Source organism: Staurois parvus, unplaced genomic scaffold (genome assembly GCF_062004578.1).
Source record: "Staurois parvus isolate SC_StPar_1 unplaced genomic scaffold, SC_StPar_1.0 ptg000056l, whole genome shotgun sequence".
NCBI lineage: Eukaryota > Metazoa > Chordata > Amphibia > Anura > Ranidae > Staurois > Staurois parvus.
Genome location: NW_028317852.1, coordinates 736,679 through 1,025,036, shown reverse-complemented (window position 1 = coordinate 1,025,036; position 288,358 = coordinate 736,679). Strand labels below are relative to the sequence as shown.

The 288,358-nt window shown below is 41.0% G+C and overlaps 2 protein-coding genes, 1 long non-coding RNA gene and 1 pseudogene across 5 annotated transcripts in view; 2 read left to right on the top strand and 2 right to left on the bottom strand.

Moving 5' to 3' along the window:
- Positions 1–3,394, bottom strand: part of LOC149469953 (uncharacterized) — a 5,440-nt gene extending 2,046 nt beyond the window's left edge. Inside the window, exon 1 of the long non-coding RNA XR_016311456.1 lies at positions 3,255–3,394. This is a non-coding gene — a long non-coding RNA (uncharacterized LOC149469953). The remainder of the gene's footprint in view (positions 1–3,254) is intronic.
- A 49,439-nt stretch (positions 3,395–52,833) lies between these two features.
- LOC149469951 (EF-hand calcium-binding domain-containing protein 4B-like) lies at positions 52,834–186,597 on the top strand. 3 transcript variants are annotated; one of them, XM_089668176.1, is made up of 16 exons: positions 52,834–52,967; positions 57,037–57,250; positions 65,030–65,141; positions 83,644–83,815; positions 84,886–85,032; positions 90,644–90,734; positions 94,481–94,576; positions 102,858–103,039; positions 111,080–111,125; positions 117,960–118,030; positions 137,903–138,543; positions 146,175–146,256; positions 159,929–160,043; positions 164,167–164,268; positions 168,017–168,093; positions 186,287–186,597. In XM_089668176.1, exons 2-16 carry the CDS (start codon positions 57,053–57,055, stop codon positions 186,375–186,377), a joined length of 2,223 nt encoding a protein of 740 aa, XP_089524302.1. In that variant the 5' UTR covers positions 52,834–52,967; positions 57,037–57,052; the 3' UTR covers positions 186,378–186,597. The 3 variants fall into 3 exon arrangements, with proteins under 3 accessions (XP_089524302.1, XP_089524300.1, XP_089524291.1); XM_089668174.1 differs by having other exon boundaries at positions 117,948–118,030; XM_089668165.1 differs by having other exon boundaries at positions 117,939–118,030.
- Positions 150,670–150,784, bottom strand: LOC149469952 (U2 spliceosomal RNA; annotated as a pseudogene).
- Positions 186,598–191,092: 4,495 nt separating the features above from the next.
- LOC149469950 (leukocyte surface antigen CD53-like) lies at positions 191,093–243,082 on the top strand. The gene is made up of 8 exons (XM_089668154.1): positions 191,093–191,177; positions 217,840–217,916; positions 219,151–219,339; positions 220,573–220,647; positions 229,217–229,312; positions 234,724–234,831; positions 239,156–239,239; positions 241,484–243,082. The coding sequence occupies exons 2-8, from the start codon at positions 217,857–217,859 to the stop codon at positions 241,556–241,558; spliced, it is 687 nt and encodes a 228-aa protein (XP_089524280.1). The 5' UTR covers positions 191,093–191,177; positions 217,840–217,856; the 3' UTR covers positions 241,559–243,082.
- Positions 243,083–288,358: the final 45,276 nt, after the last annotated feature.

Here is a 288,358-nt window from a genome sequence, read left to right as displayed (position 1 = left end):
TTTTGTGGGTTACAGCAAAGTGTGATTGACCACTCTTAACCTCCTTGGTGGTATTCCCGAGTGTAGCTCGGGGTAAAGTTTCAGTACCAAAAGCGGTAACCCCGAGCTACATTTGGGCTTACCATGCGGCGTTGCTCAGGGATTCCCTGCAGCGCTTACCTTGTCCTTCGCTCCCGCGATGCATCCCCTGCAGCATCCCTGGCCATCTCCTCTGGCCGATGCCGGCATCTGGCTTCCTTGTTCCGGCCCCTGTGACGTCGGGCCTGCATTTTGACTGTTCTTTCTGCCTGGAAACTTAGAAAAGTCCATGGCGTCCAAAAAACGTCCCCTAAGGTCAAAATCGGTTTTAGACCGGCTAGAGAACAGCGATAGTAAATCAGAACCACTTGCAGAATTGAGTGATAATGATTCATGGGGGAAATTCGTCATCAGACACTGAAAACGATTTTGCGACTTTGCTCAGTGATGTGCGAACTTGGCAAATTTCAGTGTTTTTGGTTTGATTATATTATTGAATTAAATTTATTATTATTATATTATTATTTTTTATGAGTATTTATTAAGTAAGTAATTACTTAGAATTGCAGGCCTACAATTCATAACACCAAATTTCCATGCAAAAAAATGGTACCGCTTTTGGTACAAAATTCCTGACATAATCATACCGCCAGGGAGGTTAACAGGGGGTCATGTCTCTCTGGTAAGCCTTTTATGTGACTGGTTGGTGATACATCAGCTATCCTTGGATATTCCTGTTCATCACGGCTTTTGGGGACTTTCCTTTATTTTTGACAACTCTAGATGGACATTTCCTTTAATTAATATTTATTATAAATTTATCTCACCAATTGTTTTCTGTGAAGCGCTGCACTTTATATGTATACTGTTATATTGCCTGGTACCGGGGTGTAGTGTTCAGCTGCTATATATTTGCACTCTCATTTGTATCTTACTTTTAGTGCAGATTTATATATTTTGATGATTGTATGACTGTTCCTATCTTCTTCTTTCGCTCTCTATAGGCAAAACTAAAAAGGGATGTTAACGTGGCAGCTGGACAGGACAGGAAATGGCTGTGTGATGAGGAATGTCATCAGCTGGAATTATACTTGAGCCCAAAGTAAAGAAGGTTTTACACAAGCTGATCTATCAATCGACTTGTGTACAACCAGCCTGTTGGGTTTTTCCCGAGCAATCAGTGTGGCCGGCTGCAGCCAGCAACACTGATCATTGTAATCTACTGGTGGGGAAGGCTCCCCTCAGCAGAATATAAGAGCTAAACAGGAAGGGTTCCCCCAACCATATTGAATGTGTGGATGAAGTAATCAGCTCTTTGTTTTTGTTCAACCCACTGGTTGAACGAAAGCAAATTCATCATTTATGGCCTACTTAAGAATAAAGGTTTCTGAGTATCACTACATGCATGAATAGAAGCAGTCATGGATAGAAAGCAGTAATCCACGGTCCAGATGCTCTATGCTGCAGTAAAAATTAAAAAAAATACAAGGAATGAAAAATGATTTCAGGGCAGCAATAATTTGTGCCTTTTTATCTTCCTGGAGATCAGAAATGTGTCAGCATTGGCAATGTTGTATCAGGCTAGCACAATCCCTGGGTTCCTCTTTACATAATTCCAGTCAACTGAGAATGCTGAATGTGATGATCATTTTATTTGGCTCTATCGCCAGCGTGATTTAGATCAATTTGGTAACATTAAGTTCTGTGCTTTATTCCTCCTCAAAGTACAACTAAAGGTAAAAGTTGTTTGTTTTTTTTAGTTTTGGATAGTGTGGAGAGGGATTAGAACCCCTACCAGTTTTTATTGCTGCCTGTGCTTCTGTTAAGGAGATTCACCCTCTCTATTTGTTCTGTTTACCATTATCATTGAAAGTGAAAGCAAAAGAAAATCACACATTTTGGGTTGTCCCCAGAAAAGAAAGAGGGGAAATCTTCCAACGGGGACACTAATTCTGGTGACCTGGGGGTCCCCACGGGATTCCCTTAATTTGAAGGGTTTTCCTATCACTTCCTGTTTGGCTATGAAGGGAAATCTCAGAAATGGGACACAGATATCTAAAAAGAATCTGTCAGGGGTTATAGCCCTTGCCTACCCTATCCAAAATGAAAAAAAAAAAGTTTTGCCTGCAGTTCTACATTAATGTATTATATAATTTATATTATATTCTGATACTTATTTTTGTAGATTTCTTACTTTCTAAATCTAAATATCAAGATTGCTTAAAAAAAAACCTCTGGGAGGGGGTACAAATTGTACAATAGCAATGTTTACATTGGTAAGCAAAAACAATAAGGTAATTTTCAATATTGTATGTATTTATTCCAGGTACTTATACAGTGCCATCAATTTACACAGCACTTTACATATATATTATACATTCACATCAGTCCCTAACCCTCAAGGGGCGTACAATCTAAGGTCCCTAACTTACAACCATACATACATGTACTAGGGCCAATTTAGACAGGATCCAATTAACCTACCAGCATGTATTTTGAGTGTGGAAGGAAACCCACGCAGGCACAGGGAGAACATGCAAACTCCAGGCAGGTAGTGCCGTGGTTGGAATTCAAACCAACAACCCTGATACTGCCAGGAGGAAGTGCTAACCATTTAGCCACTGTGCTGCCCATAGAAATATAAACTTTGTAGAAAACTCATTGTTTAAAAAAGCGGTGATGTCATTTTTTCCTCAACTTCCTCTCAAATCCCCAGGCTAACGGAGGAGGGATCTCAGAAGTAGCAACGTCACTTTCTTAGTTTTCGTGGCCGCTCACTGAGACTACAATTTCCATCATGCCCTGAGATTTAGAGTCTCAAGTGGGTGAGACTATGGGTGTATGTTCAGCGGATCAGTAGTGTTCTACAAATAGGACACTGCCCACCCACATCATTGCACACTCTTTGGGTCCACCCACTGGAGCGAGCAGCAACGCTTGCTTTCAAAGGACCACAAGGGCGACTGTACAAGACCAGTGACTGGGAGGAAAAAGGACTTATCAGCCACCGGTTTCGTGAACAGGATATAAGGGGGTTAGACAGCCTTTCATGCAGTAAAGAATGCTGGATTTATCACTGACAACAGGACTACATTTAATACCACTGACAATTTATTGACTGACATGGAAGCACCTGTATTTATATATAATAATATTTTTTCACAGAGTTCTGCTTTAACTATACTTTCCCTACTGTTCCCTATGCAAACATAATATAAATACTACAGAAATATTACCTGCTAACTAGTTCAGGCTACATTCATGGTACTGGTACTGCTTTTCCCAGGAACAAGCATTGAGGGGCAGAATCTATGTGCAGGCAGAGGCAGCCGTTCTCTGCCAACTTCTGAATTTCATCCACACTGACCACAGCTCTCTCCTAAGAAATGGTAAAGATGGTACCCTGCTTTAACATAATACATTTTTAAAATAATGTTTCAAACATATAGCTTGCATCTCCTTTTGAATTCTGAAATAAAAGCAAAATGATACAACTTACTGGCCATCAGACACACAGACGAATACTACTCATAGCTAATAAATCGAGCAGAGATAAAGACAGCATTTCCATCTGAAAAGACTTGGCAAGTTGCCTGGATTCATTTTTAATGAAAATGTGGCTGCAGAATTACAACATGCCACCATCCGTGTACAAGCAGACAACAGATAACGAATCTGTTCTGGGGAAAACAAGTACACCACAAATAATTTTATGTACAAAGGGCTTAATTCACAAAGAGTTAATACAAAGAAAAGGATCTCTATTGTAGCCACGTGACTTTATTTTGAAATTATAATTATTATTATTATACAGTATTTATATAGCGCCAAAAGGTTTGCTCAGCGCTGTACATTATAGTGGGGGACAGTAGAGTGGGACACTTTGAGCCTAGAATATTGCACCTTTTCACAATATTCTAATTTTCTGAGATTGTGGATTTGGGTTTTTCATGAGCTGTAAGCCATAATCATTACAATTATGACAAATCACAGCTTGAACTATCTTGCTTTGCATGTAATGAGTCTATCTCATATATTAGTTTCACCTTTTAAGTTACATTACTGAAATAAATGAACTTTTGCACGATATTCTAATTTTTCGAGTTTCACCTGTATATTTGTGAGCTACTATTTTCAAGGATGAAGCACATGAAGTGCAAACTTAGAACCAAAATATCTGATGAGCACCTTGAGAATTCATTGAGAATTGCTACCACATCCATCAAACCAGATATTGATGAGGTAATGAAAAACAGTGTCAAATATCACACTAGTTTTATAATGCCCTATTTACTTTTATAATAAAAAATATTACAAAAAAAATGAAGTTTTATTACTCAGATGGGTACAATATCTTTATCACCATTGTAACCCCATAACTTCCCACCTAAATGATCATTTAATAAGGAGAAGCTGCAATTTTAAAGTCATTTTCCACAGGCTTTTGATAGTTTCAGATTAGCTATACATTCCTATACACGTCCCTGCGAATGCAAAGCCATTAGAAGCGGGTCAGAAGTACATCAACTGCAGATCAAATGCAGGTCAAAGTAAATTCTGAATGATATCAGATGGGTGTCAAACTGATGCCATCTACACAAGTCTAAAGCCCATTACTCTTCCTTGGCCATCAAATCAACTTCTATTCTTAAATGCTAGGAAGCAGCTCATGGAGTTGTATTCATGTGCAATCCTACATATGCAGATGCTTCAAAAAAACCTAACCAGCAGAAACATCAGTGTTAGGAATTTTGTCAACATGCTTTTGACCATTTCGAACAGGTTATGCATTCCCATACAGGTCTATGTAAACCCACTTTAAGCAAATCAAATACAGGACAGAAATACACCAACTGCAGGTTAAATTAATCTGTGAATGAACTCTGAATGATCTCTGAAGACCCCATCAATACAAGTCCAAAGCCTATAGACAAAGGCCCTTACTCTTGGCAATACAATTCCATTTCCATCCTCACAAACCAGGAAGCAGCCCATGGCCAACTGCAGTCATGTATAGTCCTGATTTTGTCAAGGAACTCTGAATGATCTCAGAAGCTTCTTAAAGAGATTCCATCAACATAAACCTAAAACTTGTAGACACAGACCCTTACTCGTTCTTGTGGCCAACTGCAGTCATGCACAGTCTTGCACATGCAGACTGTCCATTGACCTCCACCTCCACATGACCTACTTCATTATCTACAAAACTCTCTGCTCCTGATGATTTCTCTGTTTTACTAAAGGAAATAATAACAGGTTTTTAACCCGGATTAAAGATGCAGGAAATGTAAGTCAAGGAAAGTCATAATTCCTTATTATTATACATGATCTATGTCAGTGTAAAGCTTCAGCTAGTCATATAGGCAACTAGCATTTTCAGTTGGATAGACAGCAATGTATCTCTCTCGTGAAAGGGTTCTCTTCAGTAAACTGGAAACCTATTTTTTTTTACATGTTTTAATGCAGGAGAGTATCTAAACAAACCTGTTTTGCGGTCATTGACCCTCACATACAGAAATGTGAATGGAACAAAGTGATAGTACTTAAAGAGGAACTTTACTCCCCTTTCTAATTTAGGTTTTTAACCCCACTTGCAGGGTATCCTCAAATAACATACTCACATATTCAGTGAATCCAGTGTTGTGTTGCTGCAATCCACAGTTCTGCCACCACATGCTATGTCCCACACCACCATCTTACTTCCTTACATCATCAGGAGCTAGCTGTCTTTTACAGGTTTTTTGCAGCTGGACATCTTATTACGCACCACTGGGTCCTTCCCCTCCAGCCACTAGGTGAAAGTCAATATCTCATGGGATATTTGATGTAAATATCCCAGGAGGCTGTAGGAGTAGAGCACAATATAGTACGAGTAATTACATATTGGTAGAATAACCACCTTCTTGCATATAGATAATGATGCATGACCCACAATAGCTTTTATAGATATTATAAATCCACAAGAAGGTGAATTAGCAAATAAATGCTATTAAATAGGCCTAGTAATTCCATAAATAGTCAATGTATATACAAGCTTTAGATTGTATAACAGCAATATGGCAATATGTACAACACATTTTTATAAATAATTTGCAAAGCTTTTAACAAGCTTTATGTGAAGCCTTTAAATCACATTTTAGTTTCATTTTGTCAATGATACACACATAGGATTGATGACTTCCACTTTACACAAACTGCTAGCAGGCATCAGAAGGCTTTCAGAAGTCCCGCTTTCAAAATCTGGGAGGAGGCAAGCTCTTTTTTGCAGAAGAGACATGCAGGGGTTTATTTACTAAAGCTGGAGAGTGCAAAAGCAGACTCACTTCTGCATAGAAACCAATCAGCTTCCAGGTTTCATTGCCAAAGCTTCATTGAACAAGCTGAGGTTAGAAGCTAATTGGTTTCTATGCAGAAGGGAGTCTGATTTTGGACTCTCCAGCTTTAGTAAATAAACCCCGCAGTGTCTTTTCTGCAATAAAAGAAACCTACCTGCACAGGAGAAACATCAACCCACACCGGCCAATGAAGATGGCCACAGCCCGGCACCCAGAAGAAGCCACGTAGAAGATGTCGGTGCTGGCGCAAGACATTGGACTGTTGAACGATAGGTAAGTATCCCAAAGTGACAGCAATTCTATTAAAAGCTGAGTTTGATATCCTCAAAGTACAGCTAAAGGGCACTTTAAAGTGCATCACAAAAACTGCTTGAGGCTGCCTGAAAGCTTTGCAAATACCTTATAAAAGCCTGCTGTACTAACTGCATTTATACAGTACAAGCTAAAACCACAGTGTTCATAGCCTAGTTGTCTTTTGCATTTGTTTGGCAGGCATTGAGCCAACCTGCAGATATTGCCCGCTTATCAACAGGTCAGCACAACCACAAAAAGACCCAACACCTTCAACTGAATGAAGAACTTTCAGTTCCATGAATAAATCATAATGTTGGGTTATTTTTAACAGCTGGGTTCTGTTGCTAGGGACTTGGCTTGGATACCATTGTTGGGCTCCTCTGCTCTATAACTGCATATTCTATCAATTCTTGCTTTAAACTTATTGTTGTAACTGAAGAGTCTCATTTTGATAAAATGAAAAATGAGCAGTAAGTGAGCACAGAACAAATATGGTATATGAAAGCAAGCCAGCACAAGAATAAAACAAAAGGCTATTATATTGGACTAAAATTACATTTTTTGAATGCAGAATTCTACAATTAGGACAAATGGTTGTGTTTAATGCAGTATTGGTTTAAGATCTCCAAGACTGGTATAGGCATTTGGTACATTTGAAGTTTACAACTGATTGTCTATCTTTGCAGTATACATTGTATAGTAGAGTATAGGATATTCTAAACAGTTACATTTTAGATGTTTTTTAATGAGATAAAATGGAGGATGGCTGCAATCTGCATAGTGCACATAATAATTCTAACAGAGGAAGACAAAATATTATTCTAAACCAGCCTTTCTTAATGAGGGTTCCATAGAACCCTAGGGTTCTTTTAAGGGTTCCTCGACCAATTAGCAATTTCTGCCTTTCAGATAGGTAACCAATGATCTTTTCTAGCACTTACCTGGGCCTGACCTACGATGCTTTTGGGAAACACAGGTGATATTTGCCCACCTCACTGGTGGAAGAGCTGGGATCTCAAAATCCCATAAAATGCTCTCCAGCCCATTGCAAAAGCACATCCTCGGGTGGGGGCGGGGGTTAAAAAACAGTAAGTGTTAAAAACTGGGGTAAGGTAAGCTTTTTTTTTTTAGTTTTTTTTTCCAATGGTTTTTAAAAACTATTTGTATTAGGGGGATAGGGGGAGTGAGTAAAGCAGACCTTCCATTTTCATGTAAAGTCTGCCTAATTAAATTATTAATTAAATTAATATTAGATTTCTGGAGACCAAAGACAAGCTCAGTATTCAGAAGTTAAATTAATATGCCTCTAAATATAGGAAGCAAAAGTGTCTGCACATACCAGAGGCGCAAATAAAACCCTGATGGCCCTGGTGCAAGAAACCATAAAGAGCCCCTCTGACTCCTTGCCAAGGCCCCCCCCACGGTTGTACAACACCAAGGCCCGATGCAACTGCGACCTTTGCAAACCTGGTAGTTCTGCCACTGGTGTCAGTAGTTTTCTATTTTTGTTACCGTATATACTCGAGTATAAGCTGAGTTTTTCAGCACATTTTTTGTGCTGAAAAACAGCCCCCTCGGCTTATACTCGAGTCAACGTCTGCAGATGTCTAGCAGGGGGTGCTGCTTCTAAAGCCAGTGCTTCTCAAATAGTGGGGCGCGCCCCCCGGGGGGGTGCGAGGCTCCATCAAGGGGGGCGCGTACAGGGGTGGGCAGAGGGCTGCTGTCTCTTATTTGGCTCCCACGATGATCCATCCAGGAAACGCTGCTCCTTCCATCACTCCGGCCACTCCCTCACTCCTGCCGCTCGGCTCCGCCTCCTCACCAGTGATTGGCCGCCAGAACTGTAGCTCAGGAAAGGTACACAGGCGGCCAATCACGGGCGAGGAGGCGGAGCCGAGCGGACCCGCGAAAATCGAGTGAGGGAAAAGCCGGTAAGTGTGCAGTGCAGAGGTGCTGCTGCAACCACATATGCTGGCTGCAGCAGCACCATACTGCAACAGGGGTCAGCAAGTGTCATTGGTGTCAGTGGGAGGAATAGTGCCGCATCATTGGTGTCACTGATACTAATGATGGAGCATTATTCCTCCCACTGACACCAACGATGGGGCACTATTCCTCCCAGTGATACCAATGATGGGGCACTATTCCTCCCACTGATACTAATGATGGGGCATTATTCCTCCCACTGACACCAATGATGGGGCACTATTCCTCCCAATGATACCACTGATGGGGCACTATTTCCACTTACAGAGCTATTTTACTGTTTTTCGTTTAAATAAATATTCATGTGATTTTATTGGTCTCTATCTTTATTTTTTACATTGACTAGTAGGTGCCTCATTTCCCACCCTCGGCTTATACTCGAGTCAATAGTTTTTCCCAGTTTTTTGTGGTAAAATTAGGTACCTCGGCTTATATTCGGGTCAGCTTATACTCGAGTATATACGGTATTTAAAAAAAAAATGTTTATTATTTTTCCCATTTTATTGTATGTATGTAATTTATTTATTTATTACAATTTTTTAGGAGCCCCGTTGCGGGGCTTTAGTGAAATATCAAGGGTCTAAACAAACCTCTCATGTTTCACCTTTGTGACAGTGAAAGGAGATTAAGGACACAGCCCTCAATCTCCTTCTCTGCAGCCTCATCTGCACAGAATGAATAAAAAGGAATAACTTTGTACAAAGCTTCCCGTTCATTTATAAACTTAAGCATAGTAAACACAGTTTATTATGCCTCAGTTTTGAATAAACAGACTTGGTGATCGGTACGGATCACTGACTGTTCATTAAGACAAGGAAGGAGATGGTAAATAATACATTTACTGGCCCCTTCCCTGCTCTCCTTCCTGACAGATGAGGGGGGGCCAGGGAAGTACACAGGAGCCTGATCACAGAAGGTGGATAGGAGTGTCAGTGGGGTGACATGTAGAGGAACCAATCCCCTCCATTTTGCTCCTGCAACCACTGAAAGGCTGCAAGAGGAAAATGGAGGGGATTGGTTTCTCTACATGCTGCCCCATTGGTCCGTGATTCATTGGTCCTCGATTTGTCTGTCCTGTCCAGGTGTACGGGGGGTGCATGGGCCCCCTAGAGCATGGGGCCGGGTTGCAATTGTGACCCCTGTACGTACATCTCTGGCATATACTATACCTTGATTTCTTGACAAATCCTCTCTAGTGCACAACTTACTTCATTTTTGACTCTGGGTCACCCTCACTGGCCACAATTAAATGTGGATCACAGCAAACTAAATAGAGGCATGCAGTATATGATATAGGGGCTGTGCCAGAACTCAGCCAGAGGAAAAAATTTGCAAATGACACTCAAGTGTCAAGTATCCCTTTTACATGTGAATTTGCTGCTTATTTTACATATTTGAACTTACACATTTTTGCCATTGTATTTGTCATGATTATTACTTAGTATTCTCTATAGTCAATGACTCATGCCTCTCTCTAATATGAATTAACTGCTCACACCTTTTTCTGATTATGAAATTTATAAAATCAAACAGTCCCAATGAAGACATTTGTTTGTACCGTGCTTTGTAAATTGCATTGCAACTTTCTTGAGGTTGCAATCACTAAACATAGGTTGACCCAGCATGCTTGAGCACACACAGCCAACACCTTAACCACCACACCTACCAACATGCTGCACAGGCAAAGATATGTTTTTCAACAACAATTTGGGAATGATGACATCACTGGGTGTTACAGAAGTCTGATGGATAATGACATGACTCATGTGAGGTGGACCTAACTGTAATAGTAAGGACATTTTTATTGGAAGTCCATGTGTTAAAGATCATCCAACTTTCCCCTTTCTCTCATTACTTGTAAAACCATAATTAAATCAGTTGTTTATCTACACAACAGTACAAGAATACAGCTGAGTATACCAAAGCAATGGATGACTGGATACAAAAAGGGACCAGTTAAGTATTTGAAACTTCTACAAGGGGCAGACATACTGCTTGTTCAGACTCTGAAGGTGCTCAAAGGAATTCTGAGACTAAAGCCAGCCATAGATGATTCAAATCTTGGCTGGTTCAGTAGGGACTGGTTGTGATTCGATCCATGTAGGGTCAGGCTGATTGTACCCAAGTCTATCCATCGATCAACTTGGGAACAACCAACATGCTGGATTTTCAGCATGCGATTATAATTGCTAGCAATACTTATTGTGCTCTCCCAGCAGGGATATGACTCATGTGAGCTGGTATGAACTGTGCAAATGTCTGGTCTGGATGGACAGAAATACAAATCCTTTGCCACGCAAAACAGCTCCTATGTATGTATTTTATCTTTGTATTTAACTGTTTGTTTGGAGTTCAGCTAAGTGGTATTAAGCACAAAATCAAAAATTTAATATATTGCAGCTTACCAATGATTTGATATGGTGGCTGCATCAGTTTTCTTTTTTTAGGCTTTTTTCCCCTTTGTTTTCACCTGGTGATCTGGCCAGTAACACTCCCTCCTGTGTTAGAGTGCCCCACTCTAGATAAAGGAGCGCAGGGGCACAGCAGACAGCAGGATTGTTAATCTGGGAGGAGGGGATTGTTAGATGTACTAGCAGATTTAGATACACTAATAAATTAAAGCCAATACTGCAGTTACACACGCAGTTACAGTAACAGTTTTTTTTCTATTTGAATAAAGTTTTAACATGAATAAATAAAAGCTGATTATTGTAAGCACCCCTGTAAGTGGTAAATGATTTGCCTCAACACTTAGCAGCAGAGCTCTTTTGAAAAATAACAGACTTACCAGCCAGATCACCAGGTGAAAATAAAAGAAAGAAAGCCTAAAAAAGAAAACAAATGCTGCCATCACAAGAATTCAGCTGCAATATAATAAATGTTTGCTTTTGAGTTTAATACTGCTTTTGGGACAGTAAAACAAATGATGTGATTTCTAGTTTACCAACTAAGACTCTCCACACACAGGCAGAGGTTGCCCAGCAAGGGCTCATGTACACGGGCCATTTGGAAAACTCTTCTGAACGATGGAAACTGACTGCTGGAAACCGTAGGTTAAAAAATGTCAGTTTAGATGCATTTGCATACCGCGATTATGCACGTTTATGTATGTTTGTGTTTAGAAGCATTTTTAAAAGATAATCTGAGGAGACCTTCCCAAATGCCCAGAATGCACTGAAAAATAGTACAAAAATTAACTATTTCAGACATTTTGAGAGGAATAGAGAGAGCAGAAGCAGAGAGAGCAGTATGTGTTGAGATTACCTATCTTTTCTGGTTGTATTTGCTATGGATCCCATCATGAGCATAATGCAGCACATTCCTACCATTTTTTCCTTCATGCGAAACCTGGAACTGACTGCGCTGGAGTACTAGGTCCATTTGAATACATGGAAAATGCTTTGCATGCATTTCTGATGATGAAAAAAGGCTCTGGACAGCATCTGGACATGGAACAGTTAAAAAACGCTTATAAACGCAGTTAAACCTGTTTGCAAGCGTTTACAAGCACTTGGCATTTGAAACACCAGAAAAATCTACTGAAGGCAAGTTTGGTGCGTATAAAAAAACGACTGTAAACTCAACTGCCTGTAAACTCAACTGTCTTTAACCACTTGCCCTCCTGAGGATTTACCCCCCCTTAATGACCAGGCCTCTTTTTGCTACTCGGCATTGCACTAATTCAACTGATAATTGCACGGTCATGCAATGCTGCACCCAAACGAAATTTACATCCTTTTTTTTCACACAAATAGAACTTTCTTTCAGTGGTATTTGATCGCCTGTGCGTTTTTTATTTTTTGTGCTATAAAAAAAAAGGCTGACAATTTTGAGAAAAAAAACAATATTTTGGACTTTTTGCTATAAAACATGTACAGTAAAAAAAATTTAAACAAATTTCGTCATAAATTTTGGCCAAAATGCATTCTGCGACATGTCTTTGCAAAAAAAAACCCCAATACGTGTAAATTAATTGGTTTACATGAAAGCTATAGCGTTTACAAATGGCGGTAAAGATACTGGGATTTTCAATTTTTTTATACTAATAATGGCGGCGATCAGCGACTTATGGCGGTGATCAGTGACTTATGGTGGCGATCACCGAATTATGGCGGGACTGCGGCGGACATTCTGACACTGGGGGGGAACTGACTTGGGGTCACTGACATCCCCAGTGACACCAATACAGTGATCAGTGCAAAAAAAAAAACACTGACACTGTACTAATGGCACTGGGGAGGAAGGGGTTAACTTTTTTATTTACTGAAAGGGTTAACTGTGTGAGGGGAGTGTTTTACTAGGGCAGGGGTGGCGAACAAGTTAGACACAAAGAGCCAAAATTTTAAACTGTGAAAGTCAGAGAGCCACACCATGCAGTGACCTGCCAAAACAGACAAACACTCACACAAAAACACATAATTAAAACCATATTATTCACCATAACACTTTCTTCCCCTTACAAAACAACAATGTGTTCATTTCAAGGTAAGTGTCCACCCTCAACACACACATAAAATGCAACTTAGCCAGAGTTAACACATCAACTACCCTGGAGGTTGCTGTGGCACCTGTCTCTCTCTCTCTCCCTTCTCTCTATCACTCTAACACACAAGTATACAAAAAAAAATTCTGAACTAATGGACTGCAGACACAGTACAGGAGATGACCAGAGACTGCGGACAGCACAGGGATGACCAGAGACTGCAGACAGCACAGGGATGACCAGAGACTGCGGACAGCACAGGGATGACCAGAGACTGCGGACAGTACAGATGACTGCTGACCTTTGGGGAGGTGGGGAGGTGGGGAGGTGGGGAGCGGGTACCTGAATTTGACAGGTACCCGCTCTTACTTCCGCAGAGTTTTTGTTTGATCTTATCTGTTCCTCAATCCAGCCGCGCGCTGTCTTCCCGGCTTCTGTAATGGCGCTCGGCATGACAGCCGGGTGCCCAGTGCGCATGAGCGAGAAGCACTTGCGCTTTGTGATTGGTCCGGCGGCTTCTGGGATCTGTCATGTGTCCCAGGTACTGCCTTACCATTCACAAAAAGCACCGCTTCTTGCGCATGCGCACTTGGCACCCGGCTGTCATGCCCAGTGCCCACACTACAGAAGCCGGAAGACAGCGCGCCGCTGGATAGAGGAACAGGTAAAAATAAGAGAAACATGAAACTTGGCAAAGAGCCACAGTATACAAAATATGATAAGAGGCAAAGAGCCGCATTCATTTTGGCCGGGAGCCGCACGCGGCTTGAGAGCCGCGTGTTCGCCACCCCTGTACTAGGGGGTGGGAGGGTGTAATGCACGGGGACAGCTGATCGGGAGAGATAAACTCTTCTCTCCTGCTCAGCATGTCACGACCGGCTGTGACCCGGCGGTAACGACCGGCTGTGACCCGGCGACTGACATCCGTGGCCATGATCGGCGGGACAGGTAGGGCGGTGGCGCGCCCACTACCTGTTTTGCAAACACACGTTTTAAAATGTGGTTTTGCCCAGCCGTGCCGCCCTGCCAACATATTTCTACAGTGGCTGGGCGGCATGTGGTTAAATGACTGTAAATGACTATGTGTACATGCACACATAGGAAAACATTAGGGAGAGTTCAGGGGTGCTGAAAATAAAACGCTGAACAGCTCCTGAACGTCAGGTTAGGAGCTGCAGTGTATATGAGCCCTAACAGTCATAAGCCTGTCCTCGAATGAGTCCTGACCAACAGCCTTATTTTTACTTCAGGTTTCATAAATTAGCTCCACTGATATTACTGTAGGAAAAGTTTAATGATCCTAGTCTTTGGATAAAGCAGATATTGCGACACAGAGAGATCTTAACAACAGTTCAGCATCTCAGTAAAGGTAGAAAAGCCTTTTAATTCAGTACATATTACACTTTTCTGCTTACTACTTCGGATAAGCTCTTGCAGCACTTCCTTTATATTTTTTTGTCTTGCAGGCTTTCGTTTCCTCTGTCTCAAAGTATGTGATATATGTGTAATAGCATCATTTCATATATATACTGTCAGTATACAGTATATATATTTACAGTATATATGTATGTATTTGTATATCAATATGATAACTATAAACTAAATCTTGCTCTGGGAACTTTTCCGGGCAATGACATTCAGGTGTCCCAGTATAAACTCGACAGAAGCATATAATACATAAACATAACAATGTACAAATTCAGGTTCAACTACTGAACACACATGGGTGTGAATAACAATAGCTGAAGTCATATCAGTTCAGGTTCTTCTGCTTGCAAGGGCGGGTTTAAAGTGAAGCACATTTAGAGTCAGGTTACAGAAACATGTCGTGTTAAATCCTCAAATGTAAACATTTTCCAGCACATGAACATGAGTTGATTAGACATCATCTGATTTTCACCATATCGGTTTGTTTTCTAGGTGTGGTTGTTTTCTTTAAAAAGAAAGCCTCAGCTGCAGGCGCTGGTTCAGGGTTGTGTATTAAATGTTTTCATGCTGGGTACCTAATGATAAATCATGTGGATCCTTGTTGCTACTATTCCTTCACATTCTCTATTATGCTATTATGTTTGATCTTATTAGTTAAACTTAGGCTAGGTTCACACCAGATGTGGTGGGACTGAGCTGGGTGGTTATTCCAGCACAGTCCCACCGCATGACAATGCCTCCTATCTGCGGGGCTCATACCACTGTGTTGCAGGAGTGTGTGGGTGGCGTGTGCTGAAAAAAAAGCTTTGCATGCAAGGACACCGGCATTGCACAATTGTGTCATCTCTAAGCCAGTATCTCAGTCCAGGAAGTAGAAGCTGACCATGGATACTGCCAGAACAAAGATGGCACTATCTTTCTGGAGAGAAAAGAAATTGAAGGCATTTTTCTTTGTACAGGCAACCTAATGTGGGATTTTGCTGAGTATATGGCATTGTAATTATAATAGGCTGCAAGGGCTTTTGGACTTAGGTCAGCTGATTTACAAGAGCCAATAATGAGGGCTCTGTTATGTGCCAGCCCCCTCACTATTCCAGTCAGGTACACCTGTCATTTTTTCAAGTGGACCTGATCAGAAACCGAATGCTACCGGCCTACTAATAACTAATAAACAGAGTTTACTTATCATCTCCCTGCCTGCTAACAAAAAACATCATGAAGGTTATCACTTTCCTCTGAGGGATTTGGAATTGACCCATCGTAAAACTAGAAAAAAAAAAACTGTCAGTTCCGTCACACATGGTCTTCATGGCAATTAAACCTATTAGGAGTATATGACTTCAGTCTATCCTGAACTCAGCGGCCAGACTCACCCACCTTACCAACCGCTCTGTATCTGCCACCCCCCTCTGTCATTCCCTACACTGGCTTCCGATTGCCCGACGTATAAAATTCAAACTTCTAACATTGAAGTACAAAGCTATTCATAATACTGCCCCAAACTACCTCACCGACCTGATATCCAAATACCACTCTACACGTACTCTTCGCTCCTCACAAGACCTCGTACTCTCTAGCTCCCTGGTCTCCTCCTCCCATGCCTGACTCCAGGACTTCTCCAGGTCTTCCCCCGTCCTCTGGAACTCACTACCCCAATCCATCAGACTGTCATCTACCCTCCTCACCTTTAGGCGCACCCTGAAAACCCATCTCTTCAGGGAAGCCTACCCCACCCTCACCTAACAGCCGATCTCCTCCACTCCTCCTACCACTCCATCCCCACAGCCATTTCCTCCAGTACCACTATCCCTCCCTCCTAGATTGTAAGCTCCAAGGAGCAGGGCCCTCGAACCCCTTGTGTATTTTATTGTTACTGTATTGTCTCATGTACTGTCTCCCACTATAATGTACAGCGCTGAGCAAACTTTTTGGCGCTATATAAATACTGTATAATAACAATAATATTACATGCAATAAAATGTCTTACCCAGGACTAATTGTAAAATCATTTAGGGCCTGATCTCTGCTCATAAGTATCCTATTTGATGGGCAAAAGACCCCTTCTCCAATTCACAGATTCATAATCTACACATAATTCATAAAATCAGACATGACCAAGCTACCTTACTATTGATTATATATTTGAATGTGGAAGATAATACTGAATGGATCAAAATCTCACACATGACTAGGCTATCATAAGCAGACCTATCTGAATGATATCCTGCTTAGTATCTCTGGAATGGAAATTCTATGTTGGACAATAATATGCAAGTAACCAGAGTGCAACCTGTACATATTTGAAGAAATCAATATCTGTATAAAACTGTACTTTAGGGAGTGGCCGTTACATAGTCATAAACCAAGTGGCATCCCATTGGCCATTCCTCAAACCCTCTTAATGGTCTGATTAATTCTGTCCAAGTCCTCCTCAAGGACCAGAGAAGAGGGGTCACATCAGCAGACCGAAGCTCTCTTTTTACCATCAAAGAAGAAACATCAGAAAAGACTAATGAGAGCAACTGATCCATCTTGCTCATTGATTGGACTTTGGCAAATCTGCAGAACTGGACTTTGTTAAGTATTTTCATTCTTAAACCCTTTTTTATATTTCTGTTGTATTATTTTCTCTTCTCTGCCTGATCCACCATTCATAGAAGCCATACTTTGTATCCTGACAGTGCCATCACAATACACTTGTCAGCAGCTTCAGCTGATTTGCTGTAGCCATTGATCAAGGAAACATTTTCAAATATGTCCCTTCAACACATGTTGATCAAACAATCGACTACTGTCAAGCAGAGACAATTTCACAGTGATCAAAATTCTTTGTGTATGGCAGGTTTTAGGCTACTGACCAAGCTACACATGGTATTATGGACATAATTCACCAACTGCATAATTGGCCAAAATTTACCAGACAGGAAAGAAATGGGGAATACTGTCCAAGATGTATATACAAACAATGTGTATGTAAACCAAATAGAGATTAAAATGTAAGTTCATACATGTAAGGTAAAACTTGCGGACATGTATAATCCGGCAATGTCCTAATCAGTAGGAGTCCAGGAATAAGAAATGTCTCCTTGGTGGATATAGGTCTTGGGAAAGAAGGCAGCCAGCTGTCAGAGCAAGAAACAACTCTAGTACACAGAAGGAGAGAGGAAAAACACAGGGGTGCCACTCTTAGTGTAGATGTTGAATAAAATCAAACAGTTTAATAATCGAATCGGCCATCTTGTGTGAGGTTTATATGGGAAGCAGGGACTATACAGTGCAGAAAGCCCACACATACTTTGATGATAAACCAGTGGGAATGTTTATATACACTCAGGAGGCCTAATAAAGACATAGTGGCTATTGACATGCTGATAATACATTTGTAAATACATACAATATTTACATAGGATGTTTTCGTACAGAAAGGTGTTTTCATAAAAAAAAAAAAAGGGGGGGTGAGGCTGCTTGCATAAAAAGACCATAAGGGTCCTGTTGGGATTAAAATAAGAATGAAATAAGGATCAGACAGTAATAATACAAAAACACAAAAAAACAAAGGGAAGCGGTAATTACGTATTAGATATTACCAGATAGACCTGATGATGCAAAATAGAATGCATAAAGAATCAATAAGTTTTTAATACTAGATAGTACAAACTGGTGCATTATATGTTAGAGTGTCTAAGGGGAAGGTTCGCCAAAATAAGTATTTAGGGAGAACCTAGAATATTATAGCATTAAAAAAGGAGGGGAAAGAAAAAGGGAGATTATATGTAATGCCAGGGTAGAAACAAGATGTACAGTAAGAGATATTATAGAATAGTTTATAATTCCAGTTCTTCGTGGAGGCCCCCAGGGTCCAGGGTATCGAGAGTGTAGATTCAAAAGGTTTCTCTTTTACAGAGGCACTTATAATGCTCTGCTTGAGGGAAACCTTTGGGGATGGATTCCTCTCTCCAAAATTTACCAGAGGCTAACTGAATTCCCAATATTTACAATAAATGAATGTTCAAGGTGAGTTTAAGTCTCATTCCTATAAGGCATGGCAAGTCAGTTATGGGGGCAAGATCATCTGCAGGAAGCCTACAATCAATACTGGTGGCTATTCCCTTGCCCTCTGCTTGCATGGGTACAGCTCCTCATACGTGCTATGGTATGGAAAATATAAGTACTAGGAGGTTACTTAGTGTTGGTGATACATTGTTTTTTCATTATCATTAGAGGAGCTGCGGATTTTTAAATTTTTCTTGTCGTCAGCAGTCCTAATCTGAAAACAACCCAATAACTAACAAGTCACAATGTATAGCAACAGTTGCATTATTTTTTTAATTACCTTTTTGTCACTAAAAATGGTCTTTGTGCTCTAAACGGTTGACTTTGCCTAGACTGAGAGGTGTAGTCTGGGAGAATGATATAATTAGTCTTCTGCAGGTAGAAAGAAGCTTTTTTTCAGTTATTCCACCTCCAGTTATCCTTCTGATTGTAACACGGTAACCTTGTAGCAGGTTTAGAGGCCATAGTAGGGACTGATCTGCGTAAGCCCTATTCAGAAAGCCTAGAAACTACTGCACAGGAACCAGGATTTTCACAATTATGACATCTAGGGATATCATTTTAGTCCATTAAGTAGATAGTGACCTTGGATATTGCCTGGACAAAAATGGTATCATCCTTCTTGAGAGAAAGAGAAAAACATTATCAGGAGAATTGTAATGTGTACAGTAATAAATACCTGCAAATGTCACACATTATTGGCATTCATACACCTATAAAGAAAAAATTATATTTCATGCTAGGTTCACTTTAAAGAATATTTTCCCCATTTCTTATTCTTGATATGTGCTTGTTGTAGCATGTACTTGTACGAAAAGGTATCCTGATCACTTTGTATTGCTTCCTTTGTGTGAAATCCCTGGTATACCTGCCAGTTCCTCTGTTTTCCTATTTCAAACTGACCACGCTAAGCATAAGAGCACATATATCTCAGTGTGGTCATTTTTCCGGCTCTGATGGGTGCACAGCCTGCCTGGCCTCCAATGATCAGACTTGTGCTGACACGCCCCCTCTCCCTGCACAGCCATTCACTGGGAAGATCAGTGTTCTGCTTTTTTTCCACCACCACCTCTCTAAACCCCTTATGCAGCTGAGAACAGAGAGAATCTGATCACTTATAAGGGGAAAAGGTATTTATAATGTTTTTATCTTCATACCTTATCTATGATTTACCTTGCATTTCTATTTTAAACTGAATGGGGTATTTTAGAAGGTAAGAATTCACATATACTGTACTTTAAGGAAGATTATTCCACTAACAGGTATACTTTAAGCAGTTTTCTTTTGATTCGAACATGTCTACAGGTCATTATTCAAAGTATATTATTTACTGTTCTGTTGACAGAACAGAATTTTATCTCAGAGGTATTATGTATTGAGTGATTCAGAGGCATTTTAGAAATATTTTAATTCTAAATAACACTTTAAGCACTTCACATACATTCATTTACTTGACATGAGACAAATATAGATATAAAGTCTGCACAAAAATATTTTGTTTGTCATAACATAACTATGTTTTGTCCTTATAATACCCAAGACTAGAGGGAGTGTGCAGACAACCAGTCTCCATAGGGCTCATGTGCAGCCCGTATATAATATAAAACATGCTAGAGATACAGTATCTGAAACACAGAGTACATGGGGAAGGCTACCTGTAGGCTATTTTTTATCAGAAGTTGGTGGTTTTATGCTACTTTTTATTTATGCTGATACTCTAGTTAATACGATTAATCATTTGGTCTGCCTAGTATTGTCAACTTTCCCTTTGAAAAGTTGTCAACTTTTGACCATCTTTCTGACAACTATTTTGGTCAGATGTCAGTTAAGCCACAGTTCACATATATGCAAATTTTGATGCGATTTGAACACAGAGATTTGCATGGCATGTGAACTACAATGCTTTTCTGTGCAGACCGTTCACGTACATGCGGGCCAGACACAGTGTGATTTTAAAAGGGTCCTGTGCGATTTTCAGTTGAGTGCGATTTCCAGCCCAATACACTTTAACAATTCACATTGGAATCGCACCTGTACCGTATGAACAAAGTTGCACCAAACATCTTTAAAATCGCACCGCTTCCCTTACTGCATATGTGAACTCAGGTTAAAGATTACGTGAACCCTTACCTTTTAAAAAAAATCATTCAGTTTAAAATAGAAATTAATGGCAAAACATTTGTATATACATTAAAAAATTATAAATACCTTTTTTCCCTGTTTTTTATGTGATCACATACCTTTCAGGCTCTTTATGCAGGTGAGAACAGAGAGCTGAGGGAAGTGAAACAACAGTGCACTGGTCTTTCCAGTAAATGGCTCTGCGGAAGAGGGGCTTTGAGCACAAGTCAGATTATTGCAGGAGATCAGTTCTCAGCACAGCTAGAAAACTGACTACACTGTACTCTCATGCCTAGCATGATCAGTTTTTAATAGGAAGGCAGAGGGGCTGGCAGGAACATCAGGTAATTCTCACAAAGGAAGCAATACAAAGAGAACAGGATACGTTTTCATACAAGCACATGGTACAGCAAGCACATATCAGGAATATGAAATGTTGGGTCCTTCTTTAACCACTTGCCTACCAGGCACTTATACCCCCTTCCTTACCAGGCCAATTTTCAGCTTTCAGCGCTGCCGCACTTTGATTGACAATTGCGCAGTCATGCAACATTGTACCCATATGAAATTTTGATCATTTTTTTCTCACAAATAGAGCTTTCTTTTGGTGGTATTTAATCGCCACTGGGCACTTTACTTTTTGCGCTATAAATCAAAAAATGTGCAAAAAATTTGAAAAAAAAAAAAGTTTGTTTCTTTTATAAAATTTTTCAAACAGGTATTTTTTCTCCTTCACTGATGTGCGTTGATGAGGCGGCACTGATGGGCACTGATAGGCGGCACTGATGGGCACTGATAGGCAGCACTAAAGGGCACTGATAGGCAGTACTAATGAGCTGGCACGGATAGGCGGCACTGATAGACAGCACTAATTAGGGGTCACGGATAGGCGGCACTGATATGCAGCACTGATAGGCGGCACTGATAGGTGACACTGATGATGGGTACTGATAGACGGCACTGACTGGCATCACTTCTGGGCACTGACTGGCGGCACTGGCTGGCACAACCCCTGGGCACTGACTGGTGGCACTGACTGGCAGCACTGCTGGGCTGCACTAGTGGGTGGCACTGGTGGGCAGCACTGGTGGGTGGGCACAGGTGGGTGGCACTGGTGGGCACAGGTGGGTGGCACTGGTGGGCACAGGTGGGTGGGCACAGGTGGGTGGCACTGCTGGGCACATGTAGGTGGCACTTCTGGGCACAGGTAGGTGGCACTGCAGAGTGGCACAGGTGGGTGCACTGCTGCGCACAGGTGGGGGCACTGCTGGGCAAAGGTGGGGGCACTGCTGGGAATGGGTGGGCGGGGCTAGTGGGCGCACTGCTGGGCGGAACTTGCGGGTGTCACTGCTGGGCACCGATCATCAGGGCACTGATCATCAGTGCCCTGATGATCGGTGCCGATCCCCGCTCTGACAACTGCCGGTTCTCGGCAGTACTTTCCTCACGATCTGACAGCGTGAGGAAAGTGCAGCCGAGAACCGGCACTTGCATTTCCCTGTGATCAGCGTGTCATTGGACACCGCTGATCACGTGGTAAAAGGCCGGTGGGATCGGCCTTTCACCACATCACGTGATCAGCTGTGTCCGTAGGACACAGCGATCACGGAGATCGCCGGGTGCGTGCCCCCTGGGGCGCGCAGGAGAGCGCGTTCTGGGAGGACGTCATATGACGTCCACTCAGAACTGGCCGGCCGCGGTGAAGCCGTCATTCAGCTATGCGCGGTCGGCAAGAGGTTAAAGGATAAGTTCACCTTCATTCAGGGTGTAACATTTAACATGTTAATAATGCAGCAGCCCCTGGACCCCCCCCCCCTCCGAGTCCCCGTTGTGACAGCTGGCTAGGGAGCTTCTCCCTGCACCCACTGTCACAATTTTGAAAAAAAAACGCAGCCGTGTGGGTTGATCATGGGTCCAATGCTATACAGGTTCCTAATGATAAATTAGAAATGGAAATTTTTTTTACCCACATAAAGATGTGCATTTATTATTTTTTAGAAGGTGAACTTATTCTTTAACCTACCAGTATGTTTTCATGCTGTTAACATGAAAACAGTTTGCCTTACAGGACTGAAACCTGGATAGAGTACCCAGAAGTCTCTGATTTCCAGGGACAGTTCCCAAGTTGAGGAGACAGTCTCCAGTTGAAAAGTGTAACTGGATGTGGCCCCAATTTTTAAAAACGAGTCCTCGGCCTGGCTGCCCCATGACTGTTATTCAGTAACGGGTGGATCTGCCACCTAGCAATTCAGCATCACTGCCTGCTGGGATGCAGGTTACTATGCGTCTCACCTGCACAATGGAAACGGATGACAATATATGGCCAAGCCGCACGGCCATATTGATTGCTAAGGTGCTGTCAGCCAAGCTGTTCATATGTTCACTCAAACTGGTTTCACATGTACCTAATCTCATGCCTGGTGCCCTTTGTGCCAAAGCTGGCCACCAAGATTTTCACTGTGTTGCCCAGTAAGTAAACAAGGGAAGCAAGTCAGTGTGTTATACATACCACACTGTGGAAATGATAGTATTAAATATTCATACTTGATATTTCATATTTACCTAAATTTAAGCACAAATAAATTCTGTATTTTGCTGCCTGAAAAAAAATCACACAGTCATTCATAAACTTCACCCTATGAATATTAAAAGCTCTATTTAGCTGTAATAATTATGTTTACTGTGTTTATTTTGTATTATTGTTTTTCTGCACTCCCCTAAAGGCTGCACCATTTTTTAAAAATGATTTCCTTTTCTTCCCAAAACTGTGCTTCGACCCTTCACCCACATCATCCATCAATCTTGCACATACACAAATTTAAGTAAAGAGCTGTCAGGATGCTCACCTATGCCAGGGACAGAGCATTACTTCACCATAGCAAGGTGGTCTGTAGATCACAGCATGGATGGTGTGCCGTGAATGTAGCATAAAGTGCACATGTGCCTGTGACGTCACCAACCAAAACAAACATTGATATCTGAATAATGGCACAGCCGGAGGATATGCACAATGTGCATATGCAACCTGTAAGATGAGAGAAAGTAAAAAATGGGAGTTTCATTCCACTATAACGAAAGTAAAATAATCTTTTAAAATATTCTTATGTAGTCCTGACCACAATACATTAAAAAAGTTAAAAAAAAACCATGATAAATGCTTTAGAAGCATATACTGCTCACAAAAATGAAAGGAACACTTTGAAAACACATCAGATCTCAATGAAGAAAAATATCATGCTGAATATCTATACTGATATGGACTGGGTAATGTGTTAGGAACGTAAGGATGCCCCATCGTTTGATGGAAATTAAAATGATCAACCTACAGAGGACTAAATTCAAAGACACCCTGAAAATCAAAGTGAAAAAATGATGCAGCAAACTAATCCGTTTTGCTGAAATTTCATTGCAGCAACTCAAAATGGTACTCAGTAGTTTGTATGGCCCCCACGTGCTTGTATGCATACCTGTCAGAGCATGATCCTAATGAGATGATGGATGGTATCCTGGGGTATTTCCTCCCAGATCTAGACCAGGTTCCTGACAGTCTGAGGTGCAACCTGGTGTCCTCGGATGGACCGAAACATGATATCCCAGAGGTGTTCTATTGGATTTAGATCAGGAGAGCATAAGGGCCATTCCTTCATCCTCCAGGAACTGCCTGCATACTCTCACCACATGAGGCCGGGCATTGTCATGCACCAGGAGGAATCCAGGATCCACTGCACCAGTGTAGGGTCTGACAATGGGTCCAAGGATTTCATCCCGATACCTAATGGCAGTGGGTCCAATGATTTTATTGCAATACCTAATGGCAGTCAGGGTGCCATTGTCTAGTCTGTTGAGGTCTGTGCGTTCCTCCATGGATATGCCTCCCCAGACCATCACTGACCCACCACCAAAACGGTCATGCCGAACAATGTCACAGGCAGTATAATGTTCTCAATGGCTTCTCCAGACCCTTTCACGTCTGTCACATGTGCTCAGGGTGAACCTGCTCTCATCTGTGAAAAGCACAGGGCGCCAGTGGGGGACCTGCCAATTCTGGTGTTCAATGGCAAATGCCAATCGAGCTCTATAGTGCTGGGCTGTGAGCATTTTGTAGGGTTCTGGAAGTGCTCATCCTGTTCCTCCTTGGCCGAAGAAGCAGATACTGGCCCTGTTGATGGGTTAAGGAGCTTCTACGACCCTGTCCAGCTCTCCTAGAGTTACTGCCTGTCTCCTGGAATCTCCTCCATGCACTTAAGACTGTGATGGGCGACAGCAAACCTTCTGGCAATGGCACATATTGATGTGCCAACCTGGAGGAGTTGGACTACCTGTGCAACCTCTTTAAGGTCCAGGTATCACCTCATGCTACCAGTAGTGACACTGACCATAGCAAAATGCAACACTAGTGAAAAACAGTCAGAAAAGATGAATAGGGAAAAAAAAGTCAGTGGCCTCCACCTGTAAAACCATTCCTGTTGTGGGGGTTGTCTCATTGTTGCCCATCTAGTGCACATGTTGTTAATTTGATTAATACCTAAGCAGCTGAAACTGATTAACAACCCCCCTCTGCTACTTAACTGACCTGATCAATATCCCATAAATTTAATTGACTTGATGCTATACTCTGATTAAAAAGTGTTCCTTTAATTTGTTTGAGCAGTGTACAATCAATTGCATTTGATTGAATAGGAAAATTACACATGCAATATAGGTTTATAAGGTCTCTAATAATGTAAAATACAGAGCAAAAAGAGTTTACTCTATGCATTACAAAACTAACAGACACATCCTTGGATTGACCAAAGATTTTTCTCAATGGGTGCATAATTTCATGAGCATCTTTGTGTTGCTAATGTAGCTATGATATCTTATTTTTTTACCAACATACTGGGGGAGATTTACTAAAACAGGAGCACTCAGAATCTGGTGCAGCTCTGCACAGAAACCAATCAGCTTCTAACTTCATCTTGTTTAATTAAGCTTTGGCAATAAAACTTGGAAGTTGATTGGTTTCTATGCACAGCTGCAACAGATTTTGCACTCTCCAATTTCAGTAAACAACCCCCATTGTCATGATTGGCAGTGTGTTGTCTATGTATTGTCACTATTTCTTCTTGATTTCATAAAACTGGAGCATTCAGCATCTGGTGCAGCTGTGCATGGCAGCCAATCAGCTGCTAACTTCATCTTGTTAAATTAAGCTTTGTCAATAAAACCTGGGATATGATTGATTTCTATGCAGAGCTGCACCAGATTTTGCACACTCCAGTTTTAGTAAATCAACTCCATTGCATCCATGTCTGTGTGAACTGCAGGAACTCTTGAAGTTAGTCTTACTGTGGAGTACAGGCCAAATATCAAACCGAAATCATATCTATGAAAGAGGTTCAAGGATGACTTCTGCCAAGGACTTTGAAACCATAACCCTTAAGGTCCTTTCACATGGGCGTTCCATTTTTTTTCTTCAGTTCAGTCACGTTTTTTCAAAGAAAAAAGGATGAGTTTACATCCATTTTTTCATGTTTTTTCATTCACTTTTCATCCGTTTATATAAAATTTTCATCCATTTTTCATTCGTTTACATCCGTTTTGGTCCATTTACATCCGTTTTGGTCTGTTTACATCCGTTGAGATCCGTTTTTCATCCGTTCCGGTATTTTTTGCGGAAGAAAAATAGGGTTTTCTTCCGTTCAAAAAAACGGATGTTAACGGATGCGGACATTAACTGATGTAAAAAAAGTTCATCCGTTTACATCCGCAAGTCCATAGAAATACATGGGGGTCCGTTTTTCATCCGTAAACGGACAGATGAAAAACAGACATACGGAATGCCCGTGTGAAAGGGGCCTAACTACTGACTGATCCTGTAGTTTTCATTAGGGTTACACTAAAGTCATATAAGGCCAAGCTGATCAATTAACTGTAAACACATTTTAATGCATACAGGCATACGTAGAGTTATGGTGTTTTGTTGCAGGCATGCAGTTTCATATATGAAAATTGGTAATAATGTGGAGGTTTTGTAAAATAAAATAAATGTAGATGAATATAATTTTATACATTTAATAACCTATTGCTCTTGCGCAAATTTTTGATTACGAATAAACAAGAAACTGAGAATTCATTTATCAGTATCTACTCTTTTATGTTTTGACTAGCCTGCTATTATAGAGCTGCAGGTATGCTGGTATTTTGAGTTTCGAACATAAATGAGACATACCGGCCATTTCTTGTGACATTGAGTCTCAGCTATTCTTATCCTCAGCATGTTGGTGTGCATTTAAAGTCCATGTCATCCATATTCAAAAAAAAAACTGCATCATCTCAGGAGCCAGTGTACTGGATGTTTATCTTGCTATACTGAACAGGTTCCACAAGGGACTACAAGGATCATATTTGCTGGTGGCAGGGCCGGACTGACCATTTGGAAACTCGGGCACTGCCTGAGGGCCTGGGGTCAGTAGGGGGCCCCATGAGATTCCCCGGTACCTTTTTTCATAGGCTTTTTTGAGTTTGGGCAAGGACATGGGCCCATGATCCCCTATTGCCCGGGGGCCCCATGAGTTGTCAGTCCGCCCCTGGCTGGTGGTACCTTGGGACAGGGTGTACAAGTGAAGGACAACAGTGATACATTTGGTGGGAGAGCTTAACACATTTATCTATACTGGACCTTTGTTACAGGCAATATTGTGGTATATGGTAGCAGGCCTGGACCAAGGCAGAGACAGGATATGCACCTGCCTGAGGGGGGCACAGCTGGGGTGGGGGCCCCCCAGTTTACACGGGGAGATCACTGTTGTACTCCACTCTGCTGTCAGTATGACAGCTTCCTGCTCAGTAAGCTCTGATAAACACAACACTAGTTGTACACAGGGAGAGCCACTTTCTATCTGTGTAATCTGTAGGATTCAGCTATCAATTTGACAGGTCAGATCCTGCGCTGCATAATTTATACATTTATAATGTACTATTGTAGCTTTCATTCATGAATTACTGCTATGTCTAAACAATCAATTCAGGTTTATTTATAAAAGAGTCACAGTGCAAATGTCTCAGCATTCAAAAAGCTGTCTCCAATAATCCACTTAATGTGTCTAATATGTCTATTTCCTATGATCTTAAGCTCCATATAGTGGCCATAATGCAGTGTTTTCCTGTAACACCGCAGGGAAATACTTCATTATAGCCACTAGATGGAGCTAACAATCACAGGAAATAAGCATATTAGACAGGGATTCTTAGTTTGGCTGTGCAAATGCTGTGATATTCACGCATTTGTTTTTTTATAAATAGCCCCCTTATTGTTTTAAAGGAGAAGTACATCTAAAGGTCTTTTGGCTGTGCTTCCCCTGTGGATCACAGTAGTGCAGTTCGTTCTGCACTCCTGTGACCCGTCTTCAGCTGATAGTGTACTGAAGCCCTCTGTTGGCTAACGTCACTCAACTGGTCCAGTCTGGGGAAAGATCACGACTTTAAAGTCAGAATCCATGCCAGAGTCTGGAGCGGCAGCTGGCTCAACCTCTTAGCGATTCACTGAGAGTCTGAGCCAGCCAGTCCCTCACTCTCCACAACCCAGCACTCCAGTGACTGCTGGGGGCAGATAGCAGTGACTGACAGTCCCGCTCTCTGCTCAGAGTGGCTGTGAGAACGCAGTGATCAGGGGTCATGTAATTGCTGAGTTCTCACACTTAGAGCCAGCAGGGGACAGATGAAGCATCGGATCGATGCTGTATCCACCTAGGTAAGTATAATTTGGGGGAAAAAACAAATTCAATACTTCTCTTTTAATGCTTAGTGGACCCTAATTGGGAACCACTTCATTCACTTCTTCCCATAGTAGTTTCTTTTCCAATCCTTTGTACGTAAACTTTTTTGAAGTTGTATTTGCTTGTATTGTATTTTTTTGTAGTTCCAAATTAAAGAGCTGAAGGATGGGGGTGCACACTTTCACAACCTCACCTTGGGTACCAGAAAGCCTTGTCCCGGCACTGTATGATAGACATAGATGTATTAAAACCTATGTTCACCTTTTACAAAAATATAACAAATGCACATGTTTTTGCAGATAAACAAAAATGTGCATTTATTATTTTTTTTCTCAGGAGCCTGCAGAGCATTAAACCCATGATTAGTGGATCACAGGTGCAATGTCAGGCTCCTGCAGATGCTTGCAACAACTTTCTGCCCTGACTTCTGTACGGGCTTTCTGTTTTACAGCTGTAGGAAGTGTCTATGAACTACAAGAGCATTTGCCAGCACCCTCACAGTTCATTGAGAATAGGGGCGGACTGACCATTTGGAAACTCAGGCACTGCCCGAGGGCCTGGGGTCAGTAGGGGGCTTCATGAGATGCCCCTGGTACCTTTTTCATAGGCTTTTTTGAGTTTGGGCAAGGACACAGGGTCCCATGATCCTCTATTGCCCGAGGGCCCCATGAGTTGTCAGTCCTCCCCTGATTGAGAACTGCAAACAGTCTACTGCGGTGGCAGAGGGTACTTGTAGTTCATCCATTCACAGATTCCTGTGAATGAATGACATGGCTATGTGGGGCTCTGTATTTTTTAAAACTGACGGCGAGTGAGGCCGCTGTCATGGGAAAGGGGGAGGGGGGATCAGAGGTGTGGAGGGAGTAATATATGGGTGTAACATGTACCATGTTCAGAAAAGTAAACTTATTCTTTAATGTGTACCAAAAATGCCTTCACTGTTGACACGCCTGTTACCACCATGCTAAGATCAATAGCGATCTCTTAGGCCTCAGAATGAAGGCCCTTTGATCCCATAGAGAAAGGCAGCCTTGAGTGCAGGGAGTATGGTTTAGCGACAGGGGTGTGTACTAAATGGATGAATCCTAAAACGGGTTAAGATGATTGGCTGGTACCATCTATAAAAGTTCCTTTTCGAGGTAAATTTTTCACTCACTATTTGAAGAAGCAGGAAAAAGAGTTGCCTGCCCGCCATGTTCTTCTTTTTTTTCAGGTCAGTTATCGCAGCTCCTAGCAAAAAGCAGGGCGCTGAGGTTAATACCAAGCAAAAAAACACCTTACATATCAGAATTCACCAATCCACCAGTGGATAATGACACAGCACGTTGAAACACCAGATCTGTTCTGCTGAGGGTACACAGAGGCAATAAATGGTTCACCAAACATGCAGCAGCAGGGGCTCCAATGGGCCAGCAGATGGCGTGGATAAAAAAGAGCTGGTTGCATCCAGGGGCAGACTGACAACTCATGGGGCCCCCATGCAATAGGGGATCATAGGGCCCCTGTGTCCTTGTCCAAACTCAAAAAAGCCTATGAAAAAAGTACCGGGGCATCTCATGGGGCCCCCTACTAACCCCGGGCCCTCGGGCAGTGCCCGAGTTTCCAAATGGTCAGTCCACCCCTGGTCGCGTCTCCAGCTGTGCTGTGAGGATGTCAGAATCCTTCGGTGATGTCACTGGTGGCAAACATAACGTGTTTAAAGGGAATTGACCCTCGTTTTCAAATGCATACTGAAAGCCTGTAACTATTAGTTCAAATAGCCTGTGGGGCTGGCAAAGGCGGGGGCACAGACACCAAGCTGCTGCTTTCTTGGCAATGTCACAATAAATTAATACACAGGCACATTATGGCGATTTTTACCTTGCCAGCATAAAAGTCTTTTAGACTGGGTCAAGTTACGATTTCATGAGTGCTCACAGTCTAACAGTGACTGGCATGAGTTTGACACCTTCCCACCCTGCCTATAGCAGATTGACAACCAGGCGGGACACTCGCCATTGTGATTGGGCGCGATCTGTTGTGACTGGGCGCGACATATCACTACACCGGCCTGTTGCCAGTGCCACGTGACTGCTGTGACCAATCATAGCAGATCACATGTCAATTGTATACAATGGATGGCTTCCTGTCATGCCATCCATTGTATACAATTATGTTGTTAGCTGATACAGACTGGGCCAATCACAACCTATCTGTATCATGTGATCAGCTTTGCCCAGTCAGCTAATCACAACAAAAGACTGAATGAATCAGTTTCATTCAGTAAGGGCTCATATACACTGCAGCTGATAAACTCAAGTTTAGGAGCTTTTCTGCTTTTTTTTCAGCAGCCCCTGAACTCACCCTAATGTTTTCCTATGTGTCCATGTACACTATGTCGTTTACAGTCATTTACAGGCAGTTGAGTTTACAGTAGTTTTTTTGAACGCAGAAAACTTGCGTTCAGCAGTAGGTTTTATCAGCGTTTCAAATGCAAAACGCTAGTAAACGGTTAACCACGTTTATAGGCGTTTGCGTATGAACATTTTTTTAAATTCTTCCATTTCCAGATGCTGTCCAAAGCCTTTTTTCATAATGAAAAATGCATGCAAAGTGCTTTCCTGGTACTCAAATGGACCCGGTACACCATACTTTGAGGTATTGCATGAAAAAAATATGTTAGGCACTATTGCAATAAATTCTGCACAGATATGAGCTGGAACACATCCAAACACCACAAAAACAAAAAAAAGACAGCAAATACTGCTCTCTGTCTGCTTCTGCTCTTTCTATTTCTCTCAAAATGTCTGAAATAGTACATTTTTTACTGTTTTTCAGTGCTTTCTGGGCATTTTGGAAAGTCTCCTGAGGTTATCATAGCCTCCGTAGCGGTCTGATTATGTCCATATTTCTGTGGTCAAAGCGGTACATTTTTTTGCATGGAAATATGTTGTTTTTTTTATTGTAGTCCTGTAATTTTTAGGAATAACTCACTGAAAACTGTCCGAACAAGAGTCTAGTAAACATCCCGGGTATGATAAAATTTGAAACACAAAATCATAAATTATAATTTAATAAATAATCATTAAAAGTAATAATATAATAATAATACATTTAATTCAATAATAATAATCAAACCAAAAACACTGAAATTTGAAATATAGCGCCAAGTTCACACTTCACTGAGCTTAGTTGCAAAATCGTTTTCAGTGTCTGATGACGAATTTCCCCACAAATCGTTATCACTCAATTCTGCAAGTGGTTCTAATTTACTATCGCTGTTCTCTAGCTGGTCTAAAACCGCTTTTGACCTAAAGGGACGCTTTTTGGACGCCATGGACATTTTTCAGTTTCCAGGCAGAAAGAACAGTAAAAATGTAGGCAGGGCACAGGACAAAGCACTCGGGACAAAATGTATGTGAAATAGTTTGATACAGTAATGTTTTACTGTGTGGTTTTAGTGTATTGAGTGAATGTCACTTTTTAAAATTTTAAAATTTCGCACCAGTTTCGTCCCCGTACATCCCGACATCGCAGGGAGCGGAACCCAGAAGACGGATGCCGGCATCCGCCGGAGGACATTACGGGGGACAGTGCAGGAGGGACATCGCGGGAGCGAAGGACAAGGTAAGTGCAGAAAAGATCCCGGATCAGCGCTGCAGGGTATTCCCAAGTGTAGCTTGGGGTTACCGCTTGTGGTGCTGAAACTTTACCCCGAGCTACACTCGGGAATACCTCCAGGGAGATTAAAAAAACGCTTCTAAACACAACGCTCATAAACACGCATAAACTCGGTATATCTACATTGTCCAGCAGTCAGTTTCCATTGTTCAGAAGTGCCCCTAATAATGATTGCAAATATCAATGAAATACATTGGTATTAGCAATCATAATGTGTTAAAAAAGAAAAAAAATCCTGATCATTTGCCCTGAGTTTAATGTTACTATGGTCTTGGTCACAGTGTGCTGAAAAATAAAATAGTAAAAAAAATTAAAAATGTAGTAAAAATAAATATAGAAACATTTGAAAAAATACCAATTCATTTATTATTATTATTATTATTATTATTATTATTATTATTATTATTTTCACCAAAGAAATGTAGCAGAATACATTTTGATCTAAATTTATGAAGAAATGTTATTTATTTGCAAACTTTTATAGCAGAAACAAAGAAAAGTGTGTTTTTTTCAAAAGTTTCTGGTGATTTTGTTTTATTTAGAAAAAAAATAAAAAGCTCAGTGGTGATTAAATACCACCAAAAGAAGCTCTATTTGTGTGAAAAAAAGTGCAACAGTGCTGAAAGAAAAAATTGGCCTGGGCAGGAAGGGGGTATAATGCAGGCCATAGATGGGTTGAAAACAGGCCCTTTTTAAAAAAAAAATAAAAAAATCGGTTGTTCAATAGGCCGACGTTACCACCAGCGGTAAAAAAAATCGCCCGATTTTCGTCCTGTCTACGGCCGGCATTTAATTATTTCTGTCCCTTGCAGAGAGCTCTGCTATTATATTTTACACGAAAAGTCTTGCAGTTGAAATAATGTATCCATTTGTATCCATTTTGGATACAGATGTTTTTATTCGGATACAAATAGATACATTGTTGCAACCGCAAGACTTCTCATGTAAAATATAATAGCTGACTGGAATTCTTCTTCTGCTTCTTCTTCTCTTATTTTCTTCTTCTTTTTCTTCTTCTTCTTGCAGGTCACGGCCCATGCGCAGATTTTTTATCGGTAAAACAATCGGCCGATTTGCCCATCATTGCCGGTAAAATCAGTCGATTGGCAAAATCGGCCGACCAATTAACCCACTAACAGTGCGAAAATCGGCCGATTTTTTTTTCGGCCAAAAATCTGGCCAATTTTCGACTTGTCTATGGCCTGCATAAGACCCCGGTATTGAAGTGGTTGATGTATATGTTGGAAAATTGCTTATGTTAAAATTCAAATAAGGCTGTGGCCTTGCCTTTTCCAACTTAACCCCTTTACGCCGGCCACACGCAAATGTGCGGCCTCCTGGCATCTGGGCCTTGACGCCGAGTGGTTGCAATTAAGAAAAACATGTGCTGAGAGTGCACGCTCTGCGCGCTCCCAGCACACATGTCCGGTACTCATGGAAAGGTCCCGATTGCCTCTTTTGATCGGGACCTTTCCCGATCATGTGACGGTGAATCATGGCTGTCACATGACCTTAAAAACCCCGCCCCACCTCCCAACTTCTGAAACCCTTAAAGGGCCAGTGGTCTGAGTGTCCTTTATTGGGGCAAGATTATTGGTAAACGTGGTTATTATGGCTTTAGGCCTAGGCTCCTCAGCAGTCAAGAAAGTTGTGGCTGCCATTCCATTGTGAGGGAAATAATGGTGTAGATTACAATTCCACATTCCTTATACTGGATGTAGGAATTAGGACATTTTTATACAGATTAACATTTCACTGCTGTTTATTCTGTGGAACAATGGCCACACCGCCTGCCCGTCTTAGTGATAAAATAATCCAAATCCATTTGTTTGTCTGATATCTTGAGTCAGCCTAATACTCAAGCAGTCAATACACGCTCTCTGTTTCCTAACACGTAAATCAGAAACGGCAGGGAAAAAAGCCCAGAGGGACTATTTTTGTAACAGAAAAACTATATTTGCCTTAGTAATTAATTGAGACCTGGCATGGCTGTGTGTTTACGCTATGTGCTCACGTGTCACCCTGTACAACATGTGAATTGAAAATGGAATTGAATTGGAAAAGCAATCACTCGGTGCTACCTGTGCTGCCTGTTTTATTGGGATATTAAAGTCTAAAATGTAATACTTTGAGGCACAAATTCCCTCAAGGCCTAGAGCCAGACTAGACAGCTGTGGCAGTGATCCAGAACTATGCTAACCTATTTCTTTGCCTCATGCAGGAGAACAGCTGTTTGCTAGTAGCTGGCAGTTCAGCCACTCATTTATTGTCTCATAGTAATTTAGAGGTCATTGTGTGCTCTGGTGACCCACAACGTGTTTTCAATATACAAACAACCTGAACAAACTAAAAACCAATATTTGACATTTCACTTACCTTACTTGTAGCAGGTCCTGTTAGTAGCAAATACATAAATACAGGGGCAAAATGTATCTTGTTCCCAAGGTTAATCCTGGTTACTTACATTTTTATAAATGTAATATTATCTGGGTATGACACTAATTTGTTTACAATTCTCTTAAAGTAGAACTCCAGTCTGATTCAATGTATATTTTTTATAGCTCTCCTGCCTAATATGCAGCTTTCTTCCATCATTTAAAGTGTATCTATGGTCAATATTGTTATTTTCCATTCTTTCTAACCACTTGATGATCGGGCTATAGCCGAATGGCGGCAACAGCGCGGTCATCTAGTTCTGGGAGAGAGTCATATGAAGTCCTCCAGAACCGTGCCTCCTGCTTGCCCCCTGCGGCACGCATTCAGTGAGCTTTGTGGTTGCTGTGTCTGTTGGACACAGCTGATCACATGACGTGGTAAAGGGCCAATCACAACATTCTTTTACCACGTGATCAGCTGTGTCCAATGACGCAGTTGATCACAATGTAAATACAGTTGCCGGTTATCGGCTGCACTTTCCTCATGCTGTCACAGCGTGAGGAAAGAGGAGAGCCAGTAATTGGCAACTGTATTTAAAAAATCAGCGGCATCTGCCCCTGCGTGGGCGTATCTAGAGCTTGTTGTATTCTTAAAACAAAACTTTCTGAACAAAAATATTGAAACAGAAAAAATCAGAGGCAGTCCAGTGCAGCCCCTAGCCCCAACAGTGTCCATCAGTGCTGCCAGTCAGTGTCCATCAGTGCTGCCAATCAGTGTCCATAAGTGCTGCCATTCAGTGTCCATCAGTGCTGTCAGTGTCCATTAGTGCCACCAGTCAGTGTCCATCAATGCCTCCAGTCAGTGATCATCAGTGCTGCCAGTCAGTGTCCATCAGTGCCTTCAGTCATTGTCTATCAGTGCCGCTAGTCAGTGCTCATCAATGGCGCCAGTCATTGCCGCCTATCAGTGATCTTCAGTGCAGCCTATAAGTGCCACCTATCGGTGCCCATAAGTGCTGCATATCAGTGCAACCTCGTCAGTGCCTCCTCAGCAGTGCTCATCAGTGCAGCCTATCAGTGCCCTTCAGTGATGCCTATCACTGCAGCCTCATCAGCACACATCAATGAAGGAGAAAAATTACTTGCTTGCAAAATTTTAGAACAGAAACTAAGAAAAACTTTTTTTTTTGTTTGTTTAGCAAACAATGAAAAACCCAGTGGCGATTAAATACCACCAAAAGAAAGCTCTATCTGTCTCAAAAAATGATTAAAATGTCATAAGGGTACAGTATTGCATGACCGCACAATAGGCATTCAAAATGCGACAGCGCTGAAAGCTGAAAATTGGCCTGGGCAGGAAGGGGGTGAAAGTGGTAGGCAAGAGGTTAAGTATGTGTATTTGTGAATGATAAAATCCAGGGCTCAGTTCACTAAATATCTCATGAGCTAAATGAATCATGTGACACATTTCCTCCAATTATCTCATGAAATGCTGAAAATGTCAATTCACTATCACCTTATGAAGTATTTACCTCACAAACCAAAAACATTCGGTAAATAACTTATAAAACGTCATTAAAGGCAATTTACTAAAGGAAATCAATAAATGAGTGAATTAAATAAGTAGTGGTCCAGGCATGCGGTATTTGAGGAATGTATGCCAGGTGGAAGTGCTAACCATTCTTCCAATGGGCACACTAGTTCTGGTGACCTGGACCTCAAATGATTAATTTAATTTGCAAGGATTTCCTCTTTTTTTGGCTTTGGGACAGGAAGCGAAGTGCAATCTCCCCAATGAAATCTCCCAAATGACAAAGTTGTCTTTTTTATTGGTGGAAGAAGGGTATTTTTATATATGTGTGATAATTGATACTATTTTCATTCAATGTTCATTCAATATTTGACATTTATAAAGATGTTTTGTATTTACTTCATTTAACCTCCCTAGCGGTCTGATCATGTCAGTATTTTTGTGTTTAAAGCAATACATAGTTTTCAATGGAAATATGTTGTTTTTTTATTGTAGGCCTGTAATTCTTAGGAATAACTAATTGAAATCTGTCCGAACAAGAGTCTAGTAGACATCCCGGGTATGATAATCATAAATTCTAATATAATAAATAATCATAAAAAATTATAATATAATAATAAATTTAATTCAATAATGTAACCAAACCAAAAACACTGAAATTTGAAATAGAGCGTCAAGTTCGCACAACACTGACCTTAGTCGCAAAATCGTTTTCAGTGTCTGATGACGAATTTCCCCATGAATCATTATCATTCAATTCTGCAAGTGGTTCTGATTTACTATCGCTGTTTTCTAGCTGGTCTAAAACCGCTTTTGACCTAAAGGGCAGCTTTTTGGACGCCATGGACGTTTCTCAGTTTCCAGGCAGAAAGAACAGTAAAAATGCAGGCAGGGCACAGGACAAAGCACTAGGGACAAAATGTATGTGAAATGCTTTGATACGGTAATGTAATACTATCAGGTTTTAGTGTATTGAGTCTATCCCCCCGTACATCCAACACATCCAGACGCTAGCAGGGAACGGAACCCGGAAGACGAATGCCGGCATCTGCTGGAGGACAAAGTCGGGGATGCTGCAGGGAGGACATTGCGGAAGTGCTGGAGGGATCCCGGAGCAACGCTGCAGTGTATTCCTGAGTGTAGCTCGGGGTTACCACTTCAGGTAATGAAAGTTAACCCCGAGCTACACTCGGGAATACTGCCAGGGGGGTTAACTTAGTCATTTTTGATACACCACGTGTATCCTGTGCAAGCAGCTTCCCTTTGACTGGTATTCTAGTCACCTTTTTTCTTTTGTATTAATACATATGATGACTTAGTGAGTTGGCATATTTCTATGTTTTTAACCATTTTACCTCTTTATTAGCACTAAAAACTGACAAGGGTTCTAATCCTTCTCTACTGTATCACGTTATGAGATAAAATACAGAATGGTTTCATGAGAAAAATGCCTCACATTTTGATGAAACAACTCATGCTTTATTTCAGTAGCATTTTTTTTTCGTGAATTTCAAAAAAAGTTTGAAAAAAGTTATTTTATCTCAGATTTTAAGAGAAAAATTATTATATTATTATATTAAATATTAATATTATTGAATTTTTGTCATTGGGCGAGTGGAAGCCAGAGGGATTGGTAAAGAGGGGTACTAGACTTTGAACTGTTGGTAAGGTGGATGAGTCTGGCAGCAGCGTTCATGATGGATTAAAGGGGGATAGCTTATGTAAAGGTAATTCAATGAGGAGGGAGTTGCAGTAGTCAAGCCGAGAAATAACCAGGGATTGAATTAGAAGCTTGGTGGTGTCATTGGTTAAAAAGGGGCGTATTCTGGAGATGTTGAGGAGGTTGAGGCGGCATGATTTGGACAGGGATTGAATGTGGACAGTTCAGAATACAGAGTTATCTCTAGTATCCTGTTAAAGGTAGAAAAGAAAATAACTCTTTGTGAATTGAGCCCCCGGTTCCTTAACACTAAAGTATCTCACCTTAGGTTGTCTAGCTGCCAGTGAGATTATCCCTGAAGCTGCACTCAGGGTGTACTCACAAGTGCTGCATAAGTCTGGTGAAGACCGAGTACTTACAAAATCTGCTGTTTGATGAGAGGCTGTTTCTATTCTGCTGGAGCTTCTGGGCATCCTTCACATTAAAGCTAGTTTGCATTGATCCTAACCCTTATTCGGGATCCCTTCTTTTACCTACTTACTAGCCAATTGTGGAATATGTATGCAAAGGGAGGTAGAATAATAGGTCATAGTGCTTAGATTCTTTTTATTTTACTCCCATGTTAGTAATTGGAAGCAACCCTCTGATGAGTAGTTGTGGGTGCCTGAAGGTGATATTAAAGAACAAAACGAACACTGCTACAAAGAAAGACATGAAAATGAGATAAACACAATAATAGAGGCTAACCAGGGAAAATATTTTCTGTCCTTGCATGACATGCTAAGACATTTATGTAAGAGAAGAATGTAAAACACGACTTTGCAGATCAAACCTGTGATAAGATAAAACAGTATAATTATTTAGAAGATTCAGTGCATAGGGGACCAAGTGCACTTTAAATACCACAAAAATATTAAGAAGCTCTTATAATTACTTTAGTGCTTCTAATCTGTTTGCACATCTGTTAAATTCCTCTCTATGCACTAAAACCCTGCCAAATGCAAGATTCATACCTTTTGCGTTGCACACACAATTATACATTTCATGTATTGTGGTGCCGTTTCGTTTTTGAATATTGCTATATTGTTCTGAGGACTATATGGCCCCACCCATCGGTATTATGGAGGTGAAGACAGGGAGAGCTTCCATTAACCCATTCATTAAATCATCTGAAAATGGTCAGTTTGTCAGGAACCGGACGACTTTTAGACTATGTGTACAGCATCTTGTCCGACAGAAGCCGATCACACAACCAGCTTCTGTTTAACGGGCATGCTGGAAAACCCAAACCGATATCCTATCATCTTTGGCAGCCAATGACTGCCAGTGCTGATCAGTGTGTCCTGACGGGGGGGAGCCATCGCCCTATCAAAACACTATAGCTCAGAAAGATGCTCGCCGCACTAACATAGGATGTGTTAGTACGGCAATCTGTAAGTTTTTCTTTGTTCAGCCCGCTGGACTGAATGATAAAAACTTCCTGTGTGTACCCAGCATATGTGAGCGTTGTCATAATAGGACAAGCAGTGTGTTACTGGCAAAATCACCAGGTGAAAATAAAACAAAAGGATGAAAAAAGCAAACTAATGGCGCAACCACATCTAAGGTCTGGAAAGTTGCAAAACATCAAAGTTTTGGGTTTTTGATGCCTTTTAACTTTCTGGGCCTAAAGACTGAAAAAAATTGTGCAATACTTGGATTCCAAGTTCTGGTCATTTTATTTTATCACATTCAGAATCCAATAATCATGTATATTATGCAATGTAGAAAATAACACAAGTGTGCCAATTCTCTCTAGCAGTGATTCTGGCTAGGAAGATAAATGGTAATAATAAAAAAAAGTAGGAAGCCCATTTTCATGGATTATTTACAGTATATTTACACCTGCCATATTTTCACAAAAACTGTAGTTCCATATATATTATTCCCAAAACCTAAAGTATTTAAAGCCTATAAACAAAAAGGTGCCTCTCATGCTAAGGTGCCTAAAAATCCCAGTGCTGTCTCAGTAAGGAAGCATGATTGAAAATCCACTATCATGAAAGAATTAGTCATATGTTACATGTGCAGAATACTCCTAAATGCAGACACAAATCTATTTTTTGTATATTTGTTAATTTATTTACCTTCAGCCAATTTACTTTTGCACAAATTGAAATGGTAATGGTGTCGGGGACATAAATATATGTTACACTTTGAGGTGCTTTGAACACAAACATGTAGTGAAATCAATCATTTTGGCTCTATTTTCAAACTGACCTAAGGTTTGAGAGCACTGGTCCACTAGCTTCAAATTAAAGTGACCCTATTATCAATCTTTAAATAAAGAATGTAGCGTATACTACAGAGTCATTAGTACATACAGTCATGGCCGAAATTGTTGGCACCCTTGATATTTTTCCTGAAAATCAAGTATTTCACACAAAAAAGGTATTGCATTAACACATGTTTTGCTATACACATGTTTATTCCCTTTGTATGTATTGGAACAAATATAAAACAGAGGCAGAAAAGCAAATATGACATAATGTCACACAAAACCCCAAAAATGGGCTGGACAAAAGTATTGGCACCCTTAACTTAATATTTGGTTGCACACCCTTTGGAAAACATAACTGAAATCAGTCGCTTCCTATAACCATCAATAAGCTTCTGACACCTCTCACCCGGAATTTTGGACCACTCTTCCTTTGCAAACAGCTCCAGGTCTCTCTTATTGGAAGGACACCTTTTCCCAACAGCAATTTTAAGATCTCTCCACAGGTGTTCAATGGGATTTAGATCTGGGCTCATTGCTGGCCACTTCAGAACTCTCCAGCGCTTCTTTGCCATCCATTTCTGAGTGCTTTTTGACGTATGTTTGGGGTCATTGTCCTGCTGGAAGACCCAGGATCTTGGACGCAAACCCAGCTTTCTGACACTGGGCCCTACAGTGCGACCCAAAATCCTTTGGTAATCCTCAGATTTCATGATGCCTTGCACACAGTCAAGGCACCCAGTGCCAGAGGCAGCAAAACAACCCCAAAACATCATTGAACCTCCACCATATTTTACCGTAGGTACTGTGTTTTGTTCTTTGTAGGCCTCATTCCGTTTTCGGTAAACAGTAGAATGATGTGCTTTACCGAAAAGCTCTATCTTGGTCTCATCTGTCCACAAGACGTTTTCCCAGAAGGCTTTTGGCTTACTCAAGTACATTTTGGCAAACTGTAGTCTTGCTTTTTTATGTCTCTGTGTCAGCAGTGGGGTCCTCCTGGGTCTCCTGCCATAGCGTTTCATTTCATTTAAATGTCGACGGATAGTTCGCGCTGACACTGATGCTCCCTGAGCCTGCAGGACAGCTTGAATGTCTTTGGAACATGTTTGGGGCTGCTTATCCACCATCCGGACTATTCTGCGTTGCAATCTTTCATCAATTTTCCTCATCCGTCCACGACCAGGGAGATTAGCTACAGTGCCATGGGTTGCAAACTTCTTGATAATGTTGCGCACTGTGGACAAAGGCAAATCTAGTTCTCTGGAGATGGACTTGTAACCTTGAGATTGTTGATATTTTGCCACAATTTTGGTTCTCAGGTCCTCAGACAGTTCTCGTCTCCTCTTTCTGTTGTCCATGCTTAGTGTGGCACAGACAGACACACAATGCAAAGGTTAAGTGAACGTCTCTCCTTTTTATCTGCTTTCAGGTGTGATTTCTATATTGCCCACACCTGTTACTTGCCCCAGGTGAGTTTACAGGAGCATCACATGCTTGTAACATTCTTATTTATCCGCAGTTGTGAAAGGGTGCCAATACTTTTGTCCAGCCCATTTTTGGAGGTTTGTGTGACATTATGTCGAATTTGCTTTCTTTCCTCCCTTTTTTTGTTTTGTCCCAATACACACAAAGGGAATAAACATGTGTATAGCAAAACATGTGTTAATGCAATACGTTTCGTGAGAAATACATGATTTCCTGGAGAAATATCAAGGGTGCCAACAATTTCGGCCATGACTGTATATGCCAGGAACTGGTATGGATGGATATGGGTACAGGGAAACTGTCTCTTACCTTGTCTAAATGACTGATCCCATTTAGGGTCCAAGCTTTACTTGTCATTCTGGGCATATCCCCATTGGGTTCTGGGTATTATAGGAATAGATCATGACCCTGGACCTGTATAGCATCCTTTGGCTAACTCACTTATTGCACCACATACCAAGGTAAGTGCCGAACACATGGTCCAGGGCCCGAAGCAAACATTACAGGCTGGCCCTGCTCCAAGTACAGTTCCCATGTTGTACTCAAGGGTCACCAATCTGAAAACTGCTAGTAATCTTGAGAAAAAAAGTTAGTTGATGGAGGTAAATAAATCCGATGAAAAACAGGAAATTCTAGAGATTTCTCAAAACATGGACTCCATGGATTCAACACGCCCATCCTGCTATGCCAATAGGCAGCTTTGCTTCGCTATAACCTCAGAAGACCCAGAGCCCAGGTTTAAGCTCTTTTGACACTCTCCTTTCAATTCTTTCTTGTCTTTCCTTCCTTCATCTCTCACCCAATTGGCTTTCCCGCAGGGTGATTTACAGTGTGTTTTATGTATTTCTTGGTCCGACTATATACTTTGTGCATTCCAAATGCCACTATTTTTTTCACTACTGCTGTAGATTAGGCAATAGGTGTATAGTCCATTATTCGTTCCTTACGCTGATTTATCGACACGATAAGGTTGAGGTTATTTTTTTTTTGACATGTAAGTTACATTGTCACCAATTACAGGTATGTTTTTTCTGTGCACAACTGCTTTTGAACTGTTACCCCTTATTGTTATATTTTATTTGTACACATGACAGCAGTTGCATTTGTACTTTCTAAACTCAAAACTTTTTCAATGAAAACTTAAAAATAGGAAATTCTTCTCCAAATAGGGAAGGCATCATCACTCCAAAAAATCTGAGTGTTGTGGAGTGAGCAGGGTTATATGAGAACACAAGAGGGTAGACTCAGGAAAAGCTTTTGCTAGTGCCCATCACCTGAAAGTAGTGACATATAACCCATGCCCTGTATTGTACAATAAATCTATATAAATACTTATCCCCCAAATTCTGCTGGATAAGCAACACTTCTCGGAGTGTTAATCTCCCATGTCCCCTGCAGTGCTCACTGGTTGTCCTCCTTGTTGACCCCCATGTTACTACTGTGTCTTGTAATGATGGGGAGGTCAGCAAGAAGAACCACTGAACACAGTGGGGAACACAGGATACTGACACTCCCAATAGTGCTGGTTCCACAGTAGATTTTGGGAGATTGTTCCTCTTGAATGGAGTGGCATTTGGCAGTGTTGACAGCTGGAGAGTTAAGCATTTGCATTCTTCTTCAAAGAGCAGCTTTTAAATTTGGAGATCAGTACCATTGACATCCTTGGCTTTGTGCAACCTCATTTGTATGTAGAATGTGCAGGTTTGTCAGGACCTGGATCACCTGCTGTGGCACTGTGGTTCCCAGAGTAGAAGGTTGTAGTTGTAGTAGTGTCCACCAATGGGTGTCTCCTAGCAGCCAGTAGATCCCAGTAATCAGCCTCCTTCTGATGTTGGCTGCTGGAAGGGTATTTAGTCCCTCCTCTACTATTACCTCTGGCTTCAGTGTTTTGCCTAATTTGTTTTGGCTGATTTTGCTTGATGACTTCTCCTGAGACTAGATCCAGATCTTAGTCCTGCAATGCATCCTTTACCCTGTTGACTCTTATCTGCTCACCTTGTTCCTTATCCCAGTCCTGGTTCCCCCTTCCCATCTGTTGCATCCTCAGTTTATCCTGTTTATCCATATTCCTCATTTTGTACATATTGTATGTAGTTAGTTTGCTTTTTGTTACTCAGGTTGCTTGTTAGGTATTTTGTAATTTGGTTATTGTTTATCTGTATCTTTATGTTTGCTGTGTTTTCTGTTTGCTTGTGCTTGGATGTCTTTTGATTTACGATTAATTAATACATTTACTTTACTATATATATATATATATATATATATATATATATTTATTTATTTATATAGTCTGGTCTCAGTTTTCTAGTGTAACTACACAGATTTAGGTATTCCTGCTGCTGATTTATGAGCAAGTTAGTCCTAGGACTTATGGTGCATTTATTTTCACAGATGACATCATAGCTTTTAACAGTTTTATAACATGACTGTTGCTTTGTGAGATTTGATGTATGCAAAATATTGATTAAATTGAATTAAATTGAATAATCAATTGCTGCATTTTGGTTTCATATTTCTTCTTTTGGTGTCCATTGTAAAATACACTTTTAAGCATTTGTAAAGAGAAGTGTACTTTTGACTGGTGGGAAGCAAAAAAAAAAACTCCCGGAAATTTTTTTTTTTAATTTGGCATATCAGTTAGCAGACCTATTTATTGATTGAATAAAGTATGAATGTCTGCTAACAACTGTTTTTAATTTATATACAGTATATATATATATATATATATATAAAATATATATATATATATCAAGGGCGGACTGACAACTCATGGGGCCCCCCGGCAATAGTGGATCGTGGGGCCCCTGTATCCTTGCCCAAATTCAAAAAAGCCTATGAAAAAGGTACCAGGGGCATCTCATGGGGCCCCCTACTGACCCCGGGCCCTCGGGCAGTGCCCGAGTTTCCAAATGGTCAGTCTGCCCCTGATATATATATATAAAATTATAATCATATTGGTGGAGGCAGATGCAACCATGACCAGGCCCCAAGGTTGTATAAAAACCTGTGTTGTGATCACCATTCCAAAAATCCACTGAGCATGTTCCGCTACACTTCTGTTCATGATATACAGTATACTGAATAGAGGGCAACCATGTCATATTTTATTTATTAATATGTATTATTTATATATACAGCACCAACATTATGCACCATCTTATACACAGATTATGTGCTTCACATAAACCAAAAACATCACATTCTGTCCCAATTTACAAGCACAATCATGGCACACATACATAGACACTTTAGAGCCAGCTAATTTTACAATGTGTTTTGAGTTGGGGAGAAAGTGAAAGAAACCAGAGGAAACCCACATAATTCCTTGCAGAACATAAATAGGAGATGCCAGCACTGGAAGACAGAAGTGCTAACCACTAAGTAGCTGTATCATCAAGTTTGCCACCTGCACTCCGGCACTAATACAATTTTGCATTTCAGCCTGGAGTACTATTTTAAAAATAGTTGGGGAGATAATTAAGCAAAGAGATGCTGTAAAATAACAATTTGTCCTTTTGTTCTGTGCCTCACCTGCTGTTTGCCCAGACATGTATTGAAATTATGGTCAAACATTTACTTGCTGTCTGCTACGAAAGTTGTATTTCACAAGCAGGTTCCATATATGGTTCTTTCCCATAACACAGTGTATAGTAAAATAGTTGTAAAGAAAATTTCCTTTAAAGTGTATTTCCACCTTTGCAGCCAAATTGCGATTACACCTACTTTATATTTGTAGCACTACCCTTTTGAGGGCCGCTGTGTTTCCAGGCCCCCCTAAGTGGCACACAGCCAGGCAACAGGCATTTTCCACACTTGCATCCACAATCAGTGAACAGTTCATGAGCTTGGTTTTTGTTATTTTAATAGGGGAAACAACTTGGATAGGGTAATAGGGATTATGGTATGCCCAACTTGTCTGAATCAATGCACAGGGACAACTTTCTTCCTATTCACAGAAACAGATCCTGGACTGTTCTTTTCCTTGAAAGCGGTCAGTCATTACAGATCAATAGCAGCAGCCTCTTACTGGCTAGGGACTCTCAGCCCTTCTGAAAGTTAGCTTAGCTTGTTGCAAACTAAATGCAGAGATATCTCCTCTCCCCTGTAGAACTGCTCCCAACTCCACAGCCTGCAGACACCACCAGCCCTCCTGGCTGCTCTGAAAATCTCCCAGGACAAGGATAAAGGATTAAGCACAGCGCTGTCATTTGAAAGCTTGCTACACATGGCAGTCTCTCCCCTTGTGAATCCCAGGGTGTGCTGATGTACTCTCTCTGTCCTCCTTGCTCCCACTGCTCCTAGGCCTTGATCCTGTTCATTCTGTGATGCTGAATGGACCGTTCTGAGCCAGCCTGAGCCCAGCATGGAGGCCATCCCCCATAGACCTAGGGGACCCCTCCCAGGCCACCAACAGCCTCATCCACACTCCATCTTCCACCCTATAACCCTGCCAACCTAACTCTCCCATATTTATGGGTTGGCCTAACCACTCTACTAGGGCCTTCAAACCTGGGATTGGGCAGACTCACATAGACATACAGATTAGGTCTCCACCCCTTCCACCTACTCACTTCTGGAAGCTTCCATGGTCCTCCAGGGCCAGGTGGAGGCGATAGAGTCCCAACCTGTTAAGCCATCAAGCCTCACCTACAGTAACCGGATCTAATCACAGACTCACGTGGTTACCATGAGTCATACACAATACATTTACCTACACTACACTAATAGCACACTAGAGGGCATTGCATATTTGTTACATGTTCCTGTTCACATAGCATAAAAATTGAAGCTTACCTTTTTAGATGTTCTGTCCTGGACCCTCCAACAAGTATAAATCCTGTGTAGTTCTCTTTGATCATGAAGGGGCTAGGCAACTGAATTTGCCATAATTAATCCTGTTTTTACTGTGCAAGCAGATGTTCATCATCGATTGTAACTAGATTTGAACACTAGATTTGTCTGTACTAACAAAGTGTTAAAGGTTTAGAAGCTGGGCTTCTTGCACTGTATGTTAACAAGGACAGACTTCGTACAGACTCATTCTAAAGCTGGCCATACATGAATCAAAATTTGGCCAGTTCAGCAGGGACAGGCCAAATTTCAATCCATGTATGGGCAGGCCAGGTATACACAAGATGATCTATCGGTTGACTTGTGTACAACTAGCCAACTGGAAAATTTTCTCTCGATCAGCAATGCAGGCTACAGCTGGCGGTGTGATGAGTGTATTCTGACAGTAGGGAAGTCTCTCTGCTGTCACAATACAATAGCTCAGTGGGAAGAATTTCCTCATCCACATTAAGTGTGTGGATAGTGCTGGTTAAATTAAAAAATATGACTGATGTGTGACCATTGTTTAAAAAACGTTACAGTCAGCTATGATACCTTCTCATGAGAAACATCTAAAAGGTAAGGGCTGCAAAAAAAAAATAATTTTGAGGCATGCTGTGTGAATGGGAACACAAAACAAACATATAGTGGGGTTTTCTCAAATTTGACTGCAAAAGTGAAAATATGCTTTAACCACTTGCTTGCCGGGCACTTTCACTGCCTTCCTTACCAGGCCAATTTTCAGCTTTCAGTGCAGTCGCACTTTGAATGACAATTGCGTGGTCATGCAACACTGTACCCATATGAAATTTTTATCATTTTTTTTTCACACAAATAGAGCTTTCTTTTGGTGGGGGGTTTATTTCTGGGGGGTTTATTTTTTGCACTATAAACAAAAAAAGAGCAAAAAAAAAAAAGTTTTTCTTTGTTTCTATTATAAAATGTTGCAAACAGGTAATTTTTCGTTGATGAGGCTGCACTGATAGGCAGCACTGATGGGCACTGATAGGCAGCACTGATGAGCTGGCTCTGATGATGGGCACTGATAGGCGGCACTAATGGGCACTGACTGACGGCACTGTCTGGTGGCAATGCTGGGCATTGACTGGCAGCACTGCTGGGTACTGATAGGTGACACTGCTGGGCGGCACTGATGGATGGCACTGCTGTGCTGCACTGATGGGCACTGGTGGGTGGCACTGGTGAGCACTGATGGCAACAGGTGGGTGGCACTGCTGAACACAGGTGGCTGGCACTGCTGGGCACTTGTGGGTGGCACTGGTGGGCACTTGTAGGCGACACTGGTGGGTGGCACTACTGGGCACCGATCATCAGGGCACTGATCATCAGTGCGCTGATGATCGGTGCCGATCCCTCCTCTGACAACTGCTGGTTCTCGGTAGTACTTTCCTCACACTGTGACAGCGTGAGGAAACTGCAGCCGATAACCGGCAATTGCATTTGCCGGTGATCAGTGTGTCATTGGACATGGCTAATCATGTAGTAAAAGGTCGCTGTGATTGGCCTTTTACCATACCACGTGATCAGCTGTGTCCGTAGGACACAACAATCACGGAGATCGCGGGGTTCACGCCCCTGGGGGCGTGCAGGAGAGCGGGTTCTGAGAGGAAGTCATATGACACTCTCCCACAACTGGCCGGCCGCAGTGAAGCCATCATTCTGCTATCTGCGGTCGGCAAGTGGTTAAAGTGGTATTAAACCCAAAAGCAAACATATAATATATTGCAACTTACCAATTCTTTTTTAGGCTTTCTTCTGTTTTTCATCTGGTGATCCAGCCAGCAAGTTGTTGTTTTTCAAAAGAAAAAGCTCTTCAGCAGAATGTCTCAGTTATAGAGAAAGGACAAACCATAATAATACCAAGGATGCTTATATTGCTCAGCTTTTATTCATTTATGTAAAATCTTTATCCCAGAAGGAAAAAAATGGTTTGTCGTAACTGCTTATAAAGTATTAGCTGGAGTTTTGGCTTCAATATGTTTGTGTGTTAAAATCTGCTAGTACATCTAACACTCCCCTCCCCCAGACTGCTCTGCAAAGGTGTTCCCTGTGCTCCTTCATCCAGAGTGTGGGTACTCTTATGCAGGAGGTATGTTACTGGCCAGATCACTAGGTGACAACAGAGGAGAAAAGCCTATGAAAAAAAAAAACAATGCAGACACCACATCTAATGCTTGTAAGCTGCAATATATAGAATTTTTGGTTTTGAGATTAATACCACTTTAAGCCCTGTTTTACATATATACGATTTGGAATGCATTTTGAGAAGCACAATTTGGATGATATTTGGAATAACATGTGTTTCCATGGAGGGTGTTCATATATGTGTGGTTAATCCTCACTGCATTTTTAGAAAAGGGTTGTGTGTGAGTTTTGGGGACTGCGATCCAATTTCCATTGCATTTTGCTATGAATTTCCTGTGGGAGGGATTTGCTGCTATGATTTCTCTGTTGGCGGCAAAAGCTGCTATTGGGAACCATTCATTTACAGGCTTCAAGCTTCCCCTAACCTATACTATTTATGTTTTGGAACTCAGTGACCAGAGCCTGCAGATACTGGACTGCTGCGGGTCTGCACACTGCCCACCACACATCCTCCCATTCTCTCCTGAGAGAGACACTAAAAATGGCATGAAAACAGCATTGGTATTCATGCAAGAAGGCTGCTGATTCTTACTGCAAATGATTGCTGAATCACACTATAGAACTGAGCGAATTCACATCACATGTGTTTGAACCTAGACTCAGACTAGTACAGTCTTCCATCATTTATCTTATGATAAAAATATGACAGTATGAATTAAATCAGCACATTATTATCAGTTAGTCTGTTCTCTATATAATGCAGTTTCAAAGCTCATGTACTTAAGAGTTCAAGGCCAAGTACACTGTATACAATTCATTAAGCATACACAGATATTTTATTGCCGCTAATTGAGTAATAAAACTGATGTCTGGTAACATTCAGATAGAAAGATCAGCTTCATCTTGTTTGGATAACTAATAAACTTTCAAATGTTGATTTAAACGAAATGCCCTCACCTTCTGGCTTCTCTCTTGGAGAGTCTAGCTCCCTTACATGGATATGATGATCCAAGATCTGCTTGTCCGCACTACTCTACTCATTTTGATAGTCGTTAGCAGCTGTCTAGGTTCCTTAGCTACCCACTGGCCCTATTTTCAACCATACTCCTCTGTTCCTTGTTTTTTATACTGTACTACATTAAACCCTTTATTCAGCCTCTAAATCAGCCTTTCTCAGACTTTTCAACACAGAGGAACCCTTGAAATAACTTTCCAATTTCAGGGAACCCTGCTAAAAATGACTATATCCACAACCAATGATACATTAGTGAGATGGTCAGTAGGAGGAATGCTTACACTTGTGGTCATTGGGAAGGATTACCCCCTTACAGGTGTTTAAGAGAAGGAATGGTGTCAGTTAGGACCTATTTAAGAGGCAGAAGATTCTCATTACTCAAGGAACCCCTGGCAACCTCTGGAGGAAACCAAGGGTTCTGCAGAACCCTGATTGAGAAACCCTGATCTAAATGATCACTTCTGGTATTTTGAAAATACAGCATAGAGGAAATGTGCTGATGAAAAAAAGCACTTGGGGGATTAACCCAGTGTTTTGCAACCTTTCTTCAGTGACTGCACCCTTTAAAAGTATGCAAAATTTCAAGGCATCCAAGTCCAAAATGTAAGTAACGTAAATGGGAAACTTGTGCAGGAGACAATGCACACAACCACCTTGATGAAATAAACTTTGCATCAAAAGCCCTCCTTCACATCAGAGGTCCTCCATCATCTAAGAGGTCCCACTATCACATCAAAGTCCTACCTTTCATTTCAGAGTCACCCATTCACATCAGAGGTCCCCTTATAAATAAGAGGTCTCACCCATTCACATCAGAGGTCCCCTTATACATAAGAGTCACCCCTATAAATCAAAGGCCCCCTATACATGATTTATCTCATCACATCAGAGCCTACTCATTGCCACTGAGTCACAGAAGCCCCCAATCACATAGTCTCACATCACAAAGCCCCCCAATCACATAGTCCATCAACACATTAGTGCCCTGCTTTTGACTCCAGCAGAGCGTTAGATGGTGGAAGGTGGAAGATGCCTGGAGAAGGCAGGCTTCTGTCTTCTTCTGAATACTAGGGTTGGCCATCTTTGCCACCTGCCCTGGATCAGAGTAATGCATTGCCATGGTGTTGGCGAGCTGGATGTCATCACCATAGCAGTGAATAATGCCTTGTGTCGTGGCCGAAAAGCATCATTGGTTGTTATGGTGCTGACGGCTGACTGGCTTGCACCATGACAACTCTTAAAGCTGATTGAGGGGAAATTGAGCCTCATGCTCGAAGCAATACATGAATCTGTATTAATGATTACAGAGCAGCATTCATTTATTTGTGCAGATTTTAGCACTGCTCGTATATCCTGCCCCAATAGGGTTGCATTTCTGAATATCTTTTACTCTCCTTTTCTGGCCTAATGCTGTTACGCCTAAAGTAGAGCTGAAGACAAAACTTTTTTTTTTTTTCATTTCAGATGGAGTAAGGAAGGGTTATAACCCCTTTCAGATTTAGTTTTGCAATCTGTGTCTCATAGGGGAAATTTCCCTTCAATTCCTGTCCCATGACCAAAATAAGAAGTAAGACCAAATCCTTCCAAAGTTAGGGAATTCCTGGTTGTCACCAAGGTAACTGAAACTAGTGTCGCCGTTGGAAGATTTCCCTTCTATTTCTGTTCTGGTGACAACCCCAAATTCAGGATTTTCTATACTTTCATTTTCAGTGATGGAGGTAAATGGAACAATTAGAGAGCAGGGGCGGACTGACAACTCATGGGACCCCCGGGCAATAGGGGATCATGGGGCCCCTGTGTCCTTGCCCAAACTCAAAAAAGCCTATGAAAAAGGTACCAGGGGCATCTTATGGGGCCCCCTTTTGACCCTGGGCCCTCGTGCAGTGCCCGAGTTTCCAAATGGTCAGTCCGCCCCTGTTAGAGAGGGTGACTCTCCCTAACTAGGACACAGACAGCAGTAAAAACCTAACAAGTGCTCAAATCACTCTCCACGCTATCTTAAATTTGCCTTTAGTTTTATTTTAATATTAGCCAACTTCTGATTGCTTTTGATTTTGTGCAACCCTTGTATGTTGGGGACATAAACTGTAATGGATTAATTTATGACACATTGACCCTGATATAGTAAAGGAATAAAGCATGTTCATTTTCAAAGTGAAATTTTATTTTGCAAGTACATTTTCACTTTAGACCAAAAACAGTGCAGCGCATAAACAATAGAGTACATAACAAAATGATCAGTCAAACATCAAATCTCAATAAGTTGACCTAAACATTAAAGAGTATAAATATACAGCAATATAAAACAGAATATGACAGTATGAAAAATCTATAAAGCAGAATATGACAGCCATAAAATAGCAGATAAGTACTAGTACTCTTACAATAACCAAAAAGTCCAATAAATGTCCCGTAAATCATATGACAAATCTACTTAAAAGCTTCAGTGATAGTGAGTCCTAGTGTTGCAATTCATTCACTGTGCAACCAAAGTGCTGTAATCTTTCACCCTTATGCACTCATCAGATAGCTAATGGGCATTAGCATATAATGTCAGCCATTCATATGATCAAATGGAGTCCACTCCCAAATCTCCACTCCGGATTGTTTACATTCAAATAGGGTCTAGTATGGCCGCTGACCCAGAAACCAGAAGTTGTGGCATGACGTCAGCACGTAAGGCCCTACCCAACATGTTTCCTGTGCACACACTTTTTCAGGCATATTTATGGGAGTTTTATTGGACATTTTGGTTAGAACACTAGCACTTTACTGCAATTTTTCTGTACTTAATAATATTTTTCATACTGTCATATCCTGTTTTATATTACTGTATATTGATACAGGTCCTCTTATTGAGATTTCATGTTTGATTGGTTATTTTTTGATGCATTTATTGATATGCTGCACCTTTTTGGTCTATCTTTAGTGTAAGGTTTGTTTATCACCTTTTGTGCCAGCCACTCTTGTCTCTAAGCGCTTGCTGATTTTTGTATTGAAGACATTTTCACTTTGCTCTAGCTTTCTATCAGCATGTCCTTTGTTAGATTGTACGCATTGCAGCACAGCTGATTGGCTCCTCGTACTGTTTTTCTCTCCTAGCCTGTGCTCTGCTGTACAGAGACTGTGCAGGACTTATAATAGGACAAACAATGTATTAGTGAATACAGAGCTGCATTGATTTGTATCTTTTATACCTGTTTGAAGTTCAGCTTTATATTGTCAGCCTTTTGGTATGTGTTTCATAGAAGTGTACGGCACAATCATATTAAAATGCAACCTTCTCCACAGGTGTGTGTACACGTTCATAAAATATAAAGCTATTCCTATGTAAGCTTACATTCTGCACTAGAACAACTACAGTATTTATTAGTCATGACCAACTTCCTCCTACAAAGGAAACTATGAGACTGCCACACCACAGTTCCAGGCTAACAACGGAAAAGCACAGTTAAGTAAGAAAATGACACAATACAATTTAACGTGCACAGCTAGCTAAAGGAGAATACTTCCACATATCTGAAAGACCGCAGTTTAAATCCATCACCTAAATTAATTCTCTGTCTATGAAAGGTATGTTATACCCATTAATGTAAACTACCTCATTGAAAAAAAACTGTTACTTTAGGTGCTTTCAGAAGTTAACTTAAGATTTTTGTATAGACAGTTTTGCACATTGATCTTATTCTAGCAATATACAAAATCTTGTTGAAGATGTTTTTACAGAAATGGAATGTACTAAAATTGTTGTGAGCATAAATAGTGGCTTTATTTATTAGGACAGGGGGCACCAAGGCAGGTAACTGTGGCTATTTAGATTCCAGTATTTTGAAGCCTAGTTGAGTTCTGACTGGTTCCTATGAACTTCTGCATTTTATTAGAAAAGCTTAAATTAAACTTGATGTTTCATCCACATCAGTTTATGTCATGGCTGGTAGTCATCAATAAAGTTAAATTCACCAAATATCTGCTAAAATAGAAATATTCTGTAGCAAAGCAATATACATTCTTTTGAATTCACTAAATGATTGTATACATAAATTATTTTATTATCCAAAATGTTTACATGTTTATTTTATAACTGCATGACAAGGAGGAAAAGGGGAAGATTTACTAAAACGGGTGCACTCAGAATCCAGAAGAGCTGTGCATGGTGGCCAATCATCTTTTAACTTCAGCTTGTTCAATTCAACTTTGACAATAAAACCTGGAAGCTGATTGTTTCAATGCAGAGCTGCACCAGATTTTGTACTCTCCAGTTTTAGTAAATAACCCCCAAAATGTATCACTCTATATTAAAACGTTAAATAAACTGTTTTGTGTCATAACCTTAGATCCCTGGATTCGGCATTGTCTTTCAGCCAGAATGCTTGTAAAAGGCTCCATTGTCCTAGTGTTGTTCTACAATCGAACAACCAATTAAAATTACTACCTTAGGCATTTATATTAATGTTTCATGTTATGGCCTGGCAACAATTCATATTTCACAGAATTACAATAGAACCATTCACTGTCTTTGCACCGCTGAGCCAAATATATTCATTTCTTGATCATGTTAATAACTGTTATAGATATAAAAGTATTCCCTTATGTGATGAGCAGCAAATGTGTGCATTTTTATTAATATATACAGCTATATTATGAAGACGTGATTAAAATGTATGCATCTCCAAAAATCTATAGTGAAAAGTAGTTAAGATGGTGCTATACTTTAACCCAGTGTATCTCAACCAGGGTGCTGCATTAGGGTTCTCCCGGGGTGGCACAAGGCCAAGACCTAGTTTTCCCTGGATCAGAAAAGGATGAGAGGACTCTGTGGTTGGAGGGACCGGGACCAGGACCAGGGCCAGGACAAGGGGGGGTGGGAGGGGTGGCTGCCCTGGATACAATGGTTTACCGTAGGGATAGAGGTGCCTTCCTTCTAGTACAAGGCTGACAGGAGTAGTCACAGCAACAGTGATGTTGACAAGTGAGTGACAGCTGGGCGTAGGATCCCCTAAGCTAATCAGCCCAATATGGCATCTTTGCCCTGGGTGCTGGATGACCTTGTCCCAGCACCAGGAGGGACTCTGTGGTGATGAGGGAATCTGACATGATGGGCAGTCTCTGATGTGATGGAGCAACTCTGAAGTGATTAAGGGGCAGGGGGGGGGGGGGGGGTCAGTCTCCTGTCATGTGAGAACTGTGGTCATGAGGGACCTCTGATGTATAGGGGGACTTAGATATGATAGGGGCACATTGATGTGAAGGGGAAACCTCCCTTTAATGTGCAGGGAGGACTCTGATATGAAGGGGGACTCTGCTGTAATAGGGCTTCTGATGTAAAGTTAATTTCATCTAGGTGATTGTGTGCCCTGTCTCAGGCTCAGGTTTTCCAGTGATAAGTAAGTTTTACAATTTAGACTAGGGTGTCTTGAGATTTTACATACTTTTAAAAGATGCTGTGATTGAAAAAAGGTTTAGAAACACTGCTTTAACCAAAGAGCAAAAGGGCACTCAAAGCCTGCCTAAATTCTTTATTCCAGTAGTTACACACACATTTAAGGACTGCACATACCACTGCTTCATAACTAAAAACAAAATTTTCAGTCTGCCATGCAATCTTTTTTAGTTGGGCACTAAACTGCCTGTTAATAGCATTCCAATAACCAACTGAAGGTGCTCACATCACATGACAGGCTGACAACACTGTTGCTAATTGCATGCATTATTAGCCTATAACATGAAGTGTTATCTCTGGCAGGATCTTCCAGAAAGAACAGATTCACAGACAGATATTTGCTTTAAAAAAACGTGTTTAATGAAACATGATGCTAAAATTGCTTAAAAATAGACTTAGGGTTTGCATATTCAATAAAAGTCCTTGTTACAGATCCAGACAATCTCATTCTTTTCCACTTTTTGACTAAACCTTTCTCAGTGTTTCCATCATGGGCCATACTGACATGGATCTGTGTTTCTATCACAAGGTATACTGATATGGGTCAGTGTTTCCATTATGGGCTATACGGACATGGGTCAGTGTTTCCATCATGGGCTATACTGATGTGGGTAAGTGTTTCCATCATGGGTTATACTAACATGGTTCAGTGTTTCCACCATGGGCTATACTGACATGGCTCAGTGTTTCTATCATGGGCCATACTGACATGGGTCAATGTTTCCATCATGGGCCATACTGACATGGGTCAGTGTTTCCATCATGGGTTATACTGACATGGGTCAGTGCTTCCATAATAGGGTATACTGACATAGGTCAGTGTTTCCATCATGGGCTATACTGACATGGGTCAGTGTTTCCATCATGGGCTATACTGACATAGGTCAGTGTTTCCATCATGGGCTATACTGACATAGGTCAGTGTTTCCATCATGGGCTATACTGACATGGGTCAGTGTTTCCGTAATGTGCCATACTGACATGGGTCAGTGTGTCCATCATGGACTATACTGACATGGGTCAGTGTTTCCATAATGTGCCATACTGACATGGGTCAGTGTTTCTATCATGGTCTATACTGATATGGGTCAGTGTTTCCATCATGGGTTATACTGACATGGGTCAGTGTTTCCATCATGGGCCATACTGACATGAGTAAGTGTTTCCATCATGAGCCATACTGACATGGGTCAGTGTTTCCATCATGAGCCATACTGACATGGGTCAGTGTTTCCATCATGGGCTGTACTGCACAAACCTTTGGGCTGATGTATGAAATTAAGGATTTTTTTCTCAAACAATTGTGTAAATAATTACATCATTTAAAGTGTAAATCCATTCAAATTCCAACGAAGCCTAAACCTACTCCCAACCCCATTCAAAGACTATTCTAAAAACCTTGTGAAAGAAAAAATGTCTACACTTACCTATTCTCAAGCCACTCCTGTCCTGATCACATGATTGGGTCACAGTGCCAACTTCTTTGTAGGGGAGAAGCAGCAACAATAGCTGCAGAGCCTGGGTGATGGTGTCACCCATAGGCTTACTATGGGACATCTGTTGTCAGTTGTCCCTCCTCTACACTGAAGCTGGTGCTGGAACCCGATTATGTGACCGGAGCAGTGCCACTTTAGAATAGGTAAGGGTAGACATCTTTCCTTTACAGGGTAGCTAGAATAGGCTTAGACTTGGGGTGGGAATAGGTTTAGCCTTAGCATTTGACTGGATTTACACTTTAAAAAAGAAATAGATTTATCTTAGTAAAGATAGTGAAGCTAAGTTCACTTTGATCACTCAATCCAGTTCAAGGAAAAAAAGGAAAGAGGATTTTTGTTGGCAAGTGACTGGATGATTAATATGAACACAGTTTCACATTAACTAATTTAAGTGAACATTCACTTTGCAAAGTGAACAATTCCTCCAATCCCATCCCCAATCCCTTCATACTGCAAGGCGAGAGTGCTAACAACATTGTGCTGCCCTACAAGGCAACATCTTTGCATGGGAAACTTCTCATTTCTGAATAATGCCTTCCTAGAAAATGGTCACTCTATTTAAAATGCATATCTGGTTCATGGGTCACTCAACTGTTTACATTTAAATTGAAGATTTACAATCATATTTGTGATAATTTGTCAGCATTTCTCATGGGAGACACTAACTTTTCTCATTTGATTTTTTTCTTTCCTTGACTTTTAAAAGCATCCAATTACACAGCATGAAGAGGTCAAAGGGTAGAAAGCTAGGATCCTCTAGAAGGCAAATATTGATGGAAAATAACTCTGAGCAACAGCCTGAGACCAGTTCGAAAGCTGAAGAAGACCCTATTTTTAATGAAATAGCAGAAAAGATTCAAACTCTGTTTTCGGTAGAAGACACCAGTAGTGATGTATATGTCACACGTGATGACATGGAGGTACAGTTATTTCTAATATCAGCCATTCATAAATTATACAAATATAGTAATTTATTATGAGAGCGTCCCTGATCGATAACCCATAACCACAACAATGGTCGACCACAGTGCCAACTACTAAGTGACCATGCTGTAAGTAAAGTACAGTTATCCCCAGTAACCAGTCAAAAATAATCTTTATATTGACCTGGCTACAGCTGGTTTCTACACATAACTGCACTTGGTAAGTCAACATTGCTCTTTGCAGGATCTTGTTGTGTAAGCTTGTTACATTTATTTGCCCATGGTACAGAAACCTGTCAGTCAGATTTTAGAGCAATTAAATAATGAACGTTCTTTCTTTGTTTTCATTTCAACTCTTATAAGATGACTTAAAGGATAACTCCATTTTAGTTGGAAAAATATACCAAATTAAAAAAAAAAAAATTATATAGCATATACAATTGTGACACAATCCATATTGTAAATATAATATTTTAAAATGAACCTTTCCTTTTCAGTCTTCAGCACTGTCATTTTCTGTAAAATTTATTGCAATATGGCTACCTGGAGGCATTCTGTACACTGTGTACAGAACTCCCCCAAAACTGTGATTTCCTGTTTGTGTGACTGGCTCACTGATTTTTCAGAAGTCTTTACTAAAATACAAGTCAGATTTTAGGCATCCTCTGCAAAAATGAGAATCAATATCCAAAAAATATATAAGAACAAACAGCTATTTCTTCAGAGGAGAAACAGGTAGGAATCTGCAACAAGGTTTGTTAGAATCCTCGCACTATACTGTACATAGATCACCCAGAAGGGAATGTTTTTTTTGTTCTCAACAAAAGTGGAGTTACACTTTAAAGTGTATCTAAAGATGAAACTTTTTTTCTTTGGATGCAGTGGAGAAGTGTCAAAACCACTGCTCCATTCATGTTGCTATAAAAGAGAAAAAAAGCGCCTCCAAGTGCAGTATGCAGAACATTTATTGAAGAACACAGTAAGAAACACATGATGGAGTAGAAAAAAGGCTTTGGCATATGTTAAAGGATGGAAGATATGACTGCGTCCTTGATGTAATAGCCGTAGTCAGCGCAGGGGGAGTGACTCTGGATGTTTCACAAGAAGCCGGCCGGCATGTGTGAGTATCGGAAGATAGTGTCCAGGGTACACCCTGGAGCGTGACGTCGGCGTCAATGTGATGATGTGGGGAAGTCCAGCATGCAATGCCACGTGTTTCAGAGCATGCGCAAGGCTGATAGAAGACAAAAGCGCGCTTCCTTTTCAAGCATCCATTCATGTTGATGTCTGTGTTCCCATTGGTAAGATTCACCCTCCCTATATCTCCTGAGCATTGTGACTGTTAAAAAACAGAAGCCAAAGAAATCTTTAAAATCTTCAAAAGTAGACACCCATTCCAGTGACAACTCTTTAAGAAGAGTAAAAGGTGACATCTCTCACCTCCTGTTCTGTCTCTGGGGCAGGAAGTGAAGATGAATCTCCCCAATGGGAAACAGACAAAAAATAAAAAAAGAATCCCGATAGAGCACCTAACCATTCCCTACGTTATCCAAAGCTAATTTCAGCTATGTAGTCATAAATAGCAATGAGCAGTCAATTTACTTATTCTGCATGAAAGCAGAATTATTATTATTATTATACAGTATTTATAAAGCGCCAATAGTTCACTCAGCGCTGTACATTACAATGATGAAGACATGAATGATGTGACACCTGGCTGCTGCAGTAAGTCTACACTTCTTGCATTGACTGTTGTTCTTGGCCTCCAAAGGAAGGCGCAGCAAGTCATGTTCCACTCTTTTTTTTCGCTCTGACTTATTAAGAGATAATTGATAAAACATGGTCCGGGTTATGTCATAAAACGAGCAAAGAGTAATATAGCTATAGAAGATGAAGTAACCCATTTATAGCTCTTTGTTCTAAAGCAATTAAAAAAAAAGTGATTGCAGATTTGATGCTATGGGCTGCGTCACTTATATGCCATATAACTTATTCATTATGCTTGGGAAAGTGTACATACATAACTAAACACTTCAATTTGTGCTATGATATTATATTAATATTATCACACCGCAGTGAAAATCACATTTGTATTTTATGTGCATCAAGGCTTGGCTTATGTTCAGATGCTAGAGAGTACATTATATGACAAATCACACTTGTTAACCACTTGCCCTCCAGAGGATATACCCTTCTTCCTGACCAGGCCATTTTTTGCAATACAGCGCTGCGTTACTTTAACTGACAATTGCGCGATCATGCAACACTGCACCCAAATTAAATTTATGTCCTTTTTTCCCACAAATGGAGCTTTCTTTTGGTGGTGTTTGATCACCTCTGCGGTTTTTTATTTTTTGCACTATAAACAAAAAGACCTGAATAGATAAAAACAAACAGAGGGCGCACCGGCCTAGTGCATTACCTTAAAAATGTTTAATGAATGTAAATAATAAGTATTATACTCACAAATGATCAATAAATAAAAGGCACATCATAAAGGAACAGCTCTGTCCAATTCACACTGCGTGTCTATCTGTAGTGAGAACTCTGGACATCCAAAAGGTTTTCCCACTGGGGAAGGACAGCCTGCATAGCTTGGAGAGGAACCAGCCCAGCGGGAGGCCTGAAAGCAGTTCTATCCACAGCTGTAGGACAAGGACAGTGTGAGTACAACCCCATGGCCTATAAGAGAGAAGTCTGCTGGATGCACGTTATTGGCAAGTCTTCAGGGGACAGTTCACAGCTTGGTCTATCCCTTGTCCTGGGATCAAATACCGTAGCCAGATAGGCTGGTATTTTGTTCACTTAGGGGACTAAGAGCTCCTACAAGTTGGGAATTTTCTAAAAAAAATCCACTAATGACTGTCATGATTCCAGCTGGAACATAGTCAAATATCTGCCATTTTTGTAGTAATTTATAGAAGGAAATTGTCCTAATTTGTTATTCATCAATCAAGTTGAGCATCTCATAAGCAGTTTACCCTATCCAAGTTAAAATCCCTAATAAATTAAAAAAACCAAACCCGTGGACTGTTTCTTGTGTCTGGAAAAATGCTTGTTGCCTGGTTGTGCAGGATGTATCAGAAATTCAGAGTTCTTTACTAAAGAAAGCGAAGTGTGAAATTGTAACAAACAACAGCACCCAACAGTGAAAGCAAGTGGTAAGTTCCAAAGCATCATATGGCCCTTTCACCATAAAATTCATAAATGTCTCATGTCTTGTGGTTATGAAGAAATTATCATCTAATATGCCATGTTCAGTATGTATGCTGTGAAGCGTCCTCCGAGTATCTAATACAATAGTAAATTCTCTATACAATAATTGTAATATGCTTGAAGTAACCATATGTTTCTTAGGCAGCTGTAAACTATCTCCTATGCTTAACCACTTGCCTACTGGACATTTTTACCCCCTTCCTGCCCAGGCCAATTTTCTGCTTTCAGCACTGTCACATTTTGAATGACAATTGAGCAGTCATGCAACACTGCACCCAAACAAAATTGTTATATTTTTTTTAGACATATAGAACTTTCTTTTGGTGGTATTTAATCACCACTGGGTTTTTTTATTTTTTGCTAAACAAACTAAAAAAGACAGAAAATTTTGAACAAAAAAGTTTTTTCTTAGTTTCTTTTATAACATTTTGTAAATAAGTAATTTTTCTACTTCACTGATGTGCGCTAATGAGGCTGCAGTGATGGGCACTGATAGGCTGCACTGATGAGGAGGCACTGGTAGGTGGCACTGATGGGCATTGACAGGCATCATTGGTGGGCGTTGACAGGCATCACTGATGGGCACTGAAAGGCAGGACTCATATATGGCACTTATAGGCAGCACTTATAGGCGGCACTGATAGGCGACACTGATTGGAACTGTTAGGTGGCACTGATTGGAACTGTTAGGCGACACTGATGGGCATTGATAGGCGGCACTGACTGGCACTGATTGGCAGCACTGGTAGGCTGCACTGATAGGTGGCACTGACTGGCACTGAAAGGCACCTCTGTTGGGCACTGATATGTGGCATTGATGTGCACTGGTAGGCACTGATATGTGGCATTGATGTGCACTGATGGGCACTGGTACGTGGCATTGAAGGGCACTGACAGGTGGGATTGATGGTCACTGACAGGTGGCACTGATGGGGCTACACTGATCATCAGGGCACTGATCATCAGTGCCCTGATGAACAGTGTAGATGTCCCCTCTGAGGAATGCCACTTACTGGCTCTCCTCACGCGCTCTCAGTGTGAGGAGAACACTGCCTATAACTGGCATTTCCTTGATAACATGCAATCAGTTGTGATTGGATACAGCTGATCACATGACAGTGCCTGTGCCATCGGCTCTTTACTGTGATTGGTGATCCGCTGTATCCCAGGGACACAGCGCACCACTGATTGCCATGCTGTGTGCCCCTGGAGGTTTAGATTGGGAGGACATCATATAACATCCTCCTAGAATGAGAGAGCTACCGCTCGCCCATCATTTTCTTATATGGTGGGTGGGAGGTGGTTAAAGGGTCACTCGTGGGAGGGTTGCGTGGGATAAAAAATAATAATACAGCGTTTACAATTGAGATTCAAGCCATATTGCAATTAAATGTTATTAAAAATTACCTTTCCTTTTCAACCTGCAGTGCTGTAATTTTCTTTGTAAAATGCAATGCTATGTGCTGTATGCATACGCATATACACAGATGGTGTGCAGAACGCCTCCTGAAAATTTCATTTCCTGCTTGAGTGATTGGCTTACTGATTTTACCAGAAGTCTGCACTAAGATACAAGTAAGATTTTTGGCATCCCCTACAACAAAATGTAATTTTTGCCGAGATACTCCCTATGGGAAATTTTGTCTAAAGGTATGCAAACCTTGCCAGTTTACTTATTAGAGCCCTCCAGGTGCAGCAGCTAATTGATAATTATAAAACCATTCCCATACATATTCATTTTGAACATGGACACAGGCAAGCAGGTATTTCTTCAAAATAACAAAAGGTAGGAATCTGCAACAAAGTTTGTTAAAATCCTTGCAATGTAAATAGATCACCTGTAGGGAAATGTTTTTTTTTTTCGCAACAAAGGTGGTGTTACTCTTTAAATACTATGTAATTTGGTGCACAACCTATAACACATATGTAGGCCGGTGCATTATATTTTCTCCACTGTAGGTGGCGCTCGCCCAAAGCAGCAATACAGCTAGAAGGAAGGCGAAGGGAAACTGGATTTCTCTATGGTTTCCTGGTGCAGCGTTTCGGTTGGCTACACTGCATTCAGGTCACCTTGGTGGCCATCTTGAGTTTTGCAGTCTTTTTAAGTCCCTGCCCTAGGTTTTGGTGAACATTTGTGAAATAGTTACATAGTTACATAGTTAGTTACATAGTTAGTCTGGCTGAAAAAAGACAAAAGTCCATCCAGTTCAACCATTAAAAAAAATAAATGGCTAGCACGCATACCTGTCTGTCAGGGAGAGGTTCTGGTGGAGTAGTGAAAGCTCAGGGCCTACGTCTGCACTTTAGCAAGCTCCCTTTTGAGTTGGAGTGGCCAGGCCGCATTTGGCCCTCCTTGGCAGATGCTGTCTTCAGTTCAGGCCTACTACTACTGACTCTCTGCTACATTGACTTCAAGTTCCTGGTCAGGTGAGCTCCCCCACGGAGCTGTTGCACTGTTTTCAAGTTCTTCAATACATTGGTTCCTGCATTCTGGACCACTGCACCGCACCACACTGCACCTACCCAACAAATATTGCAATAATACTACTGCACAAAAAGAATACAACATTGTGTAACTATATGCGCATGGATCACACAACTCATGCAGTATAAGTCTAATGTATCATGCCAGCTGCTCATGGACTTTTCTGTTGGAGATTGGATGATTTTCAAAACTATAAAAGTATGGCGGCAGCTATCAAAGTCACTGCTAACATTCAAAGCTAGCGGTAGGAAAATCAATTTGAAAGATTAAGCACTTGGACCAGTTGGTGGATATCTGTAAATAATTCTTTATCTTCCAATTTATTTGCTGGTCCAGATTGCAAGATTTTTGTGGTTTATTATTATTTTTTTTAACTTGAAAAAAACTGCTCCTTTTCTATCAACCTTCCTGCTTGTTTTTTTTAAAGTAAAATGTGGCAAGGCTGTCAGTATTTCAAAGTATGTACATGTTTCAAGACATTCATAAATACATTTATAAAGAATATATTGCATGTGGCTCATGTACTTTAGGTTTACTGATGCTTTATACACAGTATTTATCTGGCTATTAAATCAAAAGATCTGAGCAAACATCCTCAAAGTTCATCAGAGTACATTCTGACACATTGGAAACACATTTGCATTTTTGCCTGATCTGTTTTTAACACCCGGTCACATCAAGCCCGACTTTGAAATTGTGTGACTTACAGTGAAGTCGCACAATTTCAAAGTCAGGGGACATGCCGATTTCAGGTGTGAATTGCAAGACATCTTACAGATGTCTATGCAAATTGCATGAAAAGTAGTACATGTACTACTTTAGAAATCGGTGTGGCTCTGACCAAGTCGGAATCGCACCGATCTGACCACTGTAATTGCGGACAATAGGATGCGACTTGGCATATGATTTGCAAGTTGCATGGGATGTGAATCGCATGCCAAGTCACACTCAGTGTAAAGTGATTCTAAAGGTTGTAATTTAAAAAAAACCCAAAAAACCCATGTTATACTTATCTGCTCTGTGCAATGGTTTTGCACAGAACATTCCTAATCCTCTTCTACTCGGGTCCTCTGCTGGTGGTCCTGCCCCCCCCCAGTTGCGCACCGACCAATTTGCAATGGGGGCACTCAAGCAGGCTCGCTCAAAACCCCACTCCTGTGATTGAACATTGTCACAAAAAGAGTGAGGCTCGGCCCTGCCCCGCTCTTTCTTCGCCTGTTCACTGGCTGTGAGTGACAGTAGCAAGAGCTGTGTGAGCCAATAAGGAGAGAGAGACATCAGGGGATTGAGATGGGGCTCAGGTAAGTATAAGGGGGGGCTTACTGATTTTCCCAGAAGTCTGCAATAAGATACAAGTCAGATTTTTGGCATCCCTTACCACAAAATGTAATTTTTGCTGAGATACTCCCTATGGGAAATCTTGTCTAAAGGGATGCTTCACTCAGAAGATTTTTTACTCTAATGCATAGGATGCATTAAGATAAAAAACTATCTGTCTTTAGAACTCCTTTAACTCTGTTGTTTACTCTAAGGTCCTTGAAGAGGACACATGGCCACAATTAGATTGTTTTACTTTAGATTGTGGACAGGGGTGGACTGACACCTCATGGGGCCCCCAGGCAATAGGAAATCATGGGGCCCCTGTGTCCTTGCCCACACTCAAACCACACCCAAAAAAGCCTATGAAAGGTACCAGGGGCATCTCATGGGGCCCCCTACTGACCCCGGGCCCTCGGGCAGTGCCCGAGTGTCTAAATGGTCAGTCCGCCCCTGGTTGTGGAAAGGGTTCTTTACTTTTGGAAATAGTAGAAATGTGGAACTCCCTCCACCAGGAAGGGTTACTAGCTGAAAGTGTTGACAAAACCTTTAGATGTCTTCCTCAGGACGCAGAATACACACCTAAGATGAACTGGATGGACTTGTTTTTTTTTCATCCTTATCAACTATGTAATTATATATTAAATGGAAAAACTCAGAGCACAGGAAGAAAACAGATTTTTTCCTAATATAATATACTCATGGATGGAATTAATTTGTAAATATTATTTTATTAACTTGCAAATTATTTATTTCAGAAAATCAGTGAAGTTATTTTCTGCACTGTTGAAGAGTTGGAGCTTCTTTTTGATGAGCTTAATACTGATGGGAAAGAATACTTGTCTTATGAGGAATTCACTTTAGGACTAAGTAAGTAAAAAAACAAATTTTGTTTTAATGCTAAACTCAAAATCCAGTTATGTATTTCTTAACTATGTCAGTACCAGCATGCTACCCCCCCCCCCCCCACCTTCCTTTCAAGGAATTTGTTTAGTTCATAGTGCTGTAACAATTTGACTGACAATTACTCGGTCATGCAACACTGCATCCCAATACATTTTATAGCATTTTTTGAGACATACAGAACTGTATTTTGGTGGTATTTAATAAATGTTGGGTGTTTTATTTTTGCCATATAAAAGAGAAAAGACTAAAAAAAAAATAAAAAAAAAAAATTATCTTACTTTCTGTTATATCTAATAAAAATCCTATGACAGTACATACTCTAAAATGCTGTAATTGTGTGCACAAGTTTTTGAAAATAAAGAAGCATGCTGGTATTGAGTTGGTTAAGGCTCACTTAACCTTTGTAAATTACCAGTTCAAATGTAAGTGCAGCGCTAAAACTGAGAAAACTGAGAAAAGTGAGAAATGCAATCATAAAGTGTTTATGTGAATAGAAGTGTTCATACAATATTCCAGTGAAATACATCAAATGAAACGTCTCAGATCACATAGAATCATAAAATCATAAAAAAATCTAAAATTCTGAATAGAAATAGTGGATAGTCTGTGGCACTATAGGTCACAGAAGTGCCAAGTGATACACTGTATGTGTGCTTATTTAGGAATAATGGTGATTATACATATAAATACCCACTGACTCCAAGTGAAAGTCTTCTGTTGTTAGTGAAAGTTCCCTGGAAATTGCATTGCATGGAAATAAGCCCAAAGCACTTGAAGCCCCCCACAAATCCCAGGATCATTTCACTTTGCCTGCCGGCTCCCACCCCAAAAAATCCTATAATTATTGGTGGTCAGTGGTGTTTTAAACCCCCCCCCCATGGGGGTCCCAGAAGTGATTGAGTCACTGCAGTGCAGGGGATGCTGAAGGAATGGAAGTGCGAGGGTCATTTGCAGGCAGAGGAGGGCACTGGATGCACAGAAGGTAACTAACAGGATGCCCCCTAACTGGTTCCCCTAAACAAACAGATAGCACCTCTACCTGTTTAGTGTTCTGTAAACACTCTGCTTTTTCACTCAGAAGCAGGCTCCCATACAGGGGTGGACTGACAACTCATGGGGCCCCCGCGCAATAGGGGATCATGGGGCCCCTATGTCCTTGTGCAAACTCAAAAAAGCCTATGAAAAAGGTACCAGGGGCATCTCATGGGGCCTCCTACTGACCCCGGGCCCTCGGGCAGAGCCCGAGTTTCCAAATGGTCAGTCAGCCCCTGCTCCCATAGTACATAGAGTGAAAGGGAGAATCCTGAGCATCAGTCTGCTCATATACTGTATAAAGGGTGTGCACAGCTGAGAACACACTTACTGACGTAAGGTGGCTCCTATGTCTATAACAAACCTAGTCATCCATGAAGATCAGCAATGTCAGTCTGGGGAGAGGGCATTGTCAAATGCACTTGCAGATTTAACCACATCAATATTGGGCACTTTTACCCCCTTCCTGCCCAGGCCAATTTTCAGCTTTCAGCACTGCCACACTTTGAATGACAATTGCACGGTCATGTAACACTGTACCCATATGACATTTTTATCATTTTTTTTTCACACAAATAGAGCTTTCTTTTGGTGGCATTTAATCACCACTGGGTTTTTCATTCATTACTAAATAAAACAAAAAAAACTGAAACTTTTGAAAAAAAACCCACTTTTCTTTGTTTTTGTTATAAAATTTTGCAAATAAAGACAATTTCTTCATAAATGTATGTCAAAATGTAGTCTGCTACATTTCTTTGGTGAAAATAATAAAAATAATAATAATAATAATAATTTAATTTGTTTCTATCATTTTTTTATTTTTTATTACATTATTTTTTTTTTGTATTTTTTTTTCCAACACACTGTGACCAAAGCAATACAATGTTACCATAGTAACATTGAACTACTCTGGGCAAGTGATCAGGATTTTTCTTTTTTTTTTTTTTTAGCACGTTATGATTGCTAATACCAATGTATTTCATTGATATTTGCAGAATGAAATGTATTCATTCAGTCTTCTGTTGTGATTAGCTGTGATTGGGCAAAGTTGATCACATGATACAGATGGGCTGTGAATGGCCTTGTCTGTACCATGTGACTGCTTTGACCAGTCACAGCTAACAACTTAATTGTATACAATGGATGGCATGACAGGAAGCCATCCATTGTATACAATTGACATGTGATCTGCTGTGATTGGTCACAGAGGTCACATCATGACACTGGCAACGGGCCGGTTTAGTAATATGTCATCGTCTGTGTCCCGTTGACATGCCATACTCCAGCTGTTTTTACAGCAACAGTTTTTCCATTTTGGGATAAAGGTTTTTGCATAAATAAATAAAAAGCTGATCCTTTTAAACACCCCTCAGTATTAAATGATATGTCTCACTTTGCCACTTTTTCTGGACTGCTTGGACAGTTAGAGGAAGCTGAAATATAACAGACTTACTGGTCAGATTACCAGGTGAAAATAAAGAAAAAAAGTGAAGACCATTGTAGCCAACTATCTGTAGCACTAATCAAAGGAACATTTCATTAGATTATTAGACCAACTTCTCTGGAATAGGAACAGCCATAGATGTATTGAAATTTGACTGGTCCCTGCTGAGCTTGTCTGAATCTTGATCCATCTATGGCCAACTTTAATCTGCTTTCTCCTCTTATCAGCATGTTCCTTGCCAGCACATGGTCACTGCAGCACAACTAACTGGCTGTGCTGCTTAGCCCTCCTGTGGTCTGAGCTCTGTTGGAAAAGGCACCGAAAGAGAATCTGGGCATAAGTCCAAAGAAACATGTAATCAAACAATAGTCCACTCAATCCCACTCTGACCATATCATTTGTGACCAAGCGACAAAGCAAAAGGTGCTTGTGCTTCTATAAATAATTAGACAGGTGCCAGATTTTAATCACAATGGTGTTCCAGATGTCCCCACATGGACTTGTGCTCGTCACAATGTTATGACCTACTATTTCTAGATAGGTCATGCTGTGCCTTTGGGTCAGACCCCACTATAAAGTTCACCATCCAGACTGTACCAGTATCCAAACTCCAAATCTTCCTCTTACCATATTGCACTGCTCAGGAGAAACAATACCATAGGGAGACTTTCACTGCTCGAAACATCTTACTTGTCACTGGAGGTGACAGCAACCAGGAAACCATGACTCAACGCGTTGCATCCTGATTGGATGTCGACAGGAAGCTAAGGAAGAAAGCAGGACTTTGCCTTTGAAACTCGCCTCTTTGAGGCTCCAGCATCTGTGACAGCTTTCCTGACAGCTCACTGAAAGGTATCAGCAGCAGCACTTCGGCTCCGGTCTGCTCCAGCAACAGTTTACAGACACAATTCCCTTCCGCTTGCCTGTACCTGCACAGTGTATTTCAGGGAATGGCTTGGTTTCTGGGATGCTTGTGAGTGCAACTTACATTTGGTTTTTTTTTCATTTATTTCATAACTACCCACTGCTGCTTGACACCTCTCTCTCTCTAAAGTCAAGTAGTTTTTTCCCTTAATGCATTGTATGCATTAGGGTAAAACATATTTCAGTACCTGCTTCTCCTCTACCTAAACACTTACCTCAATCAGTCCTGCACTGTGCTTGTCTGCAGGTCTTTTCTCTCCTCTCCTATCTCACATAAGCTTGTCTGAGACCCTTTGGCTCCTGCTGCTGTCACTACTAGAGAGATAGCTCACACATGTGCCACCATAGGAAGCAGCTTCCTATGGTGGTACACAGAGAAGTAGAGGTGCCAAGTGTATCGGCAGGGGACCCCAGAAGAGGAGGCTTGGGGTTGCTCTGTGCAATACTCTTTCACAGAGCAGGTAAGTATAAAATTTTTTATTTTAGTAAAAAATATGTACCTTTACAACAGCTTTAACCCCGGCCCTTTAAGGGTTTCAGAAGCCGGGAGGCGGGGCAGGGTTTAGGGTCAGGTGACCGCTGTGACACGCCATCACGGCGGTCACATGAAAGAGGAGATCGGGACCTTTCCGTGAGTACAGGACATGTGTGCTGGGTGCACGCTGGGCACACGCTCTCAGCACATATGTTCTTTTTTAATAGAACGCAAATGTGCGGCCACTCGGTGTCTAGACCCAGATGCCGGGAGGCCGCACATTTGCATTCGGCCGGTGTGAAGAGGTTAATAAGATCATTTTCTGTACTTGCAGAGAATGTACTTAGCCTTAAAAGAGAAAACGAATGTTGCCATCGCATATAAGGACTATGCCGTACATATATAACTGTCCTAGTTGGCAAGTGGTTATATCAGGACCATGGCTGCAGCTGGAGCAGCCATGATCCTGGTATTGTTTTTTACAGCTGGTGGATCAGATCAAGCAGATTGGCTTTCATGTAAAAGTGATTCAGGTGACTAACATTTTTGCAGAGCTCTAAAAGATCTTTCTCTTCTGTCACCCTCCTCGGGCTGAGAGATGGGAGAACCTGAGACCATAATAAGCAATCAAGATGGCTGCCCACAGAGGAGATGAAGGAACATCCTCTCTGATCCTGGAAGCAACAAGGATTTTGTCACTTTTGGTTTCAGAGCTGTCATTTCCTGGCTGTTATAACTAGGGTAGCATCTAACCAAGCATGATCTGTGCTTGGTTAGTTGCTTTGGAGGGCAGGGAGGACTTCATAATAGACCCCTGATGTCTCCATAAACAGTACCTGTCACGTGCCAAAAGATATCACAAGGGGGCTTGTTTACCCCCTTGTGAAAGCAAAAAAGTTAAATGAAAAAAAAATGTGAAAACTTAAAGAACTTAAATTACATAAATAAAAGTAATAAAGAAAAATTAAAAGCACCCCCATTTGCCGACACATACACAAAATGTAAATGCAAATATGTAGGTTGGCACACATATGTAAACGATGATTACACCACACATGTGAGGTATTGTCACAAACGTCAAAATTAAAGCATTAACTCTAGGGCTTCACTTAATTTATAACTCTATACTAGTAACCTGTAAAGCAGTGGTCTCCAAACTGTGGCCCGGGTGCCGGATGTGTCCCTTTGCTTGCTTTTATCCGGCCCTTGGGGCACTATTCTATCCACTGACTCCATAAACGGGACATAATTTCTGCCACTGAAACCAACAATGGGGCACAAATCCTCCCATTTACACAAATTATAGTATACAATTCCACCCAATATCACCAACAATGGGGCACTATTCCTCCCAATGACATCAATGATGGGGCGATATTTCTCTTGCTGACACCTACAATGAGGCACAATTCCTCCCAAAACCGCAAATGATAGGGCACAATTCCTTCCACTGACACCTAAAGTTGTGTTCAAAATAATAGCAGTGTGCTGAAAAAAGTGAATAAAGCTCAAAATCCTTCTAATAGCTTTATTTCCATACACACAAATGCATTGGGAACACTACACATTCTATTCCAATTCAAAACATGAAGAAAAATATATCAAATTTGTATTGTTCCTCTAAAAAAAATGAAGAAAAGTGAATATTAGACTGTTCAAAAAAATAGCAGTGTTTGTATTCTTCTTTACAAACTCAAACATTCACTATATAAACTGAAAAATGTTTGAAGATTTTGCTTTCCTTTGAATCACTTAATTAATATTTAGTTGTATAAGCACTGTTTCTGAGAACTGCTGTACATCTGTGTTGCATGGAGTCAACCAACTTCTGGCACCTGTGAACAGGTATTCCAGCCCAGGATGATTGGTCTACATTCCACAGTTCTTCTCTATTTCTTGGTTTTGCCTCAGAAACTCCATTTTTGATGTCACCCCACAAGTTTTCTATTGGATTAAGATCCGGGGATTGGACTGGCCACTCCATAACGTCAATCTTGTTGGTCTGGAACCAAGATGCTGCACGTTTACTGGTGTGTTTGGGGTCGTTGTCTTGTTGGAACACCCATTTCAAGTGCATTTCCTCTTCAGCATAAGGCAGCATGACCTCTTCAAGTATTCTGATGTATTCAAAGTGATCCATGATCCCTGGTATGCGATAAATAGGCCCAACACCGTAGTATGAGAAACATCCCCATATCATGATGCTTGCGCAACCATTCTTCACTATCTTCACAGTGTACTGTGGCTTGAATTCAGTGTTTGGGGGTCGTCTGCCAAACTGTCTCTGGCCACTAGACCCAAAAAGAACAATCTTACTTCAATCTTATTTGTTTTAATTGTAACAGTACTCAGAGGTAGGTAACTTTAGAGTCTGAGTCCTTGCCATTTTGGCTATTCTTCTATCCATTGGAATGGTAGTTTTTTGCTTTCTTCCACGTCTTTCAGGTTTTGGTTGCCATTTTAAAGCATTTGCGATCATTTTAGCTGAGCAGCCTATCATTTTCTGCACTTATTTATATGTTTTCCCCTCTCCAATCAACTTTTTAATCAAGGTACGCTGTTCTTCTGAACAATGTCTGAAACGACCCATTTTCCTCAGAATTTCAGAGAGAAATGCACTGTAACCAGCATGTACAACATTTGCTGCCTTCCTTCCTTAAATAAGGGCAATAATTGCCACCTGTTTTTCAAAGAATGAATAACCTCACTAATAGAACTCCACACTGCTATTATTTTGAACATGCCCCTTTCAATTAGTGATTCAATTACACAGAATCAGCAGCATGCATGTCATGTCTGTTGAGTCTGTTGGATTTCTATTACTCTACCGTAAAAAAACGTAAAAACAGTTCCCCCCAACAGTGATTGATCAGGTTAGTGATGTCTGACTGCTATTATTTTAAACACAACTGTACATTGGGACACAATTCCTCTCACTGAAACCAGTGCTGGGATACAATTCCTTTCAATGGCACCAACCATGGGGCACCATTCCTCCAATCAACACCAGTGGTGGAGCACTGTTCCTCCCACAGACACCAATGACAGGCCACTATTCCACCCACTGGCACCAACAATGGGCCACAATTCCTTCCATTGACACCAATGATGGGGCACTATTCCTCCCACTGACACCAATGATGGGGAACTATTCCTTCCACTGACACCAGAAATAGGGTACTATACCTCCCTTAATTCCAAAAATCAGGCATTGTTTACTGCCAGTGAAGCTAGGACATTTTCTTTTCTGACTTCCAGCAGCCTGGCCCCCCTAAAGTCCAAAAGACTGTTAACTGGCCCTTTCTTTAGAAAATTTGGAGACCCCTGCTGTAAAGGCTTTTAAAGCATCACTTACGGACAATTTTAGGTACTATATTTTGTTGTCATTTCACAGACACGTTTTAAATCTCGACATGTTTACTATCTATCTTCTTGATGCAACATGATCTTTTTAATTTTACAAACTAATTGGGTACTGTTTTGTGTTTGTGAGCATTAAAATTCATTTAAGTTTTTTTCCTGAAAATGTGTGATTGATAAAGGGCTGCACAAACATTGTGTGCAACATTTCCAAGAGCCACCATTTTATTCTTTAGGGTCTCTGCTTTCAAAAAATATATAATGTTTGGGGGTTCAAAGTAATTTGCTAGTATAAAGAATGCAGGTTTTAATAAGAGTGCAAAAAATTGCCCTGGTAGGCAAGCCGTTAATTTAAATATATTACTTTTTTGTTATTTGGTAAAAACATTTTTAGTTAAAACAGAGGACTAAAGTGCATACATTTACAAACAGATGAGATGCAGATTGTACAAGGCATTTCTGTGTCACATGGTTCTACTACAATCTATTGGAAGAAGAAAGGAATCTGGACAGCCACACACTGAAATCACCTTTATTGAAGAATATTCATAAAATATCCATAAAATCAACAAAGACCAATACACAGCAAAGGGGTGTTATCCGGTGTTTCACCCCTCTGCAGTGTATTTATTGGTCTGTGTTGATTTTATGGAAATTTTATGAATATTCTTTAGTAAAGTTGATTTCAGTGTGTGGCCATCAGGATTCCTTTAATCTGATATCTTCAATTATAATTGAAGCTGGGCTGGGCTGAGGCTGACACCTGTTTGTGTGACGTTGGCAGATTCAGGCAGACCAACTTAGAGCAGTGTTTCCTTCTCTACAATCTATTGGAGTATTGACAATGCAACATATACTGTATAGAGCACCTGAGGATACACCTTTGTTCTTTCTAGTTCAATATTATACATTCCAGATTGCATACAACAGAGCTTTAATGTGTATGCACCCAATTCAACAAAAAGAGAAAATGACAACTGATACATCAATTTAAAAATAGTACGGGACAGGTCATGTACAATTCAGAGAAGGAAATTCTATAGAACCTAGTTCTAAGGAGCAAAGAGTACTTATGTGCTGTCATTAACTTTAAAAAAATGCAGGTAAAATCACAGAAAAAACTAAGTACAAAAACATAAAAACCTGTAGCGCAAATGAAGAAAGAGTGATTAGGTCCCAAGCAAGAAGCTGTAGTCTCTGTATGGTAGATCCAGGTGTGTTAATCCCCTTCTATAATGGATGCAGCTCTTCTAACAGTGTATTGGATGTCTCTGCACTAAAACAATAAACAAACAGAAGGCGCCATCAGCTAAGTGTTTTAACCATTTCTACACCTTCCTGCCCAGGCCATTTTTCAGGTTTCAGCGCTCTCACACTTTGAATGACAATTGCGCGGTCATACAACACTGTACCCAAACTAAAATTTTATCATTTTCTTCACACAACTAGAGCTTTCTTTTGGTGGTATTTAGTCACCGCCGGGGTTTTTATTTTTTGCTAAATTAACAAAAAAAGACCAAAAATTTTGAAAAAAAAAACACATTTTTCTTTGTTTCTGTTATAAAAGTTTACAAATAAATAATTGTTCTTCATAAATTTAGGCCGAGATGTATTCTGCTACATGTCTTTGGTGAAAATAACCCAAATTAGGATGTATTTTTTAGTTTGTAGGAAAGTTATAGAGTTCACAAACTATGGTATAGATCTGAATATTGATCAATCCTGAAGTACTGACAGCCAATCTAATTTCTTGAGGTCGAAGAATGTCAGAATAGTACAGATATCCCCAAAGGACCCCTTTTTGCAGAGTAGACAGTCCGACATACTTCATAAGAGGCATGGCGAGTTTTTTGAAGTTGTATTTTTTTGTCATAATTTTTCGGAAAATTAAAAAATTAAAAAAATTATTTTCACTATTTTTTTTTTACATACTGTCACCAGTGCAGTACAGCATCTTCATATAACTGGCATGGCGGTGAACATGGACACTGACTGGTGACAGTATGAAAACAAATATATATATATATATATATATTTTTTTTTATTATATTTAATTTTTTATTACATTTTTTTTAAAGATTTTTTTTCATATTTTACTATGACCAAAGTAGTACAATGTTACCATAGTAACATTGTACTACTTTGGGGGAGTGATCAGTATTTTATTTATTTTTTTTTTTTTTTATACACAGTTTGCTTATAGCAAAGAATTACTTTGCTATAAGCAAGCATTTAGCTGAATGAAATCGATTCATTCAGCTTTTTTTTTTTTTTTGTGCTTAGCTGTGATTTGGTCACAGCTAATCACATGACATGTGCATGTGACCTGCTGTGACCATTCACAGCTAGGCACTAGTATACAATGGATGGCATCATGAATGAAGCCATCCATTGTATACAACTATCATGTGACCTGCTGTGATTGGTCACAGCAGGTCACATGGTACCAGCTACGGGAGCCGGTACTCGGATCTGTCATCGGCCGTGTCCGAAGTGCACGGCCCGTGACAGATCCCGCTGCTGCGCCGCTCTGCTGTGCCGCAAACTGCGCATGTGCGGGAGCACGCCAAATGGCGTGCACCCGGAATACAGGAGCGCATTTCAAGCCGCCAAACTGCCATTGGCCGGGCGGCTAATGGTTAATTTAACCACTTCCCGTTCACCCTATAGCAGAAATACTGCTACAGGGTGGCATGGGTGCACAAAATCCTGTATATATACCTGTTTTTGCATTTCTGGGTAGGGGTTGCACGCGCCCTACCTGCGCCACCATTCGCGGCCGCAGCTGTCAATCACCAGGTCCCAGCCAGTGGTTACTTGTCGGCGCCCAGTGATTGCCGAGCATCTCCGATGGCGGGGGGGAGAACTGTTTGTAAGCAAAACAGTTCTCCTCCCTGTCAGCTCATGTGCTTAGAGTGAAGCACACATACACAGCAAACCGTAAAACAGCACACAGTTAACCTTTTGATCGCCCCACATGTTAACCCCTTCCTGCCAAGTGCCATTAGTACAGTGTGAGTGCTTTTTATTAGCACTGATCACTGTATTGGTGTCACTGGGAATGTCAGTGACACCAAGTCAGTTCCCCCCAGTGTCAGAATGCCTGCCACAGTCCCGCTATAAGTCACTGATCACCGCTATTACTAGTAAAAAAAAAATCCTAGTATATATACTGCCATTTGTAAACGCTATAACTTTCACGTAAACCAATTAATCTACATGTATTTCAATTTTTTTTTTTAGCTAAGACATGTAGCAGAATACATTTTGGCCTAAATTTATGATGAAATTTGATTTATTAATTTGTTTTGCTGGAAATGTTTAATAGCAAAAAGTCAAAAATATAGTTTTTTTCTCAAAATTGTCTTTTTTTAATAACTCAAAAACCCCCGAAAACACGCAGGCGATTAAATACCGCCAAAAGAAAGCTCAATTTGTGGGGAAAAAGGACGTAAATTGAATTTGGGTGCAGCATTGCATGACCGCGCAATTATCAGTTAAAGTAAAGCAGCGCTGTACCGCAAAAAATGGCCTGGTCAGGAAGGGGGGTAAATCCTCTGGAGGGCAAGTGGTTAATTAAAAACAAGTAAAGGGAAAGGTTAAAATGCACCCACAAGGATGAGAGTAAATGAGCATATCATCAGTCCTTATTCGCTGGCAAGCCTCGGTGGACAGCAAGTGGATGGATGGATGAGATATATCCTTAAAATAGCTCTGCAGGATAGGTGGAAAAAAGCTGGACTTTGTCAGAATGTAGATTAAGTCCATATTGGGCAGCACAGTGGCTAAATGGTTAGCACTTCCACCCAGCAGTACGAGGGTCGTTGGTTCAAATCTCAACCATGGCACCACCTGCCTGGAGTTTGCATTTTCTCCCTGTGCCTGCATGGGTGTACTCCGGTTTCCTCTCACGCTCCAAAGACATGCTGGTAGGTTAATTGGCTCCTGTCTAAATTGGCCCTAGTATGTGTACGTATGAATGTAAGTTAGGCACCTTAGATTGTACGCCCCTTGAGGGTTAGGGACTGATGTGAATGTATAATATATATGTAAAGCGCTGCGCAAATTGACAGCACTATATAGGTACCTGAAATAAATAAATATGACAGGCTGTGTCTTCCTCCAGCAGCAAATATAGCCACACTGGAGCACAAGCCAGCATTAGGACCAGAATAAAAGCACAGAAAAGCATTTTAAACGCTTACTTGCAGTGTTTTTCCTTTCCATGTGCCCTTGAACTTGCTAAGGAATTCCAGCACTGATGAAAGAGTTACTTCTCTAGTACATCTACAGTTCCCCCTCCTTTCCGCCACATCATAGCCTTCTCTTCTTCATAATTACTCTATGTGCTGGCCCAGCTCCTCTGCCCCTCACCTCGCTACCTAAGCAGGAGAAAGCAATGGGTATACTATACTGCAGGGGTGTCCCCCCATGCCTCTGCCTTTGGGACTCATGCTTGTAACTGTCAGACTTGCAATGCCTCATGGGACTTGTAGTTTGGCAACAGCTGTAGGGCCGTCAGTTTGACACCCGTGCTATAGAGTGTCACTTAATGTACTGTATATCTAAAGCCATATATTTCTATTGTAGATAGAGTACGGGAAGGTTAAAACTTCTGTCAGGGTTATTTGTTTATTTTTTTTTTGTTTATTTTTTTTTTGCCATGTGTGTCTTATTAGGTAATGTCCCTTCAATTCCTGTACTGTAGACTCAAACAGGAAGTGAGAAAATATATTTTCAATGTGAGGGATAAATCATCTTTAACAATTTCCATGGTAATGGGCATGTGGCCTGGTATGGTTCAGGAGGGGGGGAAATCGCATGCTGGGATAAGGGTCTGGTATAGATTTTGGGAGGAACCCCACCCCATTTCTTTTTTTAATTTTGGTGTGGGGCTTCCCCTCAAAATCCATACCAGACCTGAAGGGCTTGGTATGGATGGGAGGGGGGGGACCCCACGCCGCTTTTTTATTATTTTTAAATTGCCGGCAATTCTTTCTTTTACATTCAGCAGTCAGTGGGAATCCCGCTGACAGCTGAAACATAATGCATGCTTTTCACTACTAAAATACCGCATGACTTGATAAAATAACTCATGTGATATTTTAGTAGCCTTTTTTAGTGAATTTACTATTTTGCAGTGCATTCTGGGCATTTGGGAAGGTCTCCTGAGGTTATACATCAGTATTATAAACTGATGTTTTTTAACCTACGTTTTCCAGCAGTCAGTTTCCATCATTCAGAAGAGTTTTCCAAAAGTTCCGTGTACATGAGTCCTACATGAGTATATTACAATACTGGCAATGAAGAAGAATTTTACTCATGTATACACCCACACACCTTTACCTGCCTATACTCAACAATACTCAGGTCTTTACACAGAGTTTTTGGCCCCTTGCACCCGGGCATCACAAGTCCCTGAGTAAACATCAGTAAATTATGACGCCCGAGTGCAAGGAGCCTACTGCACATAACATATTATTGAAAGAAATTATTGGTCTGGTGACAGTGTCTCTTTGAACATAATATATGTGGAAGCTGTACATTGTGTCAAAGTATTTTGATACAGAGATTGATGCATAAAGAAGCAAATGAAAAGCCATGCAATCATTTTGTGGATGATGTACAACCCTCGTGTTCCCCAGAGTGTCTTGTTTTACAGTCATGATCACTCACCCAATGTGGATGGGTGTGCCCATGTATTCCTTCCAGGGTTTGGCCTTGGGAGGAAACCAAGTATGGGGCATGAAAGAACAAAAATGAAATTGCTGTCATTTTAACCCCTTCACACCGATGTCACACAAACATGCGGCCTCATAGAACTGGGCTTTTTTTCTGTGGGGATGCATATTTGCGTACATGTCTTTGTGCTGGGAGCGTGTCGCACAGAGAGCTCCCAGTGCAAAGACCGGGGTGCCACTGAGAGCCCCGGGTCCTGATTCCAGGTCACATGATCGCTGTGATAGCCTCTGATTGGCTATCACAGTGATCAGTCACTGTACAGCCTGCCCCCCTTGTTTCTTTTTTTTTTTTTCACATTACATATCTCTCTCCTTGCATAGAGGAAAAAAAACCCCAAAAAACTGTTTGTTAAAAAAAAAGATAAATATTAAAAAATAAAGAAAAAATACCTAGACCAAGGTTTGATCTAGTTCAGTGCCAGGGTTAGTGTTTGGGTCAAGGTCAAAGTTCAGGATTTTTTAATTTTTTTAAATTGGCATCAGTGTCAGTTAGTGTCAGTGTGTTTTATGTAAAAAAAAGCCCCAAAAAACATGTGCACTATTGTTTCTAGGCTGTACTGTGGGTACAAACAACAAATAACATACACATGTATGGTATCACTGCGATCGTCAAGAGCTGGAAAATGTATTTTGGGTTGCTCTTTGGTAGTAGGTTATGGTAGTAACAAGAAACACAGCTAAACAAAAAAATATGTTTTTGGTCAGTTTTCTTTTGATAATAAAAAAAAAACAGGAGATATCCATTTACCACCAAATGAAAGCCCAATTTGTCCTGAAAAAAACACAAATGTACAAAGTATATGTGATGATATGTATGATTTTACTAACACGTGTCAAAGTTGCAAAATTGTTCTTAGGCATTTAGATTTGTTTTACCCTTATGCATGAAGGGGTTAAGGTTTAAGTAAACCTGTGGTAGCCCATGCTAGTTAAGTAATAAGTTCACCTTGCAGAGGGCACAGAATGCATGTTGTATTAACCTTACTAATGCTCTCCTGATGCCACTGGTGCCATACCTAGTACTTATAAATCATCCCCCCCCCTCCACAACATATGGTCTAGTGCCTGACCTTCCGATTGCCATTCCTGCAGTCCTTGAAAGGTGGGGTAGAGGAGGGTGGCACTTTTTTAGGAAGGCAACTTATTCTTCGATTTTGAAAGCTTTGGCAGTGGATAGGAAAGTAGAGAAGTATGGGGTGGTGATTGGGGGTGAGGATATCATGCCTTATGTTTAAAAGATGGTGAATGAGTAAGTGGTCCAGGGAGTTGGTAGTAGTGGAGAGGGGGGGGGGGGGGGCATAACTCTCAATATCAGTTTTTTGCCACTTAATAGCAAGTGAAAACAGCCTAATAAACAAAATCTGCTTTTTCACCAAATGCAAAGGTGAATTTAACAATTAGATTCTCAGAACTTTATAAAATGTTAATTAAACTTTTTCCATGGTAATATATGTGTTACTAAACCCACAACAGTAAAATTAGTCTATATTATGTATTTCATTTATTTATTTTAGGTATTTATATAGTGTTGTCAATTTATGCAGCGCTTTTCCATATATATTTGTACATTCACATCAGTCCCTAAGCCTCAAGGGGTATACAATCTAAGGTCCCTAACTTACATTCATACATACACATACTAGGGCCAACTTAGACAGGATCCAATTAACTTACCAGCGTGTCTTTGAAGTGTGGGAGGAAACTGGAGTAACCGGAGGAAACCCACGCAGGCACAGGGAGAACATGCAAACTCAAGGCAGGTGGTGCTATGGTTGGGATTCAAACCAATGATCCTGCCAGGCGGAAGTGCTAAACATTTAGCCACTGTGCTGCCCATTCAGTAAAGAATGCTTGTTATACTCACTGTGGACCCTGAGGGGCTAATCCTCCACATTGTGTAAAAAGGCTGTTTGATCCTGTCTTCTCTGACCCCCTTCTTCTACTGTCCCCAATCCATCTGCTGATAGCACAGCTCTAGGAGACACTTTGCATAAGCTCAGTTTAGTGTGTATATCTAGAGATTTTCTTTTTCTTGGGAGGGGGCATGTGATCAGCACAGGGCCAATCAGCATTGTCCAGACAGAGGGTCAGGAGTAAAGCAGACTCCTAGGACAGTCAGGGGAGGATGAAAACTCCTCCTAGGACAGTCAGGGGAGAATGAAAACTCCTCCTACAAGCTTTAACCAGTGTTCAGATGGACACTGATAGAAGTCACAAGACTAATATCTACTGCTGATGAGAAAAGGTATTTAGCAGTTTATATTTACTACAATAATTACATTTCCATTTTGTGTGTACTGTGGGAGACCAGGTATAGTGAATGCAGGGTCCTGGGTTTAGTAACACTTTAAGTGTTAATGTGAATTGTACCATGCATTATATGACATAATAATATTCCCCTATAAACTTCATTCATCAGTGAAGATTTTTTGAAAAACATTTTCTCGTTACTGTAGAGTTTAAAGCAGAGTTCTATTCTGTGGACATCAATCATGTTGTTAAAAGTGAGAGCACAAAGGATGCTTTCATCTACCGGATTACAGTTTTTTTCCTATTGTCCCTATCTTGTGTATTAGCTTAGATGTTAAGTGATGCATAATAACAAGGGAAATGAGCAAAGTGATTTTAGGAATTCTTCTCAACTCTGTTGTTCTGTTGTTAATGCCAGAAACGTAAAATATATTGCGAATGAAAGCATCAGAGGAAAAGAGACTCTTCAGGATTTTAAAAGGAAACTCCAGATTTGTTGAGAAATTTAAAAATATCCCAGATTAACTGTCTACATCGCCATAATTTAAACAAACTTTATTTCGGGTTCTTAGATCTGAACAGATTACTGATGTTTGTCATAGTGTCCTTGTAAGAAGCCAATACACTATGGAGTTGATTTACTGTAAACAAATAGACTGTGCACTTTGCAAATGCAGTTGCACTCTGCAAGAGCAGTTGCTCCAGAGCTTAGAAAATGAGGTAAAGCATCACTTTGCAAAGAATACCTAATCACGTGCAAGGAAAAAAAAACAGCATTTTTGCTTGCACGTGATTGGATGATTTAAGTCTTCTGCTCATTTACTAAGCTCTAACGCAACTGCACTTGCAGAATGCCACTGCACTTTGCAAAGTGCACAGTCTATTTGTCTTTAGTAAATGAACCTCCATGTCTCCATACATCTGTTGCAGGGGCTTACTGACCATTCGAGCACTTGGATACTGCCCGAGGGCCTGGGGTCAGTAGGGGGCCTCATGAGATGCCCCTGGTACCTTTTATTGGCTTTTTCATACGCTTTTTTGGGTGTGGGCGAGGACACAGTGGCCCCATGATCCCCTATTGCCCGTGGGCCCCATGAGTTGTCTGTCCACCCCTGATCTGTTGTGATTACATCACAGCTTCTCCTATGATAATGTAAATCAGACTTTTTTATTCAGTGTCAGAGAGCCTTTTTTTTTGTAATTAGCTAAACGGCATGTTTTTGACTCATGGGAGGAAACCAAAGAATCTTGTAGGAAACACAATCAAAGAGAGAACATAGAAGCTCCATGATGAAAATGTACAGGGTGGGAGTTGAACCCCAAATCGTGTTAAGGAAGTGCAAGATCTCTAACCACTAAGCAGCTGTGCTAAAATAACTATTTTAAAATAAACGTTATCATATGCTTAGTAAATATGCTTAGTCACGATTTTTAATGATCCAAATGCATATGAATTAACAAAGAAACTCTAGCCAAACCTTCCTTTGTTTAACCACTTGCCCTCCAGAGGATTTCCCCCCTTCCTGACCAGGCCATTTGTTGCGATATGGCGCTGCATTATTTTAATTATGCGGTCATGCAACGCTGCACCCAAATTAAATGTACGTCCTTTTCTTTCCATGAATTGAGCTTTCTTTCGGTGGTATTTGATCGCCTGTGTGATTTTTATTTTTTGTGCTATAAAAAAAAGACCGACAATTTTGAGAAAAAAAACAATATTTTTGACTTTTTGCTATTGTCCAGTATATGTCCAGTAAAAAAATGTAAAAAATCTAATTTTGTCATAAATTTAGGCCAATATGTATTCTGCGACAAAATCCCAATATGTGTAAATTCATTGGTGTACATGAAAGTCATAGTGTTTATAAATGGTGGTATAGATACTGGAATTTTTTTTTTTCTTACTGGTAATGGCAGCGATCAGCGATTTTATAGCGGTGGACATTCTGACACTGGAGGGAACTGACTTGGTGTCACTGACATCCCCAGTGACACCAATACAGTGACCAGTAGTAAAAAAAAGCACTGACACTGTACTAATGGCGCTGGGCAGGAAGTGGTTAACATGAGAGGTGATCAAAGGGCTAACTGTGTGCAGGGAGTGTTTTACTAGGGGGCTGTGTCAGTGTTCTTCACTGTAAGCTCACTGCACAGCCATCCAAAGCAGTGCGCCCGAGCTGACGGGGAGGAGAACTGTCAGTAAACAAAACAGTTCTCCTCCCTGTTGGAGATCGTTGGAAATCACCTAGCAGCGGCCCGGACCCGGTGATAGACAGCCACCGCCGCGAATGTCGGCACGGGTAGGGCGCGCGCCCCCTACCCGGAAATGCAAAATCATGTATATACAGTACGTGTTTCCGTGCACTCCTGCTACCCTGTAGCAATATATCTGCTATAGGGGGATGGCAAGTGGTTAAATGAGTTAGGATTCTTTCAGACAGGCAGTAAGCTTACCACTCTCTGAAAAACGATCCATCATATTTTTTTATTGCAATTTTATGTTGTGGGACCGCGCCCTAACAGCAAGATAAGCGTTTGGCTTGCAGTTGTAGTGTTACCCCATTGATCAAAATGCATGAGTTTGTTTGGTGGTGCTGCCTGTCATACTCTGCAGCCCAAGTTAAAAATGCCAATGACAGCATTGTGGCTGTGGAATGTGCATATTCCTGTCAGGCTGTAATGTTATGTAGTGGTACCCCCAGTGGAAGCCAGCAGTTAGATGGGTCCCTGGAGTATTTTCCTGTAGTTGGGAACATGAACAGTAGCTCTTTGGCTCAGTAAGCAGTCCAGAGGTGTTCTTTTTGGTGGTTTTATTTTTTAGAGATATGGTTATGGTAGATTGGATAGCAGTCTCTCTCTCACTGTAGGGGGTAATCAGCGGTCTCTCTATGTGACTGGGCAATGCAGATCAGTCTCTCTCTGTGCAGGCAATGTGCAGTCTCTCTCTCTCTCTGTGCAATGTGGAGTATAAGTATTTATAAAAATTCCTAGAATAATTTAATGCTTTCCTTTCTTTACTGCAGTGCCTGTTTAATATCTTCTCTCTATCTATTGAATCTTTTTGAAGTTATGACACACAAGCAGTTTTCAAGATTTATGATGACAAATTGATATGAAAGTGTTATCAGTCATGGATCTATGACATCATAAAAGGATGCTGGTAGTTTTATTTATTGTGACGTCTTCAAATAATTAATTGACGGCATTACAATGTGCCTGCAATCTGTCTTCTTATTTCAGAAAACTACATACATTTAGGCAGAAGTCAATGGAATCAAAAAAGAAAAAGAAAATCTACAAAGAGGATTACAGAGTTTTCTACTTTCCCATCACTGGAGGAAGCAGATGTAGAAGAAAGGAAGCAATTTAAGTCTTTCATGGAACAACTAGGGGCAAACAACATTTTTGAAGAGTATGAAGCATTATTTATTTTATTTGTAGTGCTAATCACCTCTTTTGTATCTTCTTTGGATAATATATACAGTACATACAGTATGTATAAATAGTCATACATTTATTTATATATTTTTATTTTTCCAAAATCTGCAAGAGTATATATCATTGGGAGATTTTTTTTCCGCATATTTCCATTTATATTCAAAATTGAAGTACAAAGATTCATAATTAGAGGAGGAAAAACTAAATTTATCAGTGTCAGTTCAATAGGCAAAAAAACAATGCTATCCTATGGTTGTCTACTTGAATAAATACAGTATGGCTTAGGAAAATGTAATATTAGTTTATAAAAGCACCAGAGGAATGTTGTTATGCTAATGTATCATAATCAAGTGGAAACATTATGGAGACAGTCCCAACTGGTCAAAAAACATTATGGAGACTTATTAAGTAGTGTCAAGCTTTGTCTTAACTTTGTTTCTATTGGTACAGCCTAGGGCAGCCAATCAGAATTTCAATTTTAATTTTTCTAATTGGTTGCTAGGGCAATGCACCAATTCAGACAGAATGTATTTTGGATACTTTTTCTTAATGCACCCCTCTTTGTGTTAAACTCTTCTATCCCAACACAAAATCTTTATGTGGCAACATTTTATACCAGAATTAATTTCATGCAGTGTAGCAGAAAATATAGAGCTCAGCTTATTCTTCTCCCCCTCCCAGAGCATGTGCTATGTGCTTACATTAAAGAATAGAAGGCTGAAAATGCTGCTGTGTCACTGCCGAGAGTGGGGGAGCATGAATTGCTGAGAATGTCCAGAAATAATTCATCACTTCTGTGAATATTGAGACTGAATTGCTTCACAGTGTCTGCAGTGAGTCAGTGAGAGCAAAGAGATTTACTGACACCAATATGCGCATAAGATTCAGAGAAGTGATGAAATAATCTTCCCAAAGGAACACAGACAGGATATACTATATACTATATTCTTGCTCATCTAATAGTTTCTTTTAAAAATGTACATACTTCAGTGAGAAGATTTATCACAAATTAGCAAAATCAAAAATATATTTCTTTTTGAATAGTGAGACAGAAATCTGGAAACTGTGGACCAAGTTGAGTCTTGAGGAGCCCCGTTTACTGGAGAATCTTGAAGAATTCCTGGCAAAGGTGACAAGTCAAATCAAAGAAGCCAGACAGGAAAAGGAGACATTAGAGATTATGTTAAAAAAGTAAGTTTTTGAGTAAAAATGTTTTTTTAACAAAATATCTGTACTTTTTCAAAAAGTATGTAGTTCATGTACAGTAGAAAGCACACAATAGTGCTTCTATTGATGGTAAATGTTCCCACAAGTGCCATGTAATTTTGTTTAACATAGAGAAAGATATGTTGCTCCACGAAATATGATTATGTAACCTGTGTTAAGTATGAACTGTGACGATGACAAAGGTGATTATTATAATAAATAATAATATAATGTATTTTTATTTGGGCTTAAAATAATATATAGTCCAGTAAATTGAATAATGTGATCTGTTCCTTCTATTTTCCTTTCACATAAATTCTGAATTCATACAACAATAATATTTAGCTATAAAAATTAATTTACTAAACAGCCACAACAGCTATTTAACATGAACCTGTTGCTAGGCTATAGATATTTAAGTATTTAAATATTCTTAACAAGCGGTAAAAGAGCTTTAAATCAAGCCATCACTGACGTCTGTAGCTGCAGGCACTGTGGAACAATTCATCCTCATATGTCACCACAGTAGTAATGAAGCTCAGTTCACCTGCTCCCTTCTTCCAGAATACCTGATAAGTTTTTACATGGAATTTGAAGATTTGAAGGCTTGTAGGCTGGAAAGCTATTGAATGACTGCTGGGAGAAAGGAGTTGAGGACAAATGATCTTGAATGATCTTGCACTTATGTTTTCATGTCTCTTTGCCTTCCATTTTAAAGCACAAAATGTAATTACATAAATAGATTGTGCTGTGATAGTAGTAGAAGCCAGCAGGAAAAACCACAGCATGGGGGGGGGGGAGGAGCAGGTATTTCACACATCACAGTATGAAAGTGAAGAATACTTGCAGTAGTAAAGAAATAGTGAAGCAGCAGCAGAAAAAATAAGTATGTTTATTATTTACACTTCTCTTAATCCAAACCCCACTGAAGTCAAAGAGGGGTGGTGAATCTTAAAAACAAATTCTTGTCATTTTTAAGGCTAATAATAGGCAAAGGATCAATCAAACAAAGAGTATAGAGAGTTGGGCTCTACCATGGCAGACTCACGCAAACATTTTTTTAACAGTATCACACAATGGGGAGAGCGTCTTCCCTTTTAGGCACCTTGGAGGGCAACATTGAAAAAACCCTAGTCATTTCAACTGCATGTGTAATACTTTTTTTTAACATTTATTGCTTGGCTTTAATATAGCAACAAGAGCACCCTAATCAGATTCATCATGATAAATAGAGAAAAAACTTTTCTAGGTGTTTTTGGATGTGACACCTGACTTTTATTAACCATCAATAACAGTCATAAATTGGTTGGTCAGAATAGCAGCTACAATAGATCTAAAAGCTATAGGGAATTATACTCTTAATAAAAATAATGCTTAAGCCATCAAGTTTGGACAAGTTGATCAGTTTCATAGTTTCATTTGTGTGCTTCTTTTTTCATAGTACCACATTGCAATGTCAGAGTGCATCAAAACACTTCAAAACCACAACCCCATAGTCCCCAGATCTATTCCCATCCCTCTATCCCCAATTAGTCCCATAAAATTCAAAATGCAGAATTCCGGTATGTGTTTGGTAGAATTTTTGGTTAGTGTAAGGCCAATACCTGAGCACTTGAATAGGCAGCAAATTGAAACAGCTCTGCAGTGGGGGACTCTGTTTTCAAATGATGGTTGTCTGCAGTCCCTGTCTGCAGTGTATCAGCTGTGGTGAAGGTACCACCCATGTGGGTATCACATGTATGAGGAAACACATAACTATGACAAAGAAGAACTTGATGGGAGCAGGACCTCAATGATACCAGTTGGCAGCAAAAGGCCTGTTTTCAGCGTTGAGCACCCAAAGTGAAAATACCAAAGTGCCTCTCCTCCTTGAGTTCTGAAGCCGTTCAGCAGCGTAGGTTGGAGGTCTTTCCATTTTTTCCCAAGGGGACTCCTCTTCTGCCTACCCTTTGGCCTGACTCTTCCCGCACTTCACCTTGCTTCTCACTCTATACCCTCCCTACCCTCAACAATTTTCACCACCTGTATATGCAGCAACATCTGCAGCCTCCAGCAATAGTGGGGACAGACTCACAAGGGGTTTAAGAGCCTTAACTTATTATGGTCTGCCTACTGAGCAGACCAAGAGTAAACTTTATTCTTGCCATAATTTTCCTAACCCCATCCTGTTGTCTCCAGCAGCATCCTTTGCAAGACAGATTTTACTTCTGCAGCTTCTGGAGTGGGAAAAAAAAAAATGTTCGTTAATCACACCCTTACCCAGCATCTCAATTACAGCTTGGCAAAACTAATGACTTTAAATCTGCTCCCACTTCAGCTGGCAGAGTCTACCCACTTCTGCCAGTTTATAGCCTGGGTTGCACCACCAGCATGTCTCTATATCACTTAACTACAAGTCAGTGTTGGGATCCACATGACCACAGACATGTGGGCCAACAAGCATAGGCAGGAATGGTACATCTCCTTCATGAGCCACTGGGAAAATTTGATGGTGGCAGATATGCAAGATAGGGCATACCACTAGAGCTGGTGGTGCTGCCCCTTGTCCTGCACCTTGCTGACAGCTCAGCCACCTCTCCCCCGCTCTTTTCAATCATAACCTCAGAACCACCTGTCTCCTTCAAGTACCTCAAAGCCTATCCAGTGACCCAGGCAAAAATGCCATGCTGTTTTGCAGCTGTTATGCCTAGGGGACAGATTCCACACTGGGCCAGAGATTGCAGAGAATCTTTAGGGATAGGCACACTGAGAGATGGCTGACCTCATGCTATCTTTTGCCAGGCTAGGTCTGGCCTGATGCCCCTCTTTTGATGGGGAAAGTTCACACACTTGTACCTTGCCTGGCACATGCTCTGAACAAGGTTGTGCATCTGTTCCTGGTTAGGTACCCTGGCTTTCAGGATGTCCTGCAGCAGGCTGGAAGAGTGTGTGGCTTCTTTAGATAGTTATAGACACCCAGTGTTTGCTTGGCTAAAAAGCAGCATCAACACAAGCTGCTTGCCAAATCCCTAATATGTGATACATGCATGTGCCAGAACTTCACATTGAGCACCAGTCCATCAATTAATATGATGGTGGCTTCTGACCTGGGACTTAACAACATTATTCAAAAAGATAACCAGAATAGTGAGTTCTGATAAAGCATGTAAAAAAAACTACATTTGCTACATTTCCTGCGGGTGGCTGTATCCACTGGCCTTTAGGCATCAGTAAATTGGAAATACATAATGGGAAAAATCTGGATGCCATCCCACTAGATGAATTTGGTTCCACACTTGCTAAACCAGATAAAGTTGTCCTTCTTCTGAGCACTCCATCTTCTGTCCCCCACATTTTCCATAGCTGCCATTAAATCTGGTGCCTGGCTCTATTGCACTGGAGGCATAAGCTGGCTTCCCACACACAGATTGGCTTTGGTTTGACTCTTGTTCCTGACACAGACAAAGCTGTCGTTTGGAAGTAGCACTTTTTTAAATTAATATAATGTTAAAATTTCTTGCAGTACATTAAAATGGATATTAGATGGCTGTAGTCTGCCATTCAGGGTCGCACACATGGACAGAACAGCCCTCTGGAACTTGTATGCTGTATAGCAGGACTCACCTGTTGATCAGGGCAGTCAGGGACTACATTTCCCAAGAGAAGTAGTATGTGGGCGGGGGCATATAAATATATCAAAGCACGAAGATTGGCCAGGAGAGTGCGTGGAGAGACTGAAAGAGAAGGAGGTGTGCTGATGGCTGAAGTGGTGAACTAGGCCGTGGAGCCAGAGTTGGAGAGAGAGCGGAAAGAGCCTACTGATCACCCAGTCTGCCACGCTGCCCAGCAGGCCAGTCTGACAGCAGGAGACCAGACGGGAGTCAAGTCTGAGCCGTAGAATCTGTGGACTGACCCCGTTTGCAGAGAGAGATCAACTGCTATGATCTGCCGGACTACTTAATCAGGTGGGAGAGCTTGCCACCTTAGCCATCGTCCTACATAACATGTGAACATTACATGTAGTTGTTTCAGTTCTTGCAGCCGCCATTGTTGAGCTACATCTACATTGCAGTTCCTTGTACAAGCTGAACATACAGTTGCAGGCCAGGATACAACAATGTCCACTGAAACTACAAGTTTCCCTTCCTCAACAAAGCAGTATTCTCTTTACTGTTAACTTTTGCTTTTGGTGTACTAAGGGAGCTGTCTTTGCCTATAGACATTCATGCCAATTGTTGTTAATTATCACTTCAAGCCTGCCCCATGTTTAGTGCTTTAAAGGGGCCCCTGCCTTAATTCGCTACTATGAAGAGGAAAAATGTTAATTATCCCTTTGTTCCTTCACTAACTCTGTGTCACTATCCAAAGGAACTATTCTATACACCTCAATTGAACTTCATACCAACTGGGCCCCAACGAGCGCACAGTGTTGTAGCGTTGTAGTGTTCTTAAAGTGACAGTGTTCGATTTTCATATGAGAATTCTCTTTCCTTCACATCTAATCCATGACATCTATTTCTGAGGACCCACAATGAGCTTAAATGTTTCTTGATAGTTGTATTCTGCTCACTGGGGATTCAGTCCCCTCAGATTGGAGGCAGTGCATTATTTCTGAAATCAGGCCTGCTGACAGTTATTGTTGCTTTATGGTGAATGTTGATACTTTGGCTCACAGTTACCAAATGTGGGTTTACTGCATATATCAATGTAATTTTGTTCTTTTTTGACCAAGTTACTTTTGATTCCAATTTCATATTGGTTACCTTACTTGTATGAGAGTCCATTTTACAGGTGTCAGAGGTTGGGCTTGCAACCCAAATCAGTTACTAAGCAACCCTTAAGGAGGTATTGCTACACCTGCAAATTCAGAAATATTGCTATGTAATTAGTAAAGCTTGCACTCCCTGCTGATAGAAGAGCTCTTGCTTTGTGTCAGTAGAGGGCACACAGAGACCAGGGGTCCCCCTCTACAGCCTGGTGGCAGTGGACAGGCTTATCTACTCAGGCTTCCTAAAAAAAAATGAACTGTAAGGCCCCTTTCACACAGCGGACTTCATTCTGTCCACTGATCCACTCTGAACAGGCGGATGACAGGTCTTTGTCTGCTCTGCTTGTGAAGAGCGGACATGGACATAGCCCGCTGTTCTTTATGGGGCAGTCTGATGTAAATGGATCGCCTGTCTGTTTACATCAGACTGTCATCTGATCCGATTTGCTAGATTGATGGGAAACAGATCCCCTATCCATCTGTTTTTAGTGGATCAGATCGAATACAGGCGGGTGTAAACGGACACATGTCCGTTTACATCACCCACCCCATAGGGAACAATGGATGGTCCTCCTCTCTGTTTTCAAGGTCTGCCGGTCCGCCCATGTGAAAGGGGCTTAAGACTTTGCATACCTTTTTGTTTCTATGCACCTGGGAACCATTTAGCTGAAATAAATTGAACATTGGGCCTAAAATGTTTTGACAAGGTTCTAGAAACATTTCATAGCTATTTAGGTTTATACCTCTTGTATGTAAAAGTTTGACAATATAATAAGATTTATTTGCATGTTATATACAGTACATATTTTCCATAAATTTCCATAAACGTCTGTGTGTTTCTTAACCCAGGAGAATTGCTGAACACAATGAAGAAGTGCAGCGTCTTTATGAAGAAATGGAGCAGCAAATGCGAGAGGAAATAAAGAGATTAACCCACGAGGTAGAGAGTCCATCACCTCAATGACTTTAGCCTTAGAATTACCTAACATTTATAATTTTTAGCCTTGCTAGTCATAATAGCCACATTTCTAAATGGGTCACTTAGGCCAGAACCACCCACAAGACAGTGGTATTTACAGTCTCTTGTAACATGACAATGGTCACTTGTAGTCTTGTACCATTACAGAAGTCCATAGAATCTCTTTTACCATGGCAGTGATGACTGCATCTCCTGTAACATGGCAATGGATGTTCACTATATTTTCTCTCACAGTCTCATACTACATGGCAGAAGTTTATCAGACAGTGTCACTCCCATTTTTTGAAGCATGGAACCAGACTCTTACAGTATTTGCAACAGACACCTGTCTCTCACAGCATCTTAATAGAACAGCAGCAAAAGGGGGACTTAGGATTTAATGTCTGGTACAAATCGTATGACAATGAGGTTTCGTTCTAAGTGGATTCCATTTTTTTCACAAAGTGGCCCTTTTAACAAAACAGGCTGGGCATCTCTTCAAGAAACCCTGAGGCCAGGCCATTCCTAGAAACACAGAAAGGAGTACCAGACAAAAACTGGATGAACGAGTCCAAGATCATTTTAATTGTTGGTGAAAAGGTCATGTAAAAACAGCCTATGCGTCTCAGGGGTAACACCACTTCTCTACCAGGGCTCAACACAGGATAAAACTCAGATGAAGTCAAAATAAACAGTAACTTTATTAAAACCAGTGTTGCACTCTACTCATGGTGCAACAGCTTGACAGCAGTTGCTGAGCATAAATGGAGGATCCTGTTGTTAAGCCTTTATAAAGTAGGAGTGTGTAATAATTGATAAAAAATGATATAATTGCAGTTTGACCCAGAACTGAAATATGGACATTTGCAGAGCTAGCCAACTTCAACAGGGGCTAGATAAATGCATGAGTTTGTTAACATTTGACTAGTACGACCCCAGCCCCCACACCTGGACAGTGTGGTTACTGAAGGGGGAAGAATGGAGTGGACTCTGATCTGATCTGCTAAAAACAAACAGAAGGGGATCTGTCCTCCTTCATCTAGGCAGACTGCATCAGAGGGCAGTAGGGTACCAACTGACAGCTGGTCTGTTTACGGAGCTCTGTCCCTCTGCATAAACTGAGCAGACATGGACCTGTCATCTGCTGCTGTCACTCTATAGTCTCAGCAGCTGTATGAAAGATTATGTAGGGAGGTGAGTCGAGGGGTAGAGATGCTGGGCCAGCACAGAGAGTAAGGCAGACTATAGACGAGTCGAAAACAAATTGTGTTGTCTATCGAAAAACGAAAAACGTGTGTACGATTGTGCCATCATTTGTTTCATTTTTCTAAACAAAATCCAGCATTTTGGATCAGACACTTTCGATTGTGACGTGAAAATCGTATGGCACACTAATGATGTGAAAAATTAATGACCAAGGATTTTCATTCAGTTTTCAACTCGTCTATGGCCTGCTTTATTAGACACTCCAAAAAAGGTAAGAGGGCTATACGTTCAAGGAGCTTGGGGCTTTGCTGGAGATTTGACTCTCCTGGTGTAGTCAAACTAGCATGTTCAAAGGCACATTGCAAGTGAATAAAAAAGATTTACGGAAAGGAGACACTTTAAGCATTTCAAATAAGTTTCAAGTTAGTAAAATGGTCTTGTTCACATGTGTAGTACAGTTACTATTTAATCTAATTTGCCCTGTCCTGCTACATACTAAAATGATTCTACACCTGCAGAATATACCAAAAATATCATAAAACGCAGCTCAAGTAGACATCAAGTGTTATTTTTGCATGTGGGTGTGAGAGGCTGGTTCTCTCTTTTAGTACTGACTACATGACCCATTGCATAGCTGGCCAATGTGGGATCCTGGAGTAGTGTTTTCTGCAGTCATTGTAAATATATTGAGAATTCTGTTTTTACTTTCATGGTTATAACAGGGCAAAATATGCAAGGTAACTAGGGACTTTTTTGGCTTTATTGTTTTCTTTGAAGATGGCCCTACGTTTTTTTAAGTGGTACCTGTGGTAGAGTGGAGATGGATTAGACAACCTGTCAGGTTTTTATTATTAAATATATGGTAAATTGCCAGCGCTTACAGGGATTAGGCAGATGGCAAGCAAATAGGTTGGTACACAAAACCTAATATGAAATATGAAAAAGACAGTGTGCGGTGCCAAAATAAACATAAATGCAATAAACTATGAAATAACACCATCAGTTTAAATAATAAAATACATGAGATATACTCCTCAATTAAATGTCCAAAGTGTCTCGAAAAAAGGCATACATTTTATTAAATAAAGAAATAAATGTGTCTCCACCACCCTGTGCAGTCGATGATTAACTCTTCTAGTGAGTATCCACACTGCACCCTTTAAGTGAATTGCTAACTCCCCAGAAGGTTTTGCTGCAATAAACACAGCACAGCAATCTCTGACAATAACACCCAGGTTAGCTTGTTCCTCCACTGTCATTACAGTCATTACCAGTTTCAAGCAAGCCTACTGTCCCTTTAAGATTCTGGCTGATAGCCAGGAACATAGCAAGCCTGCACAAAACTATGTCAGGAAAAAAGATCACCACATGAGCAAATAGAATAAAACTATAGTGTTGTATTTATTCAAGGATAGGTTCCCCTTTGGGAACATGTACAGATTGCACCCATTTTTAGGGTGGAACATGTAACATGTTCCCACTCCTGCAGCCTCCCACCGATCCTAACCCCCCCATTGTGGCAGTAAGTCTGGCATCTTCTCCCTGCACCCGCTGTCACAATTTGAAAAGAACATGGCTCTGCCCACACGTACACATCATTCATTCACAGAGATCTGTGAATGAACGAACAACAAATACCGACAGCCTTTGCAGCTGATGGCTTGTAGTTCTCGATCTGCTGATTGTGGGTGCAATGCTTTTCAGGAACCTAAAAAAATAATAAATGCACTTTTTTCCTACACAAATGTGCATTTATTTTGTTAGAAAGGTGAACTTAGCCTTTAAAAGTAGTGCAAGTACATGAAAAGAAGCATCTGAATCCAAGAAAGGCACAGACTCACAAAACAAGCCACTGCATCTCACAGTAGCTCCGTGACGTTAGCACTAAAACTCCTCCCTATGAGTTTCGTCAAACGGGACATCTTCAGTGGACCTCTAGTGCTGATGTTGTTCAAGCTTTTTGAAGCCTTACCAGCACACATCTCCCATGAAGGTGGGGGACTGAGAAGCGGAGCCATATTACTATGATTTACAAACCGCCAAATTTGTGAAGGACACTTCTCAGATCTTTAACAGCTAAATACTGGACTCTCGGTAGCCATTTTCTAAAAGCCCGTTATCATTTTATTCACAGTAAAATTGGTAACCAGCACCATATTACTTTACTATGAATTGGGGCTACTGACATCTTAAAAAAGATCAAATTACCATATCCTCAGTAATCCCAATAATAATCCTTCATACCAAAATGACAAAAAAAAAAAAGATTTTGATGTAGTTTTACTTTAACTTAAAAACATATGGCATGCAAGAAATAACTGTTTCACATTTTATATAGTTAATTTGAAGTTTATTTGATTTTGCTGAAGTTTATAATCATGTGATGTGTATCCTGCATTATGCAGTTATGATCAACTTTTTCATATGTTGTTGAGAAGAGGTTGGAGAAATGTCCAGTCTACACATATCATATTAAATACTTCCAAAAAGTTTGAATATTCTATTGATGGTTTTTTGTTCAGCGTGATGCCCGGAGCAGTATCCACAATCAAGAAATGAAAGATGTGATAGATTTGAAGAACATAGAGGTGCAGCAGCTGATTTCTGTTCACAACGAGGTAAGACATTGAGGTTTAGAATATGTAAAACAAAAACAAATAATTACATACACGGGGCCAAATGTCTATATCCAGTACTAATTACTGTGTTCTGTGTTCATTTAATTATTTATGTAAAGCTTAAATTACTCAAATTATGTTAGCTAAACAAAATATTTAAAGAAAATTTTAAGAAAAAGTATTTTATTAGACTCTCATGCGATCATCTATTCACATTTGCTCTTTTTTTACTGCAACTGTTAACAAACATGTTATACTCAATGGCTCTGTGTAATGGTTTGCACAGAGCAGCCCCAATCCTCCTCTTCTCAGGTTCTCTGATGGTGCTCCTGGCCCTTCCCTCCTGCCGAGTGCGCCCACAGCAATCAGCTAGCTATGGGGGCACCTACGCAGGCTCACTCCTGAGCTGCTGCTCTGCATGTCCATTCACACATAGAGCCATGGCTCGGCCCCTCCCCTATCTCTCCTCATTGGCTCATCGGAAGTGATTGACAATGAGGAGTGAGAGTTTTCGGAAATTCGAGGCTCTTTTGCACATCACTGGATTGCAATGGAGCTCAGATAAGTATTATGGGAGGGGGGCTAGGGAGGCTGCTGCACACAAAATGTTTTTTACCTTCATGCATAGTGTGCATGAAGGTAAAAAAACCTTGAGCCTTTATAACCACTTTAACTTAAAGCGGAACTCCTTGGCAAATATCAAAGACAATAACTATGGCATCTCTGTATTCCTTAATACATCTTTTAATTTACTTTTAAAAGTGCAAGCAATGTAGTTATTATATTATTATTATTAGTACAGGTTTTTATATAGCAATCATTTATGCAACTCTTGATATATTTTACATTCACATAAATTCCTGCCCTAAAGTAAATTACAATCTAAGGTCCCTATCTTACATGCACACATTGCACCAATTTTAGAGGAGCCAATTATTCTACCAGCACAGCATTAGAGTGTGTGAAAACTGAAATACTCAAACCCATGCAAGCACACAGAGAAAATGCAAGCTACATACCAGGGGCGGACTGACCATTTGGAAACTCAGGCACTGCCCGAGGGCCCGGGGTCAGTAGGGGGCCCCATGAGATGCCCCTGGTACCTTTTTCATAGGCTTTTTTGAGTTTGGGCAAGGACACAGAGGCCCCATGTTCCCCTGTTGTCCGGGGGCCCCATGAGTTGTCAGTCTGCCCCTGCTACATACAGGTAGTGCCCTAATTTGATTTAGTATCAGACACAATAGGGGTTTTCACAGCACCATAGACAATGACAATCCTAACAATTATATACAGTTGCAAGAAAAAGTATGTGAACCCCTTGGGATTATGTGGAGTTTTGCATGAATTGGGCATAAAATGTGCTCTGAACGTCATCTAAGTCACAACAATAGAAGAACACAGTCTGCTGAACATAATACTACACAAACATTAGATGTTGCCATGATTTAATTGCACATAACATGTAAACATTCACAGTGCAGGGAGGAAAAAGTATGTGAACCTTTGGACTTAATAACTGGTTGACCCTCCTTTGGCAGCAATAACCTCAACCAAACGTTTCCTGTAGTTGCAGATCAGACCTGCACAACGATCTGGAGTAATTTTGGACCACTCCTCTTCACAAAACTGTTTCAGTGTAGCAATATTCTTGGGATGTCTGGTGTGAATCGCTCTCTTAAGGTCATGCCACAGCATTTCAATCGGGTTGAGGTCAGGACTCTGACTGGGCCACTCCAGAAGGCGTATTCTGTGCTGTTGCAGCCATTGTTCTGTTGAATTACTTGTATGCTTTGGGTCATTGTCCTGTTGCATCACCCATCCTCTGCGGAGCTTCAGTTGGTGGACAGATGGTCGTACGTTTTCCTGAAAAATGTCTTGATAAACTCTGGAATTCATTTTCCCATCAATGACAACAATCTGTCCAGGCCCTGAGGCAGCAAAGCAGCCCCAAACCATGATGCTCCCTCCGCCATGTTTTACAGTGGGGATGAGGTTTTGATGTTGGTGTGCTGTGCCTTTTTTTCTCCACACATAGTGTTGTGTGTTCTTCCCAAACAACTCAATCTTGGTTTCATCTGTCCACAGTATATTTTGCCAGTAGTGCTGTGGAACATCCAGGTGCTCTTTTGCAAACTTCAAACGTGCTGCAATATTCTTTTTGGACAGCAATGGCTTCCTCCGTGGTGTCCTCCCATGTACTCCATTCTTGTTTAATGTTTTCCTTATTGTAGATGTGTTAACAAAAATGTTAGCATGTGCCAGAGATTTCTGTAGGTCTTTAGCTGACACTCTGGGATTCTTCTTTACCTCATGCAGCATTCTGCGCTGTGCTCTTGCAGTCATTTTTACAGGACGACCACGTCTAGGGAGAGTAGCAACAGTGGTAAACTTTCTCCATTTGTAGACAGTCTGTCTTACCGTGGACACATGAACATCAAGGCTTTTGGAGATACTTTTGTAACCCTTTCCAGCTTCATGCAAGTCAACAATTCTTTTTCGTAGGTCTTCTGAGAGCTCTTTCTGCGAGGCATGGTTCACATCAGACAGTGCTTCTTGAAACCAGTAAACCCAAAACAGGTGTGTGTTTTTTAAGGGCAGGACAGCTGTCAGCAACACATCCAATATCACCACACTGATTGGAGTCAAGGTTGGCTCACTCCTGGCTCCAATTAGCTCTGGGGGAAGTCATTAAGCTAGGGACTCACATACTTTTTCCTCCCTGCACTGTGAATGTTTACATGTTATGTGCAATTAAACCATGGCAACATCTAATGTTTGTGTAGTATTATGTTCAGCAGACTGTGTTCTTCTAATGTTGTGACTTAGATGACGTTCAGAGCACATTTTATGCCCAATTCATGCAAAACTCCACGTAATCCCAAGGGGTTCACATACTTTTTCTTGCAACTGTACGTATATATTTTTATTCATGACTTAATGATAAAATCCACGTGGCAATAAAATAAAATGTCCTTATTAAAATGAATGATGACATTAGCTCATATGGCTGCAACCCCTTTGTTATCTTTCTCAGTCATATAACAAAGATAACACAGGCAAGATAGCAGAGTGTTGATATAGCAATTATTCTTCAAGATGGGATCCTTGAGAACTTAGAGAGAGTAAAAGAGGAGGAGCGTCACTGCTCTACGTGTTTCACAGCCAAAGACAGATGCTTCATCAGGAGTACAACATATCAATGACATATACAGTGACGAGAAAAATCCCAATATATAATAATAAATACATAGAATTATCAATGATAACAGCAATACATTACTGCCAGGCTTCGTACCCAAGAGCATGTATGGTAATCTGGGTACACTTGGTTTAGTATCAGTTTCTTATGGTCACCTGTACAACAGAACTCTTGAGGGGGGAGAGGCAGCCCAAAGAGGTAGTTTGCTGTGCTGCTGCATTCATGTGCCAACAATGATCATGCTGATAGGAGAGCGCAGAGAGTCAGATAGATGAGGACATCAGTCTACTGCTTTCTCCTTTCACTGTTCTGTCACAGTCTGGGGGCAGAACAAGACCTTTGGGTGTTAAATAATTGCAGCACAGAAAATCAACTTTTTTGCCCTGCCAGTGCTGTGCTGTATGGTACAGTGCAGTGAAAAATAATTTGCCCCTTTCCTGATTTTTTTTTTTGCATATTTGTCACACTTAAATGATTCAGATCATCAAATAAATTTTAATATTACACAAAGATAACCTGAGTAAATACAAAATTAATTTTTTAAATTATTTATTTATTAACACGTTCCTGCTCAGTCTATAGCAGATTGATGGCCGGGTGTCCATCTGAGTGGGTGTCCTATGACCTCCTTCTCATTGTGCCGCTTGTGCGTGCCCCTAGGGTGTGACAACCAGTGAGGAGCTGTGTCCCTCATGCAGCCACCAGTGTACCTGTCAGTTCAGCTTTCAGTGGACCTGTCAGTGCAGCCCATCAGTGCATCTGTCACCACAGCCATCAGTGCAGCCTTATTAGTGTACCTGTCATAGAGCTGACATCACTGCCACCTATCAGCAGTGTACCCATCATAGCCTCCCATCAGCAGTTTACCCATTATACAGCTGCAATCACCAGAGCTGCCATGTCCCAAAAATATTTTACTAGTTAGGAGGCATATAAAATCCAGGGAGCTCTCACCATCCATTTTCGATTCGGACTACGAGCCAGTAGAAAGTAGTGGGTCAGTGACCGAATTGGAGGAGGAAACAGTCCCTCCTAAAAGAATAAGAATATTGTGCTCTGAAGACCAAGCAACCACCAGCAGTGCCATACACCCCAATGGTCAATCGGCAAACACCAATAACGATACACTCAAGGGAGGAAATGCCCAGTACCAGCACTGGAATATCACACCAGACCCCAAGAATCAGGTCCCAAACATATGTTCCTGATGTTCTGGCAAACCCACCATGGCTGCCTTTCAGCTCAGGATCAGCTTCAATCCCCTCCTTTCTCCACACAGCAGGCGTGCAGGCTAACACTGGGCAGTAAAGGGGTAAAAGTGCACTGTATTGAAGTGCTTAAGAATAAAAAGCTGTCCAAACCTGTCTGGCCCTGTGAAAAAGTAATTTCCCCCCCCTCTCTCATCTTTGCTAAATCATGAATGAGCTGTGATTAACCACATTTTTGGTAAAGCTGAGTTAAACTTCTCTTGCCACACCCAAGCCCAGTGGCGTATTTAGGTTCCGTGCTGCCCTAGGCAACACAAAAATTGCCCTCCCCCCATGGAAAGACCCTGACACCAGCCAACACCTGCTTTCCCCATGAAGGGAGCCTGACATTGACCAACAGCACTCCTGCCGCCCCCTCCCAAGACAGCCTTCTACTACCACCGCCCCCCATACACTGGCAACCCCCACCCTGGCAAAAGATAAGACACTCACCTTCACAGCTTCGGACATCCCCGGGAACAAGAGTCAGGCTCTGCATACACCATCAGGCAGCCCGCAGCCTCTCTCAGATCCCACCTGGCCCCTGTGCTGCGTGTGTCCCTTCTCCCTTTCCTTCTTTCGGGGGGATGGCGCCACCCGCCTGAAAAATGCTGCTGCCCCATGAAAAATGCCGCCCTAGGCAAATGCCATGTTTGCCTTGTGGTAAATACACCCCTGCCCAAGCCGGATTACTGCCAGACCTGATGAATCAAGAAATCTTTTAAATTTAAGCTGTCTGACAAAGTGAAGCACACTAAAAGATCTCAAAAAGCAACACATCATTCCACGATCTAAAGAAATTCAAGATTCAAGATTGATTATCCCCAAGACTTTTGGGGAAATGTTCTGTGGACTGCTGAGACAAAAGTTTAACTTTTTGTAAGGTGTGTGTCCCTTTACATCTGGCGTAAAACTAACACAGAATTTCATAAAAAAAAATTATAATAACGGTCAAACAAGGTGGTGCTAGTGTGATGCGCCATGACGTCAGCACACAAGGCGTTTCATGCACCAGCACGCCCTCGGGTGTATCCCCTGAGGACTGAGCACTTTATTTATGTCACAATTTTTTCGGTATACGGTGGTGATTTAGCATTTTCATTAGCCATGTTTATTAGTTTTCATTAAGGTATTCATTACATGAATTCATGTGGTTTTATATTGATATTTATATTTTATATGCACTATATTTCCAACTCTGCATTTATTCACTGTGTTTAATATTAAATTTGTTTGATGATCTGAATAATTTCATTGTGCCAAATACGCAAAATAAAAATCAGGAAAGGAGCAAATACTTTTTCACAGCATTGTAGGTTATGTAAATCTTAAGACTGGATGAGCAGAAATACAAATCATTTTACAAATAATACAGCACCTGTACATGTATTTCATGTGTGTACGGACTTGTTATACTGACCACTTAAGAAGTGGTCTGGAAATTGTTACTCTCCAACGAAGGCCACAGTTCACCAACTGACCCCTGGCTAATGGAATCACAATGTTAATTAAGATCACATCAACTAAGAATGACAAGGTATAAAAAAAAATTGTATTTTTATACGAAAAATTCTCAGAGGGCTAATTCTTGTCATTTCTGATATTTCCTAATAGTATATTATTTGTAATACATATCAGCTGATTAAAATTTGTATTAGTAAGCCAAACACAAAAATAGTTTTAAAATATTGAATGAATTTATACCTGTGATTGCAGGACTGAAATAAAATGCTAAAACCCTATAATCCTGTTGTTTGCTCATATGCTATACAGTAGATACAATAATTGCAAACAGAATATCTTCCTTATGCTGCTTGCAATTTCCTATACAATTTTTGACTTCTTAATGTCAGTATTTATATATGACTTAAGCGGGACTTCAATGATCAGCATTCGGTCAGTTAAGTCCAGCCAAGTTTCAATCCATCTATGGTTGTTCCCTCTCAACAGAAGTCATCTATGGCCAACCTAAGTATACCCTTTTTTCACATGTCACTCACTCAGGTGATAACCCTTGGGCAACTATTGAATTGTGGAAATTGAGGAGAAATATCCAAATGTTGCCATACCTGGAAATATCAGTTTTTACATAGGCATTCACAGACGAGAGCAGCTAGAAAACATGGTAAAGTTTTAAGTAATAGTTTCCTTCGTATAGTCACAAGTTACTTTAAAACATGAAAATTTTGCAAAGGGACTTGTAATAGGAAAAGTCTGATTGCTGTTGCTGATTTACTTCTGAAAATGTTACTAGATTCATGGATTACAGTACTTTCTCAGTCACTGATCAGAAAGAGTTATCCCAATAAGGAATGTAGGAGAAAAGTCCTTATCTTTATACTTGTTTCCTGCCACTGACCTTGAGGGTCAGCACATCAGTCAGGCAACTAGCATTTTCACAAAAAGAGATTAGCATTGACACCACATTTCTTTCATAACAGGAAACAGTGTCTATACCAGTTCCATATAAGAAGATGGGAATGGCCGTTGAAAGCCTCAAAACTATTTAATAACCCATCTAACAAACAGACTTGTCCATTCAAGGTACAAGCACCCTAACGTGACCCTATGAGTTGGCACCTAACAAGTGAAACACATTAGATTCTTGTATCTCGGATGGACTAGTATGTTTTTTGAATGGATTAAGAAACAGTTTTGAGGCTTTTAACATGGTGAGTGTTTCCACTCATCTTCTTTGAAGCTGCTATAGAGACTCTTTTAGTGGCCGCCAACCTACAGGGAAGCAGCTGTGGAAGGGGATCAGAGTCTACAATGGGGAATCTACTTTCTGTCCCCCATTCTACAGACTCCTTTTTTGTTTTTTGGAAAGTTAAAATATATAATAATGGTTTTTAAATGGTTTTATCAGTTAAACTTCTCTTTGTATAATATTGACAAAGGATATAATGTTTACTCTAGGTATGAAGATCATTCTTCCATACTTTATGCCAGGCTTTTCAGGCTCATATGCTTAAATGCAAAGATAGGCACATAGGTAGTGTCAGGAATGGACTGGCCAGCAATGGTGGGACTCACCTGCCTTTTGATCTGCAGTACCAGGGCTGGCCAGCGGGTGCTCCCAGCAATCAGAGACTCAACCTTTCAGCCAGCTAACACCTGGAACTGATGATACTGGTGTATTTAAGGGATGGCCAGACTTGCAGACTCTGCCTTGGTGTTGTGTTTGTCCTGGGCCCTGTATCTGTCCTGCATCCTGTTTCTGTTCCTTTGCTGACCCTGCCTGATCTGAACCGCTGCTGACTTCTCCTGCTCTGATCCCGGCTCGCTCCTGACCATCCCTCTGCCTGACCCTCTGTACCACGCTGCTTGCTACCTGTTCTGATCCCTGGCTTGTGACCCTGACCATCCCTCTGCCTGACCCTCTGTACTACGCTGCTAGCTACCTGCTGAACCTGGCCTGTGACCCCGACCATTCTCCGCTTGCTTCCCCTGTACCTACCTGCCCTATTGATATTGACCCGGCCTGCCTGACGACGCTTGCTTGTATGTACTGTTATTTGTGGGTGGTTGGTTTGGTTTGTTTGCACTGTATTATGTTTAGTATTGCACTGCGTTTATGTTTGTATGGTTAGTGTTAATAAATTATATTGTTTATCACATATCTGAAGTCTGCGTTTCCCTGCGTCAGTCACACACCTCTGGTCACACCTGGGAGCCCTGACAGGTAGACTCATATCAGAAACTGATAATGCAATCATGATGCAATTGGTTTATCCAGACCTGCAGTATATACGCAAAACAGCAGCAGTGTTTCTGGCAAGTTGTACTGCATCGTTTATATCATGTACCATTCATATTTGTTCTACTCTAACAGCTGGAACGAGAGCTCCATAACCTCCGCAGCACACAGAAGGTTACAAAATCAGAGAATGAGAAATTAAAACGTACCAACCAAGATTTGGAATATGATCTGGAGAAAATACGAGATCAGCTGTCTGAAGCCCAAGGCTGTTTGAGTGATATGAAACAAAAAATGATTCAGATTGAGGCTGAAAAGTAAGACATTCATTTGTTAATCATTCAACCTTTATTGTGTACCTTGATAAATATTAATAGCAAGAACATAATGTCATTTTTTAATTACATTCAAATATTAAAAATATAATTTTAAGTGTCTGGTTCCAAGCATAGACATGCCATTATCACATCAAATAGTGCAGTATATGCTGTTCATAATAAGTTGCTGGGGTACTCATGTTACATTGCAGGATGTTGTGACTAGGCTCAACTTTTATAAAAAATAGAAACCTGCATACTAAAATTTTGGGGCTCCTGGGATACCCTGTATCACCACTGAGGGTAACAAGTAGGTATTACAAGTACCAGGCGGTGCTTGCTATCACCATCTAAAACTAATTTATTAAACTTTAACTGAAAAAAGGTTTACTTTATTGTAGATCATCTTATCACTGTAGAGGCCATTAAGCTGTATGTTCACAAGTAGAATTCCATTAAAATTTTTTCATTTTAAGAAGGTATATTTTCTAAGCCCTGGTTCACATTATACGGGCTGGTTTTGGGTGCAGGAATCACATCTGTTCCCGCACCCTAAATTACCCGTAACTGAATCACGCTGCTCTTACAAGACGTGCGGGGCTGCCATTCATTTTGAATGGCACTCCCAAGCATCTCAGCCCACATCTTGATTATAATGAATGGGTTGCCATGCCTGAGCAAATACAGGTCGCGTGGTCTGCCATAGTGTGAACCTAGCCTAATCACTACTGGGGTCAAATCAGCTTTTGCTTTTGACCACAGTGAGGAGAAAATCAATGGAGCAAGATGGAAAATTGTTCTTGAATTAATCTCTAACAGTGTATGCAGTTTTCGTTTTGTAAAGTCTATTTGTTCCAAAATCAAAAGCATGCAAAATTTTGACCTATGAAATTCATTAAGTCACTGAATGTACTGCAAATGTTCATACTCACAAATATACACAAATCTACTAGTGTATAGCCAACTTAACTCTATACATATGGAAAAACCATATTTACTCATTATTACTTATGTACGCTGGGCTTACTGCTTAATAATTCTGCATAATGACTGGTTCTCTCAGTGATAGACCACAATGATTCTGTCGGTGTGGCTGAAAATTTATCTAAGCAACTGAGGACAGGGCAAAATAGATAATGAATAGAGGAAAATGTTATAATTCTGTATATGTTACATAGTCATGGAAATTTTGTATATTGATTAATGGATGCTACATAAAAAATATTACAAATATTACAATTGTATAGGAAAATATACTGTAAGTTTCCTTTAACAGTTCTCCATGTTGTGAAAAGATGCCATGCCCTGAGCATAATACGGGAATTTTTTTTTTTTGTTATTACAAAACAAATAACTAAGTAGAAAGGTATTTCAAGCTTTCACAGAGGTCTTCTTCTTTTTTTTTTTTTTTTAGATGTTTACAACTATGAAGTCATACATTCCCTTTCTGTAATGTAACTATTGTTAATGTCAGCCTTTCTTTACACATTTTTCTGTTAAAAAAATCTACTAGTGTATAGCCAGCTTTACTCTATGCATATGAAAAATACATATTTGCTAATTATTACTTATGTACACTGGGCTTCCTGCTTAATAATGCTATACAATGATTGGTTCTCTCAGTACAAGCCTGACCACAGTCATTCTGAAATTTGGCTGACATTGTATCTAAGCAACTGAGGACAAAGCAATATAAACAACCAATAGAAGGAAATTATTTAATTCTATATACAGTATCTCACAGAAGTGAGTACACCCCTCACATTTTTGTAAATATTTTATTATATCTTTTCATGTGACAACACTGAAGAAATAGCACTTTGCTACAATGTAAAGTAGTGGGTGTACAGCTTGTATAACAGTGTAAATTTGCTGTCCCCTCAAAATAACTCAACACACAGTCATTAATGTTTAAACCGCTGGCAACAAAAGTGAGTACACCCCTAAGTGAAAATGTCACAATTGGGCCCAATTAGCCATTTTCCCTCCCTGGAGTCATGTTACTCATCAGTGTTACAAGGTCTCAGGTGTGAATGGGGAGTAGGTGTGTTAAATTTGGTGTTATCGCTCTCACTCTCTCATACTGGTCACTGGAAGTTCAACATGGCACCTCATGGCAAAGAACTCTCTGAGGATCTAAAAAAAAGATTTGTTGCTCTACATAAAGATGGCCTAGGCTATATAAGATTGCCAAGATCCTGAAACTGAGCTGCAGCACGGTGGCCAAGACCATACAGCGGTTTAACAGGACAGGTTACACTCAGAACAGGCCTCGCCATGGTCGACCAAAGAAGTTTAGTGTACGTGCTCAGCGTCATATCCAGAGGTTGTCTTTGGGAAATAGACGTATGAGTGCTGGTGGCATTGCTGCAGAGGTTGACGGGGTAGGGGGTCAGCCTGTCAGTGCTCAGACCATGCACTGCACACTGTCGTCCCAGAAGGAGGCCTCTTCTAAAGATGATACACAAGAAAGCCTGCAAACAGTTTGCTGAAGACAAGCAGACTAAGGACATGGATTACTGGAACCATGTCCTGTGGTCTGATGAGACCAAGATAAACTTATTTGGTTCAGATGGTGTCCAGCGTGTGTGGCGGCAACCAGGTGAGGAGTACAAAGACAAGTTTGTCTTGTGGTGGGAGTGTCATGGTCTGGGGCTGCATGAGTGCTGCCAGCACTGGGGAGCTACCGTTCATTGAGGGAACCATGAATGCTAACATGTACTGTGACATACTGAAGCAGTGCATGATCCCTTCCCTTTGGAGACTGGGCCGCAGGGCAATATTCCAACATAACGACCCCAAACACACCTCCAAGACAACCACTGCCTTGCTAAAGAAGCTGAGGGTAAAGGTGATGGACTGGCCAAGCATGTCTCCAGACTTAAACCCTATTGAGCATCTGTGGGGCATCCTCAAATGGAAGGTGGAAGAGCGCAAGGTCTCTAACATCCACCAGCTTGGTGATGTCATCATGGAGGAGTGGAAGAGGACTCCAGTGGCAACCTGTGAAGCTCTGGTGAACTCCATGCCCAAGAGGGTTAAGGCAGTGCTGGAAAATAATGGTGGCCACACAAACTATTGACACTTTGTGCCCAATTTGGACATTTTCACTTAGGGGTGTACTCACTTTTGTTGACAGCGGTCTAGACATTAATGGCTGTGTGTTGAGTTATTTTGAGGGGACAGCAAATTTACACTGTTATACAAGCTGTACACTCACTACTTTACATTGTAGCAAAGTGCCATTTCTTCAGTGCTGTCACCATGGTGAGGCCTGTTCTGAGTGTAACCTGTCCTGTTAAACCGCTGTATGGTCTTGGCCACCTTGCTGCAGCTCAGTTTCAGGGTCTTGGCAATCTTCTTATAGCCTAGGCCATCTTTATGTAGAGCAACAAATCTTTTTTTAGATCCTCAGAGAGTTCTTTGCCATGAGGTGCCATGTTGAACTTCCAGTGACCAGTATGAGAGAGTGAGAGCGATAACACCAAATTTAACACACCTGCTCCCCATTCACACCTGAGACCTTGTAACACTGATGAGTCACATGACACCGGGGAGGGAAAATGGCTAATTGGGCCCAATTTGGACATTTTCACTTAGGGGTGTACTCACTTTTGTTGCCAGCGGTTTAGACATTTATGGCTGTGTGTTGAGTTATTTTGAGGGGACAGAAAATTTACACTGTTATACAAGCTGTACACTCACTACTTTACATTGTAGCAAAGGTGTCCGTTTATGAACCAGCGGTAATAGATCGCTGCTCAGTTCTCCGGCATTCTCGGAGAACACAGTTCTCCTGTGAATGCAGTTTATTAAGCAGTTCTCCGAACGAAGGGAGAACAGTCTCCAAACGCTGGAGAACGGTCTACAAACTCTGGAAAACGGCTCATTTTACTATAATCTCGTGAGATTACAGTAAAAGATCAGTTTACTAAGCAGAGGTAAATTATCTCTGCTTAGTTTGCGGTCCCTCTGATTCTCCAGCTCTGGGCTGGAGAATCTGGAGGGAGAACACAGATCTCCAGTGAAGGGCTGACATGATCTCCTGAGTGTCATAAACTGTGAATGACCAGAGAATAGCTGAGATCCGTTGAATCACAGCTATTCTCTGTGTCATAAACGGACACCAAAGTGTCATTTCGTCAGTGTTGTCACCTGAAAAGATGTTATAAAATATTTATAAAAATGTGAGGGGTGTACTCCTGTGAGATACTGTATGTTACACAGTCATGGAAATATGGTACAATGACTCTGAAAAATGATGGATGCTACATAAAAAAATTACAATGATAAAAGAAAAATACATTGTATTTTTTTAACCATTTTCTGTTGTGAAAAGTTGCTATGCCCTGAACAAAATGATTGAATTGATGTCATTACAAAACAAATAGCTAAGTAGAAAGGTATTTCAAGCCTTCACTTCACAAAGGTCTTTTTTTAAAGAAGTTTACAGCTATAAAGTCATACATTCCCTTTCTGTAATGTCAGTGTCAGCCTTTCCGTTCAAATAGCTATTTCCACCCTAAACGTGCTTGGGGCAGCAGCATGATTTTCTATTGTTGGGTTCTACATTGCTTGTCCTACATCAAAGTGAGTGAGGTTGTTTGTTACTGTCAGTATCCAGATAGATGCTTTAATCAGGACTAGGCTTATATGCTTTGCATAGAACCTAAAACTAAATGCGGACTTCCTGTTGCATTTGTGAGCCAGTAAACAAGATACCGCTGACTCTATCCACGCCACATACTGTAATGCCCAACATATGCTGAGCTCATTAATGGGTATCTAACAATTGCCCTGTAACTGCAACTTTTAAAGCTTAAAAATGTGTCAACAATGGCTCTGTTAATGCAATGTTTTTAGCTTAAAGGATAAGTTCACCTTTTGGACAAAAATAATAAATGCACATTTTTTTGTAGGTAAAAAAAGGTGCATTTATTATTTTTGTCTAAAGCAGCCTGTAAAGTATTACACCAATGATCAGTAGATTGCTGATGCTCCTGCAGACCTGTCAGAATATCTGCTTGCTGTACAGGATATACGGTCAAGCAGATATTCTGATAGGAAGCTTCAATGAACTGCCACTCCACAGCGCCGTCGTTGTTCATTGAAAACTACAAGCCCACAGCCACTGAGGCTGTCTGGACTTGCAGTTTATTCATTCAGTCCGTGAATGATGGCGTGGCCGTGTGGGCGGAGCCCCACACAGCCACGTTGTTTTCATATCTGACAAATAGTATGGGGAAACTTCTCCCCATATTATGTGTCAGAGGGAAGGGGAGCGGCGGGTGTGGCTGCAGCTATGGGAACATGTTACATGTTCCACCCTAAAAATGGGTGGAGCATGTAACATGTTCCCAATGGTGAACTTTAAAAACGTGTTTCTGTAATGGCCCTCTTACTGCAAATTTTACAGCTTAAAAACATGTCCCAAACAATAGCCCTCTTACTGCAATTTGTACAGCTTAAAATGTGTTCCCAACAATGGTCCTCTTACTGCAACTTTTATAACTTACAAACATGTCCCCAAACACAGAACTCTTACTGCAGCTTTTATAGCTTACAAACATGTCCCCAATAATGACCCTCTTACTGCAAGTTTTATAGCTTACAAACATGTCCTCAACAATGACCCTCTTACTGCAACTTTTATAGCTTACAAACATGTTCCCAACAATGGCCCTCTTACTGCAACTTTTATAGCTTACAAACATGTTCCCAACAACGGCCCTCTTACTGCACTTTTTATAGCTTACAAACATGTCCTCAACAATGGCCCTCTTACTGCAATTTTTACAGCTTAAAATGTGTTCCCAACAATGGCCCTCTTACTGCAACTTTTATAGCTTACAAACATGTCCCCAACAATGGCCCTCTTACTGCAGCTTTTATAGCTTAGAAACATGTCCCCAACAATGGCCCTCTTACTGCAGCTTTTATAGCTTACAAACATGTCCCCAACAATGGCCTTCTTACTGCAACTTTTATAGCTTACAAACATGTCCCCAACAATGACTCTCTTACTGCAACTTTTATAGCTTACAAACATGTCCCCAACAACAGCCCTCTTACTGCAGCTTTTATAGCTTACAAACATGTCTTCAACAATGGCCCTCTTACTGCAATTTTTACAGCTTAAAATGTGTTCCCAAGAATGACCCTCTTACTGCAAATTTTATAGCTTACAAACATGTCCCCAACAATGACCTTCTTACTGCAACTTTTATAGCTTGCAAACATATCTGCAACAATGACCCTCTTACTGCATCTTTTACAGCTTACAAACATGTCCCCAACAATGGCCCTCTTACTGCAGCTTTTATAGCTTACAAACATGTCCCCAACCACGGCCCTCTTACTGCAGCTTTTAAAGCTTACAAACATGTCCCCAACAATGGCCCTCTTACTGCAACTTTTATAGCTTACAAACATGTCCCCAACAATGGCCTTCTTACTGCAACTTTTATAGCTTACAAACATGTCCCCAACAACGGCCCTCTTACTGCAACTTTTACAGCTTACAAACATGTCCCCAACAATGGCCTTCTTACTGCAACTTTTATAGCTTACAAACATGTCCCCAACAATGGCCCTCTTACTGCAACTTTTACAGCTTACAAACATGTCCCCAACAATGGCCCTCTTATTGCAAGTTTTATAGCTTACAAACATGTCCCCAACAATGGCCTTCTTACTGCAACTTTTATAGCTTACAAACATGTCCCCAACAATGGCCCTCTTATTGCAAGTTTTATAGCTTACAAACATGTCCCCAACAATGGCCCTCTTGCTTCAAATTTTACAGCTTACAAACATGTCCCCAACAATGACCCTCTTACTGCAACTTTTATAGCTTACAAACAGGTCCCCAACAATGGCCTTCTTACTGCAAGTTTTATAGCTTACAAACATGTCCCCAACAATGGCCTTCTTACTGCAGCTTTTATAGCTTACAAACATGTCCCCAACAACGGCCCTCTTACTGCAACTTTTATAGCTTTCAATTATAATTATATTACATTCTCTGAAGTGGTTTAAAAACCCTGGAAGGATTAGCCAACTTCAGCTGCTTCACTGCGATAATAGACTCTGGAAATGAACTGCCACGTAGTGTCAAAATATTTTTCATGTTGAGGACATGCATGCTACAATGGAACTAAAGTCCCCCTGTGAAAAATTGCAAGGACCTAGGGATTTTTTTTTTATTTGCAAAAGAGACTTACCAAGTCTACTTTACCAAGATACAATTTCTCCACACCTTTAGTTTTTCTTCTCCTATGGAGACTGCATGGCGCATGCACCATGCAGTGTACATATCGGCTTGCTCTTGGCATGGGAAATAATAGAATCAGGTACTGGGGATGCTGTAACTCCTCTGTGCATGTGCAGGAGTTTCAACATCAATGGCCATCCAATGGCTGAAGAGAAGCACTGTTGGACTCATAAGTAACAGCAGAGGAGATGGTGGTGTCATCAGGCAGAGCAGCAATAGGATCCTGGATCTATCATCACTGGAGTCAGGGCACACTAAGAAGTAAGTGTGTATTCACACATTATGGCTCAATACCACCCACCCTATTCCCTAGCAGAATTTATTTCTGCTTTAAATCATGTTTATGCATAGCATATAACATTCTCCAAGGATGTTCCTCTCATACCTGGGCACAGTATCTTGACAGCAACTGTTGCTGGTTAAAATTTTCTTGAACGATAAACAGGAGTTTTCACTGATTTGTTTTAATCTGTTGGTTATCAGTCTGTCTTCAATTTTCTGTGAAAAGTCAGAGATACAGATCAGGAACATCTCAGGACAGTCAGAAGTCTTTATCTGCATACCTGTTCTGTATTAATACTTTAAAGTGTTGATGCACAATTTGGGTAATACTGTTTTCTTTTCTGGTATACTGTCCAGTTTTTATCATTTTCTCATGAGCCTGTCCTAATTACAATATTGTTTTTTTGTATCTTTGCCAAGCAATTGAATAATACAGTATGATAAAGAATTGATGATGTTAATTTTTATATATTTGTCTTTCTTAGGGAGGTAACAGATTGTAAAGATTCTATGGACATTTCAAGTGCTCAGGTGTAGTATCCTTGCATTGAATATTTTGGCAACCATCCATTATCACTCTGATTTAAATGTGTTGTAAAGTTTGGCAAGTGCTGTAATGTTATCCAGAATGGGAAGCAGCCCACAGATAGCTTTAATGGCTGCTTGCTAACTGGTGCTGAATCCTGTGTTATTTGAGACATAGCACAGTGAAGCACACTCCTAGATATGTGCTAGGTTAGGTAAATTTAGTTTGGGCTCACTGTAGTCAGTTGAGCTGTGTGTGATTATTTTGGTCTGTTGTATATTTCACTGGCTGCAGGCTTGACTTCTTCCCTTGTCTTTCTGGAAAGTTAATGGAAGATAGAGGACTAGGAGAGTCTAATCAGCAGCTGCATATTTCTCTGGCCAGTCCCTGGGGAGAATGTGCCCATATGGTGGCTGGGAGAGTGTATAAATACTATGAGACCTGGAACAGAGGAGTCTTATGTCTTAAATGAAGAGGCCACAGCCAGGACGGCTGCTGTCCTTCTGGGCAGACTCACCATGTGTCTGCTGTTCAATGTGATCCCAGCTAGGTTGCTAGGGGGCTATTTTGCTGAAAGTTGCTGGAGCTGACTGAGGGACTTTTTATCCTGGGTTCTGGTCTGGTATCACTAGAGAGATGTCTGGAAGATATTCATCCAAGGGTTTTAGTGAGTACAGACTGGTGTGAGAGATTCCTGAGACTGTGTGCGGTGGCCACCCCTCTTGTGCTGGAGTCAGCGCTACTTACAGGAGACATTGTGTTTGGTATCCTGAAAAGCTAATTTTCAACATTTCAACAAGGGCTCAGATCCTTAGGAAGAAGTTTAGCATCCTCAAGTTGCTGTTAAAGAAGCACAGTCTACTATTTGTTTGTGCAACGACTCTGCTGAAATCTTTAAAAAGAACATTAATGTCCTCAATTTCCTGATCAAATTACTGGAGTATCCCACAGTTACCCTGAACCTATCCAAGTTCAAGTTTCACAATAAAGCATCAGAAAAGCATATGCCTAGACTGTTCATTGATCTAATAGGAGTGACTGTGTGTTTGGCTGCGCAGCAATTATGGGAAAAGACCCTAGAAACCTTAAAACTGCGAGCTGTTAAGTACTATAGCTGCATGAATAAAATTCTTCACTGTGCAACTCTCTTTAAAAGTGCCTCCCTTACCTTTTGTTCATGAAGGCTAAGCGATACCCATTAAGATTTCTATCATTCAGCCTCACAAGCTGAACAAAAAAATCAATAGATTCCCATATCCCATGGCTGGAGTGGTCTCCCTGCCTGCTATTTTATTCTGACATCCGTTGCTCCCACAGTTGTCAGAATACCAGAGAAATTACTGTTTGGCCAAGAACTTTACCCCAATGTTTTTGATTACCATATTGAAGTTGAAAAACCAGATGGTATAGACAGAGCCATCCACATTTTGAATTTTGGCTGATTATGCTGGAATCAGCTGAAATTTGAACCATATATAGCCATTATAGGAGTACAGTCATGTGAAAAAGTAAGTAGACCCTATGGAAATTGTTAGAGTGGTTCTAAAAGGTCCATGTTTTCTTACCTTCATGTATTCTATCCTCCATCCACCTTCCAATCCTTGCCTGAGCCCCCGCCCAACCAGCGAGGTTCTCGACAGCCTCTTTCTCCTCATTGGCTGAGACAGCAATGGGAGCCCATTGGCTCCCGATGCTGTCAATCACAGCCAGTGAGCCAATAAGGACAGAGAGGGGGCGGGGCCGAGCCATGGATCTATGTGTCTTACGTACGCTCGGGGATGAGCATGCAAAGGTGCCCCCAGAGCCGGCGGCTTTCTCTGGGGGCACTGCTCAAGGAGGAGGAGCCAGGAGCTCTGGAGGGGACCCGAAAAAAAAAAGGATTGGGGCTGTTCTGTGCAAAATAATTGCACATAACAGGTAAGTATAGACATGTTTGTTATTTTAGAAGAAAAAAAAAAACAAAGGTCCAGTGTCACTTTAACTTTTTCAATATACAGTCAGGTCCATAAATATTGGGACATCGACACAATTCTAACATGTTTGGCTCTATACACCACCACAATGGATTTAAAATAAAATGAACAAGATGTGTTTTAACTGCAGACTGTCAGCTTTAATTTGAGGGTATTTACATCCAAATCAGGTGAGTGGTGTAGGAATTACAACAGTTTGCATATGTGCCTCCCACTTGGTAAGGGACCAAAAGTAATGGGACAATTGGCTTCTCAGCTGTTCCATGGCCAGGTGTGTGTTATTCCCTCATTATCCCAATTACAATGAGCAGATAAAAGGTCCAGAGTTCATTTCAAGTGTGCTATTTGCATTTGGAATCTGTTGCTGTCAACTCTCAAGATGAGATCCAAAGAGCTGTCACTATCAGTGAAGCAAGCCATCATTAGGCTGAAAAAACAAAACAAACCCATCAGAGAGATAGCAAAAACATTAGGCGTGGCCAAAACAACTGTTTGGAACATTCTTAAAAAGAAGGAACGCACCGGTGAGCTCAGCAACACCAAAAGACCCGGAAGACCACGGAAAACAACTGTGGTGGATGACCAAAGAATTCTTTCCCTGGTGAAGAAAACACCCTTCACAACAGTTGGCCAGATCAAGAACACTCTCCAGGAGGTAGGTGTATGTGTGTCAAAGTCACCAATCAAGAGAAGACTTCACCAGAGTGAATACAGAGGGTTCGCCACAAGATGGAAACCATTGGTGAGCCTCAAAAACAGGAAGGCCAGATTAGAGTTTGCCAAACGACATCTAAAAAATCCTTCACAGTTCTGGAACAACATCCTATGGACAGATGAGACCAAGATCAACTTGTACCAGAGTCATGGGAAGAGAAGAGTATGGAGAAGAAAAGGAACTGCTCATGATCCTAAGCATACCACCTCATCAGTGAAGCATGGTGGTGGTAGTGTCATGGCGTGGGCATGTATGGCTGACAATGGAACTGGTTCTCTTGTATTTATTGATGATGTGACTGCTGGCAGAAGCAGCAGGCTGAATTCTGAAGTGTTTCTGGCAATATTATCTGCTCATATTCAGCCAAATGCTTCAGAACTCATTGGACGCCGCTTCACGGTGCAGATGGACAATGACCCAAAGCATACTGCAAAAGCAACCAAAGAGTTTTTTAAGGGAAAGAAGAGGAATGTTATGCAATGGCCAAGTCAATCACCTGATCTGAATCTGATTGAGCATGCATTTCACTTGCTGAAGACAAAACTGAAGGGAAAATGCCCCAAGAACAAGCAGGAACTGAAGACAGTTGCAGTAGAGGCCTGGCAGAGCATCACCAGGGATGAAACCCAGCGTCTGGTGATGTCTGTGCGTTCCAGACTTCAAGCTGTAATTGACAGCAAAGGATTTGCAACCAGGTATTAAAAAGTGAAAGTTTGATTTATGATTATTATTCTGTCCCATTACTTTTGGTCCCTTAACAAGTGGGAGGCACATATGCAAACTGTTGTAAGTCCTACACTGTTCACCTGATTTGGATGTAAATACCCTCAAATTAAAGCTGACAGTCTGCAGTTAAAGCACATCTTGTTCGTTTCATTTCAAATCCATTGTGGTGGTGTATAGAGCCAAAAATGTTAGAATTGTGTCAATGTCCCAATATTTATGGACCTGACTGTATTTGAAATAGAGGTGAAGGTGATATACTTGAGCAAATGATACATAAAACTTACATACCAAAAGAGGAGATCGGGACCTTTCCGTGAGTACTGGACATGTACCCAGGGCACATATGTACTTTTTTAAATAGAAAGCAAATGTGCGGCCGCTCGGCGTCTAGGCCCAGATACCGGGAGGCCACACATTTGTGTGCGGCAGGCGTGAAGAGGTTAATAGCAAAAAGTCCAAAATGTTTTTTTCTCACAATTCTCAAAAATCTTATAGCGCAAAAAATAAAAAATGCACAGGCGAACAAATACCACTGAAAGAAAGCTCAATTCGTGGGAAAAAAAGGAGGTACATTTCATCTAGGTGTGGTTTTGCATGACTGTGTAATTGTCAGTGAAAGTAACGCAGCGCCATAATGCAAAAAACGGCCTGGTCAGGAAGGGGGGTAAATCCTCAGGAGGGCAAGTGGTTAGACATATAGGCAAAGACCAGGACTTCTGAAACAGTTTGCTGTGGACTGTTGATTTGACAATAGATTTGATTGCCCATGGTAACTGTAGACATGTTTGGTACAAACTGAAGACAGATTTTTGGGGAGAAAAACCTCATACCACCTGTGTGGATGTTGGTGGAAATGTTATGGTTTCAGGTTGTTTTGATTGCTGGCCGCACGCTGGCCGCGCAAGCATCCACAAACTGCTATGGGCTCGGCAGCTGCAGCTAGCCGTTAACAGGTGTCAATAACAGTAGGCCACTGCCATTCCCACCAAGGCACAAAGCCTGTATAAATGTAACCATAATCTACAGAACAGCACGTCCACAAGTGCACTGCTAGTTTTCTCGCAAAAGGCACAATTTTCAGGCTAGTGCTTGATCCGTGACTGTGACTGGTTAATGCAAACTGAAAAAGTCTCAAAACTCTTTTTCTACAAGCCATTTTTAAGTAAAACTAAAGGCAAAAACCCTTTTTTTTCATTTTGACAATTTTATTGCCATATGAGTCCCATTGAGGAGATTTCCCTTCACTTTCGGTCCCATAGCCAAAAGAGGAAGTGAGAAGAAACCAGGGTCACTAAAAGTAACATCCCCCTTGGTAGATTCCCCCTCTATTTCTGTGCTCCTGACGACCCACAATTTGGGATTTTCTTTCACTATTACACTATGTGACAACGGTAAACAGGACATACCCACATGGAAGAAAAATATATTTGAGATATATTTTAAAAATATTCTTCCCAAATATATTGACATATATTTTAAATGCTACAATTTTGGCCATATTCAATATATTTCAATATATATATATATATATATATACTGCATGTTGAAATGCGTTTTTATTGCAGAATATATGGAAAATATTTTTTAAAATAAATTTCAAATAAACTGTATGTCTTTAAAACACAAATCTACATTTTTGGGATGCATTTACAAATATATGTAAAAAAATATATGTTAAAATGACTTTTTTATATGTTTAAAAAAAATCTGAAGAACATATTTAAAAAATATATTTTTTTAAAATATTTTTCATATCTTTTATAATATATAAAAAATGCATTTCAACATCAAGTATATATATCATATCATTTTAACATATATTTTAACAAAAATCTGAAGAATATATTTAAAAAATATATTTTTAAAAAATATTTTTCATATATTTTATAATATATAAAAAATGCATTTCAACATCAAGTATATATATCATATAATTTTTACATATATTTGTAAATGAATTCCAAATGTGTAGATTTGTATTTTTAAAGACATACAGTATATTTGAAATGTATTTTTAAAAATATTTTTCATATATTTTGTAATAAAAACTCATTTCAACATGCGTTGTGTATATATGTATGTATGTAAAAAAAAACATATATTTTTTTTCAAATATATATATATCTCAAATATATATTTCAAATATATGTATATATGTGTGTGTATATATATTTTTCATATATTTAAAAAATATTCTTCCCAAATATATTGACATATATTTGAAATGCTACAATTTTGGCCATATACAATATATTTCAGTATATATATATATATATATATATATATATATATATATAATATGGCCAAAATTGTAGCATTTCAAATATATTTTATTTCCATATGGGTATATAGGGCATATCTCCCTAACGGGGGCATAGATAGCAATAAAAACCTGACAGGTGTTCTAATCCATCTCCACTCTATCCAAAACTAAATATAAAATTGCCTTTAGTTATACTTTAGCAGTAGAATTGATGAAGTCATCTCTTCTGCTATACGCTTGTTGAAGAATGTAGACTGCAAGCACTGTGCAATGCAAAGAGCATGGTTAGCTTGGAGTGCTGACCTTCCACCTACCAGTCTACTAATGTGTGAGGGATTACAAGCCACTAATGTCAAGACATTTTAAAGGTACTTATGGCAAGCTAGCTATATGTAAAAATTAATTTAATGTTTTAATAATGAATACATTGAAACTGGATTGAATGGCATTGTATGTCTTCTAAGAGATTCTAAAAAGGTGTATCATTATAAATGTTGTTGCAGTCATGTCCCCTATGGGACAAAGTACATGTATTGCTTTGTCACATGTTTTTAAGTGCTCTCTAACCTACCTATTATTATACAGGATTTATATAGCGCCAACAGTTTGCTCAGCGCTTTACAATATAACGGGAGACAATACAGCAACAATACAGTTCAATACAAGAGGGTTAGGAGGGCCCTGCTCCTTGAAGCTTACAATCTAGGAGATCAAACCTGCCCCCCTTCTCTCTTGTGGCCTATCCAACAACAGATTTGAAGGAGACAGCTGATTCATAAGTGCAGCTTATCTCAGCTGTGAACACTTTCCACAGACAAGGAAAGGCAAGAGCAATGCAAAGGAAGGGGGATTCTCCTATTTTATTCTGCATTCCTCTTGCTGCTGCTTGTTTGTGGAAAGTGTTCACAGCTGAGATAAGCTGCGCATATGAATCCGCTGTCTCCTTCAAAGCTGTTGTCAGATTGGCCACAACAGGAGGGGAAGGGGGGCAGGCCAGTACTCATAATGAGGGTTCGAAAGCACTTAGCAACATGGGGAAAATTACTACATGTATTTTGTCCCATAGGGAACGGCACTTTACCAACAAATTGTAATGATAGATCTTTAACTTCCAAAGATTTAAAACCATTGTTTGAAACAGTTCTACCAGATTTTTTTCCAGGATCCTACACTGAAAGATCAGCATAAGGAACATGAGCCTGAAGCCAGTGATCCCCAGGAATCTGCAGAACAGTAAGTATGATTGATGTTTTATCTTTAGCAGTATCCCATGAAGTACTTTCTGATCTCAGATGCTTTCACACAGTAGCATCAAACGCACTGACTGTTTTACTTTGACAAGACTTTGATGTCTGAATTATACACATTCTGCATTTCCTGTTACAATGGAAGGCTGCTGAATGCGTACTGTAATAATGACAACATGAAGCGAACAACACAGGAAACAAATTGTTTTTACATCATAACATTCTCATTTCAGTTCCTCCTTTTTTTTTTAAAAGATGTTCCTATAAATAATGTCACTGCAGGTTCGGCAGTAAGCTGAGAAACCTGCTTTGTGAGAAGGAAGTAAAAATTATTGTAAGTCAAAAGGGGTTTAGTGCAGGCAGGACGTGAGTAATGTGTAGCAGAGGCAAGTTCACAGGTATATCATGTAGGATGGCATAAGTGTGAAGCCTTCTCTCTAAACAGTAAAATGCTATAAAAATTTCAAGGTAGACTTCAGAGTTCAAACCACACATTATCGCAAGGTCATCTGATGCTTTAACCAGTTGTCTACCAGGGCAATGTTTTACATTTTTTGCACACATGTTAAAAACCTGCATTTTTTGTTATAAATACTTTAACCGCTTGCCCTCCAGAAGATTTACCCCCTTCCTGACCAGGCCATCCTTTCAGCACTGCGCTATTTCAACTGGTAATTGTGCAGTCATGCAATGCTGTGCCCAAATTAAATGTATGTCTTTTTTCACACAAATAGAGCTTTCTTTTGGTAGTATTTGATCACCACTTTTTTTTTTTTGTGACACAAATGAAAAAAACCCAAAAATTTTGAAAAAAACCCAGTATTTTCTATTTTTTTTTTTATAAAAAATATCCAACAAACCCAAAGTTAGTCATAAATTTAGACCAAAATGTGTTCTGCTACATATCTTTGGTGAAAACAATCCCAATATGTGTATATTAATTGGTCTGTGTAAAAGTTATAGCGTCTATAAACTATAGTGTGTATATATACTAGAATTTACACAGCTTTTTCTTTCTGACTGCCTATCATATTTCTTGAGGTGATAAAATGCCAGGGGAGTACAACCCCCCCCCCCAAATGACCCCTTTTTGAAAAGTAGATACCCCAAGGAATTTGCGGAGAGGCATGTTGAGTCCATGGAAGATTTTATTACAATTTTTTTTTGACACAAAGCTGTCAATTAAATGATATATTGCTCATGTATGCCATGGCTATATGTGGAATAACACCCCAAAACACATTCCACTACTTCTCCTGAATATGGGGATACCACATGAGAGACTTTTTGGCAGCCTAGCCACATACAGACCCCCAAAATCCAATGACCACCTTCAGGCTTCAAAGGGCATATTTCCTCATGTCGCTTCCTCACTACCTATCCATTTTTGGAAAGTAGACACCCCAAGGAATTTGATAAGAGTCATGGTAAATATTTTGCAGATTTTTTTTTAATCACTTTTATTGTTATCACAGGGAATGTAAATATCCCCTGTGATAGCAATAGGCAATGACTAGTACTCTTTTCTGAGAAATCTGGGGTCTGTTAGACTCTAGATAACTTCTCTGCCCTTAAGCATCTGATCATACCAAGATCAGTGTGATCAGATGCTTTCCCAATTTAAAAATATCTTAATGTTAATATCTGGCAAAATGGAAATGATAAAATGCTCGTAGCTTCCAGTTTCTTAGACTCAGTGGTGCATTCAGGTTTTGCTGCTAGGCAACACAAAAATTGGCTCCCCCCCAATGGAGAGACCTTGACACCGACCAACACTCCCCTCCCCCAAAAAGAAAGCCTGACATTGACCAACAACACCCCCCCACCATCACCCGAGAGAGCCTTCCACTACCACCGCCCCTCATAAACTGGCAACCCCCGACACCCTGACAAGAGATAAGACACTCACCTTCACAGCTCCAGACATCCCCAGGAACAAGAGTCAGGCTCTGTATACACCATCAAGCAGCCCGTAGCCTGTCTCAGATCCCACTAGGTCCCCATGTTGCGTGTGTCCCTTCTTCCTTTCCTTCTTTTGGGGGATGGCTCTGCCCCCCTGAAAAATGCTGCCCCCCCTGAAAAATGCCACCCTAGGCAAATGCCTTGTTTGCCTTGTGGTAAATACACCCCTGCTTAGACCATAGAGATGATTGGAGCCATTCTGGTCTCCAATCAGCTCTATGGTCAGCCAGTGCTGGCTGCATTCTCAGATTCCCCTGTGGGAGGGGAGAACCCAAGAAAACCATGGAAGGCGACGGGAAGGGGGGACATCCCTTTCTGCTGCTTGTAAAAACAATCAAGCAGCAAATTAACCTCTAGGATTGCTTTTAATGAAAGCAACCACCAGCTAAAAATAACGATATCAGGATGATGCCTGCAGCTGCAGGCATCATCCTGGTATAACCGCTCAAAGTCCAGCGATGTACCAGTATGTTGCTGGTCCTTGTTGGGCATATATGTAACAGCAGAGAACATGGGCATATGATGAATCAGGTCTGTGGACCAATATGACCACAATTCATTCTTTTTTGTAAAACCCATGTAGAGGGTTAGTCCCAAAAAAGTTTTAAATTCAGAAACCGTGACAGTTTTCCATGCAAATTGTCTGGCAAGAGCTGAATTTGGGTGGATGGCAATGTATTGTTGTGTGTGTATAAATTGCTTTGGCCTACAACCAATTGATGCAAATCTTCTGTAAAAAAAAAGTGGAGGGGCTAAACAATAGTGATAACAGCGAACCTGCTAACACTGCGTTTTTGGGACACTATTCTAAGGAGGCATTAGTATAGTTCTGTTCATAATCAATATATTGATCTGTACAAACACTATACTAGTAATGACTGTGATCAGTGACCTATAGCGTGAGTGCGATAGTGTGCAGGCAATCTAACGCTAGCTGACTCTGGCTGGGAGGGGAGCTTACAGACCCTGACACTATCTGATGTCGCTAGTGGCAGTAATACAGTGATCAGTGAAAGATTCTACATATAAACACTGTACTAATGGCACTGTTATGGACCTGCCGGCGGTAGCCTCTAGCATTCCACAGACCAGAATTCCCCAAGGCGCAGAATTTAAGCCCCAACCTGCTTGTTCACCAGGGCCCCTGATGGTGGGGATGCACTTGGAGCAGGCCGAAACCAGGTTGTGGCCCCCGGGTGCACCCAGCTGTGGTAGAAGCACTTACCGGAGGTGTATAGCAGGTGAGAGCCTGATGTAAGGAGGTAGAGAGAGCGGAGTCAGGCAGGCCGGGTCGGTAGCGGTGGAGGCAGGACGGTATAAAACAATAGACAGAAGGATAACTGGTCACAAGCCAGGTTCGGTAACAGGAGATCAAAACGTGCAGGATTAGACAGGAGAATGGTCAGACAAGCTGGGATCAGAGCAGGAGACAATCAGCAATCAGCAAATCAAGGTCAGGCAGGGTCGGCAACAAGGCAATCTAATTCAGGAAACATAGGATACAGATAAGACCATACGGCAATTAGAGTGTAGATATGACCTGTTTAAATAGGGCGCCCTGCGCCCTCATTGGTGCCAGGCGCGCATCCGCGATCGTGAGTGCGCATGCGCGGCCGCCGCTGCCGTCACGGGTGCCAGGTCCTAAAGCTCGCATGCTAATGTGGCCCGGCACACCTTGCATGCGCAGACCCGCGCGCGATCGCGGAAAGATCTGGGGTCCCTGACAGGCACTGGCTGGGTGACTGGGTGATCAAAGGGTCAATGGGTTTATAGAGGCAATCAAAAGGTTAAAAGTGCTAATCTAACATGTGTGTAAAATGTCCTATTTTTACTTAGTGCAGTGTTCGATCTTCTCTCCCTGGACTGATGGGGGGGGGGGCATCAGGGGGCGCGTTCACACCCCAAAATAGAAAGCGACACAAGGGTACGTTGCTTTGCCCAGAGCCGCCACTCACCTGCATACTGCGGGCAGATGGTCGGCAAGTAGTTAAAAAAAAAAAGACCGTTAAAAAAAATTTTTGCTAATTCTCAATACAGTATTTTCTTTTTTTTATCATTTTTTTTTTGTTAATACTTATATCAGTGTAATACAATGTTACCATAGTTAACCTTTTATTTGGACAGCATTGTAATTGCAAAAGCTGTTTTTGAAATAAAAACTGTCACTGTGTAAGTCAGGAACTTGTAGGTATAGAACCTTCTGTATATCAAAGCAAACCTGTAGTATGTTGAGGGGAAAACAAAATAAAACTGCAACTGTATAGTAGATGGTATTCAATGCCTCATCCTACCTCCAGCCTGTCTCCACTATGGTCTCCTGGAAAAACTAATTTATCTGTAATATACAGAACACACCTAATCCTCAGCAGGGGTGTAATTAAAGATCACAGGGCTCCATAACAAAGTACCACCCAAAAACAAAATTTAAAAATCTATCCTACCCTCAAATACCACACTCACATGTCTATGATTTACAGATGTGAGTAATAGTTTGCATATGCCATTAAAAAAAAAACATAACCAAACTTAAAAAAAAACAAAATAAGAACAAAAAAAAGGTTACATACTTGCTTGCATCCTGAAAAATAAATCCCTGTTCTCATGGATACACTGAGCATGAAAGCAACCAGAAATGTGTGTGTGTGTTTTTTTATTTAATTCATATTTATTTGTTGTTCTTTTGTGTTTAGTGGAGAAGTACCCCCTAACATTGGTCATTGGGAGTAAGGCTGCCGATATATTATATAATTTCCTTATACAATTTTCCTCTAGATTTACCAAAAAACATAAATGAGAAGGTCAAACCTAAATAACAGTTTCAACTGTATTCATTTAGGCAGGGCCTTGCACTACATAGTTGTAGGTCAATCTAAAGGTAATTGTACAAAAAAATTGTACAACGTATTGCCAACCTAGAAATGCCCCCATACCACAGTGGTCAGAAAGAAGAAGCATGATCCCTAATATAGGTGATCATAGGGAGGAAAATTGCCCACTTATATTTTAGATGACTGCCGGGCGCTATGTATCTTATTCTGTATGTTACACGTTAGTCACAGTGAGGAGTAATCCAAACTCTGCAGTGACATCTACAGTACAAAAGAAATACTGAAATGCTTTGGAACACATAAGTACTGTGTCAGGAAATACAGTTGTGTCCAAAATTATTCAACCCCCAATGCTGTAAAGGGGTTTAGGGACTATAGTGTACATTTGGAATTGTATTCAGAATCAAATCCTACAAGGACGTTGTAACTACCCAAATGCAACTAAAATGACATCAATTGTTTATGTAATACAGTAGTAAATGGTTCTTATGTGGTTTCTTCATTGCCACAATTATTCAACCCCTTAAAGACTACCACTCTGAAGAACAGAGGTTCATACAGGTGCTTTCCATCAGGTATTGAAAACACCTGTGGATGTCACCGAGCAGCAATCAAGCATAATAAGCACCAATTAGGCAGCTTTAAAATGACTGTGATACTCAGCTCCTTCTAGACATTTACTGGTGTGGTTACAAACATGGTGAAGGCAAGAGAATGGTCCAGGAAGACAAGAGAAGAGGTGATTTCTCTTCACAGGAAGGGCAATGGCTATAAGAAGATTGCAAAGATGTTAAACATACCAAGAGACACCTTAGGAAGCATCATTCGCAAATTCAAGGCAAAGGGCACTGTTGAAACGCTACCTGGTCGTGGCAGAAAGAAGATGCTGACTTCGACTGCTGTGCGCTACCTGAAGCGTAGAGTGGAGAGAAGTCCCCGTGTGACTGCTGAGGAACTGAGAAAAGATTTGTCAGATGTGGGTACAGAAGTTTCAGCCCAGACAATAAGACGCACACTGCGTAATGAAGGCCTCCGTGCCAGAACTCCCAGGCGTACCCCCTTGCTGTCTCCAAAGAATAAGAAGAGTCGACTGCAGTATGCCAAAAGCCATGTGGACAAACCACAAAAGTTGTGGGATAGTGTTCTGTGGACTGATGAAACAAAATTAGAACTGTTTGGGCCCATGGATCAACGCTATGTTTGGAGGAGGAAGAACAAGGCCTATGATGAAAAGAACACCTTGCCTACTGTGAAGCATGGTGGAGGGTCAATCATGCTTTGGGGCTGTTTTGCTTCTGCAGGTACAGGGAAGCTTCAGCGTGTGCAAGGTACCATGAATTCTCTTCAGTACCAGGAGATATTGGATGGAAACGTGATGCAGTCCGTCACACACCTGAGGCTTGGGAGACGTTGGACCTTTCAACAGGACAATGATCCCAAGCATACCTCCAAGTCCACTAGAGCATGGTTGCAGAGGAAAGGCTGGAACATTTTGGAGTGGCCATCGCAGTCACCAGACTTAAATCCGATTGAGAACCTCTGGTGGGACTTAAAGAAAGCAGTTGCAGTGCGCAAGCCTAAGAATGTGACTGAACTGGAGGCCTTTGCCCATGAAGAATGGGCGAAGATACCCGTAGATCGCTGCAAGACACTTGTGTCAAGCTATGCTTCACGTTTAAAAGCTGTTATAACTGTAAAAGGATGCTGTACTAAGTACTAAGATTGAATGTCACTTGGGGGTTGAATAAAACTGATAATGCTGTGAGCACAGAAAAGACATTTGTGGTTATTTCATTATAACTGTTATGTTATATTTGTCTGACCTACAAGTGCCTCTTTAATGTAAATGTAAGCAAGATGACTGAATGATCAAAAGCAATGTCAAACTGGCCAAAACACTCAATTTCAGTGGGGGTTGAATAATTTTGGACACAACTGTATGCATGAGCCCATCATAAGTGGTATACAAAAAAACATAGATGCAGATTTCACTGATCAAATATATGTTTATAAAGGATAGGGTACATTGATCATTTTTTTAAGGAAATGGTAATGGTCACTTGTATGTTTTACTTATGCAGCATAGCACAACCTAAAGGATAACTAAAGCCAAACTTTGTTTTAGTCTCGGATAGAGTGATGACGGTTTAGGCTAGCCATAAATAAATTGAAAAGCTAATGAAAATTAAAAAACAAAATTTAAACAATCTTTCGGTCTAGCATTAAATGGCCCAATCATTGTATTAGCAATTTAACAGCAAATTTCAACATTTTTCCAGTGGTTTTCTACTTCTACCCCTACTGCTCAAGCATATCAAAAAATGTTGTTCAAATGATTGACCTACAAATAATAAGAATATTGTTTGTTTGAAAAAAAAATGTCCATAATGTTCATTCATTCATTTTCGATCCTGAAATGTAAATCACCTGTCACAGTGAGTACACTAACCATAAGAAAATCTAACTATCAGTCTACCGATTTGATTTTTCATTCAATTTTCTATTGATGTATGACCTGCTTTAGAACCTCAGTATTGTCCTTGTTGCGATCTGTGCTTCACTCTCCATTGTTTTGGTGACCATTGTGATCAGTACAGAAATTGATGGGAAAAATTAAAAATTTTGAGATGCCACCAAAACAGAAATTTTCCAATGGGGACAGTTGTTCCGGTAACAACTGTATAAATTGGGATAGGACACGGATTAATTCATAACTGATCATATGTGTAGCACCATGGTAATGGCAGATCTAAATAGAGGCTTAGTTGGCTCCATCTTTGGCTGCTAAAGGATAGGGTGGTTTAGCTGTGCCTTAAATGGGACAGTCCTTGCAAGAACTCTAACTTACAAACTAGGTAGACCAGTTAATTGGGCATATACATGCCAAATAAGGTTCAGTATGGATAAATGTAGAGTTATGCAATTATGTGCTAAAAAAAAGAATGCATCATACAATCTATAGCTGCCTTTCTTAACCAGGGTTCATCTAGAGGTTATTTTGGGCTCATTTAGCAAAGAACAATTTCCTTTTCTCAGATAAGTTCTTACTGAGATCAACCATTGTAAGAGGGAGATTCTTCCCACTGACCACCAATGTAAGTAACTTTTTTCCCAGTGGGCATTACACTAATGCACAGTAAGTTGTAGATAACGTAACTATAAGCAGGGATTCCCTGAGACCAGAAAACTTTTTCATAGGTTCCTCTGTACTGAAAAAGTTTAGAAAGACGGATCAAAAAGTTGAAACAATAGGGGAGAAAAATATGGATGCCCTTGTAGATCATGGGCTTAAAGGATAAATTGGCCTAAAATTGAAACATCAGTATTTGGTAGATACTAGAGAGTAAACCAACTGACAGTTTTTTTGTGTCTTTTGGTGAGATGTCTCTCTTGGAGGTTCTGGTTCTACACACCTTCTATGTGCATTTGAAGTGGGTTCTACTTTCTTTGTTGGAATTTTAATTTGTTTTGTCTCTTGGAGGGTACAATAGGAAATGATTCAGTAGGAAGGAAGAGTCAAGAAGTTTTTCTATTGAAATATTCAAGATATATAAAAAGAAGTGTAGACAAAAGAGAGGGCAAAGTTATCTTTCACCTACAGAAAGCATTACCAAGACCTTATTATAAGTATTTAAAGCTGAACTCTAGGGAAAATAAAACTCATTCTTACAGTGGGACTGCCCCTGCAACTACAAGGGTTAAATGCTCCTTTAGGTCTAGGGAGCTCCAAAAAGCATTTTACTTACCTAATTTTCTGCTTCTGCAGACTCCTTCCAGGTTGTAAAACCGATCCCTGCAGCTTCTTCTCCCCAATGCAATTGTCACGATCAGGGTTCAGACTCAAAGACCAGTTATAGCTACAGCAGTGGAAAGGCTCATACCAAAACCAGCAGGATAGGTACACAGGCAGAGCACCCTGGTGGAGGAGTTGGCTCACCTGAGGTGCGGAGTCTAAGTACTAACTGGTGTTCACCAGAGATCCTGATGGTGGAGATGGATTTTGCTGCATGTTAGCACCAGGTCACAGTCCTCAGGATCACCCCACCAGGTGGTGGTGAGCAAGCGGAGGTCCAGTAGCATATTAAGCAAGTAAGGATCAAACAGAAGTGCAGTCAGTAAACAAGCCAAAGGTCGGTAATGAGCAGTAGCAGGTTGGGATTAGGCAGGAGCGTAGTCAAGGAACAAGCCAAGGGTCAATAGCAAGTGGTAGCAAAATATGGATGACAGCAGAGAAAGCAAGGCGCGAGATACTGGCTGAAGAGAGCACAAAATTCTGGCAAACAGTAAGTGCAGACACATGGCTTAAATCAGGAAGTTCACGGAGCAAAGGGTTTAAGGTTCGTGACAAACAAGGTCATGGCAGAATCATTCAAATAATTGTCAAGGGAGCTGTCCAGTATTGCAGGTGGCTCACCAAGAAGAAACATTGCTACATGCTGTGGAAGTTCCAGGTTCGGACTTAGGCTCTGACAGCTAAACAGGTCCTATGACACCATCAAGGCAAATTCAGAGGCCATAGTTCTGCATTGCACATGATGATGCAGAAGGGAGAGTTCACCACCAGAGCAAGGGGAGTAGAGAAGTGTGCCATCTGTCAATAGAGTAGAGAATTGGGTAAGTAAAACTGCTGTTTCTGGTCCCCTAGATCTTAACAAACATTCAACCCTTGCAGTAGTGAGGGCGCAACCACACTGAAAGGGAGGATTTTTACAATCCCTTGAGATGGGCTTTAATTCAGCTTTTCAGATAAAGGATGGTATGAATTGAAAAGGGTGCAATGAAACACAAATCAGTTAATAAGGAGAATGTAGAAACTCAGCTATGAGCAAAGAATAACTGAATTGAATTTATTCTTTCTTGAGAAGAGACTATGATGGAGAAATATGATAATCTTTTACACAAATATATACATGAACTATACAGTAAATTCAGTGGAAAATTGTTCACCAGAAGAAAGACAAGAAGTGTACCCTCCAAGTACATTATTTCATGGAGCTGTAGATATAGTTGGCAGTGATTATCCTGGGAGAAAAAATGGCAGGAGTTACTAATTCTGGATTTAGTAAACATATGTCTGGTTGGTTATTGTGGGCTACTGCATGTTATGACTGCCTTTCCCAATGTCTTACTGTGTATCATTTAATGAAATTTAAACCATTAACAACCAATAGTTACAGCTGAATTCCAGGGAGCTAAAATACAAGTTATTTAGTTGCTGTTGCAAAACTACAAGTCCCATCATGCCTCTGCCTTTGGGAGTCATGCTTGTAACTGTCAGTCTTGCAATGCCTCATGGGACTTGGAGTTTGGCAACAGCTGGAGGGCCACCAGTTTGACACCTGTACTTTAAACATAATTAAATGCATTAAAAAAACATAAGTAATTGTATCTAGCTTGATATTAGCCTGCAGTAATCCCTTGCACAGCAGCACTCAGACTGGAAGAGGCAGAAGCAGCACAAAGAAGCGTTCTAGAATTATAAATTCTTTGGCAGACAAGAGATATGTGTACATCAGCTGTGCTTTTAGCTTTTTCCCCTTTATTACAGCATTAAAATGTATTTTCAGATATGCAAGGTTTATATTCATCTGGTGATTTTGTAGCAAATGTAACTTGTAAATGTAACAACAATACATTATAAAAAGGTGTCCATAATCTAAAGTGCCTTTCCATTCTCAAAAGCAGACTGAATCTTCAAAGGAGCTGTCCCTTTATGGATACTTACTGTATACAGTATTTCTGCAAATTAACTATGCCATATCCAAAGTTATTATTCCTAGATGTTATTACATCAATTAACACAAAAAAGCTGAGTAAGCCATTTTTCATCTCACAGATGAATATTTAAAGGTTGCTTTGATTTTACAGTCACATAATTGTGTGAAAAAACACAAACCCAGGAACCAAGCCATTGCAGAACACATGCCCCACCTTCCAATATCATAGCTCCATCAAAGCAACAGGTAATTTAAAGCAATTGTAATTAATTGCAGGCTTTAAAAGAGAGTTCAGTAGGGTGCGGCAATAGTAGGATAATTGTTAAGGTTTGTTTTATTTTGTCAGACAATAGATCTGTGTTTATTGTTTCAGATGGCAGGGAAAGATTATCTATACATTACCATCTCTGAGACATTGTCACAAAATATATCTTTGTTTAACAATATTTTTTACACACCATTGTGTAATGAACAATACTTGACTGAAGTTGGGGGTTACAGATCCAGGACAAAACCTGTAAATCACATAAATCTGTCACCATTGGGTGCACTTCTTCAGAACATAATGTACTGCAAGGAAGTTTTGGTGGGGGAGCGCAGTCATGTTAGAGAGCCCTCTCCTTGCAGTCATTACATCCACTAATGATGTAACACCAGAACAACAGGGATCCCAAGTCTCCTCTAAGTGGGAGTTAAAGCTATTTCCTGATGTCTGTATAATTTCAGTGCCTCTACTCAAAAGGCGGCATGGGATTATGTGAAGGACTCCCACTTAGGACTGCCTTGCCCCAGGAAAATTATTTATCTTCCATTGAAAAGGAGTGCATGTCTAGATTTGAATGTAGCTAAGCCCTTTATTTCAAACATGAGGTGGGGAGGTAAGCAAGAGGAGCTGAACTTGTCAGTGTCTTCATGGGGCTGCTTGAAGAAACTAGATGGGCTTCAATATCCAGGAGCATCACAAAGATTTCACTGAAGCACAACAGTCACAAAACAGGAGGTGTGAGTTTTTCTCTGTCCAGTTTGTTGGCTCTAGCAAAAATGTTTTTTGCCCACATGGCTTCAGGCTTAATTCCTTGTGCCTCTCTCTAGGTGCGCAGCCTTTGCACTGCAACCACCCACTTAAGAAGACGGTCAAGAGGACCTGATATACCCAATGTCATCTCACTGGATTGCTGTACAGAAGTTGCATTGCTGTCTAGAAGTCACTGTGCAGTCCAATAAACTTGCTGCTGTCAGCACTATGGCTACCTATGCCACCTTAGAGCTGTGGGAGAGCAAAAAGCTCCATTTTCATTGACAAAGGCATTTTAAAGCATCCCTAAGCAACTATAAGTCAGAAGCCTTACAAAGTCGTAAATTATATTTAAAGTGGTTGTAAAGGCTCAAAAACCTTTTTTGTGCAGCAGCCCCCCAGCCCCCTAACTCTTACCTGAGCGACCTCTGGATCCAGCAATGTGCATAAGCGCAGCAGCTCTCCTGGGACTCTCCCTCCTCATTGGCTGAGACATCAGCAGAAGCCATTGGCTCCTGCTACTGTCAATCACAGCCAGTAAGCCAATAGGGAGAGAGTGGGGGGCGGGGCTAAGCCCTGCTCTGTATGTGAATGGACACAGAGCAGCAGCTTGGGAGCGATCCTGTTTGCGTGCCCCCATAGTAAGATGCTTGCTATGGGGGCACTCTGCAGAAGGGAGGGGCCAGGAGTGCCAGCAGGGGACCCAAGAAGAGGAGGATCATGGCTGCTCTGTGGAAAACCACTGCACACAGCAGGCAAGTATGACATTTTTTTAAATTGACTTTAAAGTTTGGATGGACATTGATGAGTTCAGTTACCCACACTGGACTTCACAAGAGGCCCCAGCTCTGTTCGCTGTTTTTGGCTATTGAGAAGTCAGCAACAGAATGGCCATTCACATGGAATGGACTCACCCAGAATCCATTATTTAAATGCTACTGGTTTGTGCAGAGAACGCTGCAATCAAAGGTGGTGGTGGTGTGTGTGTGTGTGTGGGGGGGAGGTTAAAAGGCAACTGACCACTAATGTTGAAGGATTGTTTTGCACAGGATTTAAAGTGCCAGTGACCACCAATGATGGCAGAGTATGTGAAGGTTTTTCAAATGCTACTGACCACCAATTATTGGAACTGACGCACTGATATGAATTAAGGAGACTGAACAAGATTGATTTTACTGTGCATGTGCTTTGGATGGCTTAAAAAAACTCACCTGAAAGCATCAGGTGTGCAAAAGCCCTACAAGAAATGAAGCCACAGCATCAGCATAACAGCCAGATGACTAGCATTGCTAGGAGGCCCTCATATTTCTTTTAGAACATTTAGGTTTAATGAACAGGCAACATAATGACAGCAGTGATAGTGATCTGTCAGATCATACCCTATAATTTAATATGACATACAATACACACACTTTTAATGAGATCTTCCCTTTCCTGGGGGTTAGAATGTATTAGAAATGTATCCATATATTAATATGTGATCATACATTTCTTCTGTTTATGCAAAACAAGCTTTCATCAAAAATGAGACTCATCTGAATCCCATATGAATAGATGCTTGTTGAAAGATTATATGACACCTTAAAAATTAAATTCATTCTGTGAAAGCTTATGTGATTAATATTGCTCATCTCATCCTTCTTCACCATTAGAGTAATACTTCTACTAATACTTCTACTAATTATTTCACTTTTTATCCAATGTCTTGAAAAGTCTCAGAAGACTTAGAGAACACATGAGCAGAAAAAAATCCTTTTTTCTTATTTTGTATAATGCCTTTGAATGCAGCTTTGTATTAGTCAATGCATCCATGCACTCTGTGGTAATTAGATTTGTATTTCAGAGTAGCTTATGGCAGAAAGATCCAACAGGGACTGGCTAAGTTTCAATCAGTGTGTGGGCTCCTCTACTCAACAGATGTCAATTGTTTAATCAATTTCTATTGAAAAGACATGCAGGAAACATTTGCAATGATCAGTGGCTGTAGGGCTGCCACAGTGGTGGACTGACAACTTATGGCAATAGGGGATCATGGGGCCCCTGTGTCCTTGCCCGAACTCAAAAAAGCCTATGAAAAAGGTACCAGGGGCATCTGATGGGGCCCCCTACTGACCCTGGGCCCTGGGGCAGTGCCCGAGTTTCCAAATGGTCAGTCTGCCCCTGGGCTGCCACTGTCAGCATACAATGCCCTGTCAGGGGGAATTCCTTCATCCACCTCACTTGTCTGTATGGAGGAATCTGAATTTTTTTTACTTTAGGTAGTGACTAAATGAAAAACTAATTGTGCATGGTCAGCTTTCTGCAGGCTTGTTTATAGGCCGAATTTTCGGCTGAAAAACAAAAAATTGGTTGTTCTGTTGCCACCAATGATTACGAAAATCGGCCGTTTTTCATAAATTTTCCAGCATGACCGATAAAAGAAATGAGGAGGAACCACAAAAATCGATTTATTCTTTTGGATGAAAATTCAGCTGATAAACGAACCGTCTATGGCCTGCATTAGTCTGTATCTCCTCTCTAAAACTCAGTTAAAACCCAACTGCAGTTAAAAATGAGTGGAGGTAGGGATAGAACTCCTATCATGTTTTTGCTGCAGTCTAGCTCAGTCTTGTCTTTTTCAGTAAAACGGAAGGGTACGTATCTCTGTTGGGTATTATTACAGTCTGTATCCTGCTTTCACAGTGAATACTGCTTTTATTTCTTGTTCTGATGTCACATAGAGTGAAAGTGAGATGAAATCTCCCCAGTAGAGTCCTGGACAACAATAAAAAAGGATAATCTCTTCAGTTGCCCTATCATGTGAAAATGATTGGGAATTCAAAGTAAACTGGAATTGGTTTTCATATGACTAGATAATTGAAATGAATATCCACAGAATTTCTCAACTTCTTTAGCAAATCTGCCCATCTCTCTATTCTTCTAAAACTCAGGCAAGATAGCATTGTTCCTTCTACAGCTAAATTTAAACAGATGCTGGATGTAGAGGTAGAACATTCAGTGTCTGTGCCCAGGCGATGTTCTCTCTATGCTCCTCTGCTGGTTGGGGAAAGTTAAAGTGATATCAAAGCCTTCTCTTTTTTTTGCTATTTCTAATTCTGTGACAGATCTTTACCATGTACGCAGCTTCTTCCTTTATTAACATGGTAATTCCCTGCACAATAACCTGATCCTTTCTGCGCTTCCTCCTTTCCATTTTTAGTGTGGCTCCTCTCCATTGCTGCTCAGCAACTGCTGTCCAGTCGTTAGTCCAAATGGAGAGTTCATTACTGGTTATAATATAGATCTGTGAAGTCTATATTTATCCTGGTGAAAGAAGAGTGGTTTTGAACCCAAAATGCACTGGATATATATATATATATAATCTCACAGAATTGAGTACACCTCTCACATTTTTGTAAATATTTTATTATATCTTTTCATGTGACAACACTGAAGAAATTACACTTTGCTACAATGTAAAGTAGTGAGTGTACAGCTTATATAACAGTGTAAATTCGCTGTCCCTCGAAATAACTCATCACACAGCCATTAATGTCTAAACCGCTGGCAACAAAAGTGAGTACACCCGTAAGTGAAAATGTCCAAATTGGGCACAAAGTGTCAATAGTTTGTGTGGCCACCATTGTTTTCCAGCACTGCCTTAACCCTCTTGGGCTCACCAGAGATTCACAGGTTGCCACTGGAGTCCTCTTCCACTCCTCCATGATGACATCACAGAGCTGGTGGATGTTAGAGACCTTGCGCTCCTCCACCTTCCGTTTGAGGATGCTCAATAGGGTTTAGGTCTAGAAACATGCTTGGCCAGTCCATCACGTTTACCCTCAGCTTCTTTAACAAGGTAGTGGTTGTCTTGGAAGTATGTTTGGGGTCACCACCATGTTGGAATACTGCCCTGCAGCCCAGTCTCGGAAGGGAGGGGATCATGCTCTGCTTCAGTATGTCACAGTACATGTTGTCATTCATGGTTCCCTCAATGAACAGTAGCTCCCCAGTGCCGGCAGCACTCATGCAGCCTCAGAACATGGCACTCCTACCACCATGCTTGACTGTAGACAAGACACACTTGTCTTTGCACTCCTCACCTGGTTGCCGCCACACACGCTTGACACCATCTGAACCAAATACGTTTATCTTGGTCTTATCAGACCACAGGATATGGCTCCAGTAATCCATGTTCTTAGTCTGCTTGTCTTCAGAAAACTGTTTGCGGGCTTTCTTTTGCTTCATCTTTTGCATCCTTCCGGGACGACAGCCATGCAGACCAATTTGATGCAGTGTGCGGTGTATGGTCTGAGCACTGACAGGCTGACCCCCCACCCTTCAACCTCTGTAGCAATGCCGGCAGCACTCATATGTCTATTTTCCAAAGACAACTTCTGGATATGACGCTGAGCACATGCACTCAACTTCTTTGGTCGACCATGGCGAGGCCTGTTCTGAGTGGAACCTGTCCTGTTAAACCGCTGTATGGTCTTGGTCACCTTGCTGCAGCTCAGTTTCAGGGTCTTGGCAATCTTCTTATAGCCTAGGCCATCTTTATGTAGAGCAACAATTCTTTTTTTCAGATCCTCAGAGAGTTCTTTGCCATGAGGTGCCATGTTGAACTTCCAGTGACAAGTATGAGAGAGTGAGAGCGATAACACCAAATTTAAGACACCTACTCCCCATTCACACCTGAGACCTTGTAACACTAATGAGTCACATGACACCGGGGGAGGGAAAATGGCTAATTTGGACATTTTCACTTCGGGGTGTAGTCACTTTTGTTGCCAGCGGTTTAGACATTAATGGCTGCGTGTTGGGTAATTTTGAGGAGACAGCAAATTTACAGTTATACAAGCTGTACACTCACTACTTTACATTGTAGCAAATTGTCATTTCTTCAGCGTTGGCACATGAAAAGTTATAATAAAATATTTACAAAAATTGTGAGAGGTGTAATCACTTCTGTGAGATACTGTGTACATATATATATATATATATATTATATTGAACTCTTTTCCTTTCTGTATTGCTATGCTTTGCCTACAACAGGGGTCTCTAAACTTTTCAAATCAAGGGTAAGTTACTGTTACTGTCCTTCAGACATTAGGGAGGACTGGATTGTGGCCAGTGGGGGTATAAAAAGTCCCAGGCACAGCATCAGTGAGAGAAAACAATGTCCCAGGCATGGTGTTCAGTTGCATAGTGCCTTTAGTCAGTAGGATATGGAATAGTGCCTCACAATTGATAATACGAGGAGGAATAGTGCTCCATGGTAGGTGTCAGTGGGAGGAATATTGCTCCATCACTGCTGTCAGTGAGAGGAATAGTGCCCCATCATTGGTGTCAACAGACTGAATAGTGGCCTATCATTGATATTAGTAGTAGGAATAGCACCCTATCATTGATGTTGTTTTGCCCCACTCTTGGTGTTAGTGTTAGGAATAGCGCCCCAAGGGCCAGATAAACGATATCAAAGGGACGCATCTGGCCCTCAAGCCACAGTTTGGTGACCACTGGTCTACAATATAGGTCTGTCTGATTAAAAGTAATAAATACAATTTCTAATTTCTGCTTCGGTTTCAGGAAGCTCAGGAAGTTTTTTTTTATTCAATTCATATTCACACAGTAGGTTTTTCTATGTGTGACCTATTTGATTGCTTTTGGTGCCTCTCCAAATAGAGGTGAAAGCCAATCCCTGCATCCTAGAACATGGGGTGCAGGCTTGTCCCAATACCAATCTTAGGGGCTAGTAAATGTAAAGAGAAAGGATTGCCATTATTCCCTTCCAGCCCAGGTAAATAAATGATAAAGAGCAGTCTCAGCCTACTTGTCTCCACCAAACCACACACCTTGATGAATTTCGCCCTACCCACCGGGGCGTAATCATAGGTGCTAAGCCATAGTGGGTTTCGGTAATGTTGACATGTGGCCTACTGATTCATGTGCATTGCATATAATAGAACAACGTTCATGGTTTAGTAGCATTGAATATATTTAAAAATGAAGGCTATGACATGATATAATATAGCATAAGGCAGTCATTAAGGTGATTTACCTATTACAATCTAACAATTTTATCTATTTATGTTAAATAATGATGGGTAATGAAAGTTGCTACTGAGAAAATGAAGCAAACACTACAATCTTAAATGCAAGCAGCATAAGTACCTGCATTTGACTTAGTATCAGCCCTGTTGCAGTCCTTGTGCAACAGAGCTCAGATTGGGGGAGGGAAAAGCAATGCAAGCAGCCATTTCATTTTGCTGCAGTTCAAGGAGCATGCTGATAGTAGATGAGAGAAGAGTGGCAGAGAGATGAACTCATTAGTGTGCTGCTTCTCCTATTACTGCCCAATCACAGGCTGGGGGAGGGACAAGGCCTGTAAGTGTAGCTTAATTTCAGCAAATAAAAATCAGGTCTCCTCCCCTGACAGAGCTGTGTAAATTTCAAAATTGGCTGCATAAAAGAGAAAACAGCTCAATATATATGTACAGATGCATCTCAATAAATTAGAATATCATCAAAAAGTTAACTTTTTTTCAGTAATTCAATTCAAAAAGTGAAACTCATATATTATATAGATTCATTACACAGAGAGTGATATATTTCAAGCATTTTTTTCTTTTAATTTTGATGAATTTGGCTTACAGCTAGTGAAAATCCAAAATTCAGTATCTCATAAAATTGGAATATTACATAAGACCAATACAAAAATGGATTTTTAATACAGAAATGTTGGCTTACTGAAATGTATGTCCATGTACAGTATAATGTGCACTCAATACTTGGTCGCGGCCCCTTTTACATGAATTACAGCATCAATGCGGCGTGGCATGGAGGCAATCAGCTTGCGGCACTACTGAGGTGTTCTGAAAGCCCAGGTTGCTTTGATAGAAGCCATCAGCTCATCAGCATTGTTCGGTCTGGTGTCTCATCTTCCTTTTGACAATACCCCACAGATTCTCTATGTGGTTTAGGTCAGGCGAGTTTGCTGGACAATCAAACACAATACCATGATCATTAAAGCAGGTATTGATACTTTTGGCAGTGTGGTCAGTGCCAAGTCCTGCTGGAAAATGAAATCAGCATCTCCATAAAGCTGGTCAGCAGAGAGAAGCATGAAGTGCTCTAGAATTTCCTGGTGGAGGGCTGCACTGACTTTGGACTTGATAAAACACAGTAGACTAACACCAGCAGATAACATGGCTCATTAAATCATCACTGACTGTGAAACTTCACACTGGACCTCATGCAACTTGGATTCTGTGACTCTTCCCTCTTCCTCCAGGCTCTGGGACCTTGATTTCCAAATAAAATGCAAAATTTACTTTCATCCAAAAAGAGGACTTTGGACCACTGAGCAACAGTCCAGTCCTTTTTCTTTTTAGCCCAGGTAAGACGCTTCTGACGTTGTCTCTGGTTCAGGGTAAGTCTGTGTGTGGTGGCTCTTGAAGCACTGACACCAGCTATAGTCCACTTCTTGAATGGCCTTTGCTTCACAATCCTCTCAAGACTGCGGTTATCCCTGTTGCTTGTTCACCTTTTTCTTCCCCACTTTTTCCTTCCACTCAACTTTCCATTAATATGCTTGGATACAGAACTCTGTGAACAGCCAGCTTCTTTAGCAATGATGTTTTGTGACTTACCCTCCTTGTGGAGGGTGTCAATGACTGTCTTCTGGACAATTGTCAAGTCAGCATTCTTCCCCATGATTGTGTAATCTACAGAACCAGACTGAGAGACCATTTAAAGGCTCAGGAATCCTTTACAGGTGTTTTGAGCTAATTAGCTGATTAGAGTGTGATGCCTGGAGTCTACAATATTGAACTTTTTAACAATTTTCTAATTTTCTGAGATACTGAATTTTGGGTTTTCACTAGCTGTAAGCCATAATCATCATAATTAAAAGAAAGAAATGCTTGAAATATATCACTTTTTGAATTGAATTACTGAAATGAATTAACTTTTTGATGTTATTCTAATTTATTGAGATGCACCTGTATTTACTGTTTACTGTTTACAAGCTGTTTACTTGGAGTTCAACACTATAATGTTACAGCTGTAGACATTCTTAGGCTCTCTGCAAACTCTCAGAAAAAAACACAAATTTTGAGAGTTTTTGTACAAGCGTTTAGGAGCGTTTTTTTCTGCCTCAAAATGCTGAGCTTAAAAAATGCCTCTAGAGTATGTAATGTGCATGGACACATAGGATAACATTAGTTGCTTCTACGGGCAAAACACTAAACTCCTCTAGGAGCAGTGTGCATGGAGCCTAAATTTTATTGGATGCCAATTTTGCACTTATCTTTTGACTACAGTCACACTGAAAACATTCTTTCATATTCTTCTAGTTTGCAAAATATATCCAACTATACTGATGATTTCAAAACATCAAGATCAAGAGTCATCTCTATAGAAGAAGATCCAATGCCAGAGTATTTGTTAAAAGACTACACACATCCTGAAGAGAGTATTGAAGAAGAGAAGGCAACTCTGGAATTTACAATCACACAATTATTAGCCCAAAAGGAAGAACTAGCATCAGCTGATTCTTTCCTTTCTCACTCAACTGGAGATACTTCACCTACTTTAAAATATTCATCATTTCCCGTCCTTAAAAGTCCAGGTCACGTAGACAAAGAGGAACAAAAGGGCATACAGCCAAAAAGCAGTACGCTTAAAAAAGGTACATTACCAGGAGATGTTCCTGAAGACATCAAGCATCACTCAGAGCATAATAATGGAAAAACTGATGGGGCTGTAAAAAAGGTATCAATAAAAATGAACAGCAATCAAGCTAAACCAGAAAGAGATATGCTAAAATACAAATGTCAATCACTATCAGAGAAGACAAGTTATGTTCAAGAGATGCATGGAAACCCAGATCATGTCTATAAGATAATATTTGTTGGAAACACAAATGTTGGGAAAACTTCCTTTTTACAGAGAGTTTATGATGGTTCCTTCAACAAAGATGTATCTGCTACTGTAGGTAAGGATTTAATAGATCTTATAATAATTGCACAGTGTTCTCCTATCTGTACAGGAACATCCTCCATGGAAGCCTGTTATTTTGTTAGGGTACACTTAAAAGTACAGTTTATCAAGGAAGCTTTATGGTTGCCCTGTTCCTTTAGGGTTGGAACCCAGTGTCAGTGACTGTGAATTCTGTTTTTACATATCTGCTTGTTACTTTGAAGACTCAGTAAAAAATGTCCTACTTTGCATAGAGACCCACCAACCCAATGAAACCAGGTTTCCACCCTTGATTTTATACTGAAGTGATGGGGCTAACCAGCCTATTAGTATTCGCCAAACAAAGTGTTTTATTTAGATGTTATTTTTAGTCACAGGTTAATCTAAGATAGGCTTTATCCCCTACATAGTCTGCAAATGTGTGCTCTGTTATCTTTACCATATTTTGACACCGCAGTAAAACACAAAATAATACTAGATTTTACAACATATACCCCAGTATAATGCACCAAAACAATACAGTAATAAATAACATCAGGAAATATGCTCCGCAAGAATATATGGCAGTCATCCGAGTGTTTTCTTTCTCTTTTATATACCCTGATGCTGAGACATACTACATTGTATACTGTGGTATTACTTTGGTTAATATATATATATATATATATACTGCTCAAAAAAATTAGGAAAAAAAGGGACACAAGTCAGATCTCAATGGGGAAAAATATCATGCTGGATATCTATACTGATATGGACTGGGTAATAAGTTAGGAAAATAAGGACGCCCAATCGTTTCATGGAAATGAAAATGATCAACCTACAGAGGACAGAATTCAAAGACACCCTGAAAATCAAAGTGAAACAATTATGCAGCAGGCTAGTCCACTTTGCTGAAATTTCATTGCAGAAACTCAAAATGGTACTCAGTAGTGTTTATGGCCCCCACATGCTTGTATGCATGCCTGACAACATCGGGGCATGGTCCTAATGAGATGAAAGATGTTGTCCTGGGGTTTTTCCTCCCAGATCTGGACCAGGCATCGCTGAGCTCCTGAACAGTCTGAGGTGTAACCTGGTGGCATCGGATGGACTGAAACATGATATCCCAGAGGTGTTCTATTGGATTTAGGTGAGGCGAGCTTGGGGGATCATTCAGTGGTATCAATGCCTTCATCCTCCAGGAACTGCCTGCATATTCTTGACACATGAGGCCGGGCATTGTCGTGCACCAAGAGGAACCTAGGACCCACTGCACCTGTGTAGGATCTGACAATGGGTCCAAGAATTTCATCCTGATACCTGATGGCAGTCAGGGTGCCATTCTCTAGCATGTAGAGGTCTGTGTGTCCCTCCATGGATATGCCTCCCCAGACCATCATGACCTGCCACCAAAATAGTCATGCTGAACAATGTTACAGACAGTATAACATTCACATGTGCTCAGAGTGAACCTGCTCATCTGTGAAAAGCACAGGGCGCCAGTGGCGGACCTGCCAATTCTGGTGTTCAATGGCAAATGCCAGTTGAGCTCTTTAATGCTGGGCAGTGAGCACAGGACCCACTAGAGGATGTCGGGCCCTCAGACCACTCTCATGAAGTTTGTTTCTGATTGTTTGATCAGAGACATTCTATCACGTACCTGGTGATGGAGGCCAATGGAGAGAGGGCTTCCCTTGCAGCTAAGTTCCGGACTCCCCTGAGAGTGGGACAGTGGGAGTCAGGCCCAAAGTTGCACAGGTCCCCTGTAGGAGTGCTGGTTGGTGGTCCACTCAGGAGCACAGCTGGTGCACGCACAGGTGCCTCCAGTCTGCATGCTCTTGAGACTGTGCTGGGAGACACAGCAAACCTTCTGGCAATGGCACATATTGATGTGCCATCCTGGAGGAGTTGGACTACCTGTGCAACCTCTGTAGGGTCCAAGTATCGCCTCATGCTACCAGTAGTGACACTGACCCTAGCCAAATGCAAAACTAGTGAAAAACAGTCAGAAAAGATGAGTAGAGAAAAAAAACGTTAATGGCCTCCACCTGTAAAACCATTTCTGTTTTGGGGGTCATCTCATTGTTGCCCATCTAGTGCACTTGTTGTTGATTTCATTAACACCAAAGCAGCAGAAATTGATTAACAACCCCCTCTGCTACTTAACTGACCAGATCAATATCCCAGGAGATCAATTGACTTGATGCTCTACTCTGATTAAAAATAGTTCCTTTTTTTGAGCAGTGTGTGTGTGTGTGTGTATATATATATATATATATATAAAAATACACACACACACACAACAACCTATACACAAATAAATCTATATACTGAAAGAAGTAAATATAAGTCAAAAGCTGAGTTTAATCCAGAGGGTTGCAGGATGTTTAAACACTCAATCTAATATGTCTGCTTTCTTTAAGTAATGATCCCGTTACCACATGGAATGGCCAGAGGCCTCTCGCCACTCCTTCAGGTTCAATAATTGATGTTGACTGTAGATTCCTCCAAGTAGCTCTGAGGTCCATTGCAGCAGTAAAATTGGAAAAACAGCTTAGTCCATGCAACATGTGGTCCCCTATTAGCAGACATTCTCTCCTGCAGTAGCACATGGTTGTGCATTTGCTATTGAAGTCATCAGTAGTTCACAATATCAGTTGCTATGTATTGTTATAGTACAGCGGAAGGGTTACAAAGGTTAGACATGAGTTTAGACTATACATCTGCTTTAGGAAACCAGGAATTTATGTATGGAGATGACGAAGAATAACTCAGCCTTGGCATACTGTAAAAGAAAAGGGAGCTTCTGCTAAAGTTCAGACAAAACTTTTTCACTGATAATACAGGTGTCTGTGCCTAGCACTGGGTGGTATACACATAATTTAGAAATAGACTTTTCACTCCCTTGTAGCAGAAACAATGTTACAGAAGAAAAGGAAACAACAATACATTTTCACTCATTTCCTATTTTGTACATATGTTCATTGTACTACTGCTGCAATGATTTAGGTTACTTTTTAACAACTGCCATTTTCATATTTTTTGTATGTAGCACCTTAGTAGTTTTTAGATGTATTTCTTTCACCATTATAACTGCTACAAATACAAAGCTTTACAAAAAATACCCATTTGGCATCATAGATTTTGAATTACAGTATTTTCTGGCGTATAAGACTACTTTTTATACTTGAAAATATACCCCAAAAATTGGGGGTCGTCTTATACGTGGGGTATAAAATGTGAACCTTGAGTTTGTTTGGGTCAAGCTGGCTGGATGTGTGGTAATACTGTACATACAGTATACCGTGCTGAGCCAAGCTGGCTCAAAACAAATGTTCCTATGACAGATTAATCTGTTAGCCCGCTGGATGTGCGGTGTATACAGTATACTGCGCTGAACCAAGCGGTTTCAAAATGTACCAGTACGTCCCTACTGTAATCAGCCCGCTGGATGCATGTATGTACGGTAGCTGTGGCTACATACAGTATACACTGGGCCAATCACGGCGAGCGATGTATTTTACTAATGAATACAAAGCCTGCTCAGATTGGCTGAGTCAGAGAGGTGGGCTGATGATGTCACAACCTCAGCCAATCCGAGCAGGCTTTGTATTCATTAGTAGAATACATTGCTCGCCGTGATTGGCCCAGTGTATACTGTATGTAGCCTCAGCTACCGTACATACATGCATCCAGCGGGCTGATTGTATTAGGGACGTACCGGTACATTTTGAAACCGCTTGGCTCAGCGCAGTATACTGTATATACCACACATCCAGCGGGCTGACAGATTAATCTGTCATAGGGACATTTGTTTTGAGCCAGCTTGGCTCAGCACGGTATACTGTATGTACATTACTGCACATCCAGCGGGCTGTATTTATACTGTATACTGTATGTAGCCAAAGCTACCGTATTACCGCACATCCAGAGGTAACCATCTGATTTGGAATTTGATCCATATGATGACTGTCTTACAAATGTATCACAAGATGTCATTCATGAACTTATGATGTCAGAGGATGAACATGAGGATTTTGAAGGATTTTAAGTACCTGTAAGTCATAACCATTTCAATAAAAAAATCTGATGTTTTTAAATGGTGTTGCCTCGGAAGGAGGGTAGTCTTATACGGCGAGTATAGCCCAAAACATATGTTTTAACTGGAAAATTAGGGGGTCGTCTTATACACCCAGTCGTCTTAAACGCCGGAAAATATGGTATGTAGTTTTACTCAGTACTTTGTTTTACTGAGAACTGAAAGATGAGAAAATAGACTTTCATACATTTTATTAAACATGTTTTTGACCTCCCAGCATACTGTATATAATATTTGAGGAAATACAAGATATTATTTGTATGGTGACTTGTATTTAAAGAATATAATCAGTCATGCTTACAAATATTTCCAAGAAAGCTAAAAAGTCCCAGTGTGTTTCTGACAGTATATATGCAACAAATACAAATAAACAATGAATTCCTTTGCTCCAATAAGAGGAAACAAACCAGACATTAGTTAGTGTTCCAAAAGTTCAAATGAACTGGTTTTAGCCATTTAGTAAACACTTATATGTAGAAAAAATGGCACCCACTAAATCAGTTCAAAGTCAACTTGGGCAAGTGCACTTAATACACATATATTGCAGTGGTAGGCTAAAAGAACTCATCTAAAGGTTTCTAGCTAAAGATTGATTCTCACATCAATGCACCAAATACAACAGAAAATGCTGGGAGTGGCACCTTTTGAGGTACACCCACAACACAAGGCATTCCTTTTGGCCATCGAGGTAGCCTGTCAAAATGAGGGTCCCATAGAAATGTGTGAGGGTGGAAAACAGCTGGCAAACTCCAATCTACTATGACTTGGACCAACTTGAAGTAATATTAAAACAGTTATAATACAGACCTCCACCTTATTAGATTTCCCTTAATGAGCTAGTGAGACCATCTATTGCCGTAATGAACCAAGAGAGGTGCAAGAGGTGGGAGGGAGATGGGCCAATCTTGGCTAGAAAATCTGGATACATTTTCCAGGTATGAGGGCCACGGGGCACAGAATAGAGTAGATGTTCTCATCAGCAGGCACTTGGTGGAGTATATTATTATATAAAACTGGTACATAAGCAGCTTTAATATCTTTACAGGTTCACTGCATGCTGTCCCCCACCTTGGTACATCTCCTTACTGAGCCAGTGAGGCCATCTGTAACAGTAATGGATCAAGGGAAGTGGAGGAGATGGGAGGGAGTGGGACCAATCTTATCTGGGAAATCTGGGCAAACTTTGCTGGGACACTCAGTAGAGAAGAGGTGGTACATATCATTACATATAACTGGCACTTTAGCAGCTTTAATACCTCTTCGAGTTCACTTCATGTTGGTCCTGTACAAGCAGATGTTTAGATAAACTGACAGTTTATGAGCTTTTTCCAATCCTTTCTTCTACCTTCTCTAAGACTTAACTGACATGTAACACATTAAAAGGTTTTTATATTTTAATCTACAGAAGAAGAAACAATTGAAATCTGGTCTGGAAAATCTTTGCTTGAAGTTACAGGCATTTTTAGGCCTCGTTCACATCATGGTGCAGAGACATCAGTTTTTCTGCATGTGTTCTGCAAGGGCGCAGGCAAATCAATTGAGCTCTATGTGCCCTGTTCATACCACAACACTAGTATTGTGCAGATTTTTTCTGCACAGGAATTTGCAACTTGTATAAAATTAATTGGAGCACGATTGAAAACTGATGTCTCTGCAAGTGAAATTTGCATGTCAGTTTACAGTTGCAAGAAAAAGTATGTGAACCCCTTGGGATTATGTGGAGTTTTGCATGAATTGGGCATAAAATGTGCTCTGAACGTCATCTAAGTCACAACAATAGAAGAACACAGTCTGCTGAACATAATACTACACAAACATTAGATGTTGCCATGGTTTAATTGCACATAACATGTAAACATTCACAGTGCAGGGAGGAAAAAGTATGTGAACCTTTGGACTTAATAACTGGTTGACCCTCCTTTGGCAGCAATAACCTCAACCAAACGTTTCCTGTAGTTGCAGATCAGACCTGCACAACGATCTGGAGTAATTTTGGACCACTCCTCTTCACAAAACTGTTTCAGTGTAGCAATATTCTTGGGATGTCTGGTGTGAATCGCTCTCTTAAGGTCATGCCACAGCATTTCAATCGGGTTGAGGTCAGGACTCTGACTGGGCCACTCCAGAAGGCGTATTCTGTGCTGTTGCAGCCATTGTTCTGTTGAATTACTTGTATGCTTTGGGTCATTGTCCTGTTGCATCACCCATCCTCTGCGGAGCTTCAGTTGGTGGACAGATGGTCGTACGTTTTCCTGAAAAATGTCTTGATAAACTCTGGAATTCATTTTCCCATCAATGACAACAATCTGTCCAGGCCCTGAGGCAGCAAAGCAGCCCCAAACCATGATGCTCCCTCCGCCATGTTTTACAGTGGGGATGAGGTTTTGATGTTGGTGTGCTATGCCTTTTTTTCTCCACACATAGTGTTGTGTGTTCTTCCCAAACAACTCAATCTTGGTTTCATCTGTCCACAGTATATTTTGCCAGTAGTGCTGTGGAACATCCAGGTGCTCTTTTGCAAACTTCAAACGTGCTGCAATATTCTTTTTGGACAGCAATGGCTTCCTCTGTGGTGTCCTCCCATGTACTCCATTCTTGTTTAATGTTTTCCTTATTGTAGATGTGTTAACAAAAATGTTAGCATGTGCCAGAGATTTCTGTAGGTCTTTAGCTGACACTCTGGGATTCTTCTTTACCTCATGCAGCATTCTGCGCTGTGCTCTTGCAGTCATTTTTACAGGACGACCACGTCTAGGGAGAGTAGCAACAGTGGTAAACTTTCTCCATTTGTAGACAGTCTGTCTTACCGTGGACACATGAACATCAAGGCTTTTGGAGATACTTTTGTAACCCTTTCCAGCTTCATGCAAGTCAACAATTCTTTTTCGTAGGTCTTCTGAGAGCTCTTTCTGCGAGGCATGGTTCACATCAGACAGTGCTTCTTGAAACCAGTAAACCCAAAACAGGTGTGTGTTTTTTAAGGGCAGGACAGCTGTCAGCAACACATCCAATATCACCACACTGATTGGAGTCAAGGTTGGCTCACTCCTGGCTCCAATTAGCTCTGGGGGAAGTCATTAAGCTAGGGACTCACATACTTTTTCCTCCCTGCACTGTGAATGTTTACATGTTATGTGCAATTAAACCATGGCAACATCTAATGTTTGTGTAGTATTATGTTCAGCAGACTGTGTTCTTCTAATGTTGTGACTTAGATGACGTTCAGAGCACATTTTATGCCCAATTCATGCAAAACTCCACGTAATCCCAAGGGGTTCACATACTTTTTCTTGCAACTGTACATCAGTTTTCATGTGCGTATGGTGTGAACGAGCCCTTAGAGTTCTGGAGCCCTTGTTGCCCAGTAGTAAACACCTACACAAACTGATAGTCTCCCAATCCCTGTAAATGATATGCAAATCTTTTGCAACAATTGTATTTTTAAAGCTCTCTATGTCCAACCTGAGTTAATCTATATTTATACTTTCTGAACTGTTTCCTCCCTGATATAGCTGTGTCTGTGCAGTGTACACACAGTATACGTATTTAACTAGATCTTATCTCTCCAGGAATAGACTATCATTTTAAAACTCTAACTATTGACAACAAGCAATATGTACTTCAGCTTTGGGACACAGCTGGACAGGAAAGGTTGGTAAAGCTTTTTGGAAATATAAAATGTTTTATTTTTTTTTAAATATTGTCTAAACTCAAATTAGTGTACCTATAAACTATAAAGTCCTGTAAACTAACATTGTCTAACATTGTGCAAACAGGCAGTATTTAAGGTTCAATGAAAAAAAAAAGCATTTAGAACATAACCAAAGTAAACATTTTTAACCTACATCCAAGTATCCGCTATCAACTGCATATTACACACTTCAGTTCAGTGCACTCCTCTTGCTGTTTAAGGTATACTTTAAGGTTTGAAGGACAATTATATCTTTTGTAAAGTTCAGCGCCTCCCAATTACTACAATTCCCCTTGTGACAATACCTAAATCACATATGTGCAAAAAAAGTCCCATATAATGCAATGTGCATTTCTTAATGTTTTTCCAGTTTAACAATGATTCACAGTTCTATTCAACCAAACTCTTCATATTCATTAATTGTTCTCCTCCACCATCACCCAAGATGTGCTCTCACCTGGAGCTTTTTGACCTCACATTTTATAATGTTTTGTCATAAAGTGTTTGTGTCCTCCTAGTGGGACTAATAGAATGATAGCTCCCAGATGGATCTCCTTCTTCTCACAGCAATTTCTAGTGCTCCTCCTCCTTTATTCGCTGTGTAAAAAAGGGGAATAGTGTTTTATCCTTAAAAACGCTTTATTGTTCCAAACATTTAAAATACTACTCACATTTTCATGGTGCTTGATCACACCAGATACTGTATACACAGCAAAAAAACTAGTAATCACAGGCTCTCCTCTCGTTACCCATCCTTTGGTTGATCAACCAAAGGACGGGTAATGAGTGGAGAGCCTGTGAACTGTGGGGATCTGTCAGGATGAAGACCAGTAATAAGACGGTAAATGTGTCATTTACTGGCCACTTCCTTTTTTGAATGGAGAGTCAGTGATCGTTAACAATATTAAACTGCATCTATTATGCTTCAGTATGTGAATGAACGGGAAGCTCTGTGGAGCTGAGGCTGCAGAGAAGGAGATTGAGGACTGTGTCCTCAATCTCCTTTCTCTGTCCCTAAGGTGAATCATCAGAGGTGTGTTTAGACCCCTGATATTTCACCAAAGCTCCCCAACAAGGCTCCTAAAAACAAATGTAAAAAAAAATAATATTGTAAAAGAAAATAGTAAAATGACAGAAATAAAAAAAACTACTGACACCAGTGGCGGAACTACCAGGGTCACAAAGGTCACACTTGGGACCAGCCCTGGCATTCCATCGTCAGGCTCGGAGGGAAGAGCACCTGCTGTGGTTTGGGGGCACTTCATGCTTTCTTGCGTTGGGGCCCAGAAGGTTGTAGTTACACCACTGACTTTAATAGATCCCTGATGCTAGTTTAATAGCAGATAGATGGTAATTTGATGCCTGCTCCCATCTCCTGAATACCATAAGGAGACACTTCAGCCCTCTGCTTGAAGCGGCGCTTCAAGTATCTTCAGTATCAAGAGTGGTAATGGGACCTCTCATGTAGACAACTCGGGATCCAATTTTAACATGTTTATGGAGAGACACCTTGCTAAGAATAGCAAACTCTTAAAATGTGTATTTTTATACATATATATATATATATACAGTCATGGCCGAAATTGTTGGCACCCTTGATATTTTTCCTGAAAATCAAGTATTTCACACAAAAAAGGTATTGCATTAACACATGTTTTGCTATACACATGTTTATTCCCTTTGTATGTATTGGAACAAATATAAAACAGAGGCAGAAAAGCAAATATGACATAATGTCACACAAAACCCCAAAAATGGGCTGGACAAAAGTATTGGCACCCTTAACTTAATATTTGGTTGCACACCCTTTGGAAAACATAACTGAAATCAGTCGCTTCCTATAACCATCAATAAGCTTCTGACACCTCTCACCCGGAATTTTGGACCACTCTTCCTTTGCAAACAGCTCCAGGTCTCTCTTATTGGAAGGACACCTTTTCCCAACAGCAATTTTAAGATCTCTCCACAGGTGTTCAATGGGATTTAGATCTGGGCTCATTGCTGGCCACTTCAGAACTCTCCAGCGCTTCTTTGCCATCCATTTCTGAGTGCTTTTTGACGTATGTTTGGGGTCATTGTCCTGCTGGAAGACCCAGGATCTTGGACGCAAACCCAGCTTTCTGACACTGGGCCCTACAGTGCGACCCAAAATCCTTTGGTAATCCTCAGATTTCATGATGCCTTGCACACAGTCAAGGCACCCAGTGCCAGAGGCAGCAAAACAACCCCAAAACATCATTGAACCTCCACCATATTTTACCGTAGGTACTGTGTTTTGTTCTTTGTAGGCCTCATTCCGTTTTCGGTAAACAGTAGAATGATGTGCTTTACCGAAAAGCTCTATCTTGGTCTCATCTGTCCACAAGACGTTTTCCCAGAAGGCTTTTGGCTTACTCAAGTACATTTTGGCAAACTGTAGTCTTGCTTTTTTATGTCTCTGTGTCAGCAGTGGGGTCCTCCTGGGTCTCCTGCCATAGCGTTTCATTTCATTTAAATGTCGACGGATAGTTCGCGCTGACACTGATGCTCCCTGAGCCTGCAGGACAGCTTGAATGTCTTTGGAACATGTTTGGGGCTGCTTATCCACCATCCGGACTATTCTGCGTTGCAATCTTTCATCAATTTTCCTCATCCGTCCACGACCAGGGAGATTAGCTACAGTGCCATGGGTTGCAAACTTCTTGATAATGTTGCGCACTGTGGACAAAGGCAAATCTAGTTCTCTGGAGATGGACTTGTAACCTTGAGATTGTTGATATTTTGCCACAATTTTGGTTCTCAGGTCCTCAGACAGTTCTCGTCTCCTCTTTCTGTTGTCCATGCTTAGTGTGGCACAGACAGACACACAATGCAAAGGTTAAGTGAACGTCTCTCCTTTTTATCTGCTTTCAGGTGTGATTTCTATATTGCCCACACCTGTTACTTGCCCCAGGTGAGTTTACAGGAGCATCACATGCTTGTAACATTCTTATTTATCCGCAGTTGTGAAAGGGTGCCAATACTTTTGTCCAGCCCATTTTTGGAGGTTTGTGTGACATTATGTCGAATTTGCTTTCTTTCCTCCCTTTTTTTGTTTTGTCCCAATACACACAAAGGGAATAAACATGTGTATAGCAAAACATGTGTTAATGCAATACGTTTCGTGAGAAATACATGATTTCCTGGAGAAATATCAAGGGTGCCAACAATTTCGGCCATGACTGTATATATATATATATATACACACAGTACATGTATACATAGACACACACATATAAACACACAAACACACCTGTCAAACCAGTTACTCGTTCCCCCCTCCCCCACAAAGTGCCAAATGTGGCAGTGGAGAGGGGAAGGGTACAAACAAGCAGAGCTTCCCTTTTTGGGTGGAGCTCCACTTTTATCATTATGTGTTTGCTTTTAAAGGTTACATTAAGTATAGGTTATGTGTTTAGCATCGGGGGAAGGTTAGGAGCTTATTTTTGGGAGCCCAATGGCGAAACCTTTTTTTAAAAAAGTTGTCAGTATTGTACCTGAACTCACACTGCCAGATTTTTTAAGTCCGCAAACGTGAGACTGTAACGAAAAAACCCGTAAGTGTCCGCAAAAAAGTGCAAGTGCAGAAACACACACACGAAAAACGTGCACTTAGGGGTGTGTTTGTCCTACCCCCGAAAGGGCTGGACCGTTCACCCGATCCCCCGGGGCACGAAGCTCCTGACAGGGACAAGGTTCCCATTTGGTCCTCCTGGCCAAAAGGCCTGGTGGACCACCGTTCCTTATGCCCAGCCGAAGCCGGACATCCAGTACTAGGCAAGGGGGTTCTCCCGAAGAGAAAACCCCCTAGGGATCAGGGGAGGAAGGAACCGTATGGCCACACATCCTCCCCCTAGACTTCAGGTAAGGCCCGAGGACCCACACCCTCCATCCGTGAAAAACACACACATAAGAAAGCAAAAAGTGACAAAACGTGGGAGTGAATAAATAAATAGAATAAAAATAAAAAAGTGGTACCGTGCCTAATAGTGCACAGACCAGGCCCTGAGGCCCGTAGCAAAAATTGCCCTGGACTTAGCCAAAAGACCTGGTCCTTAGGGCGCTGTGCAAAAAAGAGTGTAAAAACAGTGGCCATGTGTCATCTTCACACCGTGGGGTCCCACACCCAAGTGTTACTAGTGACACCCCTGAGCGCGTCTCCTCAGGGGGCACTGAGTTTGCGGACTTTTTGCCTCCTCAGCCCCAGGCCAGACCAAGGTAGCATGCTCAAACCAGGAGGAACTGGGTCTTTCCGGTCTCCCCAGAGGAATTACTCCCAAGGCCCCAGAACGAATCATGGCGCTCCCTGGTTTCTGTCCCTCCGGTACTAGCCTTCCGGACCCCCATCATACCAGTGAGGGTACTGTACAACAACCATCCCCGTAAACTAGAATGGTCGGTAGCACCCCCACTGGACACTGATAAGAACAGATACTACACTTGATCTTAGCCAAAAGGCCGAGAAGCCAGATACTGCACTGTATGGGGAGGCAGAGAGCTCAGGACTAAGGAAGCCACCACCCCCTTCCACTGCTTTTACTTTCCTGACAGCTTGTCACTGTTATGGCGAGCTCCCGCTGTGCTGATGTACAGTTCAGTGGAGGAACGGTAGCTTGGTCTCATTTGCATTACGTTTTCTACCAGGATGCTGCAGCACCACTGACCACCTCAGACAGCTCCTCAGGGTACCATTGCACCCCAGTTGAGAAAGGCTGTTATATACACACATACACTGCTCAAAAAAATGAAAGGAACATTTTTTAATCAGAGTATAGCATCAAGTCAGTTAAACCCCTGGGGTATTCATCTGGTCAGTAAAGTAGCAGAGGGGGTTGTTAATCAGTTTCAGCTGCTTTAGTGTTAATGAAATTACCAGGTACATCAGATAAGCAACAATGAGATGACCCCCAAAACAGGAATGGTTTTATAGGTGGGGGCCACTGACATTTTTTTCCCTACTCATCTTTTCTGACTGTTTTTCACTAGTTTAACATTTGGCTAGGATCAGTGTTACTACGGTAGTATGAGGCGATACCTGGACCCTACAGAGGTTGCACAGGCAGTCCAACTCCTGCAGAATGGCACATCAATACGTGCCATTGCCAAAAGGTTTGCTATGTCTCCCAGCACAGTCTTGAGAGCATGGAGGAGATTCCAGGACACAGGCAGTTACTCTAGGAGAGCTGCACAGGTCCTTAGCCCATCAGCAGAAGCAATATCTGCTTCTTTGTGCAAGGAGGAACAGGATAAGCACTGCCAAAGCCCTACAAAATGACCTCCAGCAGACCACTGATGTGCATGTCTTTGACCAAACAATCAGAAACAGACTTCATGAGGGTGGCCTGAGGGCCTGACATCCTCTAGTGGGCCCTGTGCTCACTGCCCGGACCATAGAGCTCAATTGGCATTTGCACCTGAATTGGCAGGTCTGCCACTGGCACCCTGTGCTTTTCACAGATGAGAGCAGATTCACCCTGAGCACATGTTACAGACGTGAAAGGGTCTGGAGAAGCCGTGGAGAACGTTATGCTGTCTGTAACATTGTTCAGCATGACCGTTTTGGTGGTGGGTTAGTGATGGTCTGGGGAGGCATATCCATGGAGGGACGCACAGATCTCTACAGTCTAGACAATGGCACCCTGACTGCCATTAGGTATTGCAATAAAATCATTGGACCCACTGTCAGACCCTATGCTGGTGCAATAGGTCCTGGGTTTTTCCTGCTGCACGACAAAAGCCTGGCCTTATGTGGTGAGAGTATGTAGGCAGTTGCTGGAGGATGAAGGAATTGATACCATTAAATGACCACCATGCTCGCCTGACTTAAATCCAATAAAACACCTCTGGGATATCATGTTTCGGTCCATCCGACGATGCCAGGTTGTACCTCAGACTGTCCAGGAGCTCAGTGATGCCCTGGTCCAGATGTGGGAGGAAATACCCCAGAACACCATCCATCGTCTCATTAGGAGCATGCCCCGATGTTTTGAGGCATGTATACAAGCAGGTGGGGGCCATACAAACTACAGAGTACCATTTTGAGTTGCTGCAATGAAATTTCAGCAAAATGGACTAGCCTGCTGCATCATTTTTTTTACTTTGATTTTTGGGGTGTCTTTGAATTCAGCCCTCTGTAGGTTGATCATTTTCATTTCCATCAAACGGTGGGGCATCCTTATGTTCCTAATGCATTACCCAGTCCATATTAGTATAGATATCCACCATGATATTTTTCCCCATTGAGATCTGATGTGTTTTCAAAGTGTTCATTTAATTGTTTTGAGCAGTGTACAGTATATACAGCCTATACTCTTTTTCTAGCTCTGAATAGTCATTAAGACAGAAAGTGATGGGCAATCCTAAAAATTTCAGTTGCCACAAGAGAGATTTCCTCAAACTTCCTATTTAATTTCCAGGACAGAGAGTGAAGGAAAATCTCCCCAGGACACAGACAGCAAAAGATAAGGTGACAGGAGATTTAACACCTACTCTATTCAGAAGTTAGAAAATAAAGTGTTTTACCATACATGCACTTTAGCAATATGGTATTTCATTATTAGGGCAGCGATGGGACACTGGGGGAATCTTAGAAGCTGACTTTTGATTATGGGTTTACATTTTCTGATTTGTAAATGGAACAAAGAAAAGTGGAGCTGTAAACAATTGCAAGCATCCCTGCCTCTTGCTTCATTGTTCCATTGTAGTTAACAAAATTAGGTAGACAAAGATAAAATACATAAAGTACCATATCAGATAACTGAATGAGGACTATTCTGAAAATAAATATTAGATATTTATGCAAAGGGGTACAAATAATGTTATAAATTTGCTCTCTGAGGCAAGAGACCAGTGTTTTAAGGTTTCCTCATTGTGCGCTGAAATGTCTTAAACTAAATTCTAAAAAATGGCCTAACACTTAATAATACCCCATCAGAACACTTAGCGCATAACTCAAAAATGAGCTCTTAACTACTTGCCAACCGCAGATAGCCAAATGCTGGCTACACTGCGGCTGGCCAGTTCTGGGAGGGCGTCATATGATGTTCTCCCAGAACGTGCTCTCCTGAGCCCCCCCCGGCGATCTCTGTGATCACCGTGTCCTATGTACACAGCTGATCACGTGATGTGGTAAAAGGCCAATCACAGCTGCCTTTTTACCATGTGATCAGCTGTGTCCAATGGCACGCTGATCTCCGGGAAATGCAATTGCCGGTTCTCGACTGCACTTTCCTCATGCTGTCAGAGCGTGAGGAAAGTACTGCAGAGAACTGGCAGTTGTCAGAGCAAGGATCGGCACCGATCATCAGGGCTCTGATGATCAGTGCCCTGATGATCGGTGCCCAGCAGTGCCACCCACTAGTTCCGCCCACCTGTGCCCAACAGTGCGCCCACCTGTGCCCAGCAGTGCACCCACCTGTGCCATGCAGCAGTGCCACACACCTGTGCCCAGAAGTGCCACCTACCTGTGCCCAGAAGTGCCACCCACCTGTGCCCAGAAGTGCCACCTACCTGTGCCCAGAAGTGCCACCCACCTGTGCCCACCAGTGCCACCCACCTGTGCCCACCAGTGCAGCCCAGCAGTGCTGCCAGTCAGTGCCACCAGTCAGTGCCCAGCGGTTGTGCCAGTCAGTGCCCAGCAGTTGCACCAGTCAATGCCTAGCAGTGCCGCCAGTCAGTGCCCAGCAGTGATGCCAGTCAGTGCTGTCCATCAGTGAGGCCTATCCATGACACCTCATTAGTGCTGCCTATCCGTGCCACCTCATTAGTGCTGCCTATCAGTGCCGCCTATCAGTGCTGCCTATCAGTGCCCAACAGTGCTGCCTATCAGTGCCCATCAGTGCCGCCTATTAGTGCCCATCAGTGCTGCCTCATCAACGCACATCAGTGAAGGAGAAAAATTACCTGTTTGAAAAATGTTATACTAGAAACAAAGAAATTTTTTTTTCAAAATTTTTGCACTTTTTTTGTATATAGCGCAAAAAGTAAAGTACCCAGTGGTGATTACCACTAAAAGAAAGCTCTATTTGTGATAAAAAAATGATAACAATTTCATATGGATACAATCTTGCATGACCGCACCATTGTCAATCAAAGTGCGATAGCTCTGAAAGCTGAAAATTAGCCTGGTAAAGAAGGGGGTATAAGTGCCCGGTAGGCAAGTGGTTAACCTTCCCCAAATGCTAAAGATGTAACCCTTAATGTAACCCTTCCAAACCTTATACTTTACCTTTAAAAGTGAACACATAATGTTAAATGCGGGGCTCCAACCAAAAGGGGAAGCTCTGCTTGTTTGCACCCTTCCGCATCGGCACTTGGCACATTTGGCACTTTTTGGGGGGAGGAAGGAATGGGTACCTGGTTTGACAGATACCCACTTCCACTTCTGGCTCAGTTTGTCCTACCTCCTTACCCTCGCAGTCTTCTGGGACACTTCACAGGTCCCAGAAGACTACAGGACCAATCACAAGGTACAATGCTATTTGCACATTTGCAGTAGGAAACCTGCTGTGAAGGTGCCAGGTACCCTTAGGCTAGTGAAGAACTAGCCTGGGTGACGATGGTGCTGGAACCCTGGACAGGTAAGTGTCTTTGTATTAAAAGTTAGCAGCTACTGTATTTGTAGCTGCTGCTTTTTAATTATTTAGGGGGATCCTCTTCTTCTCCCCCTTCCACTGCCACATTTTGCACCTTTTGGATGGAAGAGGGAAGCGGGTACCTGGTTTTGACAGGTACCTGCTCCAACTTCCTGCTCAGTTCGCTGCGGCCAACTGAGCTGGAAGTCCAGACCCCCCTCATTCTCCCGCAGCCCTCTTGGACACTTCACAGGTCCCAGAAGACTGCGGCCCATTCAGGAACCACAGCATGCTTTGCACATGCACAGTAGGAAACAGGCTGTAAAGTTGCAATGCCAGTTTGCCCTAGTCCAGTGGTCGGCACGCGAGCCACATGCGGCTCTTTACACATTTTAATGCAGCTCTTCTGTGTGCCGGGCGCCCGCTCCCCTCCCTCCTCTCGGAGGACTCTGCAGCTAGCCCAGCAATGATTGGCCAGTCTCGCTGCCACTCACATCCTGATAGCTAGTGATTGGCTGTCAGGATGTGTGTAGGCGGGGCAGCGTGACGAACGTGAGGGGAGCTAGGCTCCTCTCACAGTCCGCCCTGAAGACCGGAACGGCGCGGGGAACACGGCGAGAGGAACGCGCGGAGCAAAGGTAAGTGAATTGACACAGGGGGGACTTGGCTTACTACTTGCTACTTACTTACTACTAGTATATGAGGGATGAATTAATATGGGGGATGAATTACTATATGGGGGATGAATTACTATATGGGGGATGAATTACTATGGGGGATGAATTACTATATGGGGGATGAATTACTATATGGGGGATGAATTACTATGGGGGATGAATTACTATATGGGGGATGAATTACTATATGGGGGATGAATTACTATATGGGGGATGAATTACTATGGGGGATGAATTACTATATGGGGGATGAATTACTATGGGGGATGAATTACTATATGGGGGATGAATTACTATATGGGGGATGAATTACTATGGGGGATGAATTACTATATGGGGGATGAATTACTATGGGGGATGAATTACTATGGGGGATGAATTACTATATGGGGGATGAATTACTATGGGGGGTGAATTACTATGGGGGATGAATTACTATATGGGGGATGAATTACTATATGGGGGATGAATTACTATGGGGGATGAATTACTATATGGGGGATGAATTACTATGGGGGATGAATTACTATATGGGGTATGAATTACTATGGGGGATGAATTACTATATGGGGGATGAATTACTATGGGGATGAATTACTATATGGGGGATGAATTACTATATGGGGGATGAATTACTATATGGGGGATGAATTACTATGGGGGATGAATTACTATATGGGGGATGAATTACTATGGGGTATGAATTACTATATGGGGGATGAATTACTATATGGGGGATGAATTACTATGGGGGATGAATTACTATATGGGGGATGAATTACTATGGGGGATGAATTACTATGGGGGATGAATTACTATGGGGGGGGATGAATTACTATATGGGGGATGAATTACTATATGGGGTATGAATTACTATGGGGGATGAATTACTATATGGGGGATGAATTACTATGGGGGATGAATTACTATATGGGGGATGAATTACTATATGGGGGATGAATTACTATATGGGGGATGAATTACTATGGGGGATGAATTACTATATGGGGGATGAATTACTATGGGGGATGAATTACTATATGGGGGATGAATTACTATGGGGGATGAATTACTATGGGGGATGAATTACTATGGGGGGGGATGAATTACTATATGGGGGATGAATTACTATATGGGGGAGGAATTACTATGGGGGATGAATTACTATATGGGGGATGAATTACTATGGGGGATGAATTACTATATGGGGGATGAATTACTATATGGGGGGATGAATTACTATATGGGGGAGGAATTACTATGGGGGAGGAATTACTATGGGGATGAATTACTATATGGGGGAGGAATTACTATGGGGGATGAATTACTATAAAAACTTATTGAAACTAAAAACAGTGTACCATCCTATGTATTTTCAGTTTAAAAAATGTGGCTCTCAAAATAAATTTCAGTCGTGGTTTTGGCGAGATTTGGCTCAGTTGAAAAAAAAGGTTGCCCACCACTGCCCTAGTCGATAGTTGAATGAAGAATCAGCTGGGTGAGAGGACACCGATGGATCCCTGGACAGGTAAGTGCCTTAATATTAGAAGTCAGCAGCTACAGTATTTAAAAAATTTTTTTTTTTGGGGGGGGAATCCGCTTTAAAGACCACTATAGCAAACAATATTGTATTCAGGTATACTGGGTTATATACAGAATATTGATTCTTATTGATTCCTATTATTTTTTTTATTTCACGTTTCTTCATTTATATTTTTCACCACCATTAAAGGCAGACCAAGTTATCCAGCAAAAGTGACAGTTACAAGGCTTGGGACAAACCATATGTACCAATATCAGAGGTGCTTACAACAATCAGCTTTTATTCATACAGTTTAAACTTTTTTTGTCAAAGGAGACAAAAAAACTTTGTTGTAATTGCTTTCTGTTTTAATAATCATGACACATCACACTTGAATAGAAAACAAAACTGTTGACATGGCATAACATAGTAGTTTAAAGTACCAAGTACAATGTCAGAAAAATCCAGCAGCATCACATAAATACAGAAAGAATGTACTGCATCATTAATAGGTCTGACCACAACAACCATATATGAAAGTCAACACTAACTCTTCAGGGGGAAGTGGCCAGGGGGGAGGGATGGAGCTGGGGAAGGAGGAAAAAAGAGGGGGGGTCAAATATAGGTGAGCATGGACACTGAGGAGGGGGATGCATGAGAAATATTAGTGAGAACTAAAGGGCTTAGGCACACCACCAGATTTTCCCGTTGGATAGGGAAGGGCCTACTCAGACCCATCCTATTGGGACGTCCATGGCTGTCAAACCTTGTCATACTTCCAAGAGCAACCACAATTGATATATGTCAGAGGCACAGCAGTGTTAATCATGGTTTCGTAGGATGACACATCTGGGGATGCAGTGGACGTCCATTTACAAAGAACCTCCTTCTTAGCGTAGAATAAAAGATAAGAAATGAATTATGATGGGGACGTTGAGCGCCATCAGGAATCCCCAATAGAACCAGCTCCATGGATTTAGGGATCGACAGCTGAAGCCATAAGGTTACATTTTATGTAGTCTCATAGGGGTATAGTATATGCAGTGTAGGAATTTAGTCTGTATCAGTATATCTCTAGAGGAGACCACCAGTTTGGCGCATTGTTCAAGACAGTCCTCCCAACCTTTCCTATTCAGGGAAGGAATATCCCCTTTCCAGAGGTCCCACAACCGTTCAATTTTGTCAGTGATGAGCAACGTCCTGTATAGAGCAGATAGTGGCTTATCAAGAGTACCCTGACACAAGAGGTCCTCCACCGGATCCATCTGGAGGAGAGGCTGGGTAAGGAATTGAGTTCTGGAAGCATGACGCAATTGAACGTAATGGAAGAACATCCAACCTGGCAAACAAAATGACTGAGAGAGCTGAGAGAAGACCAGCAATGTGCCCACAGGCATAATATCACAAAGATTTTACACCGTATCGTGCCCAAACCCGGGGATCAGGAACAGACCAAAAGTGAGCTAAGTTAGGGTTACCGCAAAGAGGTTGAGCTAGGGAATAACACGAATCTTGCAAAAACCAACGTCTAGCCATTGTCCAAACCTTCAAAGTCCCCCTGGTCGGGCCCGTCACAGTGTCATATGCTCTATCTCCCCTATAGCCAAGGTACGGAGGTCCATCAAGGAACCTAGACAGGAAGCCTCCACGCACACTGCAGCATTAGAAATTGAACCCTCAAAACACCAGTACACCATCACTAAAACTGCCGCTCAGTAGTATACTTGGAAGTTGGGTAGGGCTAGACCTCCCAACTGCACGGGAAGGTCTAGGGTACATCTGGCCAGGCAGGGGAGGGCATTGTTCCATATGAAGGAACTCATACAATGCTCTATATCACAAAAGGATTGTGGGATCCATATTGGGCAATTGCGAAATATGTACGGTAATTAAATTTCTGCAGAATCATCATTTTAATAATATTTATGCGTCCCAAAAGATTAAGGAGAAGCCTGGACCATGATGCGCATCTTTCCTTAAAAAGTCCTTAAAGTTGGGGGAGAAGGTTGCGTGTAAAGTATGGAGACACATCCCTGGTCACTTGAACCCCTAGGTATCGAAACTCAGTCACCCACTGCAGCAGGAGGAGTTAGCCAAGGCCAGAGCCTAATTATCAAGGGGAAACAGGACCAGTATTGCGAATGCCAGAGAAAGCGCCAAATTTGTTCAAAATCCGCCATAAGCGATGAACCCGCATTGTTCAGATACAGTAATTTATCATCCGCATAGGGGGACAATCAGCTGCCTGATCCACAAGTTGTTGTAATTGCATAAAGGGGAATTAAAGTCTGAGATACTTACCTTGGTTCCAAAGGTCTAACACCCACAATGTACCTTGCTAGCATCTTCTCTCCAGCTTCTTCTGGGTGCCAGTCTTCAGCCATCTTGATTGGCCGGGGAGGGAAGCTATTGCTCATGCACATGTACAGGAGTTAATTCATCTGGTAACACATGCACAGTACCGGAATGAAACTCCTACTAAGTACCCCTGTCAGTGATAAATGTTTTTTTTCAAACTATCTGCCACTTTTCTTGGACAACTTAATCTGTTAAAGGAAGTTGAAAAATAACAGACATAGTGGCCGGATCAAAAAGTCAAAGTAAAAGTAAAAAAGCCTAAAAAAGAAAACTAATGCAGTCACATCTAATTAGTCAGCTGCAAAATAATACATTTTGCTTTTGGGTTTCATGCTGCTTTAATGAGTTTAAAATAATAGTAACCACATTCATAATTCAGAACCATAGAAAAAGAAGCCATTCATATTTGCTAAAATCATTTCAACATAATACATTTAAACATTTGCTTATTAAATTGAAATTACAGAATATATTTTTTTAACAGGTTTCATAGTATCACAGAACAGTTTTTCAGAAAAGCAGATGGTATAGTGATTATGTATGATATTACATCTAAGAAAACATTCACAGACGTGTGCTACTGGCTGAATCGTATCCAAGTGAGTATGCCAAGAAATAGCTTGTCCTAACAAGCTTTAGCCATTTGTATTAGGGAAAGGAGGTAGAATATATATGAAGTAGAAATGAATTACATTTGGTATACTACATAATAGCTTACATGTTATCTGGCACTCCTTTTGGGCAAGGATAAGCAAATCTGCCTGGCTTCAATCTGCTGAGGGTCCTAAAAACCTGTCTGAAAGTCATTCAACCCAAAAATAGTGGCAAATCCCATTGAAGCCTTGGAGGGCAAATTCTGTTTGAAAATTCTGGCCATTTGTAGGTATTAAGCAAGCTATTACCAAAAAAAGCACAGGAATCTGGACATTGCCATAGAGGGTATGTACTAATAGAAAATAAATAAATAAAGAATAGAGGTCCTGCTTTATGCTGCTTCAAGGGTGACATTGAAGTGTCAAAATGTATCATGAGTACATGCAGGTATTTTCATTGAAAAATTAGTAGATTACTGGTGATAAAGCAGTGTAAAATTTTCCAGTAGACCTGTGCATCCTGGAAATCTTCATTTTGTTTTGGATGGTTCACGGAAGAATGTTGTTTCATCACATTAATTATGTTAAACTGATTCATTTTTGGAAATTCATTTGTATCTTCTGAATTTGTTTCGTATATACTGTACATTGGTTTGGGTGGATTTGAAAAATTTTTAATTTTTTTTGGAACATTGCTATATATTAATTTTGGTTTCGATATTTCTTGTGGATTTGTTATTCATATATCGTTACTATTCTATATTTTTGCACACAACTAAATAAATATAATGCAAAATTTAGCGGCCCCCAAATGTTTCAAATGTAAGAATTGTATTAGACTGTGGAACTGAAATGACTGACTGACAATTATTATTCAATTTAAAACACAAACTTACTTAAATCCGATTACACTGTTCAACAGGTAAAAACTTTTGGGCATAAAATTAGCTAATCTTACATAATTTTGGGGTGCTGAAAGCGAAAATGACCCTAAAAAATGTTGATTGGCTCTAGTTTCCATGATATATTCACCCATCTAATGACGTAAGCCATTCAAAATTATGATGCAACTTCAGCTGCATATTGCGCAATTGATACTGGTGACCAATAGAAAATTGCATGTATACTGAGATGATGCAATATTAGCCTTTAATTGCATCACTTCACTGCATAAAAGCTGCAGTATCTGTAGCTGATTGTAGTTCGACAGCGTCTTTACATTTCGTTTTATGCTTATATAGGCTACTCAGTAATGCCTCGAACTTGTGTGAATAAAGCAGATAATTTCTGCTATATCTCTGGTGAAATAACTTTTATCTCACAAAAAAGGAGGATAACAGGAATGATTAAGAAAGCCTACAACTTGTATTTTGGCTGCAAGATAGGAGACCAGGACAAGAGCTGGGCACCACATATATGCTGCAATTCTTGTGGGACGGCACTGGAGCAATGGTTGAATGGAAAAAAGGCATCTATGCCTTTCGCTGTGCCAATGATTTGGAGAGAGCCAACAGATCATGTTAGTAATTGTTACTTTTGTATGGTGCCTCCAATTGTAAAAGGGCTAAATAAGAAGAAAAAGTAATCTGTGCACTATCCAAATATTCCATCGGCAATACGTCCAGTTCCTCATGGAGAGGGGCTACCAGTTCCTAAAGCACCAGAATCCTCGTGGTTGAGTCAAGTGAGGAAGAACCTGAAGCGTGTAGTCACGTGCAGTTGTAAGAGATAGCCCTTTCCTCGAATACAAGAGAAAAGCCAAGAGAAGCAAAACCGACACAAACTGAAGACAAAACTAGTGAGAATCCTAAGTATTAAAATGATTCAACTTAGCTTATGGCTATAATTTTTCTTGGTAATCCTATGCAATATATTATGCCATTTAGGCTTTGTTATGTAGTCAATATCACTTGCTTTATATTTGTGGAAAGACATCTATCTATATAATTATTGTGCATTATGTAGTCATTACGCCTATAGTAGAAAACTTTCCGTTTACAGAAAAACTAGAGCCAATTGACAAATTTCATTGTTATATTTGAACTCAGAATGTGAAATTCATTAAGAAATGGATCCTTTTGTTTCCAAAACTGGCAAAAAATAAAAATTTGTTGAACAGTGTTATCAAACTAATTTTAAAATTGTATTATTTCCCCATGGTCTCGAACTACTATCTCATCATGTGATGTCATCCTAATGAAATGAATGAAACAAATACATTCATTAATTTTGTTATAAATTTTTTTGTTGACATTTATTACTATGTCCATTCAGAGACTCGTAAAATCAATTTTTCATCTGAAAATCAATTAGTTATGAAGCAAAACACACATGTCTATTTGCCAGTGGCAGGACAGTTTTAATCACAGGTACAAGGTACACTGGGTTTATTTACTACAGCTGGAGAGTGTAAAAACAGGTGCACTTCTGCATAGAAACCAAACAACTTCCAGGTTTTATTGCCAAAGCTTGAACAAGCTGAGGTTAGAAGCTGATTGGCTACCATACACAGCTGCACCAGATTCAGAGTGCTCCAGTTTTAATAAATCTATCCCACTGTTTTTGTAGTTGTTTGTTTTTTCCCCTTGCAAAGAAGTGGTGCATGTCATTCACTTATAGCTGAACAAAACAAAAGATCACAGCTCTCCCCCTCTCTAACTTGGAGTGGTGAGCTCTACTATATGCAGTTTACCAGGCAATAACCTGCTTTTTTCATGCAACTTACTGGAGAATCAGAGAGAAAGGGTGAACTGTGATCCTTTTCATTTGGTCAGCAGAAAGGCGTTATCAGTAATGAAAACGCTAAAATTTGCCAGTGGCCCATTTTGTTTCTTTAAAGGAAAACCTTGCTGCAGAAAAAGAAGACGTTTGAGTAAAACTGCAGCTGCCTCATAATCAATCACAAACTAAATTTAAAGACAGAGAAGCCTCCAACCATAAGAATATAAAAGATGGCAGCAAAGGGGTTGATCACACAAAGGGCCAACTGTTATCTAACTAACCCTAATCTTTTGCTATGCCATTTGTTAGCTCTCCCTATCCTTTCTTTACAACAGCTTCCAATACACTGATGATTTGGCTGCTCTAAGCCACCCTGTCATTATGAATGGGCTGTCTCACCTTATAACCCTCTTATTGACCCTTCTTAGTCTGTTGTCCATTGTTCAAAAGCCATGCGGTGCATTATACTGTAAAAAATGGCTTGCCAATTTTGTGCATACATTTACTGTATGGGTTAAATTCTCAGTTGTCTAATGGGATTGGAATACATACACATACCACATTCCACGCTCCTACTGGCTTCCTCTGCACTGCATGGCCAGTCCCATGATACCTTTTCTCTTCGCTGCTCTTTTGGTTGTAGACTCTCCAACATCATTATATACAATACAGGACCATCAGTTCTGCATTATATCCTTGGACTGCAAGGTCCCATCCACACCACAGAAACAATGGAGAGTGTAGAGCAGCAGCCACCAGGGTGCAAGGGATAAGGTTAGTATTTGTGCTTATTTATCACTCCCTAGACCCAACAACCATATACAGTAGCCTATGCAATGCATGCAGCATTAAAAGACATAAAGGATAGAATGAAGGACGGTTAAAGCTTCTGTTAACATTGTTGTCTGTGGCCTGCTGGAATATTTCTCTTAACTTCTCTTCTAAGGAGATAGATGAGTATAGGGCTGGTTGGGAGGGAGGCTATTGTTGGGGTCCTTTCACATGGGCATTCCATTTTTTTTCAGCAGTTCAGTCACATTTTTTCAAAGAAAAAAACGGATCAGTTTACATCAGCTTTTGCATCAGTTTCTTGTCAGTTTTTACATCAGCGTTTAACATTCTTTACCAATGCAAAACATCTGTTTTTGGTCTCTTCCATTTTTTTATGGAAGAAAGATAGGGTTTTCTTCCATTTAAAAAAAATGGATGTTAACGGATGTGGACATTAACCTATGTAAATAGATGATCATTTGTTTACATCCGCTGCTCCATATAAATACATGGGTGTCCGGTTTTCATCTGTAAACAGACAGATGAAAAACAGACATACGGAGCCCGTATGAAAGGATCCTTACTCTAAGGTATTTAAAACTTACAGAACTAATGTCATGTCATCTTTTCCAAACAGGCGAATGCTGTTGATGATATTGTTATTCTACTTATTGGGAACAAAGCAGACTGTGATTCCGAGAGAAATGTGACATATGCAGATGCAAAGAAGTTGGCTCAAGTATGTATTATAGAACATACAAATTTTTGGAATTAAAGACAAATCTAAGTTAAGTGTGTATAAAGTTTTCCTCACTAAAACAAAGGTTTGATGCAGAAATACAGGTGTTGTCTCTTTATTTAAGAAGGACATACTGGAATTAGGTAGGCAGTTTGCGATGACTCCCCCATGTTTGGCATTTGTGGTCCCTGAAAATGCATGAAGATATAAGGCAGACCGCTACCTGGGAGCTGGGAGTTTATTGCTTTTTGAAGGACAGCCTGGTGAACACCAAGCAGCTCCTTAGATTTTTCTCCTTCAGTCTTGAGCAAATTGGTCACTGGCACTGCATTTTCAAGATAACAAGCATGGGCCTAAATTTAGAAACACAAGCAGTGATAACATGGCCAACTATTGAGACAGAAGGTAGAAGGTTGCATTTGCGAGAGTCAACTGATTTTTTGTCAACTTGAAGGAAGGGAAGAAGAGAAAAGAGCTGTGCTAGGAGTCTGAAATGCTGGCAGCTCTGGAATAGGGGCAAAGTAAGGAAAGGAGACTTCCTCGCACCCTGAAGCAATGGGTACGGACTTGCTGGGGGTGTTGCAGCCACCTGACATTTTTATTTTTGTGTTGCATGGCATTGCAGTGCAGCCCGTGCACCACAAAAGAAAGGAATTTCAGGCAGACACAGGATCCCCAGCAAGTCTGCACACAGTACACACTCCACACTGCAACATGATTTTTTTTTTGTCCTTGTGGAAAAAAAAGCTGAAGCAGGAAAAGGAATTGTAAATAAGGTTAGTTACGGATAGCAAAGGGTTAATTAACCGATAATAAGAGTATATTATTTAAAAAGAAACAAAATACACTTTACCTCAACAACTTGTATAAAAAAGAAATAAATATAATTGAGAGTTCCTGATAGCTGCTGCCAATTATAATGTATCAATTTTTATTATTACTGATTAGAGTTGAGAGTGCTCCTGACAGCATCTGCTATGTAGGTGGGGACCCTGGCGTTAAACTAACAGCAAGTCCCAACCTCTACATGTGTAGGCATGTGTCTGGAAAGGAAGAACTGAAAGACATATTGGACATATGTACATCTTTAACTTGTAAATACCAAGGACAAAATAAGAAGCAACACTAGCATTGCCTTCAGAACAGGTTTAGTTCTTGTTGGAATGTTGTCATAAATGTCCTATTCAAGCATCTCTTGAAGCCTTGTAGATTTTTGCAACCCATCACTGTCACGTCTGCAAGATATCTTTGTCCAAAAGGTAGATAAGGGAAACCAATATACACAAAAGCATGTGAAATAGCAAAAAAAATGATTACTTAATTAATAATGCTACAATTACATATATTAAGCCCAAACAGTTAACAGAATACAATATTTTTTTTCACAATAGTGGCCCTTTAAATAACTTTGACTGTCACACCTGCACTTTGCTTTGTAGACTATGGGTGACGGGAGTGTACAAAGAATCTGGCGCAGCTGTGCATAGTAACCAATCAGCTTCTATCCTCAGCTTTTTTAAATAAGCGTTGACATTAAAACCTAGAAAGTCAAATATGAGTAACCTTTGTAGTTGTGTAGTTGTAATTTAGCTATGCAGGACTAAACTTATTTTGCTGGAGCATCATGGCAGAATATAATGGGTTGTGGCTCCACCCCGCAACCCATTAGGACCAGAAATGTATACATTTTGGCAACCCCAGGGAGACCCCATTCTTTTTTCTGTCCTAACCTGTATATGGGACTGGACATCAAAGGCCATTTATGTTCAACCTCTCCTGAAATGTAGCCTTCCCGAACAGCCCCTAAATAAGTCTACCTTCTTGTTTAGGAGGACAATGTAGGATCCTCAGTAGGCTTTAGATAAGCCAAATTTGCAGCACTGGAGGAAAGACTGTATAATTAGGTTTCTCCCTCTGTCTTTTTCTCAGCTCATGTCTATAGGAAAGGCCACTGGAACTCACAAGTGCGGCTCCAAAGCAGGCATTATTCTTCCTACATGAGCATGCCCAGTAGTGCCTGTATTTCCAACTTCTGAACTTCTACCGCCTCTATTGCGCATTTAAGAAATCTCTGATGGGAGGCAGTACTTTCCTTTTGGTGGCTGCCCTTCTTCCTTCGGGTGCAGTGGGAGGTACTACTACTACTGGGGAGGTAAAAGTCTAGGTAAATAGATTGTACCATGTAAAAAGAGAGCAAGGTTCTAGTGTTGCGTTTTGTCTACAGCCCAACAAAACATGGGCATTTCTCATCTTCCCACAAAAAAGATAACCCTCGAAGATCAAGCCATTCTTCTTCCCATCATATTACTTGTGTGGTCAAGGTCACACTCTCCTCAGTACTCCTCCCCTACCCTCCATAGGCATTCAGCATAGTTTAAGTGTTGGCTGAGCAGATTTTCAGCCCTGCCTGGAAAGTCAGTCTGTCAGTCATATTTCAATGAAGCGATGAATGACAGGGAGGCAGATGCCACAAAAGATGTATCAGTAGAGAAAATATTATCCACATCTAAAGCTTAAAGACAGCTATTTTCTCTCCCATATTAAAAATTGAAGACATTTTGATGGAAAAAAAACATCACCACTACCTAGATGACATTCTTCTGTTGTCACAGGACCAAGGTGTCAAGCTGAGTCACAAGCAAATACTTCTGCAGTCTCTCTAGCAATGTGGTTGGCTGATAAATTGGCAAAAATGCAATCTCTGAGTCCACCTCAGTAAATGACCTTTATGGGAGCTGTTTTGGACTCAAATTCAGTAGTACTCTCAAAAGAAAAGATCATAGCCTTAATCACAAAGAACAAACATGTACTGGCAAGCAGTTATATCTCAGCTTCCCAGTGATTAAGCCTGCTTGGGACCCTCTCCCCCACAATCCAGATAGTAAATTGGGCTAATTTGCAACTGAGACCCTTACGGAGTGAATTTTTGGATCAGTGGAAGGAAAACAACCTTTCCCATCCATTTCAAGTAACTCAGTGACTTTAAAGAGCTCACTGTGCTGATGGACTCTGTGCTGACCAACCTGGACAACCACATATACATCACTATCATGTGATGGACCTCGATTACTTACTGACGCTATCCAGAAAGCCTGGGGAGCTCATCCTTGAGACATATGGCTGTAGGACAAATGAGAATCCTATTCCTAAGATGTAAAGTTCAATGTCTTCGAATTGACAGCGATCGCTCAGGGTCTCCATTTGCTGGCTCCATACATCCATGGCAAAGATGTCTTGCTTGGGATTGACAACAAATCAACAATAGCATATATCCAACACCAGGGAGCCATGAGGAGTCCAAGTTTAATGAGAGAAGTTCAACCTATCATGGGTTGGACACTGAAAAACCTCCACATTCTCAAGGCAATTTATATTCCAGCAACCCAGAACAACTTGCCAGACCATCTCAGCAGGTCTCTTGCAGACAAGGAGTGGTCTAAACATACAAAACTAAGGTGTTGGTAACTCCATAACTAGACTTAGCAGCATATTCACAGAATACCAAATGTCCCTGATTCATAGTCCGCTATTGGTAGGAGCCACAACTCATCATATGCTGCTATGAAGATGCAATAGGAAATGAAAATACAGAAATGTAAGTATACGATTTTCCATTTTTTCATGCAGTGTTTCTGTTTTATCTCTCTTTTAATCTGTTCAAAAGAGGGCATAATCATGTTTTACAGTATGTACTTTATTCTATCAAACTTATGGACACATAGAAAAGATAAACCTATTTTCTCATTAGGAATACCAGCTGCTGTTTACAGAATGCAGTGCAGAATCTGGAGATAATGTCACGGAATCCTTGATCCAGATAGCCAGGTAAATATCCGTATTAATTTTATCATTACAACAAAATCTAACAATCCTTCAGAACAAATGTACACAAAAGTCAACCCAACAGTCTGGAAACTTTCAAAAAAGTGCCCAATTCCCCATTTACTCTACAGAGTAAAAGTGAAAAAACAAACAAAAAAAACGAAATACTTCTCTATGTATAGTCCTTCTTACATTAAACAGTTCCTACTCTATAGGACTAATCCTAATTTGTGCCCCCCCTATAAAGGACTAGAAAGTAAAATGAGCATGAATTCGACCAAATATGCATATGCTGTATATTTGGGGTTGGACCTTAAAGCAGAACTGCACTGCACCTGAGCACCATAAACCAAAAGCGCTATTTAATTAATTTTTAATATTCAAAGCAAACTCACCCATCCATCTATGTCTCCATGGTTTAGTTTACTGAGAAATAATTTAGAAAAACACCCCCTAGCATTTCTGGCCATGGCCATCTTGAGTAAGGATAGATGATTCATGTAGCAGTTACTTCATGGAATCCATCTGCCCTTAGCTCAGGCATGCAGGCAGGAGGGTGTGCTTAGCTGAATAAACACCTCCTTCCTTCCTGAAGACTCTTGGGATGTATGACATGATTTGCCTAGGCATGGAAACTAGGAAGTAACTAAAGAAATGTAAAAAAACTGTTTAAAACAAGTAAATGTGATATACAGGGGTTGGAAAAAAAGTGTAAAAACACAACATGATTTGCATGTATTAAAATTACATGTTTCACATTGAAAGCGGAAGTGATGTAACATTCTTTTGCTTCCACTGTGTGATGAGACACCTAGCTAACAGGTAGGAAGCCTCACTTTCATCATTCACTGTGTGTTCTGCTAGTAATACAGAGTCATGTCTGAGCTTACTGAGTTTCAAAGAGGGCAGATTGTTGGTGCTCACTTAGCTAGTACCTCTGTGACTGAAGTTTCCAATTTATTTGCCGTGTTGTGAGGTATAGTATCAAAGGTTATGACCGCATATACATTTTCCAGGAAAACATGGTCTGATAAGCATAACGCAGTCAATATGGTCAACTGATCAAAAAAGACAAAAGGACAAAAGGACATTGTGCAGGATTGTGGCCCAGAATAAGAAAACAACTGCTGCAAAAGTGACTGCAGTGCTCAGTCTCAGTCTCCCAAAGTTATTTTCCGGCTCCCTGTCACTCTTGACCACACTCTGAAAGCCCAGTCCCTGCTAACACCACCATCCGCCTCTGGCCAGAGTAATCTTACTCATTATTACCAGAAAACAGGCACACACACACAGGTTAGAGTAAACTGATACTTTGTTTATATTAGAGTCAAGTATGAACACAGTAAAGTAGTACAAAATTATAGGTGTGTAAATAATAACAGTTGTTACTCTTTGTAACTTTAAGCGAAGGTCAACACATAAACCAAAAGGAGTTCTTCACGTCCTGCAAATCAGGATTTAACCAAGCGCCTCAACCTTGGGATGTTTCTGTCCTCAGTGAGCAAAGGGGAACTACTAAACAATAGGGCTGGGTCACTTTGACCCTAAGAAGCTGATGACAAGGTTCAAATCCAAGATGAAGAAAGAGCTGTTTAATTAAGAAGGCTAAAGTTCCTTTAACTGCAGTGAAAGGTGTTCTGCAGACTTGTTGGGCCCAGTTGGTGCACTACAAGAATTCAGATCTCCTTGGTTGCAACAGATGGAAATGGTGAACAATGTCAGTAACTGTAGAGAGAATGGTTGATGCAAGAGAATGTCAGTGACAATTTTATGCATTATGATCCCTCTCTCATGTTCAATAAATAATCCTTCTATGGTTGGATAATTTTTTAGAAAATTATTTTGAAGCTGAACCACAGCAAAGGTCAGCCTTAATGGAACATTTCTATGTACAGTCAAGTTAAAATACTATTTTCTTTATTATCAAAAGACTATTCAAACCCTCCCTCTATTTATGTTAGTAAGGATTTGGATGTTAACATTTCTGGTGTGCATTTCATCGTAATATATAAATAATGAATTTAGTATAGTGTTTCCCACATGTTTGACAGTTTATCATATATCCTAAAATGAACCTCTGGCCAAAATATGCACACTAAAATATTTTTACATTATCTGAACAGGCACTTTAAAGCAAGCTCACATTCACCTCTGTAGCTATAAGCATTGTGGATAAATTTAAACATGAAAACAGAGGCACTAAAATCAAATCTTTTTTCCTCTTTACTTTCTGTAGAGAGCAGCATTTTAAAAATATATAATAATATAATCTGCAGCAGTGATGTGCTTAAGCTATCACATATTTCACCCACTCAGACCTAAAATGTTCCTTTTTTTCTGTTAAACAATTTTTGAATCAAACCCCAATCTCTACCTTACAAAGAATAAACAGGAAAGATAATGGAAGTTTTCTGTCTATACTGGCTGCTAATAAATTTGTCTCCGAATCACTTACTGCTTAAAAAGCTTATGAGTCTCAGCCTAGTATATTCTACACTTTAACTGGAATATTAATAACAGACAAAATTCTAATAAAAGAGTGACAATAGTGAATGCACAAAGAGACAAAATGTGTGAGGCACTGTTAAAAAAGTGCTATAGTGAATCTTGGTCAGTAAGTGTCACGCAGAATGACAGCGAAAAAAGTGATAAAATAAAATTGATAATGGTGACAGTAGTGAAAAGTCCAAACATCAGTATAAATAAAATCATTCAAACGAAATATCACAAAAAGTCCAAATTGTATCCGTGATATCAGGTGAAAAGTGACTACATGATGAAATTGCTGCTCTTCAACGCACTCATCAGAAGCGCATATTAAATGCGCATTATGATATAACACAACTCCTCTGCAGGTAAGGAAACATCACCAGATAAGTATTCAAGGTATGGAGATGAAACGGCACTGGCCTCACACTGTATTAAGGAATGACTCCAGCAGAACACATCTACCATAGGCAAAACGAGCAAAAACTCAGCCCACCTTGAAGGAAAATGCTCACTCAGTGAGCCACAGAAGAAAGGGAGCGCTTATAGTGCAGTATCCCTTCAATAACGTGCATTTGCACGAAACGCGTCAGTACGAGCCTGTCATACTGATGTCACGCCGCTGCGTCCTCATGGAGGTCCGGTGGCCATCTTTGTGAAAGTTTTTGCCATTTGTTTCCCACATGGATGTTTTTTACTTATTTATTAAACATACTGCACTATAAGTGCTCCCTTTCTGTGGCTCGTCAAATAGCTGCTTCAGTGTCCTTTATGTATAATGGCACCAGCATCAACGCAGTGATGTCCTTATGCCACGCTCACACATGCCGATAACGTGATGTTGCTACACCATACTATACCACAACTGCACCACACATGTGCACATGTTCACATGATGATGCACACACATTGACATTATTACGTATAAATATCATGGTAATCTGCTAATCCTGCTTGTTTATTGTTGTCATTTTCAGCTTCAACAACACCATTAATATAAAGGGCCCACCAGTTCATATTTCTACTGTATATTTATACAGAATACATATACTGTTCACTGATAATAATATAACTTATATCACTAGTATGTATTAGCGGGCTCAATATTATGGCCATCAATACATTTTAGCATCCTGCACACACCAAGTGTTTCTAAACAGGTGTCCTTTTACTTGTCTGTTTAGATTTGGGGTAGTGGCAGCCAAAAACATTCTACTAGTTGGACTAAGTGTTGTAAAATGTGAAAATTAACCTCCTTACCTGCATATAAAGTACACTTGTAGCGATACCCCCGAAGGGGCTGCTTAAGTTTGTTCACTCCACCACTCTGCCTTTCAACCCCAAGAACTGTCTCAGCCCCAACTGACACACCTGGTAATACTGTAAGTGCAAGGACCAATGAAAAGCACTCACTTTATAATAAAACACAGAGATCAGCTTTGCTGTAAGATCTCTATGGAAAGTAATAAACATTAACAACAGGTATATGTTAGGTGAATCAGGAGAACAGCAAATACTGTGATCGAAAGCAATATAGCTCACTTTTACACTCAGGATGCTTTCAGGGGATTCCAACCATGAATAACCCCAAGAGCAGAGGCAAACACTTAAATGGCAACCTCAAAGTGGGTCTAAATCCCTTTACATAAATTCGGCTCTATGATGTCCAAGTAGGAGGAGAGCAGAAGAATGACTCTCTATTGTGTCAGACTTCTCCCTTCTAACCCCCGACACCACAAGCCCAATAGGCAAACACTGTACCCAACTGATGCCTAATAGCTACTTTCCAAGGTAAAGCTATTTCCTCACACACGATGCAATATAGTGGCCTGAATACACATGCTCGTGCCCGTATGGCACCGGTAACTTCAGTCTCTTGGTAACAGGATGAATCTTGGGATCTTCAGCTAGCCACTTTCGTTGGTGCACTTAAACTCCTATGGTAAAGTATAATTGTAATCCTGTGGCAGTATTTGTATAGCAAATAGTGGGTCTGATCAGCAGGGCCATCTACACAACCCAGTGCCTGGTGAGTATGGGTGAAGTGTAATGTCTCTGTCTGTGTGCAGTGTTCCTGTCACCTGCCAGTGGGCAAAATCCCTCTCACCAGATCCTGTGACTAAGGCTCAAACGATCGTCCTGGAAATGACAGGCTCCTCTGGTCACCTCATGATGAGCGCTTCACAATGTCAGTGTAGGCACTGTACCAGGGGCAGACTGACAACTCATGGGGCCCCGGGCAATAGGGGATCATGGGGCCCCTGTGTCCTTGCCCAAACTCAAAAAAGCCTATGAAAAAGGTACCAGGGGCATCTCATGGGGCCCCCTACTGACCCCGGGCCCTCGGGCAGTGCCCGAGTTTCTAAATGGTCAGTCCGCCCCTGCACTGTACTGTAGGCCACTTCTCTGAGTTTGGATGTTCCCCTGACTGATGCAGATAACTAAACATGCAGTGAACTGACCCTAAGCACTTCTTTGCCACATGCAGACTGTTACCTTGCCATATGCAGACTGCCTCCCCTCAGGAAAAACAAGATGGAGTCCTTCACTCTGTTCTCATTAAGCATGCTGGTCTGTGTAGTTCCATTTCTCATATAGGCCTATCACGCCGTTTCTGTTCAAGACTGTATATTCCATAAGGCTTTGTAGCTGCACCTCCTGCTTGAGAAAGTCCCTGTCATTGGCTCCTTTAATGGCTCTCCTGATTGGCTCTCTCTTTATTACAGACTGAGAGGAAAAGGAAGGGGGGGGGCTGAAATCCCTCACTGCCTTGTGTGTGTCCAGTGCAAGTGTTAGATTTCAGAGATGCAAGTCAGCAGGTTACAGCAGTCACAGATAGGATTAATTTCCTCCTCTACACACTCTTTATGGCAAATCCTTATAAATTCCAGTGTTATAAGAAACATTGAGTTAAAGCATGGTTTTGACATACCCCATTGAGTTAAAGCATGGTTTTGACATACCCCATTGAGTTAAAGCATGGTTTTGACATTCCCCATTGAGTTAAAGTATGGTTTTTGCAAATGTTTCACCAAGGATGATGCTCTCAGTACAGTAAATCTAAGACCATTGTTAGGAATACTCCACTTTGTGAAGAAGAGGAACTTCTATTTCACATCAAGCTGGTTTCAAACTTTTGAAAAAGGCAGTGAGCCCATTATCGGAATAGGGTAATAAGGATTACATCTTGATTACATGTAGAAGAAATTTGAAGTTACAGATAATCACTGCTCCCTGCAGATTAAATTGTAAAGGTTATTACCATTGTTGCACATAATGCAGATTTTTTTTATCAGCATTGACCAAAAAAGCAGCTAATTAACATCCTGCCTGTCTATCACTTGGTCAATAAATAGCTAGCCAGAGAAGAACAGAAAGTGCTGCTTTCAGCCTGACTCTGTTTACAGTACTTGTGGTATGAATTCATAGATATTGGAAAGTTTGGTGAGAGCATTGCTCAGATTAGAAGATTAGAATTGAGGAAGTAGGGTTCTGTCAGGATGTGCTGAGTAAGTTTACAACTGAAAGCTCAAAAGATAAGCAGAAGAAATGAACATAGTTTATAAAAAAAAGGGATGTCACTGTTCTTTTCTCGTATAACATGGAGATTGACTTCTTATAAGTAAGTCTGAATGTAGTACTTCAGAAAATCAAATGCTGTGAACTCCATCCATAGCCTACCCAAGACCTTGAAAGTTCTAACCTCCACAGTAACGGCTCTTTCAGCATTATATACACTTGATTCTAGAAGAAAGCTAGGAAGTTCATATAATTTATAGTATCTTGTAGCCAAATACCTAGATGATCTTTTTTTTACAATATCTTGTACTATTTCATTTTTATTTCTCTATGATAAACCTTCTTCAACTGGCATGCAAAAAGGTTCTCTCTTTCCAAGACCATTATGAGCAAATTTTCTAAAAGACTTTTTAACAAGCTCCCAGTGTATGGTATAATTCTGGCTTTCTTTCACTTCATGCCTTCCTTCATGCTTATAGACACCAATTCTATTCCAAGAGACCATATGAAATCTTGAATTTCTTCAATCAGTGGCATCAGTTTGTGTTCAAAGACTGTTTCTTTTCATTGCCTTCAATCTTTATATTGATGTTGATTGACACTAGGGGGTTTATTTACTAAAGCTGGAGAGTCCAAAATCAGACTCCCTTCTGCATAGAAACCAATCAGCTTCCAGGTTTCATTGCCAAAGCTTCATTGAACAAGCTGAGGTTAGAAGCTGATTGGTTTCTATGCAGAAGGGAGTCTGATTTTGTACTCTCCAGCTTTAGTAAATAAACCCCTAAGAGTTTACATTTTTCTGTACTTTCACCATGTTGGTGAAATGCATTGGAACCAATAGAGAACAATTAAAGTAGATCTCCAGTCCACAGCATTAAATTTGTGTACTCCCTTCTCTGCCTACTATACATTTTCTTCTCTTATTTTTATATCTGTATGAAGCTCTGAAGTTTTCTACCTTAAAAATTGAAATTGATTGCAAAAGATAGCAGGACAAACCAACAAAAATTCTTCAAATATATTAATAGTAAAATGGTCCGGTCCAAGCATGAAGGCCCTTTACAAAATAATCTAGAGTGGGTGACTGGGGACAAAAAGAAGGTAAATGTATTAAATACCTTCTTCAGTTCTGTATATACAAAGGAGCATGGGGGAGCTCTTGTCCATAATGGGCATGGTATTGATGATCCACATTGGCTCAAAATTGATATGATCCAGAAATATTTAGACAGAATAAAGGTGAATAAAGCACTTGGACCAGATGGCATACACCCACGGGTCCTTAAAAAATTGAGCTATGTCATTTCAAAGCCATTGTCTCTAATTTTTAGAGACTCTTTAATAACTGGCATAGTACCACTGGATTGGCGTATGTTTAAAAAGGGATCAAAATCTTTACCAAGTAATTATAGACCTGTTAGTTTACCTTCTATAGTTGGGAAGATACTGCAGAGTTTAATAAAAAAAAAACACATAGATGAATTCTTGCTGGAAAAAAATATTTAAGCAACAGACAGCATGGTTTTATGAAAGACAGAAGTTGTCAAACAAATCTGATTTCTTTTTATAAGGAGGTGAGCAAAACCTTGGACAGAGAAGTGGCTGTGGACGTGGTTCTCCACACACGGCTAATATGTAAGGTAAAGTCTAGCTAAAAGATCATATTCAGAGAGTAGTGGTTAACTGCTTGCCGCCCTGCCACTGTGTATATACGTGTGCAGGGCGGCAGTGGAGCGCAAAAGCACATTTTAAAACGCGCTTCGCGCTCCCGACACATTCGCGAGTAGGGGGCGCGCGCGCGCGCTCCCGCCGACCCGCGGGTGATACGATTTGATCCAGGAGGGATCAATCATTAGATTTCAGCCAGTGATTTCTGGCTGAAATCACATGATCGGTCCCTGTCCTATCCTGTCCTGTGTTGACATTTACACAGGGCAGGATATGTTGTCATTCTTCTCTGCCTGGACACATTCCGTTCCAGACAGAGAAGAAGACATCCAAACAGTGAGTAAAACACTACACACTGACAGTTAGAACACTCTAGTTAACATTTAACCCCCTGATCGCCCCCCCCCCAGTTAACCCCTTCACTGCGCTGTCACCAGTGTCACTGATCAGTGAACCAAGTTTTACTGATCAGTGTCGCTGGCGACTTCCGATAGAGTTAGCTCCCCTCCCAGATAGCGCCAGATTGCCCGCCAGTACACCAGTAATCTCGTTTAACCCCTTGATCCCCCCCCCAGTTAACCCCTTCACTGCCGTGTCACCAGTGTCATTGATCAGTGAACCAATTTTTACTGATCATTGTATCAGTGTCACTGGCGACTTCCGATAGTGTTAGCGCCCCTCCCAAATAGCGCCAGATTGCCCGCTAGTACACCAGTAATCCCATTTAACCCCTTAATCTCCCCCCCCCCAGTTAACCCCTTCACTGCCCTGTCACCAGTGTCACTGATCAGTGAACCAATTTTTACTGGTCACTGTATCAGTGTCGCTGGCGACTTCCGATAGTGTTAGCGCCCCTCCCAGATAGCGCCAGATTGCCCGCCAGTACACCAGTAATCCCGTTTAACCCCTTGATCCCCCCCCCAGTTAACCCCTTCACTGCCGTTTCACCAGTGTCATTGATCAGTGAACCAATTTTTACTGATCATTGTATCAGTGTCGCTGGCGACTTCCGATAGTGTTAGCACCCCTCCCAAATAGCGCCAGATTGCCCGCTAGTACACCAGAAATCCCATTTAACCCCTTAATCCCCCCCCCCAGTTAACCCCTTCACTGCCCTGTCACCAGTGTCACTGATCAGTGAACCAATTTTTACTGATCACTGTATCAGTGTCGCTGGCGACTTCCGATAGTGTTAGCGCCCCTCCCAAATAGCGCCAGATTGCCCGCTAGTACACCAGTAATCCCATTTAACCCCTTAATCTCCCCCCCCCCAGTTAACCCCTTCACTGCCCTGTCACCAGTGTCACTGATCAGTGAACCAATTTTTACTGGTCACTGTATCAGTGTCGCTGGCGACTTCCGATAGTGTTAGCGCCCCTCCCAGATAGCGCCAGATTGCCCGCCAGTACACCAGTAATCCCGTTTAACCCCTTGATCCCCCCCCCCACAGTTAACCCCTTCACTGCCGTGTCACCAGTGTCATTGATCAGTGAACCAATTTTTACTGATCACTGTATCAGTGTCACTGGCGACTTCCGATAGTGTTAGCGCCCCTCCCAGATAGCGCCAGATTGCCCGCTAGTACACCAGAAATCCCATTTAACCCCTTAATTCCCCCCCCCCCAGTTAACCCCTTCACTGCCCTGTCACCAGTGTCACTGATCAGTGAACCAATTTTTACTGATCACTGTATCAGTGTCGCTGGCGACTTCCGATAGTGTTAGCGCCCCTCCCAGATAGCGTTAGATTGCCCGCTAGTACACCAGTAATCCCATTTAACCCCTTAATCCCCCCCCCCCCCAGTTAACCCCTTCACTGCCCTGTCACCAGTGTCATTGATCAGTGGACCGATTTTTACTGATCACTGTATCAGTGTTGCTGGCGACTTCCGATAGTGTTAGCGCCCCTCCCAGATAGCGCCAGTTTGCCCGCTAGTGCACCAGAAATCCCATTTAACCCCTTGATTGCCCCCCAGTTAACCCTTTCACTGCCCTGTCACCAGTGTCATTTATTACAGTGAACAGATTTTTACTGATCACTGTATTAGTGTCACTGGTGACTTCCGATAGTGTTAGCGCCCCTCCTAGACAGCGCCAGTTTGCCCGCTAATGCACGGGATTTTTTTTACCAAAAACATGTAGCAGAATACATTTTGGCTTAAATTTATGACTAACTTTGAGTTTACAATATATTTTTTATAGCTGAAAGTAGAAAATATTGTTTTTTTTCAAAATTTTCGTATTTTTTTTGGTTATAGCGCAAAAAATAAAAAGCGCACAGCTGATAAAATACCACCAAAAGAAAGCTCTATTTGTGTGAAAAAAAGGACGTAAATTTCGTTTGGGTGCAGCATTGCATGACCGCGCAATTATCATTTTAATTAGTGCAGCGCTGTATAGCAAAAAAAGGCATAAATTACAGTATCTATACCATAGTTTGTAGACGCTATAACTTTCACACAAAGCAATCAATATACACTTATTGGGATTTTTTTACCAAAAACATGTAGCAGAATACATTTTGGCTTAAATTTATGACTAACTTTGAGTTTACGATATATTTTTTATAGCTGAAAGTAGAAAATATTGTTCTTTTTCAAAATTTTTGTGGTTGTTTTGTTTATAGCGCAAAAAATAAAAAGCGCACAGGTGATCAAATACCACCAAAAGAAAGCTCTATTTGTGTGAAAAAAGGACGTAAATTTTGTTTGGGTACAGCATTGCATGACCGCGCAATTATCATTTGAGTTAGTGCAGCGCTGTATAGCAAAAAAAGGCATAAATTACAGTATCTATACCATAGTTTGTAGACGCTATAACTTTCACACAAAGCAATCAATTTACACTTATTGGGATTTTTTTTACCAAAAACATGTAGCAGAATACATTTTGGCTTAAATTTATGACTAACTTTGAGTTTACGATATATTTTTTTATAGCTGAAAGTAGAAAATATTGTTTTTTTTTTCAAAAGTTTTGTGGTTTTTTTGTTTATAGCGCAAAAAATAAAAAGTGCACAGGTGATCAAATACCACCAAAAGAAAGCTCTATTTGTGTGAAAAAAAGGACGTAAATTTCGTTTGGGTACAGCATTGCATGACCGCGCAATTATCATTTGAATTAGTGCAGCACCAAACAGCAAAAAAAGGCCTGGACATTAAGGGGGGTAAATCCTCTGGGGCTCAAGTGGTTAATGATTCATACTCTGAATGATCTAGTGTTGTTAGTGGTATACCCCAAGGTTCAGTGTTCAGACCCTTACTTTTTAATATATTTATAAACAATATAGGGTCTGGGATTAAAAATACCATTTCAGTCTTTGCAGATAACACCAAGCTGTGCAGTGGAATAATGTCCTTACAGGATGTCTCCAACTTACAAGCCAACGTCAATGCACTGTTTAATTGGGCAACTATGTGGCAAATGAGGTTTAATGGTAATAAATGCATGCATCATACATTCATACATACTAGGTGGAGTACAACTGGGGAAATCAATGGTGGAGAAGGATCAGGGAGTTCTGGTAGATCACAAGCTTAATAATGGCATGCAATGCCAAGCTGCAGTTTCTAAAGTGAGCAAAATCCTCTCTTGTATTGAAAGAGGTATAGACTCCAGAGAGAGAGATATCATATTACCCCTGTACAAATCATTAGTAACACCTCATCTGGAATATGCAGTTCACTTTTTGACACCAAATCACAAAAAGAACATTGGGGAACTGGAGAAAGTACAGAGAAGGGCAACCAAGCTGATAAGAGGCATGGAGGAGCTCAGCTATGAGGAAAGATTAGAGGAACTAAGAGGAAGAGGAGATTAAGAGGACACTAAGGTTATCACAGAGGATAAGGGGGCACTCTTTACGTCTGGAAGAAAAGAGATTTAATCTCAAAATATGGAAAGGTTTTTTCACAGTTATGTGGAATAGACTCCCTCAAGACTTGGTACTGGCCAGCTCAGTGGATTGCTTTAAAAAAGACCTGGATTTTGGAAGACTGGGTTTCTGCAGCCAGGAAGCATGTCTACTGCAATGCCCTTCAGTGATATTCAGAGACACACAGTGGGGAGAGAACTAGAAGAAATTTACAGAGCAGTACAGATTTCCACCAAGCCTCAGAGCTATAAGAAGATAGTACAGACAGAGGCGGGGCTAGAATTGTTTCTTTTTCTGTGTGCGTGTTTTGAAGGATGCCATTGACTTTTAATTACAGGAGCTCTTTTCAGCTATCTTGGACCTGCTCATGTGCCAAAAATTATCCCCCCCCCCCACCTTCCATTAGCCTTGTTTATTTTACTTATTATTTTTTTCATAGAAAGTAAAAACAGTGAAAGAAATGAAAAAAGTATAAACAGTCACAGTACACAAAACTGATCAAATACACACACACAAAAAAAATCTAAGAACAATACATTAAAGGAAACAAACTAGCCTATTCATAACCCCCCAAAATGCTTAAAACCACCATCTAAATAAAAAAAAAAGTCTATATTTTTTCCAAGACAATTTTACCTAAACAGCTCAAAAGCAATATTAAGATTTTCTGCATCGTTAAACTCTGCTGGGGGCAAAATGCCATATTTTGCAGTGATAACATTTGCCAAAATCCCTTTGCTCAACCCTATTTGCAAGGCTACATCATACACTTTGATTATTGTTAGTTAAATTCTAACTCTCTCCCAACTCATTTTTTCTTTATCCATTTTGCCAAATTGTTGTGCTTGCCAGCAAATGAAAACAGTGGACCTCTCCATTTGTTTATTTACAAAAAGTAAAACATCATCACCTCACATCTTCATATTTACAAGGTGGGGAACCTTCTGTTGAGTACTAGAGATGAGCGAATCGAACTTGGCGAAGTGGAATTCATTTCGAATATTAGGAAAATCCAAATTTTAGCAAACTTCGGATGCACGAATCGAATTTTCCCCGATCAGCCGGCAAAAAGTGTCACTGCAGAGAGCTCCGCTATTTCTGACAGTTCTCTGACAGTTCCTTCACATTTACAGCGGTTGAAACATTGTATCTATTTGTTTCCATTTAGGATACAGATGTTTTTATTCGGAAACAAATAGATACAATGTTTCAACCGCTGTAAATGTGAAGGAACTGTCAGAGAACTGTCAGAAATAGCGGAGTTCTCTGCAGATACACTTTTTGCTGTACTGGAATTCTTCTTCTTTTCATTCTTCTTCTTCTTTTCATTCTTCTTCTTCTTCTTCTGCTTCTTTTCATTCTTCTTCTTCTTTTCATTCTTCTTCTTCTTCTTTTCATTCTTCTTCTTCTTTTCATTCTTCTTCTTCTTCTTTTCATTCTTCTTCTTCTTTTCATTCTTCTTCTTCTTCTTTTCATTCTTCTTCTTTTCATTCTTCTTTTCATTCTTCTTCTTCTTCTTTTCATTCTTCTTCTTCTTCTTTTCATTCTTCTTTTCATTCTTCTCATTCTTCTTTTCATTCTTCTTCTCATTCTTCTTTTCATTCTTCTTCTTCTTTTCATTCTTCTTCTTTTCATTCTTCTTCTTCTTCTTTTCATTCTTCTTTTCATTCTTCTTCTTCTTCTTTTCATTCTTCTTCTTCTTCTTTTCATTCTTCTTTTCATTCTTCTTTTCATTCTTCTTCTCATTCTTCTTTTCATTCTTCTTCTCATTCTTCTTTTCATTCTTCTTCTTCTTCTTTTCATTCTTCTCATTCTTCTTTTCATTCTTCTTTTCATTCTTCTTTTCATTCTTCTTCTCATTCTTCTTTTCATTCTTCTTCTTCTTCTTCTTTTCATTCTTCTTCTTCTTCTTTTCATTCTTCTTTTCATTCTTCTTTTCATTCTTCTTCTTCTTCTTTTCATTCTTCTTTTCATTCTTCTTCTTTTCATTCTTCTTTTCATTCTTCTTCTTCTTCTTTTCATTCTTTTTCTTCTTCTTTTCATTCTTCTTTTCATTCTTCTCATTCTTCTTTTCATTCTCCTTTTCATTCTTCTTTTCATTCTTCTTCTCATTCTTCTTTTCATTCTTTTTCTTCTTCTTTTCATTCTTCTTCTTTTCATTCTTCTTCTTCTTCTTCTTCGTCGTGCCCCGTGACTGCCCAAATGAGTGAAGTGTGCGGTGATTCTAAGATTGACGGCACTCATCTGCATGTCATACTGACTGTCAGTATTATTTCTCTTCCCCAGCAGACTCCAAGGGCATTTAAATTAAAGGTACAGTGTTCTGCACTAATATAAAGGCTCTCTGAAGCCTAGAAACCCTTTTAATAAGTTAAATTCGCAGCGAATAAATTCGCATCGAATCGAATTTCTCCCGCAAATTAGGCGAATCAGCCGAATCGAATTTTTGAATAATTTGCTCATCTCTATTGAGTACCTTGGATGGCAAATTGCAGATTCTCACTTCATCTTTGTATATTGGTAACAAATACAGAAACAAATGAGTACTGTCCATGATTGTTTTTGTCTCAAGCGCACTAATACATGTACAATCAAACAATCAAACAAGCACATTCCAGTTTATAATTCCTGATATAGGTTTAGTGTCTTGGACTGGGAGTATCGGTTAAATTAAATGTCCTTGCCTCAACAGTTCTTATTTCTGCCCCCTCCCCCCCCCCCCCACAGCAGATCCTGGCTACATACCCTACCAGTTTCAATGTTTTTATTTGGATTTTCACAAGATCTGGAGGGTCTGTTTTATCATTTACAAGCACATACATAAAGGGGGATGTAAAATCTAATGTCCACATTTTACAGCAAAGCTCATGGATTAAAACTTGTTCCTAACCTCTGTCACAGATAGTGACAGCAGCTCATGATTAATAACCCACTCCCTGCTTCAATGCTAAATGACATTGGTGAGTGGGTTAGTAATGAAAAGCCACTGTTCCTGTTGGTCTTGTGTTGACAGCAGGGGCGGACTGACAACTCATGGGGCCCCTGGGCAATAAGGGATCATGGGGCCCCTGTGTCCCTGCCCAAACTCAAAAAAGCCTATGAAAAAGGTACCAGGGGCATCTCATGGGGCCCCCTACTGACCCGGGGCCCTCGGGCAGTGCCCAAGTTTCCAAATGGTCAGTCCGCCCCTAGTTGACAGAGAACTGGAGATGGTGGAAAGTGTGTCATTTGTATTTTTCAGAAATTTAACATCAACTTCATGACCTCCTAAAAGCAAAAAGTAACAGTACAGAGTGAGTACCATTCTAAAATTATAAAGTTGTTGATTTTAGAGCTGCAGCAGCCATATAGGTGAGAATACCTTTACAAAAATTATAGGTTGTTTCATAAAAGCCAAACATGTTTAATCACTTGCCCTCTTTTACCCCCTTCATGACCAGGCCATTTTTTGCTATATGGAACTGCACTACATTAACTGACAAATGCGTGGTCATGCAGTGCTGCACTCAAATGAAATTAATATTTTTTCACACAAATAGAGCTTTCTTTTGGCGGTATTTGATCACCACTGTGTTTTTTTTATTTTTTATTATATAAACGAAAAAAGACCAAATTTCTTTACAAATTTAGGCCAAAATGTATTCTGTTACTTGGCTTTGGTAAAAAAAATTCCCAATAAGTGTATATTATTTGGTTTGCATGAAAGTTATAGCGTCTACAAACTATGGTATATATACTTTAATTTTTATTCTTTTTTTATATATACTAGTGATAGCGGCGATCAGCAACTTGTAGTGAGGCTGTGATAGTGTGGTGGGTAATCTGACACTAGCTGAAGCTGGCTTGGGAGTACACTAACTGACTCTGTCATCAATAGTGACACTATTACAGTGATCAGTGCTAATACTATACCCTGTCACTGTACTAATGACAATGGAAGGAAAAGGGTTATCATCTAGGGGCGATTAAGGGGTTTTGCTTTACAGAGAAAAAAACCCAGCAAGTTTGCTTCTCTATGGACAGTCCAAGTATTGTTTATCAACACTGGGAACTGTTCTGTGATTTGCTGAGCCGATCAGCAGGTCCCAGCCATCAGTCATTGGCTGGGACCCGCTGATCAGCTTGTGCTGTGCCAAATCACAGCACAGATGGGACAATGGGTGAGGCAAAAACAACATATGCCATATCAGTGCCCTTAACACCGCCATACACAATACCAGCGTCCTGATCGCTGCCATACCAGCATTCTGATCACCGTCATACCCCATACCAGCGTTCTGATCACCCCATATGCCATACTAGCATCCTGGTCACCGCCATTCCCTATACCAGCATCCTGATCACCCCCAGACCCCATGCCAATTTGCTGATCACCTAATATGCCATTCCAGCATCCTGATCACTGCCATATACCCCATACCAGTATCCTGATCACTGCCATACCTCACACCAATGTTCTGACCATCGCCATACCTCATACCAACGTTTTGATCACCGCCATGCCCCATCCCAGTGTCCTGATCATCTCATATGTCATACCAGCATCTTGATCCCTGCCATATACCCCATACCAGCATCCTGATCACCACTGTGACGGGAGTGACTTTTGGGTTTCGGGGGACCTCTGTATCATCTCCCCAAATCATTATGTTTAACCCACCCTGTGCCTGTTAAGGGTTACAGGGTGTGTATGTGAATGTCTGAGTCCTGTGTATAGTGTGTGTTACTTTGTCTAGGCCACATGGCTGACCATTGTCTGTTTACCATGTGCTACCCCCCATGGTGCTGTGTCTTCCTATGCAGCGAACTATTATGGGATGTACTGTTTGTGTATTGGTGTGGGGGTTGGTCAATGTCCTTTGCCACATGGTTGCATCCCATTGTTCTGTGTCTTGTTGGATGGGGAGGGGTGATGAGGTGTTTCCTGCCTATACTGTAGCCCTTCCCACTGAGAGGGTGGGCTGATGATGTATTTCTTGTTCCTGGTTGTGTTTCCCCGCCCTCTGTATATATTCTGTGTTTTGTGTAAAATAAAGTTTGTTGGCTTCCTGTTTTAGTAAGAGCTGGGTGTTGTCTATTTTCCTGAGGGATTTCCAGGGCGTGGTCCGTGGATGGTGTTCGGACAGGGGAAGTTGTGCTATAATGGAAAAACTCAGTGCGGTCTGGGTTCCGGTTCCGTTACATTGGTGGCAAGCGGTGGGATTGTGCTTCCAGCTGTAAACACATCCAAACCACCACCGGGATTCAAGAGCAGGAAAAGACGTCAGTCACCCCAGTGGAGATATGGACCTGGCATCCGAGTTCCCAGGGCTACTACAGACTGTTCTTGCAACATACCCCAGGACTGTGTCTACGGATCAGTACCTGGAGCTCAGGCAGCGGATTTGGGAGGTGCTTTGGAAAGGGCGCCATCCAAGCTGCTGGTATGGACAAAGGCAAGTGCTACCCAACCCCAGGGGAACGGGCCAGGCACCATCGGAAGTCACGGATGCCATTCCTGGGAGAGCAACCCCAGGAGCAATGGTTGGCTGGGTGAGTAACACTTGGTGTGGGACAATTTGCATGCGGTACTATGTGGGTGCTGGCATTGAGAGACTGGAGGTGCAGACTAACTTCAGAGTACATCCGTCTGGGATATACTCCTGTGTTAGTCTCCTGCCGAAAGGGGAGATATGTGACGGGAGTGACTTTTGGGTTTCGGGGACCTCTGTATCATCTCCCCAAATCATTATGTTTAACCCACCCTGTGCCTGTTAAGGGTTACAGGGTGTGTATGTGAATGTCTGAGTCCTGTGTATAGTGTGTGTTACTTTGTCTAGGCCACATGGCTGACCATTGTCTGTTTACCATGTGCTACCCCCCATGGTGCTGTGTCTTCCTGTGCAGCGAACTATTATGGGATGTACTGTTTGTGTATTGGTGTGGGGGTTGGTCAATGTCCTTTGCCACATGGTTGCAACCCATTGTTCTGTGTCTGGTTGGATGGGGAGGGGTGATGAGGTGTTTCCTGCCTATACTGTAGCCCTTCCCACTGAGAGGGTGGGCTGATGATGTATTTCTTGTTCCTGGTTGTGTTTCCCCGCCCTCTGTATATATTCTGTGTTTTGTGTAAAATAAAGTTTGTTGGCTTCCTGTTTTAGTAAGAGCTGGGTGTTGTCTATTTTCCTGAGGGATTTCCAGGGCGTGGTCCGTGGATGGTGTTCGGACAGGGGAAGTTGTGCTATAACGGAAAAACTCTGGGTTCTGGTTCCGTTACAACCACCATACCTCATGCCAGCGTCTGGCATTTTAGGATCTCAACCGATCAATTTTCAAATATATATATCATAATTTGAAATGAAAAAAGCAGTGCAGGAACTATTTTTTTAAATCATGCTACTCCAAATCGCACTGATTAAGACAGTGCCATAGAAATATATTAGATGCAACTTCAGGTGCGATTTGTAAATCACATGTCTTACCTGAAGATGCATCATTTGAATCAGGGCTTAGTGTGTTTTCAAACATTTTTCTGTTTACTAAACTTTCTTTCTTATGAAAATCAAAAATACAAAAATATAATGAATACATTTGGAGGTGTCTGTGTCAAATAAAGGTCTGTAATATAATAAATACCTTGAACTTTAGTTAGGATTTATTTGTTTTGCAGGTCCTTGAAAGACAATGAAGACAATATGAAAAATAATGTTATAAAAATAAAAAGACCTGTATTCCAGAAGGAAACACGCTGTTGTGTATAAAGACAACCAAATGTTCAGTGAAAAAAACAACCAAAAGAAGTTTCTATTGCAGCAGTGTAGTAAACTATTCTTCTGCTGGCTGATATAATTGTAAATGACTTTATAAGGGTTACCTAGTCTCAGGTACTCTAATATTTAGGAAATTACCTTCCTGAAAGTGTTTTGATAATGACTTGTTGCAATGTTTAAATAAATATGTATTAAAAATTGGGTAATGTTATCCTTGTATTTTCTTTATTAAAGGGAATATATTGTTTTTTTAGATATCTTATATTTCTTTTTTATTTTAATTCTGTTTATTTGAGTAAGGTATCTTATTATATGTGTGTTAGGTAGGTGCAGCGTGGTGCGGCAGCAGTAAGTATACAGAGGCCTTTGATGCAGTAACCGATGTATTGGAGAACTTTGCAAACAGTACAACAACCCAGTGAGGAAGCTCTCCCGACTGGGAAATTATAGTCAATGCACAGGTGAGTCAGTGGTAGCAGGCCCGAACTGAAGACAATTCATGCCAAGGGGTCGGAATGCGGCCTAGCTAGTCAAACCCAAAAAGGAACTTGCTGGAGTAGGCCCTCAGCTGTCCCTACTCCTCCATCACCTGTCCTTACAGCTAGCGCTGTCCCTGAAATACTCTCACCAGCAATTTCGCAAATAAGCTCCAAAACCAGGGGGCAGGGACTTTAAATAGACTCTCTGTGACCCAAGATGGCCACCAGGGTCACCTGGATGCAACCAACTGGAATGCTGGTCCAGGGAACCAAGGGTATCATAGAGAAGATAAGTCTATCTGGACCTCCCCTCCAGCTGTATTGCCATGCTGGATGAGCACCACCTACAGTAGAGAAACAAGACTGCACCTGCGTACATGTGTAGTATCAACAGCAATTAATTTATATACTCCATCTATGCATATAAAGGTAAGTACTACTGATGAAGGCTACTATGCCAGTATGTGAAGGATAGCCCTCCATGGATGGAGAAAGGAGGGTGGAACAAAAGCCAGTGGAAAAACGAATTGCCTGCTAGGCCCAGCAGCATTTTTCATCACTGCCTGAGGCCACTCAAGCTAAAGCAAATGAGCATTACTTACCACAAGGTAAAAAAAACCCTGAAAATATCGGCCTGATGCTGGCAGACATGTGCTGATCTCTACAACTAAAGACTGAGAGAGGTAATAAGTAGGGAAACCCACCCCCACCAGGGAGGAGGAAGTGCCAGTGAACTGGTAAAGTCATCCAATGTTCCGGCAGACATCTGTTCACACCATCTCAAGTTAAAAAAAGAAACACATAAAATGTAAAATGGAGCTTGAGTTACATAAAAGTGTATGTACATCCTAAATCCAAGTTTGTGTGGCATCATGCCTTACTGTATACAGTTCTCTTTGGCAAACCTTTTTTTCAAAACTATTGAAAAGTTCCTTACCTAGAGATCGTGCCAGTAAAATCAGACTGACAATGACAAGGTCATCCTGCTGTGTGAGCTTCTCTAAGGTTATATTCACACGGTCGCATGAGTGTAGATAGTTTGTTGCACTCAAAGGTGGCTAAACACTGCTTCTGGATGTAGCAACACTCTGTGCTATGGCCACATATAACCTGTGACCAGTGTGTGTGGCCACAGCGCTTCAGAAACACTGACCCTGGGTGCACACCGGTTGCTTCCAGGATCAGTCAAGGCACTATTCACATGTAACCGCTCAGATGAGTGGTTACATTCAAACAAAGGTTATGCTGGCCACTCATTTGTTCACATTACAACTCTAATAGCCACCATTAGTGGAGGCAAGCAGTAATGGCCAGGATAATCTTAGTGATGTCCTAACAACAAAGAAGGAGGTGGGGGTTGCCATTTCTGAAAGTATTTCAGCCAGGCTTTGGGAGGTATGTACAGTAAACAGCCTACACCTGCAGCAGGAGCATTTTTTAATCAAACTTCAAAATTGTTTTTCATTAACAGGCACCCCCTGCCTGTAGAGGCAATCTATTGGAAAACGTGAACTAACCCTATAGGGTCCATTTCACCCTATTAGAATCACCAAAAACCATCCTAATTTTGCCTTTACAATTGCCTCCCATGCATTTAGCCAAAGGGGTAAAAAAAATCCTATTTTTCAACAAAAATGACAAAGAAATCTTACCTTCACATAACTCAAACAACTGCTTTACTGCCCTTTTTCAAGGACCATGCCCCCAGAGGAAAACATCTATGATCTTTTGGAATCTGAAATTCAGTTAAAAGAAACAAACAATACATGTAGAGAACCTTCAGTTGGATTTTTTAGGTCATCCGTCTTCCAATGATCAGTATAAAGAACAAGTAACTTTAACCCAAAGTTCCTTTCACCTCTACCCTGTGTCATGGAAATTTTGTATTTTTGGTTGAACTTTAAATGTGTCATATATTAGTGTTATTCATATGTCTCTCGTGTGGCTTAATTAAAGCTCTGAAGGCTGCAATTGGGCCATGCACATGTACAATGTATGTATTACAGTACACAGCTCGGTAATGGATGAGATGGCAGATCTGCGCTTATAGACTGGCGTGTATACCACCACGGCATTCGATGCGAACGCTGCCGGCGGTAGGCCGCGGGCCTGTATCCACATATCAGCAGCATAGTACCACATGGACTCCGTACCGCAAGGCGCCAAGCAGTGCAAACTCCGTGTGTAGGCTCATGTATATCTTACAAGCCATTACCAACCTGAAACTGTATCTGGATGGATGTGGTTTAATAAAGATCGTATCGGGCCCATTCAGATACAGACTGATGTTTAATCTAGGGGATGCTTGTACAGAGAATTTACATACCACTAGGAGCTAGGACAGGAAGTATGCTCCATAGAGAGCTCATGGGGGGAGGACCGGTGATAGATAAGAGGAAAGGCTACGCTCCAATCGGAATGTACATCCTGTGTATAGGCATTCCCCATGCATTGTTCTGTGGGAGGGGATTGACCTTATTCATGTGGGGGGCGTGTGTCTGCTTGTAAATAAAAATCGGAGGCTAGAGTTGGATCCGCATCTATGTGAATTCCAACAGCAGCCTGAGAGTGTCGCCTGATTATTCTTAGGTAACAGGAGCTCCTTTTCTCTCCACATCTCAAGATAGCTAACCCAGTTGGAGGGGCAGGAATCGTGTAGTTTAGCTGAAGTCGCGGTAAGCGAGATTCGCACAGCTTTATGGGGGATTTCTGCGCATCCAACTGCGAGTAGTCACGGTAAGGAGAAATTCGTTCAAAGCAAATTTCCAAGACACCTGTTCAGCAGGGGTTCCATGAACAGAACAAATGTCAGTTCTGTGACATCTGCTCTGGTCAGTTTTTGTTTGCATTTTGACAGCAGACTGTGGCGAACTTATGATCTATGGGCTGCCAAATATAAATGGACTTGCATTCGTTTAGATCAGGCTACCTCTGTAGCCATGTTTAGCTCTGAAAAAAGAGAAAAGGACGCAGGTCCTTTTATTTTCTGGACCTAGATGAACTCGTAGGCAGTCTGATATAAATGGACAAAGGTCCATTTACATCCCCTCATCCACATATTTGCATGAAATTTCTGATCAAGAACGCCTGAATAACTGATGACCTAATTGGAAAGTCCATGTGAAAGCACCCTTATCAAAAGCTTGTTCAGTCAGACTGAAGTTGTTAAAATCTTTTCACAACATGAGAGGAGCCAAAATTTCTATTTAGATGTAAAGGGGAAATACTACAGACTGGTGCTAAGAATATCTTTTTGTATGCGGTTGGAGTTTTGTAACGTTTTTGATGTCTTCTTGGATTTCTTTACAATGAAGATTCTGTGGGATTAAAGTGCCCTCTCCCCTGTGACCTCCACCCAACACTTGGAGTGCTGAGTGGAGGTCACAGGGGAGAGGGCATTTTAAACCCCCAGAATCTCCCTGGTAACTATCCCAGTGTCTGGAAGAGTTTGATCTATACGTTTCCTAAAGAGAACCTCCGGCTTATCATCATCCTGTAACTCAAAGGAGGGCCATCTAACCCCAGGCTGTACCCAGTACCACCCTATGAGGGGATCCCTGACAGACCATCATTTATTGCCTACATATATATGTGCATCTGGTGAGTGCGCAATTTATCTATTTCCTGCACACTATCGGAGCATAATATTATATTTTACTGGGAATAACAGAGTCACCTGGCGATAACCTTTGATGTTGATTTGAACTTTGACTATATTCATTTGAACTTGTACACACCTTTTACAGTTTTATGTTTTAAACGCATACCTAGTCATTGGACACTTTTTGGAGTTATCCACATCTATGTTCATACTATTTATTGATTTATTCATGCTATACTTTTAGAGCTGCACTATTACTTTATCCACCTAATGTCCCATTTCCACAAAATAAAGGCTAATGATTTTGTAGTTTTACCATGAAACAGACCGTAAGGAAACAAATCAAAGATGTTCATTGTTAGGGTTTACTAATATAGTTTAAGACAGCTTGTTTGGCTTTAGCCTTGAAACCGTTTTACTGTAAGAAACACCATTTCATACCCTCAGAGGTATGACCGCAATTTTGGAATATTCTTAGTGGCGGTCACATACTGTTAACAGCTGTTATCTGTCACTGTGGACGTTTTTTCAGTTTTGCAAGAAGAGTTACACCCTCAGTTACTCAAAGCAAGCTGCAAAACTCTTCTGCCTCTACTACGGAAATATTCAGTTATCTACTTCCTCTTAAGGCAGGAAGACTTCTTTTTCTTCTGAAATTCACACAGGCAAGGTCAGCAGTAGAGGAAATCTTTGTAAACGCTTTCAGAAAAGGTAAGATTTTAATTCTTTAGTGTGAAAATACAACTTTTTTTAAACATGGGTCATATAAAATGACAGAAATTTCTATTGGTCCTGTCTTTCACAATTGTTTAAATGGATGGGAAGATGTTTGTTTCTTTAACCTTTTATATGGCCATTAAAACCAAGCTACTTTGAGGACTATGTAAATTTTACCACTAAGTACAGAGAAGAGACATTGAAAGGTATGGAACAAACATAGTGACATGAAAAGTAAGGTGAGAAACAAAGATTTAAGTCCCACTCTACAGCCAGTATGACATATAGATTTTAAAAACTAATCTGAATTCCTTTAGATTATTTTATAATGATTTCCTAAAGATCTAATAGACATGGCTTACTGCAAAAGTGTATCTACCCACGTACATATTTACAGCCATGTGAATAACGGCCGTGTACAGCATTTATGAACTTGCTAAAGATCCAGTAGCAATCAGCATGGTACACTATCCCTCGGTCAAAGCCTTCATATTAGAATCAAAACCAGGAATTTATATTCATTTGTATTAGTATGTTAATGTTTAATTTCATTTATGGAATTTTAAAAAAAGTAAAAAATGTCAAGGTTTTTAAATGTGTCAGGTAATTAAAAAAAACAAAAAACAGCACCTCAAATTTAGTTTTGATTAATTTCCTATATAATATTGTATCCAGTACTGTACCTCACATTATGCTATATTTATTTGATATACATGTATGCTTGTACATATTAGATACTAGCAACTTTGTTGTGGTACTTAAAGGGCCCATTCATTCATGTACTTTGCCAGATGTATGGACTGCCTTAATGCAAAGCACATTAACATGTGGCATAACAACTATTAAATTCAAGGATCTCAAGGATCCAAATTTTTATTATGTAATCTCTTTCACACAAAATGTGACATTGAAATCGTGCTATTTCACCTGAAGTAGTGCAATTTCAAAGCCACGTACCCGGTGCAATTTCATATGCGGTTTTCCTGACATCTGTGCGACCTAATGAACAGATGCCTGAAATCACCAAAAATAATGCAGTAACTATTTTCAAAATTGGTGTGACTCCAATGGAGTTGGAGTCGCACCGATCTGAGCAGTTCCATTGCCAGCAATAGGATGTGACTTGTCATGACAAGTTGCACCAGTGTGAACCAGGGCTTATATTCATTTAGAATTTTAATTGTAATAAATTTCATTAAACAGAGTTTTCATTAATGTTTATGGTACTATAATTAAACATGAAATAACAGCTACATCACCCACATCACAGTTTACTAACCTTCTATGATGGCCACTTTTTATTATCATACATTTATATGGAAAGTACTTTGTGTTTGGATGCTTAGGCTCTCTACTATTTTTACCTACCATTTTAACCTCTTTGCGTTGGGAGTAATATGTGGCCACTTGGCAGGTGGGCCTTGACACTGAGAGGCTGCATATTTGAGTACCAAAATGTAAACAAACCTGTGCTGAGAGCATGCACCCTGCATGCTCCCGGCACACTTGCCAGTGCCTAATGGAAAGCTATCAGGAGCTTTCCAATTATGTGACCCATGTGACAGCCAATCACAGCGGTTACATGATCATAGACCTCGCCACCAGCTCCGGGCACCAGAAACCCCTTAAAGAGCCAGGAGGCACCGGCATTAAGGGGTTAAGGAATGTCTTTGCTCTTCTACTTTGTTCCTCAGTGAAGTATATATTTTTCACTCCTTATAGATTTGAAAAGTGGTGGTTTTAATTTGTGAAAGTTAATTAAAGTCTAACTTCAGTTTGGGCAGGTAGTCCCTTTAGAGCATTCCCCTCCCCCCCAATTTAACTTTTAAAATGTTTTCGCATAGTTTTTGCAACTATCTCCTAGATAGTCACATGACATACAAGGGGGTCATTTTCTCTTGTCCACTAGTGGTGGTCCTGCATTGTGTCAGCACAAAAGACTGTAGCTCTTCTGACACGTTGGGTTGAATTCATGGACATACACTGGCACAAACAAAACCAACTGGGAGTGACACTTGGCAATCAACAATACCACCTTGTTAAAGGAATAGGCATTAAACAAATCAGTAAAATCAAACTTAATATATTGTCTCTAATCAAAGTTGATAACAAAGCAAGCATAAGGCTGAGTCAACAATGGTAGTGACACTGTCAACAAAAGCAAAATGATGAGTAGTAAGGGCTAAATATAAAATTACATTTGGTTTCCAGATCAGCATAAACAGTAGCAATGCTGCCTTAGATGCAGCAGTGGCAGTAATGAAACTTAAACTGGTTGTAAAGGCTCAAGGTTTTTTACCTTCATGTATTCTATGCATGATGGTAAAAAACCTTCTCTGTGCAGAATCCACCACAGACCCCCTAATACTCACCTAAGCCCCCTCTTGATCCAGCGATGTGCACTGGAGTTTCAACTATCCCAGGACTCTCCTCTTCGGCCATTGACTGCTATCTATTACAGCCCATGAGCCAAAGAGAAGAGAGAAGGGGCAGGGCCAAGCTGCGGCTCCGTGTGTCAATGGATTCACGGTGCAGTGGGTGATCCAATAGCAAGCTGCTTGCTGTGGGGGCACCCAACAGGAGAAAGGGTCCAGGGGGACCCAAGAAGAGGAGGATCCAGGCTACTCTGTGCAAAGCCATTGCAGACAGCAGGTAAGTATAGACATGTAACTTATTTAAAAAAAATAAGCCTTTAGAATCACTTTAAGCTATCAAATACTGGAATATACTGCCAGAGTGGATTAATGGCAGTTATGCTAGGCCTAGGCTGACTGGCATACATTGTTTGTGAGAAAATGGTAGTAAGGAAAAGGGTATCAGAGAGGCGGGCACAGTGACTCAACAGGAGGGACAGTCCTTTAATCTGTTCTTCTGGCTATTGTTGGGGCCCTTTGAGGAGCGTTGGTGCACTTGTGATAGAAATGCAGCAATGATGGCACAGAGGCTATATTTTTGGAGGGAGGGGTGGAAGAAGGGTATTATTGCAGAGCAGGTAAGACACTAGTACATTATGGTATGCTGAACATCCTGCCACAAACAGCACATATGTTGGGCAATTAGCCCTATAACCCGGCAATGCAGCTGGATGCTTGATGTAAAATGGGTCCCCTGCTCTCTCTCTTTCTCTCTGAGTTGCCTCTGAAGTCTTGCTGTGGGAAGCAGCAGGTGAGAGGACACTCCAGTTCCTCTGTAGCAATGGTGCAGCTCCATCACAGTTGTGTCTAGTGTGAAACAGGGATATCTCTCTTTCTCTCAGGGCAGTCTAACCCGGACTACAGATCTGCACTCTCTGAGGCCAAGGCGTGAAGAGAGTGAAGTTTTCCTTAAAAGCTGCCTCTCTCTTCCCCCAGATCCTTTGTGTCTTTTGGGAAACTATAGTATAAAGAGTCCACTGGTCCCATTGTATGGCTGACATCTCGAAGTACAACTCCCATGATTCATATTGCTCTACGTAGAAGTCTATAGGTTGGCTTGGTTTTGTTCGCCCTCTGCTGGCTGGAGGGGATAATGCAACATAATATCAGCAATACAAAAAAAGGTAGGGAGACAGAATGCGTTGTCTCCTCCTCCATGTTGCTGTAGTCCAGCATCTGGCTATGTATGCATACTAATAATTTCGGGAGAAACTGCTGTATAGCTAATTTTGGATTCCTCAAAATATTGCATATTTGTCTCATCTGTAGAGAATTAGTCAATTCAAACTTCCAAGCAGTCACAAATTGTATGAATCACTGTAAGCAAAACAAATATGTTTGAATAGGTTTGCTTTGCAAAGATTCAACAATTTGCTTGATTTAGAAATTAATTTCTCCAGCATCACTGTATATGTTTATGTAAGGAATTGTGTCTGATGTAAATAAATATGCTTTATGGTTAAAAAAAAAGTGAAAAATTCAGAAGCTCCACCTCTTCCTAGCTCTCAATCCATTAGTCAGTGAAGCTTCCGTTCTCTTATGACTTGTGTAAATGAGAAACATAGCACACATTCAACTGCATTCAGTTTGCTTTTGGCAGGATCACTAGTTTCAAAAAACAGGAAAATAAGCCAGAAAACTGATGCAACTACTACATCTAAGGAGCAGTACATTTTGGTTCTTGAATTTAACCATTTAATAAGTACCTTTCCACAGCATAACACCTGGTTTCTTGCACACATCTAACATGTATGCAAGCATACATCCACTACTTGTAGGAATACATATCCCATATAATCTTTAACATGTTTATGTGATTTCAAAACACTCTTTTATTCTTTTTAAATACACTATATTGCCAAAAGTATTGGGACACCGCTCCAAACCATTGGACAAAAATTAGCAAGTGTATCAAAGTGCTCAAGTATATGCAGTTTGCCTTCAATTTATTGTTTTGGGTAAGTAATTCCAGTATTGTATGTAGTTGTTTTTGTTGTTGTAAAATGTTGGCTAAATGTTAATGATCATTTTTTGGATTACATTTGCTTATCTAAAGTTCTCATGAGCACAGATCTCAAGCAAGTATTATTTATAAATCTACTATATCTAGAATGTGGTTTTTATGTATGTACTGTGTGTGTGTGTATATATATATATATATATATATATACACTATATTGCCAAAAGTGATGGGACAGCCCTCCAAAACATTGGATTCAGGTGTTCCAATCACCTCCATGGCCACAGGTATAAAAACTAACACCCAGGCATGCAGACTGCCTCTACAAACATTTGTGAAAGAATGGGTCGCTCTCAGGAGCTCAGCGGATTCAAGCCTGGTACCGTGATAGGTTGCCACCTGTGCAATAAGTCCATCCGTGAAATTTCCTTGCTACTAAATATTCCACGGTCAGCTGATGGTGGTATTATAACAAAGTGGAAGCAACTGGGAACAACAGCAATTCAGCCACAAAGTGGTAGGCCACGTAAAATGACAGAGCGGGGTCAGAGCATGCTGAAACACACAGTGCGCAGAAGTCGCCAACTTTCTGCAGAGTCAATAGCTAAAGACTTCCAAACTTTGTGTTGCCTTCAGATTAGCACAACAACAGTGCGTAGAGAGCTTCATGGGATGGGTTTCCATGGCCGAGCCGCATCCAAGCCTTACATCACCAAGTGCAATGCAAAGCGTTGGAGGAAGTAGTGTAAAGCACTACTGGACTCTAGAGCAGTGGAGAGGTGTTCTCTGAAGTGACAAATCATGCTTCTCTGTCTGACAATCCGATGGATGTGTCTGGGTTTGGTGGTTGCCGGGAGAACGATACCTGCCTGACTTCATTGTGCCAAGTGTAAAATTTGGTGAAGGGGGATTATGGTGTGGGGTTGTTTTTTAGGGGTTGGGCTTGGCCCCTTAGTTCCAGTGAAGGGAACTCTTAAGGCATTAGCATACCAAGACATTTTGGACAATTTCATGCTCCCAACTTTGTGGTCACAGTTTGGGGATGGCCCTTTCCTGTTGCAACATGACTGCGCATCAGTGTACAAAGCAAGGTCCATATAGACATCGATGAGTGAGTTTGGGGTGGAGGAACTTGACTGGCCTGCACAGAGTCCTGACCTCAGCCTGATAGAACACCTTTGGGATGAATTAGAGCAGAGATTGCGAGCCAGGCCTTCTCATTTGACATCAGTACCTGACCTCACAAATGCGTTTCTGGAAAAATGGTCAAACATTCCCATAGACACACTCCTGAACCTTGTGGGCAGCCTTCCCAATAGAGTTGAAGCTGTTATAGCTGCAAAGGGTGGGCCAGCTCAATATTGAATCCTACAGACTAAGATTGGGATGCCATTAAAGTTGATGTGCATGTAAAGGCAGGCGTCCCAATACTTTTGGAAATATAGTGTATGTAACTTTGAATAAAACAATACCTGATCATGATCCTGTCATGAAGATCTTTATTTAAGCACTTCCTGTTATGGCGTGACAACACTCTGTCCCCATCTCCCAGTCATGCTACAGAATATTCTCACATTGACCATTCTGATGCTCACTGAGCAGGCATTGTACACTGATGTCACCACCCTGAACAAGTACTGTACATGTAAACAGGATGTAGCTGGGGGAGATCAGTAGCACCAAGAAATTAAAAAGCTGCAAAAAAATGTAAATACAGTGTCTTTAGAGTAAATGTAATCCTGTTGGGGTTTGCATCTACTTTACATTTTACATGCACAGGTCTGTGACAGGTTTACTTGAAGAATAACAGTGTATACTAGTATAGCTTATGTTTTTATTACCTGTCTTTTTCTACTATTATTCACCACACAGAGAGAACATGTGTGGTTAAAATGTAAAAATCCCCTGTGACAGTGTCATCAGTTTATTAGTTAAATCAACATGTAAGCAGGTGCTGGGTTGTCCTGGGTTGACCTGTTGGTTCCTGAGAAGGAAGGATTAACAATGATGACCAGGGTTTCCCGCTCTTTTCAGGAAAGGTACCGCCCCCTACAGGTCATACCATACAAATAAGGGCTCATTAAGCGAAAGATTGCCAAAATATAACCATAATCTGTCAGTGTGTACCACCCCTTGAGGGGAGCCAAGTCGGGGTTCCCAGTGGGGTATGGAATCTTGCCTTACCACCTAACTCAGGCATGACTACCTAATGTGGCACTTCAATATGGGCACTTAGAGAGCTCTGTATAGGAAAGTGTGGAGGATATTTTGGAGAAATGTTTCTTTGTCATCTTTAAATTCTTCAGTAAAAAAATTAAATATATTGCAGCCAACTCATAAAAGGACTGCGATATATTTAATCTTGTTCTTGGATTTAGTTGTCTTTAACCATTAGCACATCTACTGACACCCTTGTGTGATTGTTTAATCTAACAGGGAATACTGTTAACATGATGATGTCCTATCCTTTATTTTATTTCGGGGCACATAAAGTATATTTACCTTGATGGTTAGTGTCTGATTTTTACTTGAATAAACAGCTGTTCTAGGAATACCGTAACCACCTTAGTGCAACCTACATGTACTCCTTTACAGTACATATTTTGGTTCTGTGACAGCTTGACTGATAGTCACTCAATTAAGCAACACTCTATTCAAATGAATGTTATCTCATTTTTTGAGACAGATAGAGATCTCTTTTGTTGGTATTTATTAACCACTGACCTTTTGATTTTCTAAATGAAAAAAAAGACCAAAAATTAAAAATAATAAATATTTCCATCGCTTTCTGCTATAAAACATATCAAATAAAAATGCAGGAACAGTATGAACACTCCTACATTGAACCATTTCCGGAAAATAGACATCTTATGGTTATCTCGATTTTTGAGACAGATAAGAGATCTCTTTTGTTGGAATTTATTAACCACTGACCTTTTGATTTTCTAAATGAAAAAAAGACCACAAATTTGAAATAATAAAGGTTTCCATCACTTTCTGTTATATAACAAATCAAATAAAATGCCAGAACACTATGAACACTCCCACATTGACCCATTTCTGGAAAATAGATATCTTATGGTTATCTCTATTCTTGAGACAGATAGAGATCTCTTTTGTTGGTATTTATTAACCACTGACTTTTTGATTTTCTAAATGAAAAAAAAGACCAAAAATTAGAAATAATAAATATTTCCATCGCTTTCTGCTATAAAACATATCAAATAAAAATGCCAGAACAGTATGAACACTCCCACATTGACCAATTTCTGGAAAATAGACATCTTATGGTTATCTCGATTTTTGAGACAGATAGAGATCTCTTTTGTTGGTATTTATTAACCACTGACCTTTTGATTTTCTAAATGAAAAAAAGACCACAAATTAAAAATAATAAAAGTTTCCATCACTTTCTGTTATATAAAAAATCAAATAAAATGCCAGAACAGTATGAACATTCCCACATTGACCCATTTCTAGAAAATAGACATCTTATGGTTATCTAATTTTTTGCCACACTCTTTTAAAGATGAAGAAGCATGCTGGTATTGGGACGGTTAATCATGGAGGTTGGTAAGGGCGCATTAGATACAGTGTTTCATAGATGTTCAGGTCATATGGGGTCAAAAGAGGTGAAGGGACTAATGTACAGGTCACATACAGTGAGAGGATGGAGATGAGGGGGTTAATGTACAGGATAGAGGAGGTGAGACGGTTAATATACAGGCACTACAAACAAAGGTTACAGATGAGATGACGGGGTGAAAAGGAAAAAAAATCACAATTCATGTATTTATTTATATATCATTTATCATGGGTACTTATATAGTTCCGACAATTTACGCAGCGCTTTACATATATATTGTACATTCACATCAGTCCCTAACCCTCAAGGGGCGTACAATCTAAGGTCCCTAACTCACATTCATATACTAGGGCTAATTTAGACACGAACCAATCAACCTACCAGCATGTCTTTGGAATGTGTGAGGAAACCGGAGTACCTGGAGGAAACCCATGCAAGCACAGGGAGAACATGCAAACTCCAGGCAGGTGGTGCCGTGGTTGGGATTTGAACCAATGACCCTAGTACTGCCAGGCAGAAGTGCTTATTTATGGAACTCGTTTTCCTCCCCTTCCTCCAATGGGCAAAGAGAGGGCCCTCAAATGTCAACATTAGTACTGTTTAGTTCTGAAATCACTGTGGTAGCCATCACAGCAGTCACAAGGCAAAAAGCCACTCTGATTGGCTCTGTGCATTTTGTCTATGATCGGCTCTGTCTAATGACAGCATCATCATAGGCATTGTATGTACAGTAGGTGCAATGCAAACATAGTTTCGTTTTACAAAAGGAACTCCAGAGCACTGTGGTCACCACTCTACCATTTCAAGATGAACAATCGCAGTAGAGTGGTTAAGATTAGGAAACAAGGAGGCAGGAATTGAGCCAGGGGCTCCCCTAAATATGTGCTCCAGCTGTAAACGTAAAATGGTTGTAAACCCAAAAAGCAAATATTTATTATATTGCAGCTTACCTGTTCTGCATTCATTTTTTTTTTAGGCTTTCTTTCTTGTATTTTTACCTGGTGATCTGGTCAATATGCCTGTTGTTTTTCTAAAGAACTAGCTGTCTTGCAGATTTATGAGTTATAGGAATGATTTAAACCACTTAACAAAGAAAGGGATGCTTGCAATGATCATCTTTTATTTATGAAAAACTTTTATCTCAAAAGGAAGGAAAAAAAGTTTGCAGTAACTTTTTATAATGTGTTAGCTGGAGTTTGCCTTTTTGTCACTGTATCTAAATCTGCTAGAACATCTAACACTTCCCTCCCCCCAGACCGACAATGCTGCTGTCCAAAGGTGCCCCCTGTGCTCCTTTATCCAGAGTGGGGGCGCTCTAACAAAGGAGGTGTGTTACTGGCCAGATCACCAGGTGAAAACAGAAGGAAAAGAAAAAGCTAGAAAAAAAAAAGAAACTCATACAGCCACCACATCTAATGATTGGTAAACTGCAGTATTTTACAGTTTTGGTTTTAGGCTTAACCACTTGCCTACCGGGCACTTATACTCAATTCCTTACCAGGCCAATTTTCAGCTTTCAGCGCTGTCGCATTTTGAATGAGAATTATGTGCTCATGCAACATTATTCCCATATGAAATTTTTATCATTTTTTTCTCACAAATAGAGCTTTCTTTTGGTGGTATTTACTTGCCACTGGGTGTTTTATTGTTTGCACTATAAACAAAAAAAGAGCAAAAAATGTGAAAAAAAAGTTTCTTTGTTTCTATTATAAAATTTTGCAAACAGGTCATTTTTCTCCTTCACTGATGTGCGTTCAGGAGGCTGCACTGATAGGCAGCACTGATGGGCACTGATAGACAGCACTGATGGGCACTGATAGGCAGCACTGATGGGCACTGATAGGCGGCACTGATAGGCAACACTAATGAGGTGGCACTGATAGGCGGCACTGATGAGCTGGCACTGAAGATGGGTACTGATAGTCAGCACTGACTGGCGACACTGTTGGGCACTGACTGGTGGCACTGCTGGGCACTGACTGGCACAACTGCTGGACACTGACTGATGGCACTGTTGGACACTGACTGGTGGCACTGCTGGGTGGCACTGATGGGCACTGGTGGATGGCACAGGTGGGCAGCACTGCTGGACACAGGTGGGCAGCACTGCTGGGCACAGGTGGGCGGAACTGGTGGGTGGCACTGCTGGGCACCGATCATCAGGGCACTGATCATCAGTGCTCTGATGATCGGTGCTGATCCCTGCTCTGACATCGTGAGGAAAGTGCAGCTGAGAATCGGCAATTGCAGATGAAAAACACAAATTGCTGATAGAAAGGCCTTTAAAAGGTGTTTTGCATAAAACTAGAATAAGTACCTTAAACTACGTTTGGTATCAGCCTCTTGTCATCCTCAGCCTAGGAGCACCAACGTTCAGAATTGAAGCAACAGTGTGAGAAAATCAGCATTGTATTGCTTTAAACTCTGGATTGTAAACCAGCATACAGACATGTAGAACATCAATGTGCTGCTTCACTGTCCAGTCATAGGCTGGGGTGGGCAATGGACCAGGGCAAATTGCTGCAGAATAAGCCTGCCGAGATCTCCAAAACCTGGTTCTGCATTCTGTCAGGAGCGCCTGGCTCAGATACTGACTGAACAAATACTTTGGCAAGTAGCACAGCTCACATGTATGTTTTTCACCTGTGTATTTAGCTGTTCACATTAAAGAATATGTTACCCCAACATATCATATTCCTGATACGTGCCTGCTGTATCACATAGTTAAAAAAGTATCCTGTTCTCATTGTTTTGCTTTCTTTGTGTGAAATACCTGGTGTTCCTGCCAGTTCCCTTGCTTTCATATATCAAATTGACCATGCTAGGCATAAGAGCACATCCATCCCAGTGTGGTCATTTTTCTGACTGTGCTGGAAGAACAGCCTGCCTGTCCTCCAATGATCAGAGTTGTGCTGACATGACCCTTCCTCCCCCTTCCTTCTGCACAGCCATTCTCTGGGAAAATCAGGTTACTGCTGTTTCTCCACCCAAAGCTCTCTAAGCCCCTTATGCAGCTGAGAACAGGGATTATATGATCACTTCTAAAAAAAAAAAAGAAAAAAAAAAAGATATTTATACTGTTTTTATATACTGTAGAAATTAATGTGCATAAAACAGACGTCTGTATATTTTCATATCAGTGTGTCCTCTAAAATGACAGCTAGTCATTGAGCTAGTACATTTTTAACTTTGCGTGTGTATGATGGCTTTGAAAACAGGTGTTAAAGATGAACCATGGTATATTCATGTCTAAGAGGTCAGCAGGTCATAAGCTTAGTTTTAAGAATAGCAATCGGAATGTCAAAAAGATATTGATATGTAGTAGAACAAAGAAAGGATATGTCTTTTATAAAGAAAATCATGTCTAATCTATAATATAGTTAGTTGGATAATTATTTATAATCAATTTATTAGTTAGGAATAGTGTGTGATAAGTTTAGTATCAATTATTGTTGGTTATATGCATTTATGTGAACATTGTCCCTTGCTAAAGATATGTGAAGCCATTGTATATTATATTACAGTATCATGTATTTCTGTCGTCTAAGAGGTTTGAAAATAACGTCACACTAAGTATAAGTTTAGAAGGTTTACATATATGGACACTAAGTATAAGTTTAGAAGGTTTACATATATGGACACTAAGAGTATAAGTTTAGAAGAAGTACAAAAAAGGATTTTACTCATTTAGCTCACACTGAATTAGGAAATAACTGTTTAGTGGGTTGGTCTGGTAAAATATATATAAGATGTGCCTTAGAGATAGAGAGATACATACACTCACTCACACTCATACATCAAGACATTATACAGCTGACACGCATTGACATCTTTGTTTTCTTAAGGCCTGCAAAGCCTTGATACACCTGTTGTCTTCCTTGCCAAGACTGAAACACTTGTCATAGAACAGGCAAGAGATTAGACATTTCTCCAAAGCTTATTTCTTTTTCCATAATCTACAACTTTTGTTATATTTTACTCTGTATTTTATTTTATCTTTTGTATTCATTTTTGATGCCAAGTGTGAATTAAATAAAAGTCACACTGATTTAAATCAGCCTGGCACTAGAACACTTTACCTCAAACGCCTAAAGACAGACACTTAAATAATATAAGTGTCACGATATTTAACATATACTGTATATAAATAACTGGGTTGTCTTTCATTTATCTTTACATATACTTTAAGTTAGACTTTAAAGGCTACCCTTTTTATTCCATTACCCCATATGGCTATGACATTTGCCTTGCAGCGATTTTTCTTGACAGTATGTTATATTTGGATACTAATGAATTCATGCTCGCACAGCTGACAGATTTATTTAACGCCTACGGCACTCTTTTTAATAAATGCTTGGCTTTCTTTATTGGGAAATGTACACAAATGCCCCTGGCAATCTCCCAGCTTCCTTAATTGTAAGCTGTACATAGTACATCTGTAAAACTGTGTTCTATAAATAAAGTTTTGACTTCTCAAAACCCAAAAAATAGATATCCCCTATATATCCCTGATAGTTCTGAAAATGCCCCTGCTAAACAGGAAAGATACAAGACAGTTGACTACTTTACTAAACTTACCAACCCATATACTGTCTTATTTTAGTATGATATATAATAGATACTAGTGCCTTGAAAAAGTATTCATACCCCTTGAAATTTTCCACATTTTGTCATGTACTGAGATTAAATTACACACAGGTGGACTCTATTTACTAATTAGGTGACATCTGAAGGCAATTGGTTCCACTAGATTTTAGTTAGGGGTATCAGAGTAAAGAAGGCTGAATACAAATACATGCCACACTTTTCAGATATTTATTTGTAAAAATGTTTGAAAAACATTTATCATTTCCCCTCCACTTCACAATTATGTGCCACTTTGTGTTGGTCTATCACAGAAAATCCCAATAAAATACTTTTGCATTTTTGGTTGTAACATGACAAAATGTGGAAAATTGCAAGGGGTATGAATTGTTTTTTAAGGCACTGTAAATCATTACAGCATCACGCACAAAATGTTCCAAAATAACAAAATACCGTCACTCTGTACCAACACAGTTTAAAAGCTGTTAGCCTGCAGAGAAACACAAAAGCAAATATTCAGTATAAATAAAAAAAGAATAATCAATGGGTCCTGTCATGATCGACTGCAATTTACCATTCATTAGTCAAAATCAATTAGAGATGAGTATATTTTTATCGGTCCGATGCTTCATCTGTCCCCAGCCAGCTACAAGGGTGAGACCGCTGATCACTGAGTGCAAAGCATGGTGACTGTAAGTCACCACTGTCTCTGCTCTGCCCCCCTGCACTCACTGGAGCGCTGGGCTGTGGAGGGGGAGGAAGCGGCTGGCGCAGGCTCTTAGAAGATCGTTGAGCCAGGTGCCACTCCAGGCTCTGAGGTGGATCCTGACTTTAAAGTCGGGATCTTTCCCCAGCCTGGACTGGCTGAATAATGTCAGCAGACAGTGAGCGTAAGTCTGCCGTCAGCTGAAAACAGGTTGCAGGAGTGCAGAAAAAACTGCACTCCTGCGATTCACAGGCTGTACTTCTCCTTTAAATTTTAAACCTACTGAACTTTAGGTTTGCAATGTAAAAATCCAGCAGGCTTCTCTTAGATGGACATTTAATGTTTAAATCCACTCTGTATTTGGTACTATTTTATGTTTAACTGGTTCACGCCCAACCAATAGCACAAAGGCGGCCAGCAAAACACCTCATCCCTCCGGATGGACGCCATATGGCGCCCTTTCAGGCATGCGCAGTGCTCCGGCCTGCAGGGCCGCTCTGCGGCATGATCTGTCACCGGCTGTGTACCTCGGACCTGGCTGATGACAGATCTGTGTACCGGCCCCGTTTCCAGTACCATGTGACCAGCTGTGACCAATCACAGCAGGTCACATAACAGTTGTATACAATGAATGGCTTCCTTTCATGCCATCCATTGTATACAACTGTGTCTAGCTGTGACTGGTCACAGCGATCACTTGCACAAGCTGGGCCAATCACAGCCCAGCTGTGTCATGTGATTAGCCGTGGCCAAGTCACAGCTATGCACAAAAAAAACCCCTGAATGAATCGATTTTATTCAGGTAAATACTTGCTTATAGCAAAGTAATTCTTTGCTATAAGCAAATTGTGTAAAAAAAAAAAACAAAAACAAAATACTGATCGCTTCCCCAAAGTAGTACAATATTACTATGGTAACATTATACTACTTTGGGCATAGTAAAATATGAAAAACAAATCTGAAAAAAAGAAAAAAAAATGTAATAAAAAATTAAAACTAATAAAAAAATTTAAAAAATAAAAAAATTATAATTTTTTTTTTCCGTACTGTCACCAGTCAGTGTCCCTGATCCCCTCCGTGCCATTTATATGATGATGCTGTACTGCACTGGTGACAGTATGTAAAAAAAAAAAAGTGAAAATCATTTTTTTTAATTTTCCGAAAAATTATGACAAAAAAATTACAACTTCAAAAAACTCGCCATGCCTCTTATGAAATACGTCGGACTGTCTACTTTGCAAAGAGGGGTCATTTGGGGGATATCTGTTCTGTTCTGACATTCTTGGACCTCAAGAAATTAGATTGGCTGTCAGTACTTTAGGATTGATCAATATTCAGATCTATACCATAGTTTGTGAACTCTATAACTTTCCTACAAACTAAATAATACATCCTAATTTGGGTTATTTTCACCAAAGACATGTAGCAGAATACATCTCGGCCTAAATTTATGAAGAACAATTATTTATTTGCAAACTTATAACAGAAGCAAAGAAAAACGTGTTTTTTCTCAAAATTTTCGGTCTTTTTTTGTTAATTTAGCAAAAAATAAAAACCACAGTGTTGATTAAATACCACCAAAAGAAAGCTCTAGTTGTGTGAAGAAAATGATAAAATTTTAGTTTGGGTACAATGTTGTATGACCACGCAATTGTCATTCAAAGTGTGAGAGCGCTGAAACCTGAAAAATGGCTTGGGCAGGAAGGGGGTAAAAGTGCCCGGTAAGGAAGCGGTTAAAGTAATGTTAAGATTGTAAAGGGCAAATATATTTTTTTAAATATCCGCGTATCAATTGCGCACTGTAGTTTTACTGCTACATACATGATTGTTTATTTCTGGGTAGGGAGCACTCGCGTACATCCACCAACCCAACTGTTCTGTCACTGGCTCCAGCACATGCTGATCACCGGGTCCCTGCGAAACAACACAGATCTATCTACTGACAGTGGGAGGTGCTGGTTTTTGTCTATCTGCAAAGCAGGGACTAAAAATTGTCACCTCCCTTAGTAAAAGCACCACACAATATATTCATGAACAATTGCTAGGCACACTTTTAACCCTTTGATTGCCCCAGATACTAACTCCTTCCTATCCAGTGTCATTACTACAGTGACACTGATCACTGCATTAGTGTCACTGGAGATGTCAGTAGCAGTTAGTCAGTTCCCACTCAGTGTCAGTTAGTGTCACAGTCCTGCTATAAGTCACTGACTGCCGCCGTTACTAGTATTAAATAAATAAATAACAATTCCAGTATACAAACCGTTATTTGTAGAAATACTTAGATGGGCTACATAAACAGCAACATCTTCTGGCTGGTGAGCCCTCAGTTTCCTTGTTTTTGCAGTTCTTTGGGTTTTCCCCGACCCTTAGAGGTCTGCAAGGCCTGTGCTGATGTTTTCAAGGACTGGAAATATTCCATCATTTCACCACTTTTGAGTCCAGGAAGTAGTTTTCTTATTCTTTCGTTATCTGTAGATGCTATAACTTTCACGAAAACTAATTAGTATACACTTGCTGGGATTTTTTTTACCAAAGACATGTAGCAGAATACATTTTGCCTTAAATGTATAAAGACTTTTTTTTTTAATTGGACATATTTTATAGCAGAAAGTAAAAAATACTGTTTTTTTTTTCAAAAATGTCTGTCTTTTTCGTTTAAATAATAAAAAAAAACCCAGTGGTGATCAAATCCCACCAAAAGAAAGCTCTATTTGTGTGAAAACATAAATAAATTTAATTTGAGTACAGTGTTGCATGACCGTGCAATTACCAGCTAAAGTAGCAGCATTGTCAGACTGAGGGGAGGTATAGCAAAAAATGGTCTGGTCATGAAGGGGGTAAACTCTTCCAGAGCTAAAGTGGAAAACGTGTCATACTTACCTGCTCTGCCATGGTTTTGCACAGAGCAGTCCCAATCCTCTTCTTTTAGGGTTCCCCACCAGTGATCCTGGCTCTTCCTCTTCTCGGCGCGCCATCGCCTATTGTGGCACACCTGCATGCTCTATCCTGACCATAAAAACAGACTGTGTGGCTCAGTTCCACCACCCTCCTTTGTCACAAGATTTGATTGACAGCAGCAGGAGCCAATGGCCTCTCTGTCCTGTAAAGAGGGAGAGAGCAAAGAGAGCCGCTGTTCTTGGGCTCAGGTAAGTGTTTAGGGTGTAGATAAAAAATGCAGTGCTCATAAAAATGAAAAATGGTAATGATAAACACAGTCCAGTAAAAAACAGTGCTCCTTGTTTCCCAGTGTAAATGGTAAAATTTCGCACTAACCAGAACGCGCATAGGTAATGCGCATATGTGTATATATATCCTGAAGATCCTCTCTCCACTTAAGTCTGGTCAGGTATGTGGCTGGGAAGGATGGAGATCCTACGCCCTCATGAGGTGAGAAGTGATTCAGCAGGTCAGAGCAATAGCGATCAAAGTAAGCCTCCAAAGGAACTGGCACAGGAATCCCCAAGGCTAAAAAGATGGGAGAAGCTCCTTTAATACGTCCTAATGTATTGCAGAGGACTTCATTTATGGTGTTGATTAAAATAGGTTATTTTTTTTAAAGGTCCAAGATGTACCAGACTTCCTTTACATAGTTTTGTGTCCCAGAAGAGCTTAAAGTAAACCTGATTGGCATCCTGTGCGCAATCCCATAATACAATTTTTCGTCAGGAAGACAAAGCATGTATCTAAAAAGCATAGAAAAATGACAATGGCCACAACGGCAGGCAAGGTGTTCTCACTGTCAGTGCGGTCAAATGGCTGACGCGTTTCAGGGACAAATCCCTTTCCTCAGAGCTGATGACCAACCTCTGATGCTGATGTATGGTGAATGGATGTTTTCCATTCACCATACATCAGCATCAGAGGTTGGTCATCAGCTCTGAGGAAAGGGATTTGTCCCTGAAACGCGTCAGCCATTTGACCGCACTGACAGTGAGAACACCTTGCCTGCCGTTGTGGCCATTGTCATTTTTCTATGCTTTTTAGATACATGCTTTGTCTTCCTGACGAAAAATTGTATTATGGGATTGCGCACAGGATGCCAATCAGGTTTACTTTAAGCTCTTCTGGGACACAAAACTATGTAAAGGAAGTCTGGTACATCTTGGACCTTTAAAAAAAATAACCTATTTTAATCAACACCATAAATGAAGTCCTCTGCAATACATTAGGACGTATTAAAGGAGCTTCTCCCATCTTTTTAGCCTTGGGGATTCCTGTGCCAGTTCCTTTGGAGGCTTACTTCGATCGCTATTGCTCTGACCTGCTGAATCACTTCTCACCTCATGAGGGCGTAGGATCTCCATCCTTCCCAGCCACATACCTGACCAGACTTAAGTGGAGAGAGGATCTTCAGGATATATATACACATATGCGCATTACCTATCCACGTTCTGGTTAGTGCGAAATTTTACCATTTACACTGGGAAACAAGGAGCACTGTTTTTTACTGGACTGTGTTTATCATTACCATTTTTCATTTTTATGAGCGCTGCATTTTTTATCTATGCATTTTGGGACTTTTATGTGTTTTCCTATATGTTCAGCTGCTTTGTATTGTATATGAGCGCTTACTTTATTATTACTATTTCCAAGTGTTTAGGGTGGGCACTGCACTCAGAAAGCTTTTTACCTTAATGCGGAGAATACATTACGGTAAAAAAAGCCTTCTGCCTTAAGAATGACTTTAAAGTTGAACTTCGGGCAGAGAATGAATTCAATATTAAAGCTTTACCGCTTAGAAGCCTGGCTAAAAATTCCTAGTTAGTAACCCCCAAATGGACATGAAAGCCATTAGATGTTCACTCCCAACATTGCAAGAGTGCATGCAAATATGCTGATAACAAGGAAGCCGAAAGGAAGAGAGAGCAGAGAGAGCAGAGTGAGGGATACCATCATCAGTCATCCAATGATCCTTTACTGTCCAATCAGTAGGCTGTAGGTAGAGAGACGACACCTTCCTTAACTCTAATAAGAAAGTTGTGTCATCTACTGGGCTTTGCTGTGTGGCAGAGCTGTGTAAGTCTCAGAATGGATAAAAATGCCATTTTTGGCAGGTGAAATGTTCGCAATATGTGTTTTTTTAATATATTTTTTTCAGATTTTATTTTTAAAAAAGTGTTTTTTACACAAATGTAGCAACAAAAAACACGTAGACACATACAGGAAACACCATGCACTGTTGAACTCAGCTTTACATCTTCAGTGATATATTTAGATGTTTTTGTGGAATTAAGTTTAAATGCTGAATAGAAATGAAACTATCTGCAGCTTACAGCAATGAAAGTGTTCAGTTTCCGGATGCCTGTTCACTTGGGTTTGGGTGTATTTCCATTTTCAACCTTTACTAGCAGATATAATTATACTATTTAAAATGTTACTAAAGTTAAAAAAAAATGTTTTATTTAAAATAAAAATCATGTTATACTCACCTGCTCTGTGCTATGGTACTGCACAGAGTGGCCCCAATCCTCATCTTCTCGGGTCCCTGTCGGCGATCCTGGCTCCTCCTCTTCTTCGTATGTCCACAAGCCGTTTGCTATGGAGGCACACGGTGTCTGCGCGCTCCCAAGCTGTGGAGTGTCTGTTTACTTCTGAGCTGTATACAGCCAGACTTAGCCCTGCCTCCCCCCCACTTCCTCTTCACTGCATTTGATTGACAGCAGCAGGAGCCAATGGCTCCTGCTGCTGCTCGAGTGCTTTGTGAAGAGAAAGAGAGAGGAGAAGAGATGCAGTCGTGCACAACGCTGATCTCTTCTCTCCTCTCTTCCCCTTCACACAGTGAAGGGGGGGCAGAGAAATAGAACACATTTTTACCTTAAAGTGATACTAAAACGTTTTTTACCTTAATGTATTCTTTGAACTACTGCTACAGGGTGGCAGGGCTGTGCAAAATCACATATATATATGTGATTTTGCATCTCTGGGTAGGGGGTGCACACGCGCCGCCCTATCCACACCGCCATTGGCAGTTACATCCGTCGATCACCGGGTGCCGGTCGGAGATTCCCCGGCGGTCACCGAGGAACACTGAGAGAGGATAGGTCTGTATGTAAACAATACAGATCTCTCTCCTGTCAGCACCAGCATGCTGCTTTGTATTGCTCTGCATAGCAAAGCAATACAGAGCAGCATGCTTACATAGTAAAACAGCACATGTGACACAAACACAGCACACAGTTAACCCTTTGATTGCCCCAGATGTTAATCCCTTTCTTCCCAGTGTCACTAGTACAGTGTCAATGCTTTTTATTAGCACTAATCACTGTATTAATGTCACTGGGGATGTTAGTGACAGTCAGTTCCCACCCAGTGTCAGAATGCCTGCCACAGTCCCGCTATAAGTTGATGACCGCCGCCATTACTAGTATAAAAAAAAATTCCAATATATATATATATATATATATATATACCGCCATTTGTAGACGCTATAACTTTCACGTAAACCAATTCATTTACACGTATTGGGATTTTTTTTAGCAAAGACTTGTAGCAGATTACATTTTGGCCTAAATTTATGACAAAATTATATATTTACATTTTTTTACTGGATATGTTTTCTAGCAAAAAGTAAAACATTTTTCCAAATTGTCGGCCTTTTTTTGTTTATAGCGCAAAAAAAACACAAAGAGGCGATCAAATACCAGAATGCTCCATTTGTGGGGAAAAAGGACATACATTTATTTGGGTGCAAAGTTGCATGACCGCGCAATTGTCAGTTAAAGTAACACAACACCATATAAAAAAAAATGGCTTGGTCAGGAAGTGGGGGGGGGGGGGGGTAAATCCTCAGGTGGGCAAGTGGTTAAAGTAAAAAACATTTTCTATTTCTCTGTATTCCTTTGGGGAAAAGAGGGGAGAGTAGATCCAGCACTGTGCCCAGCTACATATCTTCTTCCCTCGCTTCCTCTTCACACAGCAATCAAGCAGCAGCAGGAGCCATTGGCTCCTGCTGCCGTCCCAATCAAATGCAGTGAGGAGGAAGTGGGGGCAAGGCTAAGTCTCGCAGTGTAAGTTGATGGAGCGTGGCTCCATAGACACATAGCTCAGGAGCGTGCAGACACAGTGTGCCTCCATTGCAAAAGACTTACTATTGGGACACATGAAGAAGAGGAGGAGCCCAGATGGCCAGTGGGGGCCCCAGAAGAGAAGGATTGGGGCCACTCTGTGCAAAACCACTACACAGAGCAGGTGTGAGAAATATATAATTTAAATGACAACTTTGTGTAAAAAAAATAATGTTTTTGCAAATATTTGTGGAAAAAAAATAAATCTTCCATGGATGCAATATGCCTTTCAGTAAATTCCATTGGTATAGATATACCATAGTTTGTAGATGCTATAACAAAGCACATCCACATACACAAAGCAATCCATATACACTTATTGGGATTTTTGTAACCAAAAACATGTAGCAGAATACATTTTGGCCTAAATTTATGACAACATTTTTGCTTTTTTGGATATTTTTTATGATAGAAATGAGAAAATACAATTTTTTTTTTCAAAAAATGTTTTTTTCTTCAAAACATTTTTTGTTTATAGCACCAAAAATAAAAAGCGCACAGATGATCAAATACCACCAAAAGAAAGCTCTATTTGTGTGAAAAAAGGACATAAATTGCATTTATGTACCATATTGCATGACCGCGCAATTCTCAATTAAACTAGTGCAGTGTTGTATAGAAAAAGAATGGTGTAAATTGCAGTATCTATACCATAGTTTGTAGACGTTATAACTAGAGATGAGTGAATCGAACCAGGCGAAGTGGAATTCGTTTCGAATTTCAGGAAAAATTCGATTCGAGGCGAATCCGAATATTAGCATACTTCGGGTGCGCGAATCGGATTTTTCCCGATCAGCCGGCAAAAGTGTCCCTGCAGAGAGCTCCGCTATTTCTGACAGTTCTCTGACAGTTCCTTCACATGTACAGCGGTTGAAACATTGTATCTATTTGTTTCCATTTAGGATACAGATGTTTTTATTCGGAAATAGATACAATGTTTCAACCGCTGTAAATGTGAAGGAACTGTCAGAGAACTGTCAGAAATAGCGGAGCTCTCTGCAGATACACTTTTTGCTGTACTGGAATACTTCTTCTTTTCATTCTTCTTTTCATTCTTCTCATTCTTCTTTTCATTCTTCTTTTCATTCTTCTTCTCATTCTTCTTTTCATTCTTCTCATTCTTCTTTTCTTCTTCATGAAAAGAAGAATGAGAAGAAGAATGAAAAGAAGAATGAGAAGAATGAAAAGAAGAATGAAAAGAAGAAGAAGAATGAAAAGAAGAATGAGAAAAAGAATGAAAAGAAGAATGAGAAGAAGAATGAGAAGAATGAAAAGAAGAATGAGAAGAATGAAAAGAAGAAGAAGAAGAATGAAAAGAAGAAGAAGAAGAATGAAAAGAAGAAGAAGAATGAAAAGAAGAATGAGAAGAAGAATGAAAAGAAGAATGAGAAGAATGAAAAGAAGAATGAAAAGAAGAAGAAGAATGAAAAGAAGAATGAGAAGAAGAATGAAAAGAAGAATGAGAAGAAGAATGAGAAGAATGAAAAGAAGAATGAGAAGAATGAAAAGAAGAATGAAAAGAAGAAGAAGAAGAATGAAAAGAAGAAGAAGAATGAAAAGAAGAATGAAAATAAGAAGAAGAATCTTTTCATTCTTCTCATTCTTCTTTTCATTCTTCTTTTCATTCTTCTTCTTCTTTTCATTCTTTTCATTCTTCTTCTTCTTCTTTTCATTATTCTTCTTCTTTTCATTCTTCTTTTCATTCTTCTTCTTCTTCTTTTCATTCTTCTCATTCTTCTTTTCATTCTTCTTCTTCTTCTTTTCATTCTTCTGCTTCTTTTCATTCTTCTTTTCATTCTTCTTCTTCTTTTCATTCTTCTTCTTTTCATTCTTCTTCTTCTTCTTCTTTTCATTCTTCTTCTTCTTTTCATTCTTCTTCTTCTTCTTTTCATTCTTCTTTTCATTCTTCTTCTCATTCTTCTTTTCATTCTTCTTCTTTTCATTCTTCTCATTCTTCTTTTCTTCTTCATGAAAAGAAGAATGAGAAGAAGAATGAAAAGAAGAAGAAGAATGAGAAGAAGAATGAAAAGAAGAATGAAAAGAAGAATGAGAAGAATGAAAAGAAGAATGAAAAGAAGAAGAAGAATGAAAAGAAGAATGAGAAGAAGAATGAAAAGAAGAATGAGAAGAAGAATGAGAAGAATGAAAAGAAGAATGAGAAGAATGAAAAGAAGAATGAAAAGAAGAAGAATGAAAAGAAGAAGAAGAATGAAAAAAAGAATGAAAAGAAGAAGAAGAAGAATCTTTTCATTCTTCTCATTCTTCTTTTCATTCTTCTTCTTCTTCTTTTCATTCTTCTTTTCATTCTTCTTCTTCTTTTCATTCTTCTTTTCATTCTTCTTCTTCTTCTTTTCATTCTTCTTCTTCTTTTCATTCTTCTTTTCATTCTTCTTCTTCTTTTCATTCTTCTTCTTTTCATTCTTCTTCTTCTTTTCATTCTTCTTTTCATTCTTCTTCTTCTTCTTTTCATTCTTCTTCTTCTTTTCATTCTTCTTTTCATTCTTCTTCTTCTTCTTTTCATTCTTCTTCTTCTTTTCATTCTTCTTTTCATTCTTCTTCTTCTTTTCATTCTTCTTCTTCTTCTTCTTTTCATTCTTCTTTTCATTCTTCTCATTCTTCTTTTCATTCTTCTCATTCTTCTTTTCATTCTTCTTTTCATTCTTCTTCTCATTCTTCTTTTCATTCTTCTTCTTCTTCTTTTCATTCTTCTTCTTCTTTTCATTCTTCTTTTCATTCTTCTTCTTCTTCTTTTCATTCTTCTTTTCATTCTTCTTCTTCTTCTTTTCATTCTTCTTCCTCTTTTCATTCTTCTTTTCATTCTTCTTCTTCTTCTTTTCATTCTTCTTTTCATTCTTCTTCTTCTTTTCATTCTTCTTCTTCTTTTCATTCTTCTTTTCATTCTTCTCATTCTTCTCATTCTTCTCATTCTTCTTTTCATTCTTCTTTTCATTCTCCTTCTCATTCTTCTTTTCATTCTTCTTCTTTTCATTCTTCTTTTCATTCTTCTCATTCTTCTTTTCTTCTTCATGAAAAGAAGAATGAGAAGAAGAATGAAAAGAAGAATGAAAAGAAGAAGAAGAATGAAAAGAAAAATGAGAAGAAGAATGAAAAGAAGAATGAGAAGAATGAAAAGAAGAATGAAAAGAAGAAGAAGAATGAAAAGAAGAATGAGAAGAAGAATGAAAAGAAGAATGAGAAGAAGAATGAGAAGAATGAAAAGAAGAATGAGAAGAATGAAAAGAAGAAGAAGAAGAATGAAAAGAAGAAGAAGAATGAATGAAAAGAAGAAGAATGAAAAGAAGAATGAGAAGAAGAATGAAAAGAAGAATGAAAAGAAGAAGAAGAATGAAAAGAAGAATGAGAAGAAGAATGAAAAGAAGAATGAGAAGAAGAATGAGAAGAATGAAAAGAAACAAATAGATACAATGTTTCAACCGCTGTATGGAGTGAATGTCAGAGAACTGTCAGAAATAGCGGAGCTCTGCAGATACACTTAGCGGAGCTCTGCAGATACACTTTTTGCCGGCTTGGAATTCTTCTTATTTTCATCCTACTTCTTCTTCTTCTTCTTCGTCCTCATCCTCATCCTCAGAAGAAGAAGAAGAAGAGGATGAGGATGAGGATGAAGAAGAAGAAGAAGTAGGATGAAAATAAGAAGAATTCCAAGCCGGCAAAAAGTGTATCTGTCAGAAATAGAGGAGCTCTGCAGATACACTTTTTGCCGGTTTGGAATTCTTCTTATTTTCATCCTACTTCTTATTCTTCTTCTTCTTCATCCTCATCCTCATCCTCTTCTTCTTCTTCTGAGGATGAGGATGAAGAAGAAGAAGAAGAAGAAGAAGAAGAAGAAGAAGAAGAAGAAGTAGGATGAAAATAAGAAGAATTCCAAGCCGGCAAAAAGTGTATCTGCAGAGCTCCGCTATTTCTGACAGTTCTCTGACATTCACTCCATACAGCGGTTGAAACATTGTATCTATTTGTTTCCATTTATGGAAACAAATAGATACAATGTTTCAACCACTGTATGGAGTGAATGTCAGAGAACTGTCAGAAATAGCGGAGCTCTGCAGATACACTTAGCGGAGCTCTGCAGATACACTTTTTGCCGGCTTGGAATTCTTCTTATTTTCATCCTACTTCTTCTTCTTCTTCTTCTTCTTCTTCTTCATCCTCATCCTCAGAAGAAGAAGAAGAGGATGAGGATGAAGAAGAAGAAGAAGAAGAAGAAGAAGAAGAAGAAGTAGGATGAAAATAAGAAGAATTCCAAGCCGGCAAAAAGTGTATCTGTCAGAAATAGAGGAGCTCTGCAGATACACTTTTTGCCGGTTTGGAATTCTTCTTATTTTCATCCTACTTCTTCTTCTTCTTCTTCTTCTTCATCCTCATCCTCATCCTCTTCTTCTTCTTCTGAGGATGAGGATGAGGATGAAGAAGAAGAAGAAGTAGGATGAAAATAAGAGGAATTCCAAGCCGGCAAAAAGTGTATCTGCAGAGCTCCGCTAAGTGTATCTGCAGAGCTCCGCTATTTCTGACAGTTCTCTGACATTCACTCCATACAGCGGTTGAAACATTGTATCTATTTGTTTCCATTTATGGTCCAGTGTTCTGCACTAATATAAAGGCTCTCTGAAGCCTAGAAACCCTTTTTATAAGTTAAATTCGCAGCGAATAAATTCGCATCGAATCGAATTTCTCCCGCAAATTCGGCGAATCGGCCGAATCGAATTTTTGAATAATTCGCTCATCTCTAGTTATAACTTTCACACAAAGCAATCAGTATACACTTATTGGGATTTTTTTTACCAAAAACATGTAGCAGAATACATTTTGGCCTAAATTTATGACTAACTTTGAGTTTACTACATAGTAAAAAATATTGTTTTTCTTCAAAATTTTCGGTATTTTTTTGTTTATAGTACGGAAAAATAAAAATCGCACAGGTGATCAAAAAGAAAAAAAGTGAAAAAAAAGAAAGCTCTATTTGTGTGAAAAAAAGGACGTAAATTTGGTTTGGTTACAGCATTGCATGACCGCGCAATTATCAGTTGAAATAGTGCAGCGCCGAATACCAAAAAGAGGCCTGGTCATTAAGGGGGGTAAATCCTCTGGAGGGCAAGTGGTTAAAGTGGAACTGTGTCTATGATTGTCGCTCAGGCAACGTTTGGGTCAGTTAGAGCTTTCTAAAAGTCCATAACAAGCAGTTATTTTTAAGGAAAAAACAGCACCATTAGCCACATCCACCCATTGACTGAGTTGAAGAGAAGGGAATACTGGTATCTCACCATCCATTGTTCTTGAGGAGACATCTACCAATCTATAAATGACCTAAAGCTGGCCAGAGACTGTCAAATATTGATTGGTGAGATCAACAAACATAATCAAATACAATATAGTTTAAGGTTTCACATAAATAATTTTCAAAAATTATTTTACCTGCAATATTTTATCCACTGACACCAATGATGGGGCACTATTCCTTCCACTGACACCAATAATGAGGCACTATTTCTCCCACTGACACCAATAATGAGGCACTATTTCTCCCATTGTCACTAATGATAGGGCACCATTCCTCCCACTGACACCAATGATGGGTCACTATTCTTCCATCATGGGGTATTGTTTACTCCACCGACACCAGGATATTTGCTACTGTGGTTGATCACAGTCCACCCCCCCCCCTAAAGTTGGAAGGACAGTACACTGGCCCTTTGTTTAGAACATTTGGAGACACCTGCTGTAGAGATTAGACTAAAAGACTGGGGATCAGTCAGATGTGTGGCTTGCAGGGCAGGAGAAAAAAGAGAAGGTGATGGCCTCATCAGTTTTCTGCTGCCCTTTCACTTTCCAATCAGTAGGCTATGGGTGGAGACAGGATACTAATGTATTCCCTCTACAGTCTAAAACTGTAATAAAAAAAAGTGGTATTACCAGCCTAGCTGTGCTGTGTGTCAGTTCTGCAATATAATAAATATTATAAATATAAGTACTTTGGCAGGTAAAACAGCTCTTTATATGTATTTCCTCTGTTTATTTACATGTTAATCTGGAGTTCATCTTTAATAATTATTAAACAAATAAATGATGTCAGTCATACATATGGTGCAATGCGATCTGCCACGTTTGACATGTAAGTCACGTGTAAGCCCTGTTTGTGTCTGTTACAAGAAATGATATAACCTCCTTTCAAGGACAATCAAGATCCTTTTGAGCTATCTATCAAAAACTATGTCAAAACAAAGTAAAACAGATAGTATGCTATACTCTATGAATACATTGTTATAGGCTATATTTCAAGTGAATGTTAAGTATTAAATCATTATGTTCTATATATTTCAGACTTAAAAACTACAAAAATGAGCAAGTGTATCAAAGTGCTCAAGTATATGCTGTTTGTCTTCAATTTATTGTTTTGGGTAAGTAATACCAGTACTGTATGTAGTTCTTTTTGTAATAAATGTTGGCAAAATGTTAATGATCATTTTTTGGTCTAAATTTGCTTATCTATCTATTTATGTATATAATATATATATATATATATATATATATATATATATATATATATATATATATATATACATTAATAGATGTCTGTTCAAGAATAATAGATGGTGAGATACTAAGGGCTGGCTTATTTATACCTTGTCCGTTGAACTGTGTTGATTTGCATAGATCAACTCTGGTTTAAAAGAGAACTTCAGGAATATATAACACAAAAAAATCATACTCACCTAGATAGCTGCAGCACTGATCCCAGCTGCAGCTGTCCCCCACCAACTGTAACATCAAGACCTGAGAGATCAAAGAGCGCTGATTGCTCAGTTCTGGGTATTCAGGGAGCAGAAAGGTGGTGACTGTCAGTCACCGGCTCTCTGCTTTGCCTCTCCAACACTCACTGGAGCACTAGACTGTGGAGAGAGCAGGAATGGCTGTGTCAGATGCTTAGCAGCTTGCTGAGAGGCTGAGCCAGCTACCGTTCCAGGTGTCTGGGTGGATCCCCACTTTAAAGCTGGGATCTTTCCAGAGCCTAGAAAGGCTGAGTGACATCAGCTGACAGTACACTTTAGCCCACTGTTGGCTGAAAATGGGTCACAGGCATACAGAACGAACTACAATCCTGTGATCCATAGAAGTATAGCCAAAAAAAGCTTTGGCCATACTTCTCCTTTCAGACAAGTGCACATAGAAAGGAATTGTTATCTATGTGTCCTGTTCACACCATACATGTGCAATGGTGTATGCAGCATAAAAAGGCATATATGCATTTTTACACAGTGCAACTCATTGCCCTGCATGGCACAGCTTGGCAGCCTTCAGAAAGGAATCTACTTTTGAGTGTCTTTGAGTTGTTATTGCATTTCGATTGAGCTGATTTGCAGTTCTAATTCTTAAACAACTGCTGATTTGTATGCAAACAAGTAAAGTCAACCTGTGCTTTGCCCAGTGGCTTCCTTCGACATTATAGTCTTGTGCAAGCATAGCAGAAGCCACCTTCAATGCCAATTTCCCATTTGATCTTTCACATATGTTTGTATGTATGTATGTCTTACAACTTTCTAACAACAGCTTGTTGTTTTTATGATTGCAGTTTTAATGTATTACAAACAACATTTTACTGCTCCTATGATATCTCATTTATGTTTTTAACAGGCAATTGGATGCTCTATCATAGCTATTGGAATCTACTTTGTTGTTCATAACATCTATGGGAACCTATTTCCAGACATTCCATCTCTCACAACTGGCAATATGTTGATTATTTTTGGATGTGTTATAATGGTATTCGGATTTGTAGGATGCATGGGAGCAATTAAGGAGAATAAGTGCCTACTTCTCACTGTGAGTATTGACTTTCTGAAGGTTATTCTGGGGTGTCAGAGAGAGCATTGCTATTTGCAGGGGGAAGGCGTTATCTTGCTAGAAGAAAATTTTGGGAATTCCTTACAATCACTCTTGGGCACAATGAATTGGTGTCAGATGGTTAGTCTTCTACACAGAAACTATAAGAATCCTAAACATGTACAGTTATTTTATTTAATCTTAGAGACAGTTACAGCTTCTGTCAAGTTTTCTTTATTATCATATAATGTGTCCCTGTTAGATTTCTTCTGTTGGGACAGGAAGTGATGGGAAATTTCCCCAGTGGGGGTTCACAAACAAAAGAAAACATATTTTTAGTAGTGTGAGAAAAGATTTCAATTTTGGACAATTATTTATTGCTGTCTGTGTCGTTCTCTCCTGACCACCATTCCTCTTATATCTTCTACGAGTATCACAGGAACAAGAAATGAGGGAAATTTCCTCAGGTGGATCACAGACAGAAATAAAAAGCTGACAGAAATGTTAACTCTTCTACGCTCTATCCAAAACTACAAAAAAATTTCAATGGATTAATAAATATTAAGGAAATTCTCTTTATTTCTTCTATAAATTATAAATATTATTTTGAGCAACTGTTGTCCAAAAATGTCTACATTCAATAAAGGGCTTCCACTTTAACTAAGTACTTTTACCATATGTCCTCATGCACACTGGGCGTTTTAAAAACGCCAGTAGCATTAGCTGTATTACATTGCATTGAAAGGTTTTTCCGCATTTTTTAACATTTTTGCATTAGCGTTTTGCCACTTTTTTCCATGTTTGCGATTTTTACACACAAAAAAATAAAATTTGGCTAAAAAAAAACGCCCAAAACTGCCAGTTTGCCATGTTTTACTGCGTTTAGCAGTGTTAGAGCATTTTTACAGCTAAAAAACTCCTATAGAAACCCACTAGTTCTGGGGTTTTTTTCCTGCCAAAAATGCTGATTAAAGCCTAGGTGTGCATGGACGCATAGGATAACATGCTGGGGAGTTTACTGGCTGTAGAACGCCAAAAGCCAAAAACAGCAGCTGTAAAAACATCCAGTGTGCATGAGGACTTCTGGTCATATGTTGATAACTGTAATTTTACTACACTGATTCAATTTATGGACAAAAGAGAACATATTGATATACCGTAACTCATTTAGCTAATGTCCTTACATTTTACAAAGGTAATATTTTAAGCAAATTTTCTTTTTGCTTCTTTTAGTTCTTTATTTTGCTCCTTCTGATTCTATTGACTGAAGTTATCATGGCTATTGTCCTTTTTGTTTATGAAAAAGAGGTAAGATGCATCATTTATATTGTTATTTGAAATCTAATGCCTCGTACACACAATCAGAAAATCGGATAACAGAAATCGTTTTCAGAGGGATGGTACGATAATGTTATCGTTAGTACATAGTTTTCAACATCCGATCACGACAGTTCATGTAGCAATATCCGAAGGAACAAGCACAATATTTTTTCTTGCACGATAAGATTTTCCTTTAATCAGTACAGTATTCATCAAAAAAAAAAATCGAGAGACCAAGACCAGGCATGCTCAGGAATGAAAGAATAGATTACAAGACAATACAATACATTACTTACTTTCATCACTTCTGAAGGTGTATTCTGTTGTACGAAAATTTTTGTAACTTTAGTATCCTCTTCATTTCTGATATGAGACTACTATACAATAAAAACATGAATGATAAGTCATCTAATTATCTGATCGTGTGTACTAGGCATTAGTCTCTAAGGTATACTTTTGCTGCAGGTGAATGTGTTGTAAATTACAGTGATTGATTCACCTGCAGCAAATTCTTGGTAAATGTCTATTATGTTATAAAAACACTGGCTTTGGTGACCTTAGTACTCCTTAATACCATATTTTAATGTAAAATCTAAAAAAAAATATCTAAACCTTATATCATTCATGCAGCACTTAAAAAATGAACAAAATGAATATATATATGTAAAAAAAGCAAATGTAAAATATATGCACAAGAAAATGACAATTTTATGTGGTCACTGCAGCATTACTGTATTTTTATAGTGCTTCATGCTACTTTGATTTTTCAACAGCTAAAAATCAGGTTAGCTAAGCCATATACAGTTGCACGAAAAAGTATGTGAACCCCTTGGGATTACATGGGGTTTTGCATGAATTGGGCATAAAATGTGCTCTGAACGTCATCTAAGTCACAACAATAGAAGAACACAGTCTGCTGAACATAATAGTACACAAACATTAGATGTTGCCATGGTTTAATTGCACATAACATGTAAACATTCACAGTGCAGGGAGGAAAAAGTATGTGAGGCCCTAGCTTAACCTCCCTGGCGGTATGATTATTTCAGATTTTTGGTGCTGAAAGCGGTACCATTTTTTTGCATGGAAATATGTATTTTTTTTATTGTAGGCTGTAATTTTTAGGAAAAACTCACTGAAATCTGTCCGAACAAGAGTCTAGTAAACATCCCGGGTATGATAAAATTTGAAACACAAAATCATAAATTATAATTTAATAAATAATCATAAAAATAATATAAAAATAATAAAAAATTTAATTCAATAATATAATCAAACCAAAAACACTGAAATGTGAAATAGAGCGCCAAGTTCGCACATTGCTGAGCTCAGTCGCAAAATCGTTTTCAGTTTCTGATGACGAATTTCCCCCACGAATCATTATCACTCAATTCTGTAAGTGGTTCTGATTTACTATCGCTGTTCTCTAGCTGATCTAAACCGCTTTTGACCTAAAGGGACACTGTTTGGACGCCATGGACATTTCTCAGTTTCCAGGCAGAAAGAACAGACAAAATGCAGGCAGGGCGCAGGACAAAGCACTAGGGACAATATGTATGTGAAATAGGTTGAAACAGCAATGTTTTACTGTGTAAAATGAAAAAAAAAAAAAAATGACATTTTTTAAAATTTTTAAATTTTACACAGTAAAACATTGCTGTTTCAACCTATTTCACATACATATTGTCCCGACGTCCCGACGCCCGTACGTCCCGACGTCACAGGGACAGGACACAGAAGCCGGATGCCGGCATCGGCCGGAGGAGATGGCCGGGGACGCTGCAGGGGACACATCGTGGGAGCGCAGGGTAAGGTAAGTGAAGAACACATGCCGGAGCAGTGCCGCAGGGTAAGCCCGAGTGTAGCTCGGGGTTACCGCTTTTGGTACTGAAATGTTACCCCGAGCTACACTCGGGAATACCGCCAAGGAGGTTAATGACTTCTCCCAGAGCTAATTGGAGCCAGGAGTGAGCCAACCTTGACTCCAATCAGTGTGATGATATTGGATGTGTTGCTGACAGCTGTCCTGCCCTTAAAAAACACACACCTGTTTTGGGTTTACTGGTTTCAAGAAGCACTGTCTGATGTGAATCAGAGCACATTTTATGCCCAATTCATGCAAAACTCCACGTAATCCCAAGGGGTTCACATACTATTTCTTGCAACTGTATAAGCCAAAACCCAGCCTAAAAATCTCTACATATACTAAAAGCACATCTATCTTGTCAAGCCTTGACCCTCTCAGGGTGTGACATTTCTGACAGTTTTACCAGACAAGGTCATGATGATTGGATGACCCAATGAAACATCTGGGCGAGGATCAGGCTTTATAAGACTTCTGGATGGGTGGCAAATTGCAAGCACTTCTGAGCACCAGAGGAACTCGCTGGGGTTGATTTATTAAAGGAGTACAACATGAATTTATGCTTAGCTTAATGAATTAAGTAAAGCTTGCTGATGTCTATCATCCAATCATGTGGAAGCAAAAACCATTGTTTTATATTTTCTTTCAGTGTGAATTTTCACTTTGCTTTCAATAAACTAACTTAAAATGTACTTTGCAAAGTAAAAATTCATTTTACAAGGAATTTAGAAAAAGGAATGTTTCAATACTGAGGGTCCTAACAACTTTTTCAGTAAATCACTTTCCCTGACTCCATGTTAAGCACCATTGGTCGGGTCCATATTTTGTGGTAAAACACTGCTTACAGTATATTTACAATTTTCCATCCATCGTTGCTTTTAGATTCTTTTTTTTGTATTTCCAAAATGTTTCAGCCATTTGATTTATCCATTTTCAAATTAGCTGTAGCTTAATGCTTGGATAAACAGTGTCTTGCAAAAGGTGAAAAGAAACCAACATCTCCATTTGTACCCTTTTCTGTTTTTTTTGTGTCATCTTTTATGTGCACCATTTAACTAAACTTCCCACAATTATGGTTTGCATTTTTGTTATACTGTACATAGCACTTTGATTTATAGAAACAACTTATTAAACTGTACATAAAAAAGTATTGTTTAGTATGTAAATAGCTGAACCTTATGCCAGGGGACTGTATAAAGATGTATGGAATAAAACTCTGTGAAATGAATAGGTTGCAGTTGAGTTGATCCACATATAATGAATTCACTTGTTGCTAATCGTAATAAAAATAACAATTTAGTGTCACTTTTGTTGTAAATAAAATCACCAGTGATAAAATAATTGCTGGTATTAAAACATGTTCACAATGATAGTAAATGTATGCTTTGAAAGAGTAATCATTTGAGTTTGTCTATAATAGTATTCAGGTATGAGAACAAGGTGGCCCTGCCTCCCTTGTTTGCTTGCTCAAGTATGGGCTTCAGAGATCTATAGATGCACATATCTCTGCTCTGTATCTCCTTCCTTCTGTTAACTAGAATGATGATGGGAGCTGATAGATAGGGCAGCACATACTAGTTAATAATCCACCCAGAAACATCAATACGTATAGGTATAGTATACAGTATAAGCATTTTTAAAATTTTAGTTGAACTGGACAGTGTACACAATAAGTGGGTATCCTTGAAAATCCAGTCAGCTGATTTAATTATTTTTTTGAGGCTTCCTCAAAAAACAGTAATTTTTATATGATATGGGCAGCACAGTGGCTAAATGGTTAGCACTTCCGCCTGGCAGTACTAGGGTTGTTGCTTCGAATCCCAGCCATGACAACACCTGCCTGGAGTTTGCATGTTCTCCCTGTGCCTGCGTGGGTTTCTTCCGGGTACTCCGGTTTCCTCCCACACTCCAAAGACATGCTGATAGGTGAATTGGTTCCTGTCCAAATTGGCCCTAGTATGTATATGAATGTGAGTTAGGGACCTTAGAATGTACGCCCCTTGAGGGTTAGGGACTGATGTGAATGTACAATATATATGTATAGCGCTGCGTAAATTGACAGCACTATATAAGTACCTGGCATAAAGAATAAAAATAAAATGTTATACCTTTATAAGCTTTATAACTTTAAGACCTTGTGCACACTGCTCTTAAAACTGCAACTCTTACAGATTTTTGGTGTTTTTTTTTCCGCCTGTAAAAGCACCTCCATGTTAGCCCATGTGTTCATGCACACCACATATGCATTTACAGGCATATCAGAAGAGAAGCATTTACAGGCTGCAAAAAACATCAAAAGCACATCGAGGAAAGTAGTTGAAGAGGAGAAAAAAATCTGAATGCTGTAAACGCATCTAAACATGTCTAAACGTTATATGCATTTAGGCACATTTGAGCTTTAATGCAATCCAATGGCCAGAAAAAAAATTATATTCTGGCTAGTGGAATTCATTAACGCTCAAACGCTTGATGTGCCTTGTGACGGAAGCTTAGGCAGGACAGAACACACAAAGAAGATGGGGAACACACAAAGCTTTATTGAACTATGAAAGATACTCAATTAGGACAGTTCATGGCACTGCGCAACATGCGGCTTGTAGGGACACCCACGGTAAGGTGATGGGGTCTGACCTCAGCACAACCCCCACACAGCTTTCTAGGGACAACATTGGCTCACGGGGCCTCAACGGGACTTTGGCTGTGGAGTCTGGCCTCGACACAGCTCCCACACAGCGTACTAGGGACAACATCAGGCTCATGGGAACTCAACGGGACTTTGGCTGTGGAGTCTGGTCTCAACACAGCTCCCACACAGCGTACTAGGGATGACATCAGGCTCACGGGGACTCAACAGGTAGCGATGGCTCAAGCACTCAGGGGCATCCCAGGTAGCTATTCTCCGGGCACGCCATGGGGCGGTTCAAGTAAGCGTAGTCTGCGCGTGCAATAGGGGCAACTCATGACAAGGGTTGTCTGAGCGCACAATAGGGACAGTTCAGGACATGGGTGGTCTGTGCGCAAAATAGGGACAGTTCAGGACACGGGTTGTCTGTGCGCACAACAGGGACAGTTCATGACACGGGTGGCCTGAGCACACACTAGGGACAGTTCAGGACAAGGGTGGTCTGTGCGCACAATAGTGACAGTTTATGACACGGGTGGTTTGTGCACACACTAGGGACAGTTCAGGACAAGGGTGGTTGCTGCGCACAATAGGGACAGTTCATGGCAAGGGTGGTCTGGGCACACAGTAGGGGCAGTTCATGGCTTCTAGGGACACTCACGATAGGCCTCTTGCAGATGCTCAGCAGCAGGCGGCTTCCAGGAGGGGGTAGGCGACTTACGGTCGCTCAGCAGCAGGCAGCTTCCAGGGACAAAGCAGTCAGCAGACAGGGCGGCTTTCCAGGGACCTTCAGCAAGGGACAGTGGGACTCACAGCGGCCAGATTTTCAGGGGACAGCAGCGATTAGCAGGCAGGGGCCCTCACAGTGGCCAGCTTCTCCAGGGGCCCAACGATCAGCAGACGGGGTGGCTTCCCGGGGCCCAGCAATCAGCAGACAGGGGAGGCTTCCCAAGGACCATCAGCAACGGACGACGGCTCCCACAGTGGCCAGCTTTTCAGGGGACAGCAGCGATTAACAGGCAGGGGCCCTCACGGCTTGACTTGGGCCATGCTTCTCGTGAGCGCGGCCTTTGTGACTGGAGGGCACAGAGCACAGGAAGCCCCTGTGCCCATGCTGCATCCACCAGGGGCGTGCAGAGACATCTCGGCGGTCTGGCGCTGGGGTCTCCTGGCGTTGGGCCACAGCTCCTCCGCCTAGATTGCCGGATAAGCTGTGACCCTTGCTGCAGAGGTCCCCTCCCCCCATCTTGCACAGCCTGGCTTCAGAGGCTGTGTGCAGGATGAGGACGCGGCAAGGGGGGAGGAGGGGGGAGGGTGAAGGCACAACGTGACATGTCTAAATGCAGATTTAGGTGCATTTTTAAAGCAACTGTTCTCCTGCCAGGAATTCTGGCATTCAGAGGAGAAAAGCAAACAACCCCTGTGCATGAGGCCTTTATATTCACTCCCATTGTAATTATACCCCAAATTGTCTCAGTCAATATTCGTATGATTTTCATAGATAATATGGAGTATTAGGCTGGGGCTACATGAGCAATTTCTAGCACCTCAGTCATACTTCTGGAATTTTATGAGATTGGTATTTGGTAAGCTCATACCAAAAATTCAGAATTGGGAAATATCACTGTAAATGATTGCATTACCCCGTGGAAGGAAAGGATTGCCAAATACTCTGTGAAAACAAGTTATTGGATATTGTAATGCTGGCTAAAAACCTTTTCTCTGCACTGATAAAAATGCTTCTGGACAGAAAAGTATAACTAATATCTATGTCTAAAGACATTATGAGTAATAAGGAAAAGCTGTTACTATAAAAACAGTTTACGCTAGATAGGCATCTATTTCTGTCTGTAATTAGCCTACATAATTCTTCTCTATTAATTTAAATAAAAGCTTTAATATAACACTCAGGGCTAACAGATTGTACCATGTTTTAAAGCTGTAGTTTAATCTGAATTTGTTTTGTTTTCTCTGGTTTTTCCCTCTCTCCTTGTTAACTTGCTAATGACCTTTCCATTTTCTGTACATACCTCATTATCACTCAGTCTTAGTCAGAGAGGTATTTAGGTTTTGTGCTGGCCTAGGCAACACAAAAATTTAATGCCCTCCCCCCACCCGAGAGAGCCTTCCACTAACAACCCCGCCCCCGGCAACTCTGGCCATCCCCAGGAACAACAGCTGGGTTCAAGCAGCCCACAGCCTCTCTCAGATCTCAACTGGTCCCCATGCTGCTCATGTCCCTTCTTCTGGGGGGCACTGCTGCCCCCCTAAAAAATGATTCCCTAGGCAAATGCCTTGTTTGCCTTGTGGTAAATACACCCCTGGTCTTAGTGCTTCTCCATGCAATGCAGGCATACCATGGCTGGTGGAGGGGACCAGCGGGGTGCTGTACATAGTTTACAGAAAACATGGCAGCACCCTGCATTAGTACTCCTCTCCAGAGCCATCAGCCCCCATGCAAGCAGTGGGCTGGCTTTTGGGCTGAGTTATGTAAATAATAAAATGCATTGATGGGTAGGTGTCAGTCTGGAGGAGTGAAATTCAATGAATTAAATGGGTGGGCCATAGACTGTCAGGCTGATGAAGAAAGAGGTAGATGAGTACCAGTTTTCGGGCCTCTTCATTGGCCGGTGGGGGATGATGTCATGCTTGTCCATGCGCAGGAGGCTGTCATCCCAGAACTAAGAGACTAGCACGGCACTGTAAGCTGTACAGCTCAAATTACAGTGCCGGAGGAGATGGCGAGCAGGCAGGTAAGGGCATTTTATTGCAGAAGAGATATACAGTTTCTGTTCTGCAATAAAATGCCCCTACCTGCCTACTCACTGTTTTTTTACAGTGGGAATTCAAGTGTCATTAGATCTGTGGCTTAGCTAATGATTTCTTATATTTCATTGGAATTGTTGACGTGTAAATATCTGCATATTATTTTAGAAGGCTTCAGAAACGCTAGAAGAGACAATACAGAAGCAACATATAAGCGTCACTAGTATAGTAACACATAGCTCATTGAAGGTGGCTTTATACATTTGGCAGCCATAGTGTTATATCATCACACTTTAAGTCCTTTGCTTGTTGTTGATACACTGTATGACCCCTGCTAACTTTCATTATGTGTAAGATCCTTCTTAAGGCTCATATACTGTACGTAAGATTGTCTGGGCCAGGGGGTTCCTTTCATAGACAGTTAATCTATGTACGATTCAGAGAAACAGCCACCTCCTATGCCTACAGCAGTCATATTACCAATGAAATAGCTTACAACTGTTCTTCTGCTAAACTGAAAGTGACACCTTCTATAGTCTCAGGCTAACTAATTATTTGCAATTGCACAGACATCTGCAATCTTTGAAAAGCCATTTTATGCTTGTGTGTCAGGTAAACCACTGAATTTGAATAGAACACCATGCATGCATACAACAGGGAATAATCCAACATGCAAACATCAATGCACTGCATGATAGAAGATGTCACAGTAAAATATAGAAATTCCACCGGTCTGCTGCCACACTCTGATTAATAATATAATAAAGGGGATGGGTGCTCTGACTGTGTGAACTATTTATGCTGTGCATCTTATGCTTGATTTTAATGAATGGGGAGAAGGTACTGGGAGAAGGAGCATCCATCACATTATGTGGCCAAGCTCGCCTCCTATTAGCATTTTGCAGAGAACTTTGAAAGACACTGAAGTCTCCATGGCGTGGCATACTTTGGCGTGGCATACACTTGTGCAGTGTACACATTGCAGTGTCCTACAGCAGGGGTGGGCAACTGTGGCCCTCCAGCTGTTGGTGAACTACAAGTCTCATCATGCTTCTGTCTTTGGGAGTCATGTTTGTAAGTTTGTCAGTTTTGCAATGCCTCATGGGACTTGTAGTTCTACAACAGCAGGAGGGCCACAGTTGCCCACCCCTGTCCTACAGGTATCCATTCAATATTTTAAATAGTGCACTGAGGTCCTACTATTGTACACTGTTGTATAAAAGCAATTCTATGTTAATATTTTACTGTATATTGCAATGCATTTTTCTTCCTGTAAACTATATATATTTATTTTTTTCTTTCAGATTGGCCCGTATATCACAAATCAGTTGAAAAATAGTTTTGAGAAGCACAAAGAAAACAACAAAAATGAAACTATTTGGGACGAAATTCAGTCGACTGTGAGTGTGTAACACAGCTTCTATTATGAATGTAGATAATAAAGTCCTGATGATATTATTATTATTATACAGCATTTATATAGCGCCAACAGTTTGCTCAGCACTTTATATAATGGCTAATGTGCCACTATCTTCCCATAGTAAAAAAAAAATCTTTATGCTGAAGCTGAACTTCAGGCAAAAAAAGCTAAGTATGTAAATTAAATACATGTAGCACTAACCCCGTAGGGGTCGCAAGATGATGCTTGTCCTCTAGTGCTTGACCCTGTAAACTCTCCAGCCCGCCTGACACTCTAGGTTGTCACATATTGAACAGCCCTTTAATTGATCAGCAAACACACTTTACATTTAACACTACAGGTTCTGTATTAATAAAGGTTAAACAGCAGGTTCAGAACAACAATTAACTGATTCCTGAAACAGCCTCTAGTACTGTTTGGGTAGGACACCAAATAAATAGGTCAATTCAGATTGACGCAATTAAAGCAATTATGAGCAGGCAAGTCTAAAAGCAGAAAATGCATAAAATGAAAGGGAGAGACAGTGACTAAGGTAATACTAGTTCAGAGGAATTATGGCAGTTCAGCACCCTCTGGACCACTGGAAGAAAACTCATGCTTTATACCCTAGGAAAGTTAAATCCCCCTCTTTTTTGGGCAGGTTCACACACCACTATTAATAATATATGGGCAGTTCAGATTCTAAATACAGGCAGTATCTTCACCAGCAGGTTGGAGCTCAGGGATGAAGAGTGAATCCTTAGAATGCTAAAGTGATCACTAAATGGGTGACAGATGTGGCAAAGTAAAGCAAAGCAAAGGTTCTTTTAAGAAATCTGGGTTATGAAGTCTGAATGCAGGGTCCCTATACCATGGATAGCAGAATGAGAGATTTTGGGCATCTGTCCGCTCACCAATCCTGGCTGAGAGGGCAACCTCCACGAAGACAAGGGATGCGTTGCAGGCTCTACGATCCAGCAGAGTAGAAGGATGGATGCTCGGTTGGCCCTCCAAGTCAGTGATCTGTGGCAATGCCTGAAATACTGCTCTCAGGCTGCCAAACAAGAACAATATTTGGCCTCCCTGCTGTGCATAGCGATGCAGATTCACTGGTGGAAGCATAGCTGTGGTGGGCAAGGCTGCAGCAGTTCACTATCACTGTGCACAGAACAGCTCTTTAGAGGATCCCAGAAGAAGAGAGAGAGTCTGCTAGAAGCAGTTTCATATACGTACAGTATATCCTCTCCCATAGTCCTTTTCGCTGGCAACTTTCTGGGGTGTGTATTCTAGAAGGTACTCAGGAACACAGGCATAGATGCACACAGGACTACGAGTCCCAAGGTTTACTGCTCTTAATCCAAGAAAAAGAACTCCCTTTCTTTATAGCCAGGAATGAGGTAAGGGTTTGAGTTCAAGCATTAGAGGGGAACTAGTTGGCCTGTAGTGTTGAGGATGGTGTCCTCTGTATTCAACTTGTAGTATCTGGCACCTGGCTACATCCATATATTTGTACTGTTTTACCTGCAAATCTGTACAGTCCGTTCCACAGCTTGCATGACTGCTAACCCAGAAAGTCTGGTCTAGGACCTATCACAACCTGTGATTGAACATTAAAGCAGCAGCATCACACTGATTATGTGCACTCCCCACCTTTACACATGTTTACCGAGCAAAGCAATAGAGTCTTACTGTGCAGGAGAGAACAATGCAGTGATAACAAGACAGAATTATATACCTATGTATTTAAGGTAAAATTCCAGGTTTATTTTTTAACTTTAAACACAGGGGTTGGACAAAAATACGGAAACACTACATGATTTGCAGGTATGAAAGCGACAAGATGCTTCATGTTGAAAGTGGAAGTGCTGTAACATTTGTTGGCTTCCGCTGTGTGATGAGACACCTAGCTATTGTAACAGGTGGGAAGCCTCACGTTCGTCATTTACTGCATGTGCTGCTAGTAACATGGAGTCATGTCAGAGCTTACTGAGCTTCAAAGAGGGTAAATTGTTGGTGCCCGCTTAGCTGTTGTCTCTGTGACTGAAGTTGCCAATTTATCTGTGGTGTCGCGAGGTACATGTAACACCCTCCTAGTTAGGTGCTAGCATTTGTATAGTTAAGATACATATAGCTATGTTTCTCTTCTCTCTGCAAACAGAGAGACTGTTAGGAAAATCTAATTGGTCTCTTTGCTTAATAGAGTGCTGTAATGGATTAGTCAGGTGTGCTCATGATGCTGTGGTGCTGCTGAGTTTGCTCGCTTTCAGGAAGCTATGAGAGCCTTCCAGAACTTGGGAGGGAACTAGGCAAATGAGTAGCATGAATATGGATACAATCCTGGCCAACTGCAGTGGAGTGTAGTCAAATTGCATGCTGGGAGTGGTATTTATGTTCTGTGAGCACATGGGTTCACCGTCTTTCTGTGGAGAAGATTGCACCAAGCCAGGCTGGAGTCAGGCTTGCCTCACCTTGCACTTGCTGTCATACAGGCCTTGGGTGGACGACCTGAGGGCCTATAGTTAGGAAGATTGACCCTGGTTCTACAACAAGCTGATTGACGGGTGCTGTCTGCCAAAGATCTGTCTGGTATCACTGACAGATTGGAAGATTGGAAGGAGGTTGCCATTCTGTCCTTGGACTTGTGAGTACAGACACTGAGAGATCTTGGGGACTCAGTCTGCTTTGCTACCCCTCTGGTGCTTGATAGTTAGAGTGAGCCTGAGAAAAAGGAACACAGGCTAGTGTTCTAAAGAACTTTTCCAACTCTTGCTACTGCAAAGGCGTTTGCTCAGTTCTATTACTTTTGGACTGCCACAGTCTGCCGCTACAGGCCTGTACCTCAGCCAACTACTACTACTGCTAAAGCGACTTTGCTCACTTCTGAAACTACTTTTTTGCTACACTTTAAAGACAAGTCTGTTATTTGCTTTCAGCCAGGACTTCCACAGTGCTCAACTAAGAGTTATGTTCAGACTGTATGTCCTCAGTGTGAATAGTTCTAATTTTGGGGTATCCCACTAAATTCCCCATCCCTATCCCCAGTTCTACATGAAAACACCAAAAACAAAAATCCCCCAGACTGGTTATTGAAGACAACGAGTGAGAGAGTGTGTGCGTACCTGGCTGTGGAAAATATCTTGTGCCAGGGGATACCTGGGCAAAATCGGCTCCTCCAGGGGTAGCGTTACATACAGTATCAAAGGTTATGTCAGCATATACAGTTTCTGAGAAAACGAACGCCATAGATATGTCAACTGACCAAAAGAGACAAAAGGATATTGTGCAGGATTGTCACCAGGAATAGGAAAACAACTTCTGCAAACATTACTGCATAGCTCAATCTCAGTCTCCCAAAGCCCGTGTTCATAAAAACTGTGCTGAGGGAACTCCATAAGCAAAACATCCACAGGCAAGCTGCAATTGCCAAACCACTAGTGACTGATATTAATGCTCAGAAGAAGAGAGAGTGGTGAAACACCCATAAATCATGGACTATCGATCAATGGAAGACTTTAATATGGTCCGATGAATCGAGCTTCACACTGTTCCCAACCACTGGATGTGTTTACGTGTGGCAAACACCATCCCAAGCTTACGACCAGGACTGTCTTGTGCCAATGGTAAAGCATGGTGACAGCGCAATCATGGTTTGGACAGCCATATCATGAATTTTGCAGGCCCCATCATCACCTTGAGAGGTAGAGTCACTGCCAGCGACTGTGTTCAAATTTTGTCCGACCATGTGCACACCATGGTGCATACATTGTTTCCCAAAGACAGCACCATTTACTAAGATGATAATGCTCTGACTCATACAGTTGGTGTTGTCAAATCGTGGTTTGATGAGCATGCAGGCGAAGTCTCGCACCTTTCCTCAGCGCTACAATATTATAGAGCCACCATGGTCAATTTTGAAAAACAAAGTTCGGGCTAATTTTCCACCGAGAACTGGGATGTTTTTGCATTAAGAGTAGTATCAGATTCCATTATCCACCATCCAAGACTTATATTTGTCAATTCTCAGGAGACTTCAGGCCGTCTTGGATGCCAAAGGTGGTCCAACACCATATTAGGTAATGATTTGTTTCTTTTACCTAGTGTTCCCATAATTTTGTCCAACCCCTGTGGTTTGTTTGGGCCAAACTTCCAATACTAACTGATGCGCCTGCTGTGTGCACTGTAATATACTATAGTAGTGCTACATGCAGTAAGCATTTCTGTGTTCCGGCAGCAGTACTGCTTTCTTAGATTGGTGGAAAATATCACTGTTAAAAATACATGGCTTTTCCTCAATGGGTGAAAAGAAGTTAGGCTGACCCAATTTAGTTCAGGAAGCGGACGGGAAGTTGCCAGTACTGCTGCTCTGGAACACATCCCATTATGTATGTAACTAATGCTACTACAGTGTAGAACATTGCACACAGTGGCCTGAACAAACTATTTAAACTCAACATAAACTTAGAATTCTACTTACATTTTTTTATGTAACGTAACTGGTTTAAATTATGTTTTTGCTTATATCTGTCTGGAGTTTATATTTATACCATTTCATGGTATAATGAACTTATACTTATAGCCTTAAAAACAACTCTGATAATATTTAAACATGCCTATATGGCACTATAGCTCTAAATATTATAAAATTTATTGACTTTGTTCTGTGGTCGAGATAATCATTAAAATGGGTAAATCATATGTTGAAGAGTAATCTCAGAGACCTCATTTCCATTATTATGGCACATATGCAGATGTATCGAATGACTATGTCTAGCATTAGCCTGGGTTCACACATATGCTGTGTGGTATATTGCATGTGATTCGAGCAGGAACCGCACAGCATTCCTGTGCAAATCACATGCGAATTGTATGCGGTGTGATTAGAGCCATACATTTTGTATGGCTCAAATCTCATTGCATCTGCACCAAAAAGGTGCAGGACCCTTTTTTTGGTCCTCATTGGGTATTCACACTTATGCGATCCAATTCTGCACATCGCACCGCATTTTGCAGACTGATTTTGGGGTGTTGTTAACTTAACATACACACTCGCAGTGGTTCGCAAGAACGGTGTGCGATTCTGATGCGGTGCAAATTCGCACAAAAAATGCTGCGAATTCTGCACCACATCAGTGTGAAGCCAGGCTTAAGGTCCTGGAAGAGCCCTTCAGCACATCTGCAGAAGTGCAGATTTCCCGCTTATGTGTAAATACGACAAAGTTTTAGAATTTCCATAATGGTCATCTTTTGCACATGTGCCACAGGGCTCTATCTGGAACTGAAGCTTTGCGACACATCTGAGCAAGCACATAATTGGAGGGGGGGGGGGGGGCAATATTATGTTTGCCTGGAGTCCAGCTTTAAAAAAGTTATGTTTTAGCAAGAAATATTATCACAAATAATATTTTCTCCTAGATGACATGCTGTGGAATCAATGGTTCAAATGACTGGGGTAATTCAGTTCCACATTCTTGCTGCCCTGCAGGATCAAAAGTGTGTACCGATAAAGAGATCTTTAAACAGGTATGAGCGATTTATAGTGTAGCTTTTATTTACAATGACTCTTTATACTTTTATACATAGGACCAAGTTACCTTTTCACCTGAACAATGCATGTATGTTTTATCCATATGTAATTTAACTCAAAGGAAGCCAATGCCTATAATGCACTAATGTCTATATGTCTAATGTTACTTACTGGTATAAAGATATCATATACACCAACATGCTCTTCTTTGATTTATCCTTGAGATTTCTTGATATTCATTTTGCTAGGCCATAGATTAATAATGTATATATTATAGCTGCAATACTTAGTGAACAGTTCCCTCTGGTGGCTTTTTCTCAGAAGATTATAAAATATTTCTACTCTACACCTTATCCCAACACCATACTGTATTTTGCTATAGTAATGATCAGCACATAGATGTCAGTATCAATCCACTGCTATAAAGGACAGGACGGTGCATTCTAAGGAATTAAAAATCTTTCCAAAAACTTGCAGTTCAATAATATCTATACAATTATTTGTTGTTTTGTGCATTTTTATAGAGCTTATACTGTATATTGTACAACATTTTACTGAGTACAATCATTTGCATCACTGACTGTCACTAAGAGAGCTTACCATCTAATGTCCCTAGCAATGCTGTACCCACTCTTGAACAAATTTGATCAGATACCAATTATTCTAGAACATATTTGGGAGGAATCAGATGCACTCAGATAACCGCAGTCATCAGGCATAGGAAGGAAATGAAAAAAACCCAAACAGCATCCTGAGAGGGAATTTAGGACCCATAACTTAGCCACCATGATATCTTTCACTGTCTTGGCTTATGTCTTGACTACTTCCTATGTACCCTACCTGCAAACCAGCAATCTGCGTAGACCTGGTCTATACCTTCTTAGCACCTCGGGAGTATCGATGCTGTTTCCAGATCATCTACTGAGTCTGGTCTCACTGTAGGCACCTGTGCCACTCCTCATGCCTGCTACTCCTGCTACACCCTGCCATCAACTACATGGGGTATTGAACAGCAGGTCTAAGATAAACCCTCTTGTCAACTAGGCCTTCACCAGGCACAAGGCACCCTGTGTACAAAATCAGGTCCGTAAGGACATGGTCTAATTTGGAGGCACTCAAGTGGACAGCAAAGAGCCATGACCTCACCCATACTGGTAACCTTTTGGATGAATTAGAATGTGGATTACAGGCCAGGCTTTCTTATCCAACATCAGCACCTTACATTGCAAATGCTCTCTTGGTTGAATGGACACAAATCCCCCCCCCCCCTCAACACCAACACACATACACACAAACACACACACACAACGTTTTTGTGGAGAAGCCGTCCTAGAAAAGCAGAAATTGTTGTACCATTGCTGCAAGATGAGGGGTGGAGAAACTTCGTATTAATGTCCATGGTTTTGGAAGATTAGATGTCTACAAACACATATAGTGTCAAAAGTCTGGATTTTGATTTTAATATATAAAGATAATCAATGCAAGAGTCGGCTGGCAACCATAAAGTTTGCTACACAAAAGTTAACAAAAATGTAAAAAATTAATTTTGCAGTGGCAAAGAAAAATATCAACAATTAGCTTCAGTTTGTAAAAATTTGACATATTATTCATCCACATAAAGTATAAAAACAGTGATCAGTAATAACCAGATATCCAGTTAGTGAAACAATAATCTTATTTGTACAGAAAATTTCATTGAAGTGAAAAGGGATTATAAATCCACCACCGTATCCAGTCAGGGGTAAATCTTCCAGTGTATAACCTCACCACACCCTCGAATCTCAAGGCAGTGGCATGACATCAATGCTAAGGGCTCCTCCCTACGCGTTTCATTCAGTGGAACATCTTCAGAGGACTGATTGCTTTCATCCTGAATGTTTTTATTGGAGGTATCTGTACAATGTTGAATAAATCTACTATACTACAAGTTCATTCTTCCTGTTCTTGGGGTGAGCTTTATTTCTACAGCATTTTGCTGGTCTGCTCTTCCCCTTTGTTATCTGGAAGTGAGGAGAAGCTGTTCCTTCTGGCTGAGGTTTGATGACAAGGAGAGTATGCGGCGGTTGATGAATCTGGATGTTTATACTGCAGCATATGTATATGAGTTTGAAAGTCACACACTGGAAGATTGAGCCTCAATTGGATATGGTGGTGGATTTATGATCCCTTCTCACTTCAATGAACCTTTCTGCAGAAATGTATTTTTATTATTTATTATGGGTACTTATATAGCACCATCGATTTTTGCAGTGCTTTACATATTTATTACACCTTTACATCAGTCCCTGCTCTCACGGGGTGTACAATCTAAGATCCCTACCTCACATTCATACATACACATACTAGGGACAATTTGAACAGGAGCCAATTAACTTACCAGCATGTCATTGAGAGTGTGAGAGGAAACCAGAGTACCCACACAAGGAAAACATGCAAACTCCAGGCAGGTACTGCCATGGTTAGGATTTGCAATCTTTTTTGTGAAAGTGCTAACCACTTAGCCACTGTGCTGCCCATACAAATATCATTATTATTTCACTAATTGGATATCTGGTTATTACTGATCACTGTTTTTATACTTTATTTATGTGGATGATTATGATGTCACATTTTTTTTACACACTGAAGCGAATATTGTTGAGATAATTTGTTTTTGGCACTGCAAAAGTTCTTTTTGGATTTTGATTTGCTTTTAAGCAAGATTTTGTTTTGATGCTGTATCCTAAAGTAAACCTGATCTATCTGCCGCAATGCATAAACCTAAAGCATATCAAAATGTAAAATCATATAGTGGTTTCTACATTTTTTCAGTTATTTCTCACCTACTCCTTTTAATCTGAATGATATTGAAGTTTGTGAACTTTGCAAAGATCTCCACACATTTACTTCCTTGGTATCTATAACATGTATTTGTCATGCCTTGTGACTAGGCACTGCTGTGTCACACATTTCACAGAGCCTGCCTTCTGAACTACAGAGATTCTGAGAGGAGGCATTTCAGAAGGTGTAAATCTAGTCCAGGGGCGGACTGGCAACTCATGGGGCCTCCGGGCAATAGGGGATCATGGGGCCCCTGTGTCCTTGCCCAAACTCAAAAAAGCATATGAAAAAGGTACCAGGGGCATCTCATGGGGCCCCCTACTGACCCCGGGCCCTCGGGCAGTGCCCGAGTTTCCAAATGGTCAGTCCGCCCCTGAACTAGTCCTTAGAAATTGAAAGTAAACAGCAGAGGAGAAGCTGGAAAGCAAGCAGGGAATCCAGGAAGTTGCGAAAAGAGATGACCAGCAGACAGGCAGAACTCACAATACAAGCTTATATTGGATTGTCAAATATAACTATTGTTTGTATTGTTATTACAAATTATAAAATTAAAGTGTATGCTGTGACCATAGAACTCCCTAATATTACAGAGGCTCTTATATGTGTCTGAAAATACCTGTTTTCATCTTTCAGAGTCACTCCAAGTAGAGTAGAAGTAGAGTCACTTCCAAGAAGAACTCCAAGTATGGATGTTTTATACGTTACATTGGTCTTGCTTGGATCAATGTAACTGTGTATATACCATAACTGACCAATGCTCTCTGAAGTTGCAAGTGTTTAATTCAGTGATCTCCACTTGCTGTGCGCTGAGCAGCTGCCCTACTGCATTGTGACCACAGGAGGTCGACCACTTGGCATCAGCGTCAATCAGATTATGCTCTTCATTTTCTGAATAGATGCAAAGCATTCTCTGACTTGACAGGTGGAGAGTGTGACATCACTGCCCTGCCTCTGCACCTCATCAATTCAGAGAGCAATTTGTATTCACTCAGCAAATGCAAAGCGTTCTCTGAATGGTGTCCATGCTGAGTAGCCTACCTCCTGTGGTCACAATACAGCAGGGCAGCTACAGGGTATGGGACCTAGAAGCAAGTAAAGATCACTGAAGTAGCGGTGTCTATGTGAGTGATTTTTAGCTTCCAGGGGCATCAGCCAGGTATGGTATATGCATAGTTACATTGGTCCAAGGGTCATTGGAACCATGTGTAAAATACCCATATCTGGATTTCTTCTCTGCATACCATTTAACAGTTAAATTATAGCAATAGGAGTTTATAGTAGCAAAGCTGGAACTCCATTTCTACTAGCATAGAAGTCAAAACCTTGCCTGGTGCCTTCATCTAGGCTCCAAAGATTAGGGGACAATGATGAATATATTTACACCTAAAGGAAAAGTGTTCTGACATTTCAAAATATGAACTACTAATGTATAGTGGTTTTTAAAAGTAATTTAAATAGAGGAAAACAAGTCTTTTAAAAAGCCTTTACATTGAATTCTAGGGGTGTTCAGCCGCTTTCACAACGTGGTTTGAGAATAATTTCCTGTATGTTGGGATCGTGACCATCTGTACTTCCATTATTGAGGTAAGAAATTCAAAAGAGGAGATTTACTTTATATGTAGCATAAGGCTCAGTACTCATGAAAACCCATAGTTGCAGAAATATAGGGGTGGCATTGTGATTCTAAAAATAGTAGTTGCCTGGCTATTGTGGTGATGCTTTGGCTTCAAACCACTTTGAACAATTGCCCTGGAACAACTGTGAAGCTAGTAAAGTTGGAGAAACATGTAAAACTCCATATCTGCATTCTTGATTCAGGAAACTGAGAAAGAAGAGTGTCACTATGAGAGTCAAACATCAGAAGGAGAGGTCAGCAATGGAAACTTCTATGTTTCTTTCATGACAGGTTTAATTTATTCAAGAGCTCACTGTACTTACTGCTGCACACGTCCCCAGTTTGCAAGCGCTCCTGTATATAAGTAGTCACATGAATTCTAGTGTAATATGCCTTTCTGTAGATTTTTATATTGAATGCATTGGTTATTTTTATTATCTGACATTTTTCAAAATGTCACAATTCAGTTTTGGGCCTCATTCACCCGGGTGTACTACATCATAGATGGCTGCGTTTTTTAGGGATTCACACGTGTTTTGTGCACTCCCATACAGGCAATCCCATTCATATCAATTGGGACGCAAAGCTGCTGCTCCCAATTTGACATCCATGCAGGTGCATGTTCCTGAACGCAGACAGTGTACTCCTGCTCCCACGTGGATGTCAAATTGGGGGCAGCCACTGCTTCCCAATTGACATGAATGGGACTGCGTGCACAGGTATGCAAGGAACCCTGTGCAGGTAAACACAGCCCTCGCACAGGCGCACACTGTGGTACACCTGCGTGAACAAGGCCTTACTCTAATTTACAATTTGATTTTTGGATACTGCTTTTGAATATTAAACTTTGCCTTTATGAACCAACATGTATTATTTCCCCTTTATTTTTTTAACACATACTGTAAATATTCATTGCTGATAGATATGACATAGGATCTATAAACCCATATATGTCTCAGATGATCTGAAAGCACACTGTGATGTATAACAGAAATAGTGACCAATATTTGATAATGTCCAGGCAAATAAACGCAGGATCTTGCAAAGAAACTAGTATGCCCAGGATCAAACGGTAAAATTGCGCACTCACCGGACGCGCTATATAAAAGCGCATATGTAGTATGACCCCTGGAAATCACTCATCAAGCGGGTACAATGGGTATTTGGGAGCAGGCGATCTTGGTAAAGTGGACAGCATCCAGATCCAGAGATCCTCTTTAGACTAGGTGAATAATGGACGAGGAACTCCCTCCGGTAGCCAAAGTAGGTATGATATCCTAAAAATTAATTAGCTCCAGGTAGGAGCCAAAAAAAAACTCCATAGTGTAGTAGGTGAGTAAAATCAAGAACATTTATTCCAAAATAGTAAAACAGGGCAGAAAACACTGAACCAGTGAATGATAAGAGTTGTGCAACTGACCAAAAGTAATATGGCCGCCGGGCCTCCTCGTGGCTCCGGGCGGCTAAGATGTCACGCTCTGCTGGCTCCTCCTAAGGCCTTTCGTGCTCCAGCACATCATCAGAGGGGAGGCCAATATTCATTAGTTTTAGGAAATATTTTTTGTCCAGTCTATATACAAGAGTTAAAAAGTGTTACTAAACCCACAACAGTAAAATCAGTCTGTATATGCAGTAAAGCATGCTTGTTATACTCACTGTGGAACCTAAGGGGTTAATATTCTGCATTGTGTAAAAAGGCTGTTTGATACTTTCTTCTCTGCCCCTCCTCTTGTTGATATGTCCACCTGATACAAACTGAACCCATGATCACATGCACATGCTCAATTTGGTGTGTATTGCTAGAGAGGGTTTTTTTTGTTTTACTTGGGAGGGTGCATGTGATCAGCACAGGGCCAATCAGCACTGTCCAGACAGAGGGTCAGAGGTTTCACATCCTCATAGAGCAGAAAGAAAACTCCTCCTACAAGCTTTAACCAGTGCTCTGCTAAGACACAAGACTGCTATATACTGCTGATGAGAAAAGGTATTTAGCAGTTTGTATTTACTAAAATAATTGCACTTCCATGATGTTCTGTGTACTGTAGGAGTGCAGATATAGTGGATGCAGGGTCCTGGGTTTAGTAACACTTTAAAGGTCTAACAATATATAGATATAAATGATAAAATGATCTATAATGGAATTTTTCAATTGTGAAAAAAAACTTTCAATAAGCTTTTAAGAATGATGGGATGTCATTTGTTGTGTTTTGCAGGTATTAGGAATGTCTTTCGCACTGACTTTGTATTGCCATATTTCCAAAAGCAGTGGCTCGATGAATTCAAAGTGACCAGATAAATCCGTCTTTTCTTTGATCGCAAGAATTCATTTTTCAAAAACCAAAGCTGCACCTAAATACTGATTTTTAAAACAAATATGTAGGTTTTTTTACATGCTATCAACAGCCAATATCTGCGTTGCAAAATAACTTTACCATTCCTAAAGCTAACCACACATTGTAAGATTTTGATAAGTCCATTCAAGGAAAAAACACTTTTACATCAAAGCTTTCAAAGGTTCTGTTCTGCCCATAGGCAGTTGGTTGTTATTTACATGGGTCCATGTGTATATCAGCATCTCAACACAGAGAACAAACAAAAAAATATTAGGAGTGACTACTAGGCATGTACATTTCATAGGCCTGTGAACAGGTGCACCCTCTTTACACTTCTAGTTATCTACATGATAGATTTCTAAGAAACGCATTCCAACTAATTTCAAATCTCTAGCCCAACGTTTATTGTAGCCATGTAGTGGCCTCAAATGATCCTAGAGAAATGGCTCACACACATGTACAGATTTACCTTCTCTTAATGGAAAACCACATTTCTAACTTAGAACTGTATTAATATTTACTATACAGTATTTTAAAAATTAAACATTATACTCCTATTTAGTGACTCATTACTTAAAACAATTTGAATCTTTTAAGAAAGTCAAATGATTTGACACTTATTTAAATAATCTCATCCAGAATTATGGCCTTTGCTTACAGAAAAAAAAGACAACTATACATCTACAGAGATTTGTGATAGTTTCACTAGTGTTCACTTGCATTCTAGGCTGTGATATTAAATATTACCAACTAAACTATATTTGACAGTGGCATTTTATTGCACATATAAAATAATGGTAATGTATTGCATTTTTTGGCTGTATGTCTATAAAGTGATGGCTGTGTAACCAAAATATATATATGCATATAATTGGACATTACTTTCTCTACTTTTTTATCTTACCTTTTTTGTACTTAATATTTATTAAACTGTGCTTATTACATGTTCTAAATGCACTTTATTTCCAAGGAATTGAATTAATAATTGTAATATACAGTAGCACTTACGAAGAACGAAACATAGCAAAAGAATCTCAAAAGCAAGCAGATTGCATTACATTTCTGTTTGTATTATACAACCACTTAGTAATATCATTGTAGATAAATGGAACTATGGGGTTGTTTTACTAAAGGCAAATTGACTTTGCAAGGGAAGTTGCACTTTGAAAGAGTTTTTCCCAGAGATAAGTGAATGAAGTGGAGCTGTGCAGCAAAATTCTGTTTATTTTTATGCACATGATTGGGTATTTTTTGCAAAGTGATATTTCACTGCATTCACTAACCGCTGGGAAAAATTCCCAGAGGTGCAACTTCCCTTTTAACGTGTACAGCCTTTAGTAAACCAACCCCTATGCCTTTGATATTTTATATGTTTGTGCTGGAAACGCTTTGATATTGGTATGGTGTGAAAATGTGTTGCAGCACTTGTAGAAATGTGTTATGCACGCAATTTTTTTTAATAAAGCGGATTAAGGCAAATTGTGCGATGTTATCCTTGTATAGTTCTATTTTGTAGCGATTGCTCCAGAGGCTTGTCACTGCAGAAGGTCACAGTTCCCCAAGGGTCAAGATATCATCCAGCCAACCCTTGGTGCTAATGAGCCTAAAGATCATGGTAGATTTCTAAACACTATCCACCTAATAATTGTCTAGTACCACCATCCAATCTGATTGAATACTCGCCTGACAGTGACTTGGAAAACATGTGCTTTATCCATCCTCTCTCAAGTTTCCTAGAAGAAAATAATTTCTGGGCATGCTAGCAGGGAGCTGTTACAAGCTGGAAAATCTTCCTGTGTGATAACAGGAAAATCTGACCTACAGAAGTATTTGCTATTCTCTCAGGTTTACTGGCAGTACAATCCTCACAAAATCAGCAGCAACACATGTAATATTGTGCCATCTCTGCCCATTCTAGTTCTTACTGGTTGGTTTGGACAACCATTTTGTACATTACTTGCTGCCTGTCCACTGTACATTTACTGTGGGCAAGCTGGATCACGTACAGTTGTGCTCAAAAGTTTGCATACCCTGGAAGAAATTGTGAAATTTTGGCATTAATATTGAAAATAGGACTGATCATGCCACAAAATGCTCTTTTATTGAAGGATGATGACCATTTATTATCAAATAGTTGTTTGGCTCTTTTTTAAATCATAATGATAACAGAAATCACCCAAATGGTCATGATCAAAAGTTTACATACCTGGAATGTTTGGCCTTGGTACAGACACACAAGGTGACACACACGAGTTAAAATGCCAATTAGAGGTTAATGTCCCACATCTGTGGGTTTTTCTTTGAATCCCGGACAATTTTTTGGCATGATCAGTCCTATTTTCATATCAATGCCAAAATTTCACAACTTCTGCCAGGGTATGCAAACTTTTGAGCACAACTGTACATGTACGTCATCCAGCCTGTTCTGGGTTAGAGGCGCATAGCATGCTGCTCCCGTGACAGTGGATTCTGGCTCCCAGTACCAGGCTGCTTTCAGCTAAGCACTATACGATCATGATAAAACACAGCGCAAATAATAGTGCTTTTATATGCGCTGTGTTTTATTATGAGTTTTTTTTTAATGTTTTTTCATTTTTGAACAGCAGCATTTATTTATTGATTGTTTTTTTTCCTTGGCTCAAACTTTTGGTTAATTACTATACGATCACAATATCATCAAAGCTGTTATGAATGTCAAAAAAAAGAAAAAGTAAAAAAAATGCTTAAACATTGAATACATTTTTTACCTATGTGCTGGCGACCGTATGTAAAAAAAATGTGAAAAAAAAAACATTATTTAATTTCTTAATTTTCAAAAAAAAAATGGTGAAAAATAAAAATTACAACTTCAAAAAACTCACCATGCCTCTTACTAAATACCTCTGTCTACATTCCAAAAAGGGGTAATTTGGGGGGTATTTGTCCTGGCATGTTAAGGGCCTCAAGAATTGAGATAGGCCTTGAGTTTGTGGTTAAGGTAGAAATAGAAGCAATGTCTTTCTCAGATCATGCCCCTGTCACAATGAAAATGGAGTGGGGAAGGAGGGCGGCAGGAGGTCTAGGATGGAAGCTGAATGAGGCACTTCTCCTAGATAAAGTTATTGCTCAGAAGATTGGGGAAGAGATTAAGCGATTTTTTAAGGAGAATGAGACAGGAGATGTGTCGATAGCCACAGAGTGGGAGTCTCATAAGGCATATATAAGAGGAATGTTGATTGCGATTGGGGCAAAAAAGAAAAAAGAAAGAAGAGAGAAAGTTAGTGGGCTTTTAAAAGAAATTTGTGACCTGGAACAGATATACAAAAATAAAATAACAAAAGAAATAAGGCAGAAGGTAATAAAAAAGAAAGAAGAACTAGAGACTTTGATGGAGGAGGAGAGGAGAAGAGTCTATAATAATGTGTTAAGTGAGAGGTATAGATGGGGTGATAGACCAGGAAAATATTTAATGAGAGCCTTGAGGAAAAATAAAAATAGTAACTACATAGAAACAATAAAAAGCTCCAAGGGTGAACTGGTCCATTCAACTAAAGAAATTTCTAAAGTATTTATGGAATATTATAGAAAGTTGTATAATATTAGTCCCCATGACTCTTTAAAAATACTGAGACTGAAACTGAGAAGATTCAAAAAAGAAAGATATATCTGGAGAATGCGGGCCTATCGAAATTAAGCGAAATACAACTGAATTCCCTAGATGCAGAAATTACACAGGAAGAAATAAAAGTAGCATTAAAAAGCACAATGTCGGGGAGAAGTCCAGGACCAGATGGTTACACTGTGAGGTACTATAAAAAATACAGCGAACTATTAATACCTAAGCTCAGAAGATATATGAATGCTTTGGGAGGAGGGATGGAAGTAAGAGAAGAATTTCTACAGGCCCATGTGGTGCTTATCCACAAGGAAGGAAAAGATGCTTCTCAATGTTCGACTTATAGACCTATTTCATTACTGAACACGGACACTAAGTAATACGGAAAGGTCTTAGCAAATAGATTGAAGGAACTTATGCCCGAATGGATTCATGGGATCAGGTCGGCTTTGTTCCAGGGAGAGAGGGCAAAGATAATGGGCTGAGATCTCTGATGCTCATTCAGAAAAGTAGAAAAGGAAAAACTCCAGTGGTGGTGCTCGTAATTGATGCCGGCATTTGACAGAGTGGATTGGGGCTTCATGATGGACACCCTGGAAGCCCTAGGGATCGGAGTCAGAATGAGAGTGTGGATAGGAAAATTGTATAGGGAACCCTCCGCAATTAATATGGTAAATGGGGAGAAGTCGGAACCCATTAAGATGTCAAATGGAACAAGACAGGGCTGCCCATTATCCCCACTGTTATATGTTCTGTCATTGGAACCCTTGCTGTCAACAATAAGGAATAATAGAGATGTAAAGGGAATTCAGATAGAAGATATAGAACACAAAGTGGCTGCCTTTGCAGATGACTTGTTATTCTATGTTGGGAATCCCAGGATAACACTCCCAAATTTATTGAAGATGTTGAAGGAATATGGGAATTATCAAATTTAAAAATTAATCCAACAAAAACTGAAATTTTAAATATAAATATTTTAACAAGTGAAAAAGAAAAGATACAAAAGGAATTCCCTTTTAAATGGAAAGAAAGAGATATAAAATACTTGGGAGTAAAACGTACTGCTTCATATAAATATCTGTATAAATTAAATTATATTTCATTGTTAAACGAGATCAGGGAGGAATTAAAAACATTAGAAGGAGGAAACCTGATAGGATGTATAAATCTGGTAAAAATGGTAATCGCACCCAAAATCCTATATAGATTTCAAATGATTCCAATTAAACTCCCAGAAGCCTTCTTTAAAGCAATTAAAAAAATGATAAGATATATATGGAGGAACAAAAAACCAAGAATATCCCATGATTTGCTAAATAGGAACAAAGAGAAGGGTGGATTGGGGGTACCAGATTTTAGAAGATACTACAAAGCAGTAATATTGGCGAGAATTTTAGATTGGACGTATAATTATGAGAAAAGTTGGGTTAAAATTGAAAATAAACTCAGTGGAACCAATCTAAGTAAAGTTATATGGGTACCAGCACAATATAGAGGATTAAAAGATAATGTAAGTATATACACTTTAAATGTTTTAAGGATTTGGGATAATTTGCACAAAAATATGAAGTGGGATTTCAATTCTTTATTGATGCCACTAAGAAACACAGAGTTTTTTCCCCCAGGTAGAGAAGAGATAGCTGGTAAATGGTTCAAAAAGGAGGATGTTCAATTGAAGGCTGTTATCGTTGAGGATAGATTGGGATCATTTAAGGATTTGGAAAAGAAAAAGGGAGAGATATTCACTAAGATAGATGAGTGGCGTTACTTTCAATTAAAATGTTTTATTTGGAATCTTTTGAAACCCTTTAGAACTAGAAAGGACTGGAATTTGTTTGAAATGTTGTTGGGGTCACGAGGTGATGGGAAACATGGTAATGCTAAAGTCTATAAAATCCTCACTGAATTAGACACAAACACAAAGCCAATATATATAGCAAAATGGGAAAGAGATATGGGGTTTGTGATAGATGAGGAAAAACAGAAGAAAATATATAGATTAACTCACAAGAATGTAAGTATGAGGGAGGTAGAAATAAATTATGTGTTTGATAAGATGGCAAATTACACCGAATGTTGAACATAAGATGTGTGGGGAGAATTCACTGTGGTGTTGGCGGGGATGCGGAGAGATAGGCACAGTGTACCATATATGGTGGGAGTGCCCAAAAATCCAAGTATTCTGGAAGATAATAACTTATTTAATTGGAAGGATAACTGAAATCGATGTAGGGTTGGACCCAGAAATATGTCTCCTGCATATTACAGACCTAATAGTGAATAAATATAGGGAATCAGGCATATGGTACTATCTTAATGCTGCAAAACGTTTGATACCCAAGTTTTGGCGGAAAACAGAGGTGCCGAGAGAGGAAGACTGGGTAGATAGAGTGAACCAGATTAGAAAGATGGAAAAACTTTATCACATGCAGGAAGATAAGAAGGAGGTTTACTATATGAAACGGGAAAAATAGGAAAAAGCTGGATTGAATGCGAAATATAGGAAATTATAAGGAGAAATGAAGGATAAACTCCACTTGCTTTAGTAGGAAGATCTGGAGAGAATGCAGAGAAGGTTGACGGGGGGTGGGGGAGGGATTGGGAAAAAGTTCTAGAAAGTTTAAACAAGGAACGATTTTGTATTTTTAATGTGATAATGATGGAAATATGTATTTAATTGAAAAATCAATAAATATTTAAATTCTAAAAAAAAATAAATGAGATAGGCCGTCAATACATCAGAATTGATCAGTTTTCAAATATACTATATATTACCATAGTTTGTGGATTCTGTAACTTTCACACTAACCAATTAATATACACTTATTAGGATTTTATTTTACCAAAGACATGAAGAAAATTTTTTTTTATAGGATATGTTTATAACAGAAAGAAAAAAAATATTTGTTTTTCAAAATTTTCGATCTTTTATATATTAAAAAATAAAAGAAAAACCTCAGTGGTGATAAAATACCACCAAAAGAAAACTATTTGTGTGAAAAAAATATTATATACATTTTATTTTGCTCACAGTGTTGCATGACCGTGCAATAGCCAGTTAAACTAGCACAGTGCTGAATAGCAAAAAATGCTCTGGTCATGAAGGGGGTAAAACCTTCCGGAAGTCAAGTGTTTAAACTTCCTTGCTGAAACAGTCTGTACATGTATGATGTCTTGAAAATAGTTATTCCGTAAAAACCGTTGGTATTTTGCGAATGAATGAGACACAGCCACACTAAAAGACAATCCTACTTTCCTTTTATTTTAAATTCATCTCACTGCTAAGCCAAAAATAAAGTGAAAGACAAAACTGGAATTTTGTGCTTTTAATAAAACTAAATATTACAAAAATAATCAACATTTCACCTTAAAATATACAAAACATTTAAAGACTGTGAAACTTGCCTTTTACAAAGTAAAAAGATATTGTACAGTGTAAAGATATTTTCAAAAAGTTAACATGACTTTAATAGAAATTTAATCTACAATAAATGTTAACTACAATAAACCAGAAGAGATAAAACAGTCAACTACATTACCGTAATTGTACTTTCAATGAAGGGATATACAGAAAGAAAGTTCTAGGTATTTACAGGTTTTAAAGTGTACCTGGTGTGTGAGAGTGGAACTGTTTCCCAAGCTGAAACAATACTCAAATAATCTTGAAATAGGGACATTGCTGAGGCATGAGGGAAAAAAACCCAAAAAAATATTTCTACTGTCAACAAGATAGACTTGCTCATGTTGAAAATTGGGCAATTTGAGCATTTTTCCCATCATTCCCCAGTTGTTCATGATACTTATTTTTAATGCACAAAATTTATACAGTCACTTTCAATATTAAATGGTAAGCAAATATCTGTCAATTAAAGTGTTTGTTGGCACTTGAAGGCAGGATAAACTGTACCCTGAGCTTACAATGTAGTTTAGTATTTTGCATGTGGTATAATACCTGGTTGATCCTGCCTGTTCTGTGTTGCTCTCTGTAAACTGACCACGCTAATCATGACTGCAGATCCATGATAGTGTGGTCAGTTTACACCTTGCTATCATCCTGCTGTCTCTCTGCAGCCTGTCTTATCTCCCTTTTTCCCTGTTCTGATGTCTGTGTAAACCATGAGATCAATGTTTTTTTTTTATCTCATGCTTTCAAGGGTAGAGGAGAGATGAGAGATCTGGGGTCTTTTAGACCTCAGATGTCTCCATGAAAAGGATGTTTATATTTTTGTTCGATTGCTTTTGTTTTTATTCAAAGCTATCCTGTCCCCCATGCTCACACACAGAGAAGAATGCATAGGTAGGTCATGCATGCATATGTAAACGATGTTTGCACCACACATGTGGGGTATCGCCGCAAGCGTTATAGCAAGAGCAATAATTCTAACTCTAAACCTCCTTTTGTAACTCAAAACTAGTAACCTGTAAAAATGTTTAAAGTGTCACCTATGGAATGTTTTAAGTATTGTGGTTTCTCGTCATTCCATGAGTGAGCACAATTTTAAAGTGTGACATGTTAGGCATCAATTTACTCAGTGTAACATCTTTTATAATTTCACAAAATTGCGTTTGAAAAACTGCTGCACAGATACTATGCAACATAAAAAACTGCAATGACCACCATTTTATTTTCTAGAGACTTTGTTAAAAAAAATAAATAATTAAAAACATTTTTTATATATTATTATTATTATTATACAGTATTTATATAGCACCAAAGGGTATGCTCAGCGCTGTACAGTAGCAAGGGGGACATAACATGAGACAACACAGTAACAATACACTACACGAGGGGTTCGAGGGCCCTGCTCTTTCGAGTTTACAATCTAGGATATATATATATATATATATATATATATATATTTGGGTGTTCTGAGTAATTTCCTAGGGAAATAAATACAGAACAAAAAGTTTCAGAAAATGCCTGGTCTGCACACAAGTTCAGAAGTGTAAAGCATCCTATGCTGACATAATTACATATATCAGTGAGGATTATCAGCCCTTCCCACTGGAGTCCCTCTGCTCATGAATGACAGAGACAAAACCACATGACTGCACAGATGTTGTGCTTAAAAAGGTATTTAAGTGATGTGCCATTTATACTAGATTATTAATATTATTATTAATAGTGCCCCACAAGAGAAAGTATAATGGCAGTTTAAAGCTGAAACTTTACAACTACTTTAAGTAAAAAGCAGAAGCCACGGTTTTTTTAATCTTCATGAGCTTTGTAAATGTCCTTCATGGTCTGAAGGCATTAGCCAATTTAAAGAAACATGTTTTTTTGTTTCTTCAACATAAAATATTGCTTTTAGCCATAAATAAGCCTCTCTTAGAACAATGACAGTCGATGTAGAAAAGTCATCTACATAGCTAACTCTGCGGCAGTTTGAACAGCCTGCAGACATACAGTAGGAGTTCCTTGGTTTTGTTCACACGAGGCATATAAACAGGACTGTGCAGCTCTTGTGCAGTTCTAGGAACTGGTTGCACCATCCAGTGTGCTGAGCCTATCTTTTCTAATCTGAGACAGGAGCTTCTGCAGTCTGTACATTATTTCTTATGTACAGTGCTTCCTATAGTAACATTCTATACTACAGATGTAAGGTGTGATGAGAAACTTGAACCCCATGTGCCTGTAAATGCACTGGACTGCCTTTTATTATTATTATTATTATTATTATAATACAGGATTTATTATTATACAGGATTTATATAGCGCCAACAGTTTGCTCAGTGCTTTACAATATAAAAGGGAGACAATACAGCAACAATACAGTTCAATACAAAGGGGTTATGTGGGCCCTGCTCCTTGGAGTTTACAATCGAAGAAGTATTAATTTCTACAATAACCAGCAGAGCTAAAAAAAAAAAACATATGCTTAGGACCTAAGATTTGCCACCCCTCTGGAATTAATTTTTAATCCTCGCATAAAATGAATGGTTAGCAGTCTGAATAAAAACGGAGTATGCCCACATGAATGCATGACTGGTAATGAAAGGCTGGTCCAAATAAAGTATTACCTTCAAGTGTAGAAATTAATTAATATCACCATATGTCATGCTTCCAATGTACAACAAACATAAAACATATGATGACGACTACAAAATATATATCCACAAACAAAATAAATTATTATTATTATACAGTATTTATAAAGCGCCAACAGATCGCTCAGCGCTGTACATTACAAAAGGGAGACAGAACACGCGACAGTACGAAAACAATACAATGTGATACATGAGGGGTTCGAGGGCCCTGCTCTTTCGAGCTTACAATCTAGGAGGGAGGGGATAGTGGTACAGGAGGAGATAGCTGTGGGGAATGGAGTGGTAGGAAGAGTGGAGGAGGTCGGCAATTAGCAGGGGGTCGGGTAGGCTTCCCTGAAGAGGTGTGTTTTCAGGGAGCGCCTAAATGAGAGGAGAGTAAGTGATAGTCTGATGGATTGGGGTAGAGAGTTCCAGAGCATAGGTGATGTCCTGGAGAAATCCTGGAGGCGGGCATGGGAGGAGGAGACCAGGGAACTAGTGAGAAGGAGGTCTTGAGTGGAGTGTGCGTGTTGGGTGGTACTTGGATATTAGGTCAGGGATGTAGTTTGGGGCAGTATGATGGACAGCTTTGTATGTCAGTGTTAGGATTTTGAATTTGATCCGCTGTGCAATCGGAAGCCAGTGGAGGGATTAGCAGAGGGGGGTGGCGGAAACGGAGCGGTTGGTAAGGTGAATGAGTCTGGCTGCTGTGTTCAGGATCAACTGAAGTGGGGATAGCCTGTGGCAAGGCAGGCTAATGAGGAGGGAGTTGCAGTAATCGAGTCGTGATATGATGAGGGAGTGAATGAGCTGTTTAGTGGTTTCTGGGGTTAGGAACATGTGGATTTTGGCGATGTTGCAGAGGTGGAGTCTGCATGAGTTTGTTAGTGATTGGACTTGGGGCTGGAAGGATAGGTTGGAGTCCAGAATGACATCAAGTACTCTGGCCTGTGGGGCGGGCCTGATAGTGGCATTGTTGGACGTGATGGAGAAGTCAATGGGGGGTGGTGTGCAAGCTGGGGGGAAGACTAGGAGCTCGGTTTTGGAGAGGTTCAGTTTAAGGAAGTGGAGAGACATCCAGTCTGATATGTCGTTTAGTAGGTTTGTGATTCGGGCGGAGACAGAGTGGGTGAGGCGAGGGGTAGAGAGATAGACTTGTGTGTCGTCGGCATAGAGGTGGTAGTTGAAGCTGTGAGAGTGTATGAGTTGGCCAAGGGAGGAGGTGCAGATGGGGAAGAGAAGGGGCCCGAGGACGGAGCCTTGAGGGACCCCAACAGAGAGGGGGAGCAAGGGGGAGGTGGTAGCGTTATAGGTAATGCTGAAGGAGCGTTGAGATAGGTAGGACGAGAGCCAGGAGAGAGCAGAATCACTGAGGCCGAGGGAGTGTAGTTTTTTGAGGAGGAGGGGGTGGTTGACTGTGTCGAAGGCAGCAGAGAGGTCGAGGAGTAGGAGCACTGAATAGTGGCCATTAGCTTTGGCGGTTAGAAGGTCGTTGGAGAGTTTGAGTAAGGCAGTTTTGGTGGAGTGTAGGTGACGGAAGCCGGACTGTAGAGGATCGAGGAGGTTGTTGTCATTGAGGGGAGAGTTTAGGCGATTGTAGACTAAGCGCTCGAGGAGTTTGGATGAGAATGGGAGCAGGGAGATGGGTCTGAGGTTGTTCGGGTCGTTGGGGTCCAGGGAGGGCTTTTTAAATATGGGAGTGATGTGCGCGTGCTTCAGAGGGGAGGGGAATGCACCGGAAGAGAGGGAGAGATTAAAGATGTGGGTGAGGGAGCGTAGGATGGAGGGGGAGGGAGGCCGTAGGAGTTGTGAGGGGATAGGGTTGAGGGGGCAGGTGGTGAGGCGGGCGTCAGAAAAGACCTTGGTGACCTCCTCGATGGTAGTAAGGTCGAAGATGTGGAGTGTGGAGGGGGCTTCAGTGTGAGGAATGTTAGGTGGGGTAGAGGTCAGAGCAGCGGTGAGGCCGAGGGAGAGGGGTGATGAGGGGGTAGCTGTGTGAGAGGGGACAGGTTTGGAGGGAGTTTGAGCAGCGGCGATGTCCTTGCGAATTGTGTCAATCTTGTTTTTAAAGTGATTGGCAATCTCAAGGGCGGTGAGTGAGGTGCTGGGTGGAGGTGGGGGCGGAGAGAGTAGAGAGTTAAAGGTGGAGAAAAGTCAGCGAGGATTGAAGGAGAGGGTCTTGATGAGGGTCAGGAAGTAGGCTTGTTTGGCAGCGTGGAGGGCGGAGGTGTATGTGTGGAAGGCGGATTTATAGCGGGTGAAGGCTTGCTGGAATCTGGTTTTGCGCCATAGTCGCTCCAGGGCACAACTGTGTTGTTTGAGAGTTCGAGGAGCGGAGTTTCCGTGTTGGGTGGTACTTGGATATTAGGTCGGTGATGTAGTTTGGGGCAGTATGATGGACAGCTTTGTATGTCAGTGTTAGGATTCTGAATTTGATCCGTTGTGCAATCGGACGACAATCGTTGTGATCAGTCTGCCAAGGCTGGAGCGGTCGGGGTTTGATGTTTCGTATGGTTAAAGGTGCTAATGAGTCAAGGGCGGCTGACAGCGAGTTGTTATAGGCAGTCATAGCCAGGTCGGGGCAGGACAGGGGGAGGATGGTGTCATGGAGTTGATCGGCTGCAGAGTGGAGGGGGGCAGGGTTCAGGTTGCGGAGGTTACGGCAGGTAGTAGTATGGCATTTGGAGGGGTAGGCATTTGAGGACGAGGAGACAGAGAAGGTAATAAGGTTTTGGTCCGAGAGAGGTAAGGGGGTGTTAGTGAGGTTGTGGGGAGTGCAGAGGTAGGAGAAGACAAGGTCCAGGATATTTCCATCGGAGTGGGTGGTGGCTTGTATGCACTGTATGAGTGCAAAGGAGGAGGTTAAGTGGAGGAGTTGGGATGAGGCCAGGTTGTAGACGTTGACAGGGATGTTGAAATCCCCAAGGATGATGGTGGGTAGCTCGGAGGAGAGAAAGAAGGGTAACCAGGCGGAAAAGTCATCAAGGAAGCGGGATATGGGTCCAGGAGGCCGGTAGATTACGGCAACCTTCAGGGGGGTTAGGGAGAATAGTCGGATGCAGTGGGCCTCGAAGGAGGAGAAGGATAGGAGCAGACCAACCCCACCACCTTTACGACCGTTGGGTCTGGGTGAGTGGGTCCAGATAAGATCACCATAGGAGAGTGCAGCAGGGGAGGTAGAGTCAGTGTCTTGGATCCAGGTTTCCGTGATCGCTAGGAGGTTGAGGGAGCGGGAAACAAAGAGGTTGTTGATGGCGGTGAGCTTGTTGCACACCGATCGGGCATTTAGGAGTGCACACGAAAATGGGGGGGGTGGTTTTAGGGAGCAGGGGGACAGATACTAGGTTGAGGGGGTTGCGGCAGGACATGGAAGTGGGAGGGTGCTGTGTGGGTGAGCGAGGTGGTGGAGGGCCAGGGTTCGGGGAGATGTCCCCCGCTGTTAGGAGGAGAAGGAGGGTGAGAAAGGAGGGATGTGCAGGAGCGTGTAAGTCTACCAGTGAAGGTGTTCGGTTAGTGGGAGAGTGGAAAATTAGGAGGAGGTGGTGGGTGCCCTAGAGGGGTGAAGGAAGCAGTGAGGACACCATATACAGTTGTTTGGGAGGAGCAGAGGGAGATAGAAAATAGATTTTGGGAAAAGAAGGAGAGGAATATGAGAAGGAGGAGTGGAAGAGGCATTTTTGGGAGGTGCACGGGGTGGCGGACAGGAGTGGTGGGAGGCTTGTCTGCTGATACACCACTGCACACTGGACTATCTCATCGCTGTGTCTTCCGGTAGCTGGAGTTTAGGGGAGTAGGGAGAGGGGATCGGGGGTGGATGGATGGATGGTTGCCAGGGGCACTTGATTGGAGACAGTCTGGCGTGCAGTGGGGTTTCGCGTTATGGTGTCTTACATCTAGGGTTCTAGTCTTTAGGTCAAGTTGAGCTGAGGTTGGTGTGAGTGGGTGGTCGGGTCATGAGTGATGTGCGGCTGTTTCCTGTCTTGCAGGGGTGGCTCTTGGTGCTGGCGGAGAGGGCCAGGGAGCCCGCTGGGGTGTCCGTGAGGTGTGCGGCTGTGCGAGAGCCTTCTGCGCTGTTGTGGTCCCCTCTCGGTGCTGGTGATATTCCCTAATGGTGCAGGCAGGACAGGAGCTGGTGGCTTTCCCTCTAAGTGTAGGCAGGAAAGATGGGAGCAGGAGCAGGGGGGTAGGGGCTCTCCCTCCCTGTGATGCTTTATGGTTTTACACAATGTGAGTGCAATATTTGGGCACCTTGATAAAGGAATATGTTAAAAGGATAAAGCACTCTGTCCATATTTCTTTTTTTGCTCTATGGCATTGAGGAACATCTAAGAGAGGATTAAGGAGGAGATTTCAAGCAGCTGAAGGAGGGAGAGATCCCTGCAGGGATAAGGAGTATTTAAGGAGAGAAGTGCTGTGGAGCACCTAGGAGATACCCAACATCTACTCCATGCTGCAGCAAATTTTAGCAGGTTCCATTTATGTGAACAAAAAGCACATTAAGCCTATCTGTAAGGCTTGCAAGGAGGTGAGCGTACATCTTTACTATTATAAGGATTCACCAAAAGTCACAATTGTTGCTTTTGGATCACGCCATCACTCCAATCTTTGGACTATTATTTATTTATTTTGTATCATTTACTGTTTGATCAATGGGACGTTTTTGGTTTGATTCACTTTATTTGCATTTTTTGAGATTATTATGAGATTCACATTTTTATAAGATTATATTTTATTATATATATTATTTATTTTGTTTGTGGATATATATTTTGTAGTCATCATTATATGTTTTATGTTTGTTGTACATTGGGAGCACGACATATAGGTGATAATAATTAATTTCTACACACACAGTTTGAGTATGTGATTTACAGTCAGGTCCATAAATATTGGGACATCTACACAATTCTAAAATTTTTGGCTCTATACACCACCACAGTGGATTTGAAATGAAACAAACAAGATGTGCTTTAACTGCAGACTGTCAGCTTTAATTTGAGGGTATTTACATCCAAATCAGGTGAACGGTGTAGGAATTACAACAGTTTGCATATGTGCCTCCCACTTGTTAAGGGACCAAAAGTAATGGGACAATTGGCTTCTCAGCTGTTCCATGGCCGGGTGTGTGTTATTCCCTCATTATCCCAATTACAATGAGCAGATAAAAGGTCCAGAGTTACATTTGCATTTGGAATCTGTTGCTGTCAACTCTCAAGATGAGATCCAAAGAGCTGTCACTATCAGTGAAGCAAGCCATCATTAGTCTGAAAAAACAAAACAAACCCAGCAGAGAGATAGCAAAAACATTAGGCGTGGCCAAAACAACTGTTTGGAACATTCTTAAAAAGAAGGAACGCACCGGTGAGTTCAGCAACACCAAAAGACCCGGAAGACCACGGAAAACAACTGTTGTGGATGAGTGAAGAATTCTTTCCCTGGTGAAGAAAACACCCTTCACAACAGTTGGCCAGATCAAGAACACTCTCCAGGAGGTAGGTGTATGTGTGTCAAAGTCAACAATCAAGAGAAGAATTCACCAGAGTGAATACAGAGGGTTCACCACAAGATGGAAACCATTGGTGAGCCTCAAAAACAGGAAGGCCAGATTAGAAATTGCCAAACGACATGTAAAAAAGCCTTCACAGTTCTGGAACAACATCCTATGGACAGATGAGACCGAGATCAACTTGTACCAGAGTGATGGGAAGAGAAGAGTATGGAGAATACCACCTCATCAGTGAAGCATGGTGGTGGTAGTGTCATGGCGTGGGCATGTATGGCTGCCAATGGAACTGGTACTCTTGTATTTATTGATGATGTGACTGCTGACAAAAGCAGCAGGATGAATTCTGAAGTGTTTCGGGCAATATTATCTGCTCATATTCAGCCAAATGCTTCAGAACTCATTGGACGCCGCTTCACAGTGCAGATGGACAATGACCCAAAGCATACTGCAAAAGCAATCAAAGAGTTTTTTAAGGGAAAGCAGTGGAATATTATGCAATGGCCAAGTCAATCACCTGACCTGAATCCGATTGAGCATGCATTTCACTTGCTGAAGAGAAAACTGAAGGGAAAATGCCGCAAGAACAAGCAGGAACTGAAGACAGTTGTAGTAGAGGCCTGGCAGAGCATCACCAGGGATGAAACCCAACGTCTGGTGATGTCTATGCGTTCCAGACTTCAGGCTGTAATTGACTGCAAAGGATTTGCAACCAAGTATTAAAAAGTGAAAGTTTGATTTATGATTATTATTCTGTCCCATTACTTTTGGTCCCTTAACAAGTGGGAGGCACATATGCAAACTGTTGTAATTCATACACCGTTCACTTGATTTGGATGTAAATACCCTCAAATTAAAGCTGACAGTCTGCAGTTAAAGCACATCTTGTTTGTATCATTTCAAATCCATTGTGGTGGTGTATAGAGCCAAAAATGTTAGAATTGTGTCGATGTCCCAATATTTATGGACCTGACTGTATGTCAGCAATCCAGAGAATACTTTAATAGTGGCTTGCAAGTTACACATATAGTTAATTACCTTCAAGTGTGGCATTGGCTCTAAGATAGGAAGGCTCTGTCTCACAGCTGGAACACAGCACTGTGTACTGTATAAAGCTGAAGTAACACACAGTACATACAGTGCTTAGAACCAATGAAGAACTTCGTAAAGGAAATAGTTTGTTGAAACAGCTTGGTCCAAACAAACCTTTTTAAAGTGCCAGGAAACATGGAGATTAGCTTTAAGTGCATCTATGAGGATAAAAATATGGGAGCAGCCATTGCTGTCCTGTCTCAGGCTTCTGGGCTTTCATCTTCCTGGCTTCATTCCCTGCTGAGTTACGAGACCAGAACAAGCATGTAGGAAAGGAATAGAGACTCATGGAAAGCCGCTTGTTCCAAGTCATTGACTCACTAGGTTATGATAGTAGGATTAAAATAAGAGCCCACATTTTGTATCTTTACAAAAGAAGTAAACCATGCCAGTCTCCTTCATTCTTCACAGCTTAACCTTAAGCACACAAGTAACAGGTTTTAGTTACTTAGAAAACAGCTTTTAAACGAGCTAAATATATTAAAGTAAATAGGGTGGCAATATTCTGTGGTATTATAGTGAATCAACAAAATCTAACAAAACGCATGAGAGTTATAACAATAAAAGTCCATTGGTGGGTTCTTACATACAAGAACCTTAGACTCAAATTTAAAATGTATAATTGCTAAACTGCTAACTTTATGACTAGAGATGAGCGAATTTCTCAAAAATTCGATTCGGCTGATTCGGCGAATTCCAGTGTGAAATTCGATTCGATGCGAATTTCTTCGCTACGAAGATGACTTATAAAAAGGGTTTCTAGGCTTCAGAGAGCCTTTAAATTAGTGCAGAACACTGTACCTTTAATTTAAATGCCCTTGGAGATGAGGAAAGAGAAGGAGAAGGAGAAGGATGAGAAGAAGGAGAAGGATGAGAAGAAGGAGAAGGAGAAGGATGAGAAGAAGGAGAAGGAGAAGGATGAGAAGAAGGAGAAGGAGAAGGATGAGAAGAAGGAGAAGGAGAAGGATGAGGAGAAGGAGAAGGATGAGAAGAAGGAGAAGGATGAGAAGAAGGAGAAGGAGAAGGATGAGAAGAAGGAGAAGGATGAGAAGAAGGAGAAGGATGAGAAGATGGAGAAGGAGAAGGATGAGAAGAAGGAGAAGGAGAAGGATGAGAAGAAGGAGAAGGAGAAGGATGAGAAGAAGGAGAAGGATGAGGAGAAGGAGAAGGATGAGAAGAAGGAGAAGGATGAGAAGAAGGAGAAGGATGAGAAGAAGGAGAAGGAGAAGGATGAGAAGAAGGAGAAGGATGAGAAGAAGGAGAAGGATGAGAAGAAGGAGAAGGAGAAGGAGAAGGAGAAGCAGAAGGAGAAGGATGAGAAGAAGGAAAAGGAGAAGGATGAGAAGATGGAGAAGGAGAAGGATGAGAAGAAGGAGAAGGAGAAGGATGAGAAGAAGGAGAAGGATGAGAAGATGGAGAAGGAGAAGGATGAGAAGAAGGAGAAGGAGAAGGATGAGAAGAAGGAGAAGGAGAAGGATGAGAAGAAGGAGAAGGAGAAGGATGAGAAGAAGGAGAAGGAGAAGGATGAGAAGAAGGAGAAGGAGAAGGATGAGAAGAAGGAGAAGGAGAAGGATGAGAAGAAGGAGAAGGATGAGAAGAAGGAGAAGGAGAAGGATGAGAAGAAGGAGAAGGATGAGAAGAAGGAGAAGGATGAGAAGAAGGAGAAGGATGAGAAGAAGGATGAGAAGAAGGATGAGAAGAAGAAGGATGAGAAGAAGGACAGTTCTGTGACAGTTTCTGTCTATTTCTGACAGTTCTGGGACATTCACTCCATACAGCTGTTTCAACCGCTGTATGGAGGGAATGTCATGGAACTGTCAGAAATAGACTATTAATGACAGTTCTGGGACTGTCCTTCCATGCAGCGGTTGAAACATTGTATGTATTTGTTTCCATAAATGGATCCATTTATGGAAACAAATAGATACAATGTTTCAACCGCTGTATGGAAGGACAGTCCCAGAACTGTCATTAATAGTCTATTTCTGACAGTTCTATGACATTCCCTCCATACAGCGGTTGAAACAGCTGTATGGAGTGAATGTCCCAGAACTGTCAGAAATAGACTATTTATGACAGTTCTGGGACTGTCCTTCCATACAGCGGTTGAAACATTGTATCTATTTTTTTCCATAAATGACATTCTGCAAATACACTTAGAGGAGCGCTGCAGATACACTTTTTGCCGGCTTGGAATTAATCTTATTTTCATCCTACTTCTTCTTCTTCATCCTCATCCTCATAAGAAGAAAAAGAAGAAGTAGGATGAAAATAAGAATAATTCCAAGCCGGCAAAAAGTGTATCTGCAGTGCTCCTCTAAGTGTATCTGCAGAATGTCATTTATGGAAAAAAATAGATACAATGTTTCAACCGCTGTATGGAGTGAATGTCCCAGAACTGTCATAAATAGTCTATTTCTGACAGTTCTGGGACATTCACTCCATACAGCTGTTTCAACCGCTGTATGGAGGGAATGTCATAGAACTGTCAGAAATAGACTATTAATGACAGTTCTGGGACTGTCCTTCCATACAGCGGTTGAAACATTGTATGTATTTGTTTCCATAAATGGATCCATTTATGGAAACAAATACATACAATGTTTCAACCGCTGTATGGAAGGACAGTCCCAGAACTGTCATTAATAGTCTATTTCTGACAGTTCCATGACATTCCCTCCATACAGCGGTTGAAACAGCTGTATGGAGTGAATGTCCCAGAACTGTCAGAAATAGACTATTTCTGACAGTTCTGGGACAATCACTCCATACAGCTGTTTCAACCGCTGTATGGAGGGAATGTCATGGAACTGTCAGAAATAGACTATTAATGACAGTTCTGGGACTGTCCTTCCATACAGCGGTTGAAACATTGTATGTATTTGTTTCCATAAATGGATCCATTTATGGAAACAAATACATACAATGTTTCAACCGCTGTATGGAAGGACAGTCCCAGAACTGTCAGAAATAGTCTATTTCTGACAGTTCTGGGACATTCACTCCATACAGCTGTTTCAACCGCTGTATGGAGGGAATGTCATAGAACTGTCAGAAATAGACTATTAATGACAGTTCTGGGACTGTCCTTCCATAGAGCGGTTGAAACATTGTATCTATTTGTTTCCATAAATGGATCCATTTATGGAAACAAATACATACAATGTTTCAACCGCTGTATGGAAGGACAGTCCCAGAACTGTCATTAATAGTCTATTTCTGACAGTTCTATGACATTCCCTCCATACAGCGGTTGAAACAGCTGTATGGAGTGAATGTCCCAGAACTGTCAGAAATAGACTATTTATGACAGTTCTGGGACTGTCCTTCCATACAGCGGTTGAAACATTGTATCTATTTTTTTCCATAAATGACATTCTGCAAATACACTTAGAGGAGCGCTGCAGATACACTTTTTGCCGGCTTGGAATTAATCTTATTTTCATCCTACTTCTTCTTCTTCATCCTCATCCTCATAAGAAGAAAAAGAAGAAGTAGGATGAAAATAAGAATAATTCCAAGCCGGCAAAAAGTGTATCTGCAGCGCTCCTCTAAGTGTATCTGCAGAATGTCATTTATGGAAAAAAATAGATACAATGTTTCAACCGCTGTATGGAGTGAATGTCCCAGAACTGTCATAAATAGTCTATTTCTGACAGTTCTGGGACATTCACTCCATACAGCTGTTTCAACCGCTGTATGGAGGGAATGTCATAGAACTGTCAGAAATAGACTATTAATGACAGTTCTGGGACTGTCCTTCCATACAGCGGTTGAAACATTGTATCTATTTGTTTCCATAAATGGATCCATTTATGGAAACAAATAGATACAATGTTTCAACCGCTCTATGGAAGGACAGTCCCAGAACTGTCATTAATAGTCTATTTCTGACAGTTCTATGACATTCCCTCCATACAGCGGTTGAAACAGCTGTATGGAGTGAATGTCCCAGAACTGTCAGAAATAGACTATTTCTGACAGTTCTGGGACTGTCCTTCCATACAGCGGTTGAAACATTGTATGTATTTGTTTCCATAAATGGATCCATTTATGGAAACAAATACATACAATGTTTCAACCGCTGTATGGAAGGACAGTCCCAGAACTGTCATTAATAGTCTATTTCTGACAGTTCCATGACATTCCCTCCATACAGCGGTTGAAACAGCTGTATGGAGTGATTGTCCCAGAACTGTCAGAAATAGTCTATTTCTGACAGTTCTGGGACATTCACTCCATACAGCTGTTTCAACCGCTGTATGGAGGGAATGTCATGGAACTGTCAGAAATAGACTATTAATGACAGTTCTGGGACTGTCCTTCCATACAGCGGTTGAAACATTGTATGTATTTGTTTCCATAAATGGATCCATTTATGGAAACAAATACATACAATGTTTCAACCGCTGTATGGAAGGACAGTCCCAGAACTGTCATTAATAGTCTATTTCTGACAGTTCTATGACATTCCCTCCATACAGCGGTTGAAACAGCTGTATGGAGTGAATGTCCCAGAACTGTCGGAAATAGACTATTTATGACAGTTCTGGGACTGTCCTTCCATACAGCGGTTGAAACATTGTATCTATTTTTTTCCATAAATGACATTCTGCAAATACACTTAGAGGAGCGCTGCAGATACACTTTTTGCCGGCTTGGAATTAATCTTATTTTCATCCTACTTCTTCTTCTTCATCCTCATCCTCATAAGAAGAAAAAGAAGAAGTAGGATGAAAATAAGAATAATTCCAAGCCGGCAAAAAGTGTATCTGCAGCGCTCCTCTAAGTGTATCTGCAGAATGTCATTTATGGAAAAAAATAGATACAATGTTTCAACCGCTGTATGGAGTGAATGTCCCAGAACTGTCATAAATAGTCTATTTCTGACAGTTCTGGGACATTCACTCCATACAGCTGTTTCAACCGCTGTATGGAGGGAATGTCATGGAACTGTCAGAAATAGACTATTAATGACAGTTCTGGGACTGTCCTTCCATACAGCGGTTGAAACATTGTATGTATTTGTTTCCATAAATGGATCCATTTATGGAAACAAATACATACAATGTTTCAACCGCTGTATGGAAGGACAGTCCCAGAACTGTCATTAATAGTCTATTTCTGACAGTTCCATGACATTCCCTCCATACAGCGGTTTCCGGCAAAAAGTGTATGTGCAGAGTTCCTCTATTCTGCAGATACACTTAGAGGAGCTCTGCAGATACACTTAGAGGAGCTCTGCACATACACTTTTTGCCGGCTTGGAATTATTCTTATTTTCATCCTACTTCTTCTTCTTCTTCTTCATCCTCATCCTCATCCTCTTCTTCTTCTTCTGAGGATGAGGATGAGGATGAAGAAGAAGAAGAAGAAGAAGTAGGATGAAAATAAGATTAATTCCAAGCCGGCAAAAAGTGTATGTGCAGAGCTCCTCTAAGTGTATCTGCAGAATAGAGGAACTCTGCACATACACTTTTTGCCGGCTTGCAATTATTCTTATTTTCATCCTACTTCTTCTTCTTCTTCGTCATCCTCTTCTTCTTCTTCTGAGGATGAGGATAAAGAAGAAGAAGAAGAAGAAGAAGTAGGATGAAAATAAGATTAATTCCAAACAGGCAAAAAGTGTATGTGCAGAGCTCCTCTAAGTGTATCTGCAGAATAGAGGAACTCTGCACATACACTTTTTGCCGGCTTGGAATTATTCTTATTTTCATCCTACTGCTTCTTCTTCTTCTTCATCCTCATCCTCATCCTCAGAAGAAGAGGATGAGGATGAGGATGAAGAAGAAGAAGAAGAAGAAGAAGAAGTAGGATGAAAAGAAGAATAATTCCAAGCCGGCAAAAAGTGTATGTGCAGAGTTCCTCTATTTCTGACAGTTCTCTCACAGCTTCTTCACATGTACAGCGGTTGAAACATCTGTATCCTAAATGGAAACTAATAGATACAAATTGTATCTATTAGTTTCCATTTAGGATACAGATGTTTCAACCGCTGTACATGTGAAGAAGCTGTGAGAGAACTGTCAGAAATAGAGGAACTCTGCACATACACTTTTTGCCGGCTTGGAATTATTCTTCTTTTCATCCTACTTCTTCTTCTTCTTCTTCATCCTCATCCTCATCCTCTTCTTCTGAGGATGAAGATGAAGAAGAAGAAGAAGTAGGATGAAAAGAAGAATAATTCCAAGCCGGCAAAAAGTGTATGTGCAGAGTTCCTCTATTTCTGACAGTTCTCTCACAGCTTCTTCACATGAACAGTGGTTGAAACATCTGTATCCTAAATGTAAACTAATAGATACAATGTTTCAACCGCTAAACATGTGTTCCTTCTGTCAGAGAACTGTCAGAAATAGCGGAGCTCACTGCAGGGACACTTTTGCCGGCTGATCGGGAAATGTTCGATTCGCGCACCCGAAGTAGGCAAAATTTCGGTTTCGCCGCGAATCGAATATTTCCTGAAATTCGACTCGAATTCCGGTTCGCCTGGTTCGATTCGCTCATCTCTATTTATGACCTCTCATGAAAGTGAGAAAGCATAAGTAGTCAGATAATGCAGCAGGTTTTAGGGGGAAAAAAGGTTAATAAAATAAAAATATTTAGCAAGCACAAGATTTATATATATATATATATATATATATATATATATATATATATATATACATTAAAAGTATTGGCACAGATGACTAGATGATTATGTTGTTAGGTAAAAGCTGAATTAAGCTATTACTGTAAGAAGTATGAAGTTTATTAATTAATTACAATGTAACAGGTCTTCCCTTTTTTTCTTACGTATAATGCCAGCTTGCAGGAGAATTAAGCCACAACCTTGCCATGCATTTTATGGATCCTGGCCTTCTAGTAGAAATGTTAAAAAGCCCTGAGTGGGTAGAGTTCTTGACCCATTACGCCAGTCGATATTGTCCAATCACCTCATGCCATTTCTCTTGGTGGGTTGGACTAGCATCTGATGAGATCATCTTTGTGATCCCGCTGCAGCCATCTTGCATTCTGGAATATGAGTTGTTTATATGATGTGAAGTGAATGATTGTCATCTTTTCATTGTAAGTGTATTTACCACATTAAATTGGTGTTTTAATCTGGATTACACTATGGAGAGCCTGTCCTTTTCTTTTTCATGATACTATGTCTAACTATGTATATATGCACAGTGATCTGATATAACACAGCAGTACCATCATTTGACATGTGGCTTTGAGGAAAGCTGGATATCTTGGATTGATACACAAGTGCTGGTTGACCACTCTTAATTGGGGGTCATATGATTATGGTAAGACTCCCTTTGTTGTACACCGAGGTACTGTGTGAATCATCATTAAGAAGTTTGGTGGTGTTTGATATCCACATCTAGCATTTCTCTTGTAATCGAAGAACCACTGAATTCACAGTTTTTGGCTTCACATTTTGCTTTCTTTATTTTTTTCAATTTGTGGTGACACATAAGAGTTTGATATATTTGCATTCAACTATTGTATTGCACACACATTTTAATTTATCTTATTGCTGCACTATTGATTTGTGATGTTTATTACACTGTGTCAGTTCCCCATATTGGCACTGTATACCTAAGTATTTAACCATTTACCAAAGTAGCCTGGAATCACTTTGAGGAAGTTGACCAGCTTGAACATGCATTGCTATATATGAAAACCAAGAATCCCAATTTTATGCAAATGTTTACTAGAAGTATATACGGTGTACAGTTTGTAGGATGAAAACTGGAAATTTTGTGTCTCCACACTGAGTATTCCAGTATGCTTAAAAGGCACTGCAGGGAGCAAGCAGAGATCACAACATGGACTGATCTGTTATTATCACCTGTACTAGGTAGGAAGTAATATTACCTCTGGTTAGCTGTGCTGTTTTATGCTGCTCTTCCCGAACCAGTTTCATTAACTTCAAGTTACATTCACTGACAACTTTGTGATCTAGCCTAGGAAGAGGGTAATCTTTACCTAGAAGTAGCAAACACATTTATTATTAAGAGAACAGCAATTAAAAGGAACTGGACAGGACATAAAATATAGAAGCTGCCAATGATGCTCCATTTTGTAAACCATAAGCAAGAGGGCTGACCTTGTTATCCTTGCTTCGGTACTTCTTGAGATATTGAGGTTGATTAAGGCCCTTAAGGCAAATATGCTGTTCTATTTGCAAGGGAAACCGCACTTTCCAAGGGAATTTGTCCCATAGCTTAGTGAATGTGGTGATTTTTCACTTTGCAAAGAATACTAATTTTGTTTTGCAAAAAACAACTAAACCCCCCCCCCCCCCCCCCAAAAAAAAAACAGCATTCTTGTTTCCACAACTGGATGATGGAAGTCAGCAGAGTTTCACCTCAATCACTAAGCTCTGGGGGAGATTCCCTTGCAAAGTGCAACTTCACTTGCAAAGTGAACAGCATTTGCCTTTAGTAAATCAACCCCATTGACTTGGTATTTGCATGTGCATTACAAGGGTTAGGACGGCCAAATATGTTTTTGGGATCAGTGGTCCATTAAATAGTGAAGGAAGGAAGGAATGGAAGTCGTTTGCAATGGCATTTCCTATATTTTTACAGTAATATATCCTTTTGAAAGGGAAGGAATTACTTTGGAAACTCCCTATTTGCTTGAGCTATGCAGTAACATGGAGTGGCTCTTCCCTCTTTCATCTGCTTTTATAATCCAGATTAAACAGATAGAATGATTATCTAAGAGCACTATTATCATACCACCACATATCTATCCCAAGCAAATACATTGAGAAAGCCTCATTAAACCAAGTTAAAAATAAAAAAGTGACTATAAATAATATTTGATAGGCTAAACAAAGCTTTGGATAGTATAGTTACCCCTGGAGTATAAAGGCAGAGAGTCACCATTCTCAGTATTGAATCTGAGGAGCGAGCCTACATTTTTGTATAACTGTCTAAGCTGTAATTTTATTCACCTCAGTTCACCTAAGCTTTTTTCAAACTAGCCCTCAATTACTATTAAGGTGGAGTTCCAGTCAGTTTTGTATTTATTAAAATTCAGCAGCAACAAAAACTGTAGCTGCTAACTTTTAACAGCTTTCCCACCGACCTATAGCAGAAATACTGCTACAGGGCAGCAGGGATGTGCAAAATCATATATATATATATATATATATATATATATATATATATATATATATATATACATACATATATATATATGTGTGTGTGTGTGTGATTTTGTATCTCCAGGTAGGGGGTGAGCTGCTATTTGTGGCCTCGGCTGTCAATCACCAGGTCCCGGCTGGTGATAACTCACTGGCACCCGGTGATCACTGAGTATTACTGATGGGGGGAGAGAGCGGTATGTAAACAATACAGGTCTCTCCCCTGTGAGCTCCAGCACACTGCTTTGTATGGCTCTGCATAGCAGAGCCATACAAAGCAGTGTGCTTACAGTTGAAAGCACAAACATAGCTTACTGTGAAACAGCACACAGTTAACCCCCACATATTAACCCCTTCCTGCCCAGTGCCATTAGTACAGTGTCAGTGCTTTTTATTAGCACCAATCACTGTATTGGTGTCACTGGGGATGTCAGTGACACCTAGTCAGTTCCCCCCAGTGTCAGAAAACCCGCTGCAGTCCACCAGTCCCGCTATAAGTTGCTGATCGCCGCCATTACTAGCAAAAAAAAAAAAATCCAGTATCTATACCGCCATTTGTAATCGCTATAACTTTCATGTAAACCAATTAATTTACTGTTTTGGGATTTTTTTTTAGCAAAGACATGTAGCAGAATACATTTTGGCCTAAATTTATGATGAAATTAGATTTTTTTATTTTTTACTGGACATGTTTAATAGCAAAAAGTCAAAAATATTGCTTTTTTTCTCAAAATTGTCAGTCTTTTTTTATAGCGAAAAAAATGAAATCCGCACAGGTGATCAAATACCACCCAATGAAAGCTCTATTTGTGGGAAAAAAAGGACGTAAATTTAATTTGGGTGTAGCGTTGCATGACCGCGCAAATGTCAGTTATATACACATAGTGCTGTAATGCAAAAAATGGCCTAGTCAGTAAGGGGGGGTAAATTCTCTGGAGGGCAAGTGGTTAATAAACACACACTTACCTGTCCCAGGGTCCAGTGATGTGCTCACCCATGCCGTCCCTTCTCTCCTCGGCGCCGGCATCACAACTGTGGGCACTAGCCTGTGACGGCTTGCGGATTCACAGCCAGGTGCCCACTGCACATTCGGATTGGTCCGACAGTCTTTTGGGAGCTGTGAAGGTTCCCAGGAGATTGTGGTAGGAAGGAGGGGGCCAAGCTTCTGGCTCACTGCGCCACGGCGAACTGAGCTGGAAGTGTGAGCGGGTAACTGAAAAACCAGATACCGGCTCCCCCCTCTCCCCTAAAAGGTGACAAATATTGCAGTGGGGGGGGGGGGGAGGGCAAACAAGCGGTGCTTCCACTTTTGAGTGGAACTCAGCTTTAACAAGGTTTGTTTCTCTGCATGTGTCACATGCCCAGTGTTTACTTATTATTTATAAGGTGGTTCTTTACAACAGTTACAAAGTAGCAATATATGTGTGTTACTGTTTTGACTATTTGAAACATACTTAAAAAGTATTTCAAATTAAATAAAAGCCTTTGACAGGTTAGTTTGCTCTCTCCCCCGGCAGATTCCTTCCTGTTTGGGAGACATATCTGCAAAGGAGAAAAAAAGATGCTTCAAAAAGGAAGGGTGAAATCCCACAAACAGGTGTCCACATTAGAAAATTACCCCTCAACCACCTGTGATTGTGACAACTGTAAAATTTTGGATCTTCCATTACTTTCTGTTCAAGTGACCTTGGTCACCACGACCATGAGAGAGGATAAATCTCCTTGGCTGGGACACAGACAGCCATGCACCACATGACGGGTTCAAACACTTCCCACTATCCATAACCTAAAGAAGGTTTTGGTTACAGATACATATTAATGTATTAGGAATTTAATATTATTTAACAGTTATTTCAAATCATAATTTTATGTGCAAGTCTCTGAGTGTACAGTATTTAAAACAAATGTCACTAAATCTACCGCAGACATAAGCCATAGCTTATAGTACCAGGCACTGGTACAGCAGTAAGTGGCAGTGATAATTTCACATCAGTGTAAAGCTGCCCACAGACCTATCTGCAGGCACAATTGGGGAGCAGGTCTGTGACCAAAGCTTTCTACTTAGCTGAACATTCCACTTTCTATCAATAGAGAAGAAAACGAGGAGTGGATGGGTTCTGACAAATGCTGGAATCGGATGCAGCTGGCTCCACTTGTCTTAGGTTAATACTAGTGATCCGGGAAAATGTTGGATATTATATTTTGTGATAAGAGCTGTACCAATTCTCAGAAAGAAAGAGGACAGGTCTAAGATCAGCCATAAGCTATAATGTGCTGGGTCAAACACAAATTAAAGGACAGGGCCTTAATTAGGGTGAGTGATTTTCATTCTGAAAATCCTAGTTGCCTGTTTTTTTTTTTTAATGATAAGTCTCTTGCTTCAATACTTTGAGTCACTGACCTGAAACACATATGCAGATAGGACCTTGAAACGTTTTCCTGTCCAACCTCACCTGCATACTTTTTTTATGTCAGGGACTCCCGAAAGTACTTATCCAATAGCCAGAGGGTATGCATAACAGACAGCCAACTTAAATTTTCAGACATAGCTTTCATATTTCTCTTAGGACAGGTAAAGATATCTAAAACTCACACTTTGTTCTAATCTTGAAATTAAATAGAAAGGGTTCATCTGTGTCACATTGAAAAGATTTTCCAGTACTTCCTGTCCTGCAGACAAAACAGGAGGTATGAGGAAATCTCTCCAAAGTAAGGGAAATTCTCTTAAACAGTGGTCACCATAGCAAATACCCCCACTGGAAGACTGCTCCTCAATTCCTGTTCAGGTGACAATTCAAAATGTTAGATTTTCACCCAATTTCACTGCAACATGAACACAAAGGGGCAGTTTTGACAATTACGGTCTAGTAAAGTTTAAACTTTTTCCAGTTTTGTTTTTAAATTCACATCCTTCATCTTCTGCCTGAGGCCCATCCTCTTAGTGTTAATTTTCCCACAAATGTCAGCTAGAACAATTCTAATATGATGACATCAGCAGCTGGCAAAGGATGTCAAGAGGAAAATAAAAAGGCTCCAGGACAGGTAAATCCAACAGATATTTCCCAAATGAAGATATACAGAAATCCGGCTTATATTAATAATAGCCCCGCAGGATCTGTTTGTGCCCTTAGACAGATCTTAAGAAGCATTGTCTTCTTTTTTTGCTGCTGACCTGGCACATTTCCAGCCTTACATAACATCATGACTGAATTTTAATGTACCAAAAATAAAGATAACATCACATCTCTCAACTCACACATTTCTTGGCTAACTTTGCAGTTATCAAGGTAACCCGGAGGTGGTTAATTAATAGCATTAGCATTTATCTTCTGTCTGAGTTAATTAGTGGTTTGATGCAGCCTTCAATAAACGTAACTTTCTTCATATGGAATAGTGTAACTTAAAGTGAAAAGTTTTATCAGATCAGTGGGCAATGAAAAGGTTTGTAAATCCTAATTTTGACAGCAACCTTCTACATAGATCTTACTATGTATCTTGTTCCATTATGCCAGTAGAAAGGTTTAAAATGGAAATTGAATTGAAATTAAAGAGAGAATTAAAAGCAAAGACTATAGTTAAGTGTTTAATAGTTTAAAGTTTTACTTGCCTATAGATTTATGACCCAGACCTTTAGCATAAATAGAGTGACAACATTTTGCAGAGTCTACAAAACCACAGTGCTCCTCACCACCCATAATTTCCCACGGTGCCCCTAACCTCCCACATTGCCACCCAGCCTGCTGTAGAGCCTATAGCCTCCATAGTACCCTCAACCTTCAACAGTGCTCCACAAAGCCTCCCAAAATCCAATAGTGCCTCCTAGACCCTGCAGTTCCTTCCAGTCTCTGTCAGTGCCCCTGCAAAGCACCCAGCCTCCTAGAGAGACCCTAACCCCCTCCAGAAACTTCATCTCCAACAGGACCCCCAAGTCTGCTGCAAAGTGCCCTAAGTACTTCCAGAATCCCCATCACCCATAGTCAAACCCAGCCCCATCCAGAACTCTCCAGCATTTCAATACATATTTTGGATTTAAATTTTTTTATTGTGTGAGTATAAGCTTTTTGCTGTGGAGAGGAATGTTTTGGAAGAATTTACTGGGCCCAAGTCTTGAAAACTTAGGAATCACTGATTTAGACTAGTGTGTGTGTTGCCACAGATGGAGTAGAGTGGTCTACACATCATTATCATTAAAAACATAAGAGTGAAAAAGTAGAGTGAAGACATACATAACAGGATAAATATACTCAATGGAGAGGGAAATAAAAGGGAATCTAAAGGTTGCTTTCACACTGATCCATGGCAAAAACGCATATGCATTTTTACCACGTTTGTGGTGTGTTTTTTTTACAGGACATGTGACTCAAGCACCGCACTAAAAATGCATCGATAAAAAAAAAACAAGGACACCGCTTTAAATCTGAAGCCAGAATGTTATGAGAGTAGGGGAGGCTTATACTGCTATCAGTTTTGTTGGTCATCTGTGTCTTTCCTGTAGATCCAGCGAGAGAATATTTTTCCAGTGTGAGGGAAATCCTCCCTTAAGTCAGCCATAGATGGTTCAAAGCTCAGCTGGTTCAGCAGGGACCAGTCAAGATTTGATCCAGGTAGAGGAAGGCTGATTGTACCCAAGTCAATCCATCGATTGACTTAGGTACAACTAGCATGCCAGATTTCTAGCATGCGATTATTGCCAGCGGCTATAGCTGCTAGAAATATTCACTGTGTTCTCCTGGCAGGTAGTGCTTCCCCACACCTCTCTGCCGGGAGAACACAATAGCTCCACAAAAGGGCTGTGGTTGAGGGAAGGAAAATCGCATCATCTATGGCCTGCCTTAGACAGTTGTTATGTCCATTGGACGATTTCCACTCTACTACTGTTCTGGTGGCAACTCAGAATTTTAGATAGCCTCACTTTCATTCCCAGGGACACTTGTGATCAGGACAATTACCTTTAGTCATACTTCAGGTGATTATTTTTACAGCATGATAAGTGGACATGGTCATACTGTAGGTGGTGTGCCACATCTGTGACTTGGTTTAATGAGGTCTGCTGATCCTAGAACTGTTAAATTCCCTGTCCTGAAGGCATTCAATCTTGAGAGAAATATGCAGGCACCAACTGCTAACCTCTTTTTGAAAATACTTTCATGCTGATCCCATGGCTTTAGCGGCTTTTAGTCTATGGCTTCAGTACTTGCTCAGTCACTGAACTGGAACATGTATGTGTTAAGTGTAGTCCTGACCTAAATACTTTTTCTGCACCCTTTACTTTGATCCAAATGTTCATGTCATGGGATATTAGCCAGGCAACCATTATTTTCAGATCAACACCAACAATGTCTGCATATTTTTTTAAAATATTTTTTCTTTAAATAAACTGCCATTCAGAATCAAAACTGCACCCAGAATATGAGTGTTGTGGTAAGAAAGTCAGAATCTAGCAAACCCATTGCGTACATAAGCCTCATCTATTACAAAAAGCAACATTTTTATAACTGATACTTCAAGAATCTGAAAACAAACTGTTTACATTTCCATCTTACTCCTTTCTTTATGCTATGAAAATGTATCTTAACCAAAGAACACAAATGCAATATTTTGTAGCTTTCCAGTCCTTTGATGTGATGACTGCATTAGTTGTCTTTTTGCCCCTTTGCTTTCACCTGGTGATCCTGCCAGTAACATACTTCCTTTCCTAGGGTGACAGCACTCACTTGCTGTGCTCTATTGAGAAGCAGTGTTGTGACCCTAGGACAGGACAACTGAGTACCTTCCATTCTCCCTCAAACAGATATAATGAAACAAGTATATTTAACCGACCAAAAGGGCCCAAATAGGAGAAGTTTATGGTAGAGGTTTACACTGCCCCTTCCACTTAGCATATAAGCTATTTCTACAGAACATCTTCCGTTATGAGAGTCTGCAGTGATGTTTATTTATTTCCTTGCAAGAAGGAAAGGATTTTTTTTTTTTTACAAAAATGGAGATACACTTTAAAATTAGGGCACTGCTAATAATTTTCCCAGTATATCACTGAAAGGCATAAAGAGTATTTTCTATTTCCTTCTCCACTGTCCTCACTGGTTGGGTCAGGTCATTCAGGAGTTACAAATACATTACATTTTCCACTATCAGGACTTAAAAGAAATAAATACCCTGAACGCCAAGCTTCAAGCATTTGAAGTTTCTGTGCCTGGCAGTAGACATATTTTTTTTTTTTACCAATGATGCAGCGAGCTTGCTTCTGAATATCATCAGGTGCTATCCATGGTTCACAGATGTATTTTGCAGGGAAGTCTTTTAATATAGGCAAGTATTTTCTAAATGCAGACACATCGACAACAGTCAGAAAATCCATACTTTTACTGACAATTTGATTAAAATCAAACAAAATCTGTATTTAAAGTGGAACACCAGTGTGCTTTTAATAATCCAGCCATGAAAGATTAACAGAGCTATCAAAGTACTCAAGATCACATTGAGATTTTTACATTTTCTCTATGAATAAAAGGAAAAAAAGACCCTTTACCATGGATGTCCCACAATGGACTATTCAGTGGCTCATGGATTAAAGCAGAACTAAAGTCCATTGCGAAACCCCAGGACATTTAATATACTATGCTACAATGCACAACATTTTTTCTTTTTTTTTTTTTCCAAAAACAATTTTACTGAGAAATAAAGCAGAATGGTAACATATACAGGTTACATTCGGATCGTGTATACAACTCAGTAAATGCCCGTATCCCTGACGGGGTATACATCTGAAACACATATAATGTCATCAATTAACATTGGTTTAGTTAAGAAGACCTAAACAAAAAAAAACAGAAGAGAACATGTTCCAAGCAAAAATCGACATAGAATAAAGTGAACAGAGCAGTTGGGTACAGACATCAGCCAAACCTCATATGAGCCCCTTTAAATGACGAATGTGATGTAATAAAAAGTGGGAGGATGGTGGCATTTTTTCAAACTATGGCAAACCTACCTCACCACTCTGTCACTATTTACTAAAGCTGGTTTGCTCGTTCACTTCTGCATGGAAACCAATCAGCTTCCAGGTTTTACTGCTAAAGCTTAGTTGAACAAGCTGAGGTTAGAAGCTGATTGGCTACCATGCACAGGTGCACCAGATTCTGAGTGAACCAGCTTTAATATATCTAACCCACAGATTATTATAAATCCGGGTGCAAAGTAGAAACCTCTAGCCAGTGCTTGGTAACTTACTACCTCCTCTGTAGTTTTATACCTGCTCTGAGTGAGCAGTCATATGCCTGTGCTCTGATCCAGCACTGAATTCTTTTTCTACGTGGCGCGCTGGTGATGGCTGCGGGAAATTGTGGCGCACAGAAGGGTTTGTGACACAGCTTTACACAAAATCAACTAGACTCTAATAAATAATGTTCATAAGAAGTCCAGAAATAGTCCATCAATGCTAATGAGAACCGGTGGCAGCCACCCTCAGAGTTGGCCAGCTCTGTGTGTGAAGATAAATAAGGGAGAAAAGAAAGCACCACCTAAGTGCAGTATTAAAATAAATAATTTATTCACAAGCAGTTAAAAATCAAGATGCCATAAAAAGTCTTGCTCATCATGTACAAGAAGCTCATACCTGTCCTGTGGACTCCAATAGCTATATGTGAAAAGGTTGGAGCATGTATGCACTGCACCAGGAAGATCTTCAAAGCCAGCGTGGAGTGCAAGCATGGGGATATGGGACCAGTGCCGTCTTTAAGGAGGGACAAAAGGGGCAGCTGCCCTGGGCCCAGTCATTGTTGTGGAGCCAAAGCAGCTGTCCCATACTTGTCAACTGTACTAGTTTACATTCCCTTGTCCCTGGAAGTCTTTATCCCAGGCTGTGCCTGATATCTCAGTGTGAAGTACTGTCACTTTTGCTGCCCAGCTCTGTCCTATTGCCATGTACAGATGACTCATGAGTGCAGACCATGTCAGCACCCACATGTAAATAATGATGGCATTCATATGTAAATAGTGGTGGTAATGTGGCATTCACATGTAACTAGAGACAACAGTGTGGCATTCATATGTAAATAGTGACTGCAATGTGGCATTCATAGGTAAATAGTGGTGGAAATGTAGCATTCATATCTATATTATGCTCCCCCTGTTCCAGCCATCAACACCTCTGCTGGTGGTCAGCATAAATTCCCTCTTAAATTGGTGGGTCCCCTAACATTCTCAGTCCATGGTGTACAGGCAGTGAGGAGATTATGTGCTGTAACCTTCAGCAACCAATCAGTGAGATGTAATTAAATGCTGTAACCTCTAGCAACCAGTGAGTGGTAAGGATGTGCAGTAACCTATAGCAACCAATGGGTTAACAGTAATGATGTGCAGTAACCTCTAGCAACCAATCAGTGAAAGGTAAGGATGAACATAAATCAATCAATTGCAATTGCTGCCTAATCTGCTGCAGTAAACTGATTTGCTGCCTTTTATTATATGTCTCAAAGCAAGCGGAGAGCGGAATTTCATGGGGGGCCAAGAAAATGTTTGCCCAGGGTCCAATCAATATTAAAGATAGCCCTGGATGGGACGTCACCAGAGGGAGGGGCTGGAATGACAACAGGCTATGCGCTCAGGGCTGTATGAAAAAATAACACAGAGGGGCGCCAGACTAAGTGCAGTACAAGACAGTTCCATTTATTAAAATAAAGCAAATTGGAGACTCACTATAGAGCAGGTGAAAATGAGCATGTAAAACCATTTGGAAGGTCCCCAGGGTGATCCGGCTGATGGTATGCTTTGTCCAAGTCCAAACTGGAGCAGCGGCAAGCTTCCAAACGCCGCTGGAACCAGCATGGAACGCAAAAATGGTGTAGCACTGGAAGTGATTACACCAAGGAGACACAACTCCGTAAAAGGGGCGGTAATGCGTTTCGAAGCTTCCGCTTCTTCGTCAGACCTGATTGGCTAAGCAGGGAGGACGGATGTATAAGGGCTCTCATGAAGCGACAGAGCTGAAGGACCACCTCACAGTCTAAAGGGAAACTCTAACGTTGGCATCCATGTTTACATCCTTATATACAATGATTATAAGACTCTCTAATAGGAATTATATAATTTTAAAACCATGAAATTACTTAAAACATCAAGGACATCAGTATTAAAAAAAAGTCATAATAAACATGAACATTTATATCGACACACGCCTAAGTAAAAGACATGATATTAAACGGCTCTATATCAGTGTATGTATATACAGTATATATATAGGTGAAACTCAAAAAATTAGAATATCGTGCAAAAGTTCATTTATTTCAGTAATGCAACTTAAAAGGTGAAACTAATATACAGTATGAGATAGACTCATTACATGCAAAACTAGATAGTTCAAGCCGTGATTTCTCGTATTTGTGATGATTATGGCTTACAGCTCATGAAAACCCCAAATCCACAATCTCAGAAAATTGGAATATTGTGAAAAGGTGCAATATTCTAGGCTCAAAGTGTCCCACTCTAATCAGCTAATTAAGCCATAACACCTGCAAAGGGTTTCTGAGCCTTTAAATGGTCTCTCACTCTGTTTCAGTAGGAATCACAATCATGGGAAAGACTGCTGACCTGACAGTTGTGCAGAAAACCATCACTGACACCCTCCATAAGGAGGGAAAGCCTCAAAAGGTAATTGCAAAAGAAGTTGGATGTTCCCAAAGTGCTGTATCAAAGCACATTAATAGAAAGTTATGTGGAAGGGAAAAGTGTGGAAGAAAAAGGTGCACAAGCAGCAGGGATGACCGCAGCCTAGAGAGGATTGTCAGGAAAAGGCCATTCAAAAGTGTTGGGGACTTTCACAAGGAGTGGACTGAAGCTGGAGTCAGTGCATCAAGAGCTACCACACACAGACGGATCCTGGACATGGGCTTCAAATGTCGTATTCCTCTTGTCAAGCCGCTCCTGAACAACAAACAACGTCAGAAGCATCTTACCTGGGCTAAAGAAAAACAGACCTGGTCTGTTGCTCAGTGGTCCAAAGTCGTCTTTTCTGATGAGAGCAACTTTTGCATCTCATTTAGAAACCAAGGACCCAGAGTATGGAGGAAGAATGGAGAGGTACACACTGCAAGATGCTTGAAGTCCAGTGTGAAGTTTCCACAGTCTGTGTTGATTTTGGGGAGCCATGTCATCTGCTGGTGTTGGTCCACTGTGCTTCATTAAGTCCAGGGTCAACACAGCCGTCTACCAGGAGATTTTGGAGCACTTCATGCTTCCTTCCACAGACAAGCTTTATGGGGATGCTGACTTCATTTTCCGGCAGGACTTGGCACCTGCCCACACTGCCAAAAGCACCAAAACCTGGTTCAATGACCGTGGGATTACTGTGCTTGATTGGCCAGCAAACTCGCTTGAGCTGAACCCCATAGAGAATCTATGGGGCATTGCCAAGAGAAAGATGAGAGACATGAGACCGAACAATGCAGAAGAGCTGAAGGCCACTATTGAAGCATCCTGGTCTTCCATAACACCTCAGCAGTGCCACAGGCTGATAGCTTCCATGCCACGCCGCATTGAGGCAGTAATTGCTGCAAAAGGAGCCCAAACCAAGTACTGAGTACATATGCATGCTTATACTTTTCAGAGGTCCGATATTGTTCTATGTACAATCCTTGTTTTATTGATTGCATGTAATATTCTAATTTTCTGAGATTGTGGATTTGGGGTTTTCATGAGCTGTAAGCCATAATCATCACAATTATGACAAATCACGGCTTGAACTATCTTGCTTTGCATGTAATTAGTCTGTCTCATATATTAGTTTCACCTTTTAAGTCGCATTGCTGAAATAAATGAACTTTTGCACGATATTCTAATTTTTCGAGTTTCACCTGTGTATATATACACACACACACACACATACATATATACACACACATATATACACACACACACACACACACACACCTTATACCAATACTATCTGCGGGTTACTTACCACCCCAGATGGAATAGTGGTGGAAAAAGTTTTTTTCATAAAGCTAAGACAGTATTAAAATATATTAAGATTGCTTAGCCAATCAGTTCTGACGAAGAAGCGGAAGCTTTGAAACGTGTTAAAGCCTCTTGATGTCTCACTTCCTGGTTCCAGCAGCGTTCAGCAGCTTTCCGCTGCTCCTGTTTGGACTTGGACAAAGCATACCATCAGCTGGATCACCCTGGGGACCTCCCAAATGGTTTTACATGCCCATTTTCACCTGCTCTATAGTGAGTTTCCAATTTGCTTTATTTTAATAAATGGAGTGGTCTCATACTGCACTTAGTCTGGCTCCCCTCTGTGTTCTTTTTTCATACAGCTAACAAAGCTTTAGCCTCATTTTGGAGGGTGCTGCCACTGGTGCCTACATACAGTTCACATCATGAACATTTGATGGACTTATTATGTTTTGTATATATTTATGGTTGCAGATTTGTATGGTTCTTGGCAATATTTGCTTCTCTAGTGCCCATCTCGCTCCTTTTCCTTTCCTATATGTGCTCAGGGCTCATGCTTCTTCTACTGGCCTAGCTAGGAGCTAGAGGGGATCTTCAGCCTAGAAATAAAAAAAAGTACAGTAGCTTCTGACTTTTAATAATAGGACACTTGCCAGTCCAGGAATCCAGCACTGTCCTCATCCGAGCCAGCTCTTTGTCCATCTTTGGGTCCAGGCAGTGGCATGTTTACCTAGGGAAGCCAGCTGTGACTGGTTGCGGCTTCACAGCTGGCTTCCCACTGTACATGCGCAAGCCTGGCTATGCTTTGTGAATTGTCCCACAGCATTCTAGAACATGTGATGTGTCCCAGAGGGCTGCAAGGAAAGGAAGGGGGCTGAACTTCCGTTTGGATCTCTGGGGCGATCCAACTGGAAGTGGGAGTGGATACCTGTCAAATCCATGGGGGGGGGGAGGAGGCAAACAAGCAGAACTTACCCTTTGGGCAAAATTCTGCATTAACTCTCAATAACACTTCGAAAATGGGCACACACCACAGTGGTACCATGCTGATCCATGTGGTGTTTTCAATAAAGGGTCAGGCACTTTCCACCCCCACCCCCCGTGCTTCTCGTAGGTACAGCAGCACCTTTAAATGCATAGGCTGCTGTGCACGTGACATGAATGCATAAACACATTTGCAGTTATGTGAACCTAGACTTAATGTAAAATATACAAATACTGCAGAGAATGTGAAAATAACCAGAACAGAAGCAGAGATCTGATCTAACTCACCAGGAAATATGAAATACTCGGGGGGGGGGGGAATTCCCCCCACCTGTATCAGTGGTAGGTGGAGTGACACTTTAATAGAAGAATGTGCATCATGCACTGTTCATGTATCAGTATACAGGGACTCTCCATACACTCATAATGATGGAAGGATCGTCATCTATACAGAATCAGATGATGGCTGTGCACATGCAGCCTCAGAGCCCAGCGCTCAGATCAGCAGAAATGAGCGCCTTCCTGGGTCCCTTCAGCTTCATTCCCTCTACAGACTTTGGACAGCACTAGGCTGTAGCAACCATGACAAAAGGATCTGCAGCCAGTCACCACTGAGTATAGTCTATGAAACCTGACAGGTAGGGTAAGTCCAAGTCCGCCAAGTCCAGCTTTAAAGTGTTAGTTCTCTTAGGTGGCACTTCCTTTTATCTTCACGCTCAGGCACTGCTTCCATCAGACCCACCACCCAAACACTCTGCTGCTTGCCCACAGCAGGGCTAAATGTAAAAAATAAAATACCTGCCGGCAGGGGTGGACTGACAACTCATGGGGCCCTCGGGCAATAGGGGATCATGGGGCCCCTATGCCCTTGCACAAACTCAAAAAAGCCTATGAAAAAGGTACCAAGGGCATCTCATGGGGCCCCCTACTGACCCCGGGCCCTCGGGCAGTGCCCGAGTTTCCAAATGGTCAGTCCGCCCCTGCCTGCCGGGCACCTGGACCTGCATGTCCCGGGCTTCAGGCGATTTGATTTGCACATTCCTGAAAACCCTTGAAACTCAACCAGAGTTGGCTCTGTAATTTAGGATGGGTACACAAGGGCCGAATATTGGCTGAAATGATTCAGTACAGTAGAAATCGGCTGGCTTTTGGCCCTTGTGTACAGATGTCTGCCCAACAGAAACCGCTCTCACTACAGAGCATGCTAGAAAACCAGCATCTGACTGGCATCCGGTCATTACTCCTACTGTCAGAACACAATAGCTCAGTGGAGGAGATTGCTACACTAACATCGCTTGTGTTAGTACAGTGATTTCTCAGGGTTTTTGTTTTCGTTCAGACTGCTGTGTTGACAAAAAAAAAACTTTAAGTGTGTGCCAAGCTTTTAAGAGATTGTAAACCCTTACATATGCCCAGTAAAGTGACTGACCTCAGATGGTACATAGAAATGAAACAATTCTCCATAAATTGCACCTGTTTATCTGAAGCCATCTCTTCCCTACAGCTGTTCAAAGTACAGCTGAAGTAACACTGTGTAAATCCCAGTGAGGAGTGCTGTGAGAGCTGATTGTAGGGAAAGGACACATCCCCCCCTCCACACAACACACAGGGACAGAGCGGAGGCTGTCAATCACAGGCTGTGTGCTGGAGATCCCTCCCCATCAACTTTTTTTACTTGGTGTCAGGAAAACTTGTCAGAAGTGACTCCTGCAGATAGCAGAGGAATGAGACAGCAGACAGAAATGACACTTAGTGGTCTGGATTGGGACATGTACACACTACAAAGGAATATGTTGCCTTTATATTTCTTCTCAGAGGTTTACAACCACTTTAAGGTGGAACTAAACTCTTTAATTTAACCATTTCCCAAAACAGTTACAAGGCATGAAGTGAGTGATAGCTGTCACAGTTGCTTGTGATCCCAACTAATTACAAGTGCAGCACCATGATAACTGCAGATCAGAGGTTAAGATGGCAGCTTCCATGGCTATAAAACAATATGAGGGTTTAGTTCTGCTTTAAGATGAAATTCTACCAACTGGGACTCACATTTACTAGAGTAGCAGCCTAAAACATATATAAGGAATATCTGAGATGGATTCTTGATAGCATCTTCCCAGAGGAGTTTTTTTTTAAACAGAACTTGAGAACATTCCAGACGGTTTACTGTATAAAATTAAGGCTACAAAAGCCAGAAACATATTTTTATACAAAAATCTGTAAGATCCTCTATAACATTTTTGTCAGGGATCTCCTCGATCCCCGCCGCGTTGGGCCCGGCGCAGGCGCACTGCTCCACCCAGTACACGGGCACTAGGTCCGGGCCGGCTGCGGCGTTCGAGTTCGCGCATGCGCAGTAGAAGCCGCGGCCGCCCGCTGGGCACCAATGGCAGCGCAGGGCGGGATATTTAAAGGTCCCTGAGCTGTCATTTCGTTGCCTTCTGGTCTTACCTGCTTCCTGTGTTCCTGTACCTGTGCCTAGTAAGTTATTGACCCGGATTACTCTTGACCTTGCTGATTTCTCCTGCCCAGACCCTTGCTTGCCTGACCTCTCTCCCTGGATGCCCCTTATTAGATCTGACCTCCTGTTGCTGACCTGGCGTGTGACCCGACGATTCTCTGCCTGCTCCCTTGTACCTTACCGTCCTCTACATTACCGACTCGGCCTGTCTGACTACGCACTTGCTCAGCCATCCATCCATCCATCCCATCGGGGTCACCCGACCTCCTCACATCTGGCTCTCCCTGGTTGGAACCCCTGGCGAACACCACTACCACTGACAGGTGTGCTCAGTAGAGGCGACCTGGTCTCGGGGTACTACAAGTCCATCCCCACCATCAGGGGCCCTGGTGAAAAAGTACCCTGGGGCTTAGACTCCGCACTCTGGGCACGCCTGACCAGTGGAGTGCTAGTGGTGCCGATCGGCGGTCCCTCACAGTACCAGAAGGCCATGACTGAGCCTCGAGGAGGACTCTCCCCGTTGGACAAGGTTTGCAGGCACCTGGCTACCCTGACGCAAGCTGTAAACACATTACAGGACAGATGTCTGCAGATCGAGAATCGGTTTCAGGCCTGCACCATATCTGTTCCTGTTTCACAGGCCCCGGCTCCTGTACCACCGGTCGCAGCAGCCCACGAGCCGGCCCCTGGGCCTCCCACATCACTCCCTATGGCGGAACCCCGAGTACCCTTACCCGAGCGCTTCCATGGGGATCGCACACGCTTTCGGTCATTCCGTGACTCCTGTCTGCTCTATTTTGAACTACAGCCACGGACCTTTTTGACAGAATCAGTGAAAGTGGGGTTTGTTGTCTCCCTGTTGCAGGGTGAACCCCAAGACTGGGCCCACCGACTAAGGGGAAACAATGACCCTCACCTGGTTACGGTCGACAGCTTCTTTAACGCTATGGCCATCCTATATGATGACCCACAACGGGCAGCCTCGGCCGAGGCCACACTATACGCACTCCGACAAGGTCGGCGGGTGGCTGAGGAATACGCCTCTGACTTTAGGCGCTGGATGGGTGACACTCGTTGGAACGAGTTCGCACTTTTGCACCAGTTTCGTATGGGCCTATCAGAGGCTCTGAAAGACGAGCTCGCCCGGGTGGAAGTGCCCGAGACATTAGAGGACTTGATTGCACTCACCATCAAAATTGACCGTAGACTACGGGAGCGCAGATTGGAGAGGTCTGGTCAGGGTCGCGGAAATCCCTGGGGGTCATTTCAGGGATCCAGTCAACATACTAGGCCAAGCATCCAGAACCTTTGAAGATGCTCCCGAACCCATGCAGCTAGGCCTGGCTCGGCTTAAACTATCGCCTGAGGAACGCCAGCGCAGACGCTCCCAGAATCTGTGCCTGTACTGCGGCGAAGCTGGTCACATGGTGCGTTCCTGCCCGCAGAAACTGAGTAAGTTCACCTCATCTTCATTATCTGTTGGCAATATGAATCCGTCCCAGTACTTAGTTGTTCCCCTCTCCTTTCAGCTTTCAGAAAGGACCGTGGAGGTGACGGCCATAGTTGATTCGGGGGCATGCAGCTGTTTTGTGGATATCAATTTTGCTCACCAGCAGGGTATTCCCCTCCGCCCAAAGGAGAAGGGGTTTCACATCTTTTTGGCTGATGGTTCCCGGATAAAGTCAGGAGTAGTTAACCAGGAGACCCCTTCCATTGTGACTTCCATTGCCGGTCAGCACCGGGAACTCCTCCGCCTGGATGCTATTGCATCACCCCTTTTCCCAGTCATTCTGGGGCTCCCTTGGTTGCGGGCCCATAACCCCCAGATTGACTGGGAGACTGGGGTTGTCTCGTTCCCTTCCCCATATTGTCGGGAACTGTGTCGAACTTCGGGCCCGGAGGTCCCCCAGGTCCTCCTGTGCTCTGAAGGGGATGACAGCCTAAAACAAGTGATTCCTGCAGCCTACCATAAGTTTCTTGATGTGTTCAGTGAACGGGGAGCAGATGCTCTACCCCCCACCGCCCATATGACTGTCCTATTGATCTGTTGCCCGGTTCTGAAATTCCGTTCGGGCGAATTTTTCCCCTTTCTGAGCTAGAATTAGGGGCCCTGAAGGACTATATTGAGGATAGCCTCCGAAAGGGATTCATCCATCCCTCCACTTCCCCAGCAGGTGCAGGGATCTTCTTTGTAGAAAAGAAGGACAAGACTTTGAGGCCATGCATTGACTATCGGGAGCTGAATAGGGTCACCATTAAAAATCGTTACTTATTACCACTGGTACCTGAATTATTCCAGAGCCTAAAAGCTGCAGTAGTGTTTACCAAGTTGGACTTAAGGGGAGCCTACAATTTGGTTCGCATAAGGGAGGGGGGTGAGTGGAAGACGGCCTTCCGCACCCGTTTCGGCCATTTTGAATACCTAGTCATGCCTTTCGGGTTGTGCAATGCGCCAGCCACCTTCCAGCACTTTGTAAACGACATCTTTAGGGACTTCCTGGACATCTTTGTCATCGTCTACTTAGACGACATTTTGATTTTTTCATCCTCCCTGGGGGAGCACAGGGTACATGTAACAAAGGTGTTGGGGCGGTTGCGGCAGCACGGGTTGTACGCTAAAGCAGAGAAATGCTGCTTTGAGCAGGCTAGCGTTACATTTCTGGGTCTGATTATCTCCACCACGGGGGTCGCGATGGACCCTCAGAAGGTCTCAGCGATCCTAGATTGGCCTGAACCCACGGACAGGAAAGGTGTCCAACGTTTTATTGGGTTCGCAAATTTCTACCGGAAGTTCATCAAGAACTTCTCGGGTCTGGTCTCCCCCATCACTCAGTTAACCAAGCTTGGGACGCGATTCAGATGGACGCCCGAGGCACAGGAAGCTTTTGAAGCACTAAAAAGGTTATTTACCTCGGCACCCATTCTGGGTCATCCCGACGCCTCCCTGCCCTACATCTTAGAAGTAGATGCATCTGAAAACGCGGTTGGCTCCATCCTTTCCCAGCGGAAGGGCGCCAAGGAATTACTTCACCCAGTAGCATTCTTTTCACGGAAACTTACCCCTGCGGAGAGGAACTATGACATTGGGGATCGCGAGCTACTGGCTATCAAAACCGCCTTAGAAGAATGGAGGTACCTGCTGGAAGGTGCCTCCCATCCCATCCTGATATTCACGGACCACAAGAACCTGGAATATCTAAGGACGGCCAAACGTCTACGCCCACGACAAGCAAGATGGGCATTGTTTTTCTCGAGGTTCCAGTTCCACATCACATACAGGCCCGGCTCGAAAAACACGAAGCCTGACGCGTTGTCGCGCATGTACGAGGACACCAAGGAGATTCCAGTGCCCGACACTATTCTTCCTGCAGGAAATTTCTTGGCCCTTCAGACAAACCTTCGCTCCGAGATCCTGAGAGCGTCCACAGCAGTGTCCACCCCCGATGGGGCCCCCCTCCAGAACAAGGAGGGACTCCTATGGAGGGAGGACCGGATTGTGGTGCCGGAGGATGCCCGAACCTTAGTCTTGGGACATTGCCATGACCATCCACTGGCAGGACATTTCGGGCCGGTCAAGACCCTGGAACTTCTCCGACGTTCCTTCTGGTGGCCGGACATGGCCAAGGATTGTAAGAACTACGTGGGCTCCTGTGCCATCTGCCAGCGGAACAAGCCTTCAAGAAATAAGGCGTGGGGCCTGCTACGTCCATTGCCCATCCCTGAACGGCCCTGGCAGAAAATCTCCATGGACTTCATAGTCGAGCTTCCACCTTCACTGGACCACACAGCAATTCTCGTGGTCGTGGACCGCTTGTCCAAGATGGCCCATTTCATCCCTTTACGGAAGACTCCATCAGCAGCCGAGACGGCGCAAGTCTTTATTCGAGAGATCGTTAGACTGCATGGGGTTCCCGAAGACATCGTCTCGGACCGAGGGGTGCAGTTTACCTCGCGGTTTTGGAGGGCATTGTGCAAGGCCCTGGATATCAAGCTGTCCCTTTCCTCGGCATTTCACCCTCAGACCAATGGCCAGACCGAAAGGACCAATCAGACCCTGGAGCAATACCTTCGATGCTACACATCATTCTCTCAGGACGACTGGGTGCCACTCCTCCCTTTGGCAGAATTCGCGTACAACAACGCTTGCCATTCAGCAACTGGGCAGTCCCCGTTCTTCGCCAACTATGGGTTTCATCCTGTCTTCCTCCCGGACTTGGTCCCGGAATGCCCGATTTCAGTGACACAGGATGCACTGACCTTCTTCACCTCCAACAATAGGAAACTACAGGAAGCCATCCGTCGAGCCCAAGAAGACTACAAGAGGGCTTTTAATAGGAAGCGAAGAGGGGATCTGGTGTTGCAGCCCGGAGAGAAGGTTTGGCTGGCTACGTCAAACTTGAGGATGCTCTGCCCGTCAAAGAAGTTGGGACCTAAATTTATAGGCCCTTTTTGCATCAAACGGATGGTCAATGAGGTGGCCTATGAACTTGTTCTCCCTGAGACACTCAAGATCCACCCGGTCTTCCACGTGTCCCTGTTGAAACCAGTAGTCCCTGATGCCTTCCCGGAACGGGAATCCAGGCCCCCGGAGGCCGTAACGGTTGAAGAGGAAGAAGAATTCGAGGTGGAGGCAATCTTGAAGTGCCGACGAAGGGGGGGCCAGACCCAATTTCTCATCAAGTGGAAGGGCTACGGCCCTGAGGACAATTCGTGGGAACCAGCCCATAATGTCCATGCACCTAGGCTTGTCCGGGGGTTTCTTTGTGATCACCCGTGGTGGAGAGATCGGGTGGGCATCCGGAGGTTGCCCGTAGGGGGGGGCAATGTCAGGGATCTCCTCGATCCCCGCCGCGTTGGGCCCGGCGCAGGCGCACTGCTCCACCCAGTACACGGGCACTAGGTCCGGGCCGGCCGCGGCGTTCGAGTTCGCGCATGCGCAGTAGAAGCCGCGGCCGCCCGCTGGGCACCAATGGCAGCGCAGGGCGGGATATTTAAAGGTCCCTGAGCTGTCATTTCGTTGCCTTCTGGTCTTACCTGCTTCCTGTGTTCCTGTACCTGTGCCTAGTAAGTTATTGACCCGGATTACTCTTGACCTTGCTGATTTCTCCTGCCCAGACCCTTGCTTGCCTGACCTCTCTCCCTGGATGCCCCTTATTAGATCTGACCTCCTGTTGCTGACCTGGCGTGTGACCCGACGATTCTCTGCCTGCTCCCTTGTACCTTACCGTCCTCTACATTACCGACTCGGCCTGTCTGACTACGCACTTGCTCAGCCATCCATCCATCCATCCCATCGGGGTCACCCGACCTCCTCACATCTGGCTCTCCCTGGTTGGAACCCCTGGCGAACACCACTACCACTGACAGGTGTGCTCAGTAGAGGCGACCTGGTCTCGGGGTACTACAAGTCCATCCCCACCATCAGGGGCCCTGGTGAAAAAGTACCCTGGGGCTTAGACTCCGCACTCTGGGCACCCCTGACCAGTGGAGTGCTAGTGGTGCCGCTCGGCGGTCCCTCACAATTTTATTGCTACCTGTCCACCTGTTGCCTTCCAACGGATATTATACTGTTTATCACTTTCTGTCCTAGTAAAAACAATGCCCCTTGGGACAAGTACTGAAGGAACATTTTTAGGCAGAAAAACAAAACAAAACAAAAACACAAATGGCAAAGGTTTAAACCTTCACCTGCTCTATTATTAAATATTTTAATGGCTGTTGTGTAAGAGAGATTTCACTTACTGTCCCAATAAATTGGTAATGAGGCAGAAGTAGTGAGGGTAAATGTCCTTGTGACAGAAGCGTAGGCAGGACAGAACACACAAAGAAGATGGGGAACACACAAAGCTTTATTGAACTATGAAAGACACTCAATCAGGACAGTTCATGGCACTCCGCGACATGCGGCTTGTAGGGACACCCACGGCAAGCGGGCTCACGGGGACTCAACGGGACCTTGGCGATGGGGTCTGACCTCAGCACAACGCCCACACAGCTTTCTAGGGACAACATCGGCTCACGGGGACTCAACAGGACTTTGGCTGTGGAGTCTGGCCTCAACGCAGCTCCCACACAGCGTACTAGGGACGACATCAGGGTCACGGGGACTCAACGGGACTTTGGCTGTGGAGTCTGGCCTCAACACAGCTCTCACACAGCGTACTGGAGACGACATCAGGCTCACAGGGACTGAACGGGACTTTGGCTGTGGAGTCTGGCCTCAACACAGCTACCACACAGCGTACTAGGGACAACATCAGGCTCACGGGGACTCAGCAGCTAGCGATGGCTTTAAGCACTCAGGGGCATTTCAGGTAGCTATACTCCGGGCACGCCATGGAGCGTTTTAAGTAAGGGTAGTCTGGGCGTGCAATAGGGGCAGCTCATGACAAGGGTGGTCTGAGCGCACAAAAGGGACAGTTCATGACACGGGTGGTCTGTGCGCACAATAGGGGCAGTTCATGACAAGGGTGGTCTGTGCGCACACTAGGGACAGTTTATGAAACGGGTGGTCTGAGCACACAATAGGGGCAGTTCATGGCTTCTAGGGACACTCACGATAGGCGTCTTGCAGATGTTCAGCAGCAGGCGGCTTCCGGGGGGGGTATGTAGCTTGCAGGCGCTCGGCAGCGGCGGCTTCCAGGGAGGTAGGCGAATTGCGGACAATCACGGCTCCGGCAGCTAGGTCCTGGTTCACAGCAGGCGACAGGAACAAAAAAGGGGGAGGGGGAACCTCCTCAGCACACAGCACAGCGGGTAATCTGGGCCCCAGAGTGTTAGGCAGGGTATCATAGGGCCCACAGCAAAACAGTTCTAGCCCACAGCACAGCGGGCAATCTGGGCCCCAGAGGGTTAGGCAGGGTATCATAGGGTCCACAGCAAAACAGTTCTAGCCCACGGCACAGCGGGCAATCTGGGCCTCAGAGTAGGAGGGGGATTGCAGGGAGTGGGACAGAGCCCAGTATGGAAATAGCAAGGAGAGGGCCAAAAAG

Coding starts and splice junctions, on each gene's coding strand:
- LOC149469951 (XM_089668165.1), top strand. CDS start 57,053: ATGAAGAGGTCAAAGGGTAGAAAGCTAGGATCCTCTAGAAGGCAAATA. Junction 118,031..137,902: donor CCCCAGGAATCTGCAGAACA/GTAAGTATGATT, acceptor ATATTCTTCTAG/TTTGCAAAATATATCCAACT. Junction 168,094..186,286: donor TCCTTGATCCAGATAGCCAG/GTAAATATCCGT, acceptor TTTGTTTTGCAG/GTCCTTGAAAGACAATGAAG.
- LOC149469950 (XM_089668154.1), top strand. CDS start 217,857: ATGAGCAAGTGTATCAAAGTGCTCAAGTATATGCTGTTTGTCTTCAAT. Junction 219,340..220,572: donor ATAAGTGCCTACTTCTCACT/GTGAGTATTGAC, acceptor TGCTTCTTTTAG/TTCTTTATTTTGCTCCTTCT. Junction 220,648..229,216: donor TTTTTGTTTATGAAAAAGAG/GTAAGATGCATC, acceptor TTTTTCTTTCAG/ATTGGCCCGTATATCACAAA.